This window comes from Phacochoerus africanus, chromosome 1, assembly GCF_016906955.1.
Source record: "Phacochoerus africanus isolate WHEZ1 chromosome 1, ROS_Pafr_v1, whole genome shotgun sequence".
Lineage (NCBI taxonomy): Eukaryota > Metazoa > Chordata > Mammalia > Artiodactyla > Suidae > Phacochoerus > Phacochoerus africanus.
Genome location: NC_062544.1, coordinates 220138194 through 220407181, shown reverse-complemented (window position 1 = coordinate 220407181; position 268988 = coordinate 220138194). Strand labels below are relative to the sequence as shown.

Sequence of the window (268988 nt, the reverse complement as noted above, 5' to 3'; positions counted from 1 at the left end):
TATATCAAAATTTAAGATTCCTGTTAATCAAGGGCACCATAGAAAAGTGATAGATTAAAAGGAGATGTTCAGTATCTAAAATGGATATACCTGGGAGTTCTTGCTGTGGCTCAGTGGTTTTAGGACCTGGTGTTGCCACAGCTGTGGCAAAGGACAGCTGCAGCCTGGATTTGATCCCTGCCCTGGAACTTCCTTATGCCATGGGTGTGGCCCCAAAATTAAAAATAAATAAAATGGACATAACTGCAATATGTATCTGACCCTTACTAATCAATAAGAAAAAGACATGAAACTCAATAGAAAAAGGGCAAAGGGCATGAACAGGCAATTTCTCAAAAAAGGAATCCTATATGGCCAACAAGTAGAGAAAACATGCTCAAAGTCACAACAACCCCATAAAATAAGTATTATTTTTTACCTCCATTTTAGAGGTTAGGAAGCTGAGACACAGAGTTTAAGTAACTTGTCCAAAGTTACATAAGAAATGGTAAATATTACTTTACACTAATTACAGTGGCAAATTAGACAGCTGGACAATGCCAAATGTTAGTATGTGTGTAGTATAGGCTTTCTGGTATAGTGTTGTGATTAAGAGCATGGGTTTAGGAGTTCCTGTTAGCAGGTTAAGAGCTTGACTAGTATCCAAGAGGATGAAGGTTTGATCCCTGGTCCTGCTCAGTGGGTTAAGGATCCCGCATTGCCATGAGCTGTGATGTAGGTTGCAGACATGGCTCAAATCTAGCATTGCTATGGCTGTAAGCAAAGGCTGTGGCATAGGCTGGCAGTTGCAGCTCCGACATGCTACACATGCAGCCCTAAAAAAATGAAAAATAAAAATAAAAATAAAAAAAGAGCATGGGTTTAGGAGCCAAACTGCCTTGGTTCAAATTTGCTTTGGTAGTAAATCTTGGCTTTACTACTTACTGAGTAAGCTTGGGCAAGTTACTCACCTCTAGTCTCAGTTTCCTCATTTGTAAAATGGGGATAATAATAGTACTCATTCCCATAGGATTATTGTGCAGATTAAATTTGCTAATATGTGTAAATTACTTAGAACAGTGCCTGGTACATAAGCTATAATTAATGTGTGCTGCTAGGGGAATGATACTGATGATTCTGTGCTACAGAGTGTGGTTAACTTTTTCCTCTACAATAAACTCAAAACAAAACAAAATGAACAAACAGTAATAACAACCAAAGGGGTTGACAGCTATATCAGTGAGGAACTTTTTGGTTGCAGGTGATAGAGAAGCCAACTTAAATAAATGGCTTGTATAGTTAAATAGAATTTATTTGCCTACTAGCTGTAAATAGAATTTATTTGCTTACTAACTGAGGGATCCAAGGGTAAGTCTGGCTTCAGAAAAGCCTTCAACCAGAGGTCACCAAGGATCCAGTAGTGATGAAAACATGGATGTCTCAAGTGTTTCTCCACTAATTAAAGATTGGCTAGATCCTATTTCAAAAATAAAATCAACAAAGAACTGCTTTTTTGTGTGTATTAGCAACTACAGAAAGCTATAGTGCTGTAAAAGATACACTCTTAATAATAAATGACTTCTTTAATGAGAGCAATATCTTCTGGAAGAACTGTGTAAGCAAAGCCACAGAGGAATGGCTTCTTTGAACAGAGTGGAGAGATTCAGGGTAAGTTTCCACCACTACCCTCAACATGGAATCCTGTGCTGTACAATTCACAGATGAGCTACTTCAGCAAAAATACTGAGACCAAATAGGCACTAATTATTAGAAAAATGCAAGTCAAACCCGTAATGAGATACAGCTTCACACTGGTCAGAATGGCCATCATTAAAAAGTCTACAGGCATTCCCGTTGTGGCTCAGCATAAGGAACCTGATTAGTATTCATGAGGATGAGGGTTCAATCTCTGGCCCCAGTCAGTGGGTTAAGGATCTGGTGTTGCTGTGAGCTGCAGTATAGATCGAAGATGCAGCTTGGATCTGGCGTGGCTAGGGCATAGCCCAGCAGCTGCAGCTCTGATTAGACCCCTCACCTGGGAACTTTTATGCACCGAAGGTGCAGCCTTAAAACAAACAAATAAATAAGTAGTCTACAAAAAAATTTGGAGGGGGTTTGGAAAAAAACAAACCCTCCTACACTGTTGGTGGAAATGTAATTTGATGCAGCCCCTACAGAAAACAGTATGGAGTTTCCTCAAAAACAAAAAACAAAAAACAAAAAAAAAACCCTAGAGTTGCCATATGATCCAGGAATCCTACTCCTAGGCATATATGTAGACAAAACTATAATTTGAAAAGATACACTCACCTCTGTCTTCACAAAAGCACTATTTACAATAGCTGAGACATAGAAGCAACCTAAATGTCCATCAATAGATGAATGGATTAAAAAATGCGGTATGTGTATATATATATACACATATATAATGGACTGTTACTCAACTCTAAAAAAGAATGAAATATGCGGTATGTGTATATATATATACACATACTCTAAAAAAACTCTAAAAAAGAATGAAAATGCGGTATGTGTATATATATATACACATATATAATGGACTGTTACTCAACTCTAAAAAAGAATGAAATAATGACATTTGCAGCAACATGGATGGACCTAGACATTATCATACTAAGTAAGTCACAAAGAATACCATCTGATATCATTTACATGTGGAATCTAAAATATGATACAAATTTGAGCCTATCTATGAAACAGAAACAGACCCACAGATACAGAGACTTGTGGTTGCCAATAGGGAGAGGGGGAGTCGAGGGAATGCAGAAGTGGGGATGGAGGGAGAAGGATTGGGAGTTTGGGATTAGTAGATGCGAACTATCATGTATAGTACGGAAAAACAACAAGATTCTAAAGTATAGCATAGGGAACTATATTCAGTATCTTGTGATAAACCATAATGGAAAAGAATAAGAATATATATGTATAACTGAATCAGTTTTCACATAGCAGAAATTAATACAACACTGTAAATCAACTATACTGTCAATAAAATTAAAAAAAATGGAGGCCAGAGATGTACAGCATACTATAGAAAGTCAATGATGTGGTAAATTTTATAAATTAACATAGAACATATACAGGGAGTGACTATGAAAATATTGTATACCACATTGAGGCTCACAGGTTATCTTGGGACAGAGGTTATAAACGTCATCAAACTTGAAAACACAAATTCTGTTTGATATAAAGACAGTTGTTCCAAATTTGTTTTATTTATGTGATAAGTAGAATGTAATCTATCAGATTAGAAAAAAAAATCCACATACAGTCTACTACTTCATGGAAAATTTGTGATGCTAATAATGAATGAGAAAGTAATTGCTCTTAAAAACTAATTTGTGGGAGTTCCCGTCGTGGCCCAGTGGTTAACGAATCCGACTAGGAACCATGAGGTTGCGGGTTCGGTCCCTGCCCTTGCTCAGTGGGTTAACGATCCGGCGTTGCCGTGAGCTGTGGTGTAGGTTGCAGACGCGGCTCGGATCCCGCGTTGCTGTGGCGCTGGCGTAGGCCGGCGGCTACAGCTCCGATTCGACCCCTAGCCTGGGAACCTCCATATGCCGTGGGAGCGGCCCAAAGAAATAGCAAAAAAAAAAAAAAAAACCACAAAAACAAATTTGTGCTATGAAGAAAATATTTTGAGGTTGGATATTTCAAAACCTTTCATCATTAGGTGATTTTGTTATCCCAAACAAAAAAGGTGTGGCACCCATAAAAACTTGCATGTATACACATTTAAAAAATTTAACAGGAGTTCCCATCATGGTTCAGCAGTTAATGAACCCAACTAGTATCCATGAGGATGCAGGTTCGATCCCTGGCCTCACTCAGTGGGTTAAGGATCTGGTGTTGCTGTGGCTGTGGTGTAGGCTGGCAGTTACAGCTATGATTAGACCCTTAGCCTGGGAACCTCCATATGCTGAAGGCGAAGCCCTAAAAAGACAAAAAAAAAAAAAAAACTTTAACAAAATTTTCTTTTTTTTTAATTTTTTAAAAAATTTTATTTTATTTTATTTTTTTGTCTTTTTGCTATTTCTTTGGGCCGCTTCCACGGCATATGGAGGTTCCCAGGCTAGGGGTCGAATCGGAGCTGCAGCCACAGGCCTACACCAGAGCCACAGCGACGTGGGATCCAAGCCGTGTCTGCGACCTACACCAGAGGTCATGGCAATGCTGGATCGTTAACCCACTGAGCAAGGGCAGGGACCGAACCTGCAACCTCATGGTTCCTAGTCGGATTCGTTAACCACTGTGCCACGACGGGAACTCCCTAACAAAATTTTCTAATCTGTTTAAAAATCTTCCAACAAAGACTTTCAGTAATTTACTCATTTGCAAAAAGTTAAAAAATGTAACAACTTCCAATTAATTTTAAGGACAAATGATGTCTAGAGCAGATGGAAATTTACTAGTCAAATTTTGACAAAAACTGTTGTATGATTGGTTTATTTATTTATTTATTTTTGGCCAAGCACATGGCATGCAGAAGTTGCAGGGCCAATGATCAAACCTGCACCAGAGCAGTGGCAACAGACAAAGCCTTAACCCACTGAGGTATCAGGTTAATTTGCATTGATGCATATTTCCCATCTAGACTTATGTACTTTTGGACTGTATTAGTTTGCTAGGGCTGCTGTAACAGAATACCACAAACTGGGTGGCTTACCCAACAGCAATTTATTTTCTCGCAGTTCTGGGGCTGGAAGTGCAAGAGCAAGGTACTGGCAGGGTTGGTTTCTAGTGAGGTCTCTCTCCTGGGCTTACAGATGGCTACCTCTTCAATGTGTCCTTATATGATCTTTTCTCTGTGTCTTCCTTGGTGTCTTTCTCTTCTAATAAGGACAGCGATCCTATTGGAATAGGACTCCATCTTTCTAACCCCTTTCAACCTTAATCACCTCCTTAAAGGCCGTGTTTCCAAATACAGCCACACTGGTTGTTTAACGTATGAGTTTTGGGAAAACACAATTCTCCCCATAATAATGAGTTATCTTTTTCACCTCTTACATTCATGAAACCAAGTATCAAAATAAATTGGACTTACAATTAGACCTTTAACTTTCTCTGTCGCAAAATGTTAAGCGAATATTCCTAAATGAAATAAAAACATCACTTTCACCAAATTTATTATATTATTTTTCCAGTGAGAGCACAAAGGATTTTTGACCATTAATAACTAAAATGACATGTCTTTAAAGTGTTAATTATTTTGTCTTTAACTCATTTTATATTTTTCATAAGTTTAATAATGTACATATTAGTCCATTGTTATTGGTGGAGATATGTCAACATTTTGAAGACCACTGCTACAGAAAATGAAATCTTACATTTAGACCAAAAGAACTTTTCTAGGATTGAGTATAATATTTATTATTATTAATCACATTCACTGTGACACTAATCAAATTCATCATGACATTTTGTTTAATCATTGAGAGCACCTGTGACAAGATGCTTTTATCAGCAAACTGGGGAAATATTTATTGCATATTTATGCATTTATTCAGATACACAGAACAATGTATAATTTATACACATGCCTATTCTGCCTTGTCTAAAGATGCTAGATCCACACAATCACCTCCAAGTTAATTTCTGAAAATTCTGTAAATGGGTAGTATAAATTATCATATTATATTCACAAAACTGTGATTTATGGTAATTAACTGACCTATCATGGATTTAGCAGGCCTGTTCATTTGAATAAATAAAGGAGTTTATACCATGAAATCTTCTGATATTCAGTATACATCTATTCCTTTTGCAGCCAGCAAGCTTTCACCCTATTCCAGGTAACCATATTGCATTTCCCTTTGGAATACTATTTCTCTTCCACTCTTTGTCCTTGTGTTCTACTCCACTCTCAAGGTAAAGCAATGTCTCTAGGGTAAGCAAATCACTGTGTTTCATTCCCTTGGCCATAGTTCATCAGCAGGCATCTGACAGAAGTCAGACCAATAGGGCCGATAAGGCCCAATTTCTAGATTTTTGTTCTACCCATCAGGGAAGTCTACCTTCTCTTCCATTGTCAGGGTATAAGACAACGTGATTTTGAAGCTGCAAGGGGTACCTCCTGGGATCTGAGATACTGCCAAACTCAAAAAGACAAAAGCCAAGAGATGGAGCCCAATAATATTATCAGAGCCCCAAACTGAGCTGTACCTTATTAATCCCAGACTTTTTAGCTTTGTTGTCTGCTTGGTTTTGTTCAAGCCTCTTAGGTTGAGTTTTTTGATCACAATTGAAAAAAGTCCCAACTGATCATCAGGCCATAAATATAATTACAGTATTTAAAACAATAAAATAGCATAAACAAATGCAACAGTCCGCTAAGCTTAATCTTTGTAAGAGTTGGGAAACATCAAAGCTGGGAAAAGGAAATGATTTTCTTAAACACTTGCAGAAGAGCAGATGTTCTGTCCACAGCACCAGGCTGCCTCCTCCATTTCCCAGCCTGCTGCAGACATGTGGATGTGTATTATTTAAGATTTCTTTAATACAGGAGACTAAACTCAATTTATACTAGCCTAAGTCAAGAAGGAATTTGTTGGCTGATGAGGATACACTGGGTTGAAGAAAGAGCTGCAGGAACTAAAGTCCCAGGGACTTGGATGGGACTTACGGTAGGTAGAAAAAGATACTCCTAAAAAAGTGCTCCCCCCTATTTCCACCAAGATATATTTACTTCCTAATCTCTAGAACCTGAAAATGTTAACTTTTATGAAAAAGAGTATTACTTACATGGTAAAGGTGTGATTAAGTTGAAGAACTTGAGAGGAGGAACTTATCCTGGATTTTCCAAGTAGGCCCTAAATGCAATCACATGCGTTCTTTTAAGACAGAGGCAGAGAGGTATTTGACAGAGACAAAGGAAGAGAAGGGACACACAGAGAAGATGATGTGAAGATGGAAGCAGGGATTGGAGTGGCGCAGCCACAGGCCAAGGAACCCAGGGAATGCTGGCGGCCACCAGGAGCTGGAAGAGAGGCAAGAAACAGATTCTCCCCCAGAGCCTGCGGAGGGAGCACTGCCCTGCCACACCTTCATTTTGGTCTTCTGGTCTCCAGAACTGGGAGAAAATGAATTTCTGTTGTAAGCCACCGAGGAGGTAATTTTTTATGGTAGCCTCAGGAAATGAATCCAGTACCTGCTCGCTCTTTCTCTCTCTCTCTCACATCAGACTCTTATGAGAAATTTATTCTGCTGTTTTAGTTTCTCCACATGGCTGGAAAGATGGCTAGCACTAGCCCCCAAAGTGCATCCTCCCAGCTTTGGCACTGCAACAAGAGAGGGTTTATTTTCCCAAGGTCCCTACATCCAGCCCAGGAAAGGATTCTGATTGGCCCTGTTTGTATCATGTGCCACCCCCACCCCACCCCACCATGTGCTTGGACAAAGCATACCGTTAAGGGGGTGGTCTTTTGCTTGGCTGTGTTTGTGTCATGATACCATCCCTGGAGCAGTCAGCACACTCTGATCGATAGCTTGCCAAACCACATGGTATGGGGCAGGAAGTTTTTCCCAAGAAGGGACACTGAGCAGAATGAAACAACAAGTATCCACTACAAGGCAGTCAGACAGATTCCTGGGCTCTTTCCCAGCTTGGGACCCCATGAGGATACATAGGGTTATGGGCAGAGGAACAACAGGCTTGTCCCTGGGACATGGGACATTGGATATTCTCTCCTCTAATCCAGATGCAGGAGTGAACAGACGCCTTTAGAATTTATGTGGAGATGGGAAAAGCTGTGTATTTGATCAAAATGACGGCCCACTCTTCTAAAGGTTCCTGTCTGAGTGGGACTGGCCTCAGTGGTGCCTTGAAGTTAAATGGCAGCTTGATTGATTGATTTTGCTTTTTAGGGCCATACCCGAGGCATATGAAGGTTCCCAAGCCAGGGGTCCAGTCAGAGCTACAGCTGCCGGCCTATACTACAGCAACACAAGATCTGAGCCATGTCTGTGACCTATGCCACAGCTCATGGCAACGCCAGATCCTTAACCCACTGAGCAAGGCCAGGGATTGAACCTGCAGCCTCAAGGCTCCTAGTCAGATTCGTTTCTGCTGCGCCACGACGGGAACTCCTGGACAGGGTTTTGTCAATGCAGAGCTCAAGGCTGAAGAGAGCCCTTCCTCATTCTCTGGCAACTTCATCTCCCTCTCTTTCCCCTCTTTTTATTGCTTTCCCTCTTCTACCCTCCCTCCTTCTTCCTTCTCTCTTCTTTTCTCCTAACTGCCACCCTTGGGAGAAGGAGGATACTAGTACACCAGCCATGGGCTTTGCAGAAAGCAGTTTATAATTTTTTCCTCACTGAAAAGCAATGTCTTCCCCTGTCTAGTTTTGGAGGAACACTCTATTATCAGCACAATCACTGACTTTTATCATCAAATCTCATAGACTGAGATTCTTCCAGGCCCTGGGCTACTTACTCCCCAGGAGTAAATCAGGCACTTCTGAGCAATGACAGGGCTTCTTTCCAACCCTTAGGTATTATTTTTAAGGTGGCAGAAAGACAGAAAAATGAAAGTGAATAAATGCAGCTGGTTAAAGGAACTGACCTGCACAGAAAGGTCATGCAAAGAAGAATTTGGCTAATTTAGGATGCGTGAACAGAAATACATGGCAGAAAATGCTCATTTTCACTGGCTTTTCATGTAATAGAAATGCTGCTGTTAACCTGCTGAATACCACTCAGAGTGAGCCTACCAGAGATGCTGCCTGGAAGCTGCCTCACGCTGGGTCAGCCCTCTTGATGTTTCCTCTTTGCCCTCATTACATTTTTAGACATTTATGGCTTCTTCCAAAGAAAGCTGACTCTTTCAATCTACTGACTTAAAAAGCTATAATGGATGTATGGGGGATGGAGATGTAATAGTCTTTTAATATGAGGAAATGGTGCTACTTTAGCATGAATGGAAATCTAGGGACCAGATTGACTGCATATTGGGCACACCCAAGACTACACCCAGTTCTATGACTCGATAGGAGGACTAATAGGACTGGGCACATGGTTATATTCACAGCTATGATTTATTACTATGAAAGGATACAAAGCAAATCAGCAAAGGGAGAAGGCACATGGGGTAAAGACCAGAGGAAGCCAGGTGCTGGCTTTCAAGAGTTTGTTGCCGGGGGAGTCACTGAATTTTTCCAACCACAAATTGGGACAATATGTGTGAAGTGTTGTCTACCAGGGAAGTTCATTAAGACTCAGTGACCAGGGTTTTTATCGGGGGCCCATCATGTAGGCACACTCTGCCTAGAACATATCAGAATTCTAGACTCTTAGAAGGAAAGCAAATGTTTAGCATCAGTCATACTGTTTGAAGAGTTTAGGCAAAATGAACCACTCTCATCATTTCTGGGAAGGTGGAAATCCTCCTGAAGTCCAAGATTCCTGATGCCAGGCATGGACTAAATTTGCAATCAAGACTTTCTATGGAGGGCAGTCTCAGGCCTACTATGTTAATTTTTAACCTCCATTCACAATTTGTCAGTGACTGTAGCACTTCCTGCACTAGAGAAAACTTGAAGTTACAAAAGAGAACTCATTAAATATAAATTGGGAGACACACCATGAAACCTCAAATGTCTGTCATGCCCCCACTTTTCTTTCAAATTAGAGTTATATACCATGTGTTTATCCTGCTATCCTGGTCATAAAGGATGAAATGAGGGATTTCTCCTCGAGTCAAAAGCTAAGGGGTGCAGTTGGACATGATCGAGACCAAGTCACAGAGTCTGACCAATAAGGGGATCACCATGGTGGGGCATGACAAACTGATCCCATCCACTGGCTCTGGAAGAATAAATGCTGGATAGAAAAAGGGAAAGGGGGTGCCTAGAGCTCTGACTGAGTGAGAGGGATGCTGAGTTGTTCTAGGTCTTTGTGAAATCTGATGAGCTCCTTGTTCTTGGAAGTGTACGGTCAAGATGGAGAGGAAGGCTCCTGGCTCATATTCTCATGTATCCTTGCAATGAATTTCTTCATTAATAGGGGTATGTCTTTTCCAAGCAGCCTTAAAGAGCCTGGCCAATACAGGGGTAAATATTCCCTTTACAAAGGGATTTAGCAACTAAAACAAGAAGTGTTATATTAGAGGGTGTCCAAGGAAGCTTGAAAGAGTACAATTTAGGTCAATAACAGGAAGTAATACCTTACCCTGAAAAAGGAAATTTCAGAACTCATTTCAGTCCCTCAAAAATAGAAAACATAAGTAGGCTTAAGAAAAGCTTTAACAATTATCTGTGTGGTTGTGTCATAAGGAGTTACTGGGAAAAGCTAAATATGTTAGGAGTATTTCCTCTCCTGTGAGAGAGAGTGACCATCTTTTGCGGCATAACTCTGGTGTCCTGGGCAAAAACAACCCAGGATGGCCTGAAGCAAGTGTTCCTCTAGATGAGGCTGCCAGCAGGGGCTGTGAAGTTGAGAATAGTCCCTGAGGATTTGTGTCCCTGAAGCCCTAAACCAGACCTGAACAGTGAGCTGAAGCATTCTAGATGGACTCAGTGGGAGGCACCATTCAACCCTTCCATCCAAATCAGGCTCAGAAGCAGAAGTATAGTGTATTCAACAACTTGTCTGTGGATTAATATATCTCAGGAGTCAACATTTTGAGACCGCAAGGACGAGGGTAATTAGAAGTATATTCCATGGAAACACTCCCTAAGCCAGGATATTCTTGTGAAAGGGCCTTGAGAACCTGCAGTTAGTGTGGGGAACACAGTGCCTGCCATCTGAGCACTTCAGAGACTCCCACTGGCTTGTTGTGGGCTGAGGCAGGTCTGTGATTAGACAGGATGATTTCATTCTACCACCACCACCTTAAGAAAAGGATAACCTCTCTTTATCTGGTATGTGACCTTTTACTTGAACTTCAAGTATTTGGGGCTGTTGAGAGATAGGGCTAAATGGCATAAGAACACTGATTCTGTGATGACTGTTCCCTGGTGAGCTTTCTGCAGCAAAAATGTTAAGGGTTGTCTGAGGGTTGGTATTGGAGCCATTTCCACCCTTTGTTATTAAAAATAGGTTCAAGTTTTCTTTTTCTATAGGGGAAGGGGAAAATTAATAGCTTCCTTAAGCATTCAGGGCACAGTTATGCTTTTGAATGCCGGGCAGTTGTTAAGACTACAGATTCTGGTGTATGAGAGACCTGCAACTTACTAGCTACTTAGGCCAGTTACCTAAGCTCTTTGCCTTTTAGTTTCTTCTGTAAAATGTGAATAATAATAATATTATCATACAGAGTTTTTGTGAGGCTGGAACTGGATAATGTATGTAAACCACTTGGCATAGGGCCCAACACAGAGTAAGGGCTCAATTACTAGTTAGCTCTCTATTTTATATTTTCTGAATCCTACATATGATTCTTTTATTCCAAAATTTTCCAATATCATACTTCCATCACTGGAAGTGGTCAGGAGTGGAACGTTTTATACATATTTAGCAGGGATAGGTTTGGACCATTCATAATATGTAGCTGACCTTAAGCATTTATGAATTTCAGTTATTCACAGATAGTCTCAAGGGTCCATGACATGACATATGTTATATATAAATTACCTTAATTAAAAAGGGATAAGAAGTGGTCAGGATGCAGTAGAATCATTTTGAGTACCCAGTCAGTCATGTTCTTCTCTGGAAACTGACCCCCACAAAGAGATGGACCCATAAAACTGGCTTTGTGCCTTGTGACCCCTCACTGGAGCTGATGGGACACCTGACCAAGGGAAAGCCAATTTTTCTCTTGTGGATGGTTCTTGTTTTCTAGCTATATATGAAGAAGAAATTAGGGATCACATCTCATGATATATGTCTATCATTTATTTTCAAATGGTTCAGGAAAAAAGTGTATATACTTATATATATTATGTACAGAGAGAAAGCAAACATCACAGAGTTATGACAATTAGTAAATCTAACTAAAAGGTATTCAAAGGTTCATTGTACTATTATTTCAGTTCTTCTTTGGTTTAAAATTTTAAAAGTTGGAAAAGATTTTAATGGAAAATAAAAAGCTGTTTTAAAAAGATTAAAAAAAACAAAACTCTTTTGAGTTAGAATGATTTCCAGAGCCTATAGCCATTTCCCTTGGGCTTTGAGCTGAGAAACTGCATGTTAATCTTAGGTGGAGGGGCCAAGCACACACAGAAGAGAGCTGTACTTCAGGGAGAGACAAGAGTATCAGGGATGCAGAAACATGAAAAGAGGAGAGAACCTGAAATCCTGGGACAGAGATTATAAGCTACATTTCTGATCCCTTAGTTCTGGCTCCAGAGGCCTGATCCTGGTGCAAGGTCTAGCTCTTTTTTTTCTGTCTCTGAGGTTCATGAAATACCCTAGTATCCTTCCAAATTTTTTTTTTTCTTAAGGTATCTTGAGTGGTTTTGGTCCTTATGAACAAATGGGCTCCAACCAAGCCCTCTGGCCACTCTATGGGCACTGGGGCATGCATGAACTTCTTCCTCTGAATTGCAATTGGGATGAGTGACTTGACCGGAGATAGTGTGCCTTGCAGACTGCTAGCATCTGCCTCTCAATGGAGTTGACATGGAATAAAAGGTATTAGCTGGAAGCATAACTTTCGATTGTACTTTATAACTTTTGAAAGGGTAAATTATCTGTGTAGCAGAAACATACTCTGTAGACCACAAAGCCAGATGTGGGCTAGAGGGTATGGGCAGTAACATTTGTTCCTTTTCGATGCTGAACTTAAGTCCTGTCCTCAGCCTTCTTTCTACCTGGTAGCAGGGCCTGAGTTTGCTCCCTGGGTTCAGTGGTCTTCCTCTTTCCTCTAGGGAAGCGTGTTGGTGAGGATGAGCTATAATCCTGGATCGTCATCACTGACACACGCCTGGCATCTCCAAAGATCCCCCTCACCCTCCTGTACTCCTGGCTCTCCTGCTCTTGGGGTCCAGACCTGCTGCCCCAATTCCCAGGGACCCTCTAAGGCAGCTTCTGGCCTCTCCACCCACACCTTCTCTAGGGCCAGACCCTGCAACCGCTCCCCTGCCCACAGGTGTGAAGTCTTACCACTCCCTGCACTCAGATTTCCCTAACAGATTCTGAGCGTTCTGTTCACCTTCCTCCCTGGCTTGTGGAAGGACACAAGGGCCTTTCTTAAGTTACTGGTTGACACGACATCCTCTTTCTTCCCTCCTGTGCAACCCTGGAATGATGGACGGGATCATAGACTACCCCCCACCCCGCCCAAATCTTCTCAGTCTACTGTTTATGGACATTTTCTTTTATCTTTTTTTCTTTTTTTTTTTTTGTCTTTTCTAGGGCCACACCCATGGCATGGAGGTTCCCAGGGTAGGGGTCTAATCAGAGCTGTAGCTGCTGGCCTACGCCACAGCCACAGCAAAGTGGGATCCGAGCTGTGTCTGCAACCTACATCACAGCTCATGGCAATGCCAAATCTTTAACCCACTGAGCAAGGCCAAGGATCGAACCCACAACCTCATGGTTCCTAGTTGGATTCATTAACCACTGAGCCATGACAGTAACTCCTATGAACATTTTCTTTTAAAACACAGTGTTTTATTCTTACTAGAGTACCTACATAGAAATGGTTTATTTTGTTCTTTAATTATAAGATAACCAACTAACAAAAAGAGCATTTCTATATTGCTCTTTTGGAAACATGGGATTCACAATTTAACACTATTTTTTTGAGTGTTAACTTTTCTTTTCTTTTTATAGCCATGCCTGTGGCACATGGAAATTCCCAGGTCAGGAGTCAGATTGGTACTGCAGCTACCAGCCTATGCCACAGCCACAGCAACATGAGATCCAAGCCACATCTGCGACCTACACCACATCTTGTGACAACACCAAATCCTTAACCCACTGAGCAAGGCCAGGGATTGAACCTGCATCCTCACTGACACTATGTTGGGTTCTTAACCCACTGAGCCACAATGGGAACTCCTTGAGTATGAACTTTTGATACCTAAAGGCCAAGCTTTTGGATCTCAAAACCCCTTTTTCTTACAAAGCCTATTTTGACACCCCAAAGCAAAGAACTGACTTCTTTGTTATTTGCATTTTGTTGTAACAAACCTGAGACAATGACAATTTCAGGTCTAGGTCGAATTCAGGTTGGACAAGCAATAGTAGAAAGCGTAGGGGTGGTTAAAAGGAGAAGACATTGGGTCAAATTATCCACTCTATATGCCAACGGAATATTTATGAATTGGTGGATTTGATAGACCTGAGAGTTCCCCTTGCCAAGGTCAAGGTTTTCCTCTGTGGAAAGGTAAAAGATTTTTCCTTGACTAGATTCTACTTTATAATGACATCTCAACTCCTTGAAACTTGAGTTGTACTTCAACAATCTAAACATAGCTAGGGATAGGAAGTAGCAAAGTCTCTGAGTCACAAAAACAGGTTTCATAGAAGCCATACACCAAGGAGTTCTGCTTTTGTTATACATTCAAACACACCCAAGTTATCAAGTTTCTAGGCTAGGCTGGGATTGGTAAGTGACAGGAGGATATAGCTGTGTATTGCAAACGGTAAGAAAAACTGTTGATAGCGTGATAGCAACAGAGGAGTTGGAAGTACAACAAAAATCATGTATAAACATTTAAAATATCAATGCTGTCTACAGATATCAGTTAAAGATAACATGTCTTAATTTCTCTTTCATTTCTGTAACAAAAACTGTAATTGATGAGTATCTTAGAGCTCAGTGGAATTCGGGGAATCTAATTTAAGTATGAAATATGGGATTCATAATTTAATAATATGACATAATAATAACAACAGTATGACATGACTTTATGTCCTAAATCTTTTGGGGCATTAGTTTTTGACAACTAAAGGGGAAGATTTTAGATCTGAAAACTCCCCCATCTTTTTTTGCAAAGACTTTTATGAGCTGAATTGTGTTTCCCCTAAAACTCTTATGTTGAAGCCCCTACCTCCAGTACCATAGAATGTAAATAGAGAAAGGACTTTTAAAGAGGTGGTTAAGTTAAAATGAGGCTATTAGAGTGGGTTCTAATCCAATCTGATTGGTGTCCTTATAAGAAGAGGAGATTAGGACACAGAGAGACCCAGGGCATGAGCACACACAGAGAAAAGTCCATATAAGGACATGAAGAAAAGCCAGCCATCTGTAGGCAAAGGCGAGAGGCCTCAGAAGAAACAAACCCGCCAAAACCTTGATCTTGGATTTCCAGTCTCCAAAACTGAGAAAATAGCTTTCTCTTGTTAAGCCACCCAGTCTGTAGTATTCAGCTATGGCAGCCCCAGCAAAGCAATAGGAAGGTGATTTTGAAACACAATAGTCAAAAACCAACTTCTTGGTTACCTGCATTCTACCCAAGGCTTTATAATTTAGTCACAGAGCAGTCCAGGGGGTTTTCCAAGGTCTCCAGAAGACACAGAATTGAATTGAACGCAGGGATCCCCTCCATCCTCTGCCCATCAGACATCAGCTTGGAGTAGCAGAAAGAGCATAAGGCTTTAGGTTCAAATCTAGGCCCTGCCACTTAGGAGATGGGCTGCAGTTTATAATCTTCACTTGTCTGAGCCTCAGTTTGCTCATTTACAAAACACAGGTGAGGTATGCAAATTATATTATATAAGATTTCATTCGGGTCATGTGCAGAACACCTAGCACAGGCCTGGCACATAAAAGGCAGATAATGAATAGAGTTCTATTATGATTTCTACTCACTACATTATGACCTTAAACCAGCAACAAAAGATTAAAACTCTGTATGTTATTTTTTGTTGAGGAATTGGGTGGTATATGTTATTTTTAAAATCGATTTTTAGTCTTACATGATAATATTCAAATGTCTCGGTGGTTAAAGGGATGAGCATTGTATATTCCAAATGCTGGATTATCTGGAACTATTCTCCAAAGACTGTCAATAGCTGAAGTTTCAGTGTAAATGTCTTGTGTCCTCTGACCTGTTTTTAATTCCTATTTTCCTTTTTTAGTTTTCATTCCAAGGACCCCAGTTCTCTCATAATGTCTTATGGCTTCTCAGACTCCCCCTCAGAACTTTTTTAAGCTATATTTTGTTCTTTTCTGTATTTGCCCAAATGTCTATAGTGATTGTGTATTAATTTTAAATCAAGACAAAAACCATCATAAAATCTACAAAGAGATCAGGTAAGAGAAATACACAATAAATTTCATTATTTGGTCATTGCTGATCTTTAAGTGAGTGAGAATGACAGATGCCAGAGTGCATGGGTGGAGGAGTGAGTGAAAAGTGAGGAAGTGAAGATGTGTATGGATGAGAGCATGGAAAGGGAGCTGGATTTGGGGAAATTTTTTCAGATGGGAGAAGACTTGGATATATTTTTGGTGGAGAGGAAGTAGCTCTTGGAGGGGGTGAGATTATAAAAATATAGACAGAGAGAAAGACCTGGGGAGAGGCAGGTGAGATTATATTGAGGCTCATGTAGGTAAGGAGGTTAGCCTGAGTCAGGAGGTCTGAAAACTCTTCCTCTGAGACAGGCAGAAGGGAGGAAAGTTGGGGCCATGATGGGTAAGTTTAGAGAAAGAGGAAAAAGAAGTTGAGGTGTTCCTGTCTGATGGCTCTTTTTCTTTGTGGCAATGACCTCAGCTGCTGAGATGGAGGGGGATAGGCTGGAGAAAGGGCTGTGGAAAGTGTGTGGAGTTGCCAACATGGAGAATGAGAAAGGGCATTTAGCAGGAACAAGAGAAATTGCTGGTCAGGGCTGAGGGCCTGGTCAGTGTTATAAGGACAATAGTGAGTTGGTAAATGTTTTTGAGGAAAGGAGCAATGTGATGACAAATGTGTTTTGGGAATTTATAAAGGGCTGGTATACCAGAAGGTGCAGATAAGCTTTGCCAAATTCCAGGGTGACTAGTAAGAGGGACTGAAGGAGGGATGGTGAGGAGGAGCCTCGCAAAGGAAAACCATCTAGATATTTATTTATTTATTTATTTATTTATTTATTTATTTATGTCTTTTCTAGGGCTGCTCCCACAGCATATGGAGGTTCCCAGGCTAGGGGTCCAATTGGAGCTACAGCTGCTGGCTTATACCACAGCCACAGCAATGCAGGATCTGAGCCTTATCTGCAACCTACACCACAGCTCACGGCAATGCTGGATCCTTAACCCACTGAGCAAGGCCAGGGATCAAACCCGCAACCTCATGGTTCCTAGTTGGATTCATTAACCACTGAGTCATGACAGGAACTCCATCTAGATCTTTATAGTACGGCAGATGTCATCAAGCCACATTTCTCCTCGACTAACTGGCCCCTGTGACACTCTGACAACAGGGAATACTAAAAGGAGACTGGAAGCTTGAAAGAGATACTTGGAACTGTTCTGCTTTCTGTTCCTGTCAGTGTCCCCCAGGAAAAGTTCTTCACCCTGACAATGACAATGGGTTCTGGTCTCTGCTTTTTCCACACTTTTGAGCTAAGCTGTTAGTGTCTCCGCTGGAAATACTAGCCCTAGCCCCTGGCTCCATCTCCTCACTTACTGGGTCCCTTCTCTGGGCTCCAGAGGCACCAGCACTGACAGGCAGCCCCTGGTCTTGGCCCTAGTTCAGCAGGGCTCCTCCTCTAAGCTTCTAGCCTATAACCCTGACCTCTCGTTTCCTCTTGCCCTAGGGATTCTAGGGATGGAATTCTGTTACCTCAATGCTCCTCCTTTACCTGTTAGTTTCCAATATCTGCTTAACCAATTTCTTCAGTTAAATTCTCTCCATAAAGAATAACTGGTTGTGTGTTGCTGTTTTAAATCAAATCCTTACCATAGAGTCACCATGTTAGTTTGCTAGGGTTTGTTAGTTTGTTAGGTAGTGATAAACTACCCCAAACTGGCTGGTTTCAACAACAGACATTTATTGTCTCCCAGATCTGGAGGCTAGAAGTTTGAAAGCAAGGTGTTGGCAGGGTGGTTCCTTCTGAGGGAGGAATCTCATCCATGCCTCTACCCTTGCTTTCAATGGCCATCTCCTCCCTATGTCTCTTCACACCCACTTTCCTCTATGGGTGTCTGTTTCCAAATTTCCCTCTTTATAAGATCACCAGTCATATTGGATTAGAGCTCACCTTAATGACCTCATTTTAACTTGACTACCTCTATAAAGACCTTGTTTCCAAATAAGGTTACCTTCTGAAGTACTAGGTGTTAGGATTTCAACCTCTGGTGGGGGCAGGGTGGGGAGGGCAGAATTCAACCCATAATTGAATTCTGTTGCCTTCAGTGTAATGAATAGCAATGAGAGAAAACTGAGTGTTTAAGTTTGTTGTTTGTTTGTTTATTTTTGTCTTTTTGTCTTTTTAGGGCTGCACACATGGCAGATGGAGGTTCCCAGGCTAGGGGTCGAATTGGAGCTGTTGCTGCCGGCCTACATCACAGCCACAGCAATGCCATATCTGAGCCACGTCTGCAACCTACATCACAGCTCATGGTAACGACGGATCTTTAACCCACTGAGCAAGGCCAGGGATCCAACCCACAACCTCATGGTTACTAGTAGGATTTGTTTCCGCTGTGCCATGATGGGGACTCTGTGTTTAAGTTTTGGTTAGCCCACTTTTAGCTCTATGTTCCTGGACAAGTAGCTTAATCTCTCAAAGCCTCAATTTTTATCTTCTATAAAATGGATATAATAATTCCTATTTCAAAGATTAAGTTAGAGAATATAATGAAATCCCAATTCTTGTTTCTTTTTTATATCTTCTAGGGGAAGATAAATGTGTTGTATCCCCCCACACACTCCATTATTCTTACCCTGTTTAAATGGAAAAGATGATGCTTGGTTGCTCACAACCAACTTTGAGTCTTGACTGATGGGCTGTACTGACCACTGGAAATTCATACCTTCATCAATAGCTCTCCACAATCTTTCTAATTCAAGTGGTGTCACTAGGACAACCTCCCAGTCTTCCTTTAACCTGTAACCCATTTTTCTGCTCCCTTTGGCATGATCTGGGTGCGTCTCTGTTAAAGACCCCACTTTCACAAACAAGTTTTGGCCAAGTTTCTGGCAGCTAACCATACCCCTGCCTCTCAGAGGAAAGTGTTTTTCAACACAGGACTTTGTTTAGAAATTCTTGTTCCTAGAAGCTAACAAGCTGTGAGTTGCTTAAAATGTAATGGTTACCTATGAGCAGCACAGCTAAATATAGTCATGCAAAATGCAGTATTTTGAAACAGAAGAGCATTGTTTAAACAAGATTTTGAATAGTTTCTTCCATGTAGGGATAGAGTGAGAGGCCTTAGTGAAGCCTGAATCATATAATATTCTGAAAACAAGTGGGATTTTAGAGTAGTATGATAGTTAATTTTGACTATCAGCTTGCCTGGGCCATGGGTACCCAAATGTTTGGTGAAGTATTATTCTGGGTTTCCTCAAGGGTGTTTTTGGATGTGATTAGCACCTGAATCTGTAGACCGAGTAAAGAAGATTGCCTTCCCTAATGTGAGTGGGCCTCATCCTATTAGTTGAAGCCTTGAATAGAACAAAAAGTCTGATTTTTCTCGGAGTAAGAGTACTTCTCTTGCCTGACAGCCTTCAAACTGGGACATCAGTTTTTTTCTGCCTTTGGACCTGAACTAAAACAATAGTTCTTCCTCGATCTTGAGCCTGTTGATCTTCATACTGTAACCACACCGTTGGCTCTCCAGTTCTCCAGACTGTGTTCTCACCCTGGAGATCTTGGCACTTGCCAGTCTCCATAATCATGTGAACCAATTCCTTATAATAAATCTCTTCACACACACACACGCACGCGCACACACACACACCCACATCCACATACCCTATTGGTTCTGTTTTTCTGGAGAACACTAACTCAGGCTGGAAGGAATTTTAGTAGTGTTCTCAAACTTTAAAATGAATATGAATCACCTGGGATTTTGTTAAAAGGCAGATCCTGATTCAAGCGGTCTGGGACGGGGCCTAAGATTCTGCCATTCTAAGAAGTTCCTGGTGATGCTAATATTGGGTGCTTTGTCTACCAAGCACACTTTGAATAGCAAAACTTTACTGAGGGTGAGGCAAAGGTTCTTATTTTTGATTGCATGTCAGAATTATCTTGAGTGCCTTTAACAAGTACTGATTCCTGGTTCCCACCATTCCTCCCCTGCTCCCCCACCCTCTGGAGTTTCTGATTTAACTGGTCTGTGGTATTTGGACTCTGGCATCAGTGTTATTATTTTTTTAAGCATCCCAGGTGATTATAGTATGCAGCCAGTGTTGAGAATCTGCTCTAGTCAGGGCTGCTCAAAAGTGTAACTGGAATCACTGGGAATCTTGTTAAACTGCAGAGTCTCAGCCTGGTGCCTGAGAGTCGGCATGTCTAAAGAGCTTCTAGATCACATCAAGGCTGCTGGTCCACGGAATACATGTTGAGTAGGAATGGTCTAATTCAGTGTTCCTCAACCTTGGCACTACTAGATAATTCTTTGCTTTGAGAGACTATCCTGGGCATTCACTGTAAGATGCTTAGCAGCATTCTTGGCCTTCACCTACTAGCATTCCCACACACAATTGTAATAAATAACACTATCTCCAGACTGTCAAAAATCCCCGAGGGGCAAAACTACCACTACTACCACCACTACCCACCATGTTTGTCTAATCCAAGTTTCTCATTTTATTGCACACTGAAGTCCTGTTACAATGTCCACATCTTCTAGGCTCTTAGAACCCCTAGATAATCAAAGCTGATGGATTACACACTGCAGTCCTGTTACAATGTCCACATCGTCTAGGCTCTCAGAACCCCTAGATAATCAAAAGCTGATGGATTACAACCTACCACCCTCAAACAGAGGGTGGTAGGTTGAACAGTGGCCTTATAAAGATGTCAACATCCTCATTCTTTTTTTTTTTTTTTTCTTTTTTAGGGCCATACACACAGCATATGGAAGTTCCCAGGCCAGAGGTCGAATCAGAGCTGCTACAGCTGCTGGCCTACACCACAGCCACAGCAGTACGGGATTTGAGCCGTGTCTGTGACCTACACCACAGTTCACAGCAATGTGAGATCCCTGACCCACTGGGGGAGGCCAGGAATTGAACTAACATCCTCATGGAGACTAGTCCGATTCATTTCCCTCTGCACCCCAATGGGAACGTCCCATCTTCATTCTTGAAACCTGTCAATATGTTACTTTGTATGGCAAAAGAGGCTTTGCAGATATAATTAAGAACCTTGAGATAAAGGATTATTCTGGGCTATCCAGGTTGGCTCAATGTAATCATTAGAGAATAGGAGATGTGATGGTGAAAGCAAGGTCAGATAGAGAGAGAGAGATTAGAAGATGCTATGCTATTGGCTTTGAGGATGAAGGAAGAGCCCACAAAGGAATGTGGGCAGCCTCGAAGCTGGAAAAGGCCAGAGAATGGATTCTCCTCTAGAGCCTCCGGAAGGAATGCATCCTTGTCGACACCTTGATGACAGTAAAACTCATTGAGGATTTCTGAACTTCAGAGCTATAAGAGAATAAATTTGTTATTTTAGGCCAATAAATTTACGGTAAATTGCTGCAGTAATAAACTAATACAAAGCAGAACATGATAAGCAGATTAACAGTTTTTCATTGTGAGGAAGCAGAAGTAAGGGTTGCACTTGGGTAGAATAAAGTGGATGGGAAGGCAGTTACGAAATTGAACAGGCCCTGAATTGGGAGGAAGAATCAATACAATTGTTCCAAGTTAGGTGTAATTAATGGGCAATTCTATGTGGCCCAGCGCAGGGCTACTGGAAATGGACAAGGCACACACCTGGTAGATTTGGTGGCCTACAGTTGTGGGGCCATAGAAATCAGCTCACTGCTTCTTGGCTGTTTGCCCAGTAGGCTTGGGTGGGGCTTTGTGGTCTTCACACCTTGCGGCATATTAGAATTATCTGGGAGGATTTCAAAACTGCTGCTCAGGCTGCATCCTATACTAACAAAGACCTCTGCGGATGTCAGTAGTTTTTAAAACTTCATGTGATTCCAGTGAAGACACACTTGAGAATTACTTTAGAAGGGGAAACAGGTGAGGGACAGACTAATAAATGCACTGAACTCTAATTAACTTGCTTCTGGAACAATAGTCCTTTGGTACTTTGAGGTGGCTATATTCTTGGGGGGAATGATGCAGCCGAGAAATCTGGTACCACAGCTGGTAAGTGGGGGAACAAGGACGAGATCTCAACCAGGTTACATCAGGCAGGTCCAACCTCAAGGCAGTGGGGAACTCAGTATTAGAGCAGGGAACTGGGGAAGAGAAGAAAGCTGGGACCATTGAGAGCCAGGGCTAAGAGTGAGGGTAGATATCTAAATTATGGCATCCAGAGAAACTGTGGGAATTCACACATTTGGCTGTGGTCAATCTCAAGAAAACAAGGGAAAACCTCCAAAAATCCAGGAAACACCAAAACTTTCATCTGTGTAACTTTTCCTGGTATTTTAGGTCCTATCTTAGACATACTTCTTTCAGAAATCCCTCCCTAGCCTCCAAGCCTGAATGAGATTCTCCCTTTTAAAGTACCATTTAATAGTCTGCCACATTTAATCCTTCTAGGTCTATGCTGTGGTAGTTAAATGGTCCTCCATGTCCCGAAGTTAAATGTAATTCATGCAAAAGCAGAGCCATGGCCCATGTGTAGAGTCTATTTATTATACACCTTCTGGATAAGGCAAACACATGGCATTTGTAGAAGACTACGAAATCAGATCTTGAAGCTTGACATTAATGGGGAAAAATAAAACAAAACAGAAATTACAACCCATGCCAGCAATTAAACTCTAGTTTCAGAATAACATGCCCAAAGCCTGAGTTCATGGCTTCCTATCCTCTGACAAGACCCCACCTCCCAACTCCCATCTCAGACTTGCCACCGTGCCACCATCACCAACAGAATGTGTGTCAGGAGGGACTATGGGAGATACAAGATTTGTGTTTATCAAGCATCGCTAGTTGATATCTCTTAGCTGACAGTTGTATCCTTCAAGCCCACAACAGCAGAGTGAAATTTGTGTACAATCTATACATTTGAGTGTTAGTTCTCACCAATTCTAAAACCCAGTCTTCTGTTGGATTAATGATCACTTTTCATTCAATGTTATAATTGCCTATTTGGCTGCTTAGATATTCCAACAACCAGAATTTTTATGGTGGCAGAGAATCTGTCTTCTTTACTCCTATATTTTCACCATGAGTATAGTGCCTATCACATAGCAAGTGCTTTTTTTTACTGAATGAGACTAAAGATGAGTTTTTGGCATGTTGAGGTTGAGGAGCCTCTGAGACCTCAAGGTAAAGATACCTGCTAAACAGTTATTTGTGGAAGGCAGAAGCTCAGGAGGTTGTTCTGGGCTGGAGTTAGGGGAAGATGGTTGATGCCATGGGCAGGAATGAGGTCACTAATTCAGTGTCTAGAGCAGGGCTTTATTGACATTTGGGACTGGATAATTCTTTGTTGTAGGTGGCTGTCCTATGCATTGTAGGATATTTAGCATCATCTTTAAACTCTACTCAACATGCCAGTAGTACCCTTCAAGTTGTGAAAATCAAAAGTATCCCCAGACTTCATCAGATATTGCCTGGGGAGCAAAATTGCTCCCAGTTGAGAACCACTAGTCTAGAGTGACAAGAAAGATTGGAAAGACAGCATGTAAATGTGTGCATGTTGGCAAAGGCTTCTCTCTGTGGAGCGAAGGGAGGGGTTCTTCCTCATTACCTAATGAACTCACCTGTCCTTCTGTCCTCTTCTTCCAATCCAGACACTCACTTTGGTGTTGGAAGTACCAGTGTGGCCTTGACAGAAGCAGTAACTATGTCTATGCTGGTTAGTATTAACAACAAAAGAAAAAGGGATATCCTTCTCTCAGTGCTATAAAACTGAGTCTCTTTCTCTCACCTAATTTCATGGGAGAAGAATGCCTCCTTCCTAAGAGGGAGCCCCTCCCTGAGGAGCTGCATGGCTCCTCTAAACTACTGAGCCCTGGGTAGGAACTGAGACCTCTGAGAGAAGGGAGGTGGCCTGGGGGAGGAGTGGTTCTGAGGAAGTAGTTGGAGCAGGTGCCAAGTAAGATATTTCTTCTGAGTCTCCACACATCAACCCTTTCCTTTCACACTCAGAAAATATGTGCTGAGCTAACCACACAACAATAACCTCAGCCAGGCAATGAGTGATGTTTCCCTAGATAATTTAATCATTAGAATTCTGCACATAAGCTGAAGTCTCAAAATGAATTCATTCTGCATTCCAAACTACAGGAACATGAGAAATAAAGCCACAAGGGGAACTTGGAGTGAGTGTATGTCACCCCATAACAATACTGGGAGGGTGTTTGGAGGGCTTCCCTTCAGGGTCTAAGTTGAGAGCAGGAAGGGCTGGTTTTCCTCCCTACATTCCTCCATATATTTCCCAGAACATTTGCCATGTTTGAAAAAAAAATCTCATTTATAGTTTTGTGCACAAAAAATTCAAGCTAACCTAAGAAAACACTGACTCTTCTCTGTTTAGGCTTGTAAGCATCTCATCTTTCACTATATGTGATGATGAAATATTCATTATAACATAAAAGAGATCACAATTTGAAAGCAGGAAACATGGAAGGAGGTGGTGGTTTCTATCAGAAAAGCAATATAATGAAGGTGGGGACACTGGACACTTGACTTCCCCATCACTTAATATTTGTCACGTCTGTATCATGTTCCATGCTCTGTGCTAGGCACAGGACATATAGGTAGGGGAAAAAATACAGTTTGGAACCATAGGTTGGTGGAGGGAGACAAAGAAGTAAATAGCTGACTGCTAGCCAGGGTGATAAGCTTAATAAGTAGGGGGCCCTAAATAAGATGGAGTCAGGGAAAGGGTCGCAGAGGAGGTGTCATGTGAGAAGGTGGGGTTATCCATGTGAAGGACATGGGCATAGATGTACGTAGTTGTCACACTGTGGTTCCAGGGCCAGACTGAGTTCCTTTAGAGCCAGTGGAAAGTGCTCTGAGGAATACACGTGTAGAATGGAACAGTATGACGCCTTTCTATTAAAAAAAGAAGTGTCTTCCTACCAAAAGAGGAGAAGGAATTCATAAATAATTGATGCTGACTAGAGATAAGCAACAATCTGGCTAGAGTTTCTGTCAGCCATTAGGTTTAGGTGGATAGTGCCTGCTTAATAGTACTGTTAGAGTGAACCCCCACTCCATGCCACTTGTCAAAATCTCTTCTGCAGCTGGCCAAGCCCATGATTTCACTGGGCTTCAAGAGTTCCCAACTCTGTACACTGAGCCTCACCCTGTAGCTACCTTTTCTGTGGCACTTTGGTGTCTTCACACCCACCAAAATTGGCTTTCCACTCCTAGGATCTCTTCCATCCCCCATCACATGAAACTCTTAATAGAATTCCATCAAATTTCAGAGCCTGAGGGGGCTTGCAGAGCATATTATCCAACTTTTTCATTTAACAGCTGAGGAAACAAAATTTACAGTTGAGAGCTTTTGATGGAAGAAGCCATTATCTGCAAAGCAGGCTGAGTAACAGACAAAGCCTGACTGCGGCAAGAGAGGCCATGAAGCAGAGAGATGCTCTGAAGGGAGCAGAGATGAGAAACTGTGAAAGAGGATTCCCAGGTAGCCTGGTTCTTGAGGTCCAGCTGCACTTCTGCCTTCAGGCTCTCTAAGACTCCTCTGGACTCTAATTACAAATTCCTTTTTTCTGCTTATGGTCACTAAAGTCAGTTTCTGTTACTTCCCACATATAAGGAATCAGAATTCAGTCATGTAAATAATCTGTAAGGGCTGAAACTGTAAGTATTGATGTGTTAGACTCTTTCTTTTTTTTTTTTTTTTTTGTCTTTTCTAGGGCCGTACCCATGGCATATGGAGGTTCCCAGGTTAGGGATCCAATCTGAGCTTTAGCTGCCAGCCTACGCCAGAGTCATGGCAATGTGGGATCTGAGCTGCGTCTGTGACCTACACCATGGCTTATGGCAATGCCAGATCCTTAATCCACTGAGTGAGGCCAGGGATTGAACCCGTAACCTCATGGTTCCTAATCAGATTCATTAACCACTGAGCTACAATCGGAAGGCTGCTATTAAAAAATTATTACAAGGAGTTAGAACTGTAGCCTGAGAACCTCCATATGCCACGGCATCAGCCCTAGAAAAGACAAAAAAAAAAAAGACAAAATTTAAAAAATTATCACAAACTTGGTGGCTTAAAAAAACAGAAAATTATTTTCTTACAGTTCTGGAGGCCAAAAATAGTATCACTGGGCTAAAATCAGGGTGTCAGCAGGCTATGCTCCATCCAGAGACTCTAAGATAGACTCTGCTTCCTACCTCTTCCATCTTCTAGTGGCTGTCACAGTTCCCTCTGACTTGTGGCCACCTTAGTTACTTCAGTCTCTGTCTCTAGGGTCATACTGCCTTCCCCTCTTCTGTCTGTGCCTCAATCTCCCTACCCTTACAAGGACACTGTGATTGCATTTATGCCTACCCAGACAATCGAGAATAATCTTCTATCTCAAGATATTTAATGTAATCACATCTGCAAAGACCCAATTTGCCTATAAGGTAACAGTCACAGATTTGAGGGACTAGGGTGTAGATATCTTTTAGGGGACCATTATATAGCCTACCACATTTGGCATATTAAAAAAAGAAAATGCCAATTTAAAATGGTGTTATCTGGCAATGGAACGACAGTATTTTCAGCACCAGGTGGAATAAAAGGCCTCCAGATTCGAAAAACACAGGATGTGACCTCCAAGTTTCCTCCCCTGGAGGAAATGGATGCATCATGTCATTGTGGTCCAGATACCAGCCACTGTGCTCACGAAGCTAGCATCCCTTGTTCTGGTTTCAAGGAACTTTCTGATAATTTGGCTGCTTCTTATAGATTAAGCAGTGGCAGAATATGGTGATCTGTATGCCAAAGCATCTAGTTTGTTGGGTCATCACATTTCTCATTGTAAATGTAAAAATCAAAGTTCTGGGGGCTTTTTGCTCATAGTTTTCATAACTTCAAGTTTCATTAGGCTCTGAGATGAGGGCTGTCCGTTTTACAAACTCAGAGATATAATCTACAGTTCACTAATGGTTAATCCATTCCCGAAGGTCAGTCAAACTGAATTGTAATCCTTTGGTCATAATGCCAAATTCCTAAGGAAAACATGTAATTAGCCAAACTATAGTCAATTTCCTGCCCTGGAACAATCAACTGTGGCTAGGGAATGAGGTCCCTTTGAATGTACTGCTTTTATTTTATATTCACTTGGGAGGTATAGGGCAGTTTTCTCAAAAGTCAGAGAATATAGCAAGAAAAGGACATAATGGTTCACTGTAGCCTGTGTCACACTTTAACTCTCAGAAGGTATTCTATTTCCAAACATCATCTGTACTGTCTATTGTCTTCTTTTTTTGTTTGTTTGTTTGTTTTGTTTTTTAGGGCCGCACCCACAGCATACGGAAGTTCCCAGCCTAGGGGTCGAAACAGAGGTACAGCTGCCGGCCTGTATCACAGACACAGCAGTGCAGGATCCGAGCAGAGTCTTCGACTTACACCACAGCTCACAGCAACGCCAGATCCCTGACCCACTGAGCGAGGCCAGGGATCGAACCTGCATCCCCATGGATACTAGTCGGATTCGTTTCTGCTGAGCCACGATGGGAAATCCTATTGTTTTCTTCATGACTGTATATTTGTGTGTATTTTCAGGATACATTTTCTCTTTCCTAAAATGAATTCTTCTTACTTCTACTAAATTAATCTCTATAAAATATTTTAACTGTATAATCTACGATGACTATTGAGCATATATTGTGTCTGTATTTTAGCTTTAATTTACATCCTTTATTTATTACTGAATATTTTTTAAAAAATCAACTCATTCTATAATTAATACATTAATTAAAAATTTTTTACCATAAGTGAAAAACTGATATCACTTTCCTTAAACAGAAAATAACGATACAAATAAATACAGCAGGATGTTTGAATGTGGTTTCCAACCATGGTTTTTGACTGAGGCGCCAATGAAATATACATTACATAATATATTACCAAAGTTAGTGTAAGATGACTCCTCATATGCAAGTTTACATAGAAAACTGGGGAGAACTGTTTCATGATTTTTGTACCTTTTAGCCAGATCAATGATATTTAAAGTGAGTCAAAGTGTGGAGGCAGAGGAGAATTTGTGGGGAATATCTTAGGAGGGATCTGGGACTATACCAGAGACCCAAGGAAGTGGTACTGCCTTCTCTTCAGACAGAGTGACAAGCTTCCCGGGGACCACACAGAGATCTATGTTCCTTAAGTTAGGGGAGAGAGAGTATTTGCAACTGACTCCTGCCTAAGAAGGGGTAGAAGTGGTTGTGTTAGGAGTGGGCTGCATTCCCAGTGTTCTGGGGACAAGGAAGGTGTGACTGTTTCCCATGGACCAAATGTGGTCCACTTGGAAGAAAGAGAAGTCAGGTCAGGTCATCTAGGGTTGTTCCAACTGAGGGAACTGGAGGAACTCCAGCAAGAAGCTAGAGGGGAATGTTGGCTTTTTAGGGGCTGTGAGAGGACTAGAAATACTTGGGTTAAATGCCCTGCCACAGGGAGTGATAGAAATACTTGTGAAGGTGCCGAGGCAAGAACTCAGCTGTGACCCACTTGGCCAACAGAGTGCTCAGCCACCAGCCAGATAATAATGTCCTAGCACCTTTTCCTCTCCTCTCTCTGACTTCCTCTTTCTAACCTGGGGAAAAGTAAAAGAGCAGCTAACAAGTGAAGAAGGAAGTGAGTGGAGAGAGCAGAAGCCAAGCACACTCCCTTCCTGGAAAGCAGGCAGCTGTTAAGTAGAGGCCTTGTCCAGGTGAGGGGGAGGCAGATGAAGGGTTGGCTAATATCAAGGACTTGACATTCAAATTACCAAATTAAGACTGAGTAAGAACATAAAAGACTATAAGACTGTCTTTTACCTAAGAGCTAGTGAAGAAAGACACTGGGTTTGCTGGGATATTATCCAGTGGTAGGGAAAAAAAACTTCCCCACTGGATCAAGTTTAAAGGAGACCTGGGAAACAAAACAGCAAGTTGGATTTTGACTGTGTCACAATCATAGTTATTCAATATACTGCTGATATAAACACTGTGAAAACAAAAGTTAAATTTTATTAATTAAAATTAACAAGGAGTTCCCATCGTGGCACAGTAGAAATGAATCTGACTAGGAACCATGAGGTTACAAGTTCAATCCCTGGCCTCGCTCAGTGGATCAAGGATATGGCTTTGCCATGAGCTGTGGTACAGGTCACAGATGCAGCTTGGATCTGGTGTTGCTGTGGCTGTGATGTAGGCCAGCAGCTGCAGCTCCAATTAGACCCCTAGCTGGGAACCTCCATATGACAAGGGTGCAGCCCTAAAGAGCAAAAATAAATAAATAAATAAAAATAAAATTAGTAGGAAAAAATGTATTGGGGAAATAACTATTAAAAAATAATTAAAATATAAAAAAATAAAATTAAGTTAACAAAACAATCAAGTAGTAAATATAATTTTAAAATGTATACAAGAAAAGTGCTGTTTAATTTAAATATGTGTAAAACTCTTTGGTCTAGGTTCAAGACTGGCCAGTTGGTGACTGATGTTGTCACTAAGTCTAGATGGTTCCTTGGTTCAGAGTGGATGGTGCCCTTGCTTATGTTATGACACAGGACACCTTGATAGCTCACCCACATTTGGATGCAATCTCAATGTGGGAATGATAACCTACCGAGACTACCATGGGAGAGATGATAGGAGCAATCATTCTTACTATCCCTACTTCCAAAAAGTCATGATGAAATAAATGTTTAGTAGATGAAGGTCTGAAAAATTCATGGCAAAGTCTGTTAATCTAAGTGGTCTGTGTAACCATGTCTCTACCTTCTGTGCCCAAGTATTTTTTTCCCCTAATATATGTTAAAATAAATACTTAAATATATAAAGTTGAGTGATATGCCTTCTGAAATCATCTTGCATACCATACTCTGCCAAAATCCCTGGGTTCCATCAAACCTAGTACTCTGTTTCTCACTCAGCCGAGCCTGGCCCATCTGTTCAAAGTCCATCTTTATTGTTTTCCAGTCCTGTCATGTTCTCTGGGTGCCAATTCTCTAGTGATTCAAATCTGATCTTCTTTCAGAAGTCCTCTATTTCTTCCTGCAGTTCCATTAGTATTTTGCAGCTCTATTGTTTGGTGCAAATACATTTAAGATTGTCATATCTTCCTGATGCATTGACTCATTATTATATAATGTCCCTCTCTGTCTCTAGTAAGTTTCTTTGCTTTGATTTCTACTTTATTTGTTATTAATATTCCTGCTTTTCCTTTGATTAAAGTTTGCATGATCTGTATTTTTCCATAATTTTGCTTTCAACCTGTCTATGTCATATTTGAAATGTCTTTTTAGGCAGCATATAAATAGGGTTATGTTTTTAAATTCCATCTGCCAATCTCTGTCTTCTAATTGGTGTATTTAGACAATTTGCATTTAATGTAATTATTAATATGTTAAGGCCTTAATCTTCCATTTGATTTATTTTAATTTTTTTTAATGAGAATAAACTGTACTCTATCAAATAATAAATACACACAAAGATGAAAACAGTTTTGGTCCTTTCTCCCAACGTTTTGATCAACTTACAGTAAAGACAGAACTGAAATCTATATACAGTCTTTTTTGTTTGTTTGTTTCTCCTCTTTTTTAGGGCCACACCCAAGACATATGCAAGTTCCCAGGCTAGGGGTTGAATGGAACTGTAGCTGCCAGCCTAGGCCACGGCCATGGCAATGCCAGATCTGGTCTGCATTTGCAACCTACACCACAGCTCATGGCAACCCTGGATCCTTAACCCACTGAGTGAGACCAGGGATTGAACTTGCATCCTGAAGGATGCTAGCCAATTTCATTACTGCTGAGCCACAAGGGGAACTCCTATGCAGTCTTAATATGAAAATTGCTGTTGGGTCAGTCACTCTTTTTTCTGTATTTATAAATTGTGAATTTTTAAACTGACTTCAAATCATGAATAGTCATGCTACTGCTTAAATAAAAACAAAGTTACATTATGTAGAATCTATACTGTACAGCTGTCAGTAAAAAGAATTTTAAATACATAAAGGGTATTGTCAATATTCATAAAAAAAATCCTTAGAGTTGTGTTGGCTTATGAAAAGGAACAAGGAAGAATTTGGGTTATATAACTTTATTCAACAGGGAAGAGTAAAGTAAGACTGGCATCCTGGAGGTAAACTATAGTTTGCTACAAGAGTAGATAACTTATACGCATCTTATTTTAATCACTGCTTTAAAAAAAAAACAAAAAACCTGAATTGCTCCTAACTACTGACAGTGCAAATTGTAACTAACTGCAAAATCTTTTCTATAGGTTCAGAGCCCAGTGAACCATGAGAGGGAAAAGAGGAGGAAAATTCAAACTGTTACCATTTTGAAAACATGATTTATCTGAATAGAGGAGACAATTTAACTTCTCATCTTGTAAAACAATGGAAAACCTTTCAAAACTAACAAAATGACTAGGGTCTGGTATTGTGTTCTGTTTCAGCCTAGCTCATCAGTTCTCTAGAGAGAATGATGCCTCAGTATAGAGGGGTCTGATCACTTTCCTCAACATTTTAATGATGGTCAGAAGCTCTGCATATTTGCTCTGAGGTACCCAGCTGTTCTCAGTTCCTGGGGTGCAGCTTAGGGATGGTGGTCTACAGTCATGAGCAGCTGGTAATACTGTAAAAACATGGCCATGAACGTAAACTGTTAGTGGACACTTGCATTAATGTAGCCTTGTTGAGTGAGACCATGGGCCTGTGCAGTCAAATTTAGTTTGGAAAACACACCTCCCCTCCCCCCATCTGTGGTGGCTGGCACTTGGTTGCAGCCAAGGGTGAGTCTCCGAGTGTGGTAGTGGTGAGATGAGCCTGTGGGCAGGTGGCAGTGATGGCCTAGCAACCCTAGAATTTGTGTGCTGGTTTGTGCACTTATTCACCCACCAAGTTCCTGAGCACTTTTTATTATTTCCATTTAATTTTTGTTTTCTATTTTTTTTCTCTCTTTTTTTTGTTTGCCTTCTTTGCGTTACCTATTTTTTAGAATTCCATTTTGCTTTATCTGTAGCATTTTCAAATGTTGTCTCTTTGTATCACTTTTTAAACAGTTTTGGTGTCATCATTTTACTAGTATGAGAAATGATAGTCCAAGAAAGATATACAGATGGCCAACAAGCACATGAAAAAATGCTCAACATTCCTGATTATTAGAGAAATGCAAGTCAAAACTACCATGAGATACCACCTCACACCAGTCAGAATGGCCATCATTAATAAGTCCACAAATAACAAGTGCTGGAGGAATTGTGGAGAAAAGGGAACCCTCCTGCATTGTTGGTGGGAATGTAAGCTGGTACAATCATTATGGAGAACAGTATGGAGGTACCTTAGAAATCTATACATAGAACTACCATATGACCCAGCAGTCCCGCTCTTGAGCATATATCTGGACAAAACTTTCCTTAAAAAAGACACATGCACCCGAATATTCATTGCAGCTCCATTCACAATAGCCAAGACATGGAAACAACCCAAACGTCCATTGACAGATGACTGGATTTGGAAGATGTGGTGTATATACATACATTGGAATACTACTAAGCCATAAAAAAGAATGACATAATGCCATTTGCAGCAACATGGATGGAACTAGAGACTCTCATACTGAGTGAAATAAGTCAGAAAGAGAAAGACAAATACCATATGATATCACTTATAACTGGAATCTAATATACAGCACAAATGAATCTTTCCACAGAAAAGAAAATCATGGACTTGGAGAATAGACTGTGGCTGCCTGGGGGGGAGAGGGAGGGAGTGGGAGGGATCGAGAGCTTGGGGTTGATGGATGCAAACTATTGCTCTTGGAATGGATTTACAATGAGATCCTGCTGTGAGAACTATGTCTAGATACTTACATTGCAACACAACAATGGGAGAAAAAATTATGTATACATGTATGTAACTTGGTCCCCATGCTGTACAGTGGAAAAAAAATAATAAATGATAGAGAAGCCTTATCTCCCTTTATGTACCTTTACTCTCTCCTATTATAATTGTCTTTAATACCTTACATTTAGAACCATATCAGAAAGTGTTATAATTTTTTTGCTTTAATTGTCAAACATAATTTTGAAAACTCAAGAGAAGAAGATTCAGTTATATTTACTTATAATTTTGCTTATCGTGTTCTTTTTGGTTGATGTTTTGAGTTTTCTTCTTTTATTGCTTCCTTTTGTTTAGTGAATTTTAGCCATTATTTTAAAGTGCATTTGGTGAAAAATTATATTAGTTTTTCTTCACCTGAGAATGTCTTGATTTCCCCTTTATTCCTGAATGATATTTTCACTGGGTATAGGATTTGGGGTTGAAAGTTCTTTTCTTTCAGCCCTTGAGTAATACTGTGCCACGTCCCTTTGGCCTTTCTTCTCTCTCAATCCTTAAATAATATTGCACCACTGCCATTTCTAATGAGAAATCTGCTCTCATATAAGTTATTCTTCTATAATAGATAAGGTGTCACTTTTCTGAGTTCTTTACAGTTTTCCTTTTTCTTTAGTTTTCAGAAGGTTAATTATGTGTCTTGGCATGGGTTTCTTAGATTTATCCTTTTTGGGGTTTGCTCAGCTTCTTGAACTTGGAAATCTATGTCTTTTGTCAAACTTGGGAAGTTTTCTCTTATTATTTCTCTCAATAATTATTCAGCCCCCTTCTCTTTCTCTTCTTCTAGGATTCCGATGATACAAATGTTAGATTTTTTATAATCCCACGTCTGAGGTTCTGTTCATTTTTCCAAGTCTATTTTTTCTCTGTTGTTCAGACTGGGCAATTTTTATGGTTCTTTTAATTAACTATCTCTTTCCTTTGGTCCCTCTATTCTGCTGTTGAGCCCATCTACTGCTATTTTTATTTTGGTTTTTGTTTTTTCAGTTCTCAGGTTTCTATTTGGTTCGCCTTATGTCATCTATTTCTTTGCTGAGACTTTCTGGTTTTCATTAGTTTCAAATACATTTATAACTGCTTGTTGACTCATTTTATCATTATCAGATAATTATAATATCTCTGTTATCTCAATGTTGACATCTGTTGATTTTCTTTTTTCATTAAATTTGAGATATTCCTAGCTATTCCTAACTCTTGTTATGGGTGATTTCTCATTAATACTTGGACATTTTCATATCAGGTTATGAGACTCTGGATCTTATTTAAACTTTCCATTTTGGCTGGCTTTTTTTTTTTTTTTGACACTGCTCTGGCAGGAGAAGGAGACTTCCACTTGGTTTCTGCCAGGTGGAGATATAAGTCCAGGTTTCTCACTCAACTTCCATTGATACCCAAGGTGAGGAGACTTTCACTACTGTGAAACAGGGTTGAGGGTCATGATTCTCCAAATGGTCCCCACTGGTACTGTGGTAGAAGTGACCTAGATTCCATAGGGTGATAGTGAAAAATTTTACTTTCCACTAGGCTTCTTCTGACATCGCCCAGCAGGTAGGTTGAAGGATATCTCATTACTGTTGAGTAGGATTAGAATTCCAGGCTCCCCACATGGTCTCCACTGACACTGTTGCACCTCCCTAGGAGAAGGTTTGGTTGCCTCATTACAACCTCCTAAGGATGGAAATCTAAGCTCTGCAACAAGAATTTGCTGGTGTAAAAGAGGATGAAGCATGGTTTTTCCTTTGGCGTTTCACTGGAGTAGAGTGGGTTTTGTCTAAAAGTTTTTTTGTCTTACTATATACAATGTCCATTTCCTGCACCTTTGGCTAGAGAGAGCAGGGTTTTGTTCAGGGTTTCATTTGTCTGCATCTATTGGTATTTCTGAGTTGTAGTTTCTTCAGCTCCATATCTGGTATGTGTGAGGCAAAAAGAAACCCCAGGAAATTCACTACCATGCTGTTCCTCAGGTTCTGAAGTCCTGTCTCCTCTCCATCTTTCAGAGGCTTATATTTATTTTATACTTTATGTCCAGAGTTTTCAGTTATGCTTAGTGGAAGAAATAGGGAAAAGTATGTTCCCTCCATCTCCCTGGATGCAGAAGTCACTGGGTCTCTTTCAAGTCTTAATAAACCCTTGGTGATTTGACTCGGGCACATCATTTTCCCCTTTCCCACTCCTACCCTTTACATAAATATAAAAAAGTGCTAAGGTTGTAAAATACTTTAATTAATAATGTAAATATAATTAATTAACCAAGAGATGGGTTTATTTAAATATAGTAAATAAAATACATAATTTGATACATAAGCCTATATACCCATGTAGATATTTTTATGTACTGTGTACATGAAAATTAGCAGATTCGAAAATATATACATTAGGAGTTCCTATTGTGGTTCAGCAGGTTATGAACTCAACTATCATCCCATGAGGATGCTGATTTGATCCCAGGCCTTGCACAGTGGGTTAAGGATCCAGCATTGCCCCGAGCTCGGATCCCATGTTGCTGTGGCTGTGGTGTAGGCCAGTAGGTGCAGCTCCAATTTGACCCCTAGCCTGGGAACTGCCATATGCTGCAGCTAAAAAGCAAAAAAAAAAAAAAAAGATATATATATATATATTTTACATATACACCTATAAATATATGTGTGAATATATATGTTCAGACTGATGCTGTGAATTAGAGAGCAGTGGGTATTTTCCAGAGGCCTTGAGGATAGGCAGCTTTGAGGATAGAAAACGATATTTATCCTGGACCCAGAACCCTGGGCAGAGTCCAGGGTGATATGTTCCCTATTCCATAAGCAGTGAATCAGACCCCTTTGTCTTGTGGCTTCCTAATACACATATTCTCATCCATCTGTCCTCAGGACAGATAGAACAGAATAGTCAGACAGACAGATAGATACACATACACATTGTGATACATTGAACCAGGCTCATAGAAAAGTGACTGAAATGGCTTGAATAAGGAAGAGAGTATGTGAATAATTAATTAGAAGGCATGTTGATCATCTACTATTTATCAGATACTCTATAAATATTATCTCATTTAATTTTAGAGGTTATATTGTTACTCCCTTTTAACCCATAAGTAAATAATTGAAGCTCCACTCTGGGAGGTTAAATAACTTGTCTAACATTACATCTAATAATTTCAGAGCCCAGGAGTTCCTGCTGTGGCTCAGTGGTAATGAACCCAACTAGTATCCATGAGGATGCAGGTTTGCTCCCTGGCCTTGCACGGTGGGTTAAGGATCTGGCATTGCCATGAGCTGTGGTGTAGTTCACAGATGCGGCTCAGATCTGGTGTTGTTGTGGCTCTGATTCACCCCTAGCCTGGGAACTTCCATGTGCTAGAGTTGTGGCCCTAAAAAGAAAAAAAAAAAATCTCAGAGCCCAATTCAAATGCCTATTTGTCATATTTGGGCATCTGCTTTGCTGCCTATCATAGAAAAAGGTGGGGTCTGGGGGAAAGTAGTGTCAGGAGGTAAGGTAATAGAGACCTCAGTAAACTTCATTAGGTGGCCACAGAGGATTGATAGATGTGGTTGGACTTTACTGTCTTCCTCAGTCTCTTCTGTTCTCACAGTGTGATGTACAAGTCTCAGAGTCTGCAGCCTTTTCTTCCCAGGATGAACTTTTATTTCAAGGGAAAAGTCTGGGCTGGGTCCTTCTCTCCTCTCAGTTCTGAAGGAGTTGGCCAGGCCTCCTCTTCCTGAGTGTACATGACTAAGAGAGATGGGAGGGGGCCCACAGCACAAAGAACCCATTGCCAAGAACATCTCAGGGTGGAGAGACCTCTGGAACATTTTTTCCATTCTGCATCAGACAGGGTAAAATTGATTAGCATTTAATTGGTTTCAGCTGTTCTTAACATGTTGCATAGAAAACTTCGATGTACTTTGCTAAATTCAATATTCCTTATGGTTAACAGATTGAAAGCCAAAAACACCCTTGAAGAAACATCAGAAATCAGAGCTATGGATCACAGCGTTCTTTGCTATTGTTCACCCATTTGGAATGCTCTGGGAATGCTAAATACTTTGGACCTGATGTAAAAAAAAAAAAAAAATCTGTGTCTGGTAAGACTCTTGGGTAAATGGCTTCCTAAAAATCAAGACATCTAGATTGCTGTTCCAGCTTTCCTGGTGCAGCCAGGTGATTTGCTGAACCATTTCACCTCTCTAAACTGCACTCAGCCTCCTAATCTAAAAAATGAAGAGACTGAGTCAATGATCTCAAAAGTTGCTTCCATCTCTTGGATCCTATAATTGATTTTTATTACTCTGATGCTTTGGTACAATTCTGGGAAAAAATGCCATAATGCTCTCTTATCAAGAAGTGCATAGAACAGCTAGGGAAAACTGTGTCTTGCAACCCGATGAAGGGAGAGGTTTCAAAGGATATAATGTAGTAAGGCTTAATCAATAGGCATTTTAGTTTCAGGGGCCAGAGAACAAATGAGAAGCTGGAAAAGTCTCTAACACTGTGTTCTTGGGCAAGAAATCTCCAGTTCTCACCCTTCATGTCTCCATCTAAGAAACACAAATAAGGACACCTACCTGTTAATGCCAAAATCTCTCTTAAGAGGTTTGGTCAAAGATGTGGGATGTAAATAGTATCAGATGCTGAGGGCTGCAGAGGAGGTGCAGCATCTTTCCTGCATTTCCAGCTCTATTCTTTCCTGCATTCCTTTAAATTGCTCATTCTCCCACTTTCCCTTTGCCTTTATTTCTTCTCTGTCACTGCTTCTCCTTTGCTGAATCACTCTCACTGGGTGTTCTTTTGCAAATGTTCATGGATGACTGAGGTGGCAGCTAGAACAGTGCAAAGCCCAGAGAAGATCCAATCTGGAACCCAGTTGCTTAGAAGGACCTGGGAATGAGCCTTCTGAGTCCTGCTTGTCACCCACTTGGTTTCATAGTGTCCCCAGGGATTTTTGCTCCCTTCCCACCAAACCTCAGATTAGCATTCTACTGCAGGCCTAACTCCAAGGACTGGGGAACTCCAGAGCCATCTCCAGCAGCCCCAGGAACCTTCCTAACCACCCCCAGGGCTGTGGGGCTGAATGAAGACTTACTTAAGCTTGAGCAGAAAGAGATATGACATACCTCCATTGAATACTTACTCCATCTTCTAAAGATAAGAACTATGCTATGCCTCCATAAATGAATTAATGCCTACAACAGCTCAGGCTGCTGGACTCATAGCTGGTGCTTTTGCGTGGATGGTCCAGGACCCTTTAGGGTCACAGGGTTTCACAAAGGAGGCAAAGCCAAAGCTGGTTTTAAAATGATACAGTCTTACACAAATGGTAACACTGAAGGGCTCTTGGCTTTGGCTGAGATGATTCTCCAGGATTTAATGCAGATTGGTATAGATTTATGTTAGTAAAACACAGAGCTATGATATTGAAGGCAAAACTAAATATTGGAAGGTGGAGGCTACTTGTAGAACTTCCTGAGGGTTACTATATCAATGCGGAACTCTCTTTCCCAGGGCCAAACCATGCACTGGGAATCTGAGATGTGGGTGAGAGTTCAGTCTTGGCCACTGACTCACCCACTTAATTGGAAAATGGATAAATAGTGTTCTCTTCATCTGGAATGTCATGTGTCCACCTAGGAGGGGAATGAAGGCTTGTAGGCAACAAGGTCTTCCCAGTCCTGTCTGGTATCTCTTTACTGGCCTGCACATGTTCTTCTCCACAGGTAATAGAACATTCTATCTCTCTGATCCTGAGGGAGCAGAACAAAACTGAACTTGTTGAGTGAGCCCACCAGTGCAGCAAGTTCAGAATGCTACACACTACTGTGGGCTAACTACCCCCTCAGAACCTGGTTCTCTCATGATTTTTATTTAGAACCCTTTACTGAATCTTTCTTTGGTAACGTGGGAATTACACACTCTTTCAGGCATCATTTCTCCGAGGAGTTTACCCATTGTTGGAAATGTGAGGAGTCCATGGAACTCTCAGGGACATGAGAGAAAAAGAAGATAAAAGTGCTTTGTAAATTCTAGAATGCTGAAAAAGAAGATAAAAGCGCTTTGTAAACTCTAGAATGCTGGAGTTGTTTATTCTCGATGGTATATAACACCCCATGGAAACTTTCCCTGTGGTTCCTATTTTCTATGTACTGAGTCAGGGAGAGAGGCCCTGTTATCTCATGACTTACATGCTCATATTCCTCAGGGAGACGTCCAGTCCTACCCTTCCAGCCCAGCCAGCTTGGCAATAAGCCCAGACTCATCTCATTATATCCTGATTCTGCTTTCTCCCCACAGTCACAGCACATTGACCCTAAGCATTTTTGTTAATTTTCCAACTCTAATTCACCTTGAGTTACAAATGGATGATGGAAGATCGTTTCCTTCATTTTGATTACAAAGAGAGAACACGAAGGAGCTTTCATTCTCACAGTCACTCTGTGCTCCCTACATTTTCCTCTGGCTCAGGTGTGGAGAAGGAGGGTGTGGTTGAAACATGCCCCAAGTCCCCCCCCAGCTCTTAGCACAGGCTCTGTTTCTCTCTAGGTTTCTCTCCCAGCCCTTCTGAAGGCTTCTCTTTCTTTCTTTCTCTGGCATCTTTTTAGTATGAACTCATGTAAACTATTAATGAGCCAGGCAATGTGATCAGATTTTTGTAAATTGAATGAAAAAGGTTTATAAGCAAACAAGCCATGATTATGGAAGGTGCCATGAACGTCGAGTCCTACACTGCTGCTTTTGAATTGGCCTTTATTAAAAACTGATTATAATTCTTCTGGGGTCAGGACTGCTAAAAATATTAGGCATTAACTTGCAAATTCTATGCTTTCATTATGCCCTTTCCCCCCAGATATTTGTTTTCAGCCAGAAAATCTGACATATCTTAAGATATGTTGCTTTTGCCATAGGCTATAAACTTAATTTTTAGCTGCTGTGCCTTGGAAACCCAAGATACTCAGCATATTATTTATATTCAGAAAAAAGATTTTATTTTAATCAATCAAGCTTACTTTACAGTAATTAAGTCAGCTTGGATAAACCTGCATTTTCTCCCTCTTTTTTAATGATGATGAAATTATGAGAAATATTGTATCCCTTGATTATGTATTGAGATATTGTGCCATGGAAAAAGCCCCAATAAAGGAGAAATAATCAAATGAAACAGATAAATAAGAGAAAATTCTATCCCTTCTCCTCCCTCCTCTACCTTTTTGGCTATTTGAACATAAACAGTTTCACTAATGTCCAAGGAGTTTAAATTCAACTTCTTGTTAGGATGACTATTATGAACTCCTCCCTACGTGAAGATTTTGTGTTCTGAAGTCATTGTGTTCTTAGGCTTTGGTCCAAAGTGACTTCATTTTCTGCCTGCTGGGGTTTAAGAGAGACTGTTAATGTAAGGGCGGCAGTTTTGTGAGCCAAAGACGACTTTTTTTCTGACTCATGTTAAATAGGACTGAACTATGTGTTGAAATGCCTGTCAAGCTTCCCCCCAGATTTCAACTAGGTTTCACAGAATTCTATTTGGCTCAATCATGGAGTTAATTAAAATGTACATTATAGATCTGATACACTTAACAGTGAATTGGCATTGGGAAGGCCCAGGAACAGCTACTAAAACTCTAAAAATAACAATTCTCAGAGAACAGTTCCCAGCCTCATATTAAACACATCAAAATTAATTTCAGCTGCTTCAAGAAGTTGGCATGTGAGTCAGTGCAGGATTTGTTTTCGTTTTTGTTTTAATTGGTTTGAATAGAATGGCAAAAATAAATCTAGGGTTTCAAGACAGAAACGAAGAGCATACTAATCCCGAGCCTGTCCATTAAGAGTGATGCACCATCTTACTATTAACATCAAGCCTTCCAGTAACTGACAACACTGTGAACCAGAACATTAACACTCCTGGAAGAGCTTGAGCTTGAAGAAAATTGGCACTTAAAAGTTATCTCTCAAGTCATTTACTCCAGCCCTCAGGAAGGAAGAAAAGGTAATTCAAGAGGAGCAAAATATTTTTGTGGAAGGTTGTTTCTTGCAACATGATTTAGCAGTGTGAGAAATTGGAAACAGCCAAAGAGCCAAAAAGAGGATCCCCTTTTAAACAAATTATGATTCATTTACACAGTGGGATACTATACAATCATAAAATAATATTATTCTGTAGTAATATTAAATTTCACCAAAATATTTTATGATATAAAAAAGCAGGTTAAAATAAGACTCCAAAAGTTAATCATGGCCTGGAAAATAATATATTTAAAAAGAATATATATATATACATATATACATACATATATATATATATATATGACTGAGTCACTTTGCTGTACAGAAGAAATTGGCACAACACTGTAATGTAAAAAAAAAAAGGGTAAAAAAAGTTAACCATGGCCACTCTAGGGCAATGCCAGAAAAACCTGAAATTTTTTTTCCCTCTGCCTTTTTCAATAATCAAAGAAAAGAGAAATAAACCATAAAGACATTTCATTTGCAAAATCTGCTGAGAAATGAATATGTTTATCTCTTATTTTTAAACTAGAACTCTCAAATTACTTGGCTCTTTAGAGGCACATCCACTTTTTATATTTCTCATCAATAAAAAATAATACCTGCCACTTCCTAATGTATTTGGAAGTTTTCTGCTCTTTATTTATGCCATGCTTTGGGGAAATTAAATTTGATTGGGCCAAAGTAAACAGCAATGGTCTTAATTTTGTTTCTGTAAAGCCTCTTTAAAAGTTATCAGGTGGTGTTAGGCCACTAATTTGGTCAAGAAGCCACCAGGACTGAAATAGAACAGTCCTTTATCATTGCAAAAACCTCCGTAGACAAACTCCATCCTCAAAGCAATATACAAACCCTAGAAACTGAAAAGGCATAGATGCTAAGCTAGGGCGCTCCTGCATGCAGAACACAGATCGAGCTGCTTGACTGAAGATAAAGAATTGAGGCTTTGACCAGTAAGACTGTGCACGGGGGAAAGATCAGGCCTTAGGTCAATACACTCTTGTGTGGAAGGATCCCTGCCCATGGCAATTTCAAGCACAAGTGAGAATGACTCATGTTTAGATGGGAAATTCCATTATTATCCAAAATGGTTTGGAAACTAAAGTGTTATTGTATTAGCTGCTCCTGATTTGAGACACATGTATTTAAAAACTACCTCAGTATTGTCTGTCTCTGTCTGCCTCTCATACACACACACACACACACACACACACACACACACACACACACACACACACACACACACACACCAGTGGAAAGAGAGATATTCTAGGAGTGTGACTTACAGCAATAGTTGGAATTCTGTGTTCTCTCCTGTTACACCTTCCTTCTCATGATCAGGAACTCCTCCTTTTCTCCATGGCACTTGTATTTCTTACCTCCAATCTACCTCCTTCTCTAAAGCAATAGCATAAAGGATAACAGAGCAGCATTTCTCATGCTTCCAGACTTAGGTTGCCTGGGTTGTATGCTCTAGGGAAGGAGAGAGCAGAAAATCCAGGCAACAGATGTGGCTGGTTGGCTGGGCAGGTGAAATATAGGAGAAGGCAGCTGCTAGGTGCCTGTACCAGGGGGATAAGGAGAACCAGGTCAAAGGAGGATGAGAGAAAACTGAGGAAGAATAGAGAGAGACCAGAGGGAAAGGGTTAATGGCATGGGCCTATCAGGGCACAAGCATGGCAGACAGTGAGGCAGGAGTGGGCTGGGAGTGGAGCACTGCTGAAGAAGTGGTGGGCAGGCAGCCTGGCTGGCAAAGCAAAGGTTCTTACAATGGAGGTCTGTGGATTATAAATAGTTTTAGTTTTGTGTATCTGAAAATATCTTGACTTTTCTTCATCATTCAAATTGTGGTTTGGCTGTATATAACAGTCTCTAAGTTGAAAGTTTTGTTCATTCAGCATTTTGAAGACTTATTTCTCTATTATTCTGTAGCATTTAATGTTGCTGCTAAGAAGTCTGATAATCTGTGGAGTTTTTTCTTTTTTAATAATCTGTTTTCTTTCTGGCACATTTAAGATTTTCTTTCATTAGTTATAAACCTCATGACAACATTCTTAGGTGGGGATTTATTTTTATTTATCCTTTCGTCACTAAGAGTGAACTTTCAATTTGAAGATTTATGTCTTGCTCTGGAGGGTTCTCAGCCATTACTTTTATGTGAAGCAATCTATATTGCTTCTGTCATCCTTTTTGTTCTCTTTTTCTGAGACTCATATGCATGTAACTATTCTTTTGTATATTTAAACTATTTGTCTGTGTTAAATTTGGGATGTAATTCCTCAATTTGAGCTTTCCAGTGACCAGTACTTTCTTTATTGGGTCTAGAGCTCATTTCACCTGTTGAGTAATTTAAACATTTTGAGGGCTACTTGATAAGTAGTTCTATTTGGTTATTTTGCATATCCATCTGTTCTTGCTTCATTTATGCCTGTTTTTGTTCCATTAAGGGCTGGTTCTTTTTATAACTGTTATTCTTTTTTTCTGTTTTTTTTAGGGCCGCACCCATGGCATATGGAGGTTCCCAGGCTAGGGGTTGAATCAGAGCTGTAGCTGCCGGCCTATGACACAGCCACAGCAACACCAGATCCAAGCCTCGTCTGTGACTTACACCAGAGCTCACAGCAACACCGAATCCTTAACCCACTGAGCGAGGCCAGAGATCGAACCTGTGTCCTCATGGATACCAGTCAGATTCGTTTCCACTGAGCCACTCCCATATGAGGAACTCTCTTGGAACTTCCTTGTTTTAACTAACTTATTATACTATTAATTGTAATTAATTTCTTTTTGGAGTGACCTCATTTTTTTTTTTTTGTCTTTTTGCCATTTCTTGGGCCGCTCCCATGGCATATGGAGGTTCCCAGGCTAGGGGCCCAATCGGAGCTGTGGCCGCTGGCCTACGCCAGAGCCACAGCAACGCCAGATCCAAGCTGCATCTGTGACCTACACCACAGCTCATGGCAATGACGGATCCTTAACCCACTGAGCAAGGCCAGGGATCGAACCCACAACCTCATGGTTCCTAGTCAGATTCGTTAACCACTGAGCCACAATAGGAACTCCGACTTTGCATTCTCATTTCATATTTTATTGATTGTATTTTTTTAGATTCGATATCATGGACCTTGGAATTTTTATTTGCAAGCTTATTTTGAGTTAAAATGGTCTTTTTGTTGTTTGTTTCCAGTCTGCTTTTTTCCTCTCTTCCTTTCCTGTGTCTATTTCTTTAAATTCATTGGTTTTGTGACTGTCTCTTTATTTGACCCTCTGGAATTCCATTTCAGAACCAGATGCCACAAGGGCAGTACAGAGCTCTTGGCCATGGTGGTGACAGAGATACCTCAGGTCCAGTCACCAGGCCAACTTATGGCTTAGTTCTTTTCCTACTTTCAAGGCTAGACCTGTGTCTTCTCATCTCCCTAGTGATATACACTCTCCTAACTCATAGCTTAGGCAGCTTCTGGCTAAGGCAGTGGTCCTAATCCAAGACCTTTGTCTCAAGTTGAGTAGACTTTCAGTCACACAGCCATCACCACCTAATTTTGGACCTGGAGACCAGCAGGTTCATGGCTTTAGCCCAACCCACTCTTTGGAATTCTGTTGTTTTTTCTTATCTATGGAGAGAGCAATCTTTTTTTTCCCCTTGAACTCTGCAATGTCATTAAAAATTTTTTTTTCACAGTTTTTCCTTGCTATGTACTTGGGGGAAGAACAGCAATGCCAAAGTGTGGACTTCCTGTCCCATCTTATTAGAAGTTCAGCAGCTGTTTTTAAAAATCTCCCTTGCCATGCTTTTACTTTTCTGTGACAAAGTGACCATTAATTAGTACATAGACCATGAGTTATAATGTTTAAGGACTGAACAGAATTTTGTAGTTAGCAAAATGGGAATGAATTACTGATTCTAAATTAATAAGGGCAAGATTTTCTCTGTCAAGGGTTAAACTATTCATACTGGATCAAGAGCTCAGTATGTGAATTGTCTTGCAAATTCTGTGGTTCTCTCAGGATCTAAAATCCAGAAAAAGCTAGGTAGAGAAACATATATAATCATAGGATTTTAGAGCTCAAAGGAATATCAAAGATCATATATTATAGACTCCTCATTTCTGGACCTGGAAAATGAGATTTAGAGAAAATTTGAGCTCAAGGTTATGGGGTATTCTGATAGCAAAGCTAGAGCTTGAATAACTGGATTCTCCTAGGTTTGTATTTCTCCAACAAAGTTGTCTGTAGCATATATCAGAAGTGATAGAACGAGGATACTTGAAAAATGGTTTCTACTGTGATGCTTAATTATTTACAAAGTGGAGGAATTTCACAGAACAAATCACATTCAGGTTTCATAAGGTCTCAATTTCTATCTACTGTGTGTTTTTTAAATGCAAATATGTGTATACCAGCATTTATTGCTTCAGATAGAAAGCAGAGTTAGCCAGGATGCTCCTTAATCTCTCACATTGTCCTATTAGTGTCCAATTGAGATAAAAGAGAATAAAACATAAGAATAGAAATGAAAACAGTATTGTATATTTCAGGGTCCACAGTTATAAGCACCAGAACCTGACTCTGGTTGATAAGGAGAAAACTGATTTATTACAAGGGTTCTGTGTAGTGCACAAAATCATTAGGAAGGCTAGAATCAGGCCTGAGGATAAGCTTCCAGAAGCAGGGCCCCAAACTCTAGAACCAGCCTGCTGAAAAAAACCACTCCCATTGCAAGCATTGAGCATCAGATGCTATAGTGAAGTGGATGCTTACAGGAACTTGGGTTTCCTGGAACTACAATTGCTACCAGCATCCATCCTATTTCTGTACAGAATATACCATGCTGTGAATTCCGGTGGAGTTGTGCAGTGTGTTTGTACTGCTCTAGTCATGGGAGCTCAGTTGTAACCCTACTGATCCTGAAAGCCAATCACTTCTCGCCATCCTAAGCAACAAAATGGATTCCATGCAAAGTTTCTTTCTTCAAGCAGAAATCTGCTCTGCTTTGGATATGTCTAATTGAGGTAGTCTGGCTCATACCTCAAGCTGGCTGCAAATGAGGGGTTGGAGAAGCAAGGTTTTTGTTTTCTCTTTCTTTCTTTCTTTTTCTTTTTTCTTTTTTGTCTTTTTGCCATTTCTAGGGCCGCTCCTGTGGCATATGGAGGTTCCAGTGCTAGGGGTCTACACCAGAGCCACAGCAACATGGGATCCGAGCCATGTCTGCGACCTACACCACAGCTCACGGCAACACCGGATCCTCAACCCACTGAGTGAGGCCAGGGATAAACCCGAAACCTCACAGTTCCTAGTCAGATTCATTAACCACTGAGCCAGGAAGGGAACTCCAGGTTTTTGTTTTCTATCTTGGACAGCCAATACTCTGAACGTGAAAACTTGCCCCAGTATAGCAACCGATGTTCAGGTAGCAAACAACTAGAAAGTTTGCCAATGTTTTCTACATTTAATAAATTAAAATGGGCCAACAAACAAAGAAGCTGAAGTGCCCATGGGGTTGCATGAGAGCCATCCATTGTGCTAGATATTCTCTACTGATCCCTGTAAATCCACTCTCCCTCCTTTTTTACCTTGCACTGTGCCACCAGAGGCTGACCTATATGGACTTCACCAGCCAGCTACCTTGCTCTTTGCCTCCAGGTGTGTTTGGCCAGTGGGCAGGGCTGTCAGAAGATGGGAAGCTAGCAGAAGGATGAGGTTTGGGAATTTACACCCTAATTCCCTCCTAGTTGGGTTGCAGGTTGTTTCTCTTCTAAAGGCCCCTGTTGGGTGACCCTCTCCTACAGCTGGAGTTCTGGCTACCACTCCTTTCTCCTGCCCCTCCAGGCCCAGTGTTTCCCATCATTGCTAGCTTGGGCACTTACCTGTCCCTTGTGACTTCTCTTACCCACCTCCACACCTTGTAAATAGCTTCTTTAAACTCTCCCCAATTAGCCTGTTTGTTTCTTCCATTAGTTCCTTTTCAGGATCCCAAATAACAAATAAAACCATCCCCCTGTGAGGCATCTTACCAATAAAACTCCTGAATATATTTTCTTTCATTTTTTTCTTAAGCCCAAATCACTAATTAATTGAATTAGATGAAGACAATATTTTAAAACATGGTAATAAGAGAAATATATCACTAAGGTTTCAAAATTTATTTTCAAGAGCTATAGAAAAGTTCTTTTCATTCCTGACCATGTATCATTAAAAACATTTAAAAATCATGAATTTGGGGCTCCATTTCAGACCAGGAGGATGGAGACCAGGTCATATATATCTTTTTAAAAAGTTTATCAGGTGATTCTGAGGCAAACCACAGATAGATGTTAGGGAAGAAGGATTCACTGAAACAACACAAATTAATAAATACTATTGCCACCTTTCCACATATACCAATGGACACATTTCCACTTTCAAGAGTATCATAACTCTGAGAAAGCTAAAATTAGTACTCTGAGTGGATTTTTTAAAACAGAAAAATCATGTGTCTAAATTGTCATAAGACTCTACAAAGGGCTTCCTTGCTTAATTAGCTGTTTCCTCCAGTTGTTTCTGATTGATGGATAACTTGCTTTCACACTCTAACAGATGTCTTAGCCATTTCTGTCACCTGTAACATAAAGTCCCCTGCACATGAAAACCTTCAGTAATGCGATGTCATAATGAATCCATTGAAATTTCCTTTATACTCTGCCTTTAAAAAAAAGAACATCACGAGAAAACAAGGTCATATAAAGGTAACAAAAGAACCAAGCAGTATAGGTTCAACCACTCCTCTGCACATCTACTCCTAGAATCATGTATGTGATCACCGATCTTCAGAATGATGGATGCAGGACCTGTGTTCTCTTCAGTCTTTAAAAATGGGTTTATTACATTCAATATTTACTAAATGCCTTTTAAATGCTCAGCTCTCTTCCAAGTTTTACGGGGAATGAAAAAGTATGATCTCTGGTATGTGCCCTTTGGAAACTTACAATATAATGGGAACAACTGTGAAAAATTATTAAAATCATATTAAATGCTAAATAGTATGGCATTCAATGGAGAGAAGTTCAGAGAAACCTGGTATGTTCCTGCATGGTAAATATTTCAGTGTTTCTAATTGGTCAACAAGGTTAGCCTAGTCAATCTTGGTGGATGACCCAGTTGGCATCTGTGACCATATCTCTTCCCAAGGCTTCTCCTAACATAGCTGGAAATTGCTATATTTTTATTTATTTTATTTTTTAAGACTTCATTTTTTCTATTGATTTACAATGTTCTGTGAATTTCTGCTGTACAGCAAAGTGACACAGTCATATATATATATATATATATATACACATTCTTTTTCTCACATTACCTTCCATCATGTTTCATCAAAGTGACTAGATGTAGTTCCCTGTGCTACACAGCAGGATCTCATTGCTTATCCACTTCAAATGTAATAGTTTGCATCTACTAACCCCAGACTCCCAGTCCATCCCACTCCCTCCCCCAGCAGCCACAAGTCTATTCTTCAAGTCCATGAGTTTGTTTATCTTCTGTAGATAGGTTCATTTGTGCTGCATATTAGTTTCCAGATATAAGTGATATCATATGTTGTCTCTCTCTGACTTAACTTAGTATGAGAGTCTCTAGTTCTATCCATGTTGCTGCAAGTGGCATTATTTTGTTCTTTTTTATGGTTGAGTAGTATTCCATCGTGTATATGTACCACATCTTAATCCATTCATCTGTCAATGGATATTTAGGTTGTTTCCATGTCTTGGTTATTGTGACCAGAGCTGCAATGAACATAGGAGTGCATGTATATTTTTCAAGGAAAGTTTTGTCCAGATATATTCCTAGGAGTGGGATTGCTGGGTCATATGGTAGTTCTACATTTAGTTTTCTAAGGTACCTCCATACTGTTTTCCTTAGTGGTTGTACCAATTTACATTCCCACCAACAGTAGAGGAAGGTACCCTTTTCGCCACACCCTCTCCAGCATTTGTTATTTGTTGACTTGTTAATGATGGCCATTGTGACTGGTGTGAGGTGGTACTTCATTGTAGTTTTGATTTGCATTTCTCTAATAATTAATGATGTTGAGCATTTTTCCAAGTAACTGTTGGCCATCCGTATATCTTCTTTGGAGAAATGTCTATTCAGGTCTTCTGCCCATTTTTCAATTGGGTTGTTGGTTTTTTGCTGTTGAGTTGTATAAGTTGTTTGTGTATTTTAGAGATTAAGCCCTTGTCAGTTACATCATTTGAAACTATTTTCCTCCATTCCATAGGTTGTCTTTTTGTTTTTATTTATGGTTTCCTTTATTGTGCAAAAACTTTTAAGTTTGATTAGGTCCCATTGGTTTATTTTTTATTTTATTTGGAAATTGTTATATTTTTAGCATCTACATCATAGAACTGCGTCTACAATAGTTCCACAATATAATTCTAACACTAAGTTTCTCATATCATGTACTTAGGCAATTTATGTTTTGAAGCTACAAATAAAATTTTATACCCATCCTTATTCCATTATTCTGATTGTTTGAGGCCCATTTTTCTAATTCATTAACATGCTTTGGACCCTATTTTTATCTGTCAGTTTATTAGTCATCTGAAACTTCAATGTGGCTACATCTTAATTATAAGAAATTTCAGTGCACTCTGAAGTTTGTGAAACCTTGTTGTTTACATCTTGTTTTATCATCAATGTCTCAGGGCAGTGCCCCTTTCCTCTCTTACAGGAGCCCTGAAGCTCAGAGCAATAGGGTGACTTACTAGCAAGTACAGAGCCAGGACAAGGATACATGTCTTCAGAGTACTGCCTTGGTGTCTTTTCTTTCTTTAAAATATTACATTTTTTTTTAAAAAGACATTTTCATTTATTTTTAATTTTAAAGGTAACCTGTTGAGTAACATTAACACTGCACAAAACCAAACACTGTAGGTTAAGTGAACACCCTTTTTGGCCCTTCTTCACTTGATCTTAGCCAAAAGTCCGAGAAGCGATTTTTTGGCCCTTCTTCCTCTAACTCCATGTCCTTTTCCAGACTATTCACCCAACTTGGCTTGGAATGCATTCTTTTTTTTTTTTTTTTGTCTTTTTGTCTTTTCAGGGTTGCATCCACGGCATATGGAAGTTCCCAGGCTAGGGGTCTAATTGGAGCTGTAGCCGCCGGCCTGTGCCACAGCCACAGCAACGCCAGATCTGAGCCTCTTCTGCAACCTACACCACAACTAATGGCAATGTCAGATCCTTAACCCACTGAGTAAAGCCAGGGATCAAACCCACAACCTCATGGTTCCTAGTGAGATTCGTTTCCGCTGCACCATGACGGGAGCTCCTGGAATGCATTTTTAAAGACTTTTTCCCATACACTTTTTTTTTTTTTGGTCTTTTGTCTTTTTAGGGCCCCACCTGCAGCATAGAGAGGTTTCCAGGCTAGGGATCCAGTAGGAGCTGTAGCCGCCTGCCTACACCAGAGCCACAACAATGCCAGATCCAAGCAGCATCTGCGACCTACACCACAGCTCACGGCAATACCGGATCCTTAACCCACTGAATGAGGCCAGGGATCAAACCCATGTCCTCATGGATGCTAGTTGGATTCGTTTCCACTGCGCCACGATGGGAACCTTTTGCACTTCTTTACTCTTGGAAATAGTTCATTCTGTATCATAGTATACTTGTTTCTCTGAAAATTTCCCTTTTCACTTTATAATATATTTTAAAGCCCCTTCCATGTCAACATTTAGATACACTAACTCATCTTTTTATCTGATGCACAGTGTTCCATTGTAGGGATCTATATAACTTAACACATTAAAATTGTGCTTCAGTTTTGTTCCAAAAAAAACACTGTAATAAGTTTTTTGTACATGACACTTAGGGCTGCAGGTGCAGAAGTTCCCAGACTAGGGATTGAATCCGAGCTGTAACTGCCTGCCTGTGCCACAGCAACACCAGATCCGAGCTGCATCTGTGACCTACAATACAGCTTGTGGCAATGCTGGATCCTTAACCCACTGATTGAACTCTCATCCTCATGGATACTAATCAGGTTTGTTTCCACTGAGTCACAAAGGGAACTCCTAAAATCTTGATAACAAATGCCAAAAATTGCCCTGTAATATATATTCCTGCCAGTGTGCACAAGGGGAGCATTCCACCACACCTTCAGTAATATTGATTAGTATTAATTGCTATAGTTTTTACTAATCTGAATTGCTCCAATTACTAACGAGTTTGAGCATCTTGTATTTCCTTTTCTAGGGATTGCTTATTCTTATTCTTTTCATCATATTCTCGCTACACTGCTTTATAGTGTCTTCATATCCCAAAGGAATGCAGGGCTGCATTTTACAGCCTTCGAGGTCTTCCTCTATGATGGACATGGATTCAATTAACAGATATTTGAATGCAATTGTCTGGCCAGCAGTGGATCCCTCTAACCAGTGTACAAACTGGTCAACATCCCTCTACCTTGTCTAAATGAATACTATGAGCATTGGTACAAAATATCCTACCGAAAAAGAAAGATTCATTTTACCTGATATTCTTCCATTCTATCTTTTAGCTCCTCAGAAATATGAAGTTAACTCAGTCGTCTTAATGCTTAGCTCACAAGTGTTTATGTAGTATGCACTCTAGAATATTGCAGAAAGTAATGCTAAGCTCACTTACCCTATAGATTCCATTTTTTCCCCCTATAATCCATTTTTTTTCTTTTAGAATCTGTATTTTTGCCTGGCTTAGATTTCTGGCATCTGTCCTATTTTCTATTTCTCTAAGATGAGAGGCAGTGGTTCTGAGACCTGTAATTTTTGTTCAGACTGCAAAGCCTGCATATCGGTTCTGACTCTCTCATTTAGATTGGGCTTCAATTTATTCTCTGTGATATCTGTTATACACTTCTCAGTGTGAAGATCATGTTCCTTACTGGAGAAGAAAGAAGCAATTGAGTAGCTTTACCTTTTCTCTGTTATCACTTAACAGAATCTTCTCTAAGCAGTCAGTTTATCTGTTCCTTCATCTTGCTTCAAACTGTGTGTGTGTGTTTTAAAGCCCTTTCTGTGGTTCTTATCATTTAGGACTTCTCAGCTTATTCTGATTTTTGCCTTCTGTTACTTTCTTTCAGAGTTTTTATAACTTTCTTACCTTGGTTTGCGACCTTTCATCTTTTGTACATGTCATTTCAAAACACAGACTCAGCGGAGAACTCCATGTTGGGTCATATTGGCTTCTACAGGTGATTTCACAAAGCTTAATTTTTCTGAGTTTCACAATTTAAAAAAGCAATGTTTTTTTTTTTCCTGCCTCTGGCCTTAGGGTTATATTTATATTTCTGTGAACATGTTCATTTTCCCAAAGCCTCAATTACATATATGACTGAAGGGTTTTGTTTTGTTTTGTTTTGTTTTTAAGGGCTGCGCCTGGGGCATATGGAAGTTCCCAGGCAAAGGGGTTGACTCAGAGGTGCAGCTGCTGGCCTAAACCACAGCCGAAGCAACACCAGATCTGAGCTATGTCTGCAACGTACACCACAGCTTATGGCAATGCCACATCCTTAACCCTCTGAGTGAGTCCAAGGATCAAACCTGAATCCTCATGGATACTAATCGGGTTCTTAAACCCCTGAGCCACAATGGGGAATCCTCAAAATTTCTTTCTTTCTATTACAGATTCAAGGATGACACAACTCTTCTTTAGGAAGGCAAGGACTGCATTCTATTTCATATGTTTGTTGAAAGATTTCTATCACATAAACATAACCAACAAATTCTTCCTCGCTGGTCAGATTGAGTCTAGTGTAGCTGTTCCCTTCATCCCCTCTTGTTCTTTTTGAAAGAGGAAATTTATAGGAAGGCAGGTCAAGAATATATTAAATTCTGAGATCGTTGTAGAGATGTAAGTCTCTACAGAACTCTAAGTAGTTGAAGTAACATATCAATATTCCCTCTTGCCTCTGTGACATTTTTATCATTTGATTTAGGAAAGCATCTTCCCTTTTAGCCTGGTATTCTTAGCATGCCCCCACAAATAACAGTACTCTCTCACTCTCATTTAATCCTCCCCATATGCTATATGCTGTACTTGTGGAATCCATACATTTGCAGTTTTGACACATGGTGGTATAATATATCCATTTTTACCAGATATGTTTACATTGAAAAATATATACCATTTCATTGCTTAAACCAGTTTCAATTCCCCAAGTCTCAGGAAGATCTAGGAAATTATATTTATTTGTGGGCTGGATACTATGATGTGCCCACCCTTTCCCTTTCAGGAATAAAGGAATTATAACTCCAGCAATTGGGATTGAAAAGGAAGCTGTCTTTACCTGCCAGTCTCCTTGGAGACTGCCTCAGCTGAGAAGAGCTGCCTCATTTCCCAAGGCCATGCCCCTTCCAGGGTGGCCTGCATCCAATGACTGACTGACGTGAGAATAAGGCCAGGTCCTCTTGGCTCAATTCAGGATAGCCCTGAAGAGTCATCCTAGCAGAGATGGCTGAGACATTCCATTGAGATGGCACTGAACTCCACTTCTCCTTCTGCTTCGTCTCTTCCAGGCTACAGCTATTAATCCCAAGAGCACTCTCTAATAAACTTCCTGCAAGATAATTTCCATCTCATGGTCTATTTCCTGAGAAAGCCAACCTGGGACAATCTGCTTGTCTTAAAGGTTCAGTTACATGTACGATCTTATGCGTTGAATCACGAATAACTGAGCCTCAAGTATTATTCCTAGTCAGGTTCTCTGTCATTTTTTTAGAATTCCTGGTCTTCTCTTTCTCCCACTGTGAATCTTCTTTCTATGCCATTCATGTGAACTTCCATTTATGTGATTTAGAAGTTTCTTCTGAGTCCTTTTCTTCCTTCTCTTCAAATTCATGTGGCCTTTTGGCTAGTAAGGTTTTCTACTCTTTCCAACATGCATTCTTTGCTTTACCTGGAATCTGTCACTTTTACAGAGTTGAGAAGGAAAAGATTGACACCGTATTTTTTTAAAAATTTATTATTTATTATATTATGGCCACACCCAAGGAAGTTCCCGGGCCAGAGATGGAATCCAAGCCACAGCTGCAAACTATGCCACAGCTGCCAGATCCTTAACCACTGCACTAGGCCAGAGATTGAACCCATGGCTCAGAAGCCACCCAAGCTGCTGCAGAGATATGCTGCATCCCTTAACCCACAGGGCCACAGCGGGAACACTGATACCATCTTCTGAGATACCTTTTTACTTGCAGTAATCTTTTTGACCTCCGAAGGCACAACTTTCAAGTAGAAGAGCTAGGATAGTGCTGGTGCATTCAGTCCTCTGCCTGTAACCCTCCTCAACCAGCAGCTCAGCATCCACTGTCTTAGGATTTCTTGTTGAGTCTTTCAGTGTGAGGTACTGCCTTTCAATAGAGGGCCCAATGAGCTCTATTCTTGGAGGTGTTCTTGGGGGCCAGTGAGTCCCGTGTGTCAGTTTGGGACCTCCAGGAAGCATGATGGGACAGAGTCAAGAGTTCAAGAGTCAAGATAAAGGAGATGGAAGTAGGCTAGGGCGGGAAAAGATTTCAGACTGTGAGGTAGTTCAGACTCCTGTGAAAGGAGAGTGGGGAAGAAGCATAATTGGGCAGGGAGAGCCACAGCTGTGCTGCAAATTTACCAAAGTCTGACAGTGACCACCTTGGATACACATAGCAAATGTATGGTTAGCAATTCAGGCAAAAATAGAAATAGCACCCATACTCCAAGTCGTACAACATCCTCGGAAGGTATGCTTTCTCAGTTTTAAATATTTCCTCATAAATAAATAATTTTATTATTAGTAGTGCCTAACATGTTATTAGTACTACAATCCAGGGACTATTCTGGGCATCTTATAATTATAAATGAATGTATTTGCTCTTCACAACAACAAACACTATGAGGTAGGTACTGCTTTTTACCCCATTTTGCAGATAGTGAAACTGAGGAAAAGAGAAGTGCAGTGACTTTTCCAAGGTCATGTAACAACAAAAGGTGAAGCCAAGGAAGTCCTGCTGTGGCATGGCAGGTTAAGGATCCAGTGGCGTGGGTTTGATCCCCGGCCTGGTGCAGTAGGTTAAGGATCCAACTTAACCATAGCTTAAGTCATAACTGTGGCTCAGATTTGATCCCTAGCCCAGGAACTTCCATATGCCACAGATGCAAACATTTAAAAAAAAAGGTGAAGCCAAGGTATAGATCAAAGCAGCCTGGTCCAAATCCACATACGAACCACTAGACTACATTGGCCAGTGAAAGATTCATCAAGCCTCCTTATAGTGCCTCGAGAAAATGTATTGGAAGATTCAAGAATGGGGGGGTATTTGACAAAATTTAAGACAAAGAAGGGCCCTTTGCTGGGTAGGATCTCCTATTTGTTTCTCCCGATGGGAACCAATATTGACATATACTAGAACTCTTCACAAAGGCTGATTCTAGGCCTTCTGAGAAGGCTCTTTTAATTCTGAAGGTTGGATTTCCTGTAAGTTGTTACTTTCCTTTCCCCCTTTTCTAAGAAGCCTTGGCCTATTAGCAAAGCAATTAACACCTGGAAAGGAGTTCACTTCCCCAGTGGCATTCTATGATAATTTATTCCTTCCCACCTGTTTGCCAAGACTATTTAGTGAGTCTCTTGGTTTAGTGAGAAGCCTCTTAAATTTACTTTGGTCTTTTGTAAATTGTTATTTCCTACCCTTAGGAAACAAGCAAAGCAGAGGATGCTTAGTCATAAATTAACATGGAAAGTACACTCATTCATTTTAGAAAGATTTTTCTACTGGAAGGTTTTTCCAGTTAACCTTCCATCTCCCATTACCCAGAAAATTAACAAGTATGTCCAATTCCCTAAGCAAGCTGGTCAATTCATATTTCAATCTAGAACAAAGTTAATATTTATGGTCATTAATCTATTTTTTCTCTAAAGAATCTACTCATTTGATTAATGTTTCTCCTTGTAACTCTCTCATTTACTTTGTAAATCTCACCAATCCAATTTTTCCTTGTTTGAAAATGGTTTAAGAATTCTACCCTGAGTATCAGAAAATGTTCATGGAACTGGTCCATGGGATAAATATCACAGAAGAACTACTCACAGGACAAGGAAATACACATCATTTTTCTCATCATTGAAAGCAGAGAAGTTTGCTATCTATGAGATCCTGGTTTGTGTGCTAGCACTGGCTGGATAATACTGATTGGCCATAATATTGTATAACATGTATTATCAGCAGTTAGGTTTAACTGTGAACCCAATGCCATGTCCTTTCACTAAGTTTGTGGATGTAATATTTATAAGATTCTTCAAAGCTTGTAGAGCATCTCCTAGGCTCCAGGGAAGCTAGGAGTACGTTTTTCAAATCATGGTCCCTGATCACTTACATGTTTCTCACCTTAGGGAAAGTGTTTAAAAAGGCAGAACTACTAAATGAGAATATTCAGAGTTGGGCCCAGGCAATGGGCATTTTATAATTCTTAAGCACATTGGAGTTTGAGAACCATAGGCTAACCACAGTAAATGGTGTAGGTTAAGAATTAGCAGCATTATTCACAATAGCCAAGACATGGAAACAACCCAAATGTCCATCGACAGATGACTGGATTTGGAAGATGTGGCATCCATCGACAGATGACTGGATTTGGAAGATGTGGCATATATACACAATGGAATACTACTCAGCCGTAAAAAAGAATGACAAAATGCCATTTGCAGCAACATGGATGGAACTAGAGACTCTCATACTGAGTGAAATAAGTCAGAAAGAGAAAGACAAATATCATATGATAGCACTTACATCAGGAATCTAATATAGGGCACAAATGAACCTTTCCACAGAAAAGAAAACCACAGACTTGGAGAATAGACTTGTGGCTGCCTGGGGGGGGGAGAGGGAGGGAGTGGGAGGGATCGGGAGCTTGGGGTTAATGGATGCGAACGATTGCTCTTGGAATGGATTTACAATGAGATCCTGCTGTATAGCACTGAGAACTATGTCTGGATACTTACATCATGACACAACAATGGGAGGAAAAATTATGCATACATGTATGAGTAACTTGATCCCCATACTGTACAGTGGAAAAAAAGAAAAAAAAAAGAAAAAAATTAACTGAGGGTAGAATTTTTTCACAACTTGTTTCTAGAATTTATATGGAAAGGCAAAAAATTAAAATTGTAAAAATGTCAACAGCAAAGCCCATTAACAATTTGCAGAAAATAAACATAAAATCTGGGTAAAAAAGCCTAATGTTTTCCTTTGTGCTTAGTCTAGTTTCACTTGATTATAGGGTGCCACACACAGAGGCCTTGCACCTGGCTCTTTGGACCAGAGTTCCTCATGTGAAATGGCTGTGCCAGCACCTCAGCCTGGGGATGGGAGGTGGAGCAGGTGTGCAGAAGCACTTCACCATAAGCACCGAAATCTGGAGCAAGAGCAGCACAGCTGCTCCTGATCCGTAGAACTTCACCTCCATCCCCGCTGATGAGACCCCTACGAAGCAGCCCTGCCCACAGCCTTCTCGGGAAGAACATGCACTCTCCATTCTGTGATCAAATAAAGCTTTCCTCTACTTCTGACCCGAACTTAGTCTTCTTCTATTGGTGCAAATGACACCAGGCAAGAGGACCCTTGTTGGGGCTCAACTTGAAAGGATCGGCACAAATTTTGGCACCCCAGGTGGGAAAGACTGTGGCCTTTTCGCTACCTATCCACTAGGTTCCAGCTCATCCCTGCTCCAGCGGGAGGATGTAGGAGGTATTGGGAGGTTCTCATGGGAATGATTGACTCTAATCTTTGCATTCACACTGACAGGGTAGAACTGCGGCAGCCTTCACTGAGTTCAGAGCAATGCTGCCCAGCTACCCCATATCCAAGTATGGTGCACACTGCATAGCCCTCAAAGGCATCTGGACTGCGCCCCCTTGAGCGAATCATACAGTGGCATCGAGCGTCAGAGACTGAAATTTGTACGTGTCTGCCTGCTGTCCCTGGCTGGCCTTCCTGCAGTGCTGGATGCCCAGGGACAGTGGGGACCTGTGGGCAGAAGGGAGCCAGGGCAGTCTCACCAGCAGTCTGTCCTCCTGACTCCTGTACAAGGCAGTAGAAGCTGCATCAGAGCTTTTTGCTCCCCTCGCCAACCTCCTGGAATCAAGAGGAGCTTTCTCTGTGGTCACTTTCATTTGGCAAAAGGAGGTGGCCAGCCCTGTGAGCCAAGAGGTAAAACTGGGAAAAGGCCCAGGTAATAAGGACCGCCTGATAAAACAGAATGAGGAGTTCAGGGTAAGGTATCAGGGATGCCAGAGTGTGAAAGTTCCCAAGGGAGGTGTGTGACTGGTGACTTGGCCTTTTCCAATCACCACTAGTTTCTCTGAAGTGGGCTGGGGAGTCTTATGAGCTGCTGGCAAGAACAGGAAACACACACCGCCTGACCTCTGACTCTCTTCTGCTTATGAGATGAACCTTGGGTGGTTCCTTATTGACCAATTCCATGGGCTCCCCTCCCCAAGGATCTGGTGAGTACCCTGTGGGATCCCCCATGTTTTTTCTCTCTCACCTGATGGGAAGTCTGAAAACTTCTCCTTTTTGTCTGAAAGAAGGAAAGAGAAGACTCTCCCCTCAGAGAGCTCTGCCACTTCCTAATGGACCACGTGGGTCAGGAACTAACATGGCCAGAATGCTTTGGCCTGGAAATGGTCCAGTCTAACTTTCTGTGGAACATTATGACTGAGGAGGACTAACTACCTCAAACAAAGGCCATTACAAATTCAAGGGGGACCCCAGTTGTATCAGAGTACATGCCATTTGGATGCCTCCTATTTTGGTCTTTTGAGGAATCCATTAACAGTTTGGTTCTGGTTCCAAAGTTCCTGAACCAGGAAGCTTATTTGTGCTATATGTGTGCCAACACATCACTCCAACAGCCCCCTCAGTAGCTGGAACAAATCCAAAACAGAACATCTAAGGAATAGGGGAACCAAACGTCTACCATGCCAAAGGACAGCCTGTTAGGGTGCATCCTGCAGAAACTTTTATTCTTCTATGTAATACAGACTGGCCCCAATACCAGCTGGGAGAGGGGGAAAGTTGGCCCATCAATGGGTCACAAACTAGGGTGACCTACTTGGTCTTCATTCTCACAGAAGATCAGAGAAACCTATCCCAGGAAAAAAATGAAGCCATTTGCAGCCCTGCCCCTGGAGATGACAGTGTTTTGCCCCATCTGGATCCCTAACTATGGTCTAATAGCTAGGTCTCTATATGAAATGTTAAAAGGAAAAGATGTGATCCTTTTGAATGGAATTCAGAATGCAAAGGGGCCTCTCAAGAATTATAAAAGCAACAACTTCAGGCCCCTTCCTGGCCCTCCCAGATCCAAATTTAGCTGAACCCTTTGACCTTAACATTCATGAGAGAAGCAGGATTGCCCTTGAGGTATTAGCTCAAAAACTGCGACCCCTTTTGGGGGTGGTTGCTTATTTTTTTAACGTTTTGGATCAAACCTAAAGGGATGATCTCCTTGTCCATGGGCAGTAGCAGCTACTACAACTCAGCCAAAGGAGGCTGAAGAGTTAATGTTTGGTCAGACAATCATTACAAGAACATCATACCAGGTTCAGGTTTAGTAAGTTCTAATGGAACAGAATGGCTATCCCCTGGAAGGTAGACTCAAGTCCAGGCTATACTTTTAGACAGCCCAGTGGTTACCTTACTGTAAAAACCTGACATGCTAAATCCTGCCACCCAACTACCCACAGAAATGGGGGCCCTGGAGCATGATTGTATAGAAACCATATACATCTATTCAAGTTGCCCTGATCTAGGAAGTGAGACTCTTCTAAACGCTGAAGAGGAATGGTTTACAGATGGGAGCAGTTTGATGAGAAAGGGAAAAAGGCTAGTGGGATACGCATTAATCTCTCAGACCCAAGTCATAGAGGCATGAAGCCTACCCCTGGGGACTTCAGCCCAAAAGGCCAAGCTGATAGCTCTTACCCTCATCTTAGACCTCAGGTCAGGGAAAATCTTAAGTGTTTAGATAGGTTCTCAGTATGCACATGCCACCCTACATACACACAGGGCTATGTGGAAGGAAAGAGGTATGCTTACTGAGGAGAATAAACAGGTGAAATGTGGCTAAAGCATATTGATGCTCTTAGAAGCAGTACAGCTTCCTAAAAGGTGGCAATGATTCATTGCAGGGGTTGCCAAAAGGGGGATGAAGAGGTTATAAAAGGAAACAACAAGGAAAACACAACTGCCAAAAGGATGGTCCTAGAACCAGCAACTTGGCAACTACTTCCCATACCTTGAAAGCCAGATCCATCCAATTTTTCTCCAATCTACACAAAGGAAGAATTAAACAAAGCCTGAAAAGCAGCAGAGATCTCAGAAGCCATGGGTGGCTAGTCAATGAACATTGGCAACATTTCTTTCCCCAACTTCAGCTTGTCAAGCCATGAAGGAGGCTCATGAAGGAATCACTATGGGAGGAAGCCCTACATAACAGGTCAGTTGAGGTCATGGTAACTCCTGGCATGAAAAGTATAATCAGATAGTTGATACCAGTCGCATCTGTACAATGAACAACTCCCACACCAGAACCCCCAAAGGCTCCCACATAAGGCCCATTAGACCAGAGAGATATATCCTGGGGAAGATTGGCAGATCAATTTCACTGTCATGCTGAGAGCATCTTGCAACTTCAGGTGTATCTTGGTGCTTGGGGATATGTTTTCAGAGTGGGTAGAAGTGTTTGTTCTCCACCAGAACTGAAACAGCAGCTGAAGTGGCTAAAAGAAACAATCCCCAAGTTTGGGATCCCAGTATTCCTACAAAGTGATAATGGTCCAACCTTTGTGTCCCAAGTGATGAAGGGGATAATGAATGCCCTAGGCATAAAACAGAGCTTTTCTCAGCCTGGAGACTCCAGTCTTCAGAGAAAGTAGAGAGATCCAATCAGACCTTGAATCTTGAGCCTTAGCCAAACTATGTCAGGGAACTAAAGTAAATTGGATTAGGCTGCTTCCAATTGCCCTGCTCTGTATTTGGTTAATCCAAGAGATAAATTAAAGGTAAGTGCATCTGAATTCACTGTATGGTAGACCCATTCTCAGGCTCTCCAGGTAGAAGGGATACTTTAACCCCTTGAAATAGAACAACTCAAGTATGCCCTCCAGGCAGGAGAAACCATGAAAGCCCTCATAAAATATGGTAACCAGGTGCCGCCTGCACCCATCGACACAGCTCTCCATCCTTCTGGTCAGGAGAATGCGTGAGCCTAAAAGCCTGGAAAGCTGGTAGCCCATAAAACCAACTCACTCTTAAGGAGAATGGACCCCATTGGGTGGTCCTAACCACCCATTCTGCCCTGAAGTTTCAGGGATCACTCTGTGGCTACATCATAAGTGGGTCAGAATGGCCTCCAAGACCAACCTCCAGAGAGGAATCTGGGGCCATGGACCCCTTGACTACCTGTGTGAACCTCTGTCTGACCTGAAGCTTCTTTTATGAAAAAGAACAGAAGCGTGATCAGGGACATTCAGGTAATGAGCTTCAACAGCAGGGCAGACTTTGATCTCCAGGTAAAGGACCTAAATTCCTGTATTTTTAGGAAAAATTTGACATGTGACCATTATTCTTTGGCTAATATTTGGGCCATGTATTTTTTTTTTATTCATTTATTTATTTTTATTGAAGTATAGTTGCTGTACAATACTATATGTTACGGGTGTACAATATAGTGATTCACAATTTTAAAGGTTCTACTGCCTTTATAGTTATTATAAAATATTGGCTATATTCCCTGTGTTTAACTGTATATCTTTGCAGATTATTTTATTTTTGCTTTTTAGGGCCACACTCGTGGCATATGGAAGTTCCCAGACTAGGGGTTAAATCAGAGCTGCAGCTGCTGGCCACTTCTGTGACCTACATTAAGGCTCTGGCAATGCCGGATCCTTAACCCACTGAGTGAGGCCAGGGATCAAACCCACATTGTCATGGATAGTCAGGTCCGTTACCACTGAGCCACGAAGGGAACTCCTGGATTATTTTATACCTAATAGTTTGTACTTCTTAATCCTCTACCCCTATATTGCCCTCCCCATGCCCCTCCGGGAAGCACTAGTTTTTTAAATTGTCTGGTGTCCTTTGTCTCCACAACGTTAGCCAAATGGCGGTGGCTCAGGGATACAGTCAGGCTGAGGCCTAGTGATGATCAAACGGATCTAAAGGATGCTGGGGGAGGGAGTTCCCGTCGTGGCGCAGTGGTTAACGAATCCGACTAGGAACCATGAAGTGGCGGTTTCGGTCCCTGGCTTTGCTCAGTGGGTTAAGGATCCGGCGTTGCTGTGAGCTGTGGTGTAGGTTGCAGACGCGTCTCGGATCCCGCGTAGCTGTGGCTCTGGCGTAGGCCGGTGGCTACAGCTCCGATTCGACCCCTAGCCTGGGAACCTCCATATGCCGTGGGAGCGACCCAAGAAATAGCAAAAAAAAAATAAAAAGTAAATAAAAAATAAAGGATGCTGGGGAGAAACCTTGCTCCTTTACCTGGGTTATGACAACACTCCAAATCAGCAGAAATCAGTTCTAGATGACAACTTGTACCCATGACAACTTGTACCCACAGTGCCCCTCAAGAATGAGGAGAGGACAAATGACAGAGGACGGATTTGCTACCAGCAAAGCCCCTTAACAATTCCTAGGAAATAAAAATAGAATGCATGTAGTGAAATAAAGTCTAACCTTTTCTTTTCCTTCACGCTTCGACTCTTTTCCCTCACTCATAGGGTGCCTCATGCAGAGGCCTAGCACTCACCACTTCAGACCACAGCTCCTCTAGCAAAATGGCTGTGCTGACACCTCCGCTGGGGGCGGCATGGGAGTCAGGGCCGTGTGCAGAAGGGCGGCTCTGGGCCCTGCAATTCAGGATGGTGGAGGCGGAGTGCGTGCAGAGACGCTGCCCAAGGCAGTCAGGTGTGTGAGGGCACAGTTGTGAGCCTTTCTCTGCCCCGCCCCCACGCTGACAAGATCCCTATAAAGCAGCCCTGCCTACAGCTGGTCTGGAAGAGCTTGTTAGCTAGCATCTCTCCAGTCTTTTTTTTTTTTTTTTTAATTTTAGGACCACACCTACAGCATATGGAAATTCCCAGGCTAGGGGTCAAATTGGAGCTGCAGCTGCTGGCCTACACCACAGCCACAGCAACGTGGGATCGGAGCCACATCTGTGACCTACACCACAGCTCAAGGTAAGCCACATCCCCCAACCACTGAACAAAGTCACGGATCAAACCTGCATCCTCATGGAAACTAGTCAGATTTCTTCCACTGCACCATAGCTGGAACTCCTGCACCTCTCTAATCTTTATTCAAAGAATGCAGATTTCCTTCGCTCTGAATTGAATTTGATCTTATTCTATTGGTGAGAACCCTTGGTAAACAAGAAGAACCCTTGTTGGGGTCTGACTCGGGAGGGTTGGTAACAAAATAATTTTGGAAAAGAACAAGGTTGAAAGATTGATACTACATGGTTTCAAGACTTCCTAAAAAGGTAATCAAAACTGTGTGGTATTGGTGAGAAGATAGGTGTATAGATCAGTGAAACAGAATGGAGAATCCAGAAATAGACCCACACAAATAAGCTCTATTGTGTTTCGACAAAAGTACAAATACAATTCAATGGAAGGACAGTCATTTCAACAAAAGGTGCAGGAACAATTGGATACCCATAGGCACAAAAGTGAACCTCAAACCATGCTCCAGACTTTACACAAAAATTAACTCAAAATAGGTTATGGATGGGCCTAAAAATAAAATATAAAACTAAAACTTTGAGAATAAAACAGGAGAAAATCTTTGTGAATTTGAGTTAGGCACAGAGTTCTTAGAATAGCAAAAGCATGATTCCTAAAAAAATAAATGGAACTTGGTCAAAATTTAAAGCTTTGCAAAGACATTATTAAGAGAGTGAGAGATATAGGTTTGGGGGAAATATTTGTATATAACATATCCGACAAAGGATTTTTATGCCAAATATGTAAGAAACTTGCAAAGCTCAACGGTAAGAGTGTAAACAATGCAATTTAAAAATGGGCAGAAGGAGAGTTCCGTCGTGGCTCAGTGGTAACGAACCTGACTAACATGCATGAGGATGTGGGTTTGGATCCCTGGCCTTGCTCAGTGGGTTAAGGATCTGGCGGTGCTGGTGAGCTGTGGTGAAAGTTGCAGACTTGGCTCAGATCCTGCGTGGCTGCAGCTCCGATTTGACCCCTAGCCTGGGAACCTCCATATGCTGAGGATGCAGCGCTAAAATGCAAAAAAAAAAAAAAAAAAAAGAAGAAAAAGGGCAGAAGATTTGAACAGATATTTCATTAAAGAAGATAACACATGGATGGCAAATAAACACATGGAAAATGCTCAGTATCATTATTTGCTAGGGAAATCAAATTAATACCTCAGAGAGAAAATACATCTATTAGAATGTCTAAAACAAAACAGAGCTGCTGAGGCTGCAAAGCAACAGGAACGCATATATTGCTGATAAGAATACAAAGTGATACAGCTACTTTAGAAGAATTTCTGCCAGTTTCTTATAAAGTTAATCACAGATTTATCATATTACCCCACAATCCCACTCTTAGGTATTTATTCAAGAGAAATGAAAATTTATGTTCACCCAAAAACCTGTATGCAAATATTTACAACAGCTTTATTCATAATGATGAAAGACTGGAAGCAACCCAAAGGTCCTTTAGCTAGTGAATGGATAAAATATGGAATCCATACAGTGGAACACTACTCAGCAACAAAGAATGAACAATTGATACAGGCATCAAAATGGATGACTCTCAAATGTATTTTTCTAAGTGAAATCAGCCATACCAAAGGCTACATACTGCACCATTCCCTTTATGTGACAATCAGGAAGGGGCAAACTACAGGGACAGAGAACTGATCAGTGGTCTTCAGGGACTGAGAGAAGAGTTTTTGACTACAAAGGGGCAGCATGTATGAGGGTGTTTTGTAGGGTATGGAACAGTTCTCTTAATTGTGGTGGTAGTTACCCAGCTTTTGTGTTTTTCATGACTTAGAACTACATACCTAAAAGTATAAATTTTATTTATGTGAATTAAAAAAAAAGAATCCACTAAGTCATATCTAACAACTGTCAACAAATTCAAACCAATATTTATTAAGCACCTATTATTCAGCACCTAGATTAGTGGTATGAGGAAACAAAAGTCTTTTAATAAGCTCCTTCTCTCTGAAGACGCCAGTCTACTAGAGGAGACAAATAGGTACTCAAATAAGTACTATTTACTTAGGATATGTGCCTAACAAAGGAACAATGAGGGTGTAAATGGAGAACACTGGATTCTTACAAGGAGAATTGTATGCTTGAAGAACTGTAAGGCTGAATCACAGCAGAAATAAATCAGATTGTACACTCATCAAAAATCAGATGGGAAAAGGTTTTGAAGATGGAAAAATGTGATTATTGATCAAGGTAATAAATGTAAACTCTAAATATAATGAGATTGAATCAATGCATGTAATGCTATTTTTAAAAAAGACAAGTAAAATAATTTGATATTGTTTCCCCACTGGGAAGGGAAATGAACAGATAAAGGTTGTGGTATGGAGTTGTGTTGACTTTAGATTCTATGAGCAATTTCTTAATCCCCTCCTCCCCCATAAAAATCATTCCCTCCTCTGAAAACTACTGATGGAAGAACAGGCAGGTCTTCTGTAAGTGGAATATGAAGGTTATTATCACGAGAGACCTCTGTCGCTCCTGGGTGTGAGGGAATCATCTGGTAGTTAGATCCTAAAGAGAACACTGATATCAAAGATATAAACTCCTCCTTTATAGCATCATGTGTCTAGGACAGTGGTTCTTAAAGGATAGACCCTGGACAGCCACAAAACTTTATTTGGGAACTTGTTAGAAATAACAGACTTTCTGCCAAAAGTACTGAATAAGAAACTCTGGGGTTAGGCCCAGCAGCCTGTGTTTCGACAAGCCCTCTGTGTAATTCTGATGAATATTTGAGAATTTTGAGAGTTCAAGATGTCAAAATTAAATGCTGTTCCTAACTATTACATATTATTATAACTAGCTGAAGCTGAAAAAGGATTATCAACTTCTAGTGAGCCCTCACTGGGCCTAACTAAAGATCCTCCAGACAAATGAACAATGGGGCTTGTTTTAACCAATTGTGTAAGACCTAGGCTCTGGCTCCATTCTACCTAAAGAATTAGTTTTCAGTGCTTACTCAATAAAATTCTGACTTTTCCTTCTCAGAAAACTAGTCACTGGATTTTTTTTTTTTTTTTTTTTTTAAGCTGATGGGTGTTTTCTTGTCAGGCAAATAAATAAAATCTACTCTGTTTTCATTTCTTCTGTTAAAGTTCTGGTGTCCTCTGTTTCATTCTTTCACAGAGATCAGGCAGTTAGCAAGTGACTCTGGGATCTCAGTTGGCTTTTTCATCCCTGGACAAGTCCTTTAGAATTAGAAGACCTATATTCTAATTCTTGTGCCAACCCAGATTGTTGGAAGGCGCTGGGGAAGCTACTTAACATTCCTAAGAGTCAGTTTTCTCATCTGTAAAGAACAAAGAGATAATTATCCTACCCACCTCTACTGGCATATTGGTTGTGAAGTTACTTCATAAAGTGGAAGTGGATATGCATGCAAGAATTATCATCATTTTGTGGGCTTTTCTCAATATTGCACCTAATACCCTCAGTTTTCCCCCTAACACCAGAGCACCCCACAGGGAAAGCCTGCAGCCTGGGCATGGTTCAGACACGTTGGGAGGCCCAGCCAGCAGGGCAACCATCTTTGCTTTGGAATTACTCTAAATAATGAATGGAATAGCAGAAAGTATTCCAGCCAGAGGAATCATGGATAAAAACATGAGATGATTATAGGAATACATTATAGACTTTCTATCAGAACTTAGAAATGACCTGGCAAACTGGTGTGTGGTTTACAATAAAAAATGTTCTTCTAATCCTTGGAATGAGCAACTGGCTTACAGCAAATCTTTGAGCTTTCCCCAAAGGTGATCCAAAGAAGTGTTCTGTATGCAGAGCATCTTGTTACCTAACACAAACAAATAGAGTACAGCTGATGTCAGTGTTTATCAGTCTTAGGAAACAAATTGCTGCTTCTGGTAAATAGGTAGTGATTTATGTTGAATTATTTGCTGAGGTCCAAATTAGTCCCTCATAGTGTGCACAGCACTTCTGAAAAATTAAAAATAAATAGTTTTCTGCTTAAATAATATCCTGACCCAAGGCAATTATTACTGCAATGTATCTGACATAGGAACGATCCTGACATTTCCTCAGGGCCTTCATGAATAAGAGGATATTTCTAAAGCATGCTAATGTTGAAAAGAAAGTCAATCTAGGCTTGGCTTAAAACAGGCAAGCAGAGAGTAAGTTCAATGAAGAGGGGAAAGTAACATCATTTACCTAGCACTTATTGTGCGCCAGGCACTGCACTAAATGTTGCACATATTAACTTTATTCTTACAATAACTTGGTAAGTATATTCCCCTCACTTTGACAGAACACTGTGGCTCAGAGAATTTGAACGTCTGCCACAAAGTCACACAGAACACAGTTTATGGCAGAGTTGAGTTCAAATTCAGTAGATGGTCTCTTATCTAGAGTTGCAGCAGCCCCCAGTGCTACATAGCCCCCTCTAGATCCTCCCTATACACTTCTCCATCTTCCTGTGTTCCCACGGAGGTTGTACCAACTTGCTTGCTGGTTTCCATTGTATTTGTCCAATAGGGAGTATTGGCAGGAGGTGAGAAAGAGGGAGGAGAGTAAGGCCAAGGTTTTTATGCTCCCCTCCATCGGCCAAAGTGTTAGCTCCTCTCCGCACAGGATGCTTCCTCTGGATTTTGATAACCACTCCCTTCTTTGCAGGCCTACACCGTGGCCACGCCGTCTCTCCTGGTTCCAGTGGGCCGTACAGTTACAGTAAATTTCAGCTCCACCAGCTTATAAGACATCAAGGCTGGGAAATGACAGCCTCTCCACTTTGTTGTTTGTTTTGCTACTGGTTCTAATTCAAATGATGTTGTTGAATGATGGACACATTCTACACAGTGTTCTATCCAAACAGCTCCTGGATCAATATTTAGAGTGTCTCTACTTCTGGCTGCAGCTTCCTGAGAGAAAATGGTTTTTATGAGCAAAACCACCCTCTAAGACATACATGATTTCTAAATGATGACATTCAAAGTTTGATGAAAAATAATAACAGAACTGACATTTATATAAAGTTCTATAGCTTTACATTCATTACTTTCTGTTTAAGGATATACTAGAAGGCAGATGCTTGTCTAGAAAAAAATAGCTGAACATACAGCTACAGTAATGTTATTTTTTAAAGGCAGGTAATGATTGAACTTTGATCAAGGCACATAATAGCTGATGCAGTTCTTGCCCCTAAACTATTTTCATTAAGCTAATGAAACTAGCCTGTCTTGGCACTGCTAACTCACTTCTGTTTTCTAAGTGAATTCATTCCCTGTGACTTCAGAAGAATGAAGAGGAGAGGGAGGAGTTCCCGTCGTGGCTCAGTGGTTAACGAATCCAACTAGGAACCATGAGGTTGTGGGTTCGATCCCTGCCCTTGCTCAGTGGGTTAACGATCCGGCGTTCCCGTGAGCTGTGGTGTAGGTCGCAGACGCGGCTCGGATCCCGCGTTGCTGTGGCTCTGGCATATTCTGGCAGCTACAGCTCCGATTAGACCCCTAGCCTGGGAACCTCCATATGCTGCGGGAGCGGCCCAAAGAAATAGCAAAAAGACAAAAAAAAAAAAAAAAAAAAGAGGAGAGGGAAGCATACTATTAAACAGGACAGATGCAATGACTATTTTTGCACATTAATGCTATATAGGCACAGATAAAACCTATGGTGATCAGCAAATATAATAGTCCTAACATTTGCAAAGGTGTCACTCTTAAAAGTCTAATGTTACCATCTGGATGGGCAATAATTTTTTTTAAAAATTGGTTTCATATTTTTGTGCTTGAAATGATAAGACATTTTGGAATCATCATCTTACCTGAAAATAGTTATTCTATTCTTAGATAATTATAGCCCCTGATGAAAGAAAGGAAGATAGAGATGGGTAATATTTTTAAATATCTTAGATTATGAAATGTTCCCTTTAATCTTTAACAATACCTCTAACAATACTACTTACCTAAACATCTACTTTGTCTGATATTAATTTAACTATAACAGATATACTTTTTTTTTTTTTTGTCTTTTTAGGGCTGCACCTGTTTCATATGGAAGTTCCCAGGCTAGGATCAAATGGGAGCTTTTGTTGTCAGCCTATGCCACAGCCACAGCAACGCTAGATCTGAGCCGCATCTGCGACCTAAACCATGGCTCACGGCGGTGCTGGATCCTTATCCCACTTAATAAAGCCAGGGATGGGACCTGCATCCTTGTGGATACTAGCCAGGCTCATTACTGCTAAGCCACAATGGGAACTCCTATATCAGATATACGTTGATTAGTCTTTGCATAGTGTATCTTTCCTCATTCTTTTATTTTTTAACCTTCATTTTTTATCTAACTTGTGATTTTGGTTAATAATACATAGCTAGTTTTTGTGTTTTTATTTGGTCTGACAAATTTGTCTTTTAATTGGATCATAGACCATTGACATTAAATTATTAATTGTTAATGATACAGTTTAAGTCTAACCTTTTGCTGTTTCTCTCTTATCTGTCCTCTTGTGCTTTGTTCTCTTATTTCTCACTTCTTACCTTCTTTTGGAGTATGAAAACTTTTTTTATTAGTCCATTTTTCTTCTTTATTTGCTTTTTTAGATATACACTCTTCCATGATTCTTTTAGTGGTTACCTTAGAGATTACAATACAGCCTCTTGATGCATTACAATCTACCTTACATGAGTCCTTTTGATTTTACTACTTCCTAAATAAGGCAAGAAACTTTGCAACAGTTAAACTGCACTTTTCACCCTCCCACAGTTTGTGCTTTTGTTATCATGTACTTTATCTTCACATATGTGGTTATTGCTGTTTTGTTGTAAACAGTCAACATTCTTTTATATTTAACCATGCGCTTACCCTTTCCAGTGCTCTTCCATGCTATCATCAGAGATCATTTTTCTTTAGCTTGAAAAACATCTTGGTGTTTCTTTTCGTGTACAGCTGCTGGCATTGTATTATCTCAGGTTTATTTGCCTGGAAACATGTTTACTTCATCTTTATTTTTATATCCATCTTGTGGCATGATTTACATGTAATAAAATTCATCTACTTTAGATGTATATTGATGAATTTTGTTAAGTTGCATGTATATATGCTTAGAGTCATGCAGCTAGCCCCCAACCATCCAGTTTCAGTACTTCTACCACCCACAAAATGTTCCCTTCTGCCCTCTTGCAATCCATTCTTCCCCCCCAAGGAACCAATGACTTGCTTCAGGTCATTATAATTTTGCCTTTTCTAGAATTTCATATAAATGGAATCATACAGTATGTTACCTTTGGTGATGTTTCTTTCTGTTTTTATTTTTTTTAAAGTTGTATTAAATATAGTTGATTTAGAAGTTGTGATATAGTTGTGATAATTTCTGCTATACAAGAAAGTGATTCAGTTATACATACACACACATCCATTCTCTTTCAGATTCTTTTTCCACATGGTTTCTTTCATTTAGCATGATGCTTCTGAGATTCATCCAATGCTATTATGTGTATCAGTAGTTCATTCCTCTTAATTGCTGAGTAGTATTCTATTGCATGGATATACTATATTTTGATTATTCTTTCACAAGAAGATGAACATTTCAACATTTGTGTTGTTACCATTTGTCATTACTATGAATGCTTTCCTTCACTGAATGTCTTTATTTCACCTTCCTTCCTAAAGGATATTTTTGCTGGATATAGAATTCTGGCTTGACAGTTGTTTTTTTTCCCCCTCAGTACTTTAGGAATGTTCTACTTCTTTCTGTCATCCATAGTATCATATAAGACTTCTATAGTTATTCAAATTGTTGCTTGCCTATAAATAATGGGTCATTTTCTTCTGGTTACTTTCAAATGTTTTACTTTGTCATTAATTTATAGGTTTGCTTACAATCTGTCTGGGCATAGATTTATTTGGGTTTATCCTCTTCAGGCTTGCTGAACTTCTTGAATCTGTAGATTTATGTCTTTCACAAACTTTGGGAATACTAGAATTTCCTCTCATTTCTTCTTTATATCTTCAACTTCTTTGCTGAGACTTGCTAGCTTTTTATGTTTCAAGAGTGTTTGCCCTTACTTTTTGGAGCAGTCTCATAATAGTGGCTTGGAAGTCTTTATCAGATAATTCCTATATGCATGTCATCTTGGCATTGGCATCTATTTTTTTTTTTTTACCATGCAAGGTTGAGATTTTCCTGGTTCTTCACATGCTGATTACCTTTAGATTGCATCCTGGGTATTTTGAATATTATGTTATGGCATTCTGGGTATTTGTTTTGTTTTGACAGATAATGGACCCAGCTGAGCTGAGGTACAAGTTCCAATCAACTTTCTGTGGTTTGTTTCTTCTCCATCCTATTCAGATCTGTCTTGCATGTGCACCGCCTAGTGGCCAGTTTGGCACTTTGGAAGTAATCTATCCTGTAGTTTAATCCCTGAATTTGTATGCTGTTTAGGATCAGCATGGGTATGAGCATATACACTTGGAAGTGAGCCCAAGAATTCACAAGCAAATTTATGGGGCTGCTTTCCTAATATGTTCCCTGTGGTAATCTCTTTGATACTTTCTGGTTTCATGGAATTCTCCAACCACTCTGTGTATGCTTTTTGCAATTACACTGATGTCCAGGATCAACCAGCAGGAGGACAAGGAGGAGACAAAAAGCAAAAAGGATCTGTCCCATGCTGATGACCATAGCTCCTCTGATCAGAGAGGAAGTTTCCCCTCCCTCAGAATTTTAGAATCCTGCAGGCCCAACTGTCACTATAGTTTCTGCCATTGGATTTATCAGGGGCTGGGTGTGAGAGAATGGAGAAAAGGAAAAAAAGAACTGTTTCCCCCCACTTTCTCTGAGCATTCAGAAACCATACCCTCCTTGTTGAGCCAGAGCTAGAGGACTTCTCCTGGAGCTCCCTTGTACAGATGCCCACATTCAGGTTTTTTGAAACTTATTGGGGAAAAAAATGATAAAACCACCACCAGTTTGATGGTACTTCAAATTTTAGTCCTCTTCCCAAATTACCAGCTACTATTTAATTTTCAGAGTCCTCAAAAAGCTGCTCTATACATGTCCAGGTTTTTTTTTTTTTTTTTTTTTAAGCTGTATCCATGTGCAGAATATATGGATACTTGATTGTGGCTAGAACTGGAAAATTCTATCTTGTTTGAGCCACTAAATTATTGTTGGGTCCCTGGTTACAGTAGCTAAGCCTATCCTAACTTATTGAGCCAATTCCAACATTCTTTTGTTCTTGCACTACACCTACTCTGCAATCCTTTAACATTGGGTCAATCCTAAAATCCAGCTTTCTACTCCTTACACCAAGAATGATGAGGTGGGCTGCAGAAAATTTATCCAACTGTGTGGGTTATTGGCCTTTCACTTGTTAAGTATCTCTGCACAGCTCTCTCCTGTTCTTCACTGAAATTACTATTAATGTTTGTCTTGAATACTTATTGCTATTTTTTTTCACTCTCTCAGCATATGTCTTTATCTCCTACATTTTAGAGGAAATGTAGCTACTGGGAAGCTTCTTACCACTCACTCATATTTGTGTCTTCCCTTTTGTTTTAAATAAAGAAACATCCCTTTTTCCCTCTTCCTGTTGAAGACGCTAATGCTGCCTATGCTCTGGATCCTATCTCCGCTGCCTTCTCAGTGTTGTCCATAAATTATTATCACTCTTTCTTCCATCTTCCGCTTATCTTTTCCAAAAGCTCCTAAACTTCAGCATGTAATATGGAAAGTATCTTATCTCAAATATTGCAAACATCTCCTAACACTCCTCCTGCATTGGTCAGATTAGTTAGATTAGGGTAATCTAACAGTTTTAACAATATTTAGATCTTGGAGGCTTGACACACACACCTTTTTTATTCATGCAAAGTTCAGTGGGGGTGTTCTTGATTGGGTGGCCCTCCTGGGCACATCTTCTCTGACTCAGGGATCCAGGTACCCTCCATCTTGTGACACAATTATCTTCACTATGAGGTTGCTTCTGAGGTAGTTTCACTCAATCACTTTGGTTCAGAATGCCCTACATACTTTTACCCACATTCCTTTAGCTAGAACTAGTCACACGGCTCTCCCTTGGAGAGATCTAGGAAACAATGGCCTTCCTGGAGCAAATGCTTCTCAGCATCAGGAATTTTCAGCAATCAGCCAACTACTTCAGCTGCACTACTTAGTTCTGGTTACCTTATATCCATTCACATGGACTCTATTGTGATCTTTCCTACCATGAATATGATCATGGCAATTCCCCATTTAGCACCCAATTTCTGCCCACTGTCAAATGAATGAAATCAAAACTTTTTATCAAGGTAGTCAATACCATTGAGGATCTAGCCCTTCCAGCTCTATCTCCTGTAAGATCTTCTCTTAGGCATTAGTCCAATCAAATTGTTTCTAGTTCTCAGTTATTGGGAACAAGTAACAATTACTGTTACTTGCCTCTTTACATTAACTTATGCTCTTTCATCTTTCTGAAATGTAACTCTTGGCTGTATCTAATAGGAAAATTTCTACCTCCTCTTCAAAATTCATTATAAGCCTCTTCTACCTTCTTTTTAAAGTAGGGTTGATCATTTAGTCTCTTTGTGCCACAACTGAGCATCAGCAAACCTCCACAGTAGCACTCATTTCAGTGAGCTGAGGTCATACATTTATATATCTGTCTCTCTTTTCTTTTAAATTATGAACTCCTTGAGAAATGGGACCATAACTTGCTATCTTAGTATCTCCAGTGCCTAATACAGTGTCTGCCACATCATGGATGTTTAATAAATATTCACATAATGAATAATTAGGTGAATGAATAAATGATGTGTAATTGAAAATATTTCTTATATTTCAATTTCAATTTAATGTTCATTCAATATTTAAAAGTTCTTGGAAAAAAAGAAAAAAGGTTAGTCAAAATAAAAAAAATAAAAGTTCTTGAAGAAAGCTATGAACTTGTGCTATATTTACTGTATCTTCTTCTAATGAAGAAGAATGGATAGCATTAAACTACAACCTTACAGAAATACACTAACATCAATTCTTGATTTGGTCAGAGAAGCTTCCTCACACTCAATCAAAAAAGTTAACAAAACTGATTCAAGAGTGAGCTGAAACTACAAGGAGATTAAAGTGAGTGATTCTTACTGATGCAGATATGCTATGAACAGTTTCAACTCTGGGAAGCCAAAGAGAACAGACAACATTGATAATGACTGAGAGAATTTGAATTATGGAGACGAAAAGCTGGAGGAAACACTGTTCCAGTCTGTAATGTAATAATGAGAGTTGCGGAGGGTTGGGGTGGGGGGCATACTTCCCAGAACTTTTCCCTTCTGAACCATGAAAAAACAACTCCACTATAGTTAATATACATTCTGAATAAACTGTATTTCACTAATAATTCTTTGAAAAATCATTGTTCATCTATGTTGTATAAACTATCTCTTAACTAGACTATTCAGTAGTCAGCTCATCACTCCATCTCTGACTAGTTTATACAAGTTGAGTCACTGTGTATAGAAAAACAATAATCAACAAACAAAACCCCAAACCCTCAACTACTCTAATACTCACGATATCTTTTCTGAACTATATAATCAGTTATTGTCATAATTTGGGTGGTCTCCAGATTGATCTGTGCTGAAACTTTGCCACTGAGGGTCAGTGAAAGGCAGTCAGTGGGGAGCTGGAGTGAGGCAGGGATATTCTTTATCACATTGAGACAAGAATTAGCAAAACTGTCCCAGCAATAGGGACTGGGGCAGAGCAGGACAAGAAGCTGAGATGTCATTTCTGACATCAGTTTTGGCAGGATATGAAAACAACAGTGGGTAGTCTCCCTCTTCATGAATGTGGCCACCAGGACATATGGTCACCTTCTGAGTCTAACTAGTAAAATTCACAGACAATGGATGTTGATTAGTCATCTGTGGGAGTAAAGCAACAGACTGTCTGAAATGCACAGACTTCACAAAACTCTGCTCAAGAGGAGGCAATCTGGGTGTGATCAGAGGAAGGCAGGTCCAGAATGTGAATGTCATTTCATAGAAAATACTTAATCAATTGAATTGTACACTGCCTAGGGGAAGACTATGTGAAGGTCGGTGAGAGTGTGGGCAGAAGGAGGAGCGGTCAGCTTGGACCATGGGAAACAAAAACCCCAGGAATCTTAACTAGGCTGTGCACACCCAAGCCCTGTGTTGAAGAGAAACCCTGCCTTTTGTGGTTGCTGTGGGATGGGAGTGCCTCTTCTGATTTCATCAATATCCTGTGTGTCCTTTGCTCAGCATCTGTGTTCATTCTGATCCTGGGACAGGCTTCCCTGGGCAGTGGATATAAACTTTTCAGTCCCTGGGAAGACAGGTCTCCCACTACCACTTTGTATGTTGGCCACGAGTAACCACGAGTAACCACATGGATTAGAATAATTCAAGTGATCCTGGGATTCCAAAAAATTCTAAGGATAAACACTGGAATTCAGAAAGTGGTCTGTTCCTCAAGGGGATCCTACCTATGAGACCTCCTGTTGGGCAGCTACAGCCTTCTCCCAGGAATGCACTGACCCCAACCAACTTCAGTCATTTTCTGCCTTCCACAGACAGTACCACAGTATCTACTTAGGTTAAGGATTCTTAACCTCATCAGATTCAATGACCTATTTTTAATCAGCATTTTTAAAATGTTTTATTACAATTGACTTACAATATTTTGCCAATTTCTGCTGTACAGGAAAGTGGCTCAGAAATAAAGTATTTATTTTTAATAAAGTATTTATTTTTAATAAAGTATTTATTTTTAAACTATTATTTTCCATCATGGTCTATTCCAGGAGATCATACAGAGTTCTCTGTGCTATACAGTAGGACCTTATTGTCTGTTCATTCCAAATGTAGTAGTTTCCGTCTGTTAATCCCAGACTCCCAGTTCGCTGCATTACCTTCCTCCTCCCCCTGGGCAGCCAGAAGTCTGTTCTCCATGTCCAATGACTTTTTTTTTTTTTTCCATTTCTTGGGCCGCTCCCGTGGCATATGGAGGTTCCCAGGCTAGGGGTCCAATAGGAGCTGTAGCTACCAGCCTATGTCAGAGCCATAGCAACATGGGATCCGAGCCGCGTCCACGACCTACACCACAGCTCACAGCAATGCCAGATCCTTAACCCACTGAGCAAGGCCAGGGATCGAACCCACAACCTCACAGTTCCTAGTCGGATTCGTTAACCACTGAGTCACAACGGGAACTCCCCAATGACTTATCTTTAAATGAATGTTTTGTTAGGTCCCATTTACTATTCTGAAAAGAAGTTCACAAATAATAAACCTCCTACTCAGATATTTCTACACGTCATTACAGGAGTTCCCATCGTGGCTCAGAGGAAACGAATCTAACTACCATCCATGAGGACATAGGTTCGATCCATGGCCTTGCTCAGTGGGTTAAGGATCCGGTGCTGCCATTAGCCGTGGTGTAGGTTGCAGACATGGCTGTGGTGTAGGCCAGCGGCTACAGCTCCAATTCGACCCAGAGCCTGGGAACCTCCATATGATGTCAGTGTGGCCTTAAGAACAACAACAACAAAAAAGTCAATACAATGTCCCAACCATAAAAATAAAGAAAAATTACTGGTAGAATAGGAATAACTTATAACTATGTATTGGAGTATATTAATGTTTAGGGATGACTAACTTGAGGGTAGAATGAAGCAGTTGCTTCGAGATCAGACTAAATGTGACAGAGACAAATGTAAATGAAGACATGTGTGCTGACAACTAAATAACAAGAAAGAATTTGCTGGCAGTGACATGCTTTTCTGAAATTGTGACTAGTGTTGGTAAAGTTCTGAAGAAACACAGTGCAATGTTCTCTTCCTTAGATTATGCTTGGGGGTGTTTATAGAAATGTCAGTGTATATTAAAATATGCAAAAGTAACTTGTATTTCCAAGTGAAATGGGATTGAGTTCCATAGCCAGATAATGAGAAACAGGTTTTTCCACCCAAATGTCCAGTGTGACTTTTGAAGGTTACACAGGACACACAATACTCCTTGGTATAGTGCCTTGCTGTATATGATTAGATAGCTAGCATTCTTGGTTCCTCTCACTAAATGCCACCAGTGCCCTTCCTAACAATTGTGAGAATCAAAAATGTCCCCTGGAGTTTCCAATATATCTCCTAGAGGGTGGTACCTTTCTTGTTGAAAGACACTGAATTAACAGGAATCAATATGAGGGTCCAATAAGGCAAATGTACCTATCCTATGGCACAATCATTCCCATGACCTGGCATCACAGAAAACCCCAGCTGGTAGAAAAAAGGGACAAAAATGGATGAAGGTTGGGTAGAGTACCTAGTGCTAGAGGAAGAAGCAGAATTCCAGGCAGGGCATAAACTGGAACTCACGAGGGAAAACCAAGGCAACAGTTCACCTCTGGGACTTAAGCCAACATGCAAGGAAGGGCCAACATAGAAAGAACTGTGGCTCTGGGGCCACATGGGCACCCAGGTTTGTTCTTGGTGCCAGATACCCCAGATCTAGCCAAAAGGGAAGCATTTTGGTCAACACAGGAGCCCAAAGTAGTGACCTGGTTCCTAGAATGTGGGTCTGGGAATGTGACATTCCCAAACCCCTTATGCATAGCCCCAGCCAGAAATGACTCCATGTCAGGCACAGGCTCAAGTCTTCCCAGATAGTGGCAGCTGAGAAGAAAGCAAAGGTGGGAGACCAACAGCCACAGTTTATCGATGCCACATGTGATTGAAGAGGGTATGTCTATATAATATTCGATTTTCTTACATTAGAATATTTTTTGTCCTCACTTTAATACAAATGAATCAACTCATTCTTCAAACAAATACACATGCTCAAGAGAACAAGATTTGGGCATTCACAAACATTCCTCACCCTACCCCCACATCATCTATCTGCTGCTTTCCTGTGGGTGGACATAAAACAGCTGCTTGGAACTCAGATTTGGAGTCCATTTCCAAAAGCGGGGTCATGAAAGTGTGGCCATAAATTGCAGCAATGCTTATACTGAATACCACAATTTACAAGGGTAAGTACATAATTTTGCCTGGAGCCCAGACTAAGGCCAGCCCTTCAACCCATGCTTTGTGACTCAAAGCCAAACAACACTCACGCAAACCAGATATTCCCCACAGTCCATCTCAACAGGAAGATGCCTCATCTGTGACTGTTCCCAAAGTCCCATTCCAAACAATTATCTAATAGCTGCTCAAGATTCAAATTACCTAATGTTTTTACTTCATTGGATTGAGCAGGCTCTTTTGTGTATACAGTTCCTGGAAAAAAATAAAAGATGCTCTTATTTCAATTACCACCCTTTCAGAGGTCCTATGTTCATTAGAGTGGATGGTCATGAGAACAAGTTCAGCTTTATAGTCTTTGATGGAATGTATTAGCCAAATTGAGTTTTTAAAAAGAGAGAGAAATAAAAGCATCCTGTGTATGAAAAAAAATATTTCCACTTCAGCTTGCAAAGAGGGAAGAGACTAAAGAAATTATCTGCTATTGTAACATATTCAAGCAAATAGATGGCAATATTTTTTCCTCTTCCAGAAGCTTTGATCCGATCATGTTTAAGGTATTGCTGAATTATACACTGAGGTCCCAACTCGTTTTACTGACCTCTCACTTGCTCTCTGACATCTTCCATCCCTCCGCCCCCAATTCTTTCCTACTCTCTCCTGATTCTCCTATTTCATATATACACCATTCTCCAAGCCTATCTCTGTCCCTAGTTTTGGAGCTTGTGTCTGGGTAGATTTGAGAGCCGCTTACCTTTTGGTTGTTTACTCAGTGCCACTGACCAAGAATTTGATTATCTGGTAGTTTCAAGATCTGAGAAGTAACTCTGGATGAGACACTCGGTGAAAAGGAAGGGCATCTATATGTATGTGCTAGTATATTTCTCTGTGCTTTTTTTCTTTTTTGTCTTTCTAGGGCCATACTTGTGGCATATGGAGGTTCCCAGGCTAGGGGCTGAATTGGAGCTGTAGCCACCAGTCTATACCAAGGCTCACAGCAACACCAGATCCCTAACCTATTGAGCAAGGCCAGGGATCAAACCTGCGTCCTCATGGATGCCAGTCGGGTTTGTTAACCACTGAGCCATGACGGGAACTCCTCTGTGCTTTTTTTTCTACATGAATATGTCATTAGGATTTTCTACCTTTGAGAATCTCAATTTAAAAACCTAAATCCAGACCCACTTCCCTGCTTAGAAACCTTCCATAGTTCCCTGCTGCCCACAAAATCAAGTCAAGATCCTCTGTGATTTCCCCCCCCCAACACATCTTTACAACAAATCTTCTCACCAGAATGAGAGAAGCTACACAAAGCAGTGGCTGGATGTGTAGCCTTTGGGCTTGAATCCCAGCTCAGTCACTTATAGGCCTGTTTCTTCAACTGTAAAAATGGTATAATAAGTAATTTGAATTGCACGAGAATCAAGAGAATGAATAAATGTTAGTTCTGAGAAGAGTGTCTAATACAGAATAAGCATCATCTATGTTGTGATTATTATTACTTGCTACCATCAACACACTTGCATTTTTCTATTTTTATACATTTTCTCATGGTTACCAATTTCTGGAATGCTCTTCCCTTCTCTCCACTCCTCTCTCAATTCTTCCATCCTTTAAAGTCCTGATTGGATTTTTCCTATTCTACAAATGTCCCTGGCTTGTTCAGTTCAAAGCATTCTCTTCTTTTGGGAACCAATACGAAAATTACCTATTCCAATAATTTTGCAGATGGTCATTTGGTGCTTCATGGCACTTCTTGTATTGCTGTATTGCAATATAATTCAAATATAAGTTCACCTGGTCTCCCCAAGTTGGCCTGTGATTCTTTAAAGGCAGGGACTCGGGCTGGTTTTTTATACAGATCTCACTACCTGGTACATTGCCTTTCCAACTGTAGCTCAATAAATGTCTGTTTATTTGACTGGATTGATCTGCAGGTTGAATATAAGTTTATTGTACGCTTTTGGAAGTGGTGAGCTAAAGGGAGTGCAGAAGAGTTGGAAACTTAGCTATTCACTTGTAGAATATTTATGAAGTATCTGTGCAAGGCTCTCCGTGCCCACGTTGAACATGACAGAAGGTGCCACCCACACCCCCAGGAGGCACCAGGACTGTCTGATTAGTGGCTGAGGTCAGGTGCTGTGTTTGGCCAGAGTGGGCAGGATTGGCAGCCAGAAAGAATTTTAGAACAGCAACTGGGGCGAGAGGGGAATGCATACAGGGAGGCAGGGACAGAGTTCCCAGTCCTGGCTGTAACACAAAGAAGTCTCCTAAAGAGCAACTGCTTCCACAAAGAAGTTTTGCAAATTCAGATCTTCCTTGCTTGGTTGCTCAGAGTTGCCCCTGGGTGGAGGCTTTCAGCATCTAAAAGGGCCAGGCTTAGGGAAGGAGAAGAGCTAGCATGGAATTGGGTCAAGATTCTGGGTTCTTTCACTAACTTCCTGGGTGGCCTTGGACACTTACATTATCACCATAGTCATCTGTCAGTGAGGGTGTTGGATGAATATGTAATCTCTAGGGTGCCTGCTATCTACCACCCTAAGGGTCTCCATTCATAGTGGAGTCATTGGTAGCTACAAGGGGAGAGACAGAGAATTCCTCCTTCAGTTGGGATTCAGTTTCTTCTGGCTAGTGGAACTCAGCTGAGTCAGTCCCTAGGGTATGGGATGGTCTCATTTATTGGGAGTGGTCCTGCTTACATGTCTGAGAATCCTTCTCCTTTTCTACCAAATCTGGGAAAATAAGGACTTGGGATATAAGATAATAAAGAGATGGCAGGGTAATAATGGGGCAAAAGTCTTAAATTGGGGTCACTTTTGTTTATCAAGTCAATTGCTCTTACCTCTGAATTATTACTGAGTGGTCCTTCCTTGCAGTTCTGATGAAAGGACTGAAGTCACAGTCATGGGTGAGGGTAGAGGTCTAGGGATGTGAGGCAAGACTGCACTGAGGTCTGGTGCCAAGTGTGCACAAGTGGTCAGACAACCCACACAGGCTTGGGCTCAGACCTATTGGTTCATTCCCCAGGCCCACCCATCCCTCCCACTGGCAGAAGGCACCCTTCTTTCCAGCCATCCACATGTCCCTGGCAGCTTTCCTCCAATGCTCCTGCCTCAGCACCACCTTTCCTCTCAACTTTAGCTCAGAGCAGATCCTCCTGCTAATCTGCCTACACTCCCCAGCTAAGGCAGCCAATCTGTCTTCTTTACTTATATCAGGCTCCTGGGGCATGGGATCACTTAGGCCATGGCTCTTTGTGCTTATGAACCCATCTTGTACCTGGAAAATCATGCTAAGGAAGAGGAGATTGCTGCTGTTGTCAGGGGAGACTGTGCTGTGTTCTTGGATTTGACTATCTAGGACAGAGCTTGTGCAAGGATAACAGTTCTTGTAGGACAAGTGGACAAATGTGGAAATGGACATCTGTCCCACTTACGTATTTCACATTCTTACTTTGCTTTCCCTCTCCTGGCAATGTAACAGCTCCTGCTAGGTGCTTGGCTCTGTGATGCTTGCTGGAGGATGTGCAGGAGGGAAGAGAAAACACATGGCCTAAACCTCCAAGGAGTTTGCAATCTGGTCAGAGAAGCAAGACATTTACATATTTGCAAGAGTTCATTAGGGTGGCTAAGACCAGGAGGATTTCACTTGAGGTTCATTTTGAGCTTAAGCATCTAAAAATCCCAAGTTCATTTTTCTACACAGATGATCCATAATTACCTTATTTCAAAAGCACACTAGACTCCCCACCCCCCCCAAAAGATGAAGAACAGAGCTCAACTTAAGAAGACCTGGGGTGGAGTGCTGGCCTTCTACTTGCTATCTGTGTGATAACACATTACCTAACCTTTTTGATCCTCAGTTTTTTAATCTCTCAAACAGAGAGCATAATCTCTGTACCTATCCCATAGTATGGTTGTGAGGATCAAATGAGACAAATATAAGAAAGTGCTTTATAAATCATAAAGTGCCATACAGGTAAAAGGTATCATTAATATTTAAAACCAAAACACAAGGCTCTACAGAATGGCAGTTTATCGGAATCTTAGATATGCTTGCACAAATACTTTCCTCTTGCAGACAATGAAATCTAGACCTAGAGAGGATAAGTGGCCCAGGGACAAACAGCTACTCTGGGGCACAGACAAGACCAGAGGATAGCCTCCTCAGAGCTGGGCCCTGGACCACAGGGGGAGCCAGGCCGCCAGGGTCCAGCACAGCCCTCTGCCTCTGTGATCCCTGGGGCGCTGTTTGCTTCAGGCTGGGGTTCTTGCTCCTCAGCTGCACGGACAACACTATCTGTCTAAACGTGTATTGATTACCTCCTCACCCTACTCTGCTCCAAGCCCTATTTCCATCCCTTACAACCCAGCAAACCCCTATGAAAATGTTTCCAAGGGGAATCTGTGTTTCCTGCTACATCACCACCAAATAATGGCTGCCCCTCTGGAAGAGACCAGAGATAAGGTGGGGACAGCCCGTGTGGAAAAGTGAGAGGCTTGGTAGCTAATTCAAATATTGCGGGCAGAAGTTTTGTGAGCAAGGGCTCTTTGAAAAAACATTTGTCAAGATGGTTCACATCTTCAGAGGCAAATATCTTGGCACAAGTTAAGAAACAAATGACACAGGAGTGGCTTGAAAGAAGGGGCCCTGGCATGTTGGCAGGAGGTGGGCCAGTGGGCACTGTGCACTTTTATCTCTTCATTTTTTTCCCAGCTGCTGCTCAAGGCCTCTAGTGTTACAGGAATTCTGTTTTCTCTCAATCTAGAAAAGAACCTGGGAACCAACTCATCCAGATCCTGCTTCTGCCTCTGCTGGATGTCAGCTGCAGCAGTGTAGAGCACAAAGCCACCTTCTTTCAAAAAAAGCCTCTGGGGTGAGTGCCCAGCCAATCTCTGTGACCCATTCTAGTGTTTAACTGTTGTCAAATCTTCAAGAGTGGGCCTCACAAGGACCTTAAGACACCACCTTGGCAGTTTATGTTTATTTCTCTGGCTCCCACTGATGGGGGTTGGGGGGAGATACCCACTCACCAAGTTTTTCACTTAAAAGTATGCTTTTAAATTCTTGATCATAACGTACCCCCTTAACCTACACTTATCCAGACCTAATAATTTAAAAAACATTTTATGCACTAACTTGATTATAATCTTCTTCAACTGTTCTATAATCTCTGCTACCTGACCCCCAGCTCTTCAATCCCACCCACCCCACATCCAAATAAAAACAAAAAACAAAAAACAAAAAACACCCCCGAAGTGCTCCCCTCTCTTTTCTAGGCATCCACCTCTCTCCCCTTCCTAAGAACATTTTCATCTTCAGTTCACCAACGTTTGAACAGCTGCACAAGCACAAAGTGTTTAATTTGGGAACAGTGTCTGTGGGAAGCTTTGTAAGTTTCCAAAGTAATGCAAAAGCTTAATTTAGAAAGTCATATAACAACTCTTTTGGTTCTGGAAGTCACAGAGATTATGGATTGCACTGCAGAGGCAACCTGCCTGATGATGTTAGCTCTTTGCAGCATTGGGTTTTTCTGCGGCAGTTTCATTTGTATTCTTTTCAGAGACACAGTAGTCAGTCCAGTTGAAGAATCTACTCCCTGCGGACAGGGTCTATGTCTTGTTCAGCCTCTCTCTGTGGTCAGGCCCAGGATGAGTGAACAACTGGTTAGTGCCTTTAAATGTTGGATCATATTGCCTGATTGCCCCCTACTCCTTACTCTGGCCTTAAACTTGGTCCAAACACATTCTGAAACTGGGAAACGATAATGGTTACTAAGAACTTAGCAGGCCAGTAAAAGGTATGATCAGATCGTACCACCACTAACTTCCTGGGCTCCACGAAGCTTAAAGAAAGTTAAAGCGCCAGAACTAAAGAGTCACATGTCCTACCAGATTTTTCTTTTCTTTTCTTTTCTTTTTTTTTTTGGCTGCACCTGTGGTGTGCAGAAGATCCTGGGCCAGGGAATGAACCCGTGCCACAGTAATGGCCTGAGCCACAGCAGTGACAACACCAGATCCTTAACCCGCTGCACCACCAGGGAACTCCTATCCTACCAGAGCTAATATTAGAATCTGCCTCTCAGGGACATACATAATTAAGACCTGAAAAATAATGAAGACTTGAATAGATCAGGATAGACTTGGACATAGGATGGGTCCTGGAAGACTCATCTTAATGAGGATGCAAGCATGAAATGCAGAAATGAGGACGCAAGCATGAAATGCAGAAATGAGGAGACTGTCTCTGAAAAGGAATAAAAATAAAACTGCTGCAGAAAATCCCAGTGCTGCAAAGTGCTAACATCATCACCACCACCACGATCATAGTCACAGTATTTGGGGCTGGAACTGAGCCAGTGCCTGCTGAGCAGCATTGCCTGGAGGAGCCATCTGTGTGCCGTACATATTCGGGGCCCTCATTTGGCCTCTGTGGGCTGCAGACAAAGCAGCCTTTTGTATGAAGATAGGGGTGCATCTTGACTGTCATGGGATGTTCTGGAACCTTAAAACACACATTCGGTTACATTTGATTCCCAGGGCTCAAAAGTCCAGGAAAAGCATTTAAACTCTTTCCTCTATAGGGGTCAGATATATATGGAATCTATAATAAGCCAGATGTCCCCAAGTGTCAGTCTGGAGAGTAAGACAATGAGGAAGATTCCAGAGAGAATGTCACTGTGAGTGAAGATACTCTGGCAGAGTAGACCAGATCCAGGTGGAACACCTGAATACTGGAGGGCAAGAGGTTTTAGGTAGAGTGCAATGCTGAGTCCCTCACCAGTTTCTCACCCGGAGCTCCTCAATCCCAGTCCCAAGGGTTCCAGTGTGTTCTGGGCTGGGTCTTAATTAAGAAGTGGAAAACCATGTCACTAAAGGTACAGTTATTCTGGTATGGGCATTTTCTCTAAAAGACCTGAAAAACCTTGTTGGGCTGGTCCCACTGACCCCTGGAGATCAATGGGAGGGGGAGGTGGGCAGCAGCTTGGCAGCAACCAATGTTCAAGGCAGTACTGCAGGATGCAAGGGCAGCAGGCTAGGAGGACAGAGACAGGAGAAATATAACAAGACGACATGACCCAATAGCTAAGTGGTGAACCCGTGTAGAATAATTATTCTACATTTTATTTTAAGTGTTAGTTTTCGCCAGATCTTGAAATCTTTCAGAGCTCAGTCTGCAGTGGGTTCATCTCCATTTACATTAACATTTGCTAGTGAGCCAAGGACCATACAGAGAAATAACAAGAAAGAAACACTGACAGAAACACAGATTCAGAGAAAGGGGAATTACAGAAGGAGATACACATAAAGAGATACATAGACAGTTTGAGAAAATAGATGAAAAATAGAGGAAGACAGAAAGCAATTGAGGAGGGAAGAACAGAGAGAGAGACCTATTAAGACATCCAAGACCCAGCTAGTGTTCTGGGAGAAGCTAGCTGGCTCCCCTAGGACGAAAATCAGGCCGTCCTGGATTGAGCCTCCCAGGATTAAGAACCTAGGAGAAACCACAAAGATTCATTGTTTTGTTTATCCGGAGGTTTTGGCTCCTGGCAACTTCGGTGCCGACGTTCTGATACACTGCCTGAGCTCCCCCTGCTGGCGGCTCTGCAGAATCTCACCGTCTGGTTCCAAAGTGGAATCAGATTACGTAAGTCTTCTTCGAGATTGGCCCACCGTTTTCCTTTTTTATTTTATTTTTTATTTTTATTTTTATTTTCTCAAGTTCCCAGTTCTCCGAAGTCTGTCCTGGGAGACCCAGCCCAAATAAGGGTGCAAGCGGGAGACTGGCTGAGCAAACGCTAGCTGAACATGTGCGACATACACAGTGCTATGGAAAGGCCTTTAGGGAGTTTATTTGGCCTTTAGTCTTCTCACTTCAGGTGTCCGTTAGAATTAAACTGACCTTCTGGGGATGGAGTGAGGGCACTTCCCTGCCCAGTTCTTACCAACTAGACCAGCTTCCAAAGTAAGTCCTGGGAAATGCCTACGAGGGCAACAGTGATGGCGCGCCCTTTTTTCCCTTCTCTTTCTCCCTGTTCATCTTCTTCCCCGCACAAAGAAGAGGAATTGCATTGTGCAAAACTCCTGGGACGGGAAGGAGAGAAACACAAATCTCCCCAAATGCCAAGCCGATCTTACTGCTAAGAATAACCTTTATCTCGGGAAGAAAGACAGAAGACCTGCCTCTCTTTCTCCCTCCCCGCTTCCCCCCAACCCCCACACTCTGTCGATGGTGGATTTTAAAGGGGCAGCAGCACCCACGCCTAAGAATACACTGAGCGCTGTTTTTCCTAAAGTGCTTGAGTTTTTGAGTCACAAAGTCCAGAGAGGGGCAACGCGGGAGGAGAGTACTTGAGTCCAGAGGACCAGGGACAGAGGTGAGGGAGGAGGCAAGAGGGAAATGGAGGGGAAGAGCAAGATCAGGACACAGGGATCTCTGTTCCACCCTGATCCTAGGCTTCTGCAGCCCTGAGGAGCAGACTGACAGGGGTAGGCAGACCCTTTGGGGGAGGGTGACCCTGAGGTGGGCAGTGGGCCCCCCACTCTGGCTGTATTTGAGGATCACCTTGAGGGAGGGGGCAGATTTCCAGACCTCTGGCTAGGATGTATGCTCACAGAAAGGAGTCCTTGTTCCCCTACCCCTCAGCTACTCGGGAGGTTAAAAACCCGAACCATCTCTTGTCAAGGACTCTGGAACATCAGAAAGGATTCCCTTCTTTTGTTAACTAAAAACTAAATAGATTCTTACAGTGACCTGCATTGCAGAAAGTAGTAATGGCCCTTGGAAAAATGGAGCCACTTCTTTAGTCCTCTGTTCTGCCCTTGTCCACTGTTTCTTTCTCTTACCCACCTTCCCTCCCCTAGCTTTTTCCTTTCATCATGGGTTCAGCCTTTTGCTCACACTATCTTGTGGTCTCCCCAGGCTCTGGCTTCCTTCCTCACTCACCTTTCATGTCCTCCTGCATTTGCTTCCTGGGCCAGAGTGCCCTCCTTGTGGAAGCAAGAGAAAGAAAGGATTGTCATGTCTGCTTGGGATCCCCGGATGCCTGATGCCACATAGCCTTTGAACAGGGCAAATGGATACCCTACAGAGCTTGAGGAGAGTCTATCTCTGGGTCTTTCTTTACTCACACTCAGTCTACAAACTACCACTGGAAAACTACTACTGGACGGTTGACAGCCCATACATTGTAGTACCTCCTATCTTGAACAGCCCTTGTCCATTTCTACCATGGGAAAGCATTTTAGTGACTCATGAGTCAATAGGAGCAGAAGTGCCTGGGCAGTGTGATAATAATAATGGTTATTTATCACAAATGAAAGTTATATTTCTATATAACTGAAACTGATCCAGTTCTGCTATTGTCAAATAAAAGGAAAAAGCCTACAAACATCAAAAAGTAAAAAATTAAAGAGGAACACTTTTCAGAAGATGTCATTTCTTTGTATTTCTCTAGCTAAATAAATTGTAGCAATTTCCAAAATGTTCCTGGAGAAGAACGATTTTAGAAGCAAACTCTTCAGTGGCTTTGTGGTGTAGGTTTGGGCTGCTTGTGACCAGTAGAGGGCAGACTTCAGTTGTAAATGGGAGCCTGCAGAGTGGACAACGGGGGAGAAAGGGCAATTTAGGATTCCAAGGTTGTAAACTGTTTATTTCATGCTACGCATAGCCCAGAGATCATAATCTAAGATTCTTGACATGACACGAGAGACTAGATTCCAGGAAATCAGTTCTAAGCAGGGAATGACATAACTGTCGATGTTGCTTTGCTTATAAGATTAAAGCCTAGGCAGAAAAGGCTGGTTTTGCATACCTCCTCTGGGCGCTGCAAGCTGCTGTTTGTGAGTCACCCCAGTGACCAATCCCCAGCCTGTGTCTGCCACAGTCCTTCAAAGATGTAGACTGTTTAGAATGGAGATGGTTGTATCTGACTTGGAAAAGCAGGTGTGGTATCCAGTACTTGGTGAAGTTCCTGTGGCTGGTCATTCCCTTTTGTTTAATGACCATAGAGAAACCTGTTCCCTGGGAAACAGAGATAAGAATGAAGACCATTAAAATGTTTCTTTAAGATCTGAGCCAGCCTAGCAACTCCACTTCTAGATACATATCCCAGAGAATTGAAAACATATGTCCACACAAAAACTTGTGTAGGAACGTTCATTATTCATCAGAGCCCAAAATTAGAGGCAACCCAAGTGTCCACTGACTGGTGAATGAATAAGCAAAATGTGGTTTATCCCTACAATCGATTAGCCAGTCAAAAAGGAGTGAGGTACTGACACCTGTTACAACGTGGATAAACCTGGAATCTAATTGAGAGAAGCCAGTCACAAAGGACCACATATTATGTGGCTCCATTCACATGAAATGTCCAAAATAGGCAAATTCATGGAACAGAAAATGGATTAGTGGTTGCCAGGGTCTGGGAAAAAGGAGGACTCGAGAATGACTATTAATGAGTATGTGTTTCTTTTGGGGGTGATAAAAATATAAGGAAAATAGAGAGTAGTGATGTACGACTCTGCAAATAAACTAAAAATTCACTTTCAAGGGTGAATTATATATCTCAATAAAACTGCTATTTAAAAAAAATGTTTTGGAGTTCCTGCTGTGGTACAGTGGGATTGGTGGCATCTCTGGAGTGCTGGGCCCCAAGCTCGGCCCAGTGGGTTAAGGATCTGGTGTTGCTACAGCTGTGGCATAGCTTGCAACTGTGGCTCAGATCTGATCCCTGGCCCAGGAGCTCCATATGCTGTGGGGCAGACAAAAAAGAAAAAAAAAAAAAGATTTTGACCAAAGCAGATGTAATAGAGGGAAACTCAAAGCAGGAAATAAGGAGAATATAAAGAAAATATTTGACTCTGGGAGAGCCAGTCCTACCCTGAAGCTAAAAAAATATTTTGAATGATATCAGTAGGTTTAGTGCACAATGGAAACAGAGGTAGCCAAACTCACTGCAGGAAGCAAGAAGAATCATCCACATAGCTGAACAGCTCCTGCACCTTCTTCAACTAAGTAATGTGTAAAGGGTTGACACCTCTCTAATCATGCAGTCATGGTAACATGGGTGCAATTTCAGTAAAGGCAAGAGAGCCACCTTTGTGTTGATGTCACAGTTGATGTCAGAGGGACATAAGGGAGGATCACACTCCTCAGCTCACAGTAACAAGAAGGACTTTTCGGGATCTCAGGAGCTGGTGAGGAAGGAAGGTGATAATAGTTAAGTCGCCAGCTCAGCTGCCAGGGGCCTCACAGTCACACCTGAGTTCCAGGTGTATTGTCAATAACGCCCACAGAGCCTAGAAGCTTGTGCTGTGTTCCTCCCAAGCCCCCTAAGAGCTATGAGAGCTCTTAGTAAATACTTGGAAGAAGTGGAGGAATGACGACATAGATGAGCACACAACTGAAAAGACCCTATGAAGTGCCCTGGGATGACTGGAGCCATGGCCAGTGTAACTTTGGTCAACACATGAGTGAGTGAGAAAGGCAAGGAGAAATGACTTTATTCGCCCATTCTTTATCAGAAGATAAAGATGATTCACAGATCACTGGGCCTGCCTTGTTGAGCCTTAAAGCATTACTCAGGCCAAGGTCCCAGGCACACCTGCACGTGTCCTTCTAGAACAGCGTGCTTGATGTGTCTTTCACTTCTTGCCTTTATCCAACTCCTGGACAGAAACTGTAATATGTTAACATCATTGTGTGCTAACGAATCAAAAATTGTTTCATTTCTAACATGCACTGTGAAGAAACTCTATGAGAATGTATGTCTGTTAAGATTTATGTTTAGATTAAAAAAAAAAAAAAAAGCACTTTCCGGTTCTGTAATTGCTTATGGTGACAAGGGAGAGCAATGATACTGGAGTATAGTAAATATTTTCCAGTCCTATGTTTTTCTCCAAGTCTGGTCCTCTGGGTGAATGTTAACGCATTTTAGGGAACCAGGGACTGTGTCTAACTATGTCTTGTGAAACTTGCTTAATTATAGATTTGGCCAAGAGACGGGAACTCGGCAACTAATTATGTACCTAGAACTTCAAACAGACATTGGAACAGAGCTCATAACACTTCCAGTTATTCAGTAAATAAGGGATTAAAAACCATGGGCCAAATCCCAATTGTTTTTAATAAATTATGAGTTCAGAAGTAGAAAGAATTAGATTTGGGAGTTGGGCAGATCAGGATTTAACATTTGGCCATTTCCTTTTTTTATTCCTCTAGGAAATGTGTATTCATCTCCTACTAGGTACTATACACTGTTAGGCACTGAAGATAGAAGCAGGAAGGTGAAAATCAGTCTCTATCCTCAGGGAGCTTACAGTCCAACAGCTACATGAAATACTTATCTTAAAAAAGTTGCTAAACATCTCTGCATCCAAATCTGTAAGATGGGGAAAAAAAATGATACTAATTTGAAAGTTGTAGGAAGGATTAGGTTGAGTAACACAAACAAAATGCCTACGATATTGCATTTTAAAAAATCATGACTTATTTTTCCCTTATGTACACCCACTGGTAAACATTTATTATTTGCTACCACATGCTACTACTACCTTTAATTGAACATTTCTAACTTAAAGTGAGACCAAACGGGTCAGTGCTTTGAATGAAAACCCCAAAGCAAGTCCATTAGGAAATGGTATGTGTTATAGTTGGGAATATGCGGGTTGGCATCAGAGAGATCTTTGTTAGAAACCAACTTGGCCACTTACTGATGTAGGAAAAATCTTTAACTTCTTTAGGCTTGGTGGGTTAGCTCAGTTGGTTAGAGCGTGGTGCTAATAATAACCTCACTAAGCTTCACTTTCCTCCTCAGCAAAGCAGGGCTAAGAATGCTATCCTCATGGAGTTGTTGGGAGGTTAGATGAGAAACACCAGAGTGCATCACAAGTAATAATCATAAGGTATTATTTTGTGAAATCTTTTTTACATATCATATATGTGTGTTGATTTATGTATTTTGATGCACAATTTAAAACATTTTCTTTTAATGTGGGCCATGGTCCAAAAGAATTAAAAGCTACTGCTGTTGCTTTAAGACATGATATATATTGCCTACAATTTTTAAAAATGACATTTTTCTTTTTTTAATTGAGGTAAAATTGGTACATAATATTAAATAAATTTTAGGGTATACATCAAAATCACTATTTGTAAACACTACAAGGTGATCATTACTGTAAGTTTAGTTACCATCCATCATCATACAAATGATCCCCTCCAGCCATTTCACCTGCCCCCCATGACCCTCTTCCCCTCTGGTAACCACCAGTCTGTTCTCTGTATCTGTGAAGTTTTATTTTGTTTTGTTTGTTTGTATTGATTTTCAGATTCCACATGTAAGTCAAATCATATGGTATTTGTCTTTATCTGACTTATTTCACTTAGCATAATACCTTTATAAGTCCATCTATATTGCTGCAAATGGTAAAATGTCCTCCCTTTAATGGCTGCAGAGTATTCCACAGTGTACGTGTATGTTATATATATGACAGAGTTGGCTAAATTATTCTACTCAAAATTCTCAGATACAACGTCTTTCTGAAGAGCAGAAACAACTTAGGTTGTTCTCATATCTTGGCTACTGTAAATAATGCTGCGGTTAACATAGGGGTGCACACATCTTTCAAAATAGTGTTTTCATTGTCTTAAGATAAATTCCCAGGAGTAGAAAAATAGCCAGATCATATGGTAGTTCTATTCTGAATTTTTTGAGGACTTCCCATGCTGTTTTCTTAGAAAAAAAATTTTTTTAAAAATTATAGTTGGAGTTCTCATCATGGCTCAGCAGAAACGAATCTGACTAGCATCCGTGATGACGCAGCTTCTATCCCTGGCCTCACTCAGTAGGTTAAGGGTCCAGCACTGCCGTGAGATGTGGTGTAGGTTGCAGATGCGGCTTAGATCTGACATTGCTGTGGCTGTGGCATAGGCTGGCAGCTGCAGACAGCTCTGATTCGACCCCTAGTCTGGGAACTTCTGTATGCCATGGGTTCGGCCCTAAAAAGACAAAAAAAAAAAAAAAAAATGGAGTTCCTGTCGTGGTGCAGTGGAAACGAATCTGACTAGGAACCCGTGGGGTTGCAGTTTCGGTCCCTGGCCTTGATCAGTGGGTTGGGATCTGGTGTTGCCATGGGCTGTGGTGTGGCTCTCAGGCGCTATTCAGATCTGGCATTGCTGCGGCTCTGGCGTAGGCCGGTGGCTGCAGCTTGATTGGACCCCTAGCCTGGGAACCTCCATGTGCCATGGGTGTGGCCCTCAAAAAGACAAGAGACAGAAAAAAAATTATAGTTGATCTATACTATTTTCCATTGTGGCTGCACCAATTTATCATTCTATCAACAATGGACAAGGGTTTCCTTTTCTCCACATCCTCTCCAACACTTAGCTTTTTTTTTTTTTTTCCTTTTTAATAATAGCCATTCCAACAGGTGTGAGGTGATATCTCTTTGTGGTTTTGATTTGCATTTACCTGGTGATTAGTGACATTGAGCATCTTTTCATGTGCCTATTGGCCATCTGTATGTCTTCTTTGGAAACATGTCTATTCATATCTTCTGCCCATTTTTTAATTGGGTTGTTTCTTGTTGAGTTGTGTGAGTTCTTTACACATTTCGGATATTAACCCCTTATCAGATATATGATTTGATTTGCAAATATCTCCCATTCAGTAGGTTGCCTTTTCATTTTGATGATGCTTTCCTTTCCCATGCAGAAGCCTTTTAGTTTGATGTAGACCCATTTGTTTAGTTTTGCTTTTGTTTCCCTTGCCTTTGGAGTCAGATCTTAAAAAAAAAAAAAATCATTAAGATCAATATAAAGGAAGTTACAACATATTTCTTTTGCTCCTAGAAGTTTTATAGCCTCAGGTCTTTTTTTTTTTTTTTGTCTTTTTGCCTTTTCTTAGCCACTCCTGCTGCATATGGAGGTTCCCAGGCTACGGGTTGAATCAGAGCTGTAACCACGGGCCTACGCCAGAGCCACAGCAACACGGGATCCAAGTCGCATCTGCGACCCACATCACAGCTCACGGCAATGCCGGATCCTTAACCCACTGAGCAAGGGCAGGGATCGAGCCCGCAACCTCATGGTTCCTAGTCGGATTTGTTAACCACTGTGCCACGACGGGAACTCCATGGCTTCAGGTCTTATACTTAAGTCCTTAATCCATTTTGAGTTGATTTTTGGGTATGGTGTAAGACAGTGGTCTAATTTCATTCTTTGGCTTGTGGCTGTCCAACTTCTTTAACACCATTTATTGGCAAGACTTCCTTTCCCCATTGTATATTCTTGGCTTCTTTGTTGTAAATTAATTGTTCATATATGTATGGGTTTATCTCTGGGATCTCCATTTTGTTCCACTGATCTGTGTGTCTGTTTTTATATCATTTTTAATTACACATGTTAAGTTATACATCCATTCATTCACTCAATAAATAGTTATTGAGCACTTATGAAATGCCAGGCACTGGCAATACAACAGTGCACAGACAAAAATTTCCGCATTTATCAGGCTTAATTTCTGGGGGGTGGGGGGAGGACACAAGTAATATACAGATACGGTACAAAATTTAGGAAATACATAAAGGGATGAAGGAAGGAATGAAGAAAGAAATGCAGGGCATTCATAATCATACAACTCAGAAAAAACACTGTAAGCCTTTCGGTTTATTATCTTAACTTTTCTTTTCTTCATCTGTATGCCATTTACCTTGCCAGTTAGAGGTAACAGGGGTCACATAAATGCACAGGATGGATACTGACCAAAATCCAGTCCTCCGAAGCACGAAAGGAGAACCTTTGCTTTTTTTATTCTGCTCTCCTCTTCCCTCTTCCTTTTATCCCAAGTTGTCTCCACGTTGCTTCTTCTCTCTCTTCTATGGTAATTACACTGCCAGGTCCTCAGCCTTGAAGACAGAGACCTCCGTTGTACGTGAAATAGGCACAGTGCTGGCTGATCCAGAACACTGAGAAGTTCTGTGTCAGGGTTCTGTTGAATATTGACTTTTAGTGACTTTGATGACTTAATCATTTGTAGATTAAAAAAACTGAGGTGAGAGAGGTTGTGACTTGTCTAAGGTCTCACAAGAGGAAGCAGATCAGGAGTCTGTCATGCTTTATGCTCTGCTATGTGAGAGCATTGGTTTGGCTATCTCCATCTGCCATGCACTTCAGATTCCTTTCTTATTGTGCCAATATATTTTTTAAAAATTTAAAAATACTAAGCTGTTGTAAAGTTGTTTTTTAGAAGGCACACACTGGTTAGATTTATCCTGTCTTAAGAGACCATTAATTTAGCAGTTCTCCTTGGATTGTGTGACTACCATACTAAAAGTCTTAAAATAAATGTAATAAGAAATTGCACTTAGGTCCAGCAAACAAGAAGATAGAATGGGATCCTTTCCAAAGCCAGTATTTTATACTTGGATGCCTCTGGCTTTCTCATTTACTTTAATAAGCTATTTCAAGAGGTAACTTTATCTTTAAAGACACTTTAAAAAGGGGTGAGATGATTTTTAGGAGAGAGAAGGAACTTAGGTTTTGTTTTGTTTTTTTTTTTTTTGGAGGGAGGTGCTGCACCTGCAGCATGCAGAAGTTCCCAGTCAGGAAAACTGAACCCTTGCCACGGCTGCAACCCAAGAGCTACAGCAGTGATAACGTCAGATCCTTAATCCCCTGTGCCACCAGGGAACTTCCAAGGAACTTAAAATCAACAGATTTGGGCTCTAGTCTCAACTCTGCTGAGTGACCTTAGACTAATCACTTCCCAGCTTTGAGCCTAAATTCCTCATCTGTACAATATGAGGGGTGGACTAGACTAGATTTTCACACTGGGGTTAGGGGCCTCAGGATTTCTAAGACATATTTCTGGGCCACACCGGGAGATCTAAAGTGAGGCTCACAGGCTGCAGCTCCAGAACCAGACTGCCCTCTTGTCCTCCTCCCCTCCCCTACTCAGAGAAGCATCCCTTTTATTTGCCTTTCGGGGGAGAGTCTGCATAAGGTTTTATTTGAAGGAAAGGTTCTGCTAAATTTTTAGCATTTAAATATCACCAGAACAGCTTGATGATCTGAAAGACCTTCCTTGTTTTAACGTTCTATTGTTCCTATGTTCAAAGATTGGCTCCTGATTTTTCTTTTTAGAGGTCTCTTTGCTTTTATGGATATATTACATTTACCGATCACTCCTTCATTGAATACTTTTTCTGCTTTCCTTAGCTGACTGCTAACTATGTATTATGCTGGCTATAAAGATCCTGGACATGAGCTTGTCTGGTATTCCTGCCGTAATAGCATTGCGACCGGCCGGGAAGAATGTTTGCGGCAGCGCTCATTTGCTGACCAGGGATTTTATGCATGCATGTATGTATGTATATATGTATGTATGTACTTATTTATTTTAATGTGCAGGCGTCTGTTCCAACCACTTTGGAAAAATAGTTCCAGAATCGTCTCCAGCCCCGGCCAGCACAGCAGCACCCTCATTTGTATGCTGCCACTTCTAGCGAAAGGCATCCTGCAACGCTATTCCTAACTGCTCCCCACTGCGGTGTGCAGCTATGCAGATGGGATCTCACATTCTCTCCTGCACATTCTGTTTCTCTGGCTGTCTGTCTCACCCTGTGCTCACAAAGTCGCCTCCGAAAGCCAGTGTTCTTTGGCTGCCACTGCAGTTGGGGCTGAGACAGGCAGGGCCCTCTAAGTCCTTCCTGGAGCACCCCAGCCGTTTCTGGCACAGATTTATTTCACACACAGTGTGGCTGCTTTGCCCAGAGTGGAACAAGAGCAATTTTCCTTTACAAAGAACTGATTTGGACTTAAAATCCACTAGTGCTAAAAGCAGACAAAAATAAATCGGCATTTTTCACTCACTGCAGGTTGGTAAGATTTAAGAACTTGCTTGTACTTGTGTAAAATCAGGATGTAGGATGGGGATGGTGAACACTGATTCAGGACCTGTTATGCATCACACTGCATGGTCTTCACCTCATTTAGTCCTTATAAGAACCTTCCTAGATAGGTATTCTGATCCCCATTTAATTAGAGGAAGAAACTGAGACTTATAGAGGTAGGATAATTTGTCTAACATACAGTTAGGAAGTGGCAGATGCAGGAATTGAACTTGTTCTAACTGGCACCAAATGCTGTGTTCTTTCCCCCACCATGCTGCCTTCCTGATGAGCATGCTGACTCACTGGAGAAGTTATGTAAGCTTGTAAATCACATTGCGATTCCCAGATAATGTGACTGTATAAAGAAGAACAAAGTATTGCCACGTAGCTTTGGTGCAGTGGCATCGGTGGAGAAAGGCTCTCCACTGCCTGGGAAGGATTATGGAAAACTATTGAGAGGTAAAAGGGCTGCGCCAGAAGCAATCATTTGTTCCTTCCGCTCCCAACCTATTCTGTAAATAAACAACGTTTTAATAACAAACATATGAATAAAGCTCGCTCTCCACTGAATACACAACTGGACTTCAAGCCCAATCCAAACTTTGTCCACTTGCAGAAAGTAATCCACAGGTGCCCAGGATCATATGGTCAGTTCCACTCAGGAGAAGTAAGCAAAGCTGCTCTTTAGCATCATCCATATGCCCTTTTTATTGAATAGGGAAGTACCAGAATCAGATTTGTACTTTTGGAAAGTTATCTTTGGCCTCTGTGTGGGGAGAGAGGAAGAAGGGAGGGGATGTAGTGAGAGCCTGTATGCCCCGTCCCCTCCATATTCACACTATCCACTGAAGGTCTGTGCCCTCTGCATTCTGACTGGCAGCATGCTCACCCTGTCTACAGTGCAGGCTGGACATGCTGGGGACTTCTTGCCCCTGAGAGCAGCCATCAAGCAATGATGGGTGGAGAGGAGGTGGATAGATACCGCAGTTCCCTTGCCTGTCAGTTGGGATGATGCTAAGGTGTGTTCTGTAATGCACCCCAGTGTTTTCCAGTAGGATGGAGCTCCAGTGTCCTGCAGTGCTTAATAACACACCCTGTATTGGCTTCTTTCACTTCCTGAGACCGTACTCAGTTCTGAGGTCTTTGGGATTGCCTCTAGACTATATAATCTATATACAAATCTTTGTCTTAGACACTGTTTCTACAGGAACTCAAACAAAGATCTTTGCATTCCTTAGGGTAGAGAGAGATAATGGGGACCCAAAAGGAGCAGAGATGAGAATGGAGGGCAGGGGATGGATATGAGCCATTTTCGACTCAGATTTAGGGCTTCAAAACTGGTAAAACGGAGTGCCAGAGAGAGGGGATGGGAAAAGACTCTATAAGGACTCTGGGTCTTGAACTTGAGCTCCTGGATGGAGGCCGATGCCATGGACTGAACTAGAGAATACATTTTGGGGTTAGAAAGTAAATCCAATTTTGAATATGTAGGAGAAAATGGCATCTGGCTCTGTAATGTCATTTACAAGAGTGAAAGTACCCACTTTGCCAAAAGCATCTTTCCAAACGGCTTACCCTAGTGCTTGAAATTCTATATTACTCATTGCTTTGGCTTGCTTTTTTCCAGAATCCTATTTTTAAAATGCTCCTGAAATTATTGATAATTTTGTTACATGTGATAATAGCATTGTGGTTATGTAGGGAAAAAACCTCCTTAACGGTTAGAAATATATGATGAAGTATTTATGAGTAAGATGAAACACTGTCAGGGATTGCTTTTAAAATAATCCAGCAAAAACAAAAGTGAAATGTCCCTGCAGGGGGACAGACAAAATGACATTGGCAGAATATTTAAAATCATAAAAGCAGAGGGATGAGCACATGGGGTTGGTTCATTATAGCATTTCCTCTCCTTTTATGTATATTTTAAGGTTCAATAATTAAAAAAAATAGAGGTTACTCTGATATTTTAATAATGCTCCTGGGAGGATATCATATCCAAGTATCTTTACCACTTGTGAAAAAACAACCACAAAAGTGTGTTTTAAAACTTTGGTTAGATTTTATATTTTTAGAATATTTAGAAGAAGCGGGGGGGCTGGTCTTTTTAATAAATAGACTTCTTAGGAGCTGGATTTTAAAAGAGAGGAGAAACTAGGATTTAGATGTAGAATAGCATACATTTTGCCAACTGTTTGGTCCTTCCCACCACCCTCCAGAGAGGAACACGGCATTTAGTGATTTTCTATCAGGCCTCACCACCATAGTCCCACATCAGGTGCTCTGAATGTATGAACTCATTCTATCTCTGAAACTCTGTCTTGGGACCCATTTCACAGATGAGAATATAGAGACTAGAGAGGTCAGGTCTTTTGCCTAATGATCAAGGGGTGATAAACTGCAAGGACACTGGGACAGGGGCCCAGGTCTGAAGCTCTAAGTGTCTAGCTCCAAAGTTTGCTAGGTTCCACAGACTTCAAACTTGCTCGCCATGCCATTTAGAGTAGTGGTCATTCACAAACCGGCACCCACTGAATTGATTTTCTGGGAGTTGGCTGCTTCTGCTCAGGATGAGCCTAAACCAGGAGAAATCAAGAGCATGGGATGATAGGGGGCTAAGAGTTCATACTCCAGGCTGGGATTGTCAAGGAAGCACTGCATCTGCTTACCCCAGATCTTCATGGGATTGACAAGAGACGCCAGGAAAGTTGGAGGTGGGCACAGCATCTGGAAGAGACAACAGGGCGTGAGAAGCAAAGATAAACTAACTCTAAAAATGCAAATAACTCTATGAGAAAATGTAAAATGTTTAGAAAATCAGTGTTTAAGTAGTTATCTATACTTCTTTTTCTTTGTTTTGTTTTTCCCTTTTAGTTTTTTTCTACTGTACAGCATGGTGACCCATATACTTCTTTTTTTTAAACCAAATTTAAGTTCAAATACAGGAGATAGTTAAGTAAATTATAATTATTTCCTTTTGTTGGAATTTTATGTATCATAATATTATGGATATTAATATCCATAATTAAGACTATAGAAAAATGCTTCTATAGCATGATTACAATGTTTTATACATATATATATACACATTCTTTTTCTCACATTATCCTCCATCATTTTCCATTACAAGTGACTAGATATAGTTTTCTGTGCTATACAGTAGGCTCTCATTGTTTATCCACTCCAAATGCAATAGTTTGCATCTATTAACCAGTCTATCCCACTCCCTCCTCCTCCCCCTTGGCAACCACAAGTCTGTTCTCCAAGTCCACGAGTTTCTTTTCTGTGGAAATGTTCACTTGTGCTATGTATTAGATTCTAGATATAAGTGATTCATATGGTATTTGTCTTCCTCTTTCTGACTTACTTCACTTTGATTACAATGTTTTAAATACATCCTCTACATGGAAAAAAATGACCAAAAAATCTTGTGATTATAGAAATAGGGATTTTTAAAAATATTTTAATGTTTAATTCTATTTTTAAGTGTTCCTATAATGAAATGAAAAAAAAAGTTAAAAATAATAAGTCAAAGACCTTCATTTTACTTTTTATCCTTGTTTAATCCAGGATAATGAAGATGCTTACAGGAATAAAAGAAGCTAAAGATATTTATGGTTTTATTGAAAACATAAGTACAATTTGGCAGGAAATTTGGGCAAGTGATGGTAAGTTAAATCTTAGCTGCCCTCAGCTATATACACAAGAAGCAACCTCATCACTGGGCCTCCTCCCCCTTTGCTTGATTAAGGTGACTATAAAACACTGGAAAGATCCATTCTCCTGAATATCTTGGTAATGGTAACAGCATAGAGATTGATAGCAATGGGTCTCTCTCTAGACCTCAGGAGTGTAGATTTGTATGCCAACACTTTTTGTTAGCCATCTCACTGGCATTTATAACAAGTCATATTAATTAGACTCTAACTCTTTCAGGGGCCCTGATAAACTTTCAGGAGCTAGACTGGTGCTTCATTTTAGAAAGCAAGAGTCGACCCAGGCAAAAAATGTCAACTGTATCTTTTCCCTGGATAGAGAACTTCTCTCCAGGACTACTTTACCAGCACTGTGCTGCACCCATCTACAGTTATCTACAGAGCTCCTTTACAGGGGGGAGTGTTCCTGTTAGCTGACTCCAAAATTGAAATATTGGCTATCTGTCGTTTTGGAAACATGAAATTCAGTTGCATTCTTGAAGAGGCTTTTACTAAAGCCTAAAAAAAGAAATACGAACAATTTCATTATAATTCAATCAGGACTGGAGTGGGCTGTGCACAGGGTCCTGAGCCAGGTTCTCCAGGAGACAGGTGCAGTAAGAAACAGAACTTGCTCTTAAAGGAGAGGGATTACATTGCCTGTAATAGCAAGCAGAATAAAAGAAGTAATGTACAAACTTAGGGAAGAGAAAAATCACCTCAACTTGGAGGTTTTATGGAAAGATTTCCAGAAAATCGGCCATTTGAAGTGAACCTTGATGGACTTAAGATTTTAGTTGGCCACAAACAGTGGGGATGGCATAAGGCCACACTGGTGGAGAAAAGGATATCATCAAGCAAAGGAAAACATGAAAAAAGGGGCAACTCTTTCTGTTTCAATTTTTTTTTTTTAAATGCAGGAAGCCGAATAAACTAAGGACCCTAGGAATTGTGGCATGGCTTATGGCTGTGCTTTGTTTGCTGAGTTTAGGCTTGGGGGCAGGTGGAGGGCAAGATAGCTTGGCCAGACGGGGCTCCTAGAGATGACTTGGCAGGAAGGCAAAAGAAGAGGGATGAGACAGCTCCAAGCTGCTGTAGACATAAGGACTAGGGAGAAAAGCAGATGTTAAAATGGCATTGTTAAAGGCATTTTTCTTTGTGATATAACCTCTCCTTTGCAACCACGCAAAATCTCTAGTAAAAATCTATATAATTGGATAATGGTTTTTGACCTGAATTTTTAATTTGGGGTTAGGAGCAAAAGGGGGAGAGGTGATGAGTATGGAATATAGCCTGGAAGTGAAGATGAGATGAAAGCAAACGCAACAAGAAGGATGTAGGCATGTTTGGTTAATATACTCCCCTTGAAGAGAGAAAGGCAACAGGTCATTTATTCATTTGCTATTGCTATGATGTGCCAGGCACTGTGCCAGTTTTGGGATGCAGGGTGAGCCAAGCCTGATGTAGTCCTGGTCTTCAAAGTGTGGGGTGGGGAGAGACAGGAATTAATTAAATAATACAAACAATAAAATTAGAATTTTAGTTAATGTTATGAGGAAGAGGTCTCTAATGCTATGAAAGCTCTTGAGAGAATTTGACCGTTTTGGTTAGTTAAGGGACTATAGAATTAAGTGAATTCTGAAGAATGAAGAGGGGTATAGAGTATAATGTCTAAGGTAGAGTTAGTGCAAAGGCCCTGTGGAAGTGAAGAACTGAAGAGAGGCCAGTGTGGCTGGAGCACACACAGTGAGTGATGGGGAGGGAGCATGAAACCAAATGTGGCTGAAGAGGCAGAGAGGAGACCTCACCGGTCTTCAAGTCCTATAAGAGTTTATTTAGGAAAAATAGGCTAATGGATATTTAAAAAGTCACTCTAACTGCTGTATGGGAAAAAATGGAGGTATGGCAAGTGTGAACATATATAAGAAAATGAACTAGGAGGCTGCTGCTTTTCCCAAGCAAAAGATAGTAGGGCAGAACTTTATCCCAAAGAAGCAAGCATGACATAGCTTCAGCTAAGAGGATTAACCCTCTTTTATGTTACATTGTCAACTTGCAAGAAAATGTCACCTTACACTTTGTAGGAAACTTATTGTTCCTTTCAAGTACAAATATGTGCTTATGTAAGTGACTTTAGTAATAAGAACAGATATATGACTAGGATGAAAAGACTGTCTCTGAAGAAGAGGAATGCAAAATGCAATATTCATAAGCTTTTGGATATGTCTACATGACAGATGTGTTTCTAAGTGTACTGTATATTTTAAGCAAAAATCTTTTTTTTTCTGGCTGGTTTCTATACAACACAATAAATGGATGGAGTGAGCAAACCATTATGTATGAGTTGCTTTGTCTTTATGGTAACAACAATTTACAGATGCATGCACATTAAAGTGTTTCATATCACCTTCAATTCACCCTGTGTATTCTAATTTGCTCAAGGAGAAATTAACAAACCACAATGGCACTGGAAGATTATAATACGTCTCTATATTAGAAATAGATCAAGCAGACAAAGATGAATAAATACATGAGAGATCCAAACCACACAATTAAAAAGCTTGATCTAACCTTGCACTCAGAATATACATTGTTTTTAAGCTCACATGAACTATCATAAAAATGACTATTATACACAGGGAATATAGCCAATATTTTATAACTATAAATGGAATGTAACCTTTAAAAATTATGAATCACTATACTATACACCTACCTGTAACTTATATAGTATTGTGCAGCAACTATACTTCAATAAAAAATGACTATCGGAGTTCCCACCGTGGCGCAGTGGTTAACGAATCCGACTAGGAACCATGAGGTTGCGGGTTCGATCCCTGCCCTTGCTCAGTGGGTTAACGATCCGGCGTTGCCGTGAGCTGTGGTGTAGGTTGCAGACGCGGCTCGGATCCCGAGTTGCTGTGGCTCTGGCATAGGCTGGCAGCTACAGCTCCGATTAGACCCCTACCCTGGGAACCTCCATATGCCGCAGGAGCGGCCCAAAGAAATAGCAAAAAGACAAAAAAAAATGACTATGTATGATTACAAGGGTATGTTCACTTTGAAATAACTCATTGAACAGCGTATGTATGATTTATGCATTTTTCTATATGTATGCTATCTTTCAAAAACATGGTTTGTTAAAACAAATTGAACAAAAAACTGATCACATATAAAGTTCCAAAGATAGTCTCAGCAAATTTCAAAGGACTAATATTATATAAAGTTCTCTGACAATAATGCTATTGAGGTAGAAATTAACAATAAAAAGACAAAAACAAAATATCTTTTGGGAGTTCCCATCTTGGCATAATGGAAACGAATCTGACTAGGAACCATGAGGTTGCAGGTTTGATCCCTGGCCTCACTCAGTGAGTTCAGGATCCAGCATTGCTGTGAGCTGTGGAGAGATTTGCTCCCTAAAATAGCCAAAATCTATCAAAAAGCCATAGTAGAAACATAGAGAAAGTGATGTATGTTTGTAATGGATGGGCAATGTAATCTCAAAGTGTCTTCTGGATACAATACTACTTCTGAAGATGGTAGTTCTATGTGAGTCTTCTTAGACTTAGCTATATGTGTTGGGTAAAACCAGTTGTGTAATCTTATATGTAACTGATTTGGACAGTGCCCAAGTCAAAGAGCCACAGATAAGATGGATACAATGAAAGCCAATCTCCTATGTGGTGCTTTGGGGTAATTCAGATTGGATGATGTCACACTGACTTAGGATAGCCTCTTTTATTTTTTAATTAAACAAACTTTAAAAAAATGGAATGGGAGTTCCTGTCGTGGCTCAGCAGTTAATGAACCTGACTAGTATCCATGAGGACGTGGGTTCAATCCCTGGCCTTGCTCAGTGGGTTAAGGATCCAGGGTTGCCATAAATTGTGGTATAGGTTGCAGAACTGGCTCGGATCTGGTGTTGCTGTGGATGTGGCGTAGGCCGGCAGCTACAGCTCCAATTAGACCCCTAGCCTGGGGACCGCCAAATGCCACAGGTGCAGCAAAAAAAAAAAAAAAAAGAATGCTTCACAAATTTTCGTGTTATCCTTGCACAGGGACCATGCTAATCGTCTCTGTATCATTCCAATATGTGCTGCTGAAATGACCACAGTAACATCCTCTTTTAAAGGAAGAGTAGGGGTTCTTGTCATGGCGCAGTGGAAACGAATCTGACTAGGAACCATGAGGTTGTGGGTTTGATTCCTGGCCCCACTCAGTGGGTTGAGGATTCGGCATTGCCATGAGCTGTGGTGTAGGCTGCAGACGTGGCTTGGATCTGGTTTTGCTGTGGTTCTGGCATAGGCTGGTGACTACAGCTCCAACTGGACCCCTAGCCTGGGAACCTCCATTTGCCATGGGTGCAGCCCTAAAAAAAAAAAGGAAGAGTAAATGCTAGGTAAACAAAGAGAAGGTAGGCTACTTGAGCTTAGGTGGGACGATGAAAAACTTTGGAGTGTTTTTCTCCTTCTCCCTTTGGAACTGCTGTTCATTTCAATTTTGGAAGATAAGTTCCCAAGGTGGTTACACAACTGAGGAGATGACTTTGTACCCAGTGTTCCTGGAACTCTTTGCAATTAAATTAATTCACATAGCACTCTGTGTCTCCTCCTACAGCCTAAAAAGACTGACAAACAGTAAGATCCAGGTTTGATCGGACCTGAAGTTCACATAATTTGGGGTGTCTTTGAGAAAAAAAAATCAATGATAACTGAAGAATTTACCATAAATTAGCTTCTGGTTCTGTTTATTTCAAACCTTGTTCTCCTCCTCTTTGCTCATTATTTCCAGGCTCAGCCTTCACGGGACAATTTTCTATCATAATACAAACTCTGATCCTACACCTTCACGGCATACTAGGTGATAATGGTATTCCTGGAAGCCATCTTGCACCTGGATGGCTAGCAATAACTAAACTCCACCTGGCATAGATGTGAATCAAATAGATATATCTCACTAAACCCAAACTTTCATTGGCAAGATCCACCAAATACCTAAGGCCACTGCAATACCTTCCAACAGGAGGAAAATATGATAGAAGGGAAGTCAGAGAGGAGAGACACAGCAGTCTCAGGCAACCGTGGTTCATACAGCTTACTTTTTCGAATTTTACAAAAACAGAATGACCTTGTAAACACATTTTTAGGGTCTTTCCCAGGGTAGTGGAGAGGGCTCATGTAGCTTGATAGTACATCCTTTCCTAACATTCAATGTTAGGACAAGATTTTTAAAAATAATAATAAAAGAGAATACTCATTAAATGTCAATTGTTGTTAATCACTGATTAATTAAATCTCTGGGCACTGAGTTTATTTTCACCCCAAAGTTAAGGTTTATTCACACATTTACCTATGATTCTATCCAATTAAGAGAAGGAATGTTCTTTACATTGTTGCAAGGTGGAATTTATCTGCTTCTTACGGTTTCTGTATTCACCTGTCTTCTCTGTTCCCTAAAACTCTGCCCCATTTATATAGCTTGACCACCTCTGCTCATATGCACTTCTCTCCTTCTCCACTTCACCATTTCCTCTGCCCTCTTCTGACCAAGTCCAGATACATGTACTTAGTCCCTGTAATCCATGTCCTAATAAATTCTGATAAATTCTATTAGGAGACTTCTTAGAGAAGTAAAAATCTTCAAGACAGTAACTATTCATTGGTGATAAGACCACTTGTGAAATTATTGCTCACTTAAATTATTTCATCTACTTATCTGCTAATCTAAAGTGGACACTCATCCCATCAAAGTCTTGGCCATCCATTTAGTAATATCCACCCCTCAAATACAATTGAAATCTACTGCAAATCTTGAAAAAGATGTGGAATTTCATGAAACTGATAAAAATAATGCTAGTGAACTGCAAGATCCACATGCAAAAAAATGTATCACTAGTACAGGAGGACCTTAGAGCTGGACCAGGTAACAAACGAAAAAGAGAAAATCATTAAGAATGATGATGATGTCAGTGCTTCAAAAGGAAACCATTTGGTTTCAAAAGATTAAGAAAGAGTTTTGGGAAAACTGGATGAACCCTCCAACACTTTTGGAAATGTGACCCTGCTGCAAAAAATCAAATGCAGTGAGGAATAATGAGCTATGTTAAAGTAATATCCTCACATATTAACACTTGATTTATCAAAATTAGCATATAGTTGTAATTGCAACCTAAAATATGTTAGATATAAAATAAATTCATTTTCATAATTTTTGGTTGCATTATTTCAAGATAAATCCCAGTCAAATCTCTCTCTTTCACTGTAGAATCTAGGTCTTCATCTTAAATAGATTCACTCTATGAGAGGATTTTCTGGGAAAAGGAAGACCTCTTGTATTCATCTTTATGTTCTCTAAACATGCAATATTGTAAGAATCCCCTCAGGAAATCGTAAAAATACATACATCAGGGTTCCCCCACAAGACCAATTCTGAATCTCTAACAGCAGAACAAAACCTAGGACTCCATGTTTTTAACAGTCATCAAAAGGGATCCTATGATAATCAAGCAAACGTGGCGTTCACACCCCTAACTCATCCAAAATGAAATGATGAAGTTTATTCTCTTCCTCTCTCTTAACCTTAGTAAATCTTTTTTTTTTTTTTTAAACTTTGTCAGTTGGCTTGTACTCAGTGTACTTTCATTTTTCCTTTCTTTTTCCTTCTTTTAACACGCCCTTCTTCCTAGATCAGTGTCTAATCTATAAACAAAAGCTTTTTGAAACTATCAATGTAGTCTTTAGAATTTTCAACCTGCTTCTGCTTTTCATGTTTAAAATTTTCTTAATATGATTAAACACCTTAGATAAAAACAGAACTTCTTTCTTCCCTGCTCCTTTAAGATTGAGTGTGATTTGTCTCAAATTTCTTTCTTGGAGTTCCCGTCGTGGCGCAGTGGTTAACGAATCCGACTAGGAACCATGAGGCTGCAGGTTCGGTCCCTGGCCTTGCTCAGTGGGTTAAGGATCCAGCATTGCTGTGAGCTGTGGTGTAGGTTGCAGACGCGGCTCGGATCCTGTGTTGCTGTGGCTCTGGCGAAGGCCAGTGGCTACAGCTCCGATTGGACCCCTACCCTGGGAACCTCCATATGCCGCAGGAGCGGCCCAAAGAAATAGCAAAAAGACAAAAAAAAAAAAATCTTTCTTCTACATTCCCTCAGTCTCCATTCTCCTGAGCCCATTTTTCTATATTCGTTTGGACAGTGAACTGCTTAGCAAATATTATCATTCTCTCTATTCTTTCTGTACTGCCAGGATTGACAGCTCCTCAGAGACAATCACCTCATCCTTCATTTTTGTTTTTCCCACTCAGCCTAGAAGATTGACTGACTAGTGTGCAGGATGCTTCATGCAGTGAGTGCTTAATAAATATTTAAAAACAGTATTAAAATGTTGAATAAATTTGACAGCAGTGCTGCTCCTCATCACGTCAAGTGCCAACACTTTCTAGGTCCCTTCTCTGCTTAGCAACCATTTCGCAACATTTCTACATGTCCCCAGATGGTTCATCCAAGCTGAAGTTAACTTTTGATCTACTTTCCTTGCCTGAGTTATGGAAATATTGTTTACATGTTTTCCCCTAAGGAATATCTGCTTGGTACCCAAAGAACCTGCCTTGCAACTTGAAGTAGCCCTTTTTCTTTGGTGATAGTGGGGAAAGGAGAAGGATGGTAGGGATGGAGAACATTCCCTTTAAGGTTATCCTCATTCTTCCCCCCAAACTATCTTTCACAGTAAGATAAAATGCTCCTATGCTTACTTTCATATTTCTATGGATGTTTTTTAATCTTAGCATCTGAAGAATGGTAAGGATTTTACTAAAAGGTTTCAGTGTTGTAACTAAGATTTGGTTTTTCTTTTTCTTGGATAAGGAATATTTTGCAAACTATGTTGCATCTATTCATTATTTTATTTAATCCTCACATGAGCTTTGCTAGGCAGACAGAATAGGGATCGTAATCTCCAGGATAAGGAAGAGGAAATTCCGAGAAGTTAAGTGACTTCCCCCAGGTCAGAGAGATGGACCTGTACAAAAAGAGAATTCCACAGTCGGTCCCATTTCTCCTCTCTGCTAACTCAACTTCACAGAACGTGCCCTTCAAGGTCAGTAAAGCTAGAGCTGCAAGCACAGACAAGAAGCGAGACTTTCCACAGGTGTAGGAAAAGGAGGGGGCGGGGGAAGGCGAGGAAAGTACCTTGAGCATGCGCAGATCGCCGGGACAGAGGAAGGTTAAAAAGCTGTACATGCTAAACCCTTTCCGCCTCTGGCTCACACGCAGGCGCACTTCCTCAGGACAAAGGTCAGCACGTAGGGGGCGGGCCTCGGGGCCGCGCAGGCGCAGTTGTGCGCCGGGTTGCCAAGATGTCGTTCCCAAAGTACAAGCCTTCCCGCCTGGCAACCCTGCCAGCTACTCTCGACCCAGCTGAATACGACATATCTCCGGAAACCCGGAAGGCACAAGCCGAGCGGTTGGCCATAAGATCCCGGCTTAAGCGGGAGTACCTGCTTCAGTACAACGACCCTAACCGCCTAGGGGTCATCGTGAGTGAGGGGCCAGCCGGGTGGGAATCGAGGGCCAGAGTCCGGATGGTCCGTCAGACCCGGCAGCCTAGACGGGCCAAGGGGGACCACGCCACGGGGCGGTCACCGTTCCCAAAGAGTGTTTTAAAACATAGGTCCTCTTCCAGGCCCAGAGAGCAGGACCTTGGCATTAGCCTTTTAACCTTGGGTGGATAGCTTAGCGGTTAGGAGGACGGGTTCTGGGTTCACAAGTGGCTGGGTTTGAGTCCCAGCTTGATCACTTCTCGCCTGGGTGATCTTGGAAAAGCTTTTGAACCCTGCTGCTTGGCCTTGGTTTTCCTTTCTGAAAAATGGGGATAATATAGCACTTCCTGTTTTACGAGGCTCTTATAAGGATTAAATGAGATGAGGCACGTGACCCACCAGCACAGTTCCTGGCTTGTGATGAGTGTTCAGAAAATATGGGGGGGGGTGTTTTAAAGCTGTTTTCCACTTTACAGTTCACAGTTCATATAAATACTGTTCTGATGGGAATATAGTGATTTTTCAGTTTACATCTTCTAATAATCCAGATACCCTACAGCTTGCTAAAGCTTTGGGCTTTGGAGTCAGACACGAAGGCACTACCTATTGGCAAATTATATGACCTTGTGCAAAATCCCTAACCCTTCTGAACCTTAGTTTTATAATTTTCATGTACGGAAACGATAGTACATTCTTTATAGAAACCTTTTGAGGTTAAATGAGATAGTCTGTATAATGCTCCCAGCACTTATAACATGCCTGGTAGACTGATAGCTATTATCAAGAAGGTAATTTTCTGTACAAGAGCTGTTTAAATATGTAAATATGATTTTTTAGAAAAAAGTTTTTTTCCCAACAGTTGCATTGGTATTTTGTAGGAATTTTAGGAAGTTGTGAGGATTGAAGGAAATTTACAGGTGTGCCAGGAATTACTGAAACTCTTTCTGAAATTCAAATATCACGGGTATTTGAAGATTTAAACTTTATTACTATCCCCATTTTACAGATGAGAAAGATGACATGGGAAGGGCAAGTTGTCACAGGGTGATACTCTGTTAGCAAGTGGTAGAAAAGAATTAGAACCACAGTCTATAACCCAGAGCATCTTCTCAACCACTTGGCTGTATTGTCTCCAGCCAGAACCTTGTTTACTTGGGAGAAGGTGCTGAGAAAGATGTTCATTATATACATACTCAGTGATTGCGTTTGATGTGCCAGATAATGAGACCTTGAGTCAGGCATAGCTGAGATTTAAACTCCAGATTTTCTCTTTTCCAGTTCTGTGACGCAGGGCAGTTTTCAGCTTAGCAGTGTAAAAGCTCAGTTTTATACCTGCCTCATTGGTTGTTCTGTTAAGTAAATGAGTGCCTGACATTTAATCATATATTGAACAGTATATTGAAATTCCTTGCCTAATCTTTAAGAATGATTGATTCAGTGAATAAATAATTGCTTGGTGTCTATTATATGCCAGGCCCTGTTTTAGATGCTGCGTAACAGTGGAGAACAAAAACAGCCAGACTCCTGTTTTCATAAAGCTTTCTTTCCAGTGGGAAGCAAGTAATAGGTTTAAAAAATTGCTTCATTTAGCATGTTAGTTAGTGGTAAGTAATAAGAAAAATTAAGCAAGGAAGGGGATTTAGGAGTGTGTATATGTGGTAGGGATGGAGGGCAGCTTGCAGTTTTAGAAAGGCCTCACTTGAGAGGTGACATTGAAGATCTGAGAAAAGTGAGATGAAGGAGCTAGCCAGTCAATTCTCTGGGAAAGTAGCATTTTAGGCAGAGGGGACAGCAAGTACAAGGGTCCTTAGACAAGAGTGTGCCTGGTTAATCCCTAAAATACTGAAGAGACCATTGTGGCTAACAGAGAGAAAGGTGAGGGCAGAGTAGGAAGAGATGAGATGGGAAAGGTACCTGGGACTAGATCACATCAGGCCTCACATGTCATTATAACAACTTTTCTGAGTCAGTTGTCCCATAATCAAGACTTGCATTTAACAACATCTCTCTAGCTGGTCAGTTGAAAAGAGACATGAGAGAACAAAAACAAGAGCTGGGAGACTAGTTAGGAACCTTTTGCAGTAATCTAATTTCTTAGTTGTTGGCAACTACAGGGAGGGTGGCAGTGGAGTTGGTAAGAAGTGTTCAGTTCTGGTTATATCTTGAAAGTTGAGCCAACCAGGTTAGCTGGCAGATTGGATAATGTGTAAGAGAAAGAGAGGAGTCAAGGATGACTCCAAGGTTTTTGGCCTAAGTGAAGAATGCAGTTGCCTCTTACCAAGATAGGGAAGAGTGTGAAAGGATCAGGGATGGAAGTGGAATGGCAATATTGGGAAGTAAATTTGGGGTACATCACATTTGCTGATCAGACATTATGTCAGCATTGAGCAGGGGGTGCAATATTACATCTGGAGTTCAGGGTAGATGTCTAGGGCTGGAGGCATAATTTTGGGAGTCATTAGCCTGTAGGTTGATATTTAAAGCCATGTGACTAGAGGAGATCATACAGGGAGTGAATGTAGATAGGAAAGATCTACACGGTCTCTTCAATATTAAAAGATTGGGGAGATAAGGAGGAAGAGCGCAAAGACCAAGAGGGACTGGCCAGAGTTAGGAGGAAAGCCAAACCAGTATGTGCCCTGGAAGCTGAGTGAAGAAATGATTGCAAGATTTCAGTACGTCAGATGCTGAAATAGTCCTTTGGACGTGGAGTGGTGTCAAAGACTGTCTCCCACAGCATATAACTTGAAACATCTCTCAACCACAGTACTTTGTTCAATGAATGAAGATCATGGGGCTGTTGGTGTTTTTATGAAATGAAATGTGTTTCTGGAAGACGGATCTGGCAAATATTAAAGGGTAGAGAGGTGACTGGTAGATTGAGAATTCCATCATAAGAGAGTCATTGAAATATATTAGAGCAGAAAGGGCTAGATACAAGAATAGATAGATGTATTTATCCTTTCAGGTATAGAGTTCAAATGTCCCCTTGAACTTGTATCTGTGTCTTCACCTTCTTTACTGTCTGTGCAAATAATTTGGTTTAAAATTTTATTGTGGAAGATCCAGTTTAATTATTTTTGTCCTACTAATCATGACTTCTTAGTGTTGGTTAAGACCTTGAATATTCTCCTCACAGCTGACTATTAAAGTTTTATTTATTTATTTATTTATTTATTTATTTTTTAGGGCTACACCCATGGCCTAAGGAGGTTCCCAGGCTAGAAGTTGAATTGGAGCTGCAGCCACCAGCCTATGCCATAGCAATGCCAGATCTGAGCCAAGTCGGAGACCTATGCTATAGCTCATGGCAACGCCCGATCCTTAACCTACTGAGCAAGGCCAGAGATCGAACCTGTGTCCTCATGGATACTAGTCTGCTGAGCCATGGTGGGAATTCCAGGATTAAAGTTTTAAAGCTGACCTCATTTGCTTATTTTATCTGTTAATTGGAGCAAATAATTTTATAAAATCATTAGAGGACACAGCTAATTAAATATAATTATGTATTTGGGATAGATTTGCTGTTTTTTTTGTTTGTTTGTTTTTTTTTTTGTCTTTTCTAGGGCTGCACCCGTGGCATATGGAGGTTGAATCGAAGCTGTAGCTGCTGGCCTATGCCAGAGCCACAGCAGTGCGGGATCCAAGCCGCATCTGCAACCTACGCCACAGCTCACGGCCATGCCGGATCCTTGACCCACTCAGCAAGGCCAGGGATTGAACCCGTAACCTCATGGTTCCTAGTCAGATTCGTTAACCACTGAGCCACGACGGGAACTCCTAGATTTGCTATTCTTATGTAGTTATTCTAGTATAAATATATTAAAATTGACAGCTTTTTCTTTTTTTCTTTTTAAGATTTTTTCTATTATAGTTGACTTATAGTGTTCTGTCAATTTCTGCTGCACAGCAAAATGACCCAATCATGTGTGTGTGTGTGTGTGTGTGTATGTATGTATATGTGTTCTTATTCTCACATTATCCTCCATCATGTTCAATCACAAGTGACTAGATAAGAGTTCCCTGTGCTGTATAGGACACTTTTTTTCCTCAACCAAGACCATCTGATTATTTTTAACAACCTTGCCCTTTCAAAAAACGATTTTATTAGTGTGAAATGTAATAATTTTAGTCTTAAAATAACAGCCAAATCAGCTTAAACATAAAAGTTGAGAGCCTACCTCAGTCTTCTCCTTCCTGCAGTTTATTTGTAGCCTGGAAAGACCATTGTGGGGGAGGCATTAGAAACGGTCCTAGAAACAAAGCACACAGCATGATAGAGTACATGAAATATTTGCCTTCATTGGAAATAACTAGTTCTGTTGGTCATACTTTAAGAAAGACAGTGAAACCAAAAACAGTCCAGAAAAGAATGGGAAAAAAAAATGATTTAAAAAAAAAAAAGTGTCTTCTTTGACAGCTTAAAATGATTAGGATTCTTAAATCTTAAATAGAAAGCTGAAGGATGATTTAAGTATCTTTAAAATCTGAACAGGATCATCAGAGGATTATCAACAAATACTGGAAATAAAAGATCTTCTCTGAAGCTATTTAGGAATATTCAGTGTAGAAGAGAACAAAGGGCATCTCTTGTTGCCCCTCCACAAAAGTCCTGATGAGATTATTTCTCAGAACTTAATTTCCTATATCTTGTTTTCACTCATTTTAGGAAGATCCTGCCTTGATTCGTTGGACCTATGCAAGATCAGCAAATATCTATCCCAATTTCAGACCCACTCCCAAGACCTCACTCTTAGGAGCACTCTTTGGAATTGGGCCCCTCTTCTTCTGGTATTATGTTTTCAAAACTGACAGAGTAAGTATTAGGACCTCGTTTTGGTGTCTGTGTAATAGGTTCCCTCTGTGCTGGCTGTGCTCTTACTCGATGATTCCACCAATGCTCCTCCCATCTTGACTCTCTCCTCTTCCTTAAGTTGCCCTCTTTTATCTTTATTCCTTTCTAGCAGAATTAAAATAGAAAATTTCAGTTATAAGTTTTATAGCTTTATTATTTCAAGTCATACAGAAATATACTTCCTTGAAGACCACGATGGTCTTTGGGTCTTTCAAATTTAATGGTGCTCTAAAAATTTAAAGTATAAGGTGGTCAATTTATATATTTAAGAATTGAACTTAGCTCATGAAAGAGTTTTCCTGGTGTGTTTTAGATGATCTAAGGAAGTTATACTGTGTATACTAAACAAGAGAATATAGAGGTAACTTTAAAAGTTAATTTCTTTTTTCTCACTAGATATGCAAAAGTTAAACTTTTCTATTCTGATTTAACTTTAGATGTTATTTTTGCAAATTTTTATATTTAGTTTCATTTTATTTGTTTTAAAAAGAGATGTTTATTGGGTTAAGTATTAGCAGAATACATACATTACTTAGTATGTTTCCTGTTTGCATGAGTTCTAGTTATATTGGTCAAATTTTGTGAATTAATGTTAAAACATATTAATACCCCAACAACAGAGAAAGAAAAGCTGCTTGTGGGGATCACTACTATCAGGGGCCTGGGTTTATGATTGTACAGAAAAAGCCAAGCTTATTTTTGACACTAGACTGGTACTAGGTACTAGAACCAACCCCAGCCCTTATGTTGCCATCTACACTGGAGCCCATCCATGTAGCTCTGCCTCAAACTGGCCAATCTGCTCTCCTGTTAGAGTGTATGTATTTTGATTATCTGATAATTATTACTTAATAGAAAGGTAGGCCACACTTACCCAGGAGGTGCTTGCATTTTTCTTTCAGTGTATGCTTTTTAGTGGAGTAATAGAATTCTATTTACCAAAATACAAATATTTTTCCATAGCAGTGTTTTCTTACTTCCCTTTATTTCTTCAGATTATTACTTCTTTACTCTGTAGGCTTTTGACAGTGGGGGATTAGAATTAGGTTTGGATGTTTCATTTCCGTTTTTCAGAGTTAAACCATGGGTTGTGCCAAAATGCATTGTTTTTACTGTACTTTTTTTTCTGCCTATACAGGATAAGAAAGAAAAACTTATCCAGGAAGGAAAATTGGATCAAACATTTAACATCTCATATTAAGTCTGGCAATGATGACTGTATGTACTATTGTTTAAATAAATCCATTAACCATTGAATAGTTTCCCTTTCTTAATATTTGCTTCAACAAACATTTGCTGGACATTATATTATCCCTACTTTGTAAGAGTTCACAATTTAATGAAGAAATAGATTCATGTTCATTCGTTCATCCATTCAACAAATAAGTGTCTGCTATGAGCCAGGCATTGTGCTATGTGCTGAGAATAGTCAACAGGGTAAACTTACGCCCTGCGCTTAAGGAGTACACACTCTGACAACTGTTTATTCAACAGTTATTAATTATTTGAGTGCTTATTATGTATCTGGTACTATTCAAGACCTAAACTCGTCTGACTCCTGCTCTAGTGGTAAATGCAGCAGAACAGTTACAACAAAGTGGTTTTAAAAACAAGGTATTGATTCAAAGATAGTGATATAGGAATGCTGGTGAAGAAGCAGTTTTTGTCTAGGGAGATGGCATTAATCTAGGCTCTGAAGATCACAGGGGCTGAAAGTAAGATAGGAGCACAAAAGGTTAAGGTGTCTAGGGTATAGTTAGATTGGGGGCCACTGTTGGTCGAGAAGACAGGGAGAGTTCAGGCCATGCAGAGAAACAGTGAAATGGAATAGAGCATGGGCTTTGGAGGTCAAATGTGGACTAGAATCCTAGCTTGAGTATACCAGGCCTCTGTTTCCTCATCTATGGATTGGAGATAATAATGTCTACTACCTCATAAGGTCACAAAGATGAAAATGAAATAACAGAGTATTTCTCAATAAAAGCTACCCCATACTTTGTAGTTCAGTCTTGAAACTGTAGGGTGACAATTCCATGGCTTAATGAGTATATTGGTTTTAACTTTCAGAGCATACTCACAGCTATTTTCTCATTTGAACCTGGAATACCCTAAGGTGTAAAACCTGAGAGAAAAGGTTGTATGTATAGTTTCTTAGGAAGTGATCTGAAAGAACAAGTGAGAGACCACTAAGAGTGAAATAGGGATAGAGGGAAAACCCATCATCTGTGTGCTCTTGTCCCCACTGTCTCTGAGGGTAATGGGTTTAATTCCTACAGGGGCTTTCTTAAGAGCCCTGTGGAATGGACACAGAATTTTCCCTCCAGACATGGCGAAAGTGAGTATTTACCTACTGGCTCCTTTCCCTGTTAACTCCCTTGTACCCCAGGTACAGGCATGCCTCAGACTGGCCAGGTGGGTTCTTACAGGAGTCTCATGGAGGAATAAGGAAGCTGAGGGCAGAAGCAGATGATGTGTTGTGCCGTGCAGCTGGGATGAAGTATTGTCAGGAGACCCCTGCAGGTATTTGAGAGCTGCAGCAGCAATTGGAGTAAAGATGGTCCAAGAGGATGTGAGGCAGGCACAGGAAGCATATGGTTTCCTCATCCAACATGCCCTGTTTGGATCTGCACACACATCGAAAATCTAATCTGATGTCATTCAGGTGGTAGGTATAGTCTCACAACAGAAGGGCTAGTGGAACAAGCTATAGTCCACACAGGTGCAGCTGGTTTTGATAGGGATTGAGTAGGATAGTAACACAGGTAGTTGCAGAAGTCCCAGTAGGGAACCACAGACAAAGAGGGAAACCTAGGGAGACTACTCTAAGTTAGTAATCACTCAAGAATGCCATCAGAGCAAAGCAGCCTTGTTTAACTATAAAACCATAAATGAAAGCATGAGATATGCCTCTGGTCATTAGGTGAAAGATAAAATGAGGCCTGAATTCAAGTTCAGCAAGATAAGGCTCTTTAGGACCAAGAAGAGGAATTTAAGGGAAAGATGACATTCCAAAGTAGGAGGTCCTCAAACAGAAACCTGAGAGGATTTAATAACATCTTTTAGCATATGTTACCACACTTCTGCTGATTTGAATAAGTACCATGACAGTACTAGTTTGACCTCAAATACTCTTACTCAAAGGAAGGAGGAGATAATGATGTAAGCCTGATATCTGCTCGAACAACAAGGAACACCAGTCTTTTCCCACTCCCCACTTTACTTGGATTATAAAAAAGTAACCCACTTAATCCGCCCTCCAGAGCCTTCTTTCCTGCCGGCTTGTATCTCTCACAAGTGTCATATCTTTTTTTTTTTTGTCTTTTGTCCTTTTAGGACCACACCCGCAGCATATGGAGTTCCCAGGCTAGGGGTCTAAGCACAGATCCAAGCAGTGTCTGCGACCTGTACCACAGCTCACGGCAACACCAGATCCTTAACCCACTGAGCGAGGCCAGGGATAGAACCGCAACATCATGGTTCCTAGTCGGATTTGTTTCTGCTGCGCCACGATGGGAACTCCACAAGTGTCCTATCTTAAATCTATTTCTTGCCTATCACTTTGTCTCTTGCTTAATTCCTTCTGTGCTAAGATGCAAAGAACCTGAGCCTCAATAAGTCCAGACACCAGGTGAGCAATTGTAATTTAAAAAACCGTGGGTTTGGAAGTTCCCGTTGTGTGGGTTAAGAACCGGACTGGTATCCTTGAGATGCAGGTTCCATCCCTGACCTTGCTCAGTGGGTTAAGAATCTGGTGTTGTCATGAGCTGAGGCGTAGGTTGCAGATGCACCTTAAATCTGGCGTTGCTGTGGCTGTGGCATAGGCCAGCAGCTGCAGCTCTGATTTGACTCCTAGCCTGGGAACTTACATGTGCCACAGGTGCAGCCCTAAAAAGAAAAATCAACAACCAAAAACGTGGGTTCAAGTCCCAGCTCATGGGTTCAAATCAGGTTTTTTTGGTTTCATTCTGAGGCCCTGATAATCATGCTTTACCCCAATCATGCTCTTAGATTTCCTTTCCCTTGGCCATCACTTGAACAGATTTAGGTTGCTTGCCTGAGTCACCAAGACCTTTATTTCCAAAGGCCAGAACCTTAGTTACTCCAGCATCATCAGGATGCTGTAAAATGCCTGTTTATAGTTAACACTGGACATGGAAGCACAAAGATGAGACAGAGGATCCCATGGGTGCTGGGCAGATCCCTTTCTGCCCCCACTGTAGCAGCAAACCTGGCTCCTTTAATCAAGGTAACTTAGTGTTGCCAGTATGGAAACCTTTTTTAAAAAATTTTAATCTACGGTTTCCCAGCCCTAAATGGCCAGGAGATAGTCATAGCTTCAAATTAAAGTGAAATTCTTTGATACTATGATTTATAATAAATAAATATATTTGGTCTTTGTTTCTGGCACTGAGATTTTTTTTTTTTTTTTTTTTTTTTTGCTTTTTAGGGTTGCACCTGCGGCATATGGAAGTTCCCAGGGTCCTAAGGGTTGACTCATAGCTGTAGATGCTAGCCTACACCGCAGCCACGGCAACGCACGGATCCTTAACCCACTGAGGGAGGCTAGGGATCAAATAAGCATCCTCATGAATATACTTGTTGTTGCTTCCATTGCACCACAGGGGAACTCCAGGCACCGAGATCTTAAAACCTTTGGGATTTCCTAAGTGGTGAGACAGGGTCTTCTGTTATGTTAATGAAGTGACTTTAGGACTACATCTAAGGATAGGTAGGGACAGTCTGCCGGAGAACCAACCACGTGATGAGAGGTTGGAACTCTCATTCCCACCCCTCCCTGATCTCCTGTCCTTTGTGTCCCGATCTTCACTTACTGGTGAAGTGATAAGGAATGTATTTAAGTTATCTGTGTTTCCTTATCTTTAGATTGGATTAATGAGTAAAACTTACACTGTTATTAAACTCACTGTTTGAGTTATTACTTATAAAATATTTAGAACAGTGGCACACATTCAGGTCTTGATGAGTGTTGATTATTATTTTTAAACCTAATTAATGCAAACAGTTTAATCTGCATCTCATTTATTATTGAAGTATATAACTTTTTTCACACATTTTGGTCCATTTATGTTTACATTTTTATTTGCTTCTCATATTTTTCATGTAAAATCTTTTTTTTTTCTTAATGATTTTAAGGCTTAAACAAGACAAAGATATTAATCCTTGATTATGCCAATCTTTGTTCCTTGAGAGTTATTCTAGTACACCTCAGTAACAGGAAAAGTATCTACAGTATCTTTTGTGCCTAAACTTTGAAATAAGGCAGTACCCAGAGACCCATAGGCAGAATTTTTAAAACACTTTTTAAAATGGGGAATTATTGAGCAATGTGTTCTTAAGAGTTTAATCAATTTCAAAAGATTTTCTATCATCACAAACAGTGCCCCATTCGCACTCAGACATGGTCTAGTGAGAATACCAACTGCCACCTCATCTGAGCACTCAGCGTGGCCATGCTCATAACTGATGCTTCAAGCCCTGAGAAGCCTACACTCATATGCTGCCTCTGCTGGCCCAAGAATTCAAGTTTGTTACAAGTACAGCCACCAAAGGAGTTCCTCAAAGCCCCTGTATCTTCCCATCACTTGTTCCTGAGTCCAAGGCATATGATTGGCTAAGCCTAGGTTATGTGCCTGAGTTCTAGCTGCAAGGGAAAGATTGGAAAAGCAAACATGTAGCATTTTCAGCTCCAAGGCACCTCTAAAGCAGGTAAGGAATTCCTATAAGTGGTTCAAATGTTGAGCATCCAAAAAATGATAGGTGTGTACTGAGCGACATAACCAGGAACCAGATCATAAGGCCTTTATCACAGGTAATGAATTTAGACTTTAATCTGCTGACAGTGGGAGCCTTTGAGGGTGTTAAGCAGGAGTAACTTTATTAAATTTGCATTCCTGGAAGATCATTCTGGATCCTGGAGGAAGATCTTGGGGTAGGAGAGGCTGGAGGATGACCAGTAATCAGGCTGTAGTAAGACTTTAGGCCAGAAATTATTTTCAATTTTTGAGACAGCTCTCAATGCAGAACAGAGCAGCCCCTGCCAATACCAGGATGACTCATTTAGATATGAATTTGCCGAAAGCTTCATGAAAGTCTAAATATATCATCTCTGTTAGTTCCCCTTTATGTACATGCATGAGGAGCCAGTCTTCTTAATAATTCCTTATCCTTATATGACATCCCTTCCCCTCTCTGGAACAATATTTCTATTCTAACAGGGCGGTTTAAGTACTATGTCTTTTTACCCTTTATTGTGGATCCTGCCTAGAGAAACAAAGTACTTTCAGGCTTTGACCCAAATCCCATTGGGTTCAGTCCCTGATTTGTTTTCCTTTTTATTCTTTCTCATTCCCAGCACATAGTCTTCTCATAACTTTGGAGGAGACACTGAGTATTGATTATTTCTACATTCTTCAGGATCGTTAATAGGGTATTCAAAAAGATTAAAAATGTGAACAAGAAACTGTCTTGATCAAACATGTGATTTTAAAATATGAACAGTACTTTAAAATTGGTAAAAATATGCTATAAATACATTCAAAGACTGAATTTTCAAAGCTTCCACTGACGCTTAGAACTTTATCATGTTTCTATTACAGAAAGCATTTGTACCTATAACTGTGATTGTAACACCTCCAATATTTCCTCTCTGGCTGTCTTGTTTACTGCCATTTCTCTAACTGAGCTGGAGATTTCTCCTTCTGCTGATACCCACTATGGCCTGGAAAGAGACTGAGCAGTGTCACCAACCTAGAGACCCTTCATTATCCTGAGAAGGTGCAGTGAACATCGATCTCATAGACAAGTTCCAAGATTTATAGGATTAAAGTCAAGCTGAAAATCTGACATTCGACCTCTGAATGTCCCTGGAGATGGATGGCTGGTGAAATATCTGAGATCTCTGGAGCTGTGCTACACTAGAGTTCAAGTTCATTTCCTCCACAGTCATAAAGAGCATCACCTTATCAGATTAAAGTCAATTCTTACTTATCACCAACTGCATTTAAATAATTCATCTCTTATTTAATAATTAGGCTCTGGAAAAATCTTGGGGGTGGGGGAAAGAGGCAACTTGGCTGAAGCTGCTCCAGAAATCAATACAGAAGGGACTCAAAGACTGCAATCTGCTATAAAATTGTTGTGAGTAGGAGGAGAATGTGGAAGGGGATTTCTCTTGAAATTACATTTGTGCAGTTAGGCACTTTTTTTTCTATTTACATTATATGTTCCACATCAATTAAAAACAAAGTTTTCTAAAGATAGTTTTATTTTTTATGTGAGAGGGGAAATCATCAAAGTGTATTATTATTATTTTATATGGAGTGACTTCATTGAGTGTAGATGGAGACGGAGGGTTTCAATAACCCCAATGCCATGTATTAAAGCTGGATAGGCAGCCTCTCCAAAATCATGCTCTGCAGAAGGAGTGGCACAGCAGCAATTTGGTTTTATCAGGGAGTTTAGTAGGAGTAGAAATCAATGCAGTCCAAAGAGAATGAGCTACTGTTGGTCTGCAAGTACTGGAGATGGTTGGTTGGTTTCCTGGAGCCACTGGGACAGAGGAGCCTGTGTCCTGTTGAATTCTAGCCATCAGGTCTCCTCTGCATTGATCAAATACTTATTGAGCCATGGTCATGTACTAGGCACTGAGGACACTAATATGAAGATACAACTTCTTCTTGAAGGAACTCACAATGGAGAAAAACAATTGCAGCTGCCAACACTTATTAAGCTTTTACTTGTGTTCCAGGCACTTAACTAAAGTAAGAGCTTTACATACCTCCCAACATACCTTAAAAATCATCATGATGCGGATAAGATTTCAAGACATTAAATAATTTGCTTGCGGCCTCTAACTAATAAGTTGCTGAGACAGTACTTAAATCTGTCTCTCGAGGGCATATCTTTAACCATTCTTTGAAAGGGATAAATGATGCTCTCAGGAGCCCAATACTGAAGAAGGACACCTAATCCAGCCTGGAGGGATTAAGAGATGGTACCTTCAAGGACAGGGACCCCCATGTGCATTTTTAGGCTTTCTAGCACATTCACAGGTATGTAGAATGTTAGAGCTTGAAGGGATCTTTAAAGATCTGCTAATCTTAAAACCTAACTCCAGGAAAGGTCTAGGTAGAAGCAACTTATCCAATTCTTCAAGAAACCCTACCAAAGAACTCTCATTTATTTCTTGTGGGAATGCAAGATGGAACAGTCACCATGGCAGTTTGTCAGTTTCCTACAAATCTAAATATATTTTTACCATATCATCCATCAGTCATGCTCCTTGATAGTTACCAGAAGGAGCTGAAAACTTATGCCTGGGCATAAACCTGCAGCTTATTTGTATTTATAGCAACTTAATTCACAATGGCTATAGCCTGGAAGCAACCAAGGGAGGGATGAATGGGCAGAGCACAGAGGATGTTTAGGGCAGTGAAACTATTCTGTAGGATACTATAATGGTGGATTCATGTCATTATACATTTGTCCAGACCTACACAATATATAGTGCCAAGAGTAACCCTAATGTAAATTATGGGCTTTTGATGATAGTGATGTGTCAATGTAGGTTCATCAGTTGTAACATGCCTACCACTCTGGTGGGGGATGTTGATAATGGGGGAAGCTATGCATGACTGAAGGCAGAGGGTATCTGGGAAATCTCTGTACTTTTCCCTCAATTTTGCTGTGAACCTATAACTTCTCTAAAAAATAAAAAGTCTATTTAAAAACAAAACTAGGAGTTCCCATCGTGGCGAAGTGGTTAACGAATCCGACTAGGAATCATGAGGTTGCGGGTTTGATCCCTGGCCTTGCTCAGTGGGTTAAGGATCCGGCGTTGCCGTGAGCTGTGGTGTAGGTTGCAGACGCGGCTCGGATCCTGCGTTGCTATGGCTCTGGCGTAGGCAGGTGGCTACAGCTCCGATTCAACCCCTACCCTGGGAACCTCCATATGCCGCAGGAGCGGCCCAAGAAATAGCACAAAGACAAAAAAAACAAAAACAAACAAACAAACAAACAAACCCCGAGTAGTTTCTGTCGTGGCTCAGCGGAAATGAATCTGACCAGCATCCGTTAGGAGGCAGGTTCAATCCCTGGCCTCTCTCAGTGGGTTAAGGATCCGGCGTTGCCGTGCGTGAGCTGTGGTGTAGGTTGGAGACGCGGCTCGGATCCGGCGTTGCTGTGGCTATTGCTGTGGCGTAGGCCGGCAAGGGCAGCTCCATTCAACCCCTAGCCTGGCAACTTATACCGTGGGTGGGGAAAACAAACAAAAGAAGAAATGGGACAGTTGAGACCACTGAAACAATTGCCAGCCAACCTCCTTACCTTATATAAACAGAAGACTTGAAAAGCCCTTTTGTCACTGGCAGAGCCCACTAGAGTCCTGGGAAAAACAAGGTGGAATCTAGGTGATAAGGTCTGACGTCTTCTTTTTGTGCTTAGTCTAGTTTCACTTGCCCATAGGGGACTGTGAGCAGAGCCCTTGCCCCTAACACCCCAGACTAGAGTTCCCGGGCGAACTGCCAAGCGGGGTCTCAGCGCAAATGTGGAGGTGCAGTCGTGAAGAGACGATGCCGCCTTAACTGAGCAGCACGACTGCGCATGACCCTCAAGAACTCCGCCTCGCCCCTTCCTCCGAAGAGGAGATCCATACGAAGCAGCCGTGCCCCAGGGTCTCTGGGGAGAGCATGCTAGAGTTCAAGTCTCTCCGTTCTATGATTAAGGGATAAAGCTTTCCATTGCTTCTGAGCTGAACTTGGTCTTGTTCTACTGGCTCCAAAGACACGCAGCAGAAGAACCATTGTTGGGGACCAACCCAGGAAGGTGGGTAAAAATTTTCACAAGGATATATTTAGAGAGAAGTTAGGCAGGTGTTTGGAGCATTTTTTGTGTAAAGCAAGTATCAGTAGATATATCTTTTCTTGGGGGCTGTGAGAGTGATGATATTTAATTCAATCCCAACACCTCCCATGTTATTCTTGCCTAGTTCCCACAAGAAAGTATCCATGGTGGGCACTAGCCGTTGCCCATCAATACTCATTCTCCTTTCTTTTCTTGTGATAGAACCCTGATTTGTTCAGGAGGCTCGTAGAAGTCCCTTTATCTCAGGGAAGTTGGGCATGACCCCAGCCCTAGGGAATGAATCTGGGATTGGTCTAAGGATGGGCATGTGACCCAGTCCTATACTTGAGACATAAGAAATATCTACTAGGGAGGACTTCCTTTCCTTAGTAAAAGACATTTCCTAAGGAGAACTCCTGTCCCTTCAGCCTTTTACGTTCCTCCCTTCCTCTGACCTAGAACATGAAAGTAAGATGAAGATAAGACAATAGTCCAAGCACACAAGAGCAGAAAACCAGAATGAATTTGGTTCCAGGGTAACTTTTATTGTCATTGTCCTTGTCCTGACCTGCCAACCTCAGACTTCTTTTATGAGATAAAGTCCTGGTTGTTAAGCTAATGTTAGATTTTCAGTTAGAACTGAATGCACTCTTTTTTTGTTTGTTTGTTTGTTTTGCTTTCTAGGGCTGCACTCGAGGCATATGGGAGTTCCCAGGCTAGGGGTCCAATCGGAGCTAAAGCTACCCTCCTACACCACAGCCACAGCAATGCCAAATCCGAGCCGCATCTGTGACCTATACCACAGCTCACGGCAAAGCCAGATCCTTGACCCACTGAGCAAGGCCAGGGATCAAACCCACATCCTCATGGATCCTAGTCGGGTTTGTTTATCACTGAGCCACAACGGGAACTCCTTCAATGCACTCTTAATTGATACTATGTGTTTTTATTAAGGGAACTGGTGTCATAAAGTATATATGTCCTGAAGATTTTAGTTTTATAAGATCCAAAATAAGAGCAGTAAATGCTCATGAATGAGCAAAACTGCCCCATTTGTTAAGTTTCTCTTCCAGGGACTGTATAGGATGGCATACACTTGGTTTTTTACGACGTATCACTGTTAATAGTGCTATAGTGGGTTGTGTCGAAGCTTCTGATATAATTTTAGATTTAAAAAACGTGGAGTAGGATAATTAGAGTCCAAAGGCCTGCATGATTAAGCAAGATTCCTGCAGGAAAAGCTCTGTAGTTGGTCATATGCATACTACTTATATCAAAGCCATTTTAGATTCCATCTTAACTTTCATTTCAATTGAACTATTAATATTCACTGTTGAGATCTTAAATTGAACTTCAATGTAGTTTTCTTGTTTCAAGACCTGAGAGATGACAAAGTGAAGGCAGTATGTACTTCCAAATTTTCTGCACTTTGGGCTTCTGTTACTTATTGCTTAGAAGGGTACATGACTTCCTCCTCAGCTAAAGGCTAGTTTATTTAGGGACCAGGACCTTGGGTTACTTATTCCAGAGTAAGCTGCAATAGGTGACACAGTAGCCTCCCTGAGGCAGGAACTAAGTGTCCACTGACTTACAGCAATAATAAAAAAATGTCAACAATAATAGCTAAATTTGGAGTTCCTGTCGTGGCTCAGTGGTTAACGAATCTGGCTAGGAACCATGAGGTTGCGGGTTTGATCCCTGGCCTTGCTCAGTGGTTAAGGATCCGGCGTTGCGGTGAGCTGTGGTGTAGGTTGCAGATGCAGCTCAGATCCCGTGTTGCTGTGGCTCTGGCGTAGGCCGGCAGCTACAGCTCCGATTGGACCCCTAACTTGGGAACCTCCATATGCTGCTGGCGCGGCCCTAGAAAAGACAAAAAGATAAAAATAAATAAATAAAAATAATAACAGCTAAATTTGCCTATGCTCACTATGTGCCAAAAGCATTGTGGGTGCTTTCACTGCACAATCCCATTTAACACCCACCAAATCCTTGTGAAATAAATCATTTCATTCTTTCAAATGAAGAAAGTGAGGCTCGGAGAGGTTAAGTCACTCGCTCAGACTCATTCAGCCATAAGCACAATCTGGATTCAAATATCTGGATTCCTTATGAAGTAGGTATCATTATCCACATTTTACAGCTGAGGAAACAGAGGCTCAGAAAGGTTAATAATGTGCTCAGTGTCACACAGCTAATAAGTTGTAGAGCATGGATTTGAACCCAGGCAGTCTGGCTTCAGCATCTGTCTTCTTGATTATGTCATACACTGACTCACAAAAGGATAAATTTTGGACATAATACAGATTTGTCATGTAATTATATAAAGTTGACTACATCAAGTTGAAGGCTAGCTAATTACTAAATGTAACAAAGAAATTTAAATATCAGCTCTCAAGCTTCTTTTTTTTTTTCCATTTTAGTAGTAAAATATCTTTCCAGAGGACAGAACTTCCTTCAAACCCAGAAATGATAACTCTTTCATCACTGTGGAAAATTACAGCACAGAAACTGTACATGAACTTTTAACTTCAGATAATTTATATTTAGGCCTTGGGTTTCTTACCTTCCCTCTCCTCCTCCCTGCACTCTCCCAACTACAGCTGAAGTTGAAAACCACAGGGAATCAGGCAGGGTTTTTCAACCTTGGCACTACTGACCTTCAGTGGATAATTCTACGTCTTGTGCATTGTAGAATATTTGCCAGCATCCCTATCCTTTATCTACTAAATGCCAGTAGCACCCTCCCCAGTTGTGATAACCAAAAATGTCTCTAGACTTTGCCAGGTGTGGTGGGGGAGGGGTACAAAAATCACCCCTATTGAGAACCACTGGTCTGGAGCCATTGCCAGTAGCCTAGGCTGTGAGAGAAGTCTCTCAACAATTTTTTTTTTTAATTTAAAAAGGTGGCTTCTATAGCATGCTCTCTAATAGGAAGATATATAAAGATGCCAAGGGGATCTGACAGAAAAACCTACTGTCATGGGAGGAAACCTAATCAGGATGCCTTTTTAAAAGATTTTTTAAAATTTCTAAGCAAAGGGATGGTATATTTGGGGAGCATGGTAGAGGAAGGTATCTTTGAGAATGGGGAATTAAGGAAATGATACAGATCTTTCTAGCTGGTCTGAAGCACAAGAGAAGGAAACTAAATCTTTTTTTAATTAGCGTGAACAGCCTGCCCTGCGTGAAATATTGTCTCCTGCTGACGAGTTGCTGCCAGCCATGGGGAGATAAAGTACACAGATGGATGCTAAATGGATGTAAACCCAGAATGTTTCCCTAGTTCTAGTAAGGCTTTGTAACCAAAGGATGATACAGTGAAGCCAAATGGGTGAGAATCTAGATTTGTGTATAAGAGGAGGGTTAGAATGAGCTCATTATTAGAAGTGCTGAAGTTTGGGAATATTTAACAGTTGTCTTAGTTTGGGGGGTTATTTGAGAGAAAAGCCCAGAAAGCCCCATGGGAGAGTGGGGAGGTGAGAGGAAAGGAAGCTACTCGTGGATGCATCATCAGAAATTGCCACCATGGGCAGTGGAGCTTAATCTGTCTGGAAGTTGCAGGGAACCAGGGCTGAACACGAACCTCAGGGGTATGGAGCAAGAGAGCTGGTGTACTATCCACCAGTTCCCATTTGTCAGTGGTTGAAAACTGCATCCAGGGCCATCAATCCTCAGCACTTTTGTTCTGGTTTGAGCCTCCAGGAATGTTGCTGGTACAGTGCTGGTGACTGGAAGCAGCTAGTTAACACAGGATGGTGATTGTTGATGGTATACATGTGAGCCACTGGCAACTTCTGCTATAGTGGTCAATTTTTTCTTTTTCTTTTTTTAGGGCTATACCTATGGCATATGGAAATTCCCAGGCTAGGGGTCAAATCAGAGCTGTAGCTGCTGGCCTATGCCACAGCCACAGTGACACCAGATCCAAGCTGCATTTGCTGGACCTACACCACAGCTTACAGCAATTCTGGATCCTTAACCCACTGAGTGAGGCCAGGGGTCAAACCTGCATCCTTATGGATCCTAGTCAGATTTGTTTCCACTGAGCCACGATGGGAACTCCAACAATGTTTAATTTTTAATAAAGATTTCTTAATATATTAGCTAATATTGGGAAGGCATACGAACTACTACCACCTTCAAGGATACCTTACTCTTTGAGACCATGAAATGCCACTACCAGAAACCCAGCAGTCATCCCAGCACTGCCATCAACTCCTCTTTCCTGTACCCCTTACATCCAGTCTGCTAACAGGTTCTTACAGATCTATTCCAAAGCTTCCAGGGATTAATCTACTCTGTCCCTGCTGTCACCTCATTAATCTAGGATAATGGTGTCTTTTGCCTGGACTATTGCAATGGCTTCTCTTGGGGTCCCTACATCCTCACTTCCTTCAGTTCCTTGGACTCATAAGATTTTTCTTGCATGCTACTTTTCTCCATCCCACCCCAGCCCAACCCTACTCTTCCAATGACTTGTTCCTTCCTATCTTTGAGGTCTGGCTAAATGTCACTTCTTCATTGAAAACCTTCCTCTCTGAAGAAAGGTCTCCCCATCCCACCTGTCATTCCTATCTCAGTTCCTGTTTGTTTTCTTCTTCACATGTTTTACAATTTGTAATTATTTTATTTGTGTATTTTATTTGCCTCCCTGCCTAGAAAGTAATCTCTGTAAGGGCAAAGACCATGTCTGTCTCCTTGACCACCGTATGCTCATAGGTGTGACAGATTTAGCAAATAAAAATACAGGCTTATCAGTTAAATTTGAATTTCAGATAAACCAAATATTGCATAGGACATACACCAAAAATTATTCATGACTTATCTGAAATTCAAATGTAACTGGGCATCTTGTATTTTATCTGGTAACCCTAGTTGCTAGGCCCTGACACATAGCTGATCTCATCCCATATTGTTAAATAAAAACTTGGTAGCAGCATAGCAAAATTGTTACTATGGCAGCAAAGTGGGGGAAAGTGCTAAAACTACAGAGGGAGTGATAAATACCACTTCCCATTCCTTTCTGTTCTGCTGACTGTCTTCTTACTCCAGGAAAACCTGATCACCTGGTCCAATCTCATAGTCTCCCACTCCTGGCCATCACAAGTCTGGCTGATGAAGACCTGATTATGACCAATTGCCACTTTCGCAGAACACCAGCAAGTATTTATTGAGTAATTACGCTGACAGCTTTCCAAATACATTTCTATAAATGAGCTACTTGACTGAAAAAGTGAGTTCTCATTTTAACCAACTCCCTCCCCCAGTACTGCCAAAGGGTGTGAGATTCTAAAGGAAATGGCACAAATCCGTCCTCAATGATGGTAGCAAGGCTCCAGTCTCAATTAGGTCCTGCAGCGTTCCTGGAATTGGGGGTGAAATGGCTCTTGAGAGGTTCCCAGCATTTGTAGTAGTTTTCATCCAAACAATTAGAGGTCTTTAGCCCCCACCTGGTGACAGCCATACTTAGAGAAGACTCAAACATAAATGCCTGTAGGAAAAGAGGATGGGAACAAAAAAGAAGTGAGGTGCGTAATAAAACACCTTTGATTAGATGTCAAGACAGAAGATATGGGCAGGTAGAATCTTTGAGTAATAAATTAATCAATAAAAAATAAATGGCGGGTGCCCCACTGTGTTCAATAGAAAGAATATGCACATGCCCTGTGCATCCTGGGCATTTCAGCTTCATCTAATGCTGATTTCTCCACCTACTGTGACTTAAAAAAAAAAAAAAAAAACCAAACACCCTACAATTCTCACATTGCTGGAAATTTTAAAATAGAGATGGATAAGAGGAAGATAAAAATTCTCTTGTGCCACAACCCAAAGAACCCACCCTTGATGTCAGGTGTCAAGTAAACATTAACTCCTTTTGGCCTAAAACAGTGGGGACGATTGTCCTGATTTCCTGTGGCAGGCTGGATGTGAGGACCAGATGAGAGCACATGGAGATGTTGTGCATGTTGTAAAGCACTACTCAGATATAAAGGTCATTATTATGGCTGTAACGATCATTGTCTCTTTGCTGAGTGCTTCTTAGGAGCCTTGCTGTCTGGCGGGAGTAACAAAACCCTAGTTGGGAAATGAAGACAGTATTGTAAAGTTAATGGACCCCCAAATGGTATAAGGATAAGGCATCTGGATGGGCTCGGATCCACGTCAGGTAATGCAAAATAGTGAGGGAGACCCAAAGCTAGGCCTAGTAAAGAGGGTCTGCATTCCCTGTTCCTGTGGACTTTACCAGGTAGTCTGGGCTCCAGTCCTTGGAGAGTGCTTACTAGTGCTCCAAGGCCTAGACATTTCCCAAAGTCTTGCTCCTCAAATAGCCCTGACCTGTGCCTCACTGTTGCAGAACACTGCTCCCTGGTAACACTATCCAACGTCAAGTTGGGTATGAACGTTACTAAGTGGTCACTTGGAGGCAGCCTGTGCACCTCCAGGGAACTTTTGCGGGTAGTAGTTTAGGATTGTCGATATCTCCTGGAGCTCTCTCACAGGGATGAAAAGATTCTACAGAAACTTGCAGAGGCCTTTGCAAGGGGAAATAGGGCTGAAGGAACCCTCCCCCTGCAGATCAGCTCCATTAACACTGGCCCATGACTTGGGACTGAATGCACACTGCCTTGTGCAGAGGGGCAGATAAGCTCTCTGCTTAGGTAGACTGCAAGCTGGGCATGGAGTCAGGCGGGTCTGTGCTATTGATTTTAAAGTCAGGTAGCACTGAAGGCATTTGTTTAAAAATGTAAAGCAACTTTGCATATGATTTAGCATAAAATTACTCCTTGTGGTCCATAAACTCTACCTTCAAGAATGCAAAAATAAAATGAAATCAAGTACTGCAGCCAACTGCAATTGTGTTCAGCCTCGATGTTTACAGCGTGACACAGGAGGAATACAAAACAGGTTTTAAATCCCATCAGTTTCATCTCATGCCAAAGGAGAGCAAAAGAAAATGAGGAAACATCTGAGAACTCTGCTCACAGCTCTAACTACAGTCAGGCAAAGGCTTCCTGACCCTCCTGGGCTTGAGAAACCAGCTAAAGGTGACATCCTGTGTCCCCTGTTCCTGTGGCCCTAGAGAATTACCTCAAAAAGCAGGAGATGACTTGAGACAGAGCATATTATATACAGGGCTGCATACAGATGAGGGGAGACTCCTCACATAGTATTAATAACATTCCACCTTACATTTGAACAGTGCTTGAAAGTCTGCATAGTTATATCACAGCCACCTACTGGGTTGGATGCCCTACCTCTTCTGCAGATGGAGAAAATGAAGCACAGAGAAGTTAAGTGACTTGTTCAAGGTCACATAAGAAGTAAGGGCTAGGGTTTGACCCCAGGTCTGACTCCAAGTGCAAAGCTCTTTTTACCCTACCACATAGGAAGTCTAGTATATACACCAGGGTGTGTGCATACACACACGGGAACGCATACACTCTCCTTTCCTGACCCTCCTTTGTGGCTTTGAAGAAAGAAAAAATAGTCACTGCTATCAACAAGGTTGGGGATCCCAGAGGCCACAAGAGTCTCATGTCTAACTTGCTTACCATGGTGCCATCAGCAATCCGCTCAGGGACCAGCCTGGCTTTGCTGGCCTTTTCAAAGCAGTCGGCATCAGGCCCGTGGGGGGTCATTGGGCTGTGCAAGCTGCCTCCCCCTGGCAGGAACCCACCTTGCTTTGCCTCATAGTGACCTTTGATGAGTCCCATGAATTCACTCATGCAGTTCCCTGGGAAGGTTGAAACAGTATTATTTTTATTAGCTAAGGCAAGGCCCATAAAAACACCAAGACTTCTTAAATATTATTTCTGCAGAATGTTAAGAAGATAGGAGAGTCTGATAAATTCTATAGGATTAATAAAGACTCCGGATAGACAGGAAAAGAAAACCAAAACGTTCATTAGTGTGGAATTCTTGGTAAGTAGATTCTCGATCTACTCCATGACCATGTGGATTATCAAGGGTTTTAAGTTCCTCTGCCTAAAGGAAACTGCTTGATCTAAAGAAAATCAGGGCCCAGACAAGAATGGCAATGATAATTAAAATGTGAATCATGATAAAGAATGGCTGTATTGCATCATCTGTGCTTACAAGCCCCATATCAAAATTATCTTCTTTCCTAGATCTGAATTCCTTCCCAAATAGCCTCACAATAGTGAGGGGCATCACCATATTTCTGGTTCCTAGTCTGGAAAACTGAAGTTGTGTATGTGTGTGTTTGTGTTTAATGGAGAGATGATGTGATGGAAAGAACAATGGACTTGGAATCTATTATCAAAAAATATTTTGTGTAAGGAGTTCCCATCGTGGCTCAGTGGTTAATGAATCCAACTAGGAACCATGAGGTTGCGGGTTTGATCCCTGGCCTTGCTCAGTGGGTTAAGGATCTGGCATTGCTGTGAGCTGTGGTGTAGGTCGCAGACACGGCTTGGATCCCGTGTGGCTGTGGCTGTAGTATAGGCCAGTAGCGACAGCTCCGATTTGACCCCTAGCCTGGGAACCTCCATATGCTGCAGGAGCGGCTCAAGAAATGGCAAAAAGACCAAAAAAAAAAAATTGTGTGAAAAAATCTTATCTGTAAAAACAAATCCAAAAATACTATATATTCTAACAAATGTTATCTTCTGAATCTAATATCATTCTTTCATTTTTCAAAATGTTTCTTTCTTTCTTTTTCTTTCTTTTTTTTTTTTTTTTTGGCTACACCCAAGTCATGCAAAAGTTCCCAGGCCAGGAATCGAACTTGCACCGTAACAGTGACAACGCCAGATCCTTAACCCTCTAGGCCACAAGGGAACTCTCAAAATGCTTCTTAGATTCATTCTTTTCCTTACATTTCCATTGACATTCTCTTCCAAAAATCCCCAAATCTTAAAATTGGAAAGGATCCCTATTTCTACTCAATACAGAAGCATTCTGTATGTCATTCATGATGGATTACCTCCTGGGCTCTGCCTGCATGCCTTCTGTGAATGGGAGCTCTCTACTCAGCAAGACAACCTAACATATTACTGAAGAGATCTGGGTGCGAGAAAGTTCTATCATGTTAAATGGAAATTTGCTTTCATGTAAGTTAAAGTATGTTTGACCTAGTTGTCATTTCGAGTCACCAAAATTTGGAGTTCCAGTTGTGGCTCAGTGGATTAAGAACCTGACATTGTATCCTATCCATGAGGATGCAGGTTCGATCCCTGGCCTTGCTGAGTGGGTTAAGGATGTGGTATTTCCATGTGCTGTGGTGTATGTCAGACACAGCTCGGATCCTGAGTTTCCATGCTGTGGTGTAGGCCAGCAACTGCAGGTTTGTTTGTTTTTTTTTTTTGTTTTTGTTTTGTCTTTTTGTCTTTTTAGGGCTGCACCCACGGCATATGAAATTTCCCAGGCTAGGGGTCTAAGCTGTAGCTGCCAGCCTACACCAGAGCCACAGCAACGCAGGATACCCACTGAGCAAGGGCAGGGATTGAACCCGCAACCTCATGGTTCCTAGTTGGATTCGTTAACCACTGCGCCACGACGGGAACTCTGGCAACTGCAGTTCTAATTTGACCCCCTACAGTCTGGGAACTTCCATATGCCATAGGTGTGGCCCTAAGAAAAAACTTGACAAAAATCACCATATTCCCACTCTTTCAATCTTATGTTTCTATGACAACAAAGCTCTTTATTTAGAGCAAGAATAAAGAACTATAATACCTGAGTAAACTTAAGTGTTTTCTATCCATCTACCCATCAATTCATCCATCCATCCATCCATCTGTTCCTCACCCCATCCATCTGCCTATCCATCCATCCAGCATATATAATCAGTACTGTGCTAAGTACTGTGATAGAGATGGATAAGAAACAGCTTCTCTAAAGTAACTCATAGCCCATCCCGTGAGAGTACCAAGAGTGTAAACTGTGGACAAAGTAGAGACATATGGTGCTGGCAGCCCTTGCAAAGGCATACATTTGACATGATAAATGTCCACCCCTCTTCCTTACACATGAAGTACAACCAAATGCCAAAATACTTGTGTGTTTGACTAAGCTGCCATACCATCCTGCCCAGATAACAAAATACTGCTGAAGGCTCCTGCGGAAAAGGTAAGATCCAGATCATAGCTCTACTTGTTTCTCCATGAAGCAGAAATAGAAGAGGCAACTGTAGGCATAAAGTATCTATATTTTAAATGTAGTTCTGCTCATGACTTCAATATGCTGTCACACTCCTCGATCTAGTACGTATCCTCAGGGTCACCTTCATGGCTTAATTTTAAGAAGAGAGCAAGGCAGAATTCAGCTTTGATCTGAATATGAATTTAGGTAGCAATGAGTTGGTGATGACATTTCTACATCATTTTCTGTATTTCAAAGAACAGTGGGAGGGTAGACCTTGCCTTTTTGATTAATACTGAATCCAGTTGACTAAAGTGCATTAAGATGACTGGAGGCAATATTTCTGCAGAAATCATTCTCCACTTCTGTAAAGTCACATCAAAGTAGCAAAGATTTTTATTATTGCTAAAAACATTATTTTTAATATCTCTGGTAAAAATAATTTCTAACTTGGAGTTCTGTGGTTTTTCCAACTATTTCAGGACAACCATTCCTTTCTGAGATCTAGCTATCTCTGGCCAAATCTATTTGAGGGTCTTTTGAAAAATTATAAGAGGCATTTCATGAGGCCATTTATTTCAGGCAATCTGAACTACAAACTAAAATCAAGCAGTGGGTTGAGAGTTAGTAGCACAGTAGAACCTGGGTGGGAGACATGCCCCAGGCCAGCATTTCTCAACAAGGGGTCTTAGACCTCCTTCATGAGAACCCCCTGACTTGCTAGTTCAAAATGCATATTCTCAGCTTCCTCCTCAACAACTAATTAAATTCTCTGAGAGGAGACCCTGGGAATAAAATTATTTTGAGGCATTCCAAATAATTTTTAAATTCTCGAATGCTCTCAAAGTGTGGTCCCTGGAATCACGTCACTGTCAGATCCGCATCATATGAGAACTTGTTACAAATGCAACTTCTCAGGCCCTATCCTGGACCTATTGGAGCAAAACTTCTGAGAGCGGGGCCCAGGAACCTGTGTTTTAACAAGCCCTCCAGGCAACAGTAACACATTCTAAAATTTGAAAACCACCACCTCAGGTACATAGAGCACCCTCAATATAAGAACTATGTGAAATAGTAAAGTATCAATCAAGGATTAGCAATGGGAGGTACAGGATATAAGCCAGAGTACTTCTCTCACCCTGATGACAAACAGGCCTTCTAGAGAAAGGAGGAGAACAGTATCCATCCTGTGGTGGGCTGGATACTCTTCAGAAAGGACATAGTTTGTTACATCTCTATTCATACAGTATCTGGTGTTTGGAAATGTTATCCAAGTGTATCCTTTGCGCCATCTTTAGCTGGAAAAAGGCAATGTTGGAATTTGACCATGACCTTCTTCTACTTTGAGGGCTTTTGTTCTTCACCTTGGACAAATACCTAAATTGCTCATTTAGTCAGTGTTGTATCCTGTTAAGCCCTGGCACCTGGGTACATACAGAGAGGTGCCTCATGGAGACAGAAGGTGCTGAGGTTAACTAAAGAAAGGGCTTTGCTTTTTAGAATGTTCCATCTGAAATGCACCTCAGAGTCTCTCCAGAGCTCTATGTACAAAAACTCAGTCTCCAGGAAGCAGAATTGTGCATTGACATTTAGGTTGGATTTATAGTTAGCTACTGCGCAATTAAAAATGCCAGCTTCATTAAGTACAGCCGTGAGTTACCTTATTCATTCTTGGCGATGCATTCACTTATTAATAAAAATTTATTAGGTTATATCATGCACTGGGCACTGTGCTAGGCACATACCTTAGTGCCCATGGCTGTCTGCTCTGGCACCAGACTACCTTCAATTAAGTCCTGACTCCACCACTTAACTAGCTGTGAGGCCGTGAGCAGGCTACTTAATCCTTCACAGCTCCCTTTCATCTCCTGAAAAAGAAAGGGGGGGGGGAATAATACCATTACCTATATCTCACAACTGTTAGGAGGATTAAATGGGTTAATACTTTTAAAGAACTTAGAGCCACAGGAAATGGTTAATAATTGTTAGTGGTAAGTAATAATATTAATAAAATCAAAATAATAGATTTGGTAAGTTGTGTTCTAGGCAACAACTGCTCTGCAGGAACTGCTTCCAGAGCAGGATCCATCTGCTAATGTGGATTGCAGTCTGCTGTATCCCTTCAAAATCATTGGAGAAGGCACATTTTACTGGCTCTTGAAGCAGATGTAGATAATGAACTTTCCAAAAGCAACAAAATAACCAACGACATCCCACAGCTCTTCCTCTCCTGACATCTGAAATGTAAAGAAATGTCTTGCTTCGTACTTCACCAGCCTTTCTGCCTCTCAGGGCCAGAGGAACTGGGCTCCAGGCATTACAGAGTGTTTCCTTCTCAGTGTCAACATGCCACTGCCATCCGCACAGAAGCTGTGGTGTCTAAGTAGCTAAAAGTCTGGGGAGCAGGACTAGCCTCGGAAGGCAGGATCCTGAACTCCAGCAAGGACAAGGAGTCCAGAAACACCTCTGGCACTGTTCCCCCTGGGTAAGGCTCACTCTGCTGTCTGTTTGGTTTCCACATGTAACTTGGTAAAAGACTCACTGTGGTAATAAGGAGGCCTGAAGGTCTTTTCAGCAACCCCCCACCGTGGTGGGAAGATGACAAAATCAGCGATGGCCACGCCAGGGCGGACAGACTTAGCAGTCAATACTGTGAAAATGGATGGGTCCTGTGGAAGAAAGCACGAGGACAGGCTGAAGACACAATGAAAGGAAGGTGACTGAACAATCACACACGTCACCTACACATGAAGGGGTTTTCGAGTGACACCGTAATTTCTGATCAAACCACACAAGCCAGGCAAAGAAGCCTGGGCTTGTCATTGGGGTGAAGTAGTCACTCATCTGACTTACCCCTCTTGCTGTGCTTGAAGCAAAATGAATTAACACCAGCTAAAGGGATTCTGAGCAGCCTTTTCACCCTGCTGAGCCCCCATTTCATGTAAGTACTACCCTGGAGTTTGAGAACCAGCAGTGCCTGCCTCCCAAACTCAGGTCAGAGTGACTAGAGCTGGGATGTGCTGTAGAGAGCTCCTGGCAGAAGGGATGCTCAGAGTAAAGTGGAAATAGAAACAGAGTAACATCCAAGTGCTGGTGTGGATGTAGGATGTGCTTCTCTTGGGGGGAATCACCGAGATGCTTTCTTACCCTTGTTTCACTCTCAGGTCTAAACTACACCACTTACAACACTAGTCTAAGTAGTGATAGTATGGAGGGGAATAGGTTGGGAGACAATATTATGATTTTTAGAGAACTTTAGGATCCTTCAGTGGAAAGACTGAGATTCAATGTAATGGCGATCAATGACCACAGTTGCTTTCAACTGCCATACGAGGGTCTGGGATTCAAAGATGATTGAACTGTCTTCGTTGCCTTTTGTTGTTATTGTTGGTGGTCGTGAATGTGCATGAGGGGGACTGAAGGTGTAATAAAACAGGTATATGAATAATAAACCATAGCAAGTGCCAAGGGCAGTCTAGCTTGATGAATAGAGATTCAAGGGGTACAGAGTGACTATCTCTACCTGAAAGGATCAAGGAAGGCTTCAAAGAGGTGGCAACGTTTGAGCTAAGTCCTGAAGAATGAATGGAGAAGGAAAGGAAAAGAGGGGGAATGAGGGAAGGAGGGAGGGAGGAAAAAAGAAAGGAAGGGAGGAAGGAAGGAAGGGGGGAAGGGAAGTTGGGGAGAGGAGGAGAGGAAAATTGAGAAGAACGGAGGGGAGGGAAGGGGAGGGAAGGGCATTTTAAGCACATAAAGCAGGAAAGACATCAAAATGCACAGAGATTTTGTTGAGAGGCAAGAAAGCCAAAGCACAAGGTCCACTGGCAGAAAGGAGGGGGCAAGAGGTGGTACTAGGAATTGAGTCCAGGACCAGATGGCAAAGAGCACTGGATACCACGCTTCAGAGCTCAGACTTAATCCTAAACCACAGGGAGCCTGCAAAGATTTTCTAGTGCAGTGATAGAATGATCAGGTCTGAATTTAGGGAAAACAACTATAGCAGCAGTACAGAGGAGATTGGATCTGTGTAAATGTAAGGAAAAACAACAACAACAACAACAACAAACCAAAACCCTTAATGCTGTGGGACTGAATACTTCTTCATCTGTCATGAGAAATAATCTGAAACTATTAAAGAAAAGGTAGTAAGGCTCAAATAAAGCTCTACCAGTGTCTCAGGATCCTTTTTCTTGCTGCTTTGGGTATGATGCCTCATTTTCTTTTCCCTTTTAGTTTTAGTAAGTGTTGCCTCTCTTCAGAAAGGTAGTTTGATGTCCCCAGAGGTAAGCAGAACTGGCTCAGGGTCATCTTTCTGTCTCTGGTTCTCTGGCTTCTGTTCTAATTATCCCTTCAGCTTGTGGGTTAAGTTAATCTATTATGCAAAATGAACTTTCTCTCAGGATCTCAGAACTAGCACTTTATCAAGAATGTGGGGCTTTGGGGGCCTGCACTGAAGGCTGGGGACCGATTTGTGGCCCCCTGATTGAGTGGAAAATATGACCAGGTTTATACTCTAGAGGTTCTTTGGTTTACATCCAAGCACCGAACACTATGAGTAACTTTAGAAGAGGCTTGTCTGCTCCATCACTGCTAAAAACAGCCAGGAGTGGAGGCACTGGAGTGGGCTTTGGTATTTATGAGTGGGACAGAGAAATTTCTAAATCCCGAAATGGTCCCTTCTCATCACTCCATCACTAACATTGCAGTTGGTTTTCTTTTAGGGTTACATTTTCCAGGAAGAAACTAAGTTTTTAGCCATGTAGGAGAGTCACTGTGAATACTCTGTAGAGAGCTGAGCTGTGCTGCAGGGCAAGTGTTGAGTGTTTGGCCAGAATCTCCCACTAGCCATGTTATTTACTCCTTCACTAAAGCTTTGCAGCAGATGACTTAAACTCCTGTCAGCACAATGACAAAGGATTAAATCTCAGGCTTCCAAGGGTGACACCAGAAATGTTAAATTTCAGGGATCTACTGTGGACCCCTCCCACCTAAGGGTGACTTCTCCCCAGAGCTCCTCTAAGGTCCAGACTTACCGCATGGTCAAAGGCCACTGAGTTGATGACCATGAAGTTTTCCAAGTTGTACTTGTAGGGGGTGTAATTCCCATGCCAGGCCACAACATTGAATGGGGAGACATCCTGATCCACCAAAAAAATAAAAATAAATAAATAAATAAAAATAAAAAAGCAGAAAAGAATGATTTTAGCACCTTAGGCTTTTGTAGCTAGGATTCCTCAGTTTGTACTTGACATTACTATCTCTTTTTTCATTTGATTTTGTTCTCATAATTTAACGAAGCCATCCTTTGGGAGAAGTATAACCCTGAATCATCTTGTGGTTGCTTCACGTGCTCTCCAACTGTCCTTGCGAAGTGGCTAACCGCATTCCTCCAGTTCATAAGCTGCGGCTTGTCCATTGACAGATGAGTGGATTAAGAAGATGTGGTATATATACACAATGGAACTACTCAGCCATAAAAAAGAATGAAATCATGCCATTTGCAGCAACATGGATGCACCTAGTGATTTATCATACCAAGTGAAGTAAGTCAGAAAGATAAAGACAAATACCATATGATGTCACTTATATGTGGAATCTAAAATATGGCACCAGTGAACCTATCTACAAAACAGAAACAGACTCACAGACTTGGACAACAGATCTGTGGTTACCAAGGGGGAGATGGGAGAGAATGGGATGGACTGGGAGTTTGGGGTTAGTAGAAATGAGGTCATGAGGCCCCACTGCAGGGAACAATATCCAATCTCCTGGGATAGACCATGATGGAAAATAACATCAAAAATAATATATGACTGGGTCACTTTGCTATACAGCAGAAATGGGCACAACATTGAAAATTAACTATATTTTATTTAAAATTTTTTAAAAAAAGCTGCAGCTGTCTCTAGTCACGTGTGAAGCAGGAGGATAGCACATATCCCAAGGAATGTCTTTTCAACAATTTTAACACAATTTCGAGGATTTGTGGGTGCCAGAATTTCTTTGACAATCTGGGCCAACATCTGGGTTTCCTGGAGCTGAGGGCAGGCACTTGCTGTGACAGCTCTCCAGGTAATTGCTACCCAGAGGGGCTTCTGGTAGAGTCAGTGCCTGGGTTGGTGAGTGCAGGAACGTGAGAAGATCTCTGAGTGTTCCAGCCTTAAGCACTTGAGATTTCAGAGCAATCCTAAGGTGACGTTCTTTGGCCTGTCCTGGGGTAGGAGAGGATCAAACTTCTGTTATTGGAAGGTAGTTCTCACTGCAGCTGTGGGTTTGTTCTGGAAACAAGTTCTGATGCAGAATGTTTCAAAGACATTACTGAAGGAACTCTGCACAGAGGTGTGATTAGGGTTAAGTGAAATGACTAGAGGTGGTGAGGTATCAACTGTGGGAAGACATTACCATTCCTAGGCCTGTGGGCTATGGGTTGGAAATATTCACTGTAGCAAGAGCTAGAACCATGAAGAAGGGGGCTGCCCAGGGTCATGCAGATAAGTATTCAACAACTGGCTCCAGAAAACAAATAAAAAGCTCTATTTATAACTGGCTTCTGGCGTATAAATACTCTCAGCATGATCATTTTTGAGCTACCAATGTCATTGAACACAAAATTGGGAAGAGGTGTATATCGGCTCTTGCTGGCCAGTGTAAACTAGCTCCAGCACGTGACTGGGGCTACCCAACAGGAACTGAGATCAGGGAGGAAAACAGAGGGAGCAGGAGGAGAGAAAAACCCAACTTGTCTTTACACCTGTCCTTCAGTTTCCTATGAGTACCTCGCACTGGTTGAACCCAACCAAAAGCTAGGGGTTAGGGAGTCTGGGTGACACAGTCCATGTAGGTCAGCCTCCAGGGACAGATCACAGCAGAGAAGGGAATGGGTCACCAAGGGCTCACAGAGAATAAGCAGCACAGGGTCTACTTGGGAAGTGAAAACCCATAACCAGCAGATAACCTAGAGACAACCACTATATAGGGGTAGTGTTCTCTATCAAATGCATGTTATATATAAAACAGGGAATACACTTTAAATGAATGTCATTTCCACACTGCATCTCCAGAGTTTATCTTTGCCAGGTTGGAGTGGTCACTAAGCATCCACATACACAAGCCACCCTCAGAATTTCTGATGCAAATGGTCTCAACCACATTTTGAGAAGTCCTGACCCAGAAACTTTGAAGATGACTACGTGTCAATGAAGATGACAATTAGCAATGATAATGTGGGGTTCATTTTAAGTGCCAAATTAGTTGGCCTCCACTGGTTAGCATACCTTCTGGATGCTGTCCAAAAAAATAACATATCTTAGCAAAATGTAAACAATAAGTTAAATGGGCAAAAATATAGCAAGTGAATAATGGTAAACAGAAGAGATACTTGGATTATTTTTACTATAGGGTTACTTTATTCTTCTAAATTATATATCCAGTATATTAATAATATACTATAGTTAATAATATACTATAGATCACAAATTATATTATTGCTATTTTTTATTGTTATCTATGCCTTGGCTTATCTCCTGAGTTTACCAGAATGGTGGTATAAATCAAATCAAACTAATTGAGTTCCGCTTATTTTCTATCAATCATTGCTTGTACTTGAAATATGGTGACCTCTGGTGAATATAAATCTTAGATGAACTGCTATTAACTCATTTCCCTTTTCAGACATGTTGCCCTGCCCGTATATTATGTTTCCCTCACCATTTATGGAGACCTACATATTGCTGGGTTTTTGTTTGTTTGTTTGTTTGTTTGTTTTATTGCTTGATGAATAGAAAGAGCATGACCTTCAGAGTCAGAAAGATAGGGGTTTGAATGCTGATTCTGTCATTTACCTTGACATTTGGTAAGTTATCACTACCTGGCCTGTTTTCATGACTACAAATAAGGCCAATAGTACCTTATTTGTAGTATCTTAGTGATATGGTAAAGATGAAAGAATATAAGTAAATATTTAACTCTAGCCTTGGCAACCAGAAGGTGCTTAATAACTATTCATTCCTTCCCCACCTACCAACCTGCTTACTTTACCTGTTTGGCAGCAAACAACTTGCCCTGGTATTTATTAATCACAGTAAAACCACCTGGCACTTGGAGATCTTCATACCAGGCAACAGGTATCAAGAAATCACGAGGATTGGCCAAGCCATTGGCTCCTAGAACACAAACACTTCTGAAATCACATAGGAAAGATGCCCACTGTTGCACAGAGAAAAGGGGCTTTCTTCCACGTCAAAAGCCACTTCACAATTTGCTTTCATTGTTCAGGGACTCATTGGAATCCCAGCCTCATACCTTTCAAGAAGGACCCAAGGGATTTGGTCAGAAAAAAAAAAAAAATCATGAAAATACTAGCATCATCACCAGCATTACCTCCTAAAGTTGTAGAATGAATATGGTTTATAAACATTTTACACACATATAAAGGGGAGAGGAGGGAAGGAGAGGAAGAGACTAGAAAAGAAGAAAAGGGAAGATACAATAGGATACAAAAGCTTTTTTTCCAAGAAAGTTCTGATGACCCTAGAACTCATCTACAGTCCTTGAGAAAGAAAGGTTAATACACTGTAGCCCCAGGCATGCCTCTGCTCCTCAGGCAGATCTCAGAATCAATCCAAGTCTGCTCTGCAGCCTGACAAATCTGTCTGCCATGGAGAGAGAAAGCATGTGGGACTTGCCCACTTACCTCTGCTTTGTGAGTGTTCCCTCCAGAGAAGGAAAATAAATCAAGAGACCCAAAATGAAAGGCATAAGTGCAAAAACATAATTTAACTCTGAGAGGAGAAACCTGGGGAGTGTTTTATCATTTCCAGCTCCTGAGGTTAAAAAAAAAAAAAGCCCCCAGCTGGTTGGTAAATTATATATATTTTCCTGCGGGTATGTGTTGCATGGAGCCCAGAGGCTAGAGGCTAGGCAGGCTGAGAAGCAGCAGGAAGCCAGACCCAAGTGGGAAGTGGGGTGGAGAGCAGAGTAACAGATGGTCCACCAGGGCTCCAGCTGCCTCTCTGCTGCCTCCCACCTTCCTTTGACTATTTGGATCCCCCAGGGGAGTGACCAGAAGGCACATGCTGGCCTGTCTCTGTTTTGTTGTAAACAATCTGTTGACAAGAAAAGGAAAGAGTAGGGAGGTGTGGCCACCACCTCCAGCAAACTTGCCAAAGATGAAACCAAGGGGCAATTTTCCCCCCAAATCGTTTCACTTCCAGAGACATTTTGAGAACAACCCCTCCTACCACCTTCGCTTCTCTCCTGCTCTCCTGCCTCCAGCTTGCCAGAAGAATCGGGTGTGGGGGGACCTTGGTTCACTTTTGAAAGTTTAATCTGCCTCATGGAGGATGTGGTTTCTAGCTCCTTACAGCACTGAGTGAGGTACACTTTTTGACTCTCAAGTGGGTACATGTGGTGTGTGCCCAGCAGGAATGTGAGGTTTGTAGACTGTGTGTCTCTTACTGTTGTCCCTTGTCATTGTTATGGCTTTCCCCACGTTATTGTCTACACAACCCACTGACTTAAGAAAATGATTTTCTGGAATTCCCATTGTAGCTTAGCGGATTAAGAACCCGATGAGTATCCATGAGGATGCAGGTTCCAGCCCTGGCTTCGCTCATTGGGTTAAGGTTCACAAGCTGCAGCGCCAGGTCACAGATGTGGCTCAGATCTGGCATTGCTATGGCTGTGGCGTAGGCTGGTAGCTGCAGCTCCGATTAGACCCCCTGGCCTGGGAACTGCCTCATGTTGCAGGTGTGACCCTGAGAAGAAAAAAAAAGAAAATGATCTCCCTCTTATCTACAAAACACACTTCCATTTGTGTACTTTTTCTTAAGCTGTCTCCTTTCCTCTTTATTTTCCCTCAACTTTTCATCTCTTCTATGAAGCTGTTCCTGGAGACTCGACCCACAGTAACCCAGACTTCTAAAGCTTCTAGGGTGTACTCTGTATAACCTGAAATCTATTACATATTGTCTTGCTTTCTGATGGTCTGAATACTGTTCTAGAGAGAGATTTATAATGACTTGGCTTGGATCACTTTCTGTTATGCATGTATGTGATGGGAAGAGGCTTGTGTTACCCTTGTCATTACCCTCAGCACAACAGCTGATGGATTGGTGCACTGACCAGCTCATTGATGAAGCTGTCCTCTCATCAGAGGGGTCAGCCGTATTACCTGGTGCTCCTGAACTTAGCAGTCTGAAAAAAGAGAAGTCTGCACTTGCTCAGGGAGCTCTAATTGTTTCTGAAATTCCCAACTACACTGGGTTGAGAGAAGTTGTCTAGAGAGGAAGGTTGAAGTCTGAGTGGCATAAAGAGCAGAGAAGGATGTTTAACTTTCATGCAATCATCTGTATCCTCTATTTCAAGTCAGGCTTAAAAGCTTGCAGTGGAGGTTTACCTATTGGTCCCAAGTCAGGCAACTCAAAGTGGATACCATAGACCTCCAGGATGTAGCCCCTGGTCTCCTCAAAGACATGTATGCTGAACCGCATTCCTCTCTGGAACAGGAAGCAGACACTGGTGGGCTGTCTCAAATCACACCTGTAGTTATAAAGCAGCTGCCCAAGCATCATAGCCAGCCTCATATGCACAAATAAGGCCACAGTTTGTTGAATAGGTGGCCAGCTCAAAGATGAATTCGAAATAAACATTTAACTGCTAATCACAGCTGTGACCCAAACCAATTATAGTCTACTCTCATTGGGTCCAGAGATAACAGTGTCCTGATTTAGCCAAATTTTAAAGAAATCCATTTTCATTGCCCTCCACCCCCTGCAGGACCTTATCCAGAGTGTAAACATTTAGGGAAGTGAGTTGGCAATGCTCTTGGCTTTGTGATTGTGTGCTATTTTAAAACAAAGCAGGTATATAAGCCTGCTTACCCTTCTGCACAGGGAATCTTAGGTGTAACTCAAACTCCTTCCCCATTGCCCAGACATGACAGAGAAATTTCAGAGTTGGAAATAGCAGCAGCTGCAGCATCTGATTGCTCTCAAATTAGGGAGAAGGAGGAAGGAGAGGGGGACACATCACGAACCTGAATGACGCAGATCTCCTTGGGCTGAACGAGCATCTTGCCAAATTCGGTGTAAATGAGAAGTTTCCCTTTCTGGGGAACTGACAAAATAGACGGCAGCAATGAGTAACTCTTTTCATGTGCGAACCATTTCATGAAGAGTAAAAGGCTTAAGGGCTGCATTTGCTTTTTTCCATTCCAAATGAAAAGCACTTTATTGAATTTTATGGGGGAAAACATACATTCTGACAACTTAGGTTAGCTATTTTACTATCTAGAAAAATGTGAATGAAAAGATTGACTCTGGTTTTTTTTGTTTGTTTGTTTTTGTTTTTTGTTTTTTGTTTTTTGGTTGCCAGGTAAGGAGCTTGTATATGCCCAATTCTGTGACTTGACCAGAAAAGGGCAGCAGAAATAGGATGGAAAAGACCCACTTCTGACAGTTCCAGCAGGGGGTTGGCATTTGCATGTCTATTGTCCATATCAAAATGTTTACTCCAAAATATCAGTACTGAAAAGAATGGGAAGACCAGAGAAATCCCTACTAGACTTTCCATTTTAGGTGGTCTCATGAAAACTTGTATTTATATTGCAGATATCAGTGACAGATGGTCTTTTCTTGGGTGACTTGGAAGGCAAGTAGAGTTATCTTAAATTAATCACATGTTGGTATGACTCTTCATTTCTTTTCAGCTGCCCAGATCTCCCAGATCAGAAAAGCCCAGTAGAGATGAGCAGAGACCAGGAAACAGGGTAGGGGCTTGGAGGTACACAAGGAATCTTTTCTAGACCACCAACTGCCTTTACACTGCAGTCTGCACATTACACTAAATAAGACAGATTAAAAGGAAAATATACAATTAAAAATCAACTTGTTGAAAAAAAAAAAAAAAAGGAGTTCCTTTGTGGCTCAGCCAGTTAAGAACAGGACATAGGATCTATGAGGTTGTGGGTTTGATCCCTGGCCTCGCTCAGTGGGTTAAGGGTCCAGCGTTCCTGAAAGCTTCAGCACAGGTTGAAGATGCCTCTCAGATCCACTGTTGCTGTGGTTGTGGCTTAGGCTGCCAGCTACAGCTCCAACTGGACCCCTAGGCCAGGAACTTCCATATGCCACAGGTGCGGCCTTTAAGAAAAAACAAATGAAAAAAGCCACTTGTGACTAGAGATCAGTTAACAGTGGAAGAATCTGAAATCCTCCAAACTTACCAATCAAGAAGTCCCCATCTGAATTGTAAAAGCATCTGAAACATATAGAATAATTCCTATGATTTTTCATTTTAACACTGTCTAGACAAATTAAATCACTGCACAAAACACTGCTCAGTACCCACTATGTGCCAGGCTTAGTGCTGGGCATAAAATGATGAGCAAAAGGACCCATCTCTCCCTTAGAGAGCTTAGAGTCTAGTAGGAAGCCAGAGAGCAATCCAGCCATTATAGCACTATGTCGTTGGAAACTGTAACGGCACTGTGAAAGTCAAGTTCAGAGGACTAAAAGAATAATGGACCTGATCTAGTCTGAGGAGGCAGCCAAGGTTTCCCAAGGAGGGGATATTTGACCCCAGATCTGAAGAAATTATCTAGGCAAGGGCTTGGGGATGGGGGTGGGAGAATATTCCAGGCAGGAGGGTGCATGGCAGGTAGAAAGAACTGAATGAAGGCTAGTGTGGCTCAAATGGAGAGAGAAGAGATGCTTGATATGATGTTGGACCCCAAGTCCAGTGCCTTGTTACAGGGCCATGATTTTGGCCCTGATCCATGGCTCAGAGAAATTATATGACTTGTCTGAGGTTGTTTAGCCAAAAAGAAAGTCTTGGGCTTTGGATACAACTGTCTGGTTCCAGAGGTAGTGTGCAAATGCTAAAATATTCTGCTCCTCAAAAGAAAGGCAGAAATACCTTTTATTATGTTTTTCCGACCAAAAAAAAAATCTGATGTGTAAGGTCTTCTATTTAGGATTTTTAAGCTTGTACAAAGTTATTAGCTGAAGCCAAAGTCAGTCAGCTTGACCTGCCATCAACAGGTAGCCCTAATGGCTGCTCACGTAGTATGACTTTGGACTCAGGACCAGCCCTGGGGAATCTTAGAAGTTAAGGATATTCTGGAGTTCACGTCATGGCTCAGCGGTTAACGAACCCAACTAGGATCCATGAGGATGCAGGTTTGATCCCTGGCCTCACACAGTGGGTTAAGGATCTGGTGTTGACATGAGCTCTGGTGTAGGTCACAGACACGGATCAGATCTGGCATTGCTTCGGCTGTAGCATAGGCTGGCAGCTGCAGCTCTGATTCGACCCCTAGCCTGGGAACCTCCATATGCCATGGGTGCAGCCCTAAAAAGACAAAAGACCAAAAAAAGTTAAAAAAAAAAGTTGATATTCTGACTCAAAACTTCTCAGACTAATCCTGCTTTCAGGGCCCCATTGTCCCTTTCCTATTAGTATTGTTATGTGTCATTCTTTTTTTTTTTTTCCTTTCTTTTCCTTTGTTTTTTTAGGGCCACACCCGTGGCATATGGAAGTTCCCAGGCTAAGGGTCAAATCAGAGCTGTGGCTGCTGGTCTACACCACAGCCACAGCAACTTGGGATCAGAGCTGCATCTGCGACCTACGTGTAACTCATGGCAATGCGGATCCTTTAACCCATGGAGCAGGGCCAGGGATTGAACCCGTGTCCTCATGGATACTAGTCGAGCTCATTACTGCTGAGCCATAGTGGGTATTCCTTATGTGTCATTCTTATTTATGTCACATGAGTCAGTTGAGATCAAAATATTCCTTTATTGTCATCATTAATAAATGTATATCAAGATTGCTCTGGGGAAAAAGGAAAAACAATAACAAAAACAACAACCCAGGCTTCAACTCTCTGGTCAACAGTTCTTAGGGAATGGGGCTGTCCTGACCTAGCTCTGAGCTGCTTACCTTCGGTCCATGGAGGTGTTGCAGAGGAAAATGTGGACAGCAAGCCCATTGTTAGACCTGATGTCTCCAGCTCCACACAAGGTGTGCAGGCCCTAGGAGAGAGCCACAGCGGGGGGAAGATGAATGAGGCCAGCCCTCCTCCCATCCCTGAGAGTCATGAGGCAAGTTCTACCAGGGTCTTCCCTTTGGGGAGCCTGGAATTTACTGACTTAAGTTTTGTAGATGGTGGCTCACCCTAATTGCCAGGCACGGCCCTAGATCTGGATTGTCTCTCTCTCTCTCTTTTTTTTTTTGTCTTTTTTAGGGCTGCACCTGTGGCACATGGAGGTTCCCAGGCTAAGTGTCCATTTGGAGCTGTAGCTGCTGGCCTACTACATAGCCACAGCAATGCGGGATCTGAGCAGTGTCTGCGACCTACACCACAGCTCATGGCAATGCCAGATCCTTAACCCACTGAGCAAAGCTAGATCCTCATGGATGCTAGTCGGGTTCGTTAATCACCGAGTCATGATGGAAACTCCTAGATCTGGATTGTCTTAATGGCTTCATCAGACCTGACCTTATAGAGTATAACTTCATTACTTGGCATTTTATCAGTTTTGGTGCTTAAGATCAGTCTAAAGGAGGGTTTCCTTTGGAGGTAAAATCAGGCGTCTAGGAGGTTTGGGGAGGAAGGAAGTTTGTATCATTAGGGACCAATTATGCCTCTCAAATATACATCACCATGTGGGCAGCCTTCTGCTTATGCATAGGGTCAGTCTTAATCTCTCCAGAACAGGGTGGAGGAAGGTATTCTGACCAAATGTAATCCTCTCTGCTAAGAACCCCAGTCTAAGAAACCTTAACACATGAGCCTTCCTGAAAGGAGGGAGCTCTGCTCCTCCAAATATCCATAATTCACCCAGGGTGAGGAATTTCTTTTTGTATTTGCATTCAAGATGCAAGTTTGGAGTCTTTTTAGATGAGTCTGCACAGGGCTTGGAGTACTTAATATGGATAAAGAATTCAACATGATCCAAATAACATGGCCTCAGGCTGGGCACCTGGACTCCCCCTAAGTAAGCCATGAGCTGAGGCTGGTCTGCAGAACCCTCCACCTGCTTCTTTGAGTCCCACCTCCTCCCAGTTCCTGGCCTCTGCCCCTATGTACACTTTGCTCTGAGCATAGGTGTTCCACTACTCCTAGTACCTGTAACTACCAAGCAGAACTTCTAATCAGCGTTGTACTAACTAGAGCTGCCACCCTGAGTTGATGCTATTAATGCCCAGGGATCCATCTGGGGAGTTCATGAACTTGGGGAAAAAAAGTATATATATATATATATATATATATATATTTCATTCATGACTGAAACTTATCATTTTCTTGAATTAATGTGAATGTAAGCAACAAACCACACCATTGTTAGAAGTGCCTATAACGTTGTACTGATAGAAATCGTAGATATTTTTACATCCCATTATAGTTGTTATAGGTAGCACCAAATTCCATTTGTGCTCATACTTTTAATAACCATAGTTATTAGATTTTTTCATAGATCCTGTGATTTAGTGCATTAATCAGGTAGCATATATATTATGATAAACCAAACTAAATTTGTTATTTTAATATTTTTATCATTGTATTTCAATATAATTGGCTTCTTTATAATTTTCTATAATTTATTTTATGCATTTAAGAACACAGGCTTCCAAACTATCAAAAGCATTAATGGAACAAAAAGGCTAAGAACCCCTGTTCTGGCCCCAAACAAAGAAACCTGAGGAAGGTAAATGCTCAATTTCCATTGGCCATTTGGAGATGCTGTAAATAGCTCAGGAAGGCCCTTTGGTGTCAAGGACCATATGGTGCCTGTAAGTAAGACATCCCTGGGCCAGACCTGAAAGCAGAGGCAGGTGGTGCTGTGTTCGATGCCTGCCTCCAAGGCTGCTTCTGCTTGGCATCCAGCCTGCGAATGGCTGGATCACCCACTGTGGAACCGAGGAGCATGGTGGGCAGGTGTGGAGAGTATTGACTTACACTCACGAAGTCTACTTTCTTCTGAGAGGCTTTTGGAATCTCAAATGGTTTCCATCGCAGCTGGAAAAAAAATACATATACAGGAAAATTATTTCACAAGGGGAAACCATAGACTTTCTAAATAAATAGCATGAAAAAGGACAGCTGTTCCCTCTGTGAGGCTCTATTTGTGATTTTGTTATTTTAAATTTAATAATTATCCATCACCCACAGGGCTCAGGTGGGTTCTGTGTGTGATTCAGGGTGCATGTGTGTGTGTGTGTGTGTGTGTGTGTGTGTGTGTGTAATGTTCATCCGATATGTATATATATTGTCTTCATTCCTTAGCATTTTGAATTACAAAAATAAAAAATCATTGCTTCTTATTTCAGAAGCTATTTTTTTTAACATTTTGCTCAGGCACATCAGTGAATTTTGACTGATGCTGCTTTTTATGCTATTTATAATCAGCTCCATTTCCTGGCGTGCCAGCCTCTCTGTGTGGGCTCCTGACACTGCAGGAGAAGGTTCTACTTCTTACTTCCAGCCCTTGGAGTTTTGAATTATTTCTTTAAGAGAAAGAAAAAGCACCCAGCTGAGATTGGATTTGGTAAGTGCAGTACGAAGTTCAATTTCTTCACCAAACCCCACACTTGTCCCCAGGCTGCCTGACAGTTCAGTTTAAATCACAACAATCTTTAATATAATAATGAAATGATCTAAGCAAGTGGGAAATAAAATCAGCAGGTCTGAGCCCTACTAGAAGTGTCAGTCCAGCACTTATTAATCAACTTGGCAGCAGGTCTGACCCAGCTAGGCTGGCAGCTGATAAACCCAACAGCCACAGGACATCTCTTGGAGTGACCTGTACCCCAAGGACTGGCTCCACTGGTTGCAGTGGCTGGTCAAGGCAGGCAAGACAGGGCCTCCAAGTCATGGAACTCAGCTCATTCTGTAGCTCAGAGAGGCAGCCAGGTGGGAAAGGAAGCAGCAAGTGGAAAAGGCAGTGATGGGATTATTTTGCCTCTCTGACATATACAGTCAGGCAACAGCCTTAATTTCTCAAAAGAAAAGCAGGATCATCGCATTCTGGGACTACTTTAAAAGAATGTAGGGAGTTTCCAGTGTGGCTCAGCAGTAATGAACCCGACTAGTATCTGCGAGGATCAGGGTTTGATCCCAGGCCTCCATCAGTGCTGTGGTGAGCTGTGGTGCAGGTCGCAGATGTGGCTCAGATCTCACGTTGCTGTGGCTGTGGCCAGCAGCTACAGCTCCAATTCGACCCCTAGCCTGGGAACTTCCATATGCACTCATGTGGCCCTAAAAAACAAACAAACAAACAAAAGAATATAAAATGTTGACTTGGAAAGTATGTTGAAACCTTGGTTTAGGACTAATTCCATTAAGGATAATATTTCCTGGGGAAGGTGGAGGAACCTGAGAGCAAGGATTTAGGAACCATTGACATTTTGTGTGGGTAATTCTTCATTGTGGGGCTGTGCTTTGCCTTTAGGATATTGAGCAGCATCCCTGGCCACTAATCACTGGGTGCCGGGAGAACTCCCCTAAGTTATAACAGACCAAAAGGGCTCTGGACATTTTCAAGTGTCACCTGGGGGACAATTTTCCTGACCTTGGAGGATATTCCTCTGACATCAGCAAGGACCACAGATAAGCATTGCTGGGGAGGTTTTGTTCTACCCCTAACCATTGCCTGCTGTTTCCCTTTTTAGCAGCAGCGAAGACTTTGTACACCCAGGAAAGACTGTCTGGAAGATAATACTGCCTAGAATCATGGTTCCCAAAAGAGTCATCATTCTAGATTTCCCAGTGGAAGGGATTTAAATATCAGATCAATGGTTGCTTGGGCAATCTTTTAGATCTGTCCAGAGATTCTAACCTCTGGTAAGCCATGAGAATCACCTGGAGAGTCTTTGAGTTCCAAGACCAAATTAAATCAGAATCTTAAGAAGGTGTCAGAATTTAGGCATCAGAATTTAATAAAATCTCTTTCTCTCTCTTTTTTTTTTTTTTGACCTTGTCTGTGGCATGTGTGGAAGTTCCTGCACCACAGCAATGACCTGAGCTACAGCAGTGACAATGCAGGGTCCTTAACCCACTGAGCCACCAGGGAACTCCTAAAAGCTCTATTTTTATAAAAGCTCTTTTAATGTGCAGCTAGTTTAAGAATCAGCACACCCAGTCCAGAGATCCCGTACTGCTATTGATGTTCATATTCAGAAAAGTCCACTCAGTCAACCAACCAATCAGTCAATCAACTAAATCGTTGTATCTGGGGCCATTTACCAAGTTGCAAGGATGTTTAAACACCACAAGTCTATGGATTTACAAACCTATAGAAAAAAAGGAGAGCAAGAAAAGAGAGAGAAAGAAGAAAGAAAAGAGAAAAAAAGAAAAAGGAGCAAGAGAGAATCCCAGTAATAGAGAAGCACTATCTGGTAGATCTTCCTGAAGTTAAAAATACCTATTGTAGGTATAAATAAAGTCATGTGGGTGTTCTGTGAGTGGGAAAAACTGAATCAGAGAGGCTGATGGTTTGGTTAGGATTTGGCTGGTCATGTTTCCAAAGTCTTCTGTTGCACATCAGCCCTCAAGTCATGAGGAGAGAGAGCCCGGGGTGGAAGATGGAAGATCATTCATGTGAACATGTAGGAAACATGCTTCAAGAGGTCTCACATCCTGGATGAGGCCGTGGCCTTGAAGAATTTCCTCTAATGCAAAAAGTGATGCCCCTCCAATGATGGAGATGGTGTAGGGAAAGTAGTAATTTATCTGCTGCATCTGATGGCAGAGGACTGTCCAGCGCCTACATTCACCATTTCATGGAGAATAATATAGACTCCAAGGTGGTTCTGATTAACCCAGTATTCACAAGGAGAAGCCGGCTTTGGGTCATCAGGCCAGAGATTTGAGTCAAGAGTTTTAGTGCGGGGAGTTCCTGTTGTGGCTCAGTGGTTAATGAACCTGACTAGGAACCATGAGGTTGCAGGTTCAATCCCTGGCCTCGCTCAGTGGGTTAAAGATCTGGCGTTGCCGGGAGCTTGGTGTGGGTTGCACACATGGCTCGGATCCCGCGTTGCTGTGGCTCTGGTGTAGGCTGGCGACTACAGCTCCAATTGGACCCCTTGCCTGTGAACCTCCAGATGCCATGGGAGCAGCCCAAGAAATGGAAAAAAGACCAAAAAAAAAAAAAAGGGTTTTAGTGTGATAACTTGTTGACTGTGAGGAGGGAAATGTGGGGAGAGGATAAACATGAAGAGGCCATGGAATAGAGGGTAGAAACATCTCCTGCTAAAGCCAGATGTTTAGCTTAATTGCATGTCATGGAGCAATAATCTTCTGATCCAAGGCCAGCTCCAGGGGGCTGTGCATTGGGCTGAACCAAGAGACCTGGGTTCTGCTGCTGTCTCTGTTCCCATTTGCTCTGTGACTTCAGGTGACATTAGATGCTTATTGATTGATTTAGTCCCATTACTTTTTAACAGTATTTTATTCATACTATATATTATTGCTAAATAGCTCCCCCGGGAGTTCCCATCGTGGCTCAGTGGAAACGAATCTGACTAGCATCCATGAGGCCGAAGGTTTGATCCCGGCCTCACTCAGTGGGTTAAGGATCTTGCCTCGAGCTGTGGTGTAGATTGCAGACGCGGCTTGGATCTGGCGTTTCTGTGGCTGTGGCTGTGGCTGTGGCTGTGGCTGGTGGCTACAGCTCTGATTTGAGCCCCAGCCTGGGAACCTCCATATGCCGTGGGTGTGGCCCTAAAAAGACAAAGAAAAAAAATGCTCCTCTCACAGAATTCAGTTATTAAATATTTTAGAAACAGTGAAGTCAATTGTAGTACCCAATTTGACTATAGTGGATATTGACACATTTGTATCACATGATTGAATGAATAAATATAAGACACTGAAAACATTGCTAATATCTCAAAGAAGAAGACTAAAGCAAATTTGTGAGACTTTGGGGAGTCAAAGTGACATTCAGGTAATAACTGGTAAATTGAAAAATGTTCCTGATAGTCCTAAGGTTATTTCTAAAATATGTCAGTTCTTTATGCATGTGAAAAAATCATAAGTTCTTCCATATTCTTTCTGATTTTCTGTACAGTTCTATCAACTGCTGAGAGAGAGATGTGGAAATTTCCAATTGTAATTGTGGATTTTATCTATATCTCCTTTCAGTTGTATTATTACTTCACATATTTTGCAGCTGTATTCTGCAAATTCTATTGGAAAATAAACTTTTACTTACTAGGAATGAGGTGGTCAAAAGTCATTCAAAAACCATCTCTAAGAGAGTCTAAAGTTAGAATTAAAAAATTCTTTAAGGTGGAGTTTGTGTTGTGGCTCAGTGGTAACAAAGGACGCAGGTTTGATTCCTGGCCTCGCTCAGTGGGTTAAGGATATAGCATTGCTGTGAGCTGTAGTGTAGGTCACAGATGTGGCTCCAATCCAACATTGCTATGGCTGTGGTGTAAGCAGCAGCTGCAGCTCTGATTCAACCCCTAGCCTGGGAACTTTCACATACCTTGGGTGTGACCCTAAAAAGACAGACAAACAAACAAACAAAAAAACCCCAAAAAACAAACAAACAAACAAACAAAAACCTTGAAGGTTACCAAAGGAGAAAGGAAGAGAATTCGTGGCAAGATTTAATGATCCAGATTTGAAATTCATGTTCAGGGAAGAAAAGGAACCCTTAGACTTGGACTCAGTATTTCCAGAATCAGAAGATCGGGAGGAATGCTGGGTGATCTGAGTATCCCCTTCAACATTGAGTTTCTTTGATTCACTGAGATTCCTTCCAAAATTGCTTTCAACTAGATGGGATGCATTACATACTCTCAGCAACACTGGCTAGCTAGAGGCAGACATATCATTAGAGGTCAGTACCATCTAGCCAAGAATCTGGAAGTAACTTGTAGATGCAGTTGTGATTACAATGTGCAAGCAATTGCTAGCAGTAGCTATGCCCAGGAGAGTTACATTGGTTTCAGTCCAGACTAGGGAAGATAGGGGCAGGGGGAACAGAAAAAATAAAACAGTGGCTCATTAAAGTCAGGTCACTGTACTTTATTTAGACTTTCAAAATCTTTCAAGACTACCGGAAAAAAAAAAAAAAAAAAAAGGAGAGAGAGAGAGATGGGCCACCATGGGATTTGGATGACATTTTTTCATGGATAGAAACCTGCACTCCCATTTGACCTTGACTGTAAAGCTAAAGTTTACATGCATTACTCAGCACCCAGCATAGAGCAGGAAACTTAGTAGTCACTCAATAAACATTCACTGATGACATTTAATTCTTACAACAATCCTAGAAGGGTCCCATTATGATCTATTTTAGAAGTGACACAACTGGTTTAGAGGAGTTTTCTCTACTAAGGACTGATGCCAACACCTTCTCAGCCTCCCTTAGAAACTTCTACCCTGAGTCCTTTAATACTGGCTTATCTTGATCTGCTTCCCAAATTGTCATGGACCCAGGCTTGGCCTCCTTTTAATGGCCTTGCATTTGGTCTTCTAATATGGCTCTTTATTTATTGCTCCTCCAGTGCTGAGTTGCCTTGGCCTAGCCTAACTCCTGGGACACAAACATGCAAAGGTCCTTCAAAGTCAGCATTTTTCTCCAATACCTTTATATCAACTCTTTTTTTTTTTTTTGGCTTTTGGGGCTGCACCAGCAGCATATAGAGTTCCCAGGCTAGGGGTTGAATCAAAGCTACAGCTGCTGGCTGATACCACAGCCACAGCCACATCAGATCCAAGCCACATCTTTGACCTACAACCATAGCTCATGGCAATGCTGGATCCTTAACTCACTGAGCAAGGTCAGGGATCGAACCTACATCCTCATGGATGCTAGTCAGAATTGTTTCCTTTGAGATACAACAGGAACTCTATTAACTCATTTAAGTGATTTATTGTACCTCTCTGTGTGCTAGGATTTCTATTAGGATGGAGGTGAATATGACAGTCTCTGCCTTCAGGGAACCTATTACAGAAGACCCTGAAAGCATGGGTACTTTCTAATAGGAGAACAAGGAAATGAATAACTGGAAGTGATTTGGAAGAGAAATATAAACAGGAATGTTCCCTAGGAATAATTCCTGGTGCAGGGCATATTTAGCATTCTTTTCTTTTTCTTTCTTTTTTTTTTTTTTTTTCTTTTTAGGGCTGCACATATGGCGTATGGAAGTTCCCAGGCTAGGGGTTGAATTGGAGCTACAGCTGCCAGCCACAGCCACAGCCACAGCCACGTGGGATCTGAGCCATGTCTGTGACCTGTACCACAGCTCACGACAATGCCAGATCCTTAACGCACTGAGCAAGGCCAGGGATCAAACCTGCATCCTCATGGATACTAGTCTGGTTCATTACCTCTGAGCCACAATGAGAACTCCGTATATAACATTCTCATACACAGGAAATAAGAGACATGCATAATAAAGTAATCTGGTTTGCAGGCAATTCCAAAAACTTTCCAAGAAGTAAAATGCAAATTACTGTAGATGCACTGTAAAAAGGAGCCAACAAAGCTGTCCAAAAGGGTTGAATAGGGCAATGCACACTGCAGTGTTAGCAAATGCCAATGAATGCATTTAGATAAATGCAATCTAGTCTATTTATAGGGTGATGGTATCTGAGCTACCAGGGAGTTATTTCAACAAATACCTGTGATTCTACTATTTGGAAGAAAATATGTGCCGAACATTGCAGGTCATGTGAAGATGATGGAAACAAAGATGTAACTCTCAAATACTCTGAAAAATACTGAAAGAGTTCAGTGAAGAAAGTGGTATTTAAGGTGAGTCTTAAATTACAGATGGGATTTGGATGGGTGGACACTTGTGAGGGAGTAAGAGAAAATTCTAGATAGATGAAAAAGCATAAAGCACCAAGACTGGAAAATTGAGAATATTGTCTTGGAGTGGTGAAGATTCCAGTGTGCTGGTGGGTAGATGAAAAGAATGGAGTTTGAAAGATATGATAGTGAATCAGGGCTCTTGATCACCTCTCGGAAGACTGCACTTGACTGGCTGGGCAGTGAGAGGGAGAGGTAATGGCGGAGCTTAAAGATTTTTGAATGATAACTTGGTAAGTTGAGTCTGGCAGCAAGGTGGGGACTGGACGGGAAGAGGCATGGATTGATTAGGAGGCCATTTTAACCATCCAGGTAAGAGGAAATGAAGTCCAAATCAGGTGGCATTAAGAAAAGGAAGAAGGAGTTCCCATTGTGGCACAGTGGTTTAACGAATCCGACTAGGAACCATGAAGTTGTGGGTTCGATCCCTGGCCTTGCTCAGTGGGTTAAGGATCCGGTGTTGCTGTGAGCTGTGGTGTAGGTCACAGATGTGGCTTGGATCCCACATCGCTGTGGCTGTGGCGTAGGCCGGCAGGTACAGCTCCGATTAGACCCCTAGCCTGGGAACCTCCATATGCCGTGGGAGTGACCCTAGAAAAGGCAAAAAGACAAAAAAAAAAAAAAAAGAAAAAAGAAAAAAAAAAGACAAGAAAAAGGAAGGAGGGGAGTTCCCGTCGTGGCACAGTGGTTAACAAATCCCACTAGGAACCATGAGGTGGCGGGTTCGGTCCCTGCCCTTGCTCAGTGGGTTAACGATCCGGCGTTGCCGTGAGCTGTGGTGTAGGTTGCAGACGCGGCTCGGATCCCGTGTTGCTGTGGCTCTGGCACAGGCTGGTGGCTACAGCTCCGATTCGACCCCTAGCCTGGGAACCTCCATATGCCGCGGGAGCGGCCCAAGAAATAGCAACAACAACAACAACAACAAAAAAGACAAAAGACAAAAAAAAAAAGAAAGAAAAAGGAAGGAGATGCAGTTTTAGCTGGGGTGCAACGGAATCAGGTGTGTCTCTGAAGCCTGGCACAGGGGGTTGAAGATCTGGCATTGCCATAGTGTAGTTCGTTTGTCACAATGGCAGCAGCTCAGATCTGATCCCTGGCCTGGGAACTCTACATGCTGCGGGGTGGTAAAAAAAAAAAAAAAAAAAAAAGAAGAAGAAGAAGAAAGAAAGGGAGGAGAATACAGTATCAGAGACATCTTGGAAGCAAATTCTACAGCAGTATTTCTTTAAAGGATTGGTTCCAGAGCCATCCTGCATGGAAATCTTCTGGAGAGACTCCTGGTTACCACCCCAGACCTAGTGAATTAGAATCTCTGGGTGGGGAGTCTGGGACATCTACATTTTCAACAAGTCACCTGGTGACTTTTAAGTAGATGGGACTCACCATTCTACTGACATGGCACCTAATTCAACGTAAAAGAAAGAAGAATTGAAAGACTGGCTGGGCCGTGGAGGGGAGAGGTAATAGCAGACTGTGTGTGAAACACAATTGTGTTGTGTCATTAACAGGCCTAGAAAAGCCAGAGAGAGGGGCAAGTTTGGATGGGACTATGATGTCTTCAACATGGACCCTGTTAAGTTGGGACATATACATGGCAATGTCCCACATGGGGTTTGAAGCTGGGGGAGAGATTTGTAAAACATATTGCAAAGAGGTGATAGTTAATGTTATGGGAATGAATGATGTTTGTTAGATTTTTTTTTTTATTTTCTTTTTTTTCTTTTTTAGGGCCACACCTGTGGCACATGGAGGTTTCCAGGCTAGGGGTAGAATTGGAGCTGTGGTTACCAGTCTATACCACAGCCACAGCCCTGTGGGATTTGAGCCATGTCTGCCACGCCACAGCTCATGGCAAAGTCAGGTCCTTAACCCGTTGAGTGAGGCCAGGGATCAAGCCCGCATCCTCAAGGATACTAGTTGGGTTTGTTACTGCTGAGCCACAATGGGAACTCCTGATATTTGTTAGATTTTAAGAAGTGAAATACAGGATAAGTGTGTAAACGAGGTTCCACAATGAAGGCAGCCCCAGAATGGCTTCCAAACCCAAGTGGTGGGACTGATTTCCTGCAACAAGGCCCAACAGGTTATACCAAGCTTTGGGCTGATATTATGTTGGGTGAAGTTAGATTTCTACTATTCTGCCTCCAGAAAGGTGTATATATGGGGGGTTCAGGGCTGGATGGGAAGCAAAATAGGCTAGAAAAATCCCCTGCTGCTCAAAGAATTCCTTCTTAGTTCACCAAAGCTTTGTATTTCTTATCCATAGTAATTAACCCCTTTGCCTCTAAGACAGAGTCCAACAAAAATGGGAATCACTGACTGCTAATTGGAAGGAAAGGGGAGGAAGCAGAGGGAGAATATCATGGGCCGAATTGTCTTCTCCCCAAAATTCATATGTTGGAGTCCCAAACCCTAGTACCTCAGAATATAACTGTATCTGGCGATAGGGTGTTTACAGAAATGATTAAGTCAAAAGAAGTACTCTGAGTGGGCCCTGAGCCAATATGCCGTATCCTTATAAAAAGAGGAAATTTGAACATAGACACGTACAGAAAGAAGCTGATGTGAAGACACAGGGAGAAGATGGCCATCTATAAGCCAGTGGAGAGGCCTCAGAAGACCCTGACGCTTCCCGCACCTTGATCTCAGACATCTATCTTTCCTCCACGACTGTGAGAAAGTAAAGTTTTGTTGTTTAAGCTACCGGTCTGCGTACTTTGTAAAGGCAGCACTGGCAAACTAACACAGAGGGGAGAGGGAAGATGGAAGTGGTAAGAAGAAGGAAAAAAAGAAGAAAGACAATAAGGAAGAGGCAGTGAGAAACAGGAGAGAGTAAGTGCTTCTCTCTCTCCCGGGAGGGTGATGGAGACAAGGTAGGGGAAAGAGAGTCTACTTCAGGACCTGGAAGATGGTCTATTTTTGCAGGTTTTCATAATGTCATAGAACACAGGAAAGGATAGAGATCCAGGAAGAAAAGAGGGACGGCAGGTTTTCATAATGTCATAGAACACAGGAAAGGATAGAGATCCAGGAAGAAAAGAGGGACGTCAACTGTTCCAAGATTTGGGACATTGAGGAGAAAAGCATTGTATTTCGCCTTGGATGATTTATAATAGTAAAAATGGAAAAAAATTCTAAAAATATCTGACAATAGAGAAGTGGTCTTATCAACATGTATTGGATTATAATGCCACGTGAAAAATTATTTATACTCCAGGAGTTTAAAAAGACATGGAAAAAGGCACAAAATATGATATTTAAGTTAAAAAAAACCCCAGGAGTTCCTGTTGTGGCTCAGCAGAAACAAATCTGACTAGTATTCGTGAGGACGCAGGTTTGATCCCTGGCCTCGCTCGGTGGGTTAAGGATCTAGCGCTGCCGTGAGCTGTGGTGTAGGTTGCAGACACGGCTTGAATTTGGTGTGGCTGTGGTGTAGGGCAGCGACTACAGCTCCTATTTGACCCCTAGCCTCGGAACCTCCATACGCCGCAGGTGCAGCCCTAAAAAGACAAAAATAAATAAATAATAAAAAAGAGTAAAAACTGTATTAGAGCATGAATTTATTTAAGTAAATATATACATAACTGCTTTTAAATAAAAAACAACACATTAATATAAGAGTATTCATAGCCTCTATCCCTTCTCTTCCCTGCTCCCTACCAAAAATTCTGCTTTGCTCATTCCTACACCCTCAGTCCTTTGAACTCCAGTCTCACCATGTAGATAAATGGTGTGTATGTGTGTGTGTGTGGGTGGGTGTGGTCTCCTGGGAAAAGAGAATGGGGACCTCCACTTTAAGTGTTATTTCCTAGAGGCAGAAGGTAGGAGAAGGCAGAGGCAGACCATGAACAGTGGTCCAGGCCTGAGGAGCTTGGGGGGAAGACAAGAGCTTGGAAAAGAGTGTGAGAAGGTTGGAGTCCAGGAAAAATTGAGGTAAGGGGATTTTAAAAAGTGTCACTGTGGGTCACATATTGGATAGTCTTTAATGTTTTCAGGAGAAGAAAATGAGGATTGGGATTATTTTGAATTACTTTTAGTCTGGCTGCATGGGAACCCAGACTTTATTCATTTACAAATATGTGCAAGGAAAAAAGACTGGAAAGAAAGAAACCAAAACATTAGAAGTGGTTAACTCTGCATTGGAGGGATTATTAGGCATTTACACTTTTCTGTAAGTTTTGCATAAAAACATGTATTAATGGTAGCAGGTACATTATTGTTGTTTAAAGAAGGTGCACATACTTTTTTTTCTTTCTTTTTTTTTAGATTAAAATATAGTTGATTTACTTTCAATAGAGTGATCTGGTCAGGTTGAATTGCAAAGGGTTATGGAATGAATGGGGTGATAAAGTGGGTTTAAATTATTTTCTCAAGGAGTCACTATGAATAGGAGAGACTTGGGAAAAAGCTTAGAGGTGGGAAATCCATGACATTTTTGGAGAGGGATGATTTTAGAATAGTGAGACCTAGAATTTGACGAGTTATACATCCAACACCTTGTTGGGATGTATTGTTTTGAAACATTTTTGATAATTTGTATGTCCCAGGGGCAGAGTGAATTTTAGCTTTGAGGGTTTCCTCATTGGGTCCAAATAATATACTGGTTGAGAACTAAAAGGTGATTTCCTCAGCTGATTGTTGGAAAGCCAAGAGTCTGACTTTCCAACAATCAAGAGATTAGGGTTGTAGTAATTGAGAAGGTAAACTTGAAAGGACTCTGACCTGTAAAGAGGAATACTGATTCAGGAATTCTAAATGAAATCTATAAAATCACAGTTAACTTGGATGCAAGTTTGTTTGCTAAATTCTGGGGTTCCAGAAGTTAGAGGAAGGTGCATGATGAATGAAATAGGTATATTGATTACATGAGATATTAATGGTTTGAGTTTGTTATGTCCACGGCTGAATCTAAATGCACTCAGAAAGAGTTTGCCTTAATTCTTAGATGATTAATTAAATATATGCTAAAAGAAGATGAAGGTTTTGGGGGCATGGTTTCTAATCTTTTTGGAAGGTATCAAAGATGATGGCGATTGCATGAGCACATCCCATAATGCTGTCTTGGAGGAAATATTAAGTAATTTTTAGGTCTTCAAACTCCCAGAGATGACTAATGTGGAGAGTTGCTGAGGCTGATGAAGCCTTGGATTTAGTATGTGACAGGTGAAGACATACCTACAATACAGGTTTCAGGTGAGAAGGACTGTTGGGTAGGTACCTAAATACAATCTCTGGCTTTCTTGTGAGAGTCTGGAGCACATATTTGGAAGAGGTTATGAGGTGGGAGAAGTGATGAATGCAGATCACTGTGGTTAATTAATGAAGCATATAGTTGGAAAGAGATGTTAACTTGTCATGCAGGTATAAATGACAAGACTAATCAGGTAGATTTTGCAAGAACAGCCAGGGTGGGTGTATCAGGACGGGGGAAGTAGAATAGCAGGTGTAGGTTATAGAGCAGGAGGAGGATAAACCACTGCCTTGATGGAGCTAGTATCCAAAGTGGTACTATTGAGTTCTGGGGCATATCTGTTCCACCACATGTGAGCACAATGTCAAAACTGAGCAGGGGAAACACTGGAAAAGGAATGCATTTGATGGTCACTATGTAGAAAGTGTTTGAAGGAATTCAAAACAGGAGGAAGGTAACAAGTTCCAGGAGAAATGCAAAGCAAAGAAACCAGGGGAAGAGAAGGAGGAAACAAATGTGTATTCAGAATCTATTAGAAAGCAAGCAGTTTTTTTTTTTTTTTTTTTTTTTGGCTGTGCCCATAGCATGTGGAAGTTCCTGTGCTGGGGACTGAACAGGCACCTTAGCAGTTGCAACTGCCAGACCCTTAACCTGCTGAACCACCAGGGAACTCCACAAGCAGAAATTTTGATGCAGGTATTTTGATGCCTCTATATTAACTCAGGCTTTTAAATGCAGTTTCCTCAAATATTTCTCTCAAAATGAATGTTAACAATTTTTGAATTAATAAATTAACAATCACAACAGATATACTTGACTCTCACCTATGGTAGGAGACTTCCATTTTCTGCTTTGTTAATTTCTGTATCATTTCAGTTTCTATAAGTACATGTTACTTTTATTTTTATTTATTTATTTTTATATTACTTTTATAAGACAAAAAGAAAAATTCTATCAGAATGAGGTTAGCGTCCATGGATAAGCCACTTACACCCCAAAATAATCATTATGAAGGGCTGTATTCATGTTCAATAAAATGTATCAATAGTAATCATAGAAATAGTAATATTGTATAATAAAAGGATATTACTGAGCATACAACACATCATACTTACATTTTCTTTAAAAGTTAGGTTTAAAACCTCCTCCCCCAACCACACCCCGAAAAAAATGATATAAAATAAGTGTGGCTCCACTGTGGCCCACACAACCATAAACAAATCTATAATGATGTATTAAGATTACAGAGGCTTAGATAACTGGAATATATGAGCAGGCAGGGGCCCTGGAAGTCCCCTCTCTACCCTATACACCACGAGCTGATAGTTATCTTAAGAGCCCCATGATTTGAATTCCCAAACATCTACTCACAGACTTTTCCTGTAATCCTTCTTTTAGTCAAGCTCAAAGGTTCTCAAATGCAGTGTACATAAGAATTACCATAAGTGGTAACAAACACAAAACCATGTATCCTATACTTTATAGGGTGATTTAAGGGATTTTTCAGAGACAATTTTGTTTGTACTTAATTTTTGTCTTATTTGCTGATTTTATAGCCACCCTGTTCCTTTGTGTAATAGGAGATTTGATTCTACTTGAGAAAATTGTCAGAAACTTAACTGGGGATTCTCTTTGCCACCTGAAGCATTAGAAAACTTGGAGTTCCTGCCATGGCTCAGCAGAAATGGATCTGACTAGTATCCATGAGAATGCAGGTTTGATCCCTGGCCTCGCTCAGTGGGTTAAGAATCTGGCATTTCCATGGGCTGTGGTATAGCTCGCAGATGCAACTCGGATCTGGTGTGGCTGTGGCTATGGCGTAGGCCAGCAGCTACAGCTCTGACTTGACCCCTAGCCTGGGAACCCCCATATGCTGTGATTGTGGCCCTAAAAAGACCAAAAAAAAAAAAAAAGAAAAGAAAAAGAAAAAAAATTAGGAATCTTACTGTGGTTCAAATACCCTCTTAACCTTCCCAAACTAGTGTATAATAATTTCTAGCCTGACCCCAAATCCTAAAGAAGTATAGGTATCCATCTTCAGGAGTTCCCATTGTGGCTCAGCATAACAAACCTGACTAATATCCATGAGGATGTATGTTCAATCCCTGGCCTTGCTCAGTGGGTTAAGGATTCAGAGTTGCCATAAGCTGTGGTATAAGTCGAAGATGTGGCTTGGATCTGGCATTGATGTGGCTATGGGGTAGGCCTGCAGCTGCAGCTCCTATTCAACTCCTAGCCCGGAAACTTCTGTATGTTCCGGGTGCAGCTCTAAAAAAAAAAAAAAAAGAGAGAGAAAGAAGTATAGGTACCCATTCTTTATTTTTTGCTAATGAAATATGGAGTCCTGTTATGAAACAGATTTATTCATCTAATACGAGTGAGTATGACCATTGTAACTCTAAGAGAGAAATTAGAGAATTTAAGTTGTATCCCACTGAGAAATCAAGCAGATTCTCAGAGAATGAACAGTGACTTTGGACAGAATGCTTTATGGCCCTTTACAAGATGAGTGGGAGGTAAATGGTTAATTCAGTGAGGTAAATGATTAAATGGATGTAGCTGCCAGATGGGCTCCTAACCCTGGAGTGTGGGCGAGAAGGCTGTATGGGATTGGATTAGGAGCCCAGGTTTGACACAAAGACAGGTGAAATGGGGTCCGCAGGTTGGCTGTGCAAATTGTGTCTGAACTGCTGAAGGGGAAAGCGCAGGAGCGAGAGCCTGGCTTTGTGTCTCAGCTGGGGATTGTGCCTGCAAGACTGGGAATTGGAGCAAGAGCTGCCTTTCCCCTATAGGCTCAAAGAAGATGTACAGGCCCGTGATGGACTGGGGAGGGTGTATACTTCACACATGTTTAAGGGTCAGTTATTTCCACAGTTTCAAAATGTCTGTGAGGTAGATAATATTTTAAATTGTTCACCCCCATATTTTTCCACTCTCAAGGCCTCTTTTCCTGCCCTGTTGGAGAGGGATGAGTAGCATTCAAGCAGGTAGTTAGTTCTCTGAGATGTCCATAATTAGGGAGAAGATGGAGCAGGGCAGGAAACCAAGAGTGACTTTAAGTTATTCTGCCTTTTCTTTTTTTTTTTTTCCCCAAGGACCAAAGGTGTGGCCTATGTAGGTTCCCAGGCTAGGGATTGAATTGGAGTTGTAGCTGCTGGCCTTCACCACAGTCACAGCAACAGGGGGCATTGGAGCCACATCTTCGACCTGGATCACAGCTCACAGCAATGCCGGATCCCTAACCCACTGAGCAAGGCCAGGGATCAAACCTACATCCTCATGATACTAGTTGGGTTTGTTTCTACTGAGCCACACCGGGGACTCCTACTCTGCCTTTTGTTCTACAAAAAGTCTAAGCATCCAAGAGAAGGAGATTTGCAGGTATAGACTAAACATCTTAGTAAACCAGAGGAAAACAGAAAATTTCCCAGGGCTGTTGGGGGGAATGAGGGGAGGGGAGAAGCAAGGAGGGAGAGGGGAAGAAGAGAGAGAGAGAGAGACTGATCAATTTGTGCAGATTTGAATACAGAGAGGACCCTTGAACCTGTGACCTAGCAACTCCCAGAAGGAAGAAATGGCTGTCCATATCCAGGATGACAGGACTGGGAGTGTCTTGCAGATGATTCTATGCCTAGACCTGGCATCATAGTAGCAGAACAATGGTTATCTCAATACTACCCAGCGAGAGAGGACCAACCAGCAAGGCCCAACCCCCCACTCCTACTCTGGCACTGTTTTAAGACCAGAGGTTCCCAGGGAAGACTGAGATGAAGTTGTTTCCTTCCAATCTGGCAGATGAAGATCTTGGAATTAAAAAAAAAAAAATGTAAAATGAAGAAAAAAATTACCTGAATATAAATTCTGAGATTTATATTCAGTACCACTACCTTTAAGTGGATATATCAACATGGCTGTATGAGCCATGCTTCTTGCCTACTGTGTTGCAAGCACTGTGAAAAGCATGTTCTCACCTGTTCGGTCAAGTGATCCTCACAAAACAGCAAAGCATGGCAGATGTCATGATCATCCCAGCTTACAGGTGAAACACTGTAGCTCAAAGATACAGTGGGCAAGTAGAGGACCAGGCATGCAAATCCAGGTCTGTTTTCCTTCCTGCATTATGCACTTGTTATCAGTGACATATACCTAAACTCAGGGGCAAAAGGAATATACTGGAGTGCTGAGAAGCAAAAAAATAGAGTTCTGGTAGCCTAGAGGTTAAGAATCTGGTGGTACCACTGCTGCGGCAAGGGTTTAATCCCTGGCCTGGGAAATTTCTCATGCTGTGGTGAGGCTAAAAAAAAAAAAAATAGATCTCAGTCCATTATAGCACTGAGTCTGTCTCATTACTGAAAGCAGAGTACATAAATAATACTGATATGCAGATGGAAAGCCCATTTGTCGCTAGATCAAAAGAAGAAAATTCTTAGGTAAGGAATTCAAGTTCCTAAGTGACAATATACTTACAGAGTCCAGCTTAGACAGTAGGCCTCTCTTCCCTATATCAGAGGCCTCTTTTCAGATATGTACATGCTGAGTGTTTTCAATAGTCTGTGCTAAATGAGTTTCGATTAAAACTAACCAACAAACCTACAGACATGTAGGTGTATTTTCATCAGCCTATATAATTCTCATTCATTCAACTCACCTGGGCACTCCTGGAGCCATTAGGCTAGAAAAACAAAAGCTGAGATGCACAAACACACATGCACGCAGGAACAATCAATCAATTCCAAAATTCCTAACCAAGTTTGAGCAAAAGGATAGACACACTTTAGCATTTATTTTAAAAAGTCTGTCTAACTTCTCAAAGACCCAGGCTAGATTGACATGTTTATGTTTAAGACTTTGGATACATGCTATGTGTCAATTCATGGGACCAAGTTACCTGGTTAGGATCAGGACCCACTTCATCCCAGTTGTGAGTGACATGGCCTTGGTCGACGGATTCAAAAGGCTTGTGAGAAACTGAAGGTAGAATCCTATAAAGCCAGCTGGGGGGAAACAAGGACACAGGGTGATGTTAGGAGTGATGCACAGACTGGCTCAGGAAGTACCATTAGGAAGACGCTCAAGGCGGCAACGATCTGTGGGCTTTAATGTGAGAAGCAATGACACAGCATCATTTCTTAATAGCCACTGCTGCCCATAGCCTCAGCCTCTGCTCGCCTTTCCACTCCCCCATCACTCTTCGGACTGAGGCTCCAGCCCTTGGTTATTTCCATACCAACAACAACAACAAAAAAGAATGGCCATTCCCAGTGACAACTGTAAAGGAAGGGGAGGTACCTTGAGGATACCTGTGCAGGCAAATCCACAGAAAGGCACCAGTTTATATACCTCACTGGATACTGATCCTTGCTCTGCCTCTGGAAAATGAGGACAATGAAGCCTACACAGATCGAGAGAATATGGGTGGTTTCTTTGTCATTTTTGAAATATAAATCGATTCTCTTCTTTAAAATTATAAAAGTAATCCATGCCAGTGGTAAAAGAAATTCAAAAAGTCCCAAAAGGTAAATGGCTTTCTCCTCTAATTTCTTCAGGGCCAGTCCTCAGAGGCATCACAGCTTAATTTTCTTGTGCATTCTTTCAGATGTTTCAAAGACATAACATGCAAAATTGCCAAATTGTTGTATCAATTTATTTTCACAACAATAATGTGTGGGAGCGCCTGATCACCCACAAATATGGAGTATTATTAATCATTTTGCCCTTATAGTTAAAAAATATTTTTTCAGTTTTATTTCATATTACCTTTTTATGAGAAAGTTTGAGAATCTGTATGTTTATTGGATCCTTATAATTCTTCTGTGAATTACTTGCCTGAGTTCTTTCCATTTTTCTGTTGGGTTGTCTTTTCGATGTTAATTTGTAAGAATCCTAGGAAATTAACACATCTGTACACTAAAATTATAAGGCTATTGGAGTTTCTGTTTTGGTTCAGCAGGTTACAAACTGGACTAATATCCATGAGGATGCGGGTTTGATCCCTGGTCTCACTCCATGGGTTAAGTATCTGGTGTTGCTGTGGCTGTGGCATAGGCTGACAGCTACAGCTCCAGTTTGACCCCTAGCCTGGGAACTTCCATATGCCACAGGTGTGGCCCTAAAAAGCAAATAAAATAAAATAAAAAATAAAAATTAAAAAATGAATAAATAAAATAAAATTAGAAGACTATATTTTCTTATAGTACATTTGTGGATTTGTTTCAGGAAGAGTAGACTCTGATGAAGGAACCTGAAGGACAGCAGGAGGATAACCATACAGGAGTTGAGAGGGACACTGAAACTCACTAAGAGGGTCCCAAGTCCTTTCAGAGGCCATTACCCTGACACAGTACAGCAGAAAGAAGGACACCACTTGGAGCAATGGAAGCCCAGACCTGCTTGAATAGGCTCTGACCTTTTAAGCCTGAGGACAGTCTCCTTCTGGTGATGGAGGTGACCTGGCTCCACACTGATCCATTTGGGGGATAAAAGGCTAGGTTTGTTCATTTTTCTTTTGAGTCTTCTAGCTCCAGGTGAGGTGATCTCAGACATGGGATGAATTACCTAAGCCATGAATTAACTAAGCCTCCTCAGCTTCTAGTAGTATATGGAATTGAGAACATGTGGGTGTATCTTAGACCCAATTGCGTGACTCCGGGCAAGTTACAAAACTTTCTTGATCCTATGTTTCTCATTCTTACCTCCTAGGATCATCATGAAGATTCAGAGTTTATGTACCTAGAGTGCCTGGCACACAGTAGGTGCTCACTTATTAGATGTGGGCTTTTTTTTTTGTTTGTCTTTTTAGGGCCACACCGATGGCATATGGAGGCTCCCAGGCTAGGGGTCTAGTTGGAGCTGTAGCTGCCGGCCTATGCCAGATCCACAGCAATGTGGGATCCAAGCTACAACCTATACCACAGTTCATGGCAATGCCAGATCCTTAACCCACTGAGGGAGGCCAGGGATTGAACCTACAAACTCATGGTTCCTAGTCAGATTTGTTAACAACTGAGCCGTGACGGGAACTCCTTATTAGATATGCATTGAATTGTCTATCTGTCCCTAATCATCTTGGTTTATGATGGTCCAGATTTTCCACAGTCTCTGTGTGGATCTCACTTTCTTAGGCCCTAAGGGATCAGTTAAATAATCAAATGAAAATCAACCTCTGGTAGATAAACACTGATAGTTTTTTGGGGTGGGGTGAGGGGGTGGAGTGTTGGGGTTGGGTGCAGAGTCCTCAACTCTAGGGCTTAAGTGACTAGTGACTAGTGACTAAACGTAAGAATTTCAGGCTTTCTCACCTATGGATGGGGCTGGTTCCATTTGACCACTGGGGATTTTGAGCATTGTTACAAAATTCTCGTGGATACTTTTGAAGAGTTCTAAACAGATGGGTGAGCCATGCCTAGTATCCCTTGTTTTTTAGCTGAGTTTATAAAACTCCCCAGGCAGCACTACATTGCCCTGGACAGAGATTTAATTCTGATTCAGGGAATGATGCCAACTTCTTAATGAAATGTCAACAGCCCCTTTCAGCCTCCTGGAACAGAGCTCTGCTCCTGCTGGCTGAAGATATTGCTGAATAACAGGAGCAGGCAGCAGAATCCAGAGTCCAGGTGTCCTGTTAGTGAGCGGGTCATAAAGTCAAGAACATAGTCATGGAGGCCAGGCTGTCATAAATTAGAATGGACAGGAATTGTCTGTGTGCTTACCCTACCTTGCAGGGAGAGAGATGATCAAATAGCAATAGTGTTAACCCCTGATTTGACAAGTATGGAAAACAGTCTTTTCCCACCTCCACATACATATCTACAGAGAGAGAAGCAATATTGATATTGACAACATCATAGCACCTGCCACTCATTTCTCTGACAGCTGCCTAGGGATTCCCTGCATTGGAGGGAGACACTCTGCTATTGTGGCAATAAGAATGATTGTCATAATTAATGTTATTGGAGCACTCATCACGGCCCTGGCAATGTGCTAAGCATTTTACATATACTCTTTCCCTTAATTCTCATCACAATTGTGAAATAAGTACTATTATTATATCTTTTACAAATAAGAAACCAGAAAGCTCTGAGAGGGCAGATGAGTTGCCCAAGGTCACATAGCTGGAAAGAGAAGGGGCCGAGATTTAAACTCACGAGGCCTGACTCCAGAGTGGGCATAACTAACCATGAAGGGGAACTGTCTACTGTTTGTGTGGTCCATTATGCTTTTGTGTGCACTACCTCATTTGCTACTCAGGAGGACTCTCTGGAGATAAACCCAGTCACCTTCCATGAAGCAGTAAAGACAGCCTGCCCTCCTCCCCCAAACCCCAGTATAAGTAGCAGCCCTTTTCACAGATGCCCTAGTCTGAAATTCCTGCAATTAGACACTGCTCGTCTAAGTCACAACACTCACTACCTCTGCAAACCACAACATCTATGGCATCCAACCGGCCCCAGAAGAGTTAAACAGGGGAGTGAGTTCATTGACCTGGCTTGTAGGATTAGAGCAGACATGGTACATGACACTTTGTGCTAATGACTGTACTGGTTTCCAGCAAAGGCAAATTCCCAGGAGTATAAATCTTATTAATTCCAACCACAAGGGGCCATAATACATGACCTTTCATCTACCCAAGCTTGGATTATTCAGTATTTTCATCCAAAGAACACTTCTAGTCAGCTGAGGAAGATATTGCACTGACTCTTCTATAATTTTGAGTTAATCATTATTAAAAAAAAAAAAACCCAAGTAACCCCAAATTTAGAACTCAACTGGACAATCCCAGAGGAAGGCCAGACTATGAGGAATATTTTCGTCTGAGTACAAACAACAATTTTTAAGTGGAACCAAACATGCCTGTTTTCTAGGCTCTGTGTAAGCTGCTCTCTTGCCTTCTTCCATCAGTCACTTGAGTCTAGCTGGAGATGAGGCCAATCCTCCCCTGACTATGACCCAGAGCTCAGTCTATAAGAAGCAGGATTTTAGGCAGCCCTGAGGCTGTGGCCCAGGGTATAGGAGGCGGCACTAAGTACTAGTCATAGCTCCACAGGTCAGAATCCATCTAATCCTTTTACCTTCTCTTGTTGGTGCTCCTTGGACAAGTGAAAGCCGATCCTGAGAGCTGCTCAGCATACAGATTGTAGGGGCATACTTGAGGATTATTCTAAAACAAAAGAGGCAATAAATAATATCACTCCCATCAGAAAAGCATGGCACCTTCCCACCAAGCAACTCACTGGGGGTCTTTTGTCTTGGATGGGGACTTTCTGGGCCACTCACTACACACAACCACCTCCAATGCACATACTTATAAATCCTTCTTGCAATAACGTTTTAGGTGACTTTCCCCCCTGATTAGAAAAGTAATATATGCTTATCATAGAAAATTTATAAACTATAACCCATTATCTCACCATTCAGAAATAACACAATGTTGCATATATTTCCTTCTATTCCTATCCTTCAAAATGGGGATCCCATGATATGTGTAGTCTTGTTAATAAGTAGCCTTTTTTAAAAAGAGGAAACACTATGAGCATTTTTTTTCCACTCCATGAAATATTCTTCAAAAATTAAAAAATTCTATTGAAATATAGTTGATTTACAATGTTGTGTTAATTTCAGGTGTACAGCACAGTAACTGGGTTATATATATTCTTTTTCAGATTCTTTTCCTTTATAGGTTGTTATAAAATATTGAGTATGGTTCCCTGTGCTATATAATAGGTCCTTGTTGATTATCTATTTCATATATAGTAGTGTGTATATGTTAATTCCAACTTCCTAATCATCCTTTACTCTTTGGTAACCGTAAGTTTGTCTTCTATGTCTGTGGGTCTATTTCTGCTTTATAAACAAGTTTATTTGTATCTTTTTTTTTTTTAGACTTCACATATAAGTAAAATCATATGATATTTATCTTTCTCTACCTGGCTTATTTCACTTAGTACGATAATCTCTAGGTCCATCCATGTTGCTGCAAATGACATTATTCCATTCTTTTTATGTCAGGTAACATGTGTATATTATATACCACATCTTCTTTATCCATTCATCTGTCTATTGACATTTAGGTTGCTTCCATGTCTTTGCTATTGTAAATAGTGCTGCTGTGAACATCGGGGTGCCTGTATCTTTTCAAATTACAATTTTCTCCAGATATATGCCCAGGAGTAGGATTGCTGGATCATATGGTAACTCCATTTTTATTTTTTTAAGGAACCTCCTCTAGTCTCCATAATGGCAGTACCAATTTACATTCCTACCAACAGTAGGAATATAGTTAAAACTACTATATGTAGTTTTAAAGCATAGGAGGGCTCCTTTTTCTTTGCACTCTCTCCAGCATTTATTATTTGTAGAGTTTTTGATGATGGCCATTCTGACTTAGGTGAGGTGATACCTCATTGCAGTTTTGATTTGCAGTCCCCTAATAATTAGCAATACTGAGCATTTTTTCATGTGCCTGTTGACCATCTGTACATCTTCTGTGGAGAAATGTCTATTTAGGCCTTCTGCTTATAACATGAGCATTTTTTCAAGCCATGAAATATTTTTCAAAAAAATTTGTCATGATTTTGCTATTACAACCAACACTAGTGTGAACATCTTTGTGCACACATTCTTTTTAATAAGGACTGATTATTTTCTCATCATTTCATATCTTATGCTATTCAAGGGAACTACAAGGAAATCCCCTTAATGCTGGACCTAGGGGATCCTCTTGAAAGCCTTACAATTAGTCTTATTTATATTGGGCTAGGTACTTCATCATAGGTAACCAACATCCAACTTTAAAATAACCTTGTATTGTCACTGTTCTGTATCTCAAATGTCAACAATTTATGAAAATCCTAGACAGTTCACAGGCTACTTTATAAGATTCATGGTGGGTAGAGGCACTTGGCCTGAGGGCTGGTCATTGATTCCTCTAATTCAGAGTTTTCTAAGCTAATATTCCATTCAGTCATACCTGTCCTTCTGGCAGGGCACCTGGGCAGCGAGGGTCCTCTGAGGCACACTCATTCCCAAATCCAGAAATGTACTGCATGTGACAAAGACACAAAGGCCACCATTAATGGGATTAAATTTTACTACTTTGACAGTCTTTGAGGTTATGAATTTCTGTATGAACATGTGCGTGTGTTTCACGTTCATAGTGTCTTTGCTGTGTTTTGGCATGTGAACCATTTAGGAAAGATAATTTCTCTGTGCAAGTTTTATTTTATTCTATATTTTGGCTGGGCTGCAGCATGTGAAAGTTCTGGGATAGGAATCAAAGCCAAGCCAGAGCAGTGACCCAAGCCGCTGCAGTGACAGTGCCTGATTCTTAACCCACTTCCCCACAAGGAACTTCCAAAGTGTGAATTTTAAGGCCACCAATAAATTGGTGAAGAGTGCTGGATATTGCATAGCTGCTCCACCGTTAACTGTGCTTAGTTGACTTATGGGCTTGTTCTTAATTATCCCATTCTACAAGCAAGTTCAATTCTGGTTCCATCAGGGAGTTCTTGAGAGGGGAGATTGGTCAAGCATCATCTCAGCTCCAGGTTGGAGGGCTCTTACTTGCCTAGATTGCAACCTCCCTTCTCCCGCTCCATACTCTGAAACAAACATCTGTAAAGAGGAGTGGTGAGCCAATCCGACAGCAAAACACCTGAGAAAGAGCCCTCCGAAAAGTCTACATCATCTGGCTCATCCTCGGAGCACTCGTGCATATAGATTTGCATTTATGTGGATACGGGAAAATAAATTTTTTAAATATGGGTAGCTTTTAGAAGTGCCAGACAAGAATCTGTCCTGAGTGGCATAATAGAGTGCATTCTGACCACCATCTGTTTACTTTACATCCAGAGGAGAAAGCGGGGGAGCTGTTTCTCAACAAAGTAATAGGTGCATAGCCTCTGAAACTTATTCTGACAACACTTAATACACCTGCAAGTCTTTGTTCACTGCCTGGCTTCTCTGCTAGTTCATAAGCTCCATGAGGGCTGAACTATGACATCTTACTCTACCTGCTTTGTGCCTGGTTTATAGAAGGCACTCAATAGATACCTATTGTTGGCTTTAGTTTTTTCCTTAGACTATGTATCCTACTCTAAGTGGGGTTAGAACCCTCTTTTCTCTAACTTAAACATCCAACAAATGTCATTCTCAGAAGACATTTGGGAACATAGTTGTTCCCAATAAATGTACTTAATTTTAGCCCAAGATAATGGAAGTGCAGCCTCAGTTAGTGAGTGAAATGCCACCATCTGAGCACATCTTTAAGAGATGTAAGAAGGATGTAAGTGGGTGGGAAATAAGCCTTCCAGAGTTCTCAGCAGGATGGAGAAGGATGAGGTTGATGTAACACACCTGGATGTGTGAGCAATGATCAGGGCAACAGCTGGCCATATTTGGAAGAAATATCAAATGTAAAATGTTATGACCTAGAAAGCAATGGAAGTGATATTATTCTTTTTGCCTCCAGACATAATTTTTTTTATATTTGAAAATCTATCAGCCCTAAAAACAGCGAGTTATATTACACACAGATTGGTTAACAGCAGCGGGCATGCGGTTTGGAATGATTTCTTTGGGGAAATGGCAGGGACCATCCAGCATTCTGACTCTCCACTCAATACAATTTTCTTCTCTCTAAATGAACCTCATGCTCACTATCAGGAGGATTGAATTTGAGCTGCTGAGAAATGGTAATGACCCCAAATTATCCTCAGTTCTGTGGAATGGAATTTTAGACCAACCTCCACTGAGCCCCTGAGTATCACAGCGCCTTCACTTTGTTCAGCTGCCGCATTGTTTCTCTCTGCAAAGGGAGGCAGGCAGGTCTGAGTGCTGAGCAGGAGAGGGGAGCTTTCTGGCAGAAGTGGGTGGATTTACTCATTAACCTTCATTCTTTGCAACTGCTGTCCTCAGAACAGAGTTCAGGGTTATTTGCATGTTGGGAACAAAGGAAAAGAGATTTACTATATGTAGTTTTAAAGCATTTGCTTCAGACTGCTTTAAAAAATAGAAAAGAAAGTAGAAAGAACAGCTGGTGGTTTGGAATGGAGCCACCCAGCTCGGAGAGAGGTGTGAGTTCTGAGCTGGTTTCTCAATGTTAGATGCGGTGCATTGTTAGAAGAGGAGGGTGGAAACTGCTGAGTCACTCTTAGGCCAGTTGGTTTTCTTAATCCCTGAGAGAAAAATCACAGATGAATTTGTTAGAGCTTTGAAATATCATGTGCCTCACTGCTGAAGGAATCAGAAGCAAGGAAGCAGTATTCTTGCAGCTGCTTTCCCAAGGCTTTCAGATCAAGGACAAAATCTGAACTCTGTTTATATTAGCTGCAAAAATCCAACTTTTCAACTCCAGCTGGTTCAGTGACTATTCAAAAACACCTTCTACCAAAAAAATTAAAAAAAATAAAAAAATAAAAAAACTAACATTAAGCAAGTGTGTTCGTATGTTTTCTTCAGCCCAGATTTCTGAATAATTTCATCCAACATAAAAATATGGTTTCCTTCCAAGAGAATTATATACATCCTTTCTGAATGAAAGAACAAATGACAGAGCTCCATGTAACTTTAGTACCACCAGTTCTTTGGCAGCTCCCTAGTGTACAGCTTTCTAATTCTCACCTGGTCCCCAGGATATGATTTATTTGTCAGAGTATTTTATGAGGTGTTTTTCCCTACTCTGATTCTGGGTAATACCCTGATGGGACAAGCAGATGGTGTAGCTCACTTCCTTTTAGTGGGCGTGAGGGAAAGAGGAGTCAGGTTAGAGATGGAAGGACAGCTACTTTTTTTTTCTCCCCTGTGAAAAGAGTCCAGTATTTCCCAGAGAACCATCTTGGGAACATAGACTATAGATTGTCAGGGGAACTTGCTGTTCATTCCAAGTAGGCAGTAGGATGAATAGTGATCCCCCAAGGTATCTTTGTCTTAATCCCTGGAATTTGTATTACCTTATACAGCAAAAGGGTCTTCGCAGATGGGATTGAGTTAAAGATTTTCAGATGAGGACATGTCCTGGATTATCTGGGTACACCCTAAATGTAATCATAAGTATCCTTAAAAGAAGGAGTTAGAGGAAGATTTGACTACAGAAGAGGAAAAGGTGATGTGATGATGGAAGCAGAGATCAGAGTGATGTATTTCGAAGTCGGGGGAAGGGGCCACAAGTCAAGACATGTGGCAACTTGTAGAAGCTGGAAAGGCAGGGAAATGGATTTTCCCTTTGGGTCTTCAAAAGGAGCCAGCCAACTTTAAGTTCAGTGAAGCTGATTTCAGACTTCTGACCTCCAGCATTGTAAGAGAATAAATTTGGTCATTTTAAGTGACAAACAGTGTCGTAATTTGTCACAACAGAACCATGAAACTAATACAATAAGTATGTAGACCAATGGGGTCCCACCTCTAGCCAATCATTGGAATCACACCCAAAGCTTGTTAACTACAGAGCCAGACCTAGTGAATCAAAATGTTTGGTGATGGGGTCCAAAGTCTGCATGTTAAGCAGCTCTTCTTTTAGCAATGAGGAAATCAAGACTTGCAGAAGTGAAGCAATTTAAGAACATAGTGGTTCATTTACATTTTAATTTTATTGTTTTATCTTCTGATTTTTCTTCCCCTAGTTGCTTGCTTTTGTGTAAATGTGATTTCGTTTGAGGCTTTGTGTTGACACACCTGTTAAAATGAAGAAATAAAAGCAAAGAAATATTGTTTTAACTTATAATGTGTATTGATCAGAATGATGCAATCTGGCTTTCTGTGTTTGGATTCGTGATCTCCAGAGTTAACCTTTCCTTGTGGAGATTAGACAGCAGGCTGGGAAGAATGCCTTTGAAATTCAGAACAAAGACCAGCATGCAATTTACATTGGTGAGCTGGTGCTGTGCATAATAAGTTGCTTAAAATTTTCTGTGGATATAATTTATTTATAAATGGTAAGGATGTTTTCAACCCCTGCTGAACTTCCTCATAGGAGCTTCATCAGGAAATGAAGGTTTTATGCACTCCCCCTCTTCTGAGGCTTCAATGTCCACCATTGATATGATGACCTTCCATGCCTATTTCCCCTTCCCCTGAGATCCAGATCCATACAGCTGACCACATTCTGGGTATCTCATCCTGGCGTCCTTATAGCAATTCAAGTTTAGCCGAAATGCTCTTGGATTCCAGAACATGCGGGGCTTTCTACATGTGCTGTGCTGGCTATTTCCTCCAGCCCCCACCCCCCCCGCCCCCCGCGCGCCCCATCCCTTTTCCCTTAGTCAATTTCTACTCCTCTGTCTCTCTTTTTTGGTCATGCCCACAGCATGTGGAAATTCCTGGACCAGGGACTGAACCTGCGTCACAGCGATGCTCTGAGACACAGCGCTGACAATGTTGGATCCTTAATCACTAGGTCATCAAGGAAATCCTCTTCTCTCTTAAGACTCCACTTAGGAACAGCCTCCTTCAAGTTTTTCTTGACCCTCATCTAGTCCAGACTCAGTTCCTTTCCTATGTCAGTCTGTGGCATCAGGCACTAACACATATTTGCTTAATGAAAGAATGAGAATTTTCCTCAGTCTTTCTAATTCTTAATCAGGCATAAGGAGGCAAACTCTTTTACTTTGGTGTTCAGTGGTTTTAGGACCCCTGTCAATTAGGGAGATGTTTGATTTTCAAACTCAGTGTCAGCTGAAGGGCATTTAGGAAGTGCTCACATCCTAGAAAGAAGTCTGGCCTGCTTGATATTTGGCTTGAATCAAGGTTCTGGGCAGTTCTACTCAATTCCACAAGCATGTGTTCGGCACTAGCAGCCTGGGGTGGACACTAAGCATTGTATTAGACATTGGGGACACACTGTTTCCCTGACCTTAAGGCACTCCGTCTCGCAGATGCTACTAATGCTCCCTTTGGAGCCTGGGCATGGATTCGGACAAACTCAATTTCTAGTCCAGACTCCATCACTTATCAGCAGTGACCTTGGGCAAGTCACTTAACCTCTCTGAATTTTCCTTAATGGCTAAATAGAAACAAGAGTGGCTACATCCTAGATTAATTTTGAAGATACTAGTTAATTCATTAAGAGAATATAACCCACTCATATTTTCTAATTGCACATTAAATAATAAAAAGGGAATTATTTCCCAGAGGAAATGATAGGGCTTCTACAGGCCAAGGGCTGATTGTGAGCCTCAAAATGACTGAATAACTTAAACATATCTAATTGGTCAGCTGGAGACTGTCCAAAAACTGTAGCTACAGAAAAGTGTCAGAGAGTAGGGGCTGGCAAAGAAATACAGTGAGAAATGTGTCTGTCCATGGTGGAGGAGAGCCCTTATGATGCCTACAGATCCCCAAGACAATATATGAAATGAGCAAGACAAGAGATGTACAAGTAGAGCATCCTCTTTTTTTTTTTACCACCTCACCCCCAGCCAAGCCTCCAGACACTTCAGAACACGGTTGCTTGGACCAGAACTTTCTCTAAGTTCTCCCATCTAAGTACTAACCAAGTCTGACCCTGCTTATCTTCCGAGATCAGATGAGATCAGGAGCGTTCAGGGTGCTAAGGTCGTAGACAGCACTTCTCTGTTCTAATTCTGTTGCTCTGGAATTCTCAGAAGCTTCTGTGAATTGTAGCTGAAGATGCCACAGCAAACTGGCTGGATAGTTTCTTACCTTCAATTCAGCCATTTTCCTTCTGCTGCAGGTATGATGATTTCTGGAAACCAGGCCCAGAGAGGGTATGAAGCCAAAATGCTTCTGTTTCTCCTCAAATCACCCTCTAGATGTTGTTATTCCACTGCTTCTCTGCACTCACTGGTCAGCAGGTCCTTCAAACTAGACTCGAGCATTTCCTAAATGTTACACTAGGGGGAAAGTCCAGCATGCTTACTATCTGGTTACACAACTGCCTTTGTTTTTTTTTTTTGCAACCCAGGGTGTTTCTCAAAAGTTAGCAGAGGCCTGTCTCCTCTTTGCTCAAGGTAAAGGTTGACTGATTATCTGTTCCAGTTAAGAGAAGAAGGCTTATTACTAAAGGTAGAGAACTTAGGAGTTCCTGTCTTGGCTCAATGGTTAACGAACCCAAATAGTATCCATGAGGATTTGGGTTCTATCCTTGGCCTTGCTCAGTGGCTTAAGGATCCACATTGCCATGAGCTGTGGTGTAGGCTGCAGATGCGGCTTGGATCCCACATTGCAGTGGCTGTGGCGTAGGCTGGCAACTATAGCTCTGATTGGACCCTAGCCTGGGAATTTCCATATGCCTTGGGTGTGGCCCTAAAAAGACATAAGACAAAATGAAAGTAGAGACTTTAAAGCTCTTTATGAAGGGAACCACGGTGGTTAGTGCCTGCTGTGCATGGCACAGGTTTCTTCACTCAGTTCTGATTCAGGCTGGGAAGGAACAGGTCAGACTGTTCACTCTCTGGAGAGCAGTGAGAAAATGATTTGTACTCTGACACAGGTATTTACACGTGGTTGCCTGAATCCGGGACTGGGTTTAGACTGTTCTCCACATATGCCTCCCAAGGATGAGCTGAGTGAACCAAGAGTTCAGAGCCCGACACACTTCACTTAAAGCAAACTGAGTTAAACTGAGATGTTTAACCATTGCTTTGCTTAATTTCTTAAATATATTTAGTGTTCTTGTAAATTCTTTAAGGATCTTATTTCCTAATGCCTATATCCCTCTGCAAAAAGACCAAGGGACAACCTTCCAGCCAAATTTTCCATGACTCCCTTGTCCTTCATCTTGGCTACTGTCCTTAGCCATGGTCAGGTATCAACTTTGTGGCTAATGGCATTCAGGAAGGAAGAAACAATATATCGAGTGCCTGTTTGTGCCAGATTTTCCCACAGACATTACCTCATTTAATTTCTCAAAAACAATCTTGTAAACTAGGTCTTATTATCACAGACTCAAGTGCAGCAGACTAGGCAAGAAATGCAGAGAGGTTAGATGATTTTAGGATAAGACCTAGAGTAGGCTAGATAATTTTTTAGGATAAGACCTTTATAGGAAGCTCCAATTTTTAACATTAGCAACTTAACAAGTAAGTCAATGAATGAATAAAGCCTATGTGATAGATTGCAAACAAATGCCCACAAATTCCTTTCATCCTCATATGCACATCCCTTTGCAAGGTGACTGTGCTGCTCCTCCCAAGATGAGAGTCTTTTACTTATCTCCTTGAATCTTACTTTGACTAATCAAACACAACATGAGCAGAGATTTGAAAAATGCTTGTGCCTTAGGATTTGTTCATTTCTTGCTTCTTGAGACTACCACACAAAGTCAGGCTAGCCTCCTTAAGAATGAGATACTATGTGGAAAGAGAGGTCCAGGCACACAACAGCCTAGCACTAGCTGCCAGATGTGTGAATGAGGCAATGTGGCTGCCAGATGCCTGCAGATGTGTACATGATCCCTGGTATATGTACATGAGAATCTCCAGCTAAACCCAACCCAGACTGCTAACCGACAGAATTGTGAGAGAATAGAATGGCATATTTTATGACATTAAATTTTGGGGTGTTTTGTTAAGAAGTAATAGAATTATGTCAAAACACATGCATGTAGGTGTGGAATGACTATGGCCTGTGAGTTTGAACCTTCCACTTCAGATAAATGCATCTAAGCGACCTCCAGAAGTCCCTAGGCGCCAATATACTACACAGGCAAGAATGGCTTGCCTGTGTCTGAAGTGATAGTACAGAAAGGACCAGACCAAAGGGGCCATTTTGATAGAAACGAGTGACAGGTTGGTGGCAAACATCTCAGCATATGTCAGCATAGACAGCTGACATTGTGGTATTATATAAGCTTCCTTGGAGTTTATATGCAAACCTGGGATAAAGGAGGGTATAAATCCCAGTTTTACTGAGGCCATTTTTAATTATTCCTGCAGTATACAGAGTTAAAATCAAAAGTGAATTCAAGAAAAGTATTTCTTGCATATCTGAGTTTATGAGTACATTGGGTCTTGACTCTGTATTGATCTTGGAAGTTAGGCTTTGGCGATTAGAGAAAAAAAAATGGATAGGAACCAATAATAGATGAAGGAAAAGCTTTACTGCTTTGTTTTTCTGTAAACTTCATATGCTCTTTCCAATGAATCAGCTTTGAAGGCAGATTTAAGAGGTGTTTTATTTCTTTCTTAAGGTGTGAGAGATTTCTGAAAGAGTAAGAAAGTGGAAACAGATCCTTGACTGGATGAAAATTATTTTGAGAGGCCTGGAAATTTTTAAAATTGAATAAAACTATCACCAAACTTCATGGATTTTTCCCCAGTGGGTTAACTTTATTTTCCACATTTTTTCCTTTTTTGTAACAATGACTCAATAAAACAAATATTTGCTTTGTGACCACTATGTGCCAGGCACTGTGTCACAGACACATAGGGGGAATGAGAATAATAAGGCACAGGAGCACAGGAGCACATAGTTCTGATTCTACGCCTGAAGGCTCTCCATTTTTTTTTGGCTTTTGTCTTTTTTAGGGCCACACCTGTAGCACATGGAAGTTCCCAGGCTAGGGGTCTAATTGGAGCTGTAGCTGCCAGCCTACGACAGAGCCACAGCAACACCAGATCCAAGCCGCATCTGCAATCTATACCACAGCTCACGGCAGCGCCAGATCCTTACCCACTGAGTGAGGCCAGGGATCGAACCTGCAACCTCATGGTTCCTAGTTGGATTCGTTTCTGCTGCACCACGATGGGAACTCCAACTTTCTACTTTAACCTAATCACACTTATTGTACAATTATTGTAGACCTGCTATGTGCCAGATCCTATGAAGTATAAGGGATATAGGAGGGCAGCATGGTGGAGAAGACTGGCCAATAAGTGGGCCATTGCAACAGAGTGCCATGTTTGCTGTGACAGGGAAGAGCCCAGTGTGGTATGGGAGGGATCAGGGACCCCAAGCTCTGACTAGCAGGGCAGGAAAGGCTTCTCAAGGAGATGATGGCTAAGCCAAGGCACGCAGAGTAAGAGTTGAAAAGGACAACTCTTTTGGGAGTATGTGTGCAAAGACAGAGAAATGGAAGTACAGAGCATTCAAAGACCTGGGTTTAGGATAGTGACAGGAAATAGAGTGGAGGGGTCTAGTGGGAGAAGTCATGCAGAAAGAGGAGCGTTTTGGCAGATATTTAAAGCAGGGGAAGGAGGGGACCTTCTAGCATCCAAAAAGACACCCAGTGGAAGGAGCAGTTGTGTGCAGAGGTGAGGTAAACATATACTGGGCCAGAGCACAGTCACAATATCAAAATGGTGAGCAATAAGAACAAAAAGCCAGGCAGAAGGAGAGGGGTTCAGTGAACGGACATGGGAACAGTTGAAGAATTTGAAAAGGACCAGAAATTGGAGACACCAGATATTTGCCACCAAAACCAAATGTAGTGATGATAAAATCTCCAGCTTCCTTCTCCGACTGCACATCCAGGATGCGATCAAACAAGTGCTTACCCTCAAGACAGGACACTGGAGGATTCTTCTCTAGGACAGTGTCCGATGAATACTATACATTTTGATAAATATCTACTAAATATAAAAGGCAAAGTCTCTCTGGAAATGATCCTTTTAATGAAGTGGATGGCTCCTTCACACATTAATTCATGTATTCACTAATTAATTATTCTTTCTAGAATGATATAGGATTCAACATCATTTAATCTTATTTTTTTTGCTTTTACGGGCATAAATGTTGAGAAGATTACATTCACATAAATAACCAGTTATGAATGGAGTTTTTTTATCACTCAATTTCCTCCTGAATTAAATACCAAGAATCCCATACTGACCCATCATTAAACATTATTTTTAATGAGCTATCAGTTACAACTCAAATAGGTTTTTTTTCTAGTTTCGTTGCGAGCAAATAATTGGAAACATGATTGGAAAAGGCTTTGTTATCCAGCTACAATTGCCTTTAATTGTTATCCTTTCATTTGGGGGTGTTTGTCTAACTCATTTAATCAGAAAGGGTTGGGAAAATAAAGATGTTAATTGTATACTTTTGCCTATATAATTATTTTTGATAAAAATATTTCGATATTTAATAGACCAGGTAAGAAGACTTGCCATGTAAGAATGTGCCATAGCTTTGGATGTTTCTTACCAAAGCTCTTGGCTTTGTTCTTAGGAGCTCTTCCCTAAGAGCTCTGCAATTACTTTTTCTTCCTTTCTTTCTTCCATTTTTCCTTTCCTTTCCTTTCTTTCCCTTTCTTCCTTCCTTCCTTCCTTTCCTTCCTTCCTTCCTTCCTTCCTTCCTTCCTTCCTTCCTTCCTTCCTTCCTTCCTTCCTTCCTTTCTTTCTTTTCTTTTCTTTCTTTCTTTCTTTCTTTCTTTCTTTCTTTCTTTCTTTCTTTCTTTCTTTCTTTTTCTTTCTTTCTTTCTTTCTTTCTTTCTTTCTTTCTTTCTTCTTTCTTTCTTCAATTTTTTTGCTTTTACGGGCATAAATGTTGAGAAGATTACATTCACAGAAATAACCAGTTATGAATGGAGTTTTTTTTATCATCAATTTCCCTCCTGAATTAAATACCAAGAATCCCATACTGACCCATCATTAAACATTATTTTTTAATGAGCTATCAGTTACAACTCAAATAGGTTTTTTTTCTAGTTTTCGTTGCGAGCAAATAATTGGAAACATGATTGGAAAAGGCTTTTGTTATCCAGCTACTGGAATCATTGCCTTTAATTGTTATCCTTTCACTTGGGGGTGTTTGTCTAACTCATTTAATCAGAAAGGGTTGGGAAAATCAAGATGTTAATTGTATACTTTGCCTATATAATTATTTTTTGATAAAAATATTTTCGATATTTAATAGACCAGGTAAGAAGACTTGCAATGTAAGAATGTGCACATAGCTTTGGATGTTTCTGTACCAAAGCTCTTGGCTTTGTTCTTAGGAGCTCTTCCCTTAAGAGCTCTGCAATGACTTGTTTTCTTCTTTTGCTTAGAAGTTCCATTTTTCCTTTCCTTTCCTTTCCTTTCCCTTCTTCCTTCCTTCCTTCCTTCCTCCTTCCTTCCTTCTTCTTTCTTCTTCTTTCTTCTTCTTTCTTCTTTTCTTTCTTCTTTCTTCTCTTTCTTCTTTTCTTTCTTTCTTTCTTCTTTCTTTCTTTCTTTCTTTCTTTTCTTTCTTTCTTTCTTTCTTTCTTTCTTTTCTTTTCTTTTCTCTTCTTTCTTCTTCTTTCTTCTTCTTCTTTCTTTCTTTCTTTCTTTCTTTCTTTCTTTCTTTCTTTCTTCTTTCTTCTTTCTTTCTTTCTTTCTTTCTTTCTTCTTCCCCCCTGGCATGTGGAAGTTCCCAGGCTAGGGGTCAAATTGGAGCTGTACCCTAAACCACAGCCACAGCAATGTGGGATTTGAGCCATGTCTGTGACGTACACCACAGCTCATGGCAATGCCAGATCCTTAACTCACTGATCAAGGCCAGGGATCAAACCCTCAACCTCATGGTTACTAGTCGGATTCATTTCTGCTGTGCCACAATGGGAACCCCAACTTTTTTTTTTTAATTATGAGGAGTCAACAGACAAAATCCTTATATAAAACCAATACTTAGAATTGTCCTTTGGTGGGCATCCTGAAGATATTTCCAGCCTGGAGCAATATGCCATATTTCTATTGCATTACTAGTGAGATGCTCCTTTTCTGTTGGAAGAGGGCGATTGTAAAGGTACAGGTGGGAAATGAGAACTAGCATTGAGCTGCATCACAAGGAGCGCAATCTTAACAAAGACATATTCATGTGGGAATTAATGATCTGGAAAGTGATTCTCTTTAAAACTCCCTGTGCCCACATACCTCTTAGAAGAGATACTTGTACACATCCTAGATGGATAACCAATAATCCACACCAAGAAAGTGGAAAACATTACATCTAGGAAGCTGGGGATTGCTAGAAGGTAAAGTGAAGGACAAGTGATGGGTCTAGAGCGCAATCACTCCAGGATTGCAGTTAGAGGATGGAGGACTTCAGGACGGATGCTTCCAAGAATATTTCCTGTTTTGCCAATAGAGGATGTGACAATCACATAATGATTGCTGTGGCATATGTAGCTTGAGAGGGAGGAGTGGCTTAATTTATTAAGGGGTGATCATGTAGAGGGGGGCCAAAGGTGAACTTTGATGAACTCTGCTATAATGGTGCCGTAAAGCAGAGTCTACAATCCATATATTTCCTACTTTTTGAACAGGAGTCTATCTTTCTCAAAGGGTGGATCCTGAACTACCTGCAACAAAAAAATCATCTGCTTCGCCTGCTAAAAGTACAAAATCCTGGCCCTATCCCAGATACAAATTGGGCAAGGGGGGCGGACGAAATCCTGGAATCTGCATTTTAAACAAGCACTTCAGAGGACTATTCCTGTGCTTTTGAGTCTGAAAGCCATTGCTCTAAGTCTTTAAATGGAGGTGATGATTAATTGTAAATCAAAGTTGGATCCCTTTCCTATCCTATGGAGCAACCCAGGCAGGTTCCAACTCTACTTCTGCATCAGGGAAACATACTGTGGAATATGTGAGGCTCAGGGTTCCCCCAGGGCTAGATTTTCTGGGACCCTTCTACCACAGTGATTTAACTCAGTTTTGGGACTACAGAGAAATGAATTTTTTATTTCCTTCTCTTCTTTCCCAAAAAGAGTATCCTCCTTTGAATTTTAAAAGGTGTTAAATTAATGCAGACATCCTCTTAGGACTTCAAGCTTCTTAAAATAGATGCTACCTGTGCTTTAAAAATTTTAATTAAACCAACAATTAGATACCCATGCAAGGCCCTGCCTAGGTTGGGTATCAAAGCACACACTATTGGAACGAAGACTCGAAACTCTGATTATGGCAGCAGTTAGGAGCTCTTCATCTCAGTTGGATGGGCCAGCACATCAGTTCTATGTAGCCATTTTCAGAATAGATAGCAGTGTTAAGGCACCTGGATTACATCACAGATGCCCTCAAGTATGGAGACTTCTGAGAACCCGAGTAAAGCTGATACAGAACAACCCTTTGGAAGCAGCTCTCTCCTTAGAGCCCTTAGCATACCATTGGGGACAAGTGACCCTGGCTTGGATGTCAGTGTTGGAAAGTAAGACACATGAATACGGGGAGATCTCGACAAGGCTCTTACTTCTGCAGAAGGGCGCAAGTGCTCAAAAAGCGCACACAAAGAAGGAAGACCACTATTTATCCCTAACGCAGGTGGTACCTATGTCCCCTTCCCATTGGTCAGTTCAGGGCACACATTCTTCTCGGTTGGCTAATTTGAAACAAACTATTATTGGGAGAAGAGGGAAAAAATTGCGGGGGTGGTGGAGGAGGGTTGTCTCAGACAAAGCAGGAACAAAATGGAGTAACCAAGGCTTCCTTTGATAGAAAAGACATATGTTAATTCTCACAGCACCAACCCAAATCCTTAGTGGATTCCAACTAAGAGATCTGAGAGACAGATGACTGGTCATATATCTTCACATCTGGTTGCCTCTACAATGAGTAGGGACATTGGTTAGACATTTGAATCACAGTAGGAACAAAAAATAAGCCAACTTTCTCTATTGCTAACAATTTGTTTCATCAAGAAAGTAAGAAAATTAGGAGTACTTGTCATGGCTCAGCGGTAACAAGCCCCGACTAGTATCCATGAGGTTGCAGATTCAATCCCTGGTCTTGCTCAGTGGGTTAAGGATCCAGCATTGCCATGACCTGTGGTGTAGGTCACAGATATGGCTCAGATCCCACATTGCTGTGACTGTGGCATAGGTTGCAGCCAATTTGACTCCTTGCCTGGGAACTTCCATATGCCACAGGTGAGGCCCTTAAAAGACCAAAAAAAAAAAAAAAAAAGATTTATTTAACACTGTTTAGAAAGTATCTGGTATTTACACTTATTATCTAAAAGCAATGTTTATGAGCAGGTCTCAGGAAGTCTTAGCAAAGATTATGCTTCAAAAGATTATTTTTGAAGTACTCTGGCTAATAACATTCATTTGGGCAAACAACCTTATTTTACTGCTACTAATACTTGAGACAAACTTACCTTAGATTATTAAAACTTATTTTTTTCTTAGAAAACGATAATTCAGGAGTCAAGCCTGACAGCAAGAGGAAATGGAATTGGGTATTGTCAATTTTTCAAAGTTGACCCTAAAGCCAGCAGTAATAGGTTACTTTTATATTTTAAAAATGGACAAAATTTAAAAAAATACATCTTTTTTTTCTAATTAAAAGCAAGAGGGAAGGAAAGGGTTATTGATTTATTTTTTTTTAAAGAGGAATACAAACAGCTTCAGCTGGTTTAGATCTTTGTGTATGAATTTGGTTTCTACTTCCTAACTGCACAGCCTTTGTCACAACATACTTGTGCCAAATTCCACATACAGATCCTGATTTGCATAGCTCTCCTTTATGTCAAAAAAGAAATCCGGGCTAACTCTTGTGGGCGAGGATGTGAAGAAAGACCAGAGAGTATTCTAGCTGATGAAATCCTTTTCCGAATTCCCAAGGCTGCCCTTTTAAAAGCACAGTCTAATATCGTTATTTTAATGCCCTCTTTAAGCATACCTTCATTTCCAAAGTATGAAATAGAGAGAATTTAGTGTTTTTTTCCCTAGTTTTAAAATGAGAAGCCCAAACTGTACTTATTATATTTTAATATGGAGCAAATCAGGAGTGCAGAGACGTGCCAGAACCAGAGAGAGAATATGTGTGAAAAGGTGTTGTTGAATAAGGCAGCAAATTACAGTTTTTGTAAAACAGGTTTATACATTAACAAAGAACCGGGGCAAAGGGAATTATACAAGCAAAGAAGATGGGTAAAAAAAGTGATGAACAATTATGCATGTACACACACACCACCCCCCAAAAAACTTTGGATTATGAAATCCAAGAATACTAGTCCATAATTCATGTAAATGTATTGCCGTGGAACTTATTTTTACTTTTCTCCATAAATACATTGTTGACACAACAAATAATACTCTCAGTTTATGGACTATAGTCAAAAGGCATTTTAGGAGTTGACTTTTCCTTCAAAAAAAAAAAAATTGAAGAGGCTGTAAATCTCACTTGCTGTTCTTATGCAGGTCTGCGATTTCATCCTACCTATTTCCAAAAAGAAAACAGTAAGGGGATGCAGACAGCTGTAACCTAAAGAGTGAAGGATTTAGTGAGCTGTCAGTTTCTTGCAGAAGTCTTCTTTTCTGGTACTGCTGTTCTCTATGTATTATTAATCTATTTATATTTAACTCCAGCTATTAGCCCGCCTCTTCCAGCCACTGAGCCATTTGCAAAGGAGAGGAGAGAAAGACACGGGTTGCTATTATTAGGCATCCTTGTGTGTAATGAAGGTGGAGACAATTAAATAACACCATTTTGCTTCTTTGAAAATGACAGAGATTGTTTGGGGTGGACAACTCAGGGCTGGTTAACATAACCTTTCCCCTCAAGAAGGTAAAACAATAGAGATACATTTTTGTAGTACTTAATCAAGTCTTCAGCAAGGAGTGTGGGAAAATTACAGACCCATAAAACCCCTCCAGTTCTAAGCAAGAGTACATTTTCTCTGCAGCATTCTGTCACTGCTCATTTACTGCATCATTTTGACAACATCTCATATTTCCACAAGGCTTTTATATAATCTATAAAAAGGGACAAAAAGGTGAGGAACAGAGAGAATGGGGACAAAGTTTGGACCTCCCACGCTGTCACTTTCTTTCAGTTTTCCATTAAAGGGCGAGGCTGAAGGGTAGCATTTTAAGATGATTTTGCTAAAAGGCTGGGACAGGAATAATCGAAACAGCAAGGAGAATGCTGTGAAAAACTGTCACCGATTGCTTCCTCTTCCAAAGGATGAGTGTAATTCAGTCATAATGTAAGCTCTTTAATGTTCCTCCCCCAAACCTTTTTCGATCAGGAAAGCCTGGAATCTGTAGGCAAGAAAGATAATCACATTCGGACTCAAGCAGACCAAGTTCAAATGCTAACAGCCTTTAATTTTTTCCCCTTATTTTCTGTTTCTGTAGGTTGGGCTCTTATTCTTTAAAGAACTATCTTTCTGAGGTTTTACTCAGAAAATCACAGCAGATTAAGCAACAAAAATAAACTCTACCAAAATGAAAAACACTTGCCAAGCAATAGGTGATAGTGTCATCTAAATCAGAGAGGATAATCCCCTAATTTTCACCTATTGGACTTTTATATGAATTATGCGCATTTTTATAGACTCTGGCTATATACCTTTGGAGTCTCAAGCAAATTATATTCTTCTGTTATTTTATAACATAGCCTTATCTCTGGAGTTTTGTTTCTTAGACCCTTGTTTTCTCTTGCTCTGATTTCTTTCTTTTATATTTAACAGGACAGAAGAAAGTCAGTTGTTTGTGCTTGAAAAGGATTTCCCTCCCACTTTAAAAAAGCCACTTCGAAAATAAACTTGGAAATTAACTTCAAATCAATCAAACCTCTCTCCAAATTTAAGAATGACTTTATAAAGAAAAGATAGATACAGACCTGATTACCATCTCTTAAGAAGTATCTCTTCTCTATGACCTATGAGAAACAAATAAGATTTTAAAGGCTTAGCACATATACCTTGAAAAAGTAGTTAACTCCAACGGCCACTCATGGCACTAAAAGGTGTTCGCTTGGAGTTCCTTGCTGTGGCAACAGTGGCTTTAGGATCTGGCCTTGCCGCAGCTATGGCATAGCCTGTAGTTGTGGCTTGGATTCAATCCCTGGCTCATGAACTTCCATATGCTATGAGTGTGGGGAAAAAAAAGGTGTGCACGCATCAAGAGTAGACATGTAGTACAGTGAACTAAATCTGATGCTAATGAGATCTGGATTGTGGGAGTATTTCTAGAAAAGCTTGCCTCATTCCAAAAAGCATTAATGATAGGTTAAATAATAAATGAACAAACAAAAATGACTAAATAATCAGTAAATTTGGCTCAAAGTTTCCTAGCAGTCAGTCCCGAAAGGTACCAAACAGAATAAAGGCAAAGCATTTTTACTACCACAACAGCATAGCTATTCTTTAAAGAGGAGTCTGTATAATGCAGTGATCTGCCACATCCTTCTAATAAACACAGTGATAAATTCTGTAGGTCCTTAATGGAGACAGATGACATAGCATCAAAAGCAGTCAATTAACTTCTTTTTATGGACTTAACCTGCACACTTAATTCTGAAGTTTCACAACTGTCTATATTTGGTTAGTAGCAGAAATGAGGTAAGGCAGGGATGTATCTGTACAAATCCATAACTACAACAGAAAAGAAGCCTTCAAAATATATGTTCTAATATAATGAATTTAAGAGCACCACATTTTCATGTGATGAAAAACATTTTTAAAAATAATGAATTCTGTTCTAACACCCGAGGAACTGCAATGGTGGCAGAGGCAGTATTAATTTCTTTACACAGAGCTGTAAGAAAAGTTCATCAGATTAGAATACAGATTAGCTGGAGATTAACTCTAGGACATTAGGATCAAGAATTGTGAAGCTAGGATTTCCTCTGAATAAAGCAGAGCATCTTCTTCCAGGCCTGCACCAGCTTGCTCTCATTGGCCTGACAGCTGTATCACCTGGATTCTTACTATCTTGGAGACTTTGGCTGGGCCACTTTTAGCCACAAGAGATCCAGGGTAAAGTTATAGTCACTAGTCCCAGAGGTAGAAAAGCTGGTTCATGAATAGTATACATCTAAAATATTTGACCCGCAAAAACCATGACAGGACCGATTCTCTTTCCTCTCTCCAGGGTAGTACACGAAAATCCTATTATTCTTGAGTGGGGAGGAACTATTATTAGTGAAGAGAGTGTGGGAGAGAATTAGTTTATCTCTTAGAAAAGAAATCTTTAAATTCTTGAAGACATGATGTAGAGAAAATTGGGTGAAATTTAGCTGCCAAGTCCCTTGGTTTGAGGCAGTCACCTCAGTCTGGAGGTCTGGCCAATGCCCTAATCCACCTACCTTTTGTTGTGAATTAGACAATGAAGAGAGAAATCCTTTTTGCTTTTGCTTATAATTCCCTGCCCTCAACTTGCAATGTTCTTCTCTTATCAAATCTTGCTCTCTTCTTAAAACCAAGTTTCCTCTAATTTTCTTTCTTTTTTCAATAAAGCCTTGCTGACAACTTGGATCACACCAGTCTATAACCTATTATTTCTCCAGGATGTAACTTATCACATTTTATTTTTTAAACTTGAAAATTAAAACATTATAAATAATATATTGTGGGGTCTTTCCATATCAGACACAGATCTTACAAGATGCTGCCCTTTGGGGATAAAGATGGTGGCCGTGGATCTAACGCAAATGGAAATTCCTATAGTTTAAGTTTAAAAACAATGTGGAGAGAAAAATCTGGTTCCTTATATAGCACTTCCTACCATTTTTCATGTCATGATACATTTAGAAAATGCTGATATTTTGTGTCATGGCACACTGGGGTAAATGGAAGAGCCAGTCAAAGGGACTCTGGCTGCTCTAAGAACTGAGGGGATCACCATCTCAGCACACTTTTTTTCCCACACACCAGTCGGGAAGTTCTGCAATAAAACAAAAATTTCCCAGTGGTCTAATATTACAGGAGTTGGGGGGGTGGGGAGTGTGGGCCTTATCTTATGCTGACCTATTGGACAAAAAAGCCAAATACTAGATATCTGAATACCTAGAAGGAAAATGATTCATAAAGAAGAGCTATGAGGAAGGAAATACGTTTCTTGGGACATTATTTGTAAAAGGAACTATAATACAGAAATCAATCTTTTTCAACAGTAGTACAGAAAACATCCTATTTTACTATGCAATGTGTCAACACTGGGCAAACAATTTAAACTTGGTCAATATTGTGTAGTTGTATGGCCTTGTGAAGGAAAGACGAAAAGTGCTCTAATTTACCAGTATGCTGAGTCATTCTACATTTTCATTCCAGCTCAGGAGAATATGATGATGCTGGTAAAAGTCAATAACTGGAAAGCAAAGGTTTCTGACAGGGAGAATTATAAAATCAAGAAGATGATAGAACCTTAAAAGTAATAGTAACATTCATGTGGGGAATATTAATAGCTGGAAGAGCAAAAAGAACTCAGGGCTTTAAGTAGAATCTCCTCAATTTAGTGCCTTTTGTGGCGGCTGAGGGAATAGGGAATAAGTACAGAAAGAACTAGAAAATATGGAAACATAAATTGTTTTAAGGAGGGGAGTTGGGTATCTTTAAAAATCCTATTTGAATCCAGTAGCTTTCATCCTTTGCTTAGAGAACACTGGTGACAGAATAAACACGTCAGCAGGCCTTGAGCAATTATACCAACAGATAAGAGAGATCAAAACAAGTATTATTCAGGTTGTGACATTCAGGATGAAGGAATAAAAGGACAACGCACTCTACGAAGACTTTAAATTCTCATAATATACAAATTAAGTTTAAAAATAACTTAACTGAAGCCATTACCTTATCAAAAAACCTACTGAGCTTGACAGCATTGGAAGAACCTGCAGCTAAGTACCGTGGATTTGTGCAATCCTAGAGGATAAAACAGAAAATCCACAATTAAACATTAGGAAACATAAGTTCTTTGTTAGTCATTACTGCTCCTCTTGCACATTTTTATAGTAAAATACTGGGCATAATATTCTCATGAAATATTCAAGTAATTTCAAATTATGATGCACAGAGCAAAGAGGAAAGTGATAAAGACTTTGTTATTTTGGCGACTTTGGAGGACACTGAACCAATGTATTCATCATCAGATAATTCATAAAGGAAGACTGGATTGCTAATATCTTCCTACTAAGAAAACCAAGACACTAATTAGGTGACCTACCTACATTTACCTTGAAAAGCAGATATAAGAGCCGTTAAAAATAGATAATACTTCACTTTTTAGTACTAGTTACCAGTGCTCAACTAATGTAAGTACTATGCAGTTCTTAAGAACAGTAGGAAGCATGAAAATAGGAGTAAGAGGAGCAAAAAACAAACAGAACAGTTGCCAAAGATTTTTTCACTCACTGAATGCAAGGTACTACATCTCTTGGTAGGCCACTAAAAAGTAATAAACAATAGATATATTTTTTGATAATAATAAACAATAGATAAGCAATAGTTTATTTTAAAATAACATTAAGTATTTTTTAATGATAATTATATAATAATAAATAATAGATACATTACTACTAGGATTTCAGAAAACAAAAAAATGGGGCTCTGAAGAGACAAAAGAATCTGGAACACTATAATGAAGTGACTAGTATAGTGCAATGATTAGTAAAGACCTTAAAAAGTTTACTATCCTTTTCTTGGAATTCCAATGTTGAATTGCCTTTACCATGTCAAGAGACTGAGTACTTTGATTTTTATCTCAAACGCCACGTAAGGCCAAACCATGAGTGCATCATATAGGCTCCTTTCCAAGGATGGTATTTATCTTTTCAGTTATGGATCGTCTGTGTCCCCTAGGAAATCACTGAAATTATGGTTGTTGCATTTATTCTGATTGTAATCTCTTAGCCCCCATGATTCCTTTCCAATGCATTTTGTTAACAACCACCTATTTTATTCATATACAACATTTCGAGGCTCACGTTTTGAATTTTGGCCAGAACCTACATTTTCAAAAACCACATACAAAAAAGAGACTACAACTTTTCAAAGATTACAGAGTACAAGAAAAATCAGAGGTCTTTGAAGCCAGCAAGCTCTGAATCTGACTATCTATCCCAACATCACTAGATTGTGTGACACCAGTTAGGTTACTAAACCTTTAAAGTTAAACTTTTACTCATTTGTGAAATGAGGAGAGCAATACTTATCCTATGGGATTTTTGTGAAAATTAAATGAGATAATGCATGTCTGGTACACATGGCAGGTACCAAAATACTAGTTCCCTTCTTTCTTTATCCCAAGAAAATGCCATCAGATTGAATTTTCAGACCCAAAGCACCTAACATAATAAAAAATAATTCTATATTATCTTATATGGATTAAATAGACTGAAACATTATTGTGTAAATTGCTATATTTGAAATCATGTTTGAACACATTTATACAGTGGTTGGAGCATATAAAAGGCAAACCTTAGATGAGTGTTAGATGTGATATCTGTTACAAAACATATTGATTACAGTCATCAGAATGTCAAAAGACTTCCGAGATGATTCCAAATAGAGCTAAATTACCAAATAAAAATTAAACAGCAAACAAATAAAACCTCCCCCAAACTTAATTTTAGGTCTCTACAATTTCAGGTTGACAAGACTAAAGAAAACCTATGATTTTAGGATGAGAATTTTAGAGCCAAAAGAGCTATCTGCTATTTGACCATGGCTGAGGGCAAAGTCTGAAAATTAATAGTTCTAAATGTTTGTCTGAGAAAGAAATATTAACTAGGGAAGATGCTTCAAAATGATCACTTTGACATAAATGTAATAGAGAAAAATTTGTGCTAGACACAATAATCCCAATAGGATTTAAAAAAATATGTAATCTCCTTCCTGCTTATAATTCAAACAATTTGCCTTTTTTTTCAGGTACCAGACAACTTTGATTCTTTTTCTTTTTTTTTCTTTGGTCTTTTCTAGGGCCGCACCTGCAGCATATGGAGGTTCCTAGGCTAGGGGTCTAATCCAGCCGTAGTCGCCGGCCTACACCAGGGCCACAGCAACACTGGATCTGAGCCACGTCTTTGACCTACACCACTGTTCATGGCAACACTTGATGCCTAACCCACTGAGCAAGGCCAGGGATTGAACCCGAAACCTCATGGTTCCTAGTCAGATTCATTAACCACTGAACCGCGACGGGAACTCCTGATTCTTTTTCTTTTTCTCTTTTTCGGCTGTACCTGTGGCATGTGGAAGTTCCTAGGCCAGGGATCGAATCTGAACCACAGCTTTGACCTACACCACAGCTGTGGCAACAGTAAATTCTTAACCCATTGCACCTGGCCAGGGATTGAACCCTCGCCACTTCAGAGACAAAGCAAGATCCTGAACCGGCTGTGCCACAGCAGGAGCTCCCTAAGTCTATCTTTGATGTATATATAGTTATGTTCTTACTTTTTTATAATTTTAAGTAAATTCGTACAGTAAGCAATACTGTTACATCAGTATTTACTTGCTGAGTCTTTTTGACTGCCATCTCTTTGAAATCACTTATCTAATTTTCCTCCTCATTTTTTCCCTGCACCCTCAAGAACCTCTTGTTGTTTCTGCTGTGTTCTTGAAGGTGTACACTGATAAAAGGCTGTAAGTATGTTGTATGTGAACCCTGTGGAGACTGTGTGTGCCAAAGTACTACCATTTGAGAACATTTACATCTTGTTAACAATTAAAAGATGGCCCTGCTTTTGCAAGTAAAATAGGAAAACCACATATCTAAGTGATTGCCACAGAAATCCACAGGCACTAGAAACAGATACATTCTAAAATACATTAAAAGTAATTGCTGGAGCAAATTAAGCATATCCAGTGGTAAATTCCCCTTTGGAAATAATATCAAACAAAGTAATCTCAGTACTTCTTCAACAAGGATATTATATATTCTACATAACAGGAATCCCCTGAATATGATGGTCCAGAGCTGACTACCTGGGGGCATTTAGGCTGAATATTCCATAGTGGCAGCTAAGAAAAATAAGGCACATCCACTGCAGGTAGAATGGAAAAAACAATGGAGTGGCAGGCAGAAGCTACCTGTTATGGGGGTAGAGGTGGGTTGAATCAAGCAGCATTCACAAATGTTGATTCACAGAGAAGGGACATCAGAGTCACCTAGTCATGACTTAAAATTACAGAATCCTGGTCATTCTGTCAGACTTCATGAATAAAAAGCTCCAGTTGTGGGATATTTATTCAAAGATTTTCACAAGTACCGTTGGTAATGTGAACATGTAGTAAGGTTTGCGTAACTGATGATCTAGGTGATTTCTAACAATTCTTTCAGCTCCAAGATTCTAAATGTTAGTTGAAGGATAACTAAGTGGAAAATAGGCGGAACTGTAGAGCATAGGCTCTGGAATCAGAGTGCCTGGTTTGACCTGTGTAACCTTGGCCTGGTTACCTCTTTCTGCTTCTAGACTTTGTTTTTAAAATGGAGGTACTTATAGTACCTACTTTATAGGACTGATGTGATGATGATGTATGTGAGATAATGTACATAAAGAACTAGAATAGTGCTTAATAAGTGTTAGCCATTTATTAAACGACACCACCATGTCTGGAATACCACTGCACTGGTATTCCTGCAGAAATCCTACTTGTGAACAATGGCATATAAACCATGACTGGAACTGCTGGGCCAGGATCATTCTCCAGGCAAAACTAACTGGCTTATATGAGAACTTTCCTTAGCCTTTTTAACATCCAGTTCTAGTTGAGCTAAATATCTCAGGAAGGGACTCAGTCCACTGTATACACATAAGTTTATATAAACAAATGCTTACAAAGCATTCTTAGTTTACAGTTAGTAACTTTCTTGTTTATCTATTTGCTCTTTAAGGTAAATTCTGTAGCTTGAGAAGCTAGGAGGCTTTTTTCTAAAGCAAGAATAATCAATGTACAGTGTAAGTGACCCTTCTTTGTCACCATAATTATTTTGATTTTGGTGTGATTTTTAAAAATCTTTTTAAGAAAAAGTCCATGATCTACATTATTCATAGAACAAAGTTCGAACATTCCAACAGATGAGCACACGAGGAGGCTGAAGTGACTGTGCCCATCTCAGAGACTATGTTGGCTCCCATCTTCACTACTTTTGGGACCAGAACTCCAATGCCTGATTTCACATGTAAGGCTTCTTCTGCGAGACTATGTAACTTGTGAAGTCTTTGGTTTTGCCTTTACCTGATAACAATACAAACATGCATTAGTGAAAATACACACCAAATTAATCTCTTCTGCATTGAAATCCTCAGCCAGGAAAGCAGTCCTAGTTAAAACTTCATGGCGCTTGGTTTCATGAATCTGATCCAGTTTAGTCCCTATTACCAACAGTGGGGTTTGGTTATCAGCAAACTGTTCCCGGTCATAATCCCTGTGATAAATAATGAAGAAATGAACAGATTTTACCTTTCTGATGGTAATATTTAAATGCAACTAGCTTATACTATTTTATAGATATTTTACTGACTCTTGCTCATTCATCACCTATAAACCTACCTTTCTCTCAATTTCTTGCACCTACTTGTTCATTTTTCAATCAGTCCTCACCATCTATTGAGTTCCAACTATTAATTCAACCATTCAAAATTTGCCCATGGGTCTCTGTAGATTATTCAAATAAACTGGGTACCCACCAGGTATATTAAAGTAGGTTGATTTGACTTCTCCCAAAGCTCTGTCTTCTAAGGCTAACAGCTCAGGAATCTTTCTGGGTAGATGCAGAGTGGATTCAAACCTCAGTGGACAGAAAACCCAGGAATCTAGCATAGCACCCACATCTTTTGCCAGAGGGGAAAATGTCAAACTTCTGGGTACCTTGTGGGCATACATAAGCATTATACATATTTCTGTCTATGAGTAATAAAGAAAAATAGATCATTTCAGAAAAAAAAAAAGAAATAGGAATGTTGAAGGCCATAATAAATCAACCATAGGTGATGCTACAGCCTGGGGAAAGATGGATTCAACAAATGGAAAGGTAAAGAAACAGCTGAAATGCAAAATGAATAGAAAGGTAAGAATTAAGTACAAAATGCCTTTCTTTTTTTTTTTTTTTTTTGTCTTGACATGGGAGCTGTGGAAGACACAGGACAGGCAATAAGAATCATTTAGGGTTAGTGGCCTCGGTCACTGTCTTTCTACTGATGAAAGAAACATAGAACCTAATGTTGCTCAACTAATACAAATGCTATTCACATATAATAAAATAGACTTGGATTTCTGACATATTAAAAGCTCAATTTATAACAGCCAGCAAAATCTGGTTGCAAACACCTTATGATGGTAAATCAATGTTGCATAATCCAGTTAATACAAACCAGGGGAGAACAGCTTTTTTCCTTCTTTTAATATTACTTTTCTTTCTCTTTGAGTAATCGAAATCATGTGTGTGTGTATGTGTGCAAAATTACCAAATCTTCTTGCTCTTCTCAATAGTCTTATAGAGCCTCAATTACTGTTTAGTCTTGGAACACAACTGTTTTGAACTATGTAACCTTCCATTTCATAAAAATATTAGTATTCTAATTACTGCATCAAAGTCAATAATAATTTGATAAGGCCTTTGATTCTTCTTACCAACATCAATGTTGACATAGAAGACATAATCCAAAACTGAAATTTGCTTTATTAGAAAATAAAATTTTGAAAGTACCATCCTTTAGGACTTTTCTTTTTTTCCCTATATTCCAGCTCTGGTTTACACACAAATTTTTGTATGTATTTTATCAAACATCATTTCTGATACACATATTTCTGTTGCTTGAAGTCAGGCATAATCTCTTCCATATTAATGAATATATTTATTGCATACATGTAATATAACATGTGTTACACATATGTATATATAAAATCTATTCTCATTTTCTCTTTATAGCTTTCTTTTTTTCTCATTTTCTTTCATAAAATCTTACACGAAATTTGAAATCTGATCTCAAAAATGCTTTTTTTCTTTTTAAATCATTAGGTAAAAAAACAAATGGGGAATTTTATCATGAATGGATAAGGCTGATAACACATTAACATCCCAAAAAGACAGATAACTAGTTATTATGTGTACAGTACCATTTCGGTAAAAATGCAACACTTGGCATCTTTGAGACAACTATTTATTTATTCATTTATTTATTTATCTGCTTTTTTAGGGCCGCACCTGTGGCATACTGAAGTTCCCAGGCTAGGGGTTCAATCAGAGCTGCAGCTGCAGGCCTTCACCACAGCCACAGCAATGCAGGATCTGTACAACGTCTGCAACCTACACCACAGCTCGAGGCAATGCTGGATCCTTAACCCACTGAGTGAGGCCAGGGGTCAAACCCACATCCTCATGGATACCAGTCAGATTTGTTTCTGATGAGTCACAATGGGAACTCTGAGACGACTATATTTAACTACCATTTTAGAGAAGATTAGGATTCAGAGAAACAAATGATGCTGGAACAACTGGGCATTCATATACCAAAGTCAACCTCAACCAAGTCTTTGCGCATTATAACTAACTCAAAACAGATCACAGATCTAAAAGTAAACCCAAAACTACAAAACTTCTGGATGAAAACACAGGGGAAAACCTTCATGATCCGGGATTAGGACACAAGTTGTTATACATGATACCAAAAACACAACATAAAAGAAAAAAAATTGAGAAATTAGATGTCATTAAAAATGAAAAACTACTGCTTTGTTAATGGTACTGTTAAGAGAATGAAAAGGCAATCTACAGACTGGGAGAAAATATCTGCAAATCAAACAGCTCACAAAATGTTATTTTGGAGGGTATATTCTTGTGACTGCTACAGCATTTCAAACCAAATGTGAGGTAATCTGGGCTTACCCATTTGTTACCAAGACTCCAGTTGGCACCAGATCCCTGTTGAGAGCTTCCAATGACCAACGATATAAATTTTGGGATGACTTCTTATTTGTTAAGTCATGTACTAAAATAATACCTAAAAGAATAAGAGAAAATAATATCAATATTGTAACATTCCTCTTCATTTAACAACTGGCAAAGCATTAGGTTGCTTAAGGAATGCATTCTGGTATAACTAAAAAATTATACACAATGATTTTATTTCCTCTATAAATTACAGATAATTACTTATAAGTAATTAACTAAAATTGTTTCTTTGTCAGTTATTTAACTTAAAAAAATTCTACAAGGGTTGACAAAATGTCATTAAACTTTTAAAATGACTTTTCTTCTTTATTCAACACTTAATGAGTACCTGCTCTGCCTAGTCTTACCTGCAGAACTACTTCATCAATAAAAGATTTAAGAGTTCCCCATTGTGGGGCAGTGGAAACGAATCTGACTAGTAACCATGAGGTTGCAGTTTGATCCCTGGCCTCATTCAGTGGGTTAAGGATCCGGCATTGCTGTGAGCTGTGATATAGGTCGCAGATGCGGCTCAGATCCTGCATTGCTATGGCTGTGGCTGTGGCTGGCAGCTATAGCTCCAATTTGACCCCTAGCCTGGGAACCACCATATGCTGCCCGTGTGGCCCTAAAATGCAAAAAAATTAAAACTACTTCAAATGTGTAGGAAATTATATTCATTCAAAAAGGTTATTTTTTCTACACTATGCATCTGTCAGAGACATCATACATACACATATTACTTAACACTCATTAAAATATTTAATAATAAAATTTATTAAAACTGTATTCATTTAATTTGATACAATTCCTATTCTTTTGTTTTTTTTTTTTTTGTCTTTTTGCCTTTTCTAGGGCCACTCCCGAGGCATATGGAGAGTCCCAGACTAGGGGTTGAATCGGAGCTGTAGCCACCGGCCTACGCCAGAGCCACAGCAACGCAGGATCTGAGCCACGTCTGCAACCTACACCACAGCTCACGGCAATGCCGGATCCTTAACCCACTGAACAAGGCCAGGGATTGAACCTGCAACCTCATGGTTCCTAGTTGGATTTGTTAACCACTGCGCCACGATGGGAACTCCTACAATTCCTATTCTTTAGCTGACAAGATGTCTTCTTATAAATCTCTTGGACCTAATCAACTCAGAAGTTTCATCATTTAGTTCTTTAAATTAATGGTTAGCTATGTAAGCTTGTCCTACCTATAAGAGATTTAGTTAACAGAGCAAAAGAAATATGCCACTAGAAGGAAGTAGGAACAGACAGTAAGAAATATGAATAGTGGAAAATAGATGGACTTCTGAGAGACTGAGAAAAATGACAAAATGTAATAAGAAGCAGAAATACAATTAAACAAAATCAGTTAAGATCCTAGACAGAAAGGCATGTAGGTAAATATTACAATACAATATAGACAAAAGAAGGAAGGCTTTAATGCCTAGTCAAATTTACAGTATTATCTTGTGGTCAAAAGACTACAGGTTTTCAAATTCCCAACCCATTCCCCTATTACCCAGATTCTACTATGAAGAGAGGATGTGAAACTGATGATTCTTCCATCTTTAAGATGTAAGTGATGTCAATTTGAAAAAGAAAGGCACGAGAGAATTATTTGGCTCTTCTAGTTTTCACAGACATTGTGCAACCAAGGTGCTTGTCCAAGTTATAGTTGACTAGTTTCAGCTGACTCACATGTATCTTTAGGCTGGCATCTGGAACCAATAGAGATCTAACACTCATCCCCATATACAACTGCACTAGCTCTGCCTTCCTCAATGAATGGTCCTAATGGGCATGATCAAGGACAGATTTTTAAAAAGGATTAAAGGGCTGCCATTAAAGAATACAGCTCACGTTTATTCTGTATGTACGTGCTACATATTGTGTTTTACATGTGTCCTCTAATTTGATTTTCAGAACAGTGCTATGAGGTAAGAATTATCTTCATTTTATACTTGTGGAAACTGAGGCTTAGAGAGGTTGAGTAACTTACCCTAGGATACATGCCAAGCAGGGTAGCAAGAATTTGAAATCAGGTAATTTGACACTGAAAGACCATAGGAAAGCAGAATAAAGGAAATTCAGGGAAAAGAAGTGGCAGATATTTTCTCCTCTTCCTATTTCCCAGGTATAAATACCACAAACTATGGGTGAGACTTTTGGTTTAGGAGAATGAAAAAGTTATAAAGGCCTAGATGAACTATTAGATGGACAGAGAAAGGTTTATTTTTTGAGGATATCCATTTAAAGTTTTTGAGCTTTTAAGGGCATTGAGCACAATTTTCCCTTATTTTCCTTCTTTCATTTGGGCTAAGAGTTCTTTCTTTGTAGACTATGAGCTAGAGGGGACACAGGGAGGCCCAGAGGAAAGAAGTCAGGTGATAGCTAATCAGAGTATCTTCTAATCTTTAAAAATGGAGAGGTAGAGACACTGCATATGTTTCCTTTGGGGATTACCAGTCTCATTCATCACAGTGGGAAGAAGGTAGAGTATTGAAGGAAGAAAGATATTGCCTAGACCTGTGTATTTGAATGCCGTGATCCTTATGTTCTGTTTCTTAGAAAACTAAGGATGGTAGATGGAGTAGAGAACCTTGAATGCTTCTACCAAGAGAAATGTTCCAGAAGTAGGCTCAAACAACAAAGAAATCGATTTTTCTTTCTTTTTCAAACTGAATTATCAGTCATTTATAATACTGTGTTAGTTTCAGGTGTACAGCAAAGTGATCCGTATATATATGTTTTTCATATTCTTTTCCATTATAAGTTATTACAAGATACTGAATATAGTTTCCTGTGCTATACAGGGGGACCTTGCAGTTTATCTATTTTATATATATATATATATATATATATATATATATATATATATATATATAGTAGTTTGTATCTGCTAATCTCAAACTTTTAATTTATCCCTCCTCCCATTCCCCCTTTGGTAACCATAAGCTTGTTTTCCATGTCTATGAGTTTCTATTAAGAGTGTTCTTAATAAAGACTTAAAAAATAAGTCTATGAGTGTCTATTAAGAGTGTTCTTAATAAAGACTTAAAAAATATAGGAATATATCTCAGTCTTACTTGTAAACTAATATAGGGTATATGAAATTATCTCAATGATATTTAAGGAAGAAGAACAAATCACTAATGGATAGTAGGTAAAGAAAAGATAACCAAATAAATAATTAGATGGATTTCTTTAGCACTTTATAAGTTTACAACTCAGAATCCCATAAAGTTTCTAGGATTTGAATGGTCTTTGTTATTTATTTATAATTTTTATTCTAACTCTTTCTCAAAATATCTAAATAGTGAAAGTGTTATATATCCAAACTTCTCTTTGCCAGACTAGATTAATATCAACTTTGATAAGTCATTTGACTGCTATAATAAAAGTTTATCACTTGATTCTAGATCTAAACCAGGCTTCATTTCTTTCTCTCCTGCTCTTTAAGTAGTCACCTAATACTATACCAGTCTTATCTTACTGTTTTTCTCATTTGTATACATCTTATTAATATATGGTATTATCATGTACTTTTCATATATCATTATGAGGTCATATATTAATGCCATCATCTTAAACTGTGTTTTGTTTCATTTACAAATATTTTGTTTCTTTAATTTGATTGTGATACTCTTAAGATAGAATTCTGTGCTAACTGGGACATAGGTCTCAACTAACACAACTCATCCTGTATACTACAGAATATATGAAATGGCAAGAACCTTCTCTACTTTTTGTAGTATCTATAACATCTTATGATATGGGATAAGATATTTAAAAAGGAATATACATGATGAAGATTAGAATGCTCACCTAATACTGAATGAGATTTAAGCATAGTAAAAATGAAGCCAAATAGCTAAGCATCTATAAGAAAAGACATGGTGAGATGCCATATCTTTTGTACATCAATCAAAGAGAAGTTGTATTTCAAAGTAAAAAAAAAAAAAAGGAAAAAATGAATACAAAAAAGAGATAAAAAAGCTAGTTAAATCACAGGTGTCTGTAGTTTAGTTCCTTGACAAAGAGTAGGCACTCTATGAACTGCAATTATGTTCTATTACACAACTCCATCTGGAAGTTTGCTCCAGATATTTGTGAATCTACAGCTGGGTGAAGTTTCTGCACCCCTGAAAACATCCTTAAACAGCTATTATAATTACACAGGACTCTCTCTAAGGAGCAGATGAGAGAAATCTCAATATCTCTGTGAGATCTGGCTTAGCCTATGGGACTCCTAATAGTATGTACTCAGTTAACTGAAGAAGCAGCACTCTGGGCTAGCAGTTAAATCAAAGATGCAGCTGAGGCCTATGCCAGAACCATAGCAACACTGTATCTGAGCCACATTTGCAACCTACACTGCAGCTTAACAGCCACATCAGAGCCTTAACCCATTGAGCGAGGCCAGGGATGGAACCCACATCCTCATAGGGACAATGTCAGGTCCTTACTCCACTGAGCCACAACAGGAACTTGGAAAGTTTCAAGCTTTATGTTGAGCACCTAAAGTACAATTTTATTTCTCAATATTTAATTTATGACAATAATATAAAAAGAAACACTTAGAGAAAGTAAGTATCTAATGTTCTAAAATACATAGAATTTAAAAACACAAACTGGAATGTGATACACAGATTTAAATTAAGAGTTGTGAATATATTAATCTCTCTTAAATTGAGTCCAGCATTCATAGCATTCCATGTCAGATGATCTATATTCCAAGACCATTAATGAGTGGTAAAAATAAAAAATGCTTTACCATTTACAGAGTTGTAGAATACTGCTCTTGTGCTTTTCACACTGCTGGCACTGCCCACCGAGCCTCCAACATCCCATAATTCTATATAGTAGGTCTTCTCTTCTGGGGTTCCTTCTTTGTAGTCATGAACCTAACAAATCAATCCATCAAAATAATTATTACAGCCACTAAGAAAACCCAGTAAGCACCTTTATTCCAGTTTAAAGCACTGGACATTCCCTATCAGCAGCTTACCCTCTGATTTTCTAGTTACTACCTACTATCTTTGTAGCTTTCTCTCTCTAATATTCCAACTCTAGTAAAAATATTTGACCCCAAAGGTCCCTGTACTTCATTGATTCTAATACCTTTTAAAGTCCTTCATTCCACTTCTAAATCCCCATTTCTTTCCTAACTAAGCATAAATTCTACTATGCATCATTACAGTTACTCCTTTACCCCTCTCACACTGTATTCATTTGACAAGATTCCAACCCTGGTTATATTCACCTTTTCCTAGATTCCAGGTCTACAACCCAGCTAGCTGAACATAATGTTCAGAAAAATATACATTGCAGCTAACTGGATTCATTTTAAATTGAAGTCTACCTTTGGAGCCGTCCTTCAATCAGTTCCTTTGTCTATCTCCTTTTTTTCTCTCCTAGATAACTATTTCACACTTACTCTTCTTTTTCATATTTCCAATATCTTTTCCCCATCTTCAGGCACAGCTAATAACCTTGCTTCTGGAGACAGAAGCAATGAGAAGAGAATGTCTATAACCTGCTCTTCCCTCATCTATCCAACTCCTTGCATCTGTACCCATATAATCTGCTTTTCTTCCAGCTATTATAGATAAACTGTGTCCCTAAGGCCAAATCACCTTCCTGCGCATGGAATCCCATCTCTTACCAAAGAGGTAGCTCTATTAACTCTCCCTTTTATCATAAAATTTTCCCTCTCTGTTGGATAATTCTCATCAACAAAGATGTCATTATTTTTCCATCTTAAAATAATCTTCTCTTGACCTCATGTCTTCCTCCAGCTACCCCACCACTTTTCTATTCCTTTTTACAGCAAGAGCCCATCAAAGAGTTGTCTTTTCTCAACTCTTTTCCTTATATTCTTTTCCTTACATTCTCTCTTGAACTCATTCTTGCCATAACTTTCGCTCCAATCACCCTATTGAAATATTCCCTATAAGGTCACTATTGGTCTCCCATTGCTAAATCCAATGATCAATGAACAATTTTCTTCTTACTCTACCATCTGATAAAACAATCACTCTTCTTTCAAACTTTCTTCATTTAACTCACAGGGTATCATGCCTGCCTGCTATTCTTCCTTCCTCACTGGTTAATCCTTTTCAGTCTCCATTTAGGTTGTCCTCATCTCTCTAACCTCTAGTTGTTAGAGTGTTTCAAGGTTTAGTTCTTGAATCTCTACCAACATTTTTGACAGTTTCCTCTAAATTTTTTTTTTTTTTTTGTCTCCTTAGGGCCACACCTGTGGCATATGGAGGTTCCCAGGCTAGGGGTTGAATGAGAGCTGTAGCCGCTGGCCTACACCACAGCAACACCAGATCTGATTAGCATCTGCAAACTATACCACAGCTCACGGCAACACCATATCCTTAATCCACTGAGTGATGCCAGGGATCAAACCTGCGTCCTCATGGATACTAGTCAAATTCATTTCCGCTGAGCCACAATGGGAATTCCTTCATCTAATCTTATGATTTAAAATGTCATAATGATGTTGATGAATTCCAAATGTATATTCATCCTGGACCAGTCCCTTGACCTTCAGACTACCTTACCAGTCCCTTGACCTTCAGACTACCTTATCACCAGAATACAATTTGGATGTCTAATAAGCACCTCAAATTTAACGTATCTAAAAATAATAACCCATTCTTTCTCACAAACCCATTATTCTCCCAGTTTTCTCTGACTCAGTAAAAGGCAATTTGAGCTTTCCAGCTTCTTGATAGCCAAAAACTTAAGAGTGATCTTAAGAGTTAAGGAACTCCTCCCAGATTGCATATCTGATTTGTGAGCCAATCCTGTTGCCTTGCCTTAAAACTATATCCAAAACCCACTCATTTCTTACCATTTTTACTACTACCACCCTCAAGGCCTCTATCCATCTCTTTGCCTGAATTAATGTAATGATTTCCTAAGTGATTTTCCCACTAGAGCCTCACCCTACTCACTTTCCCTCCACCCCCCCCATTTGTTTTCCATACAGTCCTAGAGTGATCTTTTTAAAATATAAGTTACATCATACTCTCCTTCAATTCAAAACCCTTTAATGACTTTCTTATTCAGAGTAAACTTCAAGTCTCTCCCTTTCTCATGGTCAAGACTCCTGCAGTCATTTATTGCCTATACTATATTATTCAGAAACAAAATGATATAAAGCAACCATATCTATTAGAATATAGCCAAGATCCAGATTATTGTATGGTGGTTCAGGGTGTACATCACAATCTTTCAAAAAATTTTATTTTTAGAAATACACATGCCAACATAAGCAAAAAGTAAACAAGTGAGACTACATCAAACAGAAGAGCTTGTACACAGCAAAGCAAACCAGCAACAAAGTGAAAAAGCATCTTATGGGATGGGCTAAAATATTTGCAAATCATATATCTGATAAAGGGTTAATATCCAAAATATGTAAAGAAATGATACAATTCAAAGCAAGAAACCAAACAATCCAACTTAAAAATGGGCAGAAGAACCAGAGACATTTTTTTTCCAGAGGACATACAAATGGCCAACAAATACATGAAAAGGTTCTCAATATCACTTATCAGCAGGGAAATGCAATATCAAGAGTTCAATGCAATAGCACCTCACACCTCTTAATATGGCCGTTATCAAAAAGACAAGATAACAGTGATGCTGGGGATGTAAAACTGCTCAGCCACTATAGGAACAGAATGGAGATTCCTCAACAAGTTTAAAATAGAACTACTATATGTCCCAGCAATCCCACTTCTGGATATATATATATCCAAAGGAAATTAAAATAGGATTTTTTATAGTGTAAATATAATTTTTAAATGAAGTATAGTTGATTTACAATATATTAGTTTCAGATGTAGAGCACAGTGATTCAGTGTTTTTACAGATTGTACTACGTTAGAAGTTATTACAAGATGTCAATAATTCCCTGCACTGTACAATACAACCTTGTTGCTCATCTATTTTATACATAGTGGTTTACAGCTTTTAATCCCATACTTTAATCTTGCCTCTACCCCTTCCCCACTGTTAACCACTAGTTTGTTCTCTGCATCTGTGTATCTCTTTCTGTTTTGCTATATACATTTGTTTGTTTTATTTTTTTAGGTCCCACATATAAATGATATACAGTATTTATCTTTGATTTGTTTCACCAATCATAACACCTTCTAGGCCCATCCATGCTGCTTTGTGCAAAGGGCATAATTTCATTCTTTTTAAATGCCTGAGTAATATCCCATGTTATCCCATATATAGCATGTTCTTTTTCCATTCGTCTATTGATAGTCATATGGGTTGCCTCCATATCTTGGCTATTGTAAATAGTGTTGATATGAACAGAGGGGTGCGTGTATCTTTTCAAATTAGTGTTTTCTTTTTTTCCAGATATACACTTGGGAGTGAAATTGCTGAATGGTATGATAGTTCTAGTTTTAGCTTTTTGAGGAACCTCTATATGTTTTTCATAGAGGCTACACCAATTTACATTCCTACCAAACAGTGTACAAGTGTCATTTTTTCTCCACATCCTCGCCAACATTTGTTATATGTAGACTTTTTGATGATAGGCATTCTGACAGGTGTGAGGGGATATTGCAGTTTTTTCTCACAATTTTTAAAATTATAGATTTACAATGTTGTGCCCATTGTATAGCAAAATGACCCAGTCACATTTATATATAATACATCTCTTTTCTTATATTATCCTCCATGTATCTTTTTTTTTGTTTGTTTGTTTTTGTCTGTCTTTTTTGCCATTTCTTGGGCTGCTCCTGTGGCATATGTAGGTTCCCAGGCTAGGGGTCCAATTGAAGCCATAGATGCTGGCCTACGCCAGAGCCACAGCAACGCGGGATCTGAGTTGCGCCTGCAACCTACACCACAGCTCACAGCAAACACCATATCCTTAACCCACTGAGCAAGGCCAGGGATCGAACCGGCAACCTCATGGTTCCTAGTTGGATTTGTTAACCACTGTGCCACGACAGGAACTCCCATGTATTTTTTCGAATTGTAGTTGTGCCTGGATATTTGCCCAGGAGTGGGATTGCTGGATCACATGGTAGTTCTATATTTAGTTTTCTAAGGAATCTCAATACTGTTTTCCACAGTGGCTGTACCAGCTTACATTCCCACCAACAGTGTAGGAGGGTTTTCTTTTCTCCACACTCTCTACAGCATTTATTTGTAGATCTATTAATGATGGCCACTCTGACCAGTGTGAGATGGCACCTCATTATAGTTTTGATTTGAATTTCTCTAATAATTAGTGATGTTGAGCATCCTTTCATGTGCCTACTGGTCACCTACATGCATGCTTTGGAGAAATGTCTGGTTAGGTCTTCTGCTCATTTTCCATTGGGTTGTTTGTTTTTTTATTGTTGAGTTGTATGACTTGTTCATATATTTTGGAGATTAAACCCGTGTTGTTTGCATCATTTACAACTATTTTTTTCCCATTCTATAGGCTTTTTTTTAAATGGTTTCCTTTGCTGTGCAAAAGCTTGTAAATTTGATTAGATCTCATTTGTTTATTTTTGTTTTTATTTCTATTGCCTTGCGGTACTGACCTCAGAAAATACTTGTATGGTTTACCTCAGAGAATGTTTTACCTGTATTCTCTTCAGGAGTTTTATGGTGTCTTGTCTCCTAAGATTTTAAGCCATTTTGAGGTTTTTTTTTTTTTTTTTACATGGTGTGAGGGTTTGCTCTAGTTTCATTGATTTATATACAGCTATCCAGTTCTGCCAGGGCCACTTGTTGAAGAGACTATCTTTTTTCCACTGAATATTCTTGCCTCCTTTGTTGAAGATTAATTGGCCATAGGTGTCTGGCTTGATTTCTGGACTCTTTATTCTGTTCCATTCATCTATACGTCTAAAACAGGATATTGAAGAGATATCTGCACTCCCAGGTTCTGCACACCATAGTCAAGATATGAAAACAATTCAAGTGTCCATCAATGGATGAAAGAATAGAGAAGATGATATATACATAAATATGACATATATATAATAATGCAATAGATAATATATATAATATCATATACATAATGGAATATTATACAGCCATGAGAAAAAGCAAATTCTGTCATTTATAACAACATGGTTGGGACTTGAGGGAATTATGCCAAGTGAAATAAGCCAGACCGAAAAAAAAAATACTGCAGGCTAATCTCTTATAAGTGGAATCTAAATAAAAAGTCAAACTCATAGAAAGAGAAAGCAGAAATGTGGTTACCAGGGATTGTGGAGGTGGGAGAAGTTGGTAAAAAGTGAAAATTTTCAGCTTTAAGATGAACAAGGTCTGAGGATCTAATGTATAATATGGTGACTATAGTTGATGACACTCTATTGTATAATTGAAATATGCTAAGAGGGTTGAACTTAAATGTTCTCAACAAATAAACATGTAAAGTAATGGATGTGCTAATTAACTGGATGGGAGGAATCCTTGCACAAGGTATAAGAATATAGTAAGTCAAAAGATATATACTTTAAATATCTTACAATTTTATTACAATTTGTTACAATTTTGATACAATTTGTTAATTATATCTTGATAAAGCTGGAAAAAGTCCCGAAAATAAATATACATGCCATACTTACTGTATCAGTAACTTTGGGGTCCAGTCCTTGGCATGCACAATTTGAACAATTCTCTAAATAATTCTGCTATAACCCCCCCCCCCCGCTTTTTTTGATTTTTAGGGCTGCACCTGTGGCATATGTAAGTTGCCAGGCTAGGAGTTGAATCAGAGCTGCAGCTGCCAGCTTACACAGTGCCAGATCTGAGCCGTGTTGACGACCTACACCACAGCTCATGGCAATGCCAGATCCTTAACCCACTGAGTGCAACCAATGTCCCCATGGATACTAGTCAGATTCGTTTCCACTGAGCTATAGTGGGAACTCCCTGTAACCCCTATTAAGAATTGCTGATTTTACAGAATGGAACTATTTCGATATCAGGAAGTCTAGATTATACTCCTTTTTAAAAAATCTTTTGTCTTTCTAGGGCCACACACACCCATGGCATATGAAGGTTCCCAGGCTAGGGGTCCAACTGGAGCTATTGCCAGCCTATGCCACAGCCACAGCAACGACAGATCTGAGCCATGTCTCCAACCTACACCATAGCTCATGGCAATGCCACATCCTTAACCCACTGAGCGAGGCCAGGGATCGAACCCAAAACCTCATGGTTCCTAGTCAGATTTGTTTCCATTGTGCCAAGATGGGAACTCTGCATCTTTTTTTTTTTTTTTTTTGAGATTATACTCCTTGATTGCTATTAATAATCCCTGATATATTTGAGTTTCAGGTTTTTTGATTACAAAATGAAGAAGTTATGTATATCGAGTGGTTCTGAGATAACACTGACATTAAGAGAAGACAACTATCAGACTGGCAACAAAGAGAATAGGACACAAAATGAGGAGAGTAAAATCACAGCAGCTGGGGACCATTGTGGACAATGGAATGTAATCCTGTATACTGTGATAAAAGGTGTCACTGTTTTGCTGTATGGCATAAATAACTGATAAAATGTGATCATGCTAAGTCATCAATGAAAGGTGAAACTACATGAATTTTGTTTATGAAAGCAAGGAATATTTTATCAAGATTTCTAAGCAAAACCATTGAAGCAAACAATATAAGGTATTATAAGGAGTCAAAAACTCAACCACTTTAATGAATCCTGCCCCCCTCCCTAGATCCAAAACCAACCAGGGCAGGTTAAGAAATCCTATTTGCTCCCATAACATCATGCAGTTCTACCATTTCACTAACCACACTGTCTTATTTATCTACTGGTATCTCTTCTATTAGACTCTGAGCTTAAGGACAGGACCATATTTTTCATCTTTGTAGGCCTAGAATATAGCATAATACCTAGCACATATGAAATGCTTGGATATGTTTGTTTAAATCAAGAAATAAATTCAGGATATCTCATCCTTTAAGATTTTATCATATTTAGTTTATTATTTTTACCAAATTCCAGTGCTTCTCAGGTACAGTCTGAGAACAAACTAAATCAGAACCAATAAGAAGACTTATTTATAAAAAAAACAACCCAGAGATTCTTGGACAACTTCTGAAATTTCTGCGGTGGGGTTCAAAAACCTATGTTTTCAAAGAAATCTCTTTAGGTGATTCTAATGCATAATTAAGTTGGGCAACCATTTAAGTACGCCATTTTTTTCCCCCAAATTATTTTGAATACCTAATTTCTTCTCCTAAAAGACTGTAACCTCTCCCAGAATAGCCACATATAATGCAATGTCCAGGTAGTGTGCCCTTGTAGCCTTGCAATGTACCAAGTCTGTAAGCCAGCTCCCTTCTGGCTACACATATTCCCAAGCCAGACTGGCTCACTCATCTATACTCTTCTCCACAACCAAACACTTTCCTTAATCAAATCTTTTCATGTTTCCTTCCAGAAATAGAAGAGAAGGTGCCTTTCTTCCTTTCCAAACTGCTCAATTAATACTTAGCTCAACTTAATTTAAATTTAATGGTTCTAAGAACTTTAAACTATGGCTTGTAGCTTGTAGCTATGTCATTATAGCTTTTGTATAGTGAGTGATCTCCATGGGAGAGCTTGATATTATAAAAGTATGGCTCTTGACACAATAAGTGGTACCTTGGTGCTATACTAAGAGCCTGACATTAAGGCAGGTAATGCCAAAATATAAGAAATGTGTTTTATATTTAAATCAGGTCATCAAGGATCTGATACTTAAAGTGATTTTACAGACTTTACAGCCATATAAGGAAGGATTTTCTCAACAGGTAGCAACAGTATGTGCTGATCATCAAATGGCAAAAGGAACCACCCTGTCACTTTGGTACTTTTCATTTACTCACCTCTTGACTTTTTATTGGAAACCAAATCAAGACTAAGTATAAAAGGTTTTGTCTCATTTGAAGAGTTTATTCATTGTTTGTAATTTTTTAAAAAGAGGAACAAATTTAGTAAAGGAAAAAATACACATCAAGAAAGAGCGGTGGATGTTGTAGATGTTCTCTAACAAGTTTGATTTAATATGTGTGCCTGCAGAATTATTAAAGAGAGGCAGGAAGGAAAGAGGTCTTAAGAGAGAGTTGGTAGAAAGGAGAGGATAGAAAAAGTCAACAATGAGTGTACCAGGGAAGCAGAAATTGAATTTTTCTCATTCACTGCTGTACTTTCAGTTCTTCCCGGTGTCTAATAGCCAGTAAGTATGCAATATATGTTCTGAATGAACAAATGAATGAATGAATAAAAAAGTTTCTGCTAATTGCCTCTTTCTTACCAGTAATCTCGTTTTGCCTTCAGCCAAGCTCATTTCCTCTTCTTAAAAAACAAATGCACAAACAAACCCCTTCATTTCCCCCCTTCTATTCTGTACGCATTTGCTCCTTTATTTTACCTTTAAACTTTGTGTATGATTGATTTAAACCTGTCTCTATTTCCTCTGCCTATTCACATCTTTTGGTTTCTGCCACTAACATTCCGTTGCTCTTTCAAAGGTGAGTACTAACTCTGTCATCACCAAATTCAATTTTTTCCTCTCAGTTCTTATATCTCTATATCATTTCATACAAAAAGTCAATTCCTCTCCTTCATGAAGTTCTCATCTCTTTTTTGTTCTTGTGGTATGTCATCTTGGCCATCCTTCCTACTTCTTTGATCAATCTTCCTTTGACCCCCTTTTTCACCTTCAACTCTATATGCCCTCAGCTCTCCTGTTGCTAAATTTTCTTTTTTGAAAACCTCATCAGCTCTCATGATTCAGGATTATCTCTCTATAGATGATTCCAACTCTGAATTCTCTCTTGAGCTTCAGCACCTCAAATGCTTTCTAGACAGCTTCAGTTGGACAGCACAGATACCTCCCTTCATCATGCCCAGGGCTGAATTTATCATTTCATTTTCTTTCATCTGTAATACATATCTCTCTTCTTTTTCTTCTTTTTTTTTTTGTCTTTTTGCCATTTCTTGGGCTGCTCCTGAGGCATATTCGACCCCAGGCTAGGGGTCGAATCAGAGCCGTAGCTGCCAGCCTACGCCAGAGCCACGGCAACACGGGATCTGAGCTGCGTCTGCAACCTACACCTCAGCTCAGGGCAACGCCAGATTGTTAACCCACTGAGCAAGGGCAGGGATCGAACCCGCAACCTCATGGTTCCTAGTTGGATTCGTTAACCAGTGTACCATGATGGGAACTCCCCATATCTCTCTTCTTAAGGAATAATTCATTTGTCCACTATCCAGGCCACCTGTTCGATCATTAACACTGTGTAATTTTCTACTCTTTATAAGCACCTCACTTTTGAACTCCTGTGACATATTCTATATCAGTGCCATGCCATAGAACTTTCTGAGATGATGGAAATGCCAAGTAACAACTAGCAATTTGTGACTACCAAGCACTTGAACTGTGGCTAGTTCAACTAAGGAACTAAATTTTTAACTTTAGTTCATTTAAATTAAATTTAAAACTCCAAATGAGTCTAGTGGTTACTGTATTTAACAAAATTAGAATACCTTTTTCTTAATACCATTCTGGAGCAAGAGGGCTTACAGAGTAGTGATCAGAAGCACAGGCTCTTACACCAGACTTTCTGGGTTTGAATTCCACCTCTATCACTTAATAGCATTGTGACCTTGGACAAGTCAGTTAATGCTTTTGTGCCTCAACTACTGTATGTGTCAAATGGGGAAACTAATAAAACCTACCTCAAGGAGTGGTGGGCATTAAATGGATTAGTATATAAAACAGGTACCTCGGTTCAAAGTAAGCACTAAAAAATGTTAGCCATCATTCATTATTACTGTTATTTTAAAGATCATTTATATAAAAACCTTGTCTCAGAGTTCCTGTCGTGGCGCAGCCGAAATGAATCCGACTAGGATCCATGAGGTTGCGGGTTTGATCCCTGGCCTCGCTCAGTGGGTTAAGGATCCTGTGTTACTGTGAGCTGTGGTGTAGATTGCAGATGCGGCTCGGATCTGGTGTTGCTGTGGAGTAGGCCGGCATCTACAGCTCTGATTGGACCCCTAGCCTGGGAACCTCCATATGCCGAGGGTGTGGCCCTAAAAAGACAAAAAAAAAAAAAAAAAGACAAAAAAAACCCCAAACAACCTTGTCTTACCTACTAGTTCCCCACCTCATATTCTTAGTGAAGAAGTCGGCCTTTAAAAAAAAAATTTCTCTGCAGTGCCTGCACATTGCTATGCTACTCAAAGAGGAATTCAATAAATATTGATTGTATGCAATGTGTAAATTAGAGTTAAAATCCCATTAAAGTGAACTGGAAATGACAAATCAATTTCCTTATTTATAATTTGTGAAAAGATTAAATTCTATAAGTCTCATTTTCATAATTAAGAGTAGTCATGCATTTATATTGGTCCCATTAGATTTGGGGGCAACAAAATTAGAACACAGTAAGGAATGAAAAATACCACAAAATAAAACTCTTCTCCTTTTTTCCTTCAGTTCAGTTCTGAACACCAATGCTTTGCATACTAAATCCAAAATGCTAATAATTACTGAGTACATACTATAAGCTTATCATCTTCACCCAGCACTTGAAATTAAACAATTACATTATCACCTTTACCATCTCTATTTTAGTTGGCTCTTAACAGATGTGAAATGAGCTAAACGGGAAAAATGTTTTAAGAGTTCTGAAGAGTGTGTATTTATGGATCTATACTGATTCTGGAGATGCACTGTCAAAGATTTCAATAACACAGAAGCTGTAATTGCAATATAAAAGCTGCTAGAGAAGAAAGTGTTCTTTCAAGTTATTTAGGTAAAGACTTTATCAGATTTAATTATCCTTGTTAGAGGGAAGAACTTTATTATAACAATAGTCAAAGTGATCTACATGTTTATCAGAACTTTAAGATTGGCTTAAAGATGGCTTTCACTTGTATTGCCACTCAAGAAACACACTTTTCTCAAAGATAAAAGAAGCCTAATCAACAAGCCTAATTCAGTGAAGAGTAATAAAAGCAAGGTCACTTTCAGCCTTATATGCCCCTCTCTTCCATAAAAATGCAATTCAGGACAGACTGACTTTAAAAGAGTTAGTTACACACTCATTCCAGTAAAATTGGTCAGTTATTACATGACACTTTTCTTCAAGTGTCATTTCTGTCCAAAAGGGAGGCTGGAATAAAGACAGTTTTATATCTTTCCCAGTGTTCCTGGAACTATGGAGGGAGTTAAAAAAATCTGCAGTCTTTATAAACGCACTTCTCTGTTAAGAGCAGCATTGTTCACAATAGCCAAGACATGAAAACAACCTAAATGTCCATTGAGTGATGAATGGATAAAGAACGTGTAGTATAAATACACAATGGAATACTATTCAACGATAAAAAAGAATGAAATAATGCCATTTGCAGTAACACGGATGGACCTAGAGGCCATCATATTAAGTGAAGTCAGAGAAAGACAAATCACATGATACCACTTACATGTGGAATCTAAAATATGACACAAATGAAGTTATCTATGAAATGGAAGAGACTAATAGACATAAAGGACAGACTTGTGGTTGCCAAGGGAAAGCCAGGTAGGGATGGATGGATTGGGAGTTTGGGATTAACAGATTCATTCTATACATGAATGAACAAGATCCTACTATATAGAATAGGGGAAGTATATTCAATCCTGTGATAAACCATAATGGAAAAGCATATAAAAAGAATGTATGTATATGTGTATAACTTAAATAACTTTGCTGTATAGCAGGAATTAACACAACTTTGTAAATCAACTATACTTCAATAAAATTAAAAAAAAATCTCCAAAAGCAGGGTTCTCCAAAGGAATTCACTGCTGTTACTTCTAAAACTGGTCAGAGTCTTGAGAAGTAACTAGTCTCATATTGATCTGCTCTCTGGGACTATCATGGAAGCATTCCTTACTGATACAACTCAGTTTCCATCTTCATATACAGAGGGATGCTAAGACAAAGTTTCTTTTGGAAATTTTGCCACCAGCTACACTCAATATCCCTGTTATCCTCAGCTATCATATACTTTGGGTCCTTAATTGGTTTCTCATATTTTGATTCTCATACTGCTTTCTGCTTCCTGTACCCATTATTCAACCCCAAATGTTTCCTTCTTTCTCATTTTTCCACTTCTCTCCTAGACCCTAAAACCTAACTCTATGATTACAAAATTCCAGTATATCCTTACCCTCAACCTCATTGTATTACCTGATGCCAGTCCCTACCCTGAAGACATGACTTCTGCTGCTCTCTCAGGTAGATGGTGTTCACTCTTCCACATTCACATTACCTTGGAGATGAAAAAGAGGAAATACCTTGCATACTCTCTAAAGCTACTTTCAATACATCAGCCCTCTGCCTTTATATAAAAAAAACCTGTGTTCTTTTGAGGCTTTGGACCATCTGGCTATACACCCTTCTTTCTCCCTTCCCTTACTGTTAATACCTACTAGCTTCCTGTCAGCATTTGATTAATAGTCTTGCCTTTCTGCTCTAAGTCCTGTCATTAACCACTTTTATATCCACTTGGAAAACTGATTCCACATCCTACCCAGTGTTCCTTAAAATATTATTAATCTACACCAGAATCACCTCATATGCTTTTTAAAATGTACATTCCTGGGCATCATGTATAACCCTGAATCAGAATATCTGGAGGTAAGAATCAAATTAAAAGACTAAGATGTAAGACTGATTATCAAAGCAAATTGCACTACATCTTATTTACAAGAAATACACATAAATACAAAGGCACAGAAAGCATAAAAGTTAAGAGATGGAAGTAAGATATACCACAAAACATTAACTAAAAATAAGTTGGTTTATACAATACAGTATTAATTATAGTTGTCATATTGTACATTGTATCACCAGGACTTATTTATCTGATAACTGGAAGTTTGTACCTTTTGAGCACCCTTACCTATATCCCCTATTCCCTCCACCCCTACCTCTGGCAACCACTAATTTGTTCTCTGTTCCCATGAGTTTGGTTATTTTAGATTCCACATCTAAGTGTGCTCACATAGTAATTGTCTTTCACGTTCTAACTTATTTCACTTAGCATAATGTCTTCAAGGTCCATCCATGTTGTTTCAAATGGCAGAATTTCCTTCTTTTTCAATGGCTGAATAATACTCCAATTATGTACACCACATTTTCTTTATCTGTTCATCCATTAATGAACACTTAGATCTTAAAAGTTCTCATGACAAGAGAAAAAAAACAGTTAACTATGTGAGATGATGCAAGTTAACTAAACTTACTGTGGTAATCATTTCTCAATATATACATATATGATTATGTTGTACACCTTAAACTAATACAATGTCAGTATACGTCAGTTATATCTCCGTATATATGTTATATCTTTACGTCAGTACATGTCAGTTATATCTCCATATATATGTTGTATCTTATATGTCAGTATATATCAGTTATATCTCAATAAAACTGGGGTAAAATGTGGATTTAGTGCTCTTTTATTAGCAGACAAAATAAACTACAAGATACAATGTATTACTGGATATAGAGAGACTATATCATGACAATAAAATGTTAAATAAAAAATTAAAAAAAAAAGTTTCTGTTGTGGCACAGCAGAAACGAATCTAACTAGTAACCATGAGGTTGAGGGTTTGATCCCTGTCCTTGCTCAGTGGGTTAAGGATCCGGCATTGCTGTGAGCTGTGGTTTAAGTCACAGACGTGGCTCAGATCTCACGCCACTGTGGCTGTGGTGTAGGCCAGCAGGTGCAGCTCTGGTTCAACCCCTAGCTGGGGAGCTTCCGTATGCTGTGCGTGTGGCCCTAAAAAAAGAGAAAAAAAAGTACATCCTTCAGGAAGCTTAAACAATCTTATTAGTACACAATAATACAATCTCAAAATATAAACAAAAAATGGACAGAAGTAAAATGAGAAATAAACAAATCTACACTTACAGTTGGAGATTATAATACTCATTCCTTAGCAATTTAATGAGATAAGCAAAGAAAATCAGTCAAGATAGAAAAGATGTGTACAAAATGAGTAACAAACTTGACCTAACTGACTCAACAGTTACAAAATATGCATTTTTTTAAAGTGCACATGAAATATTTACAAAAACTGGCATTAGGCAAATTTCACCCAATTTTCAAAGTATGAAAGCAACAGCATACATTCTGAGCACAATGAAGCTAGAAATCAATAATTAAAAGATAATAAACATTCTCAAAGTTTGGAAATTAAGTGGCACTTTTCTAAACAATCAATGAGTCAAAGAAGAACTCACAATGGAAATTAGACAGTATTTTGAACTGAATTTCAGAGATGTAGCTAAAGCTGTGCCTAAATAGAAATTTGGACTCTTCTAGAGCTCTAAAAGGAGGCCTGGGGGGCATGGGGGAAACTCACTGAAACAACTACTTAGGGCAAGAAGTTAGAAAAAAAACCACAGGTAATTAAACCCAAACGAAGTATGGACATAATAAAGAGCAGAAATTAACAAAATAGGAAACAAACATATAATAAATAAAAATCAACAAAGCCCAAAACTAATCCTTGACAGACCTCTGGCAAGACTGACCAAGAAGATAAGAGAAAAGCCAAAAATTATCCATACCTGAAATGTAAAAAGGAATATTATTACACATCCTGCAGATAATGAAAGATAATCTAAGATATAAAAGCACACTGTTTGAGAATTTACATAAATTGGACAAATTATTTCAAAAACATAAGTTACCAAAATTGGCAAGAAGAAATAGTCATTTTCATATTTTCTTTAGTTATTTAAAAAGTCCCACAAAGAAAACTTTAGGCCCAGATGTTTTTAACTGTGAATTCTTTCAAATATCTAAGAAAGAAAGACAACTAACCTTATATAAACTCTTCCAGAGAATAGATACGAAATAAAACTTCCTGCTTCATTTTATGAGGCTAGCATAATCCTGAAACTAAAACCCCACAAGAAGATTATGAGAAAGGAAAATGACAGGTCAATCTTTCTCATGAATTTATTTTATTTTATTTTTTTTTGTCTTTTTGCCTTTTTGAGGGCCGCTCTCATGGCATATGGAGGTCCCCAGGTTAGGGGTCGAATCGGAGCATCAGCCACTGGCCTACGCCAGAGCCACAGCAACACAGGATCTGAGCCACGTCTGCAACCTACACCACAGCTCATGGCAATGCGGGATCCTTAATCCACTGAGCAAGGCCAGGGATCAAACCTGCAACCTCATGGTTCCTAGTCAGATTCTTTAACCACTGAGCCATGATGGGAACTCCTTTCTCATGAATTTAGATGCAAATATTTAGGAACAAAAAATATTAGCAAACTGAATCTACTTACATAATAAAAGATTAGATTAATACATCTATACCAATTTGGATTTATTTCAAGAATGCAAAATTGTTTTAACACTTAAAAATCAATCAACATAATTTACCACAGTAACAAAACAAAGCAGGGATATTATGACTATCATGAAAAAGCATCTGATAAATCCAACACCAAGTCATGGTACAAACACCATCAAAATAAGAAGAGAAGGTAATCTTAATCTGATATATTGTGTTTACAAAAAAATCCTACGGCAAACACCATATTTAATGGTATTTCATTAAAAGTTTCCCGAGATTGGGAATGAGACAAGGATGCATATTGGCATTGCTTCTTATATTTAACACTGTCCTGGAGATTTAGCCAGTTTAATAAGCAAAGGGGGGAAAAAAAAAACCCAAACAAGACGAAAGGTAAATTACATGAGTAGACAGCTCTGGGTGGATAAGAGGAGCAGGTGGCGGAAGGGGCAGAAAACTGAATTTAAGTTCAATTTCAACTTCAGATTGTAAAGTACTAGATCTTATTAACTTCACATCTTTTAGGCTTCTCTGATCCTCTCTACAAACCTATAGGCTAGATAAGGCAGGTATCATTTACCTCTGTTTTGCAGATGGCATACTAAGGCTCAGAAAGGTAAACTGAATAGTCTCTTTCAGAAGCAAAAGGCAACATAGGGACTGACCTAGGAAGTGGGAGTTCACATGTAGGTTTCTTTTCAATAGGTCATACTTTCTCACAGAAAAGGAACTAGAAAAGTCCAAATTTTGTCCAGAACTCGTTATTAGGTCTCTTCTCTAAATAAAGTTGCCACTGAACTCATTATCTTGAATTTCTTTTTCTTCCATATCTAAGAATTTGGGAGCATAGCAGGCTGAAATGACACAGACAAGACCCTTTTGACCTCGGATATATAGAAATGCCATAAAAATAGATATATTTTTTAATGAAAAGGACAAGTGTAACAGAAAAAAAAGCGGAAATTCCCCAGATGCTAAAAATGAAGAAAGAACTTAAGAGTGCTAAGTGGGAGCTGATCCAGATTCAGTTATAGCTTCAGGGCTTGGTCCCTAGAGTTTTAGAGCCCATCCAAGAATAGGGATCTGTTTTCTAGCTTTTAAAGCAAATGTGTATATGGGTGAGTGACAAAGAAGAGATTCCCTTATTACAACATTGTTAATCAATTATACTTCAATAAAACCTTAAAAAATGAAAAAAAGACAGATTCTCTGGTGAAATGTTTACCCTTGATGAACAGCACTGTCAGTGAAGAGAGTAGGCAAAACTATGTCCACTGGCTCAGGAAAGCAGGAAAAACTTTCTGTCAGGGACCTTGTAGAGAGTAGATAAAAGATCTACACAAAATGTAAATCACAGTTGGATATTGGGAGAATTTACACTATCAGGATTATATGGAAATTTCTAGCTGAGAAATTACAAGGACCATTGAAATCTCTAGTGCTCTGGCAGCAACAGAAATGAAAAGGTAGTGCACTCTCACAACACAGCATATTAAGACTTTAAAAGGGAAAAGGAAAAAAAAAAAACAAATCCTGCTAAAGATGTGGTCATCCCCAAAGATTTACAAAACAAACAGGCATATTTCCATGAAGTAGAGTCAGCATATACAGCAAGTAGAACATCTACCACCCATCCAGGAAAAACAACAACAACAACAAAAAAGAGCAATCCAAAAGAAACTATAAAATATTATGTCGAAATTAATTTAAATTAAAAAAAGAAAGATCAGAATATTTTGAAAATTTTTGACATTTGAAAAAGAACCAAAAGGAACCTCTCAAAATTAAAAATTACAGTTACTGAAATAAAAGACAGAGTGGACATATTAAAAAAAAGATTAGGTATAGCTCAACAGATTCTTAGTTAACTGGAAGGCAGATATGAGTATATCATCCAGAATGCACCAAGGAGAAATAAAGAATAGGAAACATGAACATGCAATTAAAAGATGTGGAGGACAAAAATGCAATAGAAATTCAAAAGAAGAAGAGAGAGGGAATGAGGGCAGGTAAACAGATAATAGCTAAAAATTTTGAAAAATGAGATAGACACGAGGCACACTACTTCCAAATAGGATAACCATAAACTAATCCCACCCCTATACATAGGTTAGTAAAACTACAGAACAGCAAAGACTAGAAAAAAATTTTTTTTTTCTAAAACAACTAGAGAGAAGAAACTACCTGAAAAAGGAATAATATTTTGGCTGACAGAGGATTTCTAATTAGCAGCAATATACATCATAGACTGTGGAACAACAGCTTCAAGGAACTGAGGGAAAATAACTGTTAATCTAGCTAACTACTATACCCTCTCTATTTATTTCTTAACTCAATGGAGACAGGAATGCCTGCGGAAGAGAGATTTAGATAGGACTGGCCAGAATTAGCGAGACCAACATCTGGGAAGATAGTTAATTCACTGGAAACTGCACTTGTGTTTCTTAAGGTGGAACAGATGATCTAGACAAGGCTCCAGACACTTTTGCCTTGGCTATATATTTCTAGCCAAAAGTTGGCTGTCTCAGTGGCAAAGGCTTAGGCAGAACTATTTATGAAGATGTTAAGTGAACTCTAGATATATAGCATAGTATTTAAAAGTGAAATCTCTGAAATCAGACTAACTGGGATCAAATCTTGATTCTGCTTCTTATGAACTGAATGAATTTGACCAAGTTACTTTTCTCTATGCCTTAAGTTTTGTAACTATATCTCACAGTTTAAAAAAGACTCAATGAACAGGTAAAACATTTGACATAGTATCCAGCATAGAGTAGATGCTTACTAAAGCTCAGCTATGACTACTACTTAGTCTAACTGTAATTTGATCATGAGTTTGAAGATGTTATTTCTTTTCTTTTCTTTCTTTTCTTCCTTCCTTCCTTTTTTTCTTTTTATGGCCATACCTGTGGCATAGGGAATTTCCTGGGCCAGGGGTCAAATCAGAGCTGCAGCTGGGTCCTTTGCCACAGCCATGGGAACACCAGATCTGAGCCACATTTATGACCTACACTGCAGCCTGAGGAAATGCTGGAGACTTAACCCACCGAAGCTAGGATGCAGTGTCTCTGCATCCTCATAGAGACAACGTTGGGTCCTTAACCTGTTGAGCCACAATGGGAACTCCTGAAGAAGTTATCTTTAACAAGACACTGAAAAACTAAAATATAAGAAACACATACTCTGACATCTACTGAGCAGCCCACAGTCCATGATGGATTTCCCAGCACTTGATTTTGGCATAGAAGATGAACTAGTGAAGATTTCCCAACACCTGTAAAAGAAACAAGCACTCTAGTCATATAAAAGACACGCTGAAATCTATTATGGCAAAAGTAAGGCAGAATAGGCAGTAATAATATGTAAAGCATATGGTTGTTTGAAGAGTATTCATACCATACTAACCATTTAATAAGCTTCACTGGTAAAGAGAAGATAGTTAAGGACACTGGTTCTCTCAAATTTGGCATTAGAATCCTCTGGAGGGCTTGTTAAAACAGAAAGCTGGGTTCTCTCCCCAGAGTTTCCAGTTCAGCAGATCTGTCACAAAGCCAAAGACTTTGCATTTCTAACAGGTTCCCAGGTGATGCTAATGCAACTGATCCAGGGAACTCACTTTGAGAACTACTGGTCCACGGCAATTTCAAATGAACGAATCCCTTTTCTTTTTAATGATTTCATCTATTCAGCTGATTTCAGAATTGGAAAATCTTAACATATCTTAGAGGTAATCTCGTCTATCCTGACCACCAATGCTGAGGTCCTTTCCTCAGACCATGTAAGATGGTCTTTCAGATTGTGCTTGAACCCTGTCAGTGACAGGGATTCACTGTTGCACATTTCTGTATTTTGACACTCCAGTTCTCCCATACAGTGATTTTTACAAAGCAGTCAACCACTTGGACCAGGCTTACCCTTTAGAAAAAGAGAATAGCTCTTCTCTTCTACAGCATGGCCCTTTACCTTTATAGGTAGCATTTCCTTTTCTTTTTATTGAAATATAGTTGACACACAATATTATGTTAGCTTCAGGTGTATAGCATAATGATTCAACATTTAAATAACATTACAAAATGATCACCATGAAGCCAAGCATCTGTCCCCATACAAAGCTATTAGAGTACCATTGGTGATATTCCCTATGCTGTACAGTACATCCCTGTGCCTTATTTATTTATTTAGTCTTTTTGCCTTTTTCTAGGGCCGCACCCACTGCATATGGAGGTTTCCAGGCTAGAGGTCAAATTGTAGCTACAGTTGCCAGTCTACACCATAGCCCACAGCAATGCCAGATCCCTAACCCACTGAGCAACCCTGTGCCTTATTTATAACTGCAAGTTTGTACCTCTTAATTCCCTGCACCTTCTCCCCACCCCTCCTCTCTAGCAATCATATATTCTCTATATCTGAGTCTGCTTTCATTTTGTTTGTTCCTTTGTTTTTTAGATTCTATGTACAAGTGAGATCATACAGTATTTGTCTTTCTCTGACTTATTTCACTTAGCATAATACCTTCTAGAACCATCTGTGTTGTCACAAACGGCAAGATTTTGTTATTTGTATGGCTAATTGTGTGTATTTTTTCTTTATCCATTCATCTATCCATGGACACTTGGATTGCTTCTATTATCTTGACAATTGTAAACAATGTTGCAATGAATATAGAGATGCATACATCTTTTCCAATTAGTGTTATTTTTTTTTTCAGGTAAATACCCAGAAGTGGAATTGCTGGATATAGTAGTTCTATTTTTAATTTTTCAAGGAGCCTCCATATTGTGGCTGTACCAATTTACAATCCCACTAACAGTAAATGGGGGTTCCCCTTTCACCACATCCTTGACAACAGTTGTAATTTACTGTCTTTTTGATGATAGTTCTTCTGAGAGGTGTGAAATGATATCTCATTGTAGTTTTGATTTGTATTTCCCCGATGATTAGAGATGTTGAGCATCTTTTCATGTGCATGTCTTCTTTGGAAAAAATGTCTATTCAAGTCGTCTGCCCATTTTTTAATTGATTTTGATTTTTGAGTTGAGTTCTTTATATATTTTGGATATTTCCTTATCAGACATGTTGTTTGAAAATATTTTCTTCCATTCAGCAGGACAGCACTTTATTTTCATAAAGATCTCCTGTGTTCAGGATAATCTAGTTATTAATGCTAGGAATATGTTCAGAGATCTATAGGAAGAGGAAAGGGAATGAGCTACTCATGTACGCTTTGTGTAGAGTTATTCATTAAGTTAACACATTTTGGGAAGCCATTATAAAAAGCGCAGTTGGTGAATCTTTATGTGACACTAGTTGCAATAAAAAATTTAGACCACCTCTTTGTGTGCATTATTGTGTATGGGCCTGCTACGTTTTATTATAAAATTCTATTTACAGATTATTTATAAAGTATATAAAAAGGAGAAAAAGAATCATCTGAAGAGCACTGCTGTCAGCATGTAGACTTAATTTCACAAGCAAGATTTTTCTATGGACAGGTTGTTACTGTGAATATATATATATATATACTGTACTAAAAAACAATGAAACATAAGCTTTTGCTTGTATAGCTGGGTTTGTCTGAAATACCCTACCCATCCTTCTCTTCCATTTCCCCTCTCCCAATGGCCTGGTGAATTAATCTTTCAAGACTCACCATTATTGTAGTTAGAAAGTCTTTTCTGACTCCATACAGATAGAACAAAGCATGTCATCTACCATTCTCTGCATCTCCACTGTACACTGTGCATTTTCCTACAGAGCATTTAAAATACACTAGTACACTTGCTTTTTTATCAGTTTTATTCACTGTGCTTAATTTTAAGTTGAGGGCTGAGACTGGCTTTTACTCATCTTTTTTTTTTTTTTAATTTCTGGTACTCAGAACAGGGTACTCAGAACAGCCACTTATTTAGTGGCTAAGAATTATATTATTAAATAATCTTCATAAACATCTTTTGTCTCAATAGTTCAGAGAGTAAACATATTGATTGGTTTAACCATTTTCTACTTATTAGATATTAGGGTGTTTGAACTTCTCACTATGCTAAGAAAAGATTTCTGTTTAAACTTTTGTTTAAAATTATTTTCCTAGTATATCTTACCAGAAGTGAAATTAGTTTGTAAAAGGAAATCAACATTTAAAGTTAAATATAAATATTATATACATTGACAACTTTTATCTGATTACTTTACCACCAGCCATACCCATAAACCTGCAGGTCTTGTTGCACCTCAACAGTATGAAGTTGCTTTCTCACCTTTGTTAGTTTATAAAAGAAAAAAACCTGACATCTTGCTTTAGCCTGAATTTCCTCACCTTCTAGTAATGCTATAGTTATGATCATCTGTGATAATCAGTTGTTTTTCTTATGAATTATCTATTGATGTGCTCTATCCATTTATCTACTGGGTTTTAGTGTTACCAATTTATGTGACCTCTTTATATATTAGCTGCTCATGCAATTTAATCAAATATTCTCCCAGATGTCCCTTTAATTCTTTTTTTTTTTTTTACTTATAGGTATATAATATTTTTGAGTACTTAAACTGAGTTTTTTTGTATTTACCACAACGCACTGGTATCTATAGCCTTTAGGGCATATTACTGATTTTCGTGTTTGCACATAGGTTTATGTTGGAAGCACACAGCTAGGCATTTAGTTAGCTTGATTCAACGCTTGAGCTTCTAGTTTAGCTTAACTGTGTCAGAGTAAACATCTCTATGCAGTAATATTGTATAGGTGTCTATGAATTAACTGCCTTGGGTGACATTAGAGCTAGCTAACATGGGATGAACCCTAAATAGTAAGAACAATTGAAGTGCCAAGAATGGTGGCTAACTTTAAGAATGTTGGGAGGTTCTGATCCCATGTTTTCATCATTAGGACTAAATTAGATCAAAAGAATGACTTAATTTGCTGCAGAAAAAAGTTCAGTATGATCAAATAAAAGCCAGCTCCAAATAGAGTTGGTAGTGTGTTAAGCTCATCCCCTATGTCTGAAAGAACAAAGACAAAAGAGTATGAGATGTTAGAGAAACTTTCAGGATTTCTCACTAAATTATAAAATATCTCTAAGAAATACAAACAAATCCCAAGTCATCCCTTTATATATTTGCAAAATCCTCAAATTTTCACGGGGTAAATAAGCCTTTATTCAAAAGCAAACTTTGAAGTTTAAACACAAAGGCAGATAAGTGTAAAAAGTATATTCAAATCTGTCACATAGCAAATCACTGTTAAAAGAGAACTGATAAAAAGGTAATAACTGATTTTACACATATAGCCTAACACCAGTGAATGTGTGACAAGATCAGTCACTTTCCCAGTGGGCACTGCTGTGTCTTCTCTTTTACAACTAAACTATAATAATTTTTAAAAACTTACTAATTGCCTGATCATTTTCCCCATTTAATGCAGCAGCCAGTTTAACCCTGTTGCATAACGCACTGATTCCACAGTTATAGACCCAGCATCTAATTCAGTACCTGTTATGCTGAAGGTTTTAAAATTTTTTTTGGGGGGGGGGGGAGAATAAATCAACTAGTTTGAACAATATGTAACGTGAAGAGATTGTTAGATGCAAAAGAAAAGGAATCATAAATGCGAGAAGGCACCCACTTTACATATGATCAAAAACTGTTAACTCTGGATTCCAGTTCTAAATCTTACTTGGTGATACTCTTTCAAAGTCCATTTAGACTAGCACTGCTTTCTTTATCTGTAAAACTGAGTGCTTTTATTAACTTCAACACCACTTCAAGCAAAAGAACTAAAGTTGACATAAATTAGATTATGTTCATAGAAATTTCATAGTGCAACTTTCTGAAGGGAGTATTAAATAATGCTCAGTAAAATATTTTGTAATTCAACTAATCTTCAGGCAATGTAAAAATGTTCTCAACCTTGTCCTCTCCCCAACAACTTTATTGTTTGGTCGGGCTGTTTTTCAGGCTCTTTGGGGTCCTTAACCCACCAAGAGAGGCCAGGGATGGAACCTGCAACCTCGATTCCTAGTCAGATTCTTTCCACTGCTCCATGAGGGGAACTCCTGTTCTCTTTAATCTTAATTGAAAACCTCTTATGTGCTGGGTTGTAAGAAATAGAAAAATTAAGATGAGGGTTATACTCATCTTAATGCTAAGCCCAGTTTACTCCTAGTGTTAAAATTATTTTGACACCTTGGACACTTGACAACTGGAATTGAAGTTTTCATTTCCCCCTTTCCACCTCACTCTCTTTCTGTTTCTCATTATCTCCATTCCTAAGCTCTTTAAAAACTTGGAATAAATGGTAACTTTGCATTTCATAGATATGCTTTTCTGGAGTTGACTTTTGGATATTTGCTCTGAAAGACATTGTGTCAGATGTTTGGAGCCATGAGCTGTGGTGTAGATCGCAGACCCGGCTGGGATTTGGCGTGGCTGTGGTGTGAGCCGGCAGCTGTAGCTCCGATCGGACCCCTAGCCCGGGAACCTCCATATGCTCTGGGTGTGGCCCTAAAAAGCAAAAAAAAAAAAAAAAAAAAGAAGAAAAGATTAAAGAGAATAAAGAAAACAAGAAGCCCAGTTGAGCGTAAAAGAGTACTACTACCTGCTAATTCACTAAATAATATAGGTTAGTGTTTTAAGTACACAGGCTCTCGGTTCAAACCAGTTCTGTCATTTACAGCTCTCCGCCTCTATTTTCTCATCTGTAAAATGGGATAACGGGTCTGATCTCAGGATTAAGAGTCAATATATGCAAAGCACCTGGTACAGTTTCCTAAGCGCACGTTTGATTTCCTTAATTAACAAAATCTCTTAAAGGAAAGGTCCTAACTTTGTCTCAGCACGGCGTCCAATACCACACTCAGTATCCGCGTATGTTTTAAAACAAAGCATCACTAAGCTGCGGTCATCTGGTAGACAGATGTAAAAACCTAAAAAAAACAGAAAGGCCCGGGCTCCGCGCCCCCAACACTTGTGAAGCCGCGGCTCGGTTAAACAGAGCAAAGTCCTCTGGGAAGTGTAGTCTTTGGGCCTTGAGAGGGATGTCAGCCCCCCGCCAGAGTCAGTTCATCCGCAGATGGATGGAGGGGGAGTGAAAGGGGAAGATTTTCATGTAACTCAAAAGTGTCGGGAGCCCCAAAGGTGGGTTAAGCGGCTCACCTGAGTCTCCCAACACCAGTACTTTCACCCGATCCAGGGACGCCATCTTGCCAGCTCCTTCCTGAGGTTAACGCCTATTCCGGGATTGAAGACCAATCAGAGCTGGGTATGGAGGGCCGAGCCTTCAATGCCATTGGCCAATCGGAATGTGACTGATTTGATTGAAGGCCTCACCGTGCTGATTGGCCTGCCTGGTTAAAAGTAGCGGGTGGTTTCTAAAACTGGTCGCAGGAATAGGCCGTTTTTCTTTGTCGCACAAGTGGCGTGGCTCGTTTAAGCCGGTAGTTGAGGCGCAGAGGGAAGCTGTAGTGGGAGTGTACGAGGATTCGCTTTGGTAAACCTTGTTCCCTGTTCCTTGTTCTCGGTTCCCTGGTTCGACGTCGCCTTTCAGGGTGTCTTCGTTGCTTTTTCCTTAGCTGTCCTCCTCCCCCTTACTCTTTTGAGTCGCTTCTCTGCTTGGTCCTCCAAAGAACCATTGACCCCGGAGCGGCCCATGTGCGACCTCGGGTAGGACTGGCTTGGCTGCGTCAAGTGTGGCCTCTGGACTCAGCTGGCAGAGTCCGAGGGAATTTAGGGCGTCGTGGTTGTCACAGTGGGGCGGAAACGAACATTTGGGAACGGGGCTGGTCCAGAGGTTTCGCGGTGATAATGCCACTTTATGTATGAAGCCGTGGAGAGTATCGTGAAATGTGATTAACTGAGAAAACCAGATGGATGTATAGAATCCACGTTATTCCAGATTTGGAATAGTAGTATATCGAAATCTAACAGAACTCCCCACGTCCACTTCCTTCCCTTCATTTTGCAGTCTGCAGTCAGCAGAATCCTTTAAAATCGCTAATTTGGTGCTGTCACCTCCTGCTTAAAACCATTTGAAGTTTAAGAAGAGGGTTTTTCAATACCCTACCTTTCTTTACTCTGGAAGCTGCAGTGGGGAAAGTGAATGGGGGGAGGTGAGGGCTGACAGGGTGGGCATGTTTGAAGAACACGTGCTGAGGAGACCTATTGAAAGTTTTATGGAAGTACTTGACCAGCTGTTATCCATACTGGAAAATCAGTGGTGAACAAGATTAAGACCCTTGTCTCCGATGTAGACATGGAGAAAGTATAACTATTCACTGCCACCAAGAAGGGGAAAGAGCTATGGGAGCATGTGAAAGGGGGATCATTCTAAACTGCTAGGGAGAATCTGGGGTGTCTCTGAGGAAATGTCATTTGAGATGTGAAAAATGATTAGGAGAAGGGACTTCGGCCTTAGTTGTGGGGGCGTGTGTAAAGGCTTGGAAGCAGGGAGCATGTGTGGCTCCTGGAATTGAGAGAATGCCAGTGTGGCTGCAGATGAGGCTGAGGAGCCTAGACCCAGTACAGAGAGTGCATTCACTTTCAACTTTGTTCTTACAACTCTGCCTGGTGTTTGTGTGATTAGAATACATATGGTTTAAAAACAAAAGCAACTTGCTTTCAGGGGTCTGGGTTAGGTAGGGTAGGGTTGTAGGTGAGACTGATAGGTGACTGATGGACTCTGAGACTAAAAAGAAGAAACCAGACCTGGCCCCCAAGGTCACACACTCAAAAGTCTCCAGAGGCCAGCCAAGCTCCTTCCCTTTTTTAAAGTATCAACTGCTCTTCAGCTGATTGTTTCCATGTGGGAATATGGTCTCACTTTTTCACTCAGCTATTTCCACTTTTGAGAAGTAGCTGAAAATTAAAATTTATGTGATATCTCATGATTTTTATTTCATTAAAAAAAATGAGGGGGGTTTCCTATGGTGGCTCAGTAGAAAATGAACTCTACTGGTATCCATGAGGATGCAGGATCCGACTATTGTTTTTTGTTTTTTTCCTTTTTTGGGGCCACACCTGCGGCTAGTGGACGTTCCCAGGCTGGGGGTGGAATCAGAGCTGCAGCTGCTGGCCTACACCACAGCAATGCCAGATTCATGCCTCATCTGCCCCCTATATTGCAGCTTGTGGCAACGCTGGGTCCTTAACCCCCCTGAGCGAGTCCAGGGATCAAACCTGCATGGATATCCTCATGGACACTACTCAGGTTCTTAACTCACTGAAGCACAACAGTAGCTCCAAATCTCATTTTTAAATGTTGACCACTAATTCAGAAAATTTTCAAAACATTTTGAAATCAAAATTAGTCAAATCATGTGGCAGAGGCTGCCAATTTGAGACCTCTGAACTAAGTATTATAAAGTCCAGAGATTGAAGAGATTTAGCATCAGTGGGGAAGTAGAGGCAGTGAAGGAGAGAACACAGTGGTCAGAAAAGAGGATTTTTAGAATATAGCGATTTTGAACAAGATGGCACATACATTTCTTTGTTGAGCTCCAGATTCATTTGTTCAGCTACCTGTGGGACATCTTCACAGTAACATTCTGTAGTATTTCTTCATTTTTTTTCTTTTTTTTTTTTTGTCTTTTTGCTATTTCTTGGGCCGCTCCCATGGCATATGGAGGTTCCCAGGCTAGGGGTTGAATCGGAGCTGTAGCCACCGGCCTACGCCAGAGCCACAGCAACGCGGGATCTGAGCCGCGTCTGCAACCTACACCACAGCTCACGGCAACGCCGGATTGTTAACCCACTGAGCAAGGGCAGGGATCGAACCCGCAACCTCATGGTTCTTAGTCGGATTTGTTAACCACTGTGCCACGATGGGAACTCCTGTAGTATTTCTTCAGACACAAGCAACTGGAACTGAATGCCTCATTTCTTCCACCTGTTCCTCTTCAGGTGTTAACCTGTTTCTCATAGTATATTTGTCTCTTCCCAGTCATACTGGCTTAAAACAAATAGCTATATGTTATTAATGGGTGTAAGGTTTCAGTTTTCAAAACGAAGAGCTGTGGAAGTGGTTGATGGTGATAGTTGGATAACATTATGAATGTGTTTAATACCACTGAGCTGTATACTTAAAAATATATAATTGGTAAATTTTATGCTGTGCATATTTTATCATAGTAAAAAAATTGGGGAAAAAAACCCCAAATATTAAAAAATTTCCTACTGTGTATCTTCCATTTGCAATATATTATGGGATCCTTTTGATTTTGTCTCTGTAAGTTTCATTCATCCTGTCCTCTTATATTTTTGCCTTTTGTAGTTTAGGTTTGATTATTATAATTCTTAATACTTCCACAGGGCTTCCATCTTCATTTACTTCAACCCATTTCTCAAAATGATTTAAGAATTACTTATCTAAGTGGGGAGTTGTTATGAAGGCCAACACTTAATGGAACTCTTATGATGCCAGCCTTGAAAGCAGAACACTGCACATAATATTATCTCATTTACTCCATGTATCAACTCTATAAAGAAGACATTGTTAATCACTTTTTATATATGATGAAACAGACCAAGAATTTTCCAGGGTCAGAGGCTCAGAAATAGTAGAACTGAGATTCAAAAACTCAAAACAATGGGACTCCAGAGTCCTCATGTCACTCCCTTGCTCATATCTTTAGCACTTGCTAAGCTGTTTCAGGCAAAGGTACCAGGCTGAATGACAAGTGAACAGGGCCTTCCCCATGCAGGATGTGCTTTGGTGGGATGAGTAAGAGCCACATACCCAGTTTATTGGTAACAGTGGTCAGGGACTTACTCTGTATATTAGGGTCACCAAAAGAGCTTAAAAAATTAGTATGATGCCTAATCTTACTCTCTTAGACCAGCTGAAACAGAATCTCTTGAAACAAGGCCCAGGGTAGGTGTCTTGAGGTGCTCCCCAGATCATTCTGCTTTATAGCCAGGGTTGAGAGCTTTTGACCTGGAAAATGGAGTACATGGAATGGAAGGTCAGAGAAGAGAGATGTAATAGAGGGAGATAATAATGGAAAAGTAGGTTATTTTGGTGTTCGTTTGCCATCCTTTGGTCTGTTTCTGAAGCCAAATATTGTGTTCTGCCAAATGTTGAGCATGTAACAAAACAAAAATCCCCAAACTAGGTTCAAATACAACGCATAGACCAAATTGGAAAGAACAAAATGCATCTGATAATATGTTGGGATACTACTTTGGTGTTAAACCCAGATGCTCGCTTGGCATCCTTAAACCTTGGGATGACAGAAAGGCTCCAGGACCACAAGTTTGGATCTAAGTGCTACTTTGTTGTCTCACATATAGTCGTGCTTGAGTATTTGCAATCTGAAATATATAATTTGTTATAACTGACTTTTATTTTTTCCTTTATTAAGGTAGTATGTTATATCCCCCTCCAAGTATGTGTATGCATTGATTATTTAGGCATATCTTTTTAGTATAGTACTTTGGGTATAAAAATTATTAAATCTGATAAGGTGAATAACCATTGTTTTAAATAAAAGGTTCAGTAGACACTAGTATTGATAACAGAATATGATTCTCTATTGAAATTGTTCAATGGGATGTCTTTTATAAATTTCCTTATGGTACAGGGAAGTTTCATTTGATATAGACTATATGGATAGCCTGGCCTTGTTTAGTTTGGAGCATATTAAATTGATATGGATTAATAAGTGCTTCCCTAAGCTCATTACATTTTCATTATTCATCACAAAAACCTCATTAAGGTAATTGATATTATCCTTATTTCTCAGAGAGTGAAGTGGGGCTTGAAGTTTAAGAGATTTGTTTAGGATCACACAGCCACCAACCAAGGCTGTCTTGGAGTTCCCATTGTGGCGCAGTGGAAAATGAATCTGACTAGGAACCATGAGGTTGTGGGTTTGATCCCTGGCCTCACCCAGTCAGTTAAGGATTCAGCCATTGCCGTGAGCTGTGGTATAGGTCGCAGACACAGCTCGGATCCCACATGGCTGTTGCTGTGGTGTAGGGCGGCAGCTGTAGCTCTGATTTGACCCTTAGCCTGGGAACCTCCATATGCCACTATGCCATGGGTGCGGCCCTAAAAAGACGAACAATGAAACAAAAAAATACCCCCACAAAGCTGTCTGATTCTTAATTCCGAAGCCCAGGTTCTTTAATTACCACATGAAAGTCTAGTCCATGCCAGTTTGGGCTTCTAAAAGGCAGCTTTCTGGGTACAATTAGCTTATGCTTTTGCCCTGCAAGAGATTTAATATTTAAGGATATCTTGATGTTTGTAATTATTGTTCTGAAGAACTATATGGCATTTACTTAATTCGTCATTTAACTTTTTAATATTGGTAAAACTGTCTGGATCTAATTGTTAATTTCTCTCAGATTTATAACAGTAATTTTGCCAACCCCCCCAAATGGTGATTACTTATGTGTTTATTGGTTTGTTGTGATTTTACTGTGAGAGTATGAATGTGTAAGACATCCTAGAATCTATCTTGGTAGAAAAATTTTACTCAAGACATAAAGACCCTTCAAAGAGTATGCTAATTGCAAAGCTTCTCAGGGGTTGGTTGGTTGTTTTTTTCCAGCATTCCCGAAGATCTGTAGCATAAAGAATAATGTGACTTTATAGAGTTCCCCTGTGGTGCAGTGAGTTAAGGATCCATGTTGTTACTGCAGCAACTCAGGCCACTGCTGTGGCTCAGATTCCATCCCTGGCCCAGGAACTTCCACATGCCATGGCATGCCCACCCCCAAAAGACTTTGTTTAGCTTTCTGAAATAAAGTGGTTTTAATATAATATATCATTGCTGTAAGTAATAAGTTACTTTTTGGGGTTAAACATATTGTACATCATGAAAATAACCATTTAAGGAAGTTTTGCCTTTTCTAGGGCCGTTCCAGCGGGATATGGAGGTTCCCAGGCTAGGGGGCTAATCAGAGCTGTAGCCGCCTGGCCTACGCCAGAGCCACAGCAACACGGGATCTGAGCCAAGTCTTCAACCTACACCACAGCTCACGGCAACGCTGGGTCCTTAATCCACTGAGCAAGGCCAGGGATTGAACCCACCCGAAACGTTGTGGGTTCTAGTCGGATTCGTTAACCACTGTGCCACGACGGGAACTCCTAAGAAAGCTTTTTAGGTGCAATCTTTTGTGTACTCTAGAAGAAAATTTTGTTCTCTATTAAATGCTTAGACATTAGTCTTTTCAAACAATGTTTTGAGTACCTTTGTGTCACTCCAACCGTAGTGGTTACCAGTTTTCTAAAGCGTGGGTTGATTATTCTAGATTTAAAAGGATTACTTTGTCCTTATGCCTAACTAATTTTCTTTCTCTTTCTCTCCTTTTTTTTTTTTTTTTTTTCGGAATTCAGTACATTTAAAGTTGAAGTTTGCTGCTAAAGATGGCAGATCCAGATGTCCTCACTGAGGTTCCTGCAGCACTGAAGCGGTTGGCCAAGTATGTGATCCGGGGGTTTTATGGCATCGAGCATGCTTTGGCCTTGGACATCTTGATCCGAAACCCCTGTGTGAAAGAGGAGGACATGCTGGAGCTGCTCAAGTTCGATCGGAAGCAACTTAGATCAGTCTTGAATAATTTAAAGGGAGACAAGTTCATCAAATGCAGAATGAGGGTAGAGACTGCTGCAGATGGGAAAACCACTCGTCATAACTACTACTTCATCAATTATCGTACTCTTGTTAATGTGGTAAATATAAATTGGACCACATGAGGAGGAGAATTGAAACCGATGAGAGAGATTCCACCAACCGGGCTTCCTTCAAATGTCCTGTCTGTAGTAGTACTTTTACAGACTTAGAAGCTAATCAGCTCTTTGATCCCATGACAGGTGAGATTTTTCCAGTTTATGAATCTTTTAGTAACTTTTTAAGAGTAAAGTATGTATCCTTTTTCTTAAATGGATTTATCTAATTTTTAAGCCAATCATGTATATCATTATACTTTTGAGTAAATATATCAGTGTTAGCATACAGTGATTCTTAGTCTTAATGTCCTATTTGATTGTCATACTACTTTTAGAAGCTGTTGTAAAGCTTTTATCCTCTACAAGGGAGTGAATTCATCCATGGACTGTCTTTCATCTATGGTGCTCCCACTTTGCTACCACCCTATCCCTTGTTTACAGCTGCAGCCTAATCTAAAGGGTTGACTTAAACATTTTGAGGCTCTTCTGACTTTACTTTCGACCTCCTCATTCAACAGATATTTGAGCACTTACTTGTGCCAATCACTGCCAAACAGTTATAACAAATACTTGTTCTTGGTATTTAAGTGCTTAGTGAAAGTGAAAAGTACTATCATGAGAACATAACTAGGGCACCTAATCTGGATTTGGGGAAGGCCTCTGAAAGAAATTAGAAATAGCAGGGACCTGAAAAATAAATAAAAGTTAGCCAGATGAAATAAGAGGGGCACCCTTTCCAAGTTAACAATAGACATTTAGTTTCTTAGCCATTCATTGATAGAAGAGAGTTGTCAGCAAGAGTTATAAATTGCTGTGTTTAATTAACTTTAGTTTTAAGGATTTTCTTATCAACAACAAAGAATTTACAAAATGTGTATTTTCTAAAAATACGATGTCTAACATTAACATGAGAAACTTTAAAGTGCTAGGTTGTATAGTTAGTTATTTGTAAACTGGAAAAGAGACTATAGTTTTACTAATTACTCAGTGGGTCAATTTTATATTAAAAATTTATAAAAATATATAGAAAGAATCACTGCTAAGTTCAATTGTCCCTTGTTATGGCTGAATTCAGGAGTATAGACTCCTTTATAGTTCACAGACCTGACTTTTAAAAACTGTCTGAAAAATATAGTTTGAACTTTTACAGATGAAATGTTTTATTGTAAAAAAATTATAAATTTACATACATGTTTAATTTTCTAATTTTGTATATATTATATATTGTACATTTTAAAGAATTTTTAAACAGTTTTTAATGGGAAATAATCCCAGTATCAATTGAGATTATTAACAAAATGAGCAATGATAGCCGATGACTTTTTTCCTTACTTACTGTGAAGCGAGTCATTTTAGATGAAATATCCTTAAAGAATTCATATTTATGTTAAATGTTTAATTTGTCTAAACCTAACTATTTCCTTAAAAGGACTTAACTAGGAGAGCTCTTGGTTATCAGAAAATCTTAACCATCCTGAGTATAAGCATTGCTTGAGTGTGCTATGGAGGAAGGTCATAGACTATATCTGGAGCTCTTTCAAAATAAACTTAGAGAAGTCTCATGATTTTTGCTATTCACTCTAATAATAGATTTCTTAAAAGAGCTCTGGGTTTTGGTTTTGTGATTTTCTGCAGATGCTGGTGTTTAGTGATCATTTTCGTCATTCTTTACTGCAATGAAAGTAAAGTAGATATCCTTTACTATCCTCAGGATAATCTAAAGTAATATGCTTTTACTACATTCCTCATCATTTGATTCTTACTTAATTTCATGAACCTTTCTAAAAGGAAGTTATCCTACTACTATATATCAGTATTTAAGAGATTGATTCATGATGCTCTTCAAATTTTATCTAGGGTTTGTGTCTGAATGAAATGAGTTGTAATCAACGGGTGGCTTGTGGAAGAGATGGTCTAATGCCAAATATAGTCAAGATTATTTGAGTGAGAGAGTTGAGACTGGGTAGGGAGCATGAAAACATTGCATGGAAGAGAGTTGTTTTGTGGCCAGTCTGAACAAAAACTTTTTTTTAACATGAGAGTTATGGTCAACATGCAAGTGGAAAGAAGGGGCTTAAGAGAGCAAGAATAAGTTACTTTACATTGGTATCACTTAGGGGAAGGTGCCCTGATAAACCAACACTAATAGCCAACTTCATTGGCAGTTATGTCCTTGCATTGAAGCCTGAGATACCTACCATGAATGAAAATTCGTAATCATTGGGGACCCTAATTCTGAGAATGTAATGCCTTTTGATTATAATTTTGGTTCTTCATTGGACTTTCTCAGAGAGAATATGCTGATTGGATGATATTAGACTCTCCCTCCAACCTGCTTGTCAGTCTGATTTTATTTTATTTTTTCCACTATTAATTCCTTGACACCCTCCCTTGTTCTTCTATACATTCCCTTTAGAAATCTTGGTTTTTCTCCCTCTGTTCCCTTCCTGTTTTTCTCAGTATTCACATCTCTCCTCCTTCATTTTGAAGAAGACAGGAAGTAAACACTTGGTATGTGTATCAGAGGAGGAGGAGGGAAGTTTTTCTGCCGTAATATTCATCCTCTTAAATTGATACCGTTTTCATTCTAAGCCAGTGATACAGTTTCATTTTAGGCCAGAGCTATACAAAGCTATTCTATTTCTTGATCGCTGTTGGAGATTGATATTTCTGATCAGCTATGGAGGTATCACATGGGCTTCTATCTCTGTTCCCATTTCATTAGTTCCTAGGTTTATGAACTGTGGTTTATATTAGCAATTAGAGGGTTTTCAGGAATTCTATTTGAAGCCTTCCAGGCTTTACTTGTTTCCTAATAAAAAGTTCGTAACTCAAGTGTATGGACAACTCTTTGCCCTTGGACAGAGTAGTGACTCTTAGATGAATATCCAGAAATTTTGGGCTCGGGAAATTGAATCCAGAAAGAATTGTTTTACCAGTGTTAATTCACACATAAGCCAGCAGTTTTCTTCAGTTTATAGTTTATCCTCCCCCATCTCTCTTTCCTAAATATTATAGATTCTCTCCATACATTCCATTTATATAATCTTAGGTGTTCTGGGGTTAAATGCTCCTAGTGTTTGGTGTTTGATACGTGTAGCTCGTTAATTTTATTAAAATGGAGTAGCCTAGCTTTTGCCCAGTAGTCCTGGGTTTTAGAAATTAATCAGGCAAAATCAGCTGTTTTATTTCATGAAATATGAGGGTCTAATGTAATCAAAACAAAGGTAGCATGGCATGAAATCCCTCAGATTAGCAAAATAGCATCTTGTGGTTCATAAATGTATGTTTTAGATTTAGTAAGCCTCTGACCATGTGAATAGACTTAGCATTTCTACTTTAATGATCTCAGCTGTGCTGAGTTAGTTAATGATACTTCTAAGTTAAATTCAGCAACATGCTTCCCCAAAAAGGAGGGGGAGGATTATATGTATATAAACATTTTTTATTTTTTTATTTTTTATTTTTATTTTATTTTTTTGCTTTTTAGGGCCACACCCATGGCACATGGAGGTTCCCAGGCTAGAGATCTAATTGAAGCTAAGCTGTCAGAGCCACAGCAATGCCAGATCTGAGCCGCATCTGTGACCTACACCACAGCTCACGGCAACACCAGATCCTTAAACCACTGATTGAGGCCAGGGATCGAACCCGCAAACTTGTGGTTCCTAGTTGGATTAGTCTCTGCTGTGCCACGACGAGAAGTCCTATATATATATTTTTAGATGTTAAAGTTAGATGATGAAAATAGCTTTATAATTCTATTTTTAATTTAAAGATTTTTCAGCCCATGATGCCAGAGAAAATTTTGAAGAGGAAAAAAATTATAACAAAACTACCAACCTTTTGTGTATTACCTATTAGAGTCATAGTCAAGAATAATTTGTGGTCTCTTGGTTTCTTTAATGTACCAACTCTCCTGTTTCTATCTAGTATTCGAAATATGTTGAAATAGGTGTGATTTCCCCCCCACCCCTTTTCCTTTCCATCTCTTTGGGGCACTTTGATTGTCTCTCTCTCTCTTTTTTTTTGCTGGTACAGCTATATCACTTTGAATATTTTTGTGTATATAGCATTTTATTCTTGTTTTTTAAATTTAAGAAGGATTCTCAGCAGTGGGGATATTAGGTGAGAACATATAGTTTCATAGCTTCATAAAGGTGTATAAGACACTGTAGTTTTATTGTGTGTTGGGTAAAATTGTTAGGTGTTTGAATTAGAAATTTAGAAATAGTTTGGGAGCCCCTATCACTGAATTCACCTGGAGACCAGGGAATCCTGTTTGAAATAAATTTTTTTAAAAAAGGAATCTCATAAATGTGTGTTCAATCTTTTTATAAAATTTTTATTAAAGTTTTATTGGAGTATAGTAGTTGACTTACAATGTTGTTTTAGTTTCAGGTGTGCAGCAAAGTGAATCAGTTATACATATATCCATTCTTTTTCAGATTCTTTTCCTATATAGGTTATTAGAGAATATTGAGTATCTTTCCCTGTGCAATACTGTAGGTCCTTGTTACTTATCCAATGCAATCTATAAATAGGAGTTTAGAGATTATCTAGTTCAACTCACCTAATGTGTGTGTGGGTACACATCCTCATGCCTGTGTTGTGCTCTACGGTTTGGAGGATCTTAGAAAATAATAAAGAAATGTAGGGCTATATAGATTTCTAGGATGTTTTAGATTGAGTGCTTAGGAAGATGTGATAGCTTTCATGGAGATTCAGGTTTTGTGTGGCTCCATGGGAAAAAACTTAGAGTCAATAGATTTTGACATTAAAAGAAGCCTTTAATAACTATTTCTAAAATAAAATGTGTCTAATAAATAACTTTAAAAATAGCCAACAGTGGAAAAAGACCTCTTCTACAGGCTAGTTTAGAGTCACTCAGAATATTCAAGTAAACTCCTTGTGTACTTGAAATACTCATTTCTAAGTTTGTGGTTAAATCAGGAGTCCTGCTTCCCTCGTGACTGCAGGTAATGCCCTTTAGTTTAAAGAGATCAGTTGCCTGATCCCCATATCATTGAAATTCCTCTTCAGTTCCCTCAACCTAATGTTTAAAACTGTCAAGGGTCCTATATTTGTGAGCTTCTTAAAGACTTGTTACTTTCAAAGAGCAGGCTGCTTTTTCCTATCTTCATCTAGTTCCACTTGGAACAGGAGATATCTTATTAGCAGTGTTTTCAATTCTTGAAATGCTAAAAACACAAACAAACATAAAAGAAATCTTTCTAGGATTACTTTGCTAGAGTAATTAGAAAACTACACCGGAATGCTCAGGGCTGTGAGTTTGGGGACAAGAAAGGGCAGGAGGGAAGGTGATTATTAGAATAAGTTGGGGGGAAAAAAAAAAACAAAACCTAGCTATGGAAAGGTAGCATGGAATAAGTGTCTTCCCTCTTCTACCCTTCACTTTCTGCCAAAACCTTTAGGGCTGTTTTTGTTTTGTTTTCCTTTTTAACTTGCTGCTTTTGATTTTGAGGATTTGAAAACTTAAAAAAAAATCTTCTGTTTTATCATTTGTATTTTTTGATGCTGATTATGTAGACGTGAACTTATTTGCGAAGAACTGCTTTTTAAATTTGATGCTGGCATACGATATGCTATTGAGTATTATCTTTCAAATAGTCACATCAAAATCACATACTTTTTGCCTGTTCATTGAATGTTGTAATGCATTTGATATAGGCCTATTCTAGGTAATTTATTACAAGCTTTAGAATTCACCCAAGTACCATACTTCAATTTATTATTTTCCCTCCCGGGCATTGTACATTTTTTTTTGTTTGTTTATAATGAGTTCCAGAATCAAGGAATGATGCATGATTACACCAAATCTAGATATGTCCATTTAAGAAAGGACAAAAGCCAATTTCGTTGATAAATTTGAGTTTTGAGGGTGGAATTGTATTGTGTACATCATTGACACTCTTGAGATCTTCTGAATTTAAAAGTGCATTAAACCTACTTCTTTTTCTTTTTACATGCAAATGAATATTTTACAGTGTTGTGTGTTCTATAGTGAATTTTTAAATTCCTCTTTTTTTTCTTTCTTTCTTTTTTTTTTTTTTTGGTCTTTTTTTTAGGGCCGCACTCGTGGCATATGAAAGTTCCCAGGCTAGGGGTCCAATCAGAGCTGTAGCTGCTGGCCTATGGCACAGCCACAGCAGTGCAGGATCCAAGCCACACCACGTCTGTGACCTGCACCACAGATCATGGCAACGCTAGATCCTTAACCCATTGAGCAAGGCCAGGGATCGAACCCATGTCTTCATGGATGCTAGTTGAGTTCGATAACCACTGAGCCACAACGGGAACTCCAAATTCCTTTTTATTATAAGTAAAATTATATAAAATATTATAACTATGGTCCTGTCTTATTATTTTATAATAGCAATTCTTTTTTTTTCATACACTTCCCCTTGCTCAATTAAACTGAAGAAATTTACTTTATGAAATAAATTTGGAAATGATTATAAAAGGTGACTTTTTGAAACTTCAGTGTTTAACTTAATATTTTAATATGTATATCCCCTGAACACTTTAAACTATAAAAATTGTAACAAAGGACTTGATAATGCTTTCAAAGAATATCCCAAGAATGACTATAACTTTTGCATATTTAGAGGAGGTTGGGGGAGTTCCTGTTGTGGCTCAGCAGGTTAAGAATCTGACTAGTATCCATGAGGATGCGAGTTCAATCCCTGGCCTCACTCAATTGGTTAAAGGAGCTGGCATTGCCGTGAGCTGTGGTGTAGTTCACATATGCGGCTCAGTATGGCATGGCTGTGGCTGTGGCGTAGGCCAGCAGCTGCAGCTCCGATTCGACCCTTAGCCTGGGAATTTCCATATGCCACAGGTGCGGCTGTAAAAGAGCAAAAAGAGAGAAAGTTGGATGCTTTTGGAGAATTCAAAATGCTATTTTTCTTTCTTCTAAAAATACATAATGCATGAATGTTAACTTATTGAAGACACAAATAACAGAATAATATGTAGAATAAAATGGCTAACCTAGTTTTTCTTCTCTACAATCTCTCAGTCTAGTCCCTACTCTTTCCACCTTTCTCTGTGTTGACAGTTGGTAAGTTTTATGATTATCCTTCCAGTCCTTTAACTTTTTATGCCCAGCCTCACCTCACTCTCCTCCATAAGCTCTTTTGAAATCTGAGAGAGCAAGGTGATTCTTATTTCTTTTTTTGACAGGAAGTAGTATTTATTGGTGGATGTGGGTAAGGGGGGGGACAGCACCAATGCTGTCATGAGTGCAGGGCCTGCCATTTGTCCAGGGGGCCATAGTTAGGGATATATTTAACCTTGCAGTCATCCAGGATGAGCTGCATTTCTGTCACCATGTTTTCTTTTGGTCACTCTGTGGTATATATGGAGTTCCTGGGCCAGGGGTCAGATCTGAACCACATTTGAGACCTATGCCATAGCTGCAGCATTGCCAGATACTTTAACCCACTGTGCCTGGCTGGGCATTGAACCTGCGTCCGGGCACTGAGAGATGCCGGCCATCCTGCTGTGCCACAGCAGGAACTCCCATCTGCCACCATTTTTTCAAAATCATCTGAGTTAAACTTAGTAAATCCCCAGTTCTTGGAGGTGGATTTTCTGGTGGCCAGGGAACTTGAACTTGGCCCTGTGTAGGGCCTCAGTCACATGTTTTTTCTGAAGCTTGATGTGGATGGGCATTATGACTTGGCAAGTGTGGACCCTGGCCTCTTTGCCCTGGGGGTTTCCAAAGGCACTGCGAATACTTGTCTGGAGACTAGACTGGGGACAGCATGCTAGACATGAATGTCCACTGGAAAGGGCTGTTTCCAAGGTCCCTTAGGGCAACCCTTAGGCAACAGGATGTATATACTACTGATGAGGCTACTGTTTGCAGCCATTGCACCCTGGGCCTCCATGGAAAAAGTAATTCTTAATTAAATTTTGTTGCAGCAGTTATGATTATTAATGCCTGGCCAATTTATGTTAGTATTGCAAGAGCACTCACTATATTGGGTGCTTTGGCATAATCAGTGTGTTTAGTGGAAATCTCATCTTTAGAGGGTTTTTTTTTTGTTTGCTTTTTTAACCAGTGGCTACAAGACAGCAAATTGAGTGTGTTAGGATTCCAGAGACCTGGCTAGCTTCCAGTCTTGGGCTGTGTTAGTAAGTATTCCTTGGGCAAATCCTATAATCATTGTAGAAAAGGTCTTAGGATATGTAAAATGATAAGTTCAGTCTATTCTATACTATGTATGGTATCTCAACTCTAATTGCAAAGCACCCTTTGATTTGGAGAATAGTTGACATTTTAAAAGTATGGAGAAGCTTGGGGTTTTTTAATTACTGCTTTTAGAGGATAATGTTGGTCACTTTTGGTTAATTTGAAAGCCTTGGTTAAAAACTGAAACTTCTGATTATAGTAGTGTTCATATAGAAAATGTGCTCTGTTCAATTAAGCTCTCTTCAGAAACATATTGTGGCCTAATGGAGAATAATATTTAGATTTTTTTCAGTCTTATTTTCCAAAGCTCCTCTGTTTATTCCCTTTCCTCATAAGTACAGAATCCATAAAATATTCAGTGGGAGAGGAACCAATGTCCAAAGATGATTCCTAAAGGATATATGGTGGTTGGATTCATACGTGGTAAAATTAAACCTATGTTAGTGATGTGTCTTGAAATTTTTATAGATTCCTCTTTATTTCACTAGAATCCTAGCAGCTCAAGTCCTTTACTTGATTTTAACCTGGAACTATGAATTGTCTTCCATCTTTTGCTTTTCCTGGAAGTTTTGAGTGAGGAGGAGTAGAAAACTTTCATTCAAAGTTTTTTTTGTAGGATTGTCCAGAAAAGTTCTTTAAGCCACTATCTCTTGCTTAGCTTTTGCACTACAATTCTTTTAGCTGGTCTCCTTGCTTTCGCTCATGCTTCATGTGTAGACTCTTTTGTCACAGCAGCCAATGACCCTCCTTAAAAAGCACATCAGGTTGTGTCACTCTTCTCTTCAAAACCCTCCAAAGGCTTCTCCCCTCAGAAAAGTCATAGTCCTTAACAGAACTTAGAAGGCTTTATAGATAAAATAGATATTCTCCTTTCCCCTTCGCCTGCATGCCTCCTAACCCCCCCCAACCCCCCATTTCGGAGACTATTTCTACCACTATCTTCCATGTTCACTCCACAGCAACTTCACTGTTCATCTTACTTGTGCCTTTCTTTTACATACCATGCATTCCTTTACTTTTTGTCTTTTTTTTTTTTTTTAAGGCCGCACCAGAAACATAAGGAAGTTCCCAGGCTAGGGGTTGAATCAGAGCTGTAGCTACCCGCCTACACCACAGCCACGGCAATGCCAGATACGAGCTGCATCTGCAACTTACACCACAACTCACGGCATCGCCGGATCCCTAACCCCTGAGCAAGGCCAGGGATTGAATTTACATCCTCATGGATACTAGTCAGGTTTGTTACTACTGAGCCACCATGGGAACTCCATTTCTTGTCTTTTTATATTGTTTCCTCCTGCCCAAATATCTATGTGACCTGCTCCCTTGTGTCTTTTAAGTCTCTACTTATATATTGCTGTATCAGAGAGGCCTTCCCTGAGAGTCCTATGTAATAAGGAGTACCCCTTTCTAAAACCACCCTCCTTTTTCTTTATCCTCTTTTCCTGCTTTGCTTTTCTTTATTATGCTTAATGCCTGATATTATTTTTTTGTCTTGACTACTCCCCAGTAGAATGTGAGCTCCAAAAACGCAGCTCAGAAGATGAGTGGCTAGATTTAGGAAGGCAGAATGTTGCAAATCCTTGGGATATTAGTCCCACTGTGTTGAGGTAAGGGCTGTGCAGCAGCGAACACTTGATCCTGCCTGTTTCTTTGGCCAGCCTTGAAGACTTGGGCTGCAACATGACTTCTGCTTCAGCACTGCAGCACCTGTAGCATAACAAAGCAATTGGGCTTATTTTATTTTTATTAAGTTTTATTGACATATAGTTGATTTACAATGTTGTGATAATTTCTACTGTACAACAGAGTGATTCAGTTTTACATGCACCCATCCGTTCTCTTTTCAGATTCTTTTCCCACATAGATTATCACAGAATATTGGGTAGATGGGCTTATTTTATTTTGATAGATATGTTTAATTATTTGATAGGAAGATGGCTGAATAATATTCCAGTTGCAATTCATATGTTTGACAGACTTTGACAGTGAATTCTAGACATTAGTCGATGACCTATTCATTGGATATTTTGGAGTGAAGAAAGAAAACACAATCCAAATAAAATAAATTTGGGGATTTGTCTCATAATGTCTTTTTCCCTTTTCCTCAATTGTGATAAATTTCCAAAGCATTTTCTTCTTGTCAAACTAAGGAGGATAAACATTTTTTTCACTTTGGTTTTATTTGTAGTTATTCATTATTCCTTTGACTGAATTCTCACGTAATTAAAATGAGTACTGTGTATGTTAATGAGTAAACATTTAAGTGGAAGACCTTGGCCAGCATAAAAGACATCACCTAAATTTTCTTTTTCTGTGTTTAGCAAAGGAACATGTTAAGTTTGAATCTGTTGAATGTTAACTGTTTTTTCCTTTTGTTTCCAGTCCCTTCTCTCTCCCCCATTGCCTCTGATTCATTTTTTTATTTGTTTGTTTTTACATTTCTTACTTTGGGAGAAGGTTAAAATTGTATGGAGCTCTTTCCCCTTACCCTCCTTCCTCTTTCCCTCTCGTCTCAAGAAGTAAGTCTCCATATCTTTTCTCATTTTGGAGTGATAATGTCATAGAATTGGAACATTCACATACTAGTGAATAGACAACCCTAAAATATAGTTTTGAATATCTATTTTAAAAAGATTTTTCTTCTGTTATCTTCATATGGATATATTTTGATCCTTTTTACGAACTTGATACATTAAGATGCAGCTGAGTAAATGCCAGGTATGTGATACACATTTAATGATTGTTAAATAATTTTTTTTGTTACAGATCCTCTCTCCTGTTCCATATTTTTAAAAATTAGAGCCTATGTGTATACATGGGGAAAGTTTGCTAAATTGTAGCTGTGGGGATGAAAAGCAGTTGGAAAAGGGATGTGTAATTCAGGATGGTTCAGTGAATTTAGTTTTTTGAGTCAGAAAGCTTTGTATTTGAATCCAGACTTAGTGATTTTGTTTTTAAGCTGTGACTTGGGAAACTTAACTTCTCTGAGTCTTATTCCCTCATATGTTAGATTTGAGTAATATTATTATACAGATTTCGCTATGTTGAACACATGGCAATATTTGTAAAGTAGCTTTCTTAGTTTTGTGTGTGTGTGTGTGGTTTATGTGTATATATGATGAAACATATATGTTATCACTGAATTCTTTTTCTCCTTATCTCATCATTTGCCAGGCTTTGGCTGGAGAATCTTTGTAACCTTCATTTTCTCTCCACTGCCACATTCTTTTATCTAGCTGGTGTGTTCTCCATTTTGTGGCTTCTTGGTCTTATGTATGGCAAGGGGAAGATGGTAAAGAGCTTTGAGTTTTGATTCCAGTTTCTTCCCTCGTCGAGTGATATATTCTGTGCACACTACTTAGTACAGAGTGGTACAGTTTTAAGAAAAGTTGAGGTATTTATCATTTTGATTACTTAACAGCAGCTCTCTACCAGGGATATGCATAGAATCCATGGAACTTGGAAAATTTACATTCCTGGCCCCCACTGCAGACTTGTTGAATCAGCATCTTTGGGGCAGAGCTTGGGTATTAATTCTATCAGTGATTTTTCTACACTCACTCACTTAAGAACTGGCTTATTGGAAGATCATCTCAAGCCACAAAGGTGGATCAGTGTTTATAAAAGTCAGTTTTGATGACCTTATGTTTTTGCCCCAAATCCTTCAATCACTTTTCTGTTACTGAAGAATAAAGCCAAAATGAAGCTCGACATTCAACTTATGGGCACCCTGGTTTTTCCTGTTAATTCTGTTTTTTACTATTCTTTTTGATAATTAAATTCCTATTAGCTTGAGATTGCAGTTTACCATTATTTTCAGCCACCTACTTCTCTTAAGATGATCTAGAATGTCCTGTTCTCTTCTCCCATTTCTTGGTCTCTTTAACAACTGCTTTTCTTCTAAATTATACCTCAAAAGGCACAGCTTCTCAATAAACCTTCCCTAGTGCCCTCAACTAGAAGTCATATTTCTTCTTTGAACTCCAGAACACTTACGTGCTTTGTTTTTGCACTAATTCTAGATTATGTTTATCTGTAGATACCTTTCATCTCTATTAAACTCTAAGCTTCTTTTTTTTTTTTTTAAATTACTTTCATTTCGGAGTTCCCATTGGGGCACAGTGGTTAACCAATCTGACTAGGAACCATGAGGCTACGGGTCCGATCCCTGGCCTTGCTGAGTGGGTTAAGGATCCAGTGTTGGTGTGAACTATGGTGTAGGTCACAGATGCAGTTTGGATCTGGCATTGCTGTGGCTGTGGTGTAAGCTGACAGCTACAGCTCCGATTCCACCCCTAGCCTGGGAACCTCTATATGCCACAGGAAGCGGCCCTAGAAAAGGAAAAAAGACCAAAAAAAAAAAATTACTTTTATTTTTATTTTTTTTAGGGCCACAGGTACCACACATGAAAGTTCCCAGTCTAGGGGTCGAATTAGAACTGCAGCTGTCAGCCTATGTCACAGCTACAGCAATGCCAGATTCAAGCTGCTTCTGCGACCTACACCGCAGCTCGAGGCAACACCGGATTCTTAACCCACTGAGCAGGGCCAGGGATCCAGCCCTCATCTTCATAGATAGTAGTTGGGTTTGTTACCACTAAGCCACAGTGGGAACTCCTGAACTCTAAGCTTCTTGATGCCAGATTCTGTGTCTATATGTGTTGCACTACTGCCCTCTCAGTAGAACAGTACTTTGTGCATACTATGTGCTGAGTCCCTCCCCTCTTTCTGATTTTGGGAAAGTTGACTGGTATTTTTATAATGTTTAGTGCAATTTATAAAAATACACCTGATATGTTGAGCTAGTCTTAAGTCCTTTTACATAAAATGTAGAATTTCTTATTTTTCTTGGACTTCAGACCTGGCTTTTTGATAGGCTTCTTCTGGTTTACAGCTTATGTTTTTGTGATCAGCATAGGACTCAGAGATGTCAGGGTAGCTTTTCCTCTTACAATGTTTGCCAGGCATGGTTGTTGTTGAGAGACAGTTCTCCATGGGTCTCTCACATGTTATGTATGTCCTGCAAGCAGAAACAATGAACCTTTTCTCTGGACTGTGTTTTTCAAGAATGTTTATGTAGTGAGCAGCTTTGAAAGATAAAGATACTCTTTTTCTCCAGCGCAAAAGGTAGATTTGCTTACTGTTTAGTATAATAAAAAAGTATCTCCCTCCAGAGCATGTTTGCTTAGAGTCCAGCATAGTAAAGATAATGTCTTTACCCTCCAGAGCAAAGGACAAGTGTGTTTATGCCCATTGTGAAAGATGAGAATTCCTCAAGCTCGGGGTTTATTTCCTATAACATAACCCCCCCACGTACAGATGTTGCCTAACAATTTTTGTGGGGTTCAGGGAACTGGCACAAAACCCTGACACTGGCTACTGCTATTGCCATGACTAATAAAGTTCTTTTCTCTGACCTAGGAGTCTTGTGTCTTTCTTCAGCATCTATGAAATGGTGGTGCATGATTTGGTAGCTTACATGTGGGTTAAAATTTCAGACCCTTCCTGGTTTTCGACAGTAATAGGAGAGCAACTCTTCAGAAGTGCGAAATGGGCCCTCTACAAGGAACTCTGGTTAACTCTTAATCTGTATTAAGCCTGGGTCTCTGGAAATGTACCTAGTGAGGCTAGAATTCAGGTTCCATATGACTCTACCATGTTCTCTTTTTTCCCCCTATTTTTTTTTAAATGAAACTAAATTTATTTAAGTTCCAGGACTGTCCTTCTGAGATTATCCTTCTATGAAATGATGTTACTAGTACTCTCTTTCTCTCTTTGCCCAAAATAAAAGCATTGCTCTTTCATATGAATGAGCTATACTGACAAGTGTTGATTTGTTTACTTTGAAGTTTGCAGTGCATGTTGTCTTCAAGAGAAAAATGGGGTATTTGGGAGGACATTTAATTGGATATACAATGACAGTTTCAGTGATAACCTAATAAACTGGGTAGATAATAAAACATAGTATGTTGGATGGTGACAAATGTGAAGGAAAAAGAAAGGGAGGACAAAACAGTGTTGAAATTTTAGGTAATGTTGGCCTTGGAAGCCCTCACAGATGTGGCTTTTGAATGAAGGTTTAAAGTAAGTTATGAGATTAGCAGTTTAACTCTGGAGGAAGAGCATTCCAGGAAGAGGGAACTGCGATTACAAAGGCTCCACGGCAAAGTGTGCCTGGTACACTTTGAGGAGACCAATTTGTAATGCTTTGAAGATATAATGAGAATTATAATGTTGCCCTTTGCTTAGCTGTCTTTCTGTGCTTCAATCAGGCACTTGCTTTTTTTTTCCTTTAGAGCACTTGCTTTTATGTTTATGTATTGGGTACTTTTTCACTTGAGTGGGATTTCTTCCTTTAAAAATAATTTGAGGAGTTCTCTTGTGGTGCAGCAAGTTAAAGGTCCAGCATCATCACTGCAGGGGCAAGGGTTTGATCCCCAGCCCAGGGTCTTGCTCATGCTGCAGGCGCAGCCACCAAAAAAAAACCCCCAAAAACAAAAACCCTGAAAACTACTAAACTCGGTAGCTTTTCTTTTGCAGTATTCTCTAGTTCTCCTTGACGGTCTCTGTAGGTGCTCATCTTTGAATAGTCAATACAAGTCCCGCATCAATGTTTTTTAATTCAGCAGGTATTTGAGAGGTGTTAGACCTTACTTTACAGGGATACCGCCTTTTATCGTGCTTGCTTTATTGCATTTCACAGATAATTGCTTTCTTTCCTTTTTTTTAAACAAAGTTTGTGGCAACTCTGCGTTGAGCAAGTCTGTTGAAGCCATTTAGTATTTGCTCATTTTATGTCTCATATTTTGATAATTCTCGAAATATTTCAAGCTTTTTGTTATCTTTGTATTTGCTCTGGTGATTTGTGTTCAGTGATCTTTGATGCTACTACAGTTTGCTGAAGGCTTAGATGATGGTTACCATTTTTAAGCAAAAAAAACATTTTCCAATCAAGTTATGTACATTGCTTTCCTAGATTTAATGCTGTTGCACACTTAATAGACTACAGTATATTGTAAACATAACTTTTATATGCACTGGGAAACCAAAAAATTTGTGACTCACTTTATTGCATTACTTGCTTTATTGTGATTTGGAACCAGAGCCACAATATCTCTGAGGTATGCCTGTGTATGACTTATGTTTTAAGTACCACATGGTTTATATTCTTTATATTTCTGATGAAGAGAAGAAATTGAGGTAGCTTGGAATAGTTAAGAGAAAACTAAGAGCTTAAGCAAACTAAGAGCCTATGCAAACCAAAACTTCTCTAGCCAAGATCTCTAATTACCCTTTATCACTAAATATAAAACCTGGTTTTCAATTCTTGTTGACCTTGGAAAAATAGCACTATATCATTTCCTCCTTGAAACACCATCCTATCCTTCTGGTTGTACCATTTCTATCTCTCAAGGATTCTTCTTTCCTTGGGTTTATACCTTGTCTGCCTACGCTTCTCACTCTCCTTAATCCCTGGATACTCTGATCTAGTGTATGTTTTCAGTTACCATCATACATTGTTGATTCTCACATCAAAATTTCTAATCTCAAATTCCACTCTTGAGCTCTAAGCAGTTGTAGTAAGTTGGCTTCCAACATTTTGATGGCCACTGAGCAACATGGATTCACCTATCTACAGCAACTCTGTATCTTTCTCCCACAAAGTAAACAAAACTTGTTCTTCCTCTTTATTTTAGTAAATAGTATCCTTGTTCAGTTAAGCCAGGATCTGTATCTTAATGCCCATTAGTTAAACACCATCAGGTACATGCCCATGGCAAACAAAATTGGGTGTGTTTATGCTTTGTGCAGCAAGGAAGCCACATACCATAGGGAACCATGGGGTGTGTCAGCAAGTATGTGATGGGCAAACTTAGAGAATTTCAACTTTTGTTAAGTAATTTTGGGAAGGATTCAGGGAATTGGTGGGAATTTTGCTGTGGATTAAATACTGTCAAGAACTGAGGATAATTCTATTATTGGCTGTCTTAATAAATCTTATCCTATGGTGAGAAGACCAGGGTGAGGCTAAAACTATAATTGGTAAGGAAGCAGCAATCACTCCTGTTAGCTGGGATGTTTTTTTGTGTGTGTGGTTATACAGGGACCTTACTTTTGTCCGTGTTCATACAGACTCATACTGGCTTGCTTTTGTTTCAATTCCATCATGGTCTCAGAGGACCTTATCTGATATTGGTGATCTGTAAGACTGACAGAAAAGCATCATGGCCTAGGTATGAGTACTGGGCCACTTCCTAGCTATCAGAGACTGCTTTCTTTCTTACTTATTTGGAATAGATGTAAAAGATGAGGTAGCATATATATAGCAGGAAGATGAATTAAGAGTGATTATACAGGCTGTATAAACAGAATTTACATCTTATTGGTTGTTTATGTGTGAGAGACAGTAAAGAAACGTACTCAGTTTGAAATGTATCAGTAGAATCTAGTGTTAATATTGAAGCAGAGATGTCTAGTTTGTGTATTTCTTATTGGGAGAAGAGGGATTGAGGGTGGGTTTTGTATCAATAATATATTTGGGCTTTTAAAAACGAAACGTTTGCATACTTACTGTGTGCCAGACACTAAGTACTTGTGTGATCTCTTTTAATCCCTTGGATTAATTGAGTTAGAAAGGAAAATGCATATCCCTGGCACTGGGAGTAAGAACCAAACTGGAGATCTAAGAGGGGCTAGTGATGTTAAATAATGATTGAGTGTGAGTTTTAGCATAATAGATTGGGTTTGAATCCTGCTCTCACTTCCAACTAGTAGTGATACTATCTTGAGCAAATTACTTAACTCTTTAGAACCTCAGTATTTTTACAGATATAAGTGAACAATAATAATACCATCCTCAGATGATTGATGATACTTGTGATACTAGTAAGCACTCAGTATATAATAGCTGCTGTTACTGCTTTTCTCTTATTGGCTCTGTGTCTTTGGACAAATCACAAAACTCAGATCTTCAGTTCTGACGTCATTTAACAGGTTGGTATAAAGACAAAAGTATACACGGAAGTATTTTAGAAACAAAGCACTATACAAATTAAATGCATTTTAATGTCTATTATGTTGTCTCTTAAATGTTTGAATTTACTTGACAAACAAAGGACTATGTTTGGGTTATGGTATTTTTGGATCAAGTTATACAGGGTCTTGAATATTAACATGAGAAATTTAGATTTGATGATTTGAACTTTAAAACTTTCAGATAGACTTCAGAGCAGGGGAATGAGATGATAATCATGTGGCAAGGAAACTGGGAACTGGAGAGAGATAGCCTAAACGTTCCATGACCAATTTAGGAAGCTAAATTCCAGGCTAAGTAACAGGGGCCCAGATTAGTAAAATAATCGTAGAAGTGAAAAATCTCAGATGTTTCTAAGGAGTTTCCACAGTTTAATTACAAGTTGAATGTGAAGGATATAGAAGTAAGAACAATAAAGTCTTCTTACACTTTCATTTTGGAAATGGATTGGTTGAATTTGTTTAGATACAGTTAATAAGTTTGAAGGAATAGCTTTGTGACAATGTATAGGATGACCAGAGACTTTTGGTTTTAGGTATTTATTTGGCTTTCCCCATAATGTAGACTCAAATGTGTAATGTGCAAAAGGAAAACTGTTGGGAAAGTATACAGGTTTCAGTGGTAAGCTGTAAAAAAAAAAAAAAAATCTGGCTTTTAGTTAAAATAGTATAAATATGTTACAAATGTGATCAAAATCTGCTGTGCTGCTGTTAGGGTCGAAATTACTTTGAAATGTTTCAAAAAATGATAGATGGATAGATATGTGATAAATCAAACATAGGAAAATAGTAGTTGTAGAACCTCAGTGGCCACAAGGATGTTCACGGTAAAATTCTTCCGTCTTTTCCATAGTCTTGAAAGTTTTAATCATAAAATGTTAGAGAAGGAGTGGATAAAAACAGATAAAAATGGTTTGCCAAAGCCTAGTCTTGAGAATTTCTCTTCCCTGGCCTGAGACTTTTGTTTTCTTTATAGGAACTTTCCGCTGTACTTTTTGCCATACAGAGGTAGAAGAAGATGAATCAGCAATGCCCAAAAAAGATGCACGCACACTTTTGGCAAGGTTTAATGAACAAATTGAGCCCATTTATGCTTTGCTTCGGGAGACAGAGGATGTGAACTTGGCCTATGAAATACTTGAACCAGAACCCACAGAAATACCAGCCCTAAAACAGAGGTGAGTGTAGGCCCTGTGCTTTTATCAAGAACACTTTTCAGCTTGCCCTTGCTTTAACTGCTTGTACTTTGGAGAGCTGGGTTGGGTAAGCAATTTATCAGGAGACTAAAAATGTAAGGTTACATGGATTCTAAGTGCTATCACACTAGTCTTACTAACTTGTGCCTGTGATGAAATTTGTATTGAATGCAGAACAGTGTGGGCCTTAGGCAAAAATCTTTAAATAGTCAGGTTTGACTTTAAGTACTCAATCTGCTTGGCCTGTTGCAACTCAGGCAATTGTTAGCTAGTCCTAAATTGGTTGTGCTTCTTGAGGATATCTGAATTTTCCTCATGAATTCCAAAGCCTGAAGTTCTTTAAGGAATACACAGCATTCGCTTTTCTTGTTTGTTTTTAAAGGATATTAACCACACGTTTCTTGCCTTCCTTAGGTTTCAGTGCAACTTTCTTGAAAGTGAAGTATACTAAGTATTACCTATGGGTTAGTGCTTCTTACTGTGGTACTTTTTTATCAACGTACACTGATGTTTGAATTGCACAGGCAGCCTTAGTTTTGCCAAGCCATAAAAGTGTTTTATATTCTGCTTTAAAAAGCATAAATGAGAATTGAGGTCACAGAGTGCTCTCCTATTTTACCCTTTTTCTTTCTTCCTGGTGTCAGTCTGAGTGCTTAGCGTTCATAGCATCTACTTCCTTCCATAGAACCCAGTAGTCTAGTTGTAATGGTATAGATTTGGGGAGCACTCTTAGTGTTTTGTGCCCTCTAGCACTGATGTTGCAGAAATACCAGTTCTGGATAGTTCTGAGCACAATGAGTTTCTTTTTGGTGGTTAAAAACATTCTAGTTTTACACAAAGTTTTATATCTAGGCAGGTTATTGTGAAAAATTTTTTCTAGTATCTGTGTCATTTAGGATGCCTTTATCTGTGAAAACTAATTAAAGGAGCTTGAACAGTAAGAAAAATCTAGCATGACCAGAAGTCCTGAGGTAGCATAATTCAGAATTTCACAGCTCAGTTATATCCTCAGGGATCTATTTAGATTTGTTCCATGTTTACTCTGCTGAACTTATTAGTCTACTGGTTGTCCTCTTGGGACCAGGAGTGGAGCAAGCCTAATACAGCCCTGTCTTTCTAGATATCACATGTAGATTAAGATGTTCAAGTGCAGAAAATGGAACCATCCCTTCCTTGTGTCCTATTTTCAGATGAAAGAAAGCTTTCTCAGAGGGCTGTCTTCATCCTACTGTATCCCCCAATGTCTCTCTGACCAGAATTGCTTTATATGCTTATTTCTAAACCAGCATCTCACAAAGGAAATGAGATCACATGATTGATGCTTAGACTAGTTAAGGTTTACTTCCTAGGACTGAGGAAGGTCCCAGAGTCCTTTGGAACAATAAGCAAAGGAGAGGAGCCATAATTGATAGGCAATTAATATCATCCACATTACAGATAGCCTCAAATTTTTAAAGTTATCTTAATTTTTTTCCTGTTAGTCATTGGTCTCTTATCCAGAATTTATATTTTAAAGTTTCTTATTGGTCATTGGTCTCTTATCAAGGATTTATTTTTTATATATTTTTCTGTCCGTTTAAGTAATACTGTAACTCTAACATAGAAATTTCTGTGAGGGAATTGATTTTATGCAAATATATATATTTCTAAACTCATGAGTTATTTTATATCGAAGTGTGTTTTCAACATTTTTTCTGACTGCTTTCTATACAGTATAATACTATTTATGAATTATACTTGTGTTTCCTCCTTATAACTATAGTTATCCTCTTGTTTATTAAGATCCTTGCCCTCTACAATAGCATGCATTCACCACCATCACTGGCATACCACCTCTGTTGTTCTGTACCTACTACAGTGCACTTTACATTCCAGGATCTTTACTTAAGTATCCCTCACTCCATGCTGGAGATAAGTCTGAGCAATGCCAGAGGCTCAACAGCAGCTCACTATATCAAGTTGTCTGCTTCTTGTTAAGAATGATGGTGACTCAAGGAATAAAGAAATACAGGAAATAAACTAATCAAGAAAGAGGCTACTTAACAGCATGGTCACTAAGACAAAAGGGGGGAATGGAGGCAGGCAAGAAAGATAGAATGGTATACCTGGAGCTTCCAGCTTGAACAAAGTACAGAAGCTTCTACATGGTCAGGAGAAAGACCACTAGAGCTAGGTTAGAAGGTGTCAGCTGACTGATATGACCTCATTAAGCATTTGACAAGTTCCCTTGCTTTGAGATAACACCCTGGAAGTGGTATTAATTTAGCCTTTCTGTACTATAGGCTCCGTTTCAGAGAACAACATTTCTGTAATAGCCATCCTCCCCCAGTACAAGAAAAAGAAACGTCATAGAGTGGTAATGGTATGGGAACTCATAGCCAATAGCAATTCATTGATTTTTTTTTTAATAAGTGCCATGATTGTTTGGTTACTAATCTGTAACCAATTCAATGCTAGCTTATCCCTAGAACAGGAACGGGAGGCTGCCTCTGTAGAACTGTCAGTGGATTTAACCCAAGAGCTGATGGACAGTTCCAGCATTTTAGCAAGTCAACCCATTGGGTATTTAAAGTCTTCTTATCTTTATTAAATGGAATTCCTTGCCAGTAACCTCCCCTTATCCCATCATCTCTTATTTATTACTCACCTTAAAGATCTTTAAATTTTAGTTTTGAAATAATATTCCTCCCTCACCTCTGAATAAGAATTATATCTTTTAAAAATTCTAAGATTTCTTAAATAATGTAAAGATTGAAAATTAAATTGTCAATTTTGTCATCTTTAAAATGTGTACATTCTCTCCGCAGAAGAAATTTAAATATGCAGAAAGAGTGAACTCTGGTGTCACTCATCTAAATTTTCTTTAGTGTCACATTTGCAATGGTTTGACTGTATCTGTGGTGAAGGTAGAAATAAAATCTATGTAGTCAACTCTCCATAGTTAAAAGTATCTTTAAAAAACCTCTTCCAAATTAAAAAATATGTTTCGCTTGTGGTCAAATATTTCCTGCCTCATACTGGAATAAAACCAATTTTGAGTTTCTATAATGGAGTAGTGAAAACAAGACTTTTAAAAAGCAGTCTTGTGCTTACATTTATTTGAATTATCCTATTCTTTTTCTCTGTTCTTTTTCTTTACTCAAAGTATTGAACACTTGCTAACCTTCAGAAGATAGTCTTCAGAGTTAATGCTAAAGATATAGCATAGATGAAAACTATGTGTTCAAGATGATACAGAAACAATAGCTTCAGAAAGAGTGAGTGAATCATTTAAGATTCTGGATAATGGAGAGACAGATAAGGACAGGATGTAGTTGGCCAGGTCAGAGCTAAAGAAACATTGAGTGGGTGGAGAGAGACATAAAAATCATCTGGGTAGCTCAGGGAGATAAATGTGGGGGCAGGAAGGCATATAGGACAGGCTTAGCACAACAAGATAAGGACATTGGTTGAAAATAGAGGAAAAATTAAAAGGAGTCAAGGAGAAAACTGGGTGAGAGAGAAGAAATTCAGAATATAGAGTGAGTACAGAAACATGAGGAGACAAATCAGGACAAGAGAGAAGAGAAAACCGAGTGCTGGAGGGAGCCCAGAATTCAAAAAGACACCTTACACCAGAGTAAGCAGAGTCATATTATAGTGAAGGCAGCAACACAGTCTTTCAGAAGACAACATGGAAGATAGAAAAAGAATGACTAGGGACAGGTATGGATTAAATTGAGACAAACATGGTAAGTAATGCAAAAAATAACATTAGATGAACGCAGAAAGGAATAAAACATAGAAACCAGTTTTTAACTGTTGTATAAGACTTTAAAATACAGCAAGACAAATAGATAGATTGGGTACAGAGAGATACTTCTTAGGCTTAGATTCAAAGTGGGTGAGTAATTAACTGATAAAGAGGCTATAGGAAAGAATGATTGACAAAGCAGCCCTGGGTACAGCTATAGGCGATAGTTGGAAGGCACAGATTAAATGAGCAGATCAGCATGGTCTGGACAACTGGATACATTTTTTGGATAGGAAAAGTGGCAGTGGGCCTGTAAATATCCAGAGGCAGAACAAGAGGGATGGGATAAACCCAAGATGACCTCCAGAGAATGATCAGAAACAGTTTTCTCAGGGAAAGATGTAGTGGGCCCATCAGATACATGGAGTGATATGTATATATCAGAGAAATCTCAACTAGACATGAGACAGAAAACCCAGGTAGATAGAACTGGGCCAAAGAAGAAATGAAGAACAATGGAGTAAGCAGAAATGAAGTAGAACCAAAGAGAAGGAAAAATAGTGAATGGCTTCTGAGAGAATGAGAAGTGGTATAGAATTTAAAGACAAATGAAGAAGTATTGTGTAGGCTGAAAATGGGATAGGGTACTATATGGGAGAGAGTCTAGGATCCATGGAAAAGAAGTAAAGGAGAAATACGGGGCCAAGAGAATCAGTCAATAGACATGGAAAGGAACGCAGCAAAAGATTTGAAGAAAGGTACAGAGATGGCACTAAATGAACAGGCAGTTCCTGAAACATGGAGATAGTTGATGGAATAAAACAAAGCAGTCTAAACAGGGAAAATCATGCATAGAAGTTGATGCAAAAAGCGCACAGAGAAAGATGAGACGTGAGCTCAGACACAGAAAATCAGGTATATTCAAAAGAATGTAGAGCAGATTAAAAGCGAGACAAGCAGATAAAACAGGGAGCAGCAAAAAGATTGATGACTTTAACTTGTAGAGTTGAGGAAACATTAAGTGACCAGAGAAAGATAAAAATTTTCTGGCCTGGAACAGACTAAGATTATGGGTAGTAGAGGTAAAAAAACAAAACAAAATAGACAGAAATAGATCATGGTTACTGTGGGGTAGAAATAATGCTTGGAGCTGGATATGGAGGGTCAGGATAGTAGGTGAAGAGATGACAAGATAAAACTTGATAGAAAAGAGGCTAATCTGTGCATAAAGATTTGCCTTATTTGGTAAGTAGCAGAAGAACATTAATTCAGAATTGAAGTTTGGCTTTATATTACCCTTTTCTAGCTTCTCAGAACACAGAAGAAAGAGAAAAGCCCACAGAACTACTTTAAATTCTTCTGGGTTGAGCTGAGAGGATGCTTTTTAAAATTGCACATGGGAATTCCTGTTGTGGCTCAGTGGTTAACGAATCCGACTAGGAACGATGAGGTTGTGAGTTCGATCCCTGGCCTCGCTCAGTGGGTTAAGGACCCAGCATTGCCGTGAACTGTGGTGTAGGTCACAGACACAGCTTGGATCTCGTATTGCCGTGGCTCTGGCATATGCCAGCGGCTACAGCTCCAATTCCACCCCTAGCCTGGGAACCTCCATATGCTGCAGGTGCAGCCCTAGAAAAGACCAAAAAAACAACAACAAAAAAACCCCATATATATATATATATATATATATATATATATATATATATATATATATATATATAAAACATGTATTTTGTGGGTTTTTTGGAAGATTACTGGGAGAGATTTTTTTATCAGACGAATGTCTTTTTTTTTTTTTTTTTGTCTTTTCTAGAGCTGCACCTGTGGCATATGGAGGTTCCCAGGCTAGGGGTCTAGTCAGAGCTGCAGCCTTCGGCTTACGCCAGAGCCAGCGGGATGTGAGCCTTGTCTGTGAACTACACTACAGCTCACGGCAACGCTGGACCCTTAACCCACTGAGCAAGGCCAGGGATCAAACCTGCAACCTTATGGTTCCTAGTTGGATTCGTTAACCACTGAGCCATGATGGGAACTCCTCAGATGAGTGTCTTTAAGTGGATTTTGTCACTCTATCATTTTTCCCTCTCTCTAAGTAGATTTATTAAAAATGTCTTAATCTATACAATTTCAGTCATTTATATAGACCAGAGGATTCAGTGTTTGAGTGATTTAAGTATAAATATGATGGGTTCAGTGTTCCCTTGTGGTGCAGCCAGTTAAGGATCCAGCATCACCACTTTAGTGGCTCCAGTTGCTTCTGTAGCTTGGGTTTGATCCCTGGCCTAGGAAGGTACACATGCAGTGGGTATGACCAAAAAATAATGTTTTCTTCAAACCCATGTAACTTTCACCTTGAGAAGTAAGAACAGATTCTCAGAATTATTAAAGCATATGTGCATGATTGCTAGATAGCATTTATGTGTAATATATCAGTAACTGCTTCCCCAGCTGCTCTTCTTTTCTGGCACCGGAACTTTAAGTTTTCTTCTTCCTTCCTCCTCTGATCTTTTTATATAGCAAGGACCGTGCAGCAACTACTGCTGGAGCTGCTGGCCTGGCAGGTGGGCACCATCGGGAAGCATGGGCCACCAAGGGCCCCTCTTATGAGGACTTATACACTCAGAATGTTGTCATTAACATGGATGACCAAGAAGATCTTCACCGAGCCTCGCTGGAGGGGAAATCTGCCAAAGAGAGACCTATTTGGCTAAGAGAGAGCACTGTCCAAGGGGCTTATACCTCTGAAGAGATGAAGGAAGGTAAGAGTAAAAGTCAGTAAAATGGATATGTCTTGGGTTCAGTAGAAAATGAACTTGACTTAGTAGGAAGTTCCCTGGGCTATTCTTAGTTTTATTGGAAATCCATCGTATCTGTTTTATAACTGCATTATAGCAGGACGTAAGAAATTGAGCAATAAGCATTAAAACCAACCATTACACTTGTGTTATTCTTCAACCTAGTTGAAATAACAGCTTTTTAAATCTCCATTTTTAGATTTGAGGAATTGTCATTTCTTTATCTTAATTTCTTGAGAAAATGCTCTTGTGTTTAAAGTGGGCACATTCACCTCTTTAATGTTCTGTTGACCCAACTTACATACTTTTTCATTTCTTTGAATTGGGAGCCATAACTATACACTCATCCAAATGTTTTTTATGTTGTCTCCTCATAAATATCAAATTGTGCTTCTTGAAATATATAAAAAGATACCACATGAGTAAATGACAAGATTTGCAGAACTTTGTACTAGAATATTTTAGAAATCTCTATGAGCTCTGAAGGGTTAAGAATTGCATAATAATCAGAAGTTTGAGAACTGCGTGATTTTACTTTTTAAATCTTAGTCTCAAGTTACTAGATGCAGAGACCGTGTGATCATGGTTTAGGACTATGTGGGAAATGGAAGGCTAAATCTGGACAAATATTAGTCAGAAATTGGGAAACAGGTGAGACAAGGATTCTGTACCTCCAGTTAGATTTTATGAGCATTGGAGTCTTTGTGTCTTTATTCCTAGGTTATGTATCATTACTAACATCACATAAATTCTGGTTCTTTAATGCTAAAGAATCATAAGAATCATCAGTAACTAAAAACTACTTGTTTTTTTTACTTTTTTTCTAAATTCTTTTCCCTTCATAATTAGTATTTCTTTACTGTGTATGCTAGGAGTTGTACAAATAGTGTGGAATTGGATAGTGATGGTAAAAGCAGGTAATAGCTCTAATGTGATTCTCTTTGGTGTTTTAATTCCAACCAGAAAAAAGTTTTCCTTGGCAATCCTACTTCACTCTCCCTGCTTCCCACTGGTTAGCTTGGCTATGATGTTTAATTATTTTGATTCATTTGTTTTAGATTACATAGTAGTTAGGCTGTCAACTATTTAATAGGCTTGATTTCCCTAACTTGGCTTCTTACTGTTCTTGAAGCAACCAAGCAAGCCCTTTTGTCCTTTGAATTTGGGAACAAACTTGAATAAAATAAAACTATTGTTAGCCAGTATTACATACAGTTTGGCTTGTAAGCTTAACATCCAATGTTTATAATTCCTAGAATGATAGAATTTGAATCATAAGGGCTTTAAACAAGTCTACCCAGTTCCCTTCTGTGTATAAAAGGATATGCTGTTATGTCTAGATTTGTCTTCATTAGGTTTTATGATAAATGAATAGTCTCTATCCAGTGACTGTGTGAAGTGAGTCTTATTTGTCCTGCACTTAATATTCTTCAGACTTGAAGTTATTTTAATATCTTTCAGAATTTTATTAGACTTCAATCATGTCCTCATTATTATACTGAAAGTTCTAATTCTTTTTGATTCTGCTTTCCATATTAATAGTTCTTTTCCCCCAAACCACCTCCACAGTTTTCGTTTTAATTTTAATCGCCTTTTGACTGTCTCAAATTACAATATACTTTACTTGAGACTTAGTGACCAGAACAATACATGTTATTCATGCATGGATTTATCATTAATGATTTGAATTTTATTTCAAACATCCTGCTAATTTTTACTTGACACTTTGTTCGTTGCTTTGGTTCTGGAAACATATTAAGACCAACAACTTTAGGGAGTTCTCTTGTGGCTCAGTGGGTTAAGGATCCAGGGTTGTCACTCCCTGGCCCGGGAATTTCCACATGCCATAGGTGTGACAAAAAAAAACCCAAAAAGCCAACATCTTTAGAAATATGTGCAAGGATTTTTTTTTTTTTAAACTCTTTTCTGCCCTTTATCTGATAGCTTGGATCAGGTTGTTCAGTATATTTTCGATTTTTTTTCCCTGTAGGCAGGTTTTCTTACACTTGCCAGTATTGAAATAGATCTGCCACATTTCTGCCCATTTACACAAGCTTCAGCTTTTCCTGTGTTTTTGTTTGTTTTTTGCTATTGGTTTGGCCTTTAAGCACCCAGAATTGCTTAGCATCATCAGTGAACTTGACAGTTTCTCAGTATATATCTTCTTTGTAATTTATAAATCTATGAAATAAGATTGTTCCTAGAACTAATGTTTCTACTTTATCATCTAGAGATTTGTTCATTTATCCTTATTTTTTCGTCTTCTGTCTTCATCTATAACAGAACAATTCCTTTTTTTCTGAAGCCTCTCTAGACCCTTGTCAGAAATCTTTTAGATATGACTTCATTCAGTTTACAGAATTAAATTCCTTTTCCCATAATTTTATATTAACTTTAAACATTAATCAAAATCCTGTGTTGGTAATGTTAAGCTATTTGGAAAATTATTTTAGAAGCATGTAAGCCTGAGAGACTTGTATACATTCCTCATCTCTTTTTCCTCTTGTAGTACTGCTTGGCAATAAGAGCTCTAAGGAGGAAGTTCAGCTTTTGGCAGTGTTTTAAAATAGTTAGATTTTGATCACTTTTACATTCATGTTATCAAAAACCTGTTTTCTCTGACTTAAACTTTTAACTTCTCAATTCCTGTTTCCCTTTCCCTCTCTTATCTGCCCAATATCTCATCTCAGGGCTTTTATATTTTCTAAAGTGTCCAGGGTTACAGTTAATTCATTCTGATGTTTTAATGAGAAAATGCTTTCACTTCATCCATGGCCAGAATTGGTCATTTCTGAGTCTTCTTTTGATAATGATAATAGATAACACTAAGTTCCAGGCCCTCACAAATATTCACTTAATACCCACAGTAATACAGTGAGATAGATACTATTTTACTCTTTTTTGTACTTGAGAAAATGGAAGCAGAAAAAGATGAAGTAACTTGGCCAAAATCATATGGCTAATAAATGTTAGGAATTGAACCAAGGAGTCAGGTTTCAATCAACACTTTTAATTTTATATATATATATATATATATATTTCTATAATATATAAATTATATATATAATTATATAAAACATTATAATTATGTAAAGTTATCCTTATATTAAAATATATAAATAAATAAATATATGTTTGTTTTTTATCACACCCATAGCATGTGGAAGTTCCTGGGCCAGGGATAGAACCTGTGCTTCAGTTGCAGCCTGAGCCACAGCTACAGTAACACCAGATCCTTAACCCACTGCACCACATGGGAACTTCGATAATTCTTTTATATATTTTAAGTCTTTGGTTTTTTTTTTTCATTTGTTTGTTTTTTGTTTTGTTTTGTTTGTTTGTTTTGTCTTTTTGCTATTTCTTGGGCCGCTCCCGCGGCATATGGAGGTTCCCAGGCTAGGGGTCTAATCCGAGCTGTAGCCACTGGCCTACGCCAGAGCCACAGCAACGCGGATCTGAGCCGTGTCTGCAACCTACACCACAGCTCACGACAACTCCGGATCGTTAACCCACTGAGCAAGGGCAGGGATCGAACCCGCAACCTCATGGTTCCTAGTTGGATTCATTAACCACTGCGCCACGACGGGAGCTCCTCTTTTATATATTTTAAATGGCATTATGTTTGTATTGTGTTTTTCTTAAATTTCATCCATAATATACACAAAAGATAATAGAAGGTGTGTGGTGGGAGAAGTTTCATTTCTTACTAGATTCCTAGATAAAGAGATCAAAGTACACTTAATTTGCCTCAGGAAAATAAAACTGCCATTTATTCAGTCATTCATCAAATATTTATTCAGTACCTAACAAGCGATAGGGACTATTCTGGGTGCGTGGGATATATTACTGAATAAAAAGGTAAATATCTATTGTGGTGGACCTACATCTGTGGAGAGTAGGTGACAAAGATAATAGACATAAATTACTATGTTAGAAAATAAATGCTATAGGGAAAAATAGAGCATTGAGAATATAGGGGTAGGGGTGAATTAAAAGAAAGTGAAATTTGAGTAAGGTCATGAGAGATTGTAAGAGAGTATGGATACCTAGATGGAAAATATCCCAGGAAAAGGAAACAGGCAGTGCAAAGCCCTGAGGTCAGAATGCATATGGTGTGTACAAGGAATACTGTGGAGGCCACTGTGACTAGGGCAGGATGAGCAAGAAGTAGGTGGGCAGGAGGAGTTCCAGATAATGCAGGACTCTGAAAAAGATGAAGAGCCATGTTTTGATTTCCTATTATGCCGCCTACAAACTTGGCCCTTCATAGACGTTATTTCATATGTCCTGATTGAGAGCCCTAGAAGCTTTTATCATCCCATTTTATAGAAAGAGGTATCGAAGTTTAGAGACTAAATAACTTGCCTAGAGTGTTACATCTTGCATGTGGAAGAACTAGGATTCAGATCCAAGCTATATACCTCTTAAAATCCATGTACAGTTGACCCTTGAACAATGCAGGGCTTAATCTGAGTATAACTTATTTCCATGGTTTCCTGCATCTCCATGGTTCAGACAACCACAGAACGTGTACTACTAGTACTTATATTAGGGGAAAAAAAAAAAAACATGTATAAGTGGAGCCTGCAAAGTTCAAATCCACATTGTTCAAGGGTCAACTGTACTTAACCATTATGCTACTTAAGTTCTAGTTTGTAAGAAACATTTTGACTATCATATGGACAGTAAGTAGCTCAAAAAATGGAATCACTGAAGTCTTTGTTATTTTGTATTATCCTATATTTAAATATAACATATTAAAATACTGTGTTAGTTATAAAGGAGTGCTTTTTATATTTAAGGTTTTGACTTTCTGGTTTTTTCCTTCCAGGTGGCATAGATATAGACTCATTTCAGGAGCATGAGGAAGGCCGTGCAGGGCCAGACGACAATGAGGAAGTCATGCGAGCACTGCTCATTCATGAGAAGAAGACCCCCTCTGCCGTAGCAGGCTCAGTGGGGGCGGCTGCTCCTGTGACCACTGCCAATGGTAGTGACTCTGAGAGTGAGACCAGTGAGTCAGATGACGACTCCCCACCCCGACCGGCAGCTGTGGCTGCACATCATGGGGAAGAGGATGAGGAGGAGGATGAATTTGAGGAAGTAGCAGATGACCCCATTGTCATGGTGGCTGGCCGTCCGTTCTCCTACAGCGAAGTGAGCCAGAAGCCAGAGCTGGTGGCCCAGATGACACCAGAGGAGAAGGAAGCATACATAGCAATGGGACAACGCATGTTTGAGGACCTCTTTGAGTGAGCTTTCCCTCCTTTTCCTCCTTTCTCTAATGCTCATTTCAAAAAAAAATTCCCTACCTTTGAAGAAAACTATTTAAGTGGCTTTCTGTCCCTCTTGATGTAAAGCAGCTTTTAATCTTGCACAAAGAATGATGGGAAAGTTTGATTTTTATGCCAGAAACTTCCCCACAAGGTAGGTTGGCTATAAGCATTCCCTTCCCTATTACTACAGTGTTAATATTTTGCTGTATTTCCTCATCTAATCTTTTTCCTTTCCTTTTTAAGACACATTTTCTTTCTTCTGAAATAAATGTGTGGAGTCTATAAAGTAAATTCTTCCTATCTGCTTGTAGAAGCCCACTATGACATGTTACAGCAATTCACTGATCACCTCCTTTTTATCTATTCTGACCAAGCATTCCAAACAGCTCCTGATATTGCTACCAACCAAGCAACTTGTCAACAGGCAAATCATTGATGAAGGAAAAAAAATCTTAAAGCTTCATATTGCCTCACGATCGAGGATGGAGTCAATGCTTAAGGGGAGGTGGGAGTGTATGTGGAAGAGGGACGGCTCTGTCTAAATATCTTGATGTTATCTAAACAAAAATTTGTGTCCTTAGAAGTGACTTTACTGAGAGATTCTATTAGTTTGCTAAATGCCTTTTGGTTTGTATATGGGATAATAGAAAACTGAAAGTGTGTTTGGTAAGCCCTTAGGAAGAAATTAGAGAAAAAACATGCACTTAGGATAAAGAGTCCATGTAAAGGGTTGAAGAGTGAGGAGCCTTGGGAACAGTACCTTTTAGAATTGCCTGAGTTTGTGCTGAATCCTTATGTAAAACTGAGACCAGTACCCTGCTTTTTCCATTCTTTCACAGTGCTATAACTTGTTTAGAGGCCATTCCAGTAGGAATCAGCATATAACAGTTGATTACTCCTCTCTCTCTCTCTTTTTTTGTTTTTTTGTTCCTCTCAGCATCATTGAGGACCTTCTTTGTCTCTCTTGAGTCTTGTAGGGATTGTATTTTAGAGTGCATCCAGTATATTGTCACCTCAAGGAAAATAGTTTATTTTTGTTTCTGATATGTAGCATGGTATTATTCCCTAAGGCAGAACTTTAAAGATCTTTCATACAAGGGTCTATAACTATTGTATTTTTTGTAATATTTTCCCTTGCATTGTAATTTTTAAGTATTTATCATTTTATAGTACATGTGTAAAATTAAGATAGATTTTAGAACATCTGAGCCTTGTATAAAGTAATGTTTCATTTACCTGGGTTGTATTACTGACTATTACAATAAATCTATTTTATACTGACTGAAATTCGTTAATTTCTAGCTCTGTAATATCTTGGAGCATAATTAAAATTAATACTCTTCCCATTTTAAAAAAATGTTTCAGAATTTTTTCTCTTACTGGTCAAGTAGACGCAACTATATGTGGTCTAAACTTTATCTGGCAGTAAGTTGCTTTAAGAATGACTTTTATGTATGTACCTTGTGCAGATGGGGCTATTAAACATTGTTTCTGAACATTTCATAATTTAGAAATAAGTTCATTAAATAGTAATCAGATGTTAAGTTTTAAAATGTAGTTGCAGATGAACTATCTGCTCTTCAATGAATACACATTTTGTAGTATTTTTTTCTTGAATTTAACTTGTTCTGTTTCCTAAAGCTACTATTCCGTTTTTCTTCTCTTAATATCTACCAACTTATTAGACTCATGTAGACTAGTTTCAGACTTCTTTCATCTTCCTCTTGTAGTCTGGCCTATGTCCTATTATTACACTGAAACAGCTTTCTCCTGTCCTAATTGTCCAGCCTAACAGCCCTTTATTTCTCATTATCTGTGGATACTCTTCAGTCTTTGATGAAAAATGTTTCATTTGGTATCCTCGCCATTATACTGTCCAGGTTCTCCTTACTTCAGGAAGCCTTCCTTCTTCCTGACTTCACCTCTTCTCCGTACCACCTGTACCAACTGTCACAGAACCATAGACACATCTGTGTAGCAGATCTTTACTGAAGTTTTTGGAGTAATGGGCAGGAGTCTGGCAGTGAAGAGTCAAGGAATATGAGTGGATCATACACATTCTTGTTTAAGGAGTATCTCCACCATTCTCACATTTCACCCCAAGTAGATTCCTACCTTCCTTGAAAAATTTCAGCTTCCTTTTTCCTTCTCTTCATCACTCTTTTATTTCCAAAGGCCTTGGAAAATTATAAATGTATTGGAGAAAATAACTTCTTTTATTCCTATTCCAGGTGGCCTTGAAAGATCCCATCATATCCAAAGTAGTCTATCGAGATGTTTCCCTAACCAGGGAACCACTTTCCCACCACTAAGAGCCAGCATAGGAAGTTAACTGTGGCTGTCAAAGGAACTTTTTCTCCTCTCACTGCAGTAAAAAAAATATTACTTATATACTTTGCCAAAACTAAGGTGATGAGTAAACAACTCTGGACCTAGGTGATCCCTAGCCTTGTATCTGGTGGAAAACTGCTTTCATTCTATCTGTCCTTTAAGTTGAAGCCTTTTCTTATTTATATGCCCCCCTTCTCCCCAAAACACCTTAAGGAGCATTAACTTTAAATGATAAAAAGACGATATCCAGTTTGGCATAGCCTGGAAGTCAGGAGACTAGGTTCTAGTCCCAGCTCCAGTTAACTAGATACTTGGCCCTGTGACACCATTATCTGATGTAATTGTTGGGGCTAGTTTTTAGCTGTCAATAATGAAAGGATTATGCTATGATAATCCTTTATTATCCTTTGATCACCAATGATTCCTTTCTGCTCTGATATTTTATGGAGGTAAGTGGTAGGTAATACATTTAAAATGAGGCTAAATAATAACAAGACAACAAAAAGTCTTCTGATTTGCTACAGCAATTCAACAGTTGAAGGATATTTTAATTGAGGGACAAGTGTTGGTGGCTGGTGTAGGATTTAGGGTATAGAAAACCAGAGCATAAATTTGTTTCTCTTTTCCTATCTTGCTGAGGTACTTCATTTCTAATCTCATTGAGGAAGAAATAAATATTTCATAACTCTTTTTGGTATTGTTTTGAGAGAATTAGACACTGAATGGGAACAAGATTGGGAAGAGCAGTTCATTTTCTTTCTACCAGTTGGCTATATGGCAAGATTCCCAGCCAGGACCACAATAGAAAGACTTACGTATGTACTGTCTTATTTTCTTTATTCCTGAGTTTTAAAAAGTAACTAGGAAATGACAATTAAAAAAATATATGAAAATCTGTAGAATTTAGAAATTGGTATAATTCCACCTTCTATTTATTCAGCACTTTGTTTCTACCAAAGCTATTTCACATGTGCTACCTCTAGCAGAGCTGGGCTATGATCATTTTGTATTTTAAATATCTAACACTCTCTTGGGGAAATGAAAAGATTTTGAAAAGGAACTGGAACTGTGACACCTAATTTATTGTGTTTTTTTGTTGGCTTTTTCTATTATAAAAGCAAAATAAACTGTGAACAAGATTAGTACAGGTATTCTTCAAACATGATAAGCCAGATGAATTGAGAAGTGGTAAGAGTCATGAAGTTTTACTTCTTCCTTTGAAGAGCTAAAAGAATAAACTAATTCTGGTGTGCCTTCAAGGGAAGGAACAGATACCTTAGTTTGTCTTCAGAAAGAGCTTCCTGTCCTCGTGAATACCAGAGGCTGTCTTTCCTGTTCTAGTTGCAAAGCAGATAGGTCTAGTACAACACCCAGTTTGAACAATCAACCCACCTTTCCCAACACAAGAAAGAGCATTATTGCCTACCTAATGTAAATAAGTCTGAGAAATTAGTCTGGAAATAAAGGTTGGTGCCAGGTCCTAAGGTGCTTTAAATCATGTTAAGGTGTACTCTATAGTTGTACAGTTTGTTATTGTTATATATATATATTATTTTAAAATTCATCCAATAATATATATGTATGTGTGTGTGTG

At 39.9% G+C, this 268988-nt stretch overlaps 4 protein-coding genes, 1 long non-coding RNA gene and 2 other non-coding genes across 9 annotated transcripts; 2 read left to right on the top strand and 5 right to left on the bottom strand.

The window, feature by feature from the left end:
- Positions 1-87712: 87712 nt before the first annotated feature.
- Positions 87713-108170, bottom strand: LOC125133224 (uncharacterized). Of its 3 annotated transcripts, none has more exons than XR_007136429.1 (6): positions 108074-108170; positions 98854-98911; positions 94056-94198; positions 89247-90672; positions 88105-88313; positions 87713-87882 (listed from the first exon to the last, which is right to left on the bottom strand). It is a non-coding gene; the product is annotated as an uncharacterized LOC125133224 (long non-coding RNA). The 3 variants fall into 3 exon arrangements; XR_007136431.1 differs by having other exon boundaries at positions 89389-90672; XR_007136430.1 differs by lacking the exon at positions 94056-94198.
- Positions 103896-104003, bottom strand: LOC125114064 (U6 spliceosomal RNA). Its single transcript, XR_007131687.1, has one exon. It is a non-coding gene; the product is annotated as a U6 spliceosomal RNA (small nuclear RNA).
- Positions 108171-108181: 11 nt separating the features above from the next.
- NDUFB4 (NADH:ubiquinone oxidoreductase subunit B4) lies at positions 108182-114535 on the top strand. The gene is made up of 3 exons (XM_047791342.1): positions 108182-108420; positions 113093-113239; positions 114417-114535. The coding sequence occupies exons 1-3, from the start codon at positions 108241-108243 to the stop codon at positions 114477-114479; spliced, it is 390 nt and encodes a 129-aa protein (XP_047647298.1). The 5' UTR covers positions 108182-108240; the 3' UTR covers positions 114480-114535.
- Positions 114536-128287: 13752 nt separating this feature from the next.
- Positions 128288-178099, bottom strand: HGD (homogentisate 1,2-dioxygenase). Its single transcript, XM_047755644.1, has 14 exons — positions 177914-178099; positions 172227-172298; positions 170329-170417; positions 166149-166254; positions 149202-149261; positions 147182-147273; positions 145464-145498; positions 144279-144358; positions 143640-143739; positions 141281-141405; positions 138277-138381; positions 135786-135912; positions 130693-130874; positions 128288-128630 (listed from the first exon to the last, which is right to left on the bottom strand). Exons 1-14 carry the CDS (start codon positions 177926-177928, stop codon positions 128481-128483), a joined length of 1338 nt encoding a protein of 445 aa, XP_047611600.1. The 5' UTR covers positions 177929-178099; the 3' UTR covers positions 128288-128480.
- An 8753-nt stretch (positions 178100-186852) lies between these two features.
- On the bottom strand, positions 186853-228380 carry RABL3 (RAB, member of RAS oncogene family like 3). Its single transcript, XM_047791333.1, has 8 exons — positions 228290-228380; positions 222327-222418; positions 203551-203680; positions 198735-198849; positions 196124-196274; positions 191693-191764; positions 188743-188781; positions 186853-188159 (listed from the first exon to the last, which is right to left on the bottom strand). Exons 1-8 carry the CDS (start codon positions 228333-228335, stop codon positions 188094-188096), a joined length of 711 nt encoding a protein of 236 aa, XP_047647289.1. The 5' UTR covers positions 228336-228380; the 3' UTR covers positions 186853-188093.
- Positions 228381-228630: 250 nt separating this feature from the next.
- On the top strand, positions 228631-266344 carry GTF2E1 (general transcription factor IIE subunit 1). Its single transcript, XM_047791323.1, is given in 6 exon segments — positions 228631-228796; positions 234474-234807; positions 234810-234950; positions 253040-253241; positions 259510-259751; positions 264619-266344. Coding segments are annotated over 5 exon segments (1314 nt in total). The 5' UTR covers positions 228631-228796; positions 234474-234503; the 3' UTR covers positions 265044-266344.
- LOC125114364 (small nucleolar RNA SNORA70) lies at positions 242625-242756 on the bottom strand. Its single transcript, XR_007131775.1, has one exon. It is a non-coding gene; the product is annotated as a small nucleolar RNA SNORA70 (small nucleolar RNA).
- Positions 266345-268988: the final 2644 nt, after the last annotated feature.

Excerpts from the sequence above, each read along its gene's own strand:
- NDUFB4 (XM_047791342.1), top strand. The coding sequence starts at position 108,241 with ATGTCGTTCCCAAAGTACAAGCCTTCCCGCCTGGCAACCCTGCCAGCT. Across the intron at positions 108,421-113,092 it reads CTAACCGCCTAGGGGTCATC|GAAGATCCTGCCTTGATTCG; the intron begins GTGAGTGAGGGG and ends CACTCATTTTAG. Across the intron at positions 113,240-114,416 it reads ATGTTTTCAAAACTGACAGA|GATAAGAAAGAAAAACTTAT; the intron begins GTAAGTATTAGG and ends CTGCCTATACAG.
- HGD (XM_047755644.1), bottom strand. Across the intron at positions 166,255-170,328 it reads AGGAGCACCAACAAGAGAAG|CTGGCTTTATAGGATTCTAC; the intron begins GTAAAAGGATTA and ends GTTTCCCCCCAG. Across the intron at positions 141,406-143,639 it reads GCCTGACTTGGGACCAATAG|GAGCCAATGGCTTGGCCAAT; the intron begins GTAAACCTCCAC and ends TTTGTGTTCTAG.
- RABL3 (XM_047791333.1), bottom strand. The coding sequence starts at position 228,335 with ATGGCGTCCCTGGATCGGGTGAAAGTACTGGTGTTGGGAGACTCAG. Across the intron at positions 222,419-228,289 it reads ACTGGTGTTGGGAGACTCAG|GTGTTGGGAAATCTTCACTA; the intron begins GTGAGCCGCTTA and ends TTTCTTTTACAG. Across the intron at positions 203,681-222,326 it reads GCTGCTCAGTAGATGTCAGA|GTTCATGACTACAAAGAAGG; the intron begins GTATGTGTTTCT and ends TTGATTTGTTAG.